General features: G+C 44.9%; 1 protein-coding gene across 1 annotated transcript; it reads left to right on the top strand.

Annotated features, from left to right (window-relative positions):
- Positions 1 to 120,997: 120,997 nt before the first annotated feature.
- Positions 120,998 to 243,421, top strand: VWC2 (von Willebrand factor C domain containing 2). The gene is made up of 3 exons (XM_042913712.1): positions 120,998 to 121,720; positions 144,135 to 144,264; positions 242,909 to 243,421. Exons 1-3 carry the CDS (start codon positions 120,998 to 121,000, stop codon positions 243,058 to 243,060), a joined length of 1,005 nt encoding a protein of 334 aa, XP_042769646.1. The 3' UTR covers positions 243,061 to 243,421.
- Positions 243,422 to 243,793: the final 372 nt, after the last annotated feature.

Genomic DNA, 243,793 nt, shown 5'->3' on the forward strand with positions numbered 1-243,793 from the left:
ACTCGAGGAAGTAAGACCCACTCATTTCCCAGAGAAATGGTTCCGGGGGTCAATGCACCGGCCACAGGTGAGAGCCTTTGCGGTTTCACACCCTCTCCCAGAATTGACATTTCTGGACTTTTCTCTGTGCCGAGAGAAGGAGCACAAAATACTACCTCACTACGTCTTCAATTGTCACTTCTGTCTTCCCCATTCCCCGGTGCTGTTGCACATCTGCACGTGGGTTTAACTCACATGCGCTTCCATTTGTTAAGATGACTGTTCAGGTCTGTGTCATCTATCAATCATCTGCGCTAAGGATGAGCCTGTCACCAGAAAAATTGCTTCCGCATCTCACCCTGAAAGAACACGGCCACGTCCAGACCCTAATCCCCTATGGTGCCTCTCACTGGTCTTCTCTGCGAGGAGTTTTACTGTTTTCAGACTTTGGAGCAAGTCAGACTCGCACTAAAGGAAATTTCGGGCAGTTGGAGAGGGGGCGGCAGTTAGTCTGGCCCAAGACGTGTCCCCTGGAACAAAGATATATTTTAGAGCAGGTTCCGACGAGCGCTTTAGAAATTCCCAGGGGGTCAACGAGTAGAAGGAACCTCCAAGTTGGACAAGTCTGGATGGCATTCGGGTGCCAAGAGGCTCCATGCATCAGAAAACAGCAAAAGGTCTCGTGGACATACATTCATCACTTAGAAGCTTTGTCCACGGAACTAGGATAAGGTGAGGACAACTCCCTGGGCGGCACACTGGTGGAAGCAAGTTGATACAACACGTTCTGCCCCGAGTAGGAGCCCGCAGGCCTGGTGAATGTGGGGATTAACACAAAAATCTACAGTGAGAAACGCTGACTTAATACAGAGAGAGTGGGTGGGGACGGGTTTAAGTCAAGCTAGGATTTAGGGACGCACCGGGCAGCCACCCCTAAAGCAAAAGAAACATTTTCTCAAAGAAAAGGACTGGGTCTGATGAGCAGCAAAGGAGATTCTGGAATCCATTTTGGGTTCCAGGTGGCGCTGGTGGCTTCAGCGAAAGGTCCAAGGGTTGAAAGACAGAGCTGTTGACATAGTTTCTGGTTCATCCCAGACTGACTCAAGAACCACTAAACCCTTATGCAGGAGGCCTCTTTTTGAAGAACTACAGAGGAGAAAAAGATTGTACCTTAATGAATTGTTTACACTACGGCATCCACCTGGGAGTTGATTCATAATGGGAATAATCACATAGATTTTGTTTTCAACCAGTTTTTAACCAGTGCGACTTCCCTGTACTGCACGCTTTACAGGGATTATCACATTTAATCTTCTTCTTTAAGTTTATTTATTTATTTTGAAAGAGAGAGAAGGAGAGGGGCAGAGAGACAGAGAAACAGAATCCCAAGCAGGTCCTGCCCCCTCAGCACAGAGCCAGATGCAGAACACGAACACATGAACCGTGAGATCGTGACCTGAGCCAAAATCAAGAGGCAAACACTTAATTGCGGAGCCCACGTGCTTGACTGACCACCTGGTCTGTGTTTCCCAAACGTTCTCTGACAGGCAAAGTGAGGCTCTCCCACAGCCTCCTCCTCAAAGCGTGACTCATTTTGTAATAATATTCATCATTTAAAGACGTAACGCCAAGTATAAATTCCTTTAGGTCCCATGAAAATATCACATGGAACACATCTACAAGTAATACACAAACCACATCACCAAGGTAATATAATAGGTAAATGAGGCAGGGCTGTGGTTTGGGAATAGTAAATTGCAACTGTATATCTGTGAGCCAAGCACCTGCCATGACTCAGGCCTCCTACCATTTTCCTGTATCCCAGCGACCGTGAAATGCATTACTGTGGCGTGTCATGGTGCCATCGGGCCACCACCGGGGGAAAGCACATCACTCACGAGTTAATCCACCTCGTGCTTCTCCCATCAGCTGGGGACAGTGAAAGAATTCAATGGCACCCATTCAAACATAAACACAAATCCACATGCGGCCACTAAAATCTCCTGGCTGTGATCAGGTGGAAGTTAGCAATGTCCAGACACTGGGACACCGGTTCGAGAAATACTTTACTATGTTCTTCTATGTCCCTCCTAACCAAAAAGGCCCGATCTCCCTGTGTGACATGTGCCAAGGCAGAGAAAAATGCCGGGACCTGTGACCCTGCAGAGGGCACCGCCCCATCTGCCCCAAGAGCATAGGAAAGTTTCCCTGACTCATGGGTGCATTCTTGAAGAGGCTGGTCTGTACACGAAGAGAAGGGTCTTCCGGGAGGAGGAAACAGTATAAGAAAAAGCAAGCAGACAAGAGATAGCATGGCGTTTGCACAAAACAGAAAAAAAAATGTAAGTCAAGAGCAGGGAGAGGAGGAGGGAGACGCATCGCCAGGACAGATCATGGGATATCTAGACCCTCGTGCACTCCACATCTAGACCCGCATGTACTCTCCACATCTCTATCTAGATCCACATGTTCATCTGTGTCTATGTCGATATCCGCATCTGTACCTACATCCACATCCACATCTGTATCGAGAGCCACAGGTACATCTGTATCACATCTATATAGCATACATTCCTATCTATATTCCCAACGTGCCCATGCGTCTGTAAGGAAAGCAAGGCGAAGTCTCTAAAGAGTTGCCACGTCCATTCCCTCCGCACCAGCCGCAGAGAGGACACCCCGTCTGTGTTTGAGATGGGAAGATCATGACTGTGGATGAGGTGATCCCTCCACGATTACCCTGGACACCCACCCGCATTGTCAGCTTCCTGCACCCTGACATGCCAGGACTGGGGGAGGCAGGGGCTCTCCAGGTGACAAGAACAACACTTGGAACTCTTTTATTTCCCATCCCCGGCGTTGGCTCGTGTAATGCAGCCACGGTTTGCTGGGTCCTTTAAATTATATTCCCACTTTCCCATGCTCTGATCACTGCGGCTCTCGTGGCTACATTCCTTAAAGCAATAACTTTCATTTACAGTAATGTTTCTTTAATAGGGGCATGTTGGCCAATATTCATGTGCACTTACTTGCATCGCATTTTTTCATCCAAGAGCCTGTGCCAACACTAAGTAGGTGAATTTAGGAAAAACAGAAAAGCATAAAAAAGAAAATAAACATGACCTCAAACCCCCTTCCCAGAGTTACTGCCTCCATTTGATGTGCTTTTCTCAGAGTACTCCCTTTGCAAATTGGGAACATACTGAGTTCTGGGTCTCACTGTTAACATTATAATATCGCCCTGTCTACATAACTTTGATTTTACTGGAAAAAAAATTAAAGACTGTGTACTGTGTCTTTACACCCCTTCATATCATTGTTGGCCATTGCTACCACACTTCGAGCCTTCTTTCATTTATGTATTCATTTATCAAATATCTGCTGAGCGCTTAGCGCCAAACAGGATGGGGCACTGAGATGAGTAAGACGAGACAAGCCCCTGTCCTCAAAGAGCTTACAATCAAAGGCGAAGAAGAAGATAACAAGTGAAGAAAAGCATTGAGACCCCAAATTTACAGGTAGTATACTCAAACTGTGTACAGTGAAAATGTTTGTTTTTACATTTCATTTATGACCCACTGTCCACATAATTTCCCATCTACTGAAGTGTGCGTAAAACATAAAGTTCAACATGTTTTGGTACCCGTCACGAAGCTGAGGCCGGTTTACAAAATGGAAACACCTTTCTTAGCTAAATCTCAGATTCTTTGCTTAAAATGCCCTCTCACTTGGTTTCCTGCTCCTTGAGCAGTGTCCATTCTTGGGATGACTGCCTGCAGGATCCACCCTCAAACCCTGTGCCTGCGGAGTCCCCTTAATCCTAAGCCCAAGGCTGGCTGGGCCACGGCATTCTCAGCACGTCTGATGGAGCACATGAGGACTTCCAGGTCCTTTGGCTGACACGGGAAGCCGAGGGATCTGAAGGGACACCACCTGCTGCCAGAGGTGCCAACGGTTCCCTGCAGTGTTCGCTCACGGCATCGGCTCCCAGAAGTGGTTGCCAGAACACCAGCCCCAGCAGCATCTGAGAAGCTGTCAGAAGAGCGAATTCTTCCACCCCACCCAGATTCAGAAACTGCGTGGGGCGCAACCATCTGCGTGTTAAAAGGTTTGGAGCACGCTCAGGGAGATGCGGATGTTCCCTCAAGTTTGAGAAGTGTTGCCCTGAACTGACCACATTGGGCACTCGCACCAAGGTCCCTTTGATCCGAATGGCTGTATCATCTGTGCCATCAATCTCTCTGTCTCTAAAACCCATCCACCTTCTGAGGCACAATCCCAAGTAGTGGATGAAAAACGAGGCTTTCAGAAGGGACTTGTCCTTTTCCTCCCTGCCACCTTGCACAGCTTCAGGGGTGGGCCCGGAGGCCCAGAGCCTGCACTGCACCCCCTCCACCTCCCGCTGGGAAGCAGTAAGGCTCACTCTCTTGCAGCTCGGGTGCAACACTCCGTACTTCCGCAAGGGGCGCTGTGCTATGCAGCCTCCAGCTCCCATTCTTGGATGCTCGGCGGCCTCAAGAACTCCTCTCTCTCCCTCCTTGTACCACAGCTCTTGTGTGTCCCCCCCGAAGCCCGATTTACAATCGGACTATCCTGATATAGGTTCACACAAACAAAAAATCTACTTGACAGTCAAACTGGAGAAACTAGTTTATTGATTTAACAGGTATGTCTTCTCTCTAATGAGCGTGAAGTCTCCTGGGCCCAAAACACAAAAACAAAACAAAAAAAGTCAGAACGTGAAAATAGACTGAAAAATATCCAAAAGTAATATCCCTGTTGAGCCAGCAGAAAAATCAATATGAATTCTTTTATTCGGCAAGTATTTACTGACGACCTTCTCTGTACAGAAGCTCTTAGTCTGGGTATTGGGGAGTCAGCAGAGACACTAGCTGTTTTGTAAAACATGCTACATCATTCAGTCCTCAAAACAATCGTGTATAGATAAATCATTAGTCTATTTTCCCAGAGACGAGAAACTGGAGGAGCAGAGAGTCTAAGTTGATTGCCCAAGAGTGCTCACACGAGAAGTTCTGGCTTCCCAAGCCATGCCCTGGGCATCACCATGAGGTGGAAGGTTCTGCCTCCATCCTGGGAACAGGTTTCTCCTCTGTCCTCGACATGGCTATCATCTCTTCCAGTAGACTGACTGTCTCTGGGTCTCAATTTTATTCTCCATCACATCTTCTCTGCTACTGGTGACTGTCACATTCCTCAGTGTAAAATTATGGGTGTACATAGATGCATATGTGCACAGCAATGCATATATTTTGCTTCTTTTGTTTATCTGTTTATCTGACTTTCCTTGGTACTGTATGTGGGAGGCAGAATAATGCCCACCCTCCCCTCTGCCATCACCAAAGATAACCCCTTCCTAACCCGTGGAGCCTGTGAATGTATCATGTAGCCTGGCAAGGGTGAAGCTTGATAGCAGATGGAATTAAGGTTGACTATCAGTTGACCATGGGATAAGATGATCCAGCTTTATCCTGTTGGGGCCAGTGTAATTCAAGGATCCTTTAAGTGGGAAGGGGAGAGACTGAAGAGTCAGCCTCAGAGTGACCCAGCGTGAGAAGCACTCAAGCAGCCATTGCTGACTTTGAAGGTGGAGTCAGCTTCTGGAAGCTGGGGAAAGGAAGGAAACCAGGCTCCCCTAGGAACCTCCGGAAGGAATGTGGCCCTGCCAACACCTTGATGTGAGTCAGGTAAGACCCATTTCAGGCTTCTAACCTCAGAACTGTGAGATGATAACTTTGTGCTATTCTAAGCATGCAGAGGCCCCCAGCCTGCCGAAGCCTGGCTAAGCTACAGTTGAAATCTGTGACTTGAATGGACAAGTAAGAGCTTGTCCAAACCGCTTCTGCAAAAGGACCTCTGGTTCCTGCATCCACCCCCACTAATACCTTCTTCGTGCCTCACCTGCAACATGGCCAAAGCCTCGAAAATGTACTCTCTGCTTCCAGGTGGGACTTTCTAAAGGTTGGGGTCTAAGAGATGACTCCCCTGCTCAAAGACCACCAGCGGGCATTCACACCCCTTTGCACAACTTTCACAGAGGCCGAAGTGTGGCCCCGACCTACACGTCCTTCTCCCTAACTGCCAGTTACCTGCACCCAAACCCAGCCACTAGCTCTTGGCTGTGGATGCCCTCAAATTCCCACCAGAGCCCTTTTCCTGCCTCTTTTCCATGTGGCCCAACCCATGTTGTCATTCCCAGCGGGCCACAGAGCCACGTGGGAGCCCTGCTTCCTTGGCCCACGACACCACCTCCGCCGTGGTGTCAGGGGGGCCGAGGTGGGGGGCAGACATGTTTAACATCAAAGAGTTCCACCCGTGCTGGCCAAGTTGAGAACCCATGGTCCAATTATTAGCTCTCCAGAGACCCCACGGACTATTCTGTGAAGACTTCACCAGCTGGAACACAAAAGAAAAAAAAAAATCTCTCCCTCTGAAATCCCATGGCATTTTAGCTGTACTTTTAGCGACTGGTGGTTCACACGTGTTAGCTTTCATTGCATATTTTTCTTACCCTGCCTCCTGAGCTGCCGGCCCCCGAGAGCAGGAAACTGGTGTGCTTTGCAGTAGGAGCCTCTTTGCAGGTGCAAAGTACGTTTCTAAGCCCCTAAGTCAGCCAAAGAGTTTCTTGAAGGAGCCACGGCACACAAACACCACCAAGCTGGTGCTCCTTGGCCTGCACACATCATGCTGTTTAATTATCCCCCGCACAGCCAGAAATGCATGATTCTCAGCCTCATTTTATAGCTGAGGAACTGAGGCTTAATGACAGTCGGTGGTTTGCCAAAGGGTTTGAGACGGAACTGAAGCTGGCATCCTCTGACTGCCTGGCTGGGAGGAACGACTATTCGGACTCCTGTCTTCAGCTCAGGGAGTCTCTCCAGGTCCCGCTTCCCGCCTTCCGTGCCCCACCTCCCCACTTGCACATTATTTCCCTAATCCCTCCCCCATCTCCCCATTCTAGATTCATCCTCCGCCAGGCACCTCAGACACATGACTTCATCGCGTGCTTTCCTGAGCTGATGTTTGCCTCCCACACCACCTCCATGACCCTGCCCCTAGGGCTCCGTGCTCCCCCACAGCTCATCTGGGTGGCTCAGATCCCCATCCGGCCTGGGCCAGGAGCGCTTAACTGTTTGATGATCCCAGGGGAGGGGGACACAGTCAAAGACAGCTTCTTGCACAGAACAGGCACCAGGAGACAATCCGGCAAACCGTTCATCTGGCAAATGGTGGAAATGACATACCGTTGTGCAGATGGGTCCAGGCATGGCGAGGCATTATCCTCAAACCCCTCCCATAACACACTGTGTTGTCGGATCCATAGCCCGAACCAAGAGGCTGGAAAAATCGACGATGAAATAGAGATGTTTATGGTTACAAGGCCCACGGCTGAATTGCAAACTATCTGTTGAAAGGATATGGCCACAAATCTGGGAGTGACATAAACGAAATCGATAGCAGGCAAGGAGTGAGTTACAGAGTCAACTAGGAGCTGGAAGCAGGCTTAGCCTGTGTCCTCAGAGCATCTTGCTCCGTCCTCTGGCTTCCCACTTAAAATGCAATAGATTCAAAAGTGGGCAGCTTACTCAGCATCATGCTCCCCGTTCCCTGGGAATCGTACACCGCCATCTAGTCATTAGCGTCGAAATGCATGCCTCTGGGTCCCAGCGCCAGCCCCAGCTGCGCTGGGGGCTGCAGGGAAAGCCTCCCCCATAGTCAGCAGCTTGCATCGTTTGTGTGTTTGTTTTTCCTCGCTGATGTTCAGCCTTTTGCAATTAATCCATTCACTCTTTCTTTCTGCAAACATTCACTGAGCATTTCCTCTGCCTTAGTGCCACTCTACTCGCAGAGATTAGAAATGAGGGAGACAGAGCCCATGCCATGGAAAAACACACAACATAACTGAGGGTGATCGGGGCACCTGAGCGGCTCAGTCAATGAAGCGTCTGGCTCTTGATTTTGGCTCGGGTCATGATCTCACGGTTCATTTGTTTAAGCACCACGTCAGGCTCTGCGCTGACAGCACGGAGCCTGTTTGGGATTCTCTCTCTCCCTCTCTCTCTGCTCGTCTCCTCCTCATGCTCTCTCTCTCTCTCTCTCTCTCTCTCTCTCTGTGTCTCTCTCAAAGTAAATACGTTAACTTAAAAAAATAATAATTGAGGGTGACCACACATCTGGGTTTGCCCCAGAACCACAATGTTTCTTCGGTCCTATCAGTCTCGAAACCAGGGAAGCCCCGGGCAGATCAGGACATCTGATCACCCCTGACAGAGTTAAAAGGTGGGTAGATCATCATGACGGTGTCACTGGCTGAACAGGGGTATTCCCAGGGTGTTTAGGACGTCCTCACATGGTCCAGAATCTGCAGGCTGACTATGGCCAGAATTCGGGGTCAGTCGAGGAGAGTCAGGAAGGAGGCTGGAGGGCTGGGAGTACCAATATGGGTCTGGACACCCCACCACCTGGGCGTCCGTGTGGAAAACATACCAGGAAGTCTATATGCAGCTGAAGGCGATGCTATTCTCTAAGGAAACGGAGAGGAAAGAAAATGCCCTCCATCTGCTATAGACTGAATATTTGTGCCCCCTCAAAACTCACATGCTGAAACCCAGTCCCCAGGGTGCTGGCATTTGGAGGTGATTAAGTCACGAGGGTGGAGTCCCAGAGACCCCCCAGAGAGCTCTTTACCTCTTTACCACTATGGCAGGACACAGCAAATAGCCGGCCATCTATGAACCAGAAGGTTCTCACCAGACACCAAATCTGTTGGCGCCTTGCTTGGACTTCCAGCCTCCAAAACAGCTGTTTCAACTGCCTGGTTGATGGTATTCGGTTATAGCAGCCCCAGTGGACACCATCTATGGGACGTTCACAGTAGAGATGGGAAGGACAGGTGCATAGCTGTAGAGCAACAGGTAAGTGCTCTACCTGATACGTCCCCAGTGCTGGGGACGCCAGGAGAAGGAGGGACTGGCCACGGCAGCTGGGACAGGGGAACCCTTCAGGGGCCTGCCCAAGACTGAAGAGTCACAAAGACAAGTCTCCATGAGGAAGGAGGACTTTGCAGGCTGGTAAGCAGGATGCAGAAGAGCATATTTCAGTTCTACAAAAGAACATAAATGAAGGACAAAACGAAAGAAAGAACAAGGGCCTCTCAGAAAGCTGGTGGGCTGGTGGGCTCGTGCAACATGTCAAGGCCCGATCAGTGGAAAGAGGAGGGGAGGCTTAGTGCGCGAGGGCATTCGTTTGCTGCAGTGAGAGCAGCCCCCAGGCGCCATGTCGCCATTGGTAAATTTCCATGACTGTGCTCAGTTCCTTCTTGGGCAACCATGCAGGTGGTTCACCTGCCGGGCTGAGTTCCACCCGAGTTCTCAACACCGGCTCCCAGTTACCAGTGTACCAGGTATCCCACAAACTCGGGCGCTGGGAGCCATAGGATTGCTGGATGAATTTTTAGCAACAAATCCACAGGTTCAACTTACACGAATGAAGGGTAATTTTGTCTGTTGTGTAGAAGGATGAACTTCCATTGCGATGATGAGAATACTGGGAAACGTTCACAGGGAGAATCACCAGGAAGCTAAGGTATCCGGGCAGCGGGCTGAGACATCCTCTTTCGCTCCCACCTCTGGCTTCCCCCGCCTCTCAGCAGCGCTCGCTGTGCACACATCTTGGCCACAAAACCCAACAGGACTCAGTCCCACCTCCCTGTTGCAAGCCCCTCCCTTCATCAGTCGGTCCCCAGATGTGAACTGGGCACCTGAAAGCCCGTTCTCTACATCTAGAATCATGTCGGGATGGCCTCCGGCAATGTTTGTACCTCACAACCCATGCTGATATCACCACAGCTGAGTGGACACAGGACAACATCTGACTCATAAAGAACAATCGCAAAGCTAATTAAGCCAGTCAGACTCCTTAGAGGTCATCTCTGAACATGTTCAAAGAGAGGAAATGGGTGAGGGGAATTACTGAGGAACGGACCCGAAAGAGATTATGTGGCCCCTAAAAATTATTACAAAAGAGGGTTTCAGATCCCAATTTTCTTGTGGCATGGCTGGACTGAACTTCTTAAATGAGCCAATACATACAAAAGCTTGGGAAGACCACATAGCAAGCATCAGTGCGCAGTAAATGTCGGCCACCGTTATTTTGGGTTTCTATGAGATTGTCTGTTGTAATGATGGAAAATAAATGTATTAGAGCAACCTAAGTGGATTCCATCTGGTCCACTACCAAAGACTGCAAACTTACAAGGCACAGTATGTCTCTTCACTGCCTGGAATCTGGAGAATTGTGAATGGTACTTATTGTTCAAATGAATCAAATACTCCCAAAGGTTGTTTTCAGGATCCACTGATCTCCAGCCACGTATTAGTTTCATTGTTTCGTTTTCTTTTTTTGTTAAGTTTATTTATTTTGAGAGCGAGAAAGCAAGCAGGGGAGGGTAGAGAGAAAGGGAGAGAAACCATACCAAGCAGGCTCCGTGCAGACGGCACGGAGCCCGACATGGGGCTCGACCCCACGACCATGAATGAGATTATGACCTGAGCCGAAATCAAGAGTCTGACACTTAACCGACTGAGCCACCCAGCTGTCCCTAGTGTTTCTTTTCTTTTCTTTTCTTTTCTTTTCTTTTTTTTTTGATTGTCCATAATATAACCCTGCTTAATTGGGTTTGGGGCCAGATCAGAGGAAATTTTATATTTTACAAGGATGGCTTATTTTTAACATCTGCTGAGCTCTTGTTAACATACATTCATCCAATGCAACTTCTGGTCATGAGTCATAAATTAAACCTGAGCAGCATAACACAGAGTTTTATTTTAATACCTATACCAATAAACCTGGCAAAATCCATGACTCAGATGACTATGTTGGGCACATAGCTAAGTTTGACTCGATACAAATTACTTCCTGGAAGCCATATACCAGCAGGCTTTCGGACTTACATCTTGCCATTTTTAAGGGAAGCATTTCTTTGAGTTGTTAGTGGGTGCATAGAAGTTCCAAGATGAAATGTTGGGTGCACGTTAGGTTTAAATACTCAAAAAAGACTGGGTCAACCTAATCCAGGCATGAAGACTAACACAGAAGCTGGATGGGCCAAAGTCAGAAGAAATTAACAGGAGAAAGTCACCCGTCTATCAGACCCAGGCCTGGGAGTGACAGTCAGGGACAAGCAAGATGATGGAGATGGGGGCGCTGATGACAGGAAGGTCCAGTCCTGGTCTGTTAGAGTCAGGAGCAAGGGTGCCACATGCACCTGTTGTGGTTTTGACCTGTACACAGAGGGTCACCCAGTGGGGCTGAGCGGGAGCTGAATTCCAATCCCTTAGTGAGGTCTGGCACCAAACATGTATGCATGGTAAGAAGGGGTGCATGTTAATTCACCCCAAGATGTACTAGTGGCCCTTGACGCCCTGGCAGGAAGTCACCGTACATGTGCAAAGTCAATCAAGCAGTCAATCAACAATTAAATAAGTACTTATCAGATATAGAATCGGCTTCCAGAAGAATCTGGAAAAAAATATGTTCAAAATTAAGACCCTTGAATGGAAAGAAAGAGGACGGGGAAGAGAGAAGCAAGGGACCCTCGCACGTATTATAAACTGCTAAATACCACTTATTTTATAAGTCTGTGGATAGGTTACTCTATTTGAAAGTTCCGAACGACAAAAAGGGGTTTCTCATAAAACAGTTGAAACACAAAAGGGCCACAGGCTCAAGCGCTACCAAATCTGAAGGTCACAAATCCATTCAGTGTGAAGGCGCCTCCCCCCGGAAGTCGTAACCTCTGTGGTGACCGAGGGAGCACCACCAACAGGGAGGACCTGACACACAGGTGGAATTCTCAGGCAAGAAGAACGGATTTCTACCCCCCAGTTGCCAAATGCCAGCTGCACCAGTGCGACTGTGGTCCTCTGTCCAGTGGGAACACAGGATGTTTCATCATCAAATTACTTCGTTTTCTATTAGAATGGATGTTCTTTATTCAAATCGTAAGGTAGATAGACTCAGGAGGATGAATACAAGGATTCATCCAGCAGATCTGATTACCAGGAACATAGGAATGGATTCCTGTCCCCATCAAACAGCAGTGGCAGGGATTTCTTTTAATTCAACTTAATTAGCTATTCTAAAGATTTTCTTGCCCTCATTTTGACCACTGGAGCCCTTAAGAGCCACGATGGAAATGTATTTTGCATTTTTTGGTGAAAGGAGTAAGACCGGGACCTGTTCATACAAACTGGGAAATAAGCAGGAATAGAGGGAAAATCTATGGGGTGCGGGGTCATTTAAAATTGTCAAAAAATAGATAAATAAATAAAATAGTCCAACAGTTTAACTTTAAAGAAGAGAAAATTGGAGTTAAAGAATAGGTTTTCAGTTGGCTGGCCATTTATTTTTAAAATATAAACATTTTTTAAGGGGTGTTCTGTTGGCTCAGTTGGTTAAGCGTCTGACTCTTGATTTCGGCTCAGGTCATGATCTCATGGTCCATAGGTTCGAGCCCCACTTTGTGCTGACAGTTCAGATGCTCTCTCTCTCCCTCTGTCTCTGCCCCTCCTCTGCTCTCTCTCTCTCTCTTTCTATCTCAAAATAAATAAACATTTAAAAAAAATAAATGAACTAAAATGAAATATAAACATTTTTTTAACTAAAAAAGACAAAAACAATGAGTAAAAAAGCAAATAAATACTTGTCTGATATACAATCAGCGCCCGGGAGAATTTGACACAAAGGGTTCAAAGTGATAGCTCTTAGGTGCCAAGAAAGTATGAGAGGAGGAGGAAAAATCCTTCCTAGTTGGGAATGCTAAAATGACTTCTGTCCCCCTGAAATAAAAGTGATTGTGTATTTTATTACATTGAATTATATTTAAAGGTTATCAACCCCACGAAGTTGTCCCCATTTTATGCTTTAATTACATTACTCCTTGTATTCCAAGTCTTGAACCCCCTTCTATAGACTGATGGCCTAATCAATTCAACCCCAAAAGTGGTTGGAAAAAATGAAATAGAATATGAATTAGATAATGCTCCTTTGTTAAAATAGCTTAGGAGGAAAGAACCTAGCCTAAAAGGACCTAATAAACTGGCTCCCTGTCCTGAACCTCAACTGGTACCTACTCTCACACGGGTAAAACTCTTGTAAGCATTCAGTGATACAGCCATCCCTCCAGTCAATGAATGTTATGAGATTTTCCAGTGCTCCAGCCAGGGTCCTGGGAACTCGATTGACAGGAAAACACAATCAAGGAAAACAAAATGCTTCCAGAAAAAAAAAACGATCCTCTGTGCTGACAGCTCAGAGCCTGGAGCCTGCTTCCAATTCTGTGTCTCCAGAGTCTCTCTCTGCCCCTCCCCAGCTCACACTCTGTCTCTCTCGCTCTCTAAAAACAAATAAACATTAAAAAACAAAAATTTGAAATATCTCCAGAGAAATACATATTTCAACTGGTAGACCAGTAGATTCTAATTATTTGCACTCCAAAGAAGCAGACAGGCCCCACTACTTGGAGCAAATCCCCAAACTGGCCAAAGCAAATTCTTGAAGGTGCTTTGACCAGTAAACTTTGCTTATCCGCAGGCATTGGCATGACCTTGTATCCCTGGGCTTCTCACCTCCCGAGGGCAGTTGAGGGAAATCAGAATACAAGAGACAGTCCCTCTAGTCCATGTTAAGGTCAGAGTGTCAAGGAATCATGTCATTGTTCAAATGTATGAATCCATAAGAACTTAACGATGAATAAAGAGTTGACAACTGTTGTGGATACAAGTGATAAAATATTTTCTAGAAAGCAATTTCAAAATACATTTACAGAACCTTAAAGTTAGGACATCCTTTGGGTCCATAGTTTTGTTTCCAGCAAAAATGTTAAGACAACTATCAAAAACACAGGCAGAGATTTATATATTCACCACACTTGTGCAAATAAGAGCGAAAAGTGGAATCTCCAACACAGAATCATGGTCAAAGAAACTAGAGTGGACCCACAAAGTGCAATCACCAAATGTAACTTAAAAAAAAAAAGTGGGGGCGCCTGGGTGGCTCAGTCCGTTGAGCGTCCGACTTCAGCTCAGGTCATGATCTCGCGGTCCGTGAGTTCGAGCCCCGCGTCGGGCTCTGGGCTGATGGCTCAGAGCCTGGAGCCTGCTTCCGATTCTGTGTCTCCCTCTCTCTCTGCCCCTCCCCCATTCATGCTCTGTCTCTCTCTGTCTCAAAAATAAATAAAACGTTAAAAAAAAATTTAAAAAAAAAAGTAATGATGGAGGGAAATTCAAATGATTAAAGTTTTTTTAATGTTTATTTTTATTTTTGAAAGAGAGAGAGAGACAGAGCGTGAGCAGGGAAGGGGCAGAGAGAGAGGGAGACACAGAATCCAAAGCAGGCTCCAGGCTTTGAGCCATAAGCACAGAGCCCGACACGGGGCTCGAACCCACGAGCTGCGAGATCATGACCTGAGTTGAAGTCGGACGCTCAACCGACTGAGCCACCCAGGTGCCCTGGGAAATTTGTATGACTGAATGTTACATAAAGAAAAGCAGAATGGAGAATTACTCTGCAAAAAGCTTTCAATTTGGTAAAAATAAATCGTAACTCTTTCTCTGAGAAATGGGAATTTGATTTGATTTTTTTTCTTTGTTACTCCTACAGTCTTAAAAAGGTATAAAAGGAGCACATAACTCATCCACTGCTAGGGGAATTCGCCCTTTTTGAGATCTTGCTTCTCCATGCCACACGCTTATATATCCAATTTTGTTAGAAAAGAAATTTTCCTTTTGCTCCTCTAAGGTCAAAGCCTGGTCACAGTTTCCAAGAGACAAGTGACACCAAGTTTCCCCATGATGCTCGTTATCCAAAGTGTCAGTCTGATGCAAACCTCTGACCTGCGTGCTCTCCAAACCTATGCACTTGCTTTAAAATCCATGTTCGTGTAAAATTGCTTCCTATTTTCTTTGGCAAAAATGGCTTCCAAGCACAGCACAAGCACCACTAATTTGCAGTCTCCAAACAACTGTGAAATTGGCAAGTCCAGCGTTTACAGCTGCCGCAGTTCCCATTTGCTTCAGGAACGTGTACATTTTAGTTTGGAAGAGACCACCAGCCACAGTGTTAACTCTGGTTTATATTTACAAATGTGTGCTATTCACAGTATCTGCTTGATGCAAACAAGCATTTCCTTGTTATTGATAGGTTATAGTCATATCATCATTTGCTCTGGAGCTTTGTAAGACTACCCGCTACGTATCGAAAGTTTTGAAGCAGTTAAGTCAAATAGTGAAGGATCAGGTTAACACCCGTCTAATTAGGAAAGAAAACAGTGCCATACTGTTATATTTTTTTAATGTTTATTTATTTTTCAGAGAGGGAAAGACAGAGCCGCCCAGGGGAGGGGCAGAGAGAGAGAGAGAGAGACACACAGAATCCGAAGCAGGCTCCGGACTCCGAGCTGTCAGCACAGAGCCCGACGTGGGGACTCGAGCTCACGAATCGTGAGATCATGACCCGATCCGAAGTCAGACGCTCACCAACTGAGCCACCCAGGCGCCCCTGTTATTTAAATCAAATTATATAGTTGCAGTTATGTTGGCCCAGGAGTTGGACGTCATTGCTTTTAATCTGTCAACGACTACCTGGCATGCCAACAAGGAAGCTGATCTCCAAAGAAACTACATGATATTCCCAAGATTACACAATGCTAGTAGGATGGAGAGAAGTCTAGTAGTTCAATCCTCCTGACGTGAGTCCAGTACTTTCCGCAGGCTACCCCTATTTTTGAGAAGTTTATAAGGAGAAAAACAAAAGTCAAGTGAGTAATGATGTTTTGATGACAGTCAAGAACATTAGCACAGACCACCTATTGAGGCATGAGTATAGGACATGATAAAAAGTATTCACATACAAAAATGGAAAAATAAAGAAATCCTCTGGTCCTAAGGATAATGTCTTCACGTGAATAAAATTACAAAATACTTATTTCTTTATGTCTGGCTCTGTTCCCTCAATTACACCTGGGGTATGGGGCATTCATTATTTATCACTTTATGATTTTCCATTGTTTGGACATATCACAATCCCTTCTGCATTTTATTGTTGAAGACAGCATGTTTCTTCATTACATAAAAATTTTGCATTCATTGAAGAAATGGATGAGTTTTCTTTCTTTTTTTTTTTTTTTTTGATTTATTTATTTATGTTGGTGGGGGAGAGAGAGGGAGAGAGACAGAGAGAGAGAGCAAGATAATGTGCATGTGTGCATGAACATGGAAATGGCAGAGAGAGTAGAAGAGGGGGAGGGAGAGAGAGAATCCCAAGCAGGCTTATGCTCTCAGAGCAGAGCCCCAACCCAGGGTTTGAACTCACGAATGTGAGATCATGACCTGAGCCAAAATCAAGAGTTGGATGCTTAACTGACTGAGCCACCCAGGCCCACCAAGGATACATCCTCTTATTAGGAAATGCTGGAGGCTTTCTTATTTGCTTTCTCCTGGTTTACCTTTCATAATATACAGTATTACCATTTGCTTCATTCATTGTCATTTCCTACATTAAGTTACATTATTCTATTTTCTATTTCATTTTATTTTCTAAAATTGTTTTGATCCACTGTTTCTCAATTTTATCTTAAGTATTACTGATTAACCTTTCTGCAAGCTTAATTCTACTCTTTAATTGCTTCCAAATCCAATTTAGTTAGTTAGTTGAGGTCTCCCTTTCAAGACCTTCTTTTTCTGTCTATTTATCTGGTACATAAAGTACTCTCTAATCAAATTGAAAATCAATAACTGCCACTTTATAGCCTTGTTTTCCTTTATGAAATACTTTCAAGTAGGGAATTTTCCTCACATGCCTAAATACCAATCACTGGATTATTTCAGATGATTGTCTATACATAGATTATTAAATTTGACACTTTATGGTTAGAGTGACCAATTCATTTCTAAGAGTTGACTTTATTTATTTATTTTTTTTTTAATTTATTTTTTTTGGGACAGAGAGAGACAGAGCATGAACGGGGGAGGGGCAGAGAGAGAGGGAGACACAGAATCGGAAACAGGCTCCAGGCTCCGAGCCATCAGCCCAGAGCCTGATGCGGGGCTCGAACTCACAGACCGCGAGATCGTGACCTGGCTGAAGTCGGACGCTTAACCGACTGCGCCACCCAGGCGCCCCTCTAAGAGTTGACTTTAAAATCTAACTAGAGGGGCAGTTGGGTGGCTTAGTTGGTTGAGTGTCTGACTCTCGATTTTGGCTCAGGTCATGATCCCAAGGTCATGGGCTGAAGCCCCCCATCTGGCTCTGCACTGAGCATGGAGCCTGCTCAGGTCATGATCCCAAGGTCATGGGCTCAAGTCCCCCATCTGGCTCTGCACTGAGCATGGAGCCTGCTTAAGATTCTCTGTCTCCCTCTGCCCCTCTGTCCTGCTATGCGATTTCCCTCTCTCTCTCTCTCTCTCTCTCTTTCAAAAAAAGTAAAATCTAACCAGAGATGTCTGTTGTAATAGAGATACTGATTCAGCTCAAAGGGCACCCATAGAAGTAAATCGTCCCCTGACTCTTAATGCTAAGGGATAGTCCTCATTGGATTTAAGGTGATATTATTGGATATGATCAACCCCCCCATGCATAAGGATTGAGCAAACATACAGAAATCACATAGGCTCAAAATTATGAGATGACCAAACGGGGAAACAGAAAGCAGCTTATATTTCTGAAGTTACTGAATGTAGATAGCCTTAGTGTCTTTTCTAGAAAAGGTCATTATTTTTGATGATGTTATAGCTGCAAATGTTCTTTCCTTTGGATGATTTTTATGGAATCATGAGCATTCCTCTGACACCATCACAATCTAATAAAGATATTTTCACTAGGCTTTCAGCTGCTGTGTCCTACTCTGGGTGGCACTGGGCTAGTAATCAAACACTTCCCCACAACATGTTTCACTGAACTGCTATCAAATCAGCCACCCTATGGCTCACAGAAACTATGAAATAAGCAGATCATAAGCTTCAAAAAATGGAACACCAGGACACGGGGATGGCTCAGTGGGTTAAGCATCCGACTCTTGATGACGGCTCAGGTCATGATCTCATGGTTCATGGGTTCAAGCCCCGCATCTGTCAGTGTAGAGCCTGCTTGGGATTCTCTCTCTCTTTCTCTCTGCCCCTCCCTGCTCTTTCTCAAATTAAATAAACTTTTTTTTTAATAAAGGGGAATACTATTATATTAGCTAAGTAAGACTAGTGTTACCATAACAACAATAGATAAATCTGTTATTTAACACAACAGAATACCATTTCACTCAAGAAAGGCACAATATCGGGGCACCTGGGTGGCTCAGCCGGTTAAGTGTCCAACTCTTGATTTCAGCTCCAGTCATGATCTCATGGTTTGTGAATTTGAGCCCCATGTCATGCAGAGCCTGCTTGGGATTCTCTCTCTCTCTCTCTCTCTCTCTCTCTCTCTCTCTCTCTCTCTCCCTCTCTTTCCCCCTCCCCCACTCACACTGTCTCTGTCTCTCTCAAAGTCAAAAATGAATTTTAAAACAAAAAAATAAATTAAAAAAGAATGGACCAATATTAATGTTTCTGACCTCATGGCAACCCTTTCACACAGTCAGTTCCTACATAACCCCATGTAACTACAAGAAATATTCCAAAATGGAGCCCAACTCTGTACTCGGGGGAAAGGAAATGGGGTGTGAGGAATCCAGAACAGTCTCTGCCACAGCCAACTCTTCTTGTGCCTGGACATCCATTCCATTCTCTTTCTCCCATGAAGAAGCGTTCACTCTTATCCCACAGAAGATACTGAGTTCAGTTCCCATCTCAGTACCACAACCAGCTCAAACATCACAACGCCTGGGTGATACAACATCCACCTTCAGGTACAGACGGCTCCCAAAGGGTTTGATAACTTGAAGACCAAGTCTGTTATGTGATCGTCACACACGTGCAATATACGGGGGAGACCAGGCACCAGGCACCCAGTGTGCTCTCTGTCAGCATGTGGGGAACCAGTGCTCACAAGCCCATGAGGTATCTACCTCCCCAGGATTGGGAGAGTTTCCTTAATCAGCTCCTGATTTTGTTTTGGGGGAAGAATGTCTACAGTCCATTATTCTTCATGCCTCATAGCCCCACAAATTTAGAGTCTCCTCCTTTCTTACACTGTGTGGCTGGTGAAAATGTACGCCCCTCGGGCCTTTTACATTTCTAACCGTTAAAGGAAGATTTGTAGAAACAAGTGAACCAATTCTCTCCAAATGATCAATACTTCATGCACCAAAAATCATGCATGGAAGAAAAATTTATCCAAAGTACAAGATAGACAAAAGGATTTTAATGCATCCCTGTATGTGGAGTTGATTGCAACTAACTTTTACCCTTTAAGAAATTACTTCTTGGGGCACCTGGGTGGCTCAGTTGGTTAAGCATCTTTGGCTCAGGTCATAATCTCACTGTTCACGAGTTCAAGCCCCATGTCCAGCTCTGTGCTGACAGCTCAGAGCCTGGAGCCTGCTTAGGATTCTGTGTCTCCCTCTCTCTGCCCCTCCCATGCTCACACTCTGTCTCTCTGTCTCTGTCTCTGTCTCTCTCTCTAAAAAATAAATAAACATTTAAAAAAAGAAGAAATTACTTCTTGTCCAGATTTACTATAGAATCAAATAAGAATATCTATAATTTTAGCAACAGTTAATGTCTATGAGAAGCTGATCAAAATGCTACTCCATTTGGCGACTATGTATCTGTGTGAAGTCATATTTCTTTTCCATATACTTCAGCCAAAACAACAGATTGCAACAGATTGAATATAGACACAGGTGTGTGAACTCAGCTACACCATGTTAAGTTAGACATTACAGAGGTTCCCAAACATTTAATGCCACTTTTCTCATCTTTTCTTTGGGGGGGGGGTATATAGTTATTTTTCAAGAGAAATATGTTATTTATGTTTACTTATGTTAACATGGTATCTTTGTCATTTTAAAATAAACTATTTTAAATGTCTCTAATTTTCTCATGCAGCAAATACCAACGCACAGAAGGCATGCACACAAAAGCATTCGTAAGGTCACCAACAATTTGTCGAAGCGTCAAGGGACCCTGAGATGCAAAATTAGCAGACCACCAGTCTGGAAGCAAGCCAGAGAAGAAAGGAAAACGGGTTTTGGTGACTGCATTATGTCTCTGCTGCAAACATTCCAGAATTCATCTCTCCACATAGAATTCTCCGTTGTGAAAATCACAGCTATCTGAGGAAAGACAACAGCAAGCATCTGTGATAGAGTATAAATCAACCAAAAGTAACTGTTCTGGGTTATTTCCTACAGAAAAGCCTCGTGGACCAGGAATGAGCAATAGAACCCGTGAAGCTGATGCACAACTCATTATTTTACCTAACAGGGGAGTGGACAGTCCGGAAACACCCATCCTACACTGAGAGAAACAACATACATTCATATTTTCAGATGCTTTTCCATGTCGGCGGCCTAATGTCTACGTTATGCCGTATTTCCAAAGTCCTGATACTTTCAGTTTGGTCTTTTAAAGGGTTCCTGGTGGGATAAGGCTCAGTGATACACAACGACTTATTTTTCAAATATCGTAGAAATGCTAGATTCTTCTATGCCATCATTTCTTGAGGCAGACACATAGAAATGATAAATCACAAGTGGACAAGAAGGGAGAAGGCTGAACCACACCGTAAACCAAGGAGACCTGGCGGATGTCTACAGAACACCCCACCCAGCAACAGCCGGGGGGACGTGCCTCTCAAACACACCTGGAACATTCTCCAGCATGGGCCCTCTGCGAGACCTGAACACAAGGATCCGTAAATGTGAAAGAACAGAGATCACACAAAGCGTGCTCTCCAACCACAGTGGCATCGAGGGAGAAATCAAGGTCAGAAGGGAATGTGGGGCCTCCGAAACCACAGGCAAATGAAAGAACACATCCTTACACGAACCGTGGATCAAAGAGCAAAAGCGAGGAAAATTGGAAAACGTTGCCTGGACTTAGGTGGTGAGTCCACACAGATCATTGAACCGGTGATGGGTGCACCACACCTGTGTCCCCACAGGACACCTGGGTTATCCAGCTGCGCACACGTCTTTTCTCACTGTGTCTGGTGTTGCCACAAACCTCAGCTCAGCCATGGGAGCCTGGGGGTGCGCTTGTGATGGGCACTGGGGGGCTGTATGTGTTGAGTCACGACATTGTACCCCTGAAGCTAAGATGACACTGTATGTTAACTAACTGGAATTTAAGTAAAAACTTTAAAAAATACAAAATAAAAAATACAAACTAAAAATTTTTAATTGCAAACATTTTAATGTTTATTTTTGAGATAGAAAGACACAGTGTGAGCAGGGGAGGGGCAGAGAGAGAGGGAGACACAGAATCGAAAATAGGCTCCAGGCTCTGAGCTGTCAGCACAGAGCCCAAGGTGGGGCTCGAACTCATGAACCGAGAGATCATGACCTGAGCTGAAATCAGAAGCTTAACCGACTGAGCCACCCAGGCGCCCTGTAATGTAATGCAATGTAATGTAATGTAATGTAATGTAATGTAATGTAATGTAATGTAATGTAATGTAAAAAGAATCTCTATTTGTAGGTCAGGGTCACTCTAATTAACGTCAACCAGAAATATAATCAAACAATAAATTTTCCTATCTCAAATTTAATAAGACTATAAACAACCTATAACCACATTGATTCCATAATCTATCCCATATAATATCAATGCTATAAACGATGTGCACTTATAACACAGTTCTTGCCATATTTCCTAAAGAGCAATTTTCGTTGCTATTTAAACTACAGTCGACTCTTAAACAAAACTGCACGGATCCACTTATACAAGGATTATTTTTTTCAATAAATCCAGCACAACACTGTAAATGTATTTTCTCTTCCTTATGATTTTCTTGGTAACATCTTCTTTGCTTGAGCTTCCTTTATTATGAGAATACAGTACGTGATACATATACAAAATATGTGTTACTAGACTGTGTATGTTATGAGTAAGGCTTACAGTCAACATTAGGCTATAAGTACTTAAGAGTACTTTGGAGATTCAAAACTTATATGTGGATTTTCAGCTGCATGGGTGGAGGGAGTAGTCAGCACCTCCAACCCCCCACGTTGTTCAAGGCCAACTGTTTTAAAATCATTGATATCGAGCTCTCAAGCGTAATTAGTTATTAAGAAATTAACATACAAGGAAAAACTCGTGTCTGAGGCATAACTGACACTTTAGGTGAAAATTGTCAAAATGCTTGTGGGGAAAAAAGTAATCATTTCCATTACATGAGAAAGTACAAGGAGGCACCTGGCAATTTCCATAGCAAAAAACAGACAGTCGAAAGGTCTAGACTAGGTTTCAGAGACATCACCGAATCTCACTGGGATCCATCCAGAACTGGCTGCATCACCGAATCTCACTAGGATCCATCCAGAACAGAAATGGCTGCATTTCCCCTGCAGCCAAATACAAAGACATACGGTAACTTTTATATTCACAGTAGTCACTCAATTCTTGGAAAGAATATATTCAAGTGGTTCAAAACCAAATAGTCCAAGAGAGGAGTGAGAAATGTCGCCAGTGCTTCTGCTCGGTATTGATAAAATTATCATCCATTTCACCTCCAACGAGGTGACCAACCACTAACCACCATTACTCTTTCTTGTATATCCTTGTAGACATATGTCATGAATGTACAAACAAAAATTACGATGTTGCCTCAGTTTCCAGCTTTTTTGACACAAAGGGTAGCATGTGATCCCCAGATTACTGCATCTTGGTTTATTAACTTAAATGCACACGCTGGAGAAATTTCCACTTACTACATGGAGAGTTCCTTTCTTTTTCTTTCTTTCTTTTTTTTTTTTTTTAACGTTTCAGTTTATAGGGGAAAAAAGGATCCGAATTAATTTTTCCATTCTGTTGTGATGAAAATGCAGGATTTTTTGTTTTGCTATTAAAAGCAATGTTGCAGGGGCACCTGGGTGGCTCAGTCGCTTGAGCGTCCGACTTCGGCTCAGGTCAAGACCCCACGGTTGACAAGTTCAAGCCCCGCTTCAGGCTCTGTGCTGACAGCTCAGAGCCTGGAGACTGCTTGGGTTTCTGTGTCTCCCTCTCGATCTGCCCCTCCCCCACTTATTCTCTGTCTCTGTCTCAAAAATAAATATAAACATTAAAAAAAATTTAAAAGGAATGTTGCAATGAATAATACAATCATACACTGGTTTTTTAATGTGTAAATATATTCAGAGGATAAATTCCTATATGTAGCATCAGTGGGCCAAAAGGTATAAGCATTGGTAATTTGGATTGATATTGGTAGAATATTCTCCTATAGAAATTTTTCAGATCATAGCTCTACTAGCAATATGTGTGATTCTCAGTTGTCTACAGGCTACTAATAGAGAATATTAACAAATTTTCCATTTGTTTTTTGTTTTTGCCAATCCGACAAGAGTTTGAGGGAGCTTAACCACGTTATCTGATGTATCTCTTTATATACCAAGTAAATCAGCTATTTGTGATACGGATAGGAACATTTCTCCCCAATCCTTTGCATTTTGACTATGCCTAGTTTATTTGTTTTTGCCAACTACATGTCTTATGGTTGATTCCTGCCTTTAATGTACTAGAGTTTTCAAGACTGTCTTTTCGTGGTTTGGGGATTTTAAATTATGCTTAAAAGAACTTCTCCACTGAAAGTTTATAAATAAATTCTAATTTCAATTAATTATATTTAAGTCTTTGACCCACATAGAATCTTTCCAGCTGTTCAGTGTGAGATGGCAATCCAAATTAATTTCTTTCCAGATGGCTAGCCTCATTTTATCAATAATATTTATTGAATAGTCCTTATTTGTCCCTACTGATTCGAGACACCAACTTTAATTTATGTTAAATATATATATGTATAATGCATTTTGATCTTTTCTTTAGTCCACATATTAGTAGACCAGTGCTATGCTAGTTTAATTGCTATGTTTCTACAGAAGTATTTAATAATCTGTTACGACTCATCTACCTGCATCGATTTTCCATCCCTGTCTAGTTTGTTTAAATTTCTTTTTCAATATAATTTTAAACATCTTATATAATTCACATCAAAAAAGAACTTACTGACATTTTATTTACAATTCATAACCATATGACATAGAATTTGTAATTGATGTTATTTATAATTCATTAAATTTATAACTTGACTTAGATATAACTGATACATTTATTTTTTTTAATTTTTAATGTTTATTTATGTTTGAATAGATACCTTTATCAAGTTGAACTTCCCATCCACAAAATAGTAGATATTTCTATTTTTCAAGAATCCTTTTCAAAGTATTTCGATTGTTATAGTTATTTTATTTTTTATCTTTTTAAATTTTTTATTGTTCTCTTCTCATTGGTCTTGCACATTTTGTGTAGAGTCAATTCCTAAGTATTTACTCTATCCATTATTGTGGTAAATGGCATGGTTTTTCTATTAATATGCATTAATTGGGTGTGGGGTCTACTTATGAAAGCTATTGATTTATTTATAATAAGCCTGAATTCTTGGATTATCTGTTTTTCTTTTCCAGTTGGTTCTCCTGGGTTTCATTCAAATAAGTTTCACATGGCACCTATCTTAATTTCTGTTTAATTTTTCTACATCCATTTTTCTCTTTGTTAAATATTTTTGCTAGTATCTCCAATACAGCATAAAATAATAGAAGCTGACAGTTACCATCACTACATGGTTCGTGGCTCTTACCGAAATGATGCCAGAATCCAGGATCTGGGCGGAAGCAGATACATTCTAATCCTGCCACCCAGGGATCTACCTATTTTAACTTACTAAATTGATTGCTTCAAGACTTTTCAAAATTGTTTCCCAATGGCTTTTCAGAACATGTAGAGATGTTCACGCGATTATGTTCATTTCCGCCCCCCCAGGGCTACAAATAAATGGGATTGAGCAAAGTAAATGCATCATTCCATAGACTTACTCTTTGTGGTGATGTTGTCTTCATTTCTAATTCTGAGCATTTTCCTGACCACATCGGTAAATTGCTCATCTTCTTGTCCTTATCACAAATCAACTCTACATGTATTTAATTCAGCATTTTCCATCCTATACCTCATTGTTTTCTGCTTTTATTTCTAGTAACTCCTTCCTTTTCTTTCCTTTTTTTCATTCTGTCCTGAATCTTCTGGGTCAGGCATTTCATCTTTGTTTTTTTGTCCTGTGTTTTGTTGGTGGAAGTATTTAAGGCTAAGATTTTCTGTCAGTAGTCTTCAGCTCTAGACCCACGGTTTGAGTTTTGTTCTCATTATTAGTTTTTCCTCCCCGGCATATAATTTCTACTTGTGCTTGTTTTCTCTTTGACCAAGGAGATAAGTGAGTTTACTTCAAGTTCCAGGAGGAAAAAATTTGGTTGGCTTCTGATTTTTACAATGAATTCCTAGTCATATTCTGCATTTAATGTATGGTCGAATTTTGTGAATGTTACAGAGGCACTTATGAAAAGGAGATATATTGTTTTCAGTGCACATATTTTAATAAATACCAATCAGATAAGCCTTGTTAATTATAGTGTTTTGGAATCCCACAGTTTCACTTATTTGGGGTGATTCCAATCCTTTTCTACTGACAAAAGTGAATTAATTTCTCCTACTCCTAGTGAATTTCTGTTTCTCATCTAATCTCTCAGAACATCTGCTTTTTAAAAGGCTGTAATCTACCTTTTGCCTTACAGACACTTAGATGATATATTCATTGGCAATTGTGTCCTTTAATATGATTAAGTGTCCTTCTTTGTCTCGTGTAAAAATTTCTCAGTGGAGCCCATTTCATCAGATGTAACGTCATGAATTGTCCTTTCTCTACCTTTGCTTCATGTTCCTTGTCTTTGAATAGCATGTCATTGCTAAGCTTTGGAATCCTTTTGGGTCTATGACTCTTACATTCAGCACAGAGTTGTGTGTTGTTTTGTGAGCCAACATGAAAAAGTTTTATTCCTTTTCCTCTTGTGAGCTAAGCCTGTTTACATTTTTACACATGGCACATATGTAGGTTCTAAAGTTCTCATGTCTTTTAATGTTATTCTCTGGGGTTTTTACCTTAAGTCTTTTATTATGTGCCTCAGGGGTGTGTGTGTATGTGTGTGTGTGTGTGTGTCGTGAGGTCCTATAATTTTTGCCTAGTGTTTACCTGTGTAACTATAAGTGATATGCTCTCCTTACCTCTGATTATTTGGTGTTTCTATTCTTTTTGTAACTATCTTTTTTTTAATGTTTTATTTATTTATTCTGAGAAAGGAGACAGTGCGAGCATAGAAAGTGCAGAGACAGAGGGAGAGAGAGAATCCTAAGCAGGCTTCGTGCTGCCAGCACACAGCTCGACACGGGGCTCAAACTCACAAACCATGAGATCGTGACCTGAGCTGAAATCAAGAGTTGGATGCTTAACCGCCTGAGCCACCCAGGTGCCCCTGTTTGCATTACTTCTAACCATGAGCCATGATAAAGCTGGATTACCCCCTTTCGCCTTCTCCCGTCATGGTCTTCTGTCCCATCCAATTTAACCGTATTCTCTTTCTTAGCGTTCCCCTATGTACTGTCCCCTACACTAAACTTTTAGTGGAGGATTTGTAAACTCATAGTTTTCCTTCCACTCTCGCTTTGTAAGGTGAGGTGATCAGAGAGCATCCTGCCCACCTTGTACCTCCCATCTTGTTTCAACTTCCCTGTAGTGTATACAACATCTCCATTCTCTCTGGTCACTATCGACAACTTTCGTCCTCATCAGCTAGTAACTGGGTTCAGTACCCACTGCCAGGTTTTTACCATAGTTTTTCCAAGAATGTTTCAGGTGGCTCAACAGTGTCTTCCTGAAAGTTTCTCAAGAAAAAATAGTCTCTGAGTCCTTGAATGTTGAAAAGTCCTGTTTTGTAGCCTTTACTCTAGAGGAACAACTACTGAATTTAAAATACGTGCCTCACTGTTTCTTTCCTTGCACATATTTTGGTGTAACTTTACCATCTTGCACTGAATGTGCAAGTTATTATAGTTATTTAATATATTAAATATTAAATATTAATATTTAACACTTGCAACACATGCAAGCAACACTTGCATGTTGCTGTGGAGAGTCTGGGACCGATTTTGTTTTCCATTATAAATGACTTGCTCTTTTTTGTGTGAATACCCAAGTATTTATTTATTTTATTATTTTTTTAACGTTTATTTATTTTTGAAAGACAGAGAGAGTCAGAGCGTGAGCAGTGGAGGGGCAGAGGGAGAGGGAGACACAGAATCTGAAGCAGGCTCCAGGCTCTGAGGTGTCAGAGGTGTCTGAGGTGTCAGAGCCCAACATGGGGCTCGAACTCACACACTGTGAGATCATGACCTGAGCCAAAGTCGGACGCTTAACCAATTGAACCACCCAGGCGCCTGCCAAGTATTTATTTATACATGAGTTCCACTAACATCACTATTCTACGCCTTAATCTTTAACATTTTAGGTAAAGTTTTGCTTGGCATCTGGTATAATCTTCAGGGTATAAGCTGTAATCTTAATATTTCGTCAATTGTCTTTAAATATTTTTCCATTTTATTGGTTTGGTTTTGTTCTTTGGCAATTCCATTGTATATGTGTTGGATCACCTTTCCCTCTATACTATGTTTTTCATTTTCTCTCTATTCTTTCTGTATATAAATTTTTTTTAAGAAGGCTTCTTGCCCAGGGGTGCCTGGGTGGTTCTGTCAGTTAAGCATCCGACTTCAGCTCAGGTCATGATCTCGCTGTTCGTGGGTTTCAGCCCCACATCGGGCTCTGTGCTGACAGCTCGGAGCCTGGAGCCTGCTTTGGATTCTGTGTCTCCCTCTCTCTCTGCCCCTTCCCCACTCATGCTCTGTCTCTCTCACTCTCAAAAACAAATACACCTTAAAAAATTAAAAAACAAAAAGAAGGCTTCATGCCCAGCATGGAACCCAACATGGGGCTTGACCTCATGATCCTGAGATCAAGACCTGAGCTGAGATCAAGAGTCAGGTGCTTAACAGACTGAGCTTCCCAGGTGCCCCTCAACATATTTTTATTTCCAATTTCTTTTGTTTATTTTTCTCACTTTTTCCTCTATGTCTCCCAGTAGATCTTCCATGGTGTCCATCCTGTCCTTTATTTATTTATTTATTTATTTATTTATTTATTTAAATCTTTGGTTTTTTGTTTTTTGTTTTTTTTTTAGAGAGAGAAAGACAGACAGAGCGTGAGTGGGGGAAATTTTCTACTAAAATTTCACACTTCAAGTCTTCTCTCCTTACCTTTCTTCTGCAACTCTTACATTACAAGTGAATGTTGTTAACTCAACACTAGGCCCTTGGAAAACATTTATCTGACTCGTGTGTCCTCTGGGCACAGTCCGTCATCCACAGATCAGTTCGCATCCACATCCCTTAGAGACTGGCTCCCGTGGCTGCATATGGACACCGTCCCTCAGACCTGTCGGCCAGGCTGTCCTTGACCTGCCACAGGAACACACTGTGAGCGCAGGCTGCAGAAGTCCCTTTCTTCCTTCAGTCGTTGAAAATTGGGACACAAACTCTACAATGAGCCCATTAATCGTTTCAACTGAGAGGCTGCTTAAGTCTGAGTCTGGGGCAGCCCAGTGTACGAAAACAAGAAAACATTGGGAGCAAGACAAAGTGAGTGGGAGGCAGGGAAGGAAGGAGGGAAGGAGGAATCTTGAAGCCCAGGGAGGGAGTTCAGGCTTCTGGGGGACACCCAGAGAAAGCAGCCTTCTGCCTTGTCAGACCTCTTAAGGCCAAGTCTACTTTATTTTTTTTAATTTTTTTTTAACATTTTTATTTTTATTTTTGAGACAGAGAGAGAGCGTGAACAGGGGAGGGGCAGAGAGAGAGGGAGACACAGAATCTGAAACAGGCTCCAGGCTCTGAGCAGTCAGATCAGAGCCTGACGCAGGGCTCGAACTCACGGACCGTGAGATCATGACCTGAGCCGAAGTCGGATGCTTAACCGACCAAGCCACCCAGGCGCCCCCCAAGTCTACTTTTTGATGCAGATATCTGTGAGTTTGCTAATTACCTTTTCAGGTTTCTTTTTTTTTTTTCCTCTTTTCTTTTTTTGCTAAAACTCGAATCATCAAAGCTGTTCTTTATAAAGCATAACTCATATATACATATACATAACTAAATATACATTTTTTTAAAAAAATAAGGTAACACGAAGACAACTGTTGAAAAAGAGGTGATAAGAGTTACAAAAAATACTTGAATTAATACAACACAACAGAGATTCAAGTTAAAGGTTAGAAAAACAAGACAGATAATTCTTATCCTTTGCGGTGTTAACCTATGTGAAATAACTTATTTGTGCTGGTTCATTAGGCTTCGAAGAATCCTCAGCGGAGCATATTATGCAGCATAAAATTAGAATCAAATATCGCAACCTCCAACATTTTCAACCCAGCTATGAAAACCATATAGCTGTGCCTCTAAACCTGCTTACACACCCAAAATTTTAATCAGATCCTCGAGACCCCTCCAGATGGATTGATTCATCCAGATTCCCAGGCATGGGACCAACATGATTCTTTTTTCAGCCAAGTGGGGCCCCCTCTGGGGTGTAGAGCCGTTATTGTTCAGGGAACATTTTTTTGGTTTTTCTGTTTGTTTGTTTGTTTGTTTTGTTTTGTTTTGTTTGTTTTTTTGGAGGTTTTTTGTTTTTGTTTTTTTGTTTATTTTATTTTATTTTTTTATTTTAAAAAACAAACCAACAGGAGCCAGCACAGATGATGAGCTTCACTTCTGGTCTCTAAAAGCCACTGTAAGGCTTCAGAGAGGCTTAAATGAGATACTAAGTTCCAGCCAAGGAAGGAAAGAACTGGATACAGCCATGCCTGTTCTCCCAGGGCTCAGCGTCCCGCTTTCATGCTGAATATCTCCTGTTGCCCAGCTAGGGTACGCGGGTGTGTGACCGTGCATGTGACCGTGCCCGCCTGAGCCCAGCACTCGTGTGTGCACCCTTTCTCAGATGTGCCCCTGTCCCCATTTCCCCTCGTCCTGATTCAAATGCTCGGAGCTGCTAACCCCTCCGCATTCGCCCAGAAGTTTGCAGCCCCTGTTTCCTTGCTGGAGTGTGAACTACCTACCAATTTAGAAAAGCTGATGTAGTGCAAGAAGAAAGCCCAGTCGCCTTCATCTGTCTCTTATTGTTTACATAAACAAATTCATTTCAATTGTATGTCCTTTTTTGGGGGCTGGGAGCTTGATGCGCACATTCCCATTGTGTTATCCGTAAATATTAACTAAGAGGGTTGCGTTCATGCCTTTTTTTTTTCCCTGTATTATTTTGGGGTCCAAATCGTTAGTTTACAAAACAGTATTTGAAAATGGATTTCATATGCGTCGTAAAAATAAGTTGACTCTCTAACAACATGAAGATTAGGAGCGCCACCCACCCCCAGTCAAAAACCCCAAGTGGAAGTGGACCCAGAGAGTTGAAACCCGTGTTGTTATGTACAGCAGGCCACATACTTGGCCAGAAGTAACTGTGTCAAAAGTCCGTCTTTGTAACTTGCTTTGCCCTTGGAGCCCAGCAGACAGGATGGAGTGACCCCAGCCCCGCTTGTCTATCTAGCGAGAGCACAGGGACCGTGTGATTTAATAAAGGATGACAAATAAAGGACTGGTCTAGGGCCATTGGGCCCACTCTTTGGAATGATCATGGTATGTATTTAACATTAAGGCCATGGCTTCTCAGCTGCCTTTTTTTTTTTTTTTTTTTTTTCCCAGCACTTCAGCATTTTTTTCCCTAAAAAAAAAAAAAAAAAAAAAAAATCTGATTCAAAACCCCAGTCTATAGAACAGTACAAAGTACAAAGCCGGGCTGCTCTAGTGAAAGAAGGCAGGGACCCAGCTGTTTGCTCCCGACTACCTGCCAGGAAACGCCAGAGTTCCTCAGGACACCGCCCTGAAAGAGGGGAAGAGGATCACAGGCCCTTTCTTCCTGGATGGATTCTGAAGGAAAACGCCAATTTCTGTCTGTCAGAAATTATTATTGTTTTTAACCATTATCTTAGAGACAGAGAGCTTGCGAAGGGGTAGAGGGGCAGAGAGAGGGGGAAAGAGAACCCCAAGCAGGCTCCGTGCTCAGTGCAGAGCAGATGGGGGGCTCGATCCCACGACCTTGCCATCATGACCTGAGCCGAAATCAAGAGTCACATGCTTAACCAACTGAGCCCCCCAGGTGCCCCATCTACAACTACTTCTAACCCCCAGACCCGATTGCTCTTCCTTTCCTCACAGTTTATAACGTGAGTCTCTGATGTTCTTTCCTAAGCACCATGGCCTCAGCAGAGGGACTGGCGTGTTCTATTCTCACCGCGACCCCGTGTGCGTCTGGCTGCTGTTGGCCCTAAGAAAGGCCCTTCTCCCACGCAGAAGGACAGGCCCCCTGACCTGCTCGGTGTGAGACCTTGAACATCAGCTCTGGCTGCCACCCGGGACATTTCCTTTTGGTTCATCTATTCGATGCCTCGTGCCTTTGTGGCACCCAGACGTGATCTCTAATTAAGTAGACATGAAGAATATCCAGGAACCGTGGCATCATGTTGAGGGTCCTGTTGGCTCTCTCCACCTCGGCTAGGCATTAGCATCACCTGGGGAGAATCTCAAAGATGCTACAGTGCCATTGACCTCCAGACAAATTCAATCAGTGTGTCTGTTGGCTAGGCCCAGATGTCAGCTGTTTCAAACTCTGCTCAGGCCATTGCCACAGGCAGCCAGGTGCCACCCGAGCAAGGCCTGGCACTTTCCACGAGGACAAGCCTGTTTCTCGGAGGGCTCCCCTCCTGTGTCCAGGCTTCACTGGATTGCATTTCTCTCTAGCAACGCTGTATAAATTCACATCTCCCTGCCCTCTGTCCATCGTCCTTCGTCGGTTCTCCTGCGACAGCTCTGCTGGGCACCAGGCCTGCGCCTGGTTCTGCTTCTAGTCTCTTCCCTGTCTCTGCAGTGAGCGAGGAAGCGGCCAGGGCAGGTCCTGAAAGGAAGGTGCGTGGCAGGGCTTATGGCTGGCACTTCAGGAGACCCCGAAGATAACCCGTTTATACCTCCAAAGCTCGCCGTCTGCAGCTGCCCAGCTGGCTAGTCCTTCAGATATTTGCATTCCCACCTGGCCCCAGACTCCATTGGTGCAGAATGGATGAGACAGGGAGGTTGGTGGATATAAACCCACAGGACCGTGGGCTCCTGGGGGCATGGAGCATCAGGATGATGCCTCGGCCCACGGCTCAGGTGGCAGAGGCTGCACAGATGATTCCCCCCCAGGTCCAGCCATGCACGCTCCTCGGGCCCAGGCGGGCCCTGTGCCCAACACAGAGAGGAGAAGGAAGGCTGTTCCTGTCTGCCTGGAGTGGAGTCTGGCCCCACAACAGCAAAGAGGGGAGGGATCAAACACCCCCCCACTGGCAGGCCCCTGACGGTCACTGCCCTGGAATCACATGGAAGCCGCCTCAGCCCCCCGCAGTCCGTGGTCAACACGGACAGCAGCTTGGGTCTGCCCCCAACTCTTCGGCTAGCTGCTGATCAGTGTGGGATCCAAGAGGAAATAGGTTGAGGTTCAGATTATTACTAGAATCCCTTTTATTTTTTACTTATAAAGGTTCCGATTGCTGGTGACTTTTTAAAAAAAAATTTTTTTTAGTGTTTATTTTTTTAAGAGACAGAGTGTGAGCAGGGGAGGGCAGAGAGAGAGGGAGACACAGGATCTGAAGCAGGCTCCAGGCTCCAAGCCCGACGCAGGTCTCGAACTCACGAAACGATTGATCGTGACCTGAGCCGAATCGGACGCTCAACCGACTGAGCCAGCCTGGCACCCTGCTGGTGACTTTTAGAGTTTTTCTTAGCTGAATTTTTTAAACTTTAGTCCAAACATATCCTGCTTATTGAAAAACCATAATTAAGATGGATTACTAAAATAAAATGATGGTTGTATAGGTGGCTTTTGAGATTCGCTTCAGTTTATTTTGAGTTTATTTTGTAGGACCTAGCCCCAACGGCTTGTTTTATTTAACATCTTGCAATAGAGCCACATCACCACTCAGATGTTAAGATGCTCAACATGCGGGGGGCGCCTGGGTGGCTCAGTTGGTTAAGCATCTGACTTCGGCTCAGGTCATGATCTCACGGTTCATGAGTTCAAGCCCCACTAACAGCACAGAGCCTGCTTTGAACCCTCTGTTCCCCTCTCTCTGTATCCCTCTCCCACTCATTCTCTCTCTCTCTCTCTCTATTTCTCTAAAATAAATCAACATTTTAAAAAACTGCTCGGTATTCTGAAAACTATGGATCGGGAATGTACGAGGCCTTTGTTAAATCACCTAAAAAGTAGGTGCATTATTCCTACGTCACAAAGGAAAAATTAGAACACTCAAATATTTGTATTCCCTTGCTCCTTCCCACCTTCACTCTGAAGGTTTTGTGGTTGATTTGTAATTATGTTTTGGACACAATAATACGGCCTTTTTTTTATCAATGCTAAAATTAGGAATTGATTTTCTAAGTGTTATGAGTTGAATATGACAAATATTTTAATAATGTGAGCTCCACTTTGCCGAAATATATTGTTGGTACATCATTTTCTTCTATTGTGTACTCTTTAAATTCTATTTGTTAACTAAAGACTCCATATTTTGAAATCTCAAGAACTAGATTTATGCCCAAGGTTTTCCTGACGTAAGAGGCATGGGCAGTGGCTTTAGATCCAGATATGGGAGTTTAAATCCAATGTGGTCGTTCCTTAGCTGTATTGTTTGTCTTATCAGAAGCTTATTTTCCTCATCTGGAAAATGGTGATTACATCGCTTTCTTTATGAGATTATTGTGAGGACACAGTGAGGTAATGCTTATAAATCCTTTTGCACTGTGACTGGCACATCATAAATGCTAAATTGTTCTTGGTTCCTTTTCTGCCCTCTTAATCATACATACAAATATTTCAAGTTTACTTAGCTAACCCCTCACGTTACTCAGGGAGTCTAGTTCTCCTGACCCCTTGCCTCATGGGTGACTCATCCATCGAGTAGGGGTTGAAACTGACAACAGGGAAAATTTCTCAACTCTCTTTAAACATTTTTTAAGTTTATTTATTTATTTGAAGAGAGAAGGAAAGCACAAGTCAGGAAGGGTCCAAGAGAGAGAGGGACAGAAGATCTGAAGTAGGCTCCACACTGTCAACACAGAGCCCGACGTGGGGCTCGAGCCCACGAACCACGAGATCATGACATGAGCTGAAGTCAGATGCTTAGCCAACTGATCCACCCGGGGGCCCCAATCTCAACTCTCTTTAATGAATCAATCCAAGTCGATAATTGTATGTCAACAATAGTGATACAATTGAAATGTGCAATGAAGATTTTTTTTCTCCCAAAAAATCCCACTGACATCCCACTGATGTCAATGCCACGGAGCCCACCCCAGAGTTTCCACGGGGTCCCATGAAAGAATATAAAATGCCATTTTTTTCCCCCATAAAGTATTTAGCAAGCTTGCATTGTATTAGATCGAACACTTGTCCATCGTGTTCTTCCTTATGAGGCTGTTTATAATTTGGAACTCAAAAGGCAAGACAAGATCCGTGCAAATGAATGTGACTCAGCCATGTTTATATGTGTGTACCAAGTCCCCAATACCTAGCCGAATCAGGTCCCTGAACAGATGAAGTCCAACTTTCATTTGTTTCTGGCTACAAACTTTCCAATGTTGGCAGTGAAAGAGAAAGTCCTTACAGGATATTCAGGGTGTGAACCCACCCATCACAGAGGAATCTTATATCATACCTCAGAGCTGGCCCTATTTGGGTTTTCTGTGAAGGGAGATAAGACAAAAATAAAGTAGTTGGGGGGGGGAGTGCTGGATCAGCCAGATCTCAGCTCAGTTCTGACTTCCCTACCTAATGCTCCAAACTGGACTGATTCACAAATTAACTCATCTGAGCTTTCGTCTCTTAAAAGAGATCGATCGCAAGACCAGACCCACAGAATGCTTTCACTCCTCTGTTTCTCTGTCCTGCGTAGCTCCTGCCTGCTCTCCTATAACTCCGGCTCCTGATCTTTTTCCATACTGATGGCTCCCTCCCCTTCTCATTCCAGCGTAACCCAGGATCCTAAGTCATTGCGATCTGTCCATATGGAAGAAAGACAAAGCACCTCAACTATCCTACATCATAGGGGAGTTTTATCCAGCCGGTAACTGAGAAGTTTGAGGGTCCGTAGGCTTCATGCATAGTCTTCTTGACACCCTTGGCTGCTTCTCTGGGATTCCATGGGCCCCAGACCCTTGCAGGTGCTGCCCTAGCTTCCAGAAAGATGGCTGTCAGTATGCTGGGGCTTCTTATGTTCCATCTAGGGAAACCACGAGTGTCTCCTCATAGCCCTCCGAACAATGTCTTCCGCTTCACTCTGTTGGGACCATCTCAAGCCATGAGTCCACTCCCCAACCAACCACTAAGGCTGGGGCACTGGATGGCCCTGATTGGCCCAGACTAAACACCCACCCAGCACCCAAGCCTGCCACACGCCAAGACAGGGCTGGCATGGCTCTGGAGAAAGAGAATAAAACTCATTCTCCTCACCGTCACCATTGCCTTCTACCTAATTCCCTGTCGCCGTTTCCTTGGCTCTCATGCCGTACCATTCCAATCTAACCCAATCCCAGTGGTCCACTCCTAGGGACCTGATTCCAGACAACAGTGTGTTGGATGTGTTTCCAGAAGGCCACCTTCTTGGCTGCCCAGTAATTGGTAGAGGCTTTGCTAAAACCATAAAAATGTTTTATAAAACACACCTGACTGAGAAAGTTTTCTGGCCTCTCCATGTAAAACTCATCTACAGAAACAGACATGCATACAGGTGAGGAGACACTGCTCTATGAGAGAGGAAATTAGGAAGAAAGTCCAATAGCGGAAGAATCATTCATTAAACTTTGGTTTATGACTCACTCAGTTTACTGCAATGACTACAAAGATGTCCAAAATGCACAGTGTCATGGAATTTACTAATTATTTATATTAAACTGATACTCTTTCAAGTGTATTTATTTTGAGAGAGAGAGAGAGAACACATGTATGGGGGCGGGGAAGAGGCAGAGAGAGAGAGGGAGAGAGAGAATCCCAAGCAAGCTCCTTGCCCATCATGGAGCCTATGCAGGGCTCAATCCTACAAACCATTTGATAATGACCTGAGCTGAAATCAAGAGTCAGATGCTTAACCAACTGAGCCACCCAGGTGCCCTAAATTGATATGTTTTAATGTAAAGTCTGTTTACAGTGTGATGATATTTATGTGAAATAAACAAAAACAATATATGTGGGGAGGTGAAGACAAAGGAAAGCATGAAAAAATTAGGCATGTCCATCATTGGGACAGGGGATACATTTTTAATAGTGGAAAAGGAGAATACAGGTAAGTTTTTATTTTAATGTTTATTTATTTCTGAGAGCAGGGGAGCAGGGGAGGGGCAAGAGAGAGGGAGACACAGAATCTGAAGCTGGCTCCAGACTCCGAGCTGTCAGCACAGAGCCCGACGCAGGACTAGAACCCATGAGTGGTGAGATCATGACCTGAGTTGAAGTCAGATGCTTAACCAACTGCGTGCCAACCAGGCGCCCCCAGGTAAGTTTTTAAATCAGAGCATACAGTGACTGCTTCATGAATAATATCTGTTATGTTTAGTTTTTTAAAACGCCTATACTGAATATCTAATACATCCAAGATGGTACCCGTCATCCAAGATGGTCCTACTCAAAACTAGTTCATACTGAGTTATTTGTCATCTCTCACACTTTCAGAATGTTCTATTAAGCCCCCAGCATGCACACCATCCCTCAGAAAAACTAGCAAACATGCTCGCTCTCTCTCTGTCTCTCTCTCTAAATATATATATATATATATATATATATATATATATATATATATCTTAATAAATTTCAAAACTTTGCAAATAAATACAAATAGTACAAACGTCCATATCTTTATGAAATCTCATTGTCATACACCAATAGAGTACCACCTAACAAAAACACCTATCCCAGGACACCCTAAAATTCTATTTTTTTCCTCATGAAAAACTGGAGCCACAAGCATCTCCTTGGCTGAATTCCCAGATGCCTGCTGCTTTAGTTTTATTACAAAGCTTGCCCATTTTAATCTGATTCTTTCTTCATGATACATGAGGCCCTCCTTGCAGGGTAAGTTCATTTGGGTGCAATTCTCTCATTTCAGATTAATCGGCTGCTTTCAACATTATCCAGATTGGAGTGTTGATTGTGTACTATTTATCTTCTTAATAAAAAAAAATTAATCTGCCAAAGATACATCAAAGAAGATGGTCTGTTCTCCACTGCGAGAGATGAAGCGGTCTGATGTTCTCACCGAGAGTAACATTTGCTTCCTCGTATTTATTTCTGGGTAGCCGTGATTTTATTTAAATGTAATTGCTTTCTGGACTTTATGTTTTTAACATTATTCCCAGAACACGCATCAGATTCACTCCAGACCTCATTGAGACAGGAACAGCACGCTGGCAGGAATGCTGAAAAGCACCTCCTGATTTCCACTTTTAAGCCAACACCCCACCCCACCCCCCAGCATCCCTATTTAGGACCACAGATGTAACACCCACACCAGAAGCAAATATTGCAAAGAGACATTCTGGTCCTCGGAACCTTCTTCTCTCCCACCTGCTCGGTGCGGCCCCTTCCTGATAAGTCCCTCATCTATGGCTCACCCCAGCCACCTTCCTCCTTCCCAGTCTACAGTGTGGATGTGGGAAGACGTGCTCATTCATAAATGCCAGGGAGAAGCAGGGAGCATATCCACGTAAGCCTAAAATAGGAGACCCGATTCTAATTAGTTCGGGATTATGCTTACTGAGAAGTCAGGCCCACGTGTCGCAGGAGAGCGGATACATACGGTGACTTCAAGCTTAAGAGAAGTCGCGGAAAAGATCTGGGTCTTTCTTTACATCTATGCTCCAAGGAATAAATAGAGGAGATGAGGGGGTCATGGCAGCAACATTAACAGAGCCCTGAGATTAAGCCTTGCTCTCTGCATCTTTCCTTTTTTTTTTTATTAAAAAAATTTTTTTAATGTTTATTTATTTTTGAGGGGAGCAGGAGGTAGGGACAGAGAGAGAGAGGGAGACAGAGAATCTGCAGCAGGCTCCACACTGTCAGCACAGAGCCCGGTGCGGGGCTCGAACCTGTGAGATCGTGACCTGAGCCAAAGTCAGACACTCAACCGACTGAGCCACCCAGGCGCCCCTGTATCTTTTCTTCAACGAACCCTTCAGCCTCCACCAGCACGTGCCAGGAACCAACCACAGGTCATGCCCTGGAACGCAGCTGTGAACCACACAGTCCTGCCCTCCCGGCAGACGCCATCCACGAGTCCATTAACAGCGCACACTCTCACAGAGCCTCGTGAGGTGCCAGCCATCGTTCTGGAAGTTTCCCAGATATTCCTTCTTTCAACTCACAACGACACTGTATGGAGGTTACTATCGCTGCCCCAATTTTTGCAGAGCTGGGATCCGGGCGCAGGCAGGAGCAACCCCGGCAGCTGTATCGATGGCCCTGCTAACCTCAACACTCACCCACTCACCACGAGACAAAATTACAGGATCTTCAAGGCCGGAAGTCAAGGTCATCTTGTGGAAACTTCTAGAGCTTTGGAGTCAGGACACCAAAGCCCAGGGAGGGCTGCTGAGAGAGCACGCAGTCAGACTGTGTCCCCGTGTGTCATGCGACCTTCCCTCATGCAAGACTGCCTAAAGGCATGGAGGTGGTCCACTCTAACTGCATCCCTGCCCCACCCCCCGCCTCCGCCTTCCCTGGCATGCACTGAGCAGAATGAATGCATTTGAGCAGTGCTGTTTATATTTTAATTTCAGCCTCTCCCTCTTGGCTCATCTCCCTGCCTCTCTATGTCTCCCAATATACCCTGTGTGTGTACCTTCCACGTCTCACGTCTCGACAATAGGTACCACGGGCCATCAAGGCTCCTCACACAGCGTCCAGATCCCCCACGTGCAGCATGATGGCTCACCCCAGATGTGCCCATCACCCGTAAGCAAGGAGCCGGCCTCCTGGAGCCCCCGAGAAGATCAAAATGAACCCAAAATATGAGTTACACTCTGAACACAGCTGGGAGTCTCTAAAATGACAGACTAGTAGAGGAAAAGGAAAGCAAAGTGTGTAGCACAAGACGTGAGCACTGGCCGAGCAGAGAGGAGCCCACGGTCCTCTGTGCTCCACCCAGTATGAGCTATGCTGTTCTCTTGGTCTGCATGCCCTCATTGTAAGATGGTGATCCACAGGCTACAGTCTCTAGGGGCGCCCGGGTGGCTCAGTCGGTTAAGCATCCAACTTCGGCTCGGGTCATGATCTCCTGGTTCTTGAGTTCGAGCCCCGCATCAGGTTATCTGTTGTTAGTGCGGAGCCTGCTTGGGATCCTCTGTCTCCCTCTCTCTCTGCTTCTCTTGCACACACACACCCTCTCTCTCTCTCTCTCAAAGATAAACATTAAAAAAAAAAAAAGAAAGGAAGAGGATACAGTCTCTAGAGCAGCAACTACCTCACAGCAAGTGCTCAAAACGGTCCTTCTGATTATTAATGGGTGAGGTTTAATCCAATGTCGGTTGCTTAGGTGATTTCACTTTGCGAAAGTTTATCACTTTTGATTTGGGCACTTTGCTCTGTCCCCGAATAAACGCGCTACGATACATGAGATCTGAAGTCACACAGACTGAGTGTAAATCTGCAGGCACTCACTCCCACCTTCTTCAATGCTGGGCAAGTCTCCTCACCTTTCCCGGCTTCCATTTATAAACAAAACCAATCAACCCCCCCCCCACCACCACCACCACACACACACACAGAGTGTTCCTGGGAGAATATAAGAGTTCCACACACATAGAAACATCCAGAACACAGATGCTCCCCTGGATAATTCTCACAAGGGAAGAGACGGTGTCTTTTTCACCACCTTGTCTCCCAAACGCCCATCGCGGAACATCTTGACGAATGTCTTCCTTGAATTAATGATGATGTGATTAACTTACCTTTTTCTCAAGGAGACAGCACATGCCCTATCCACATGGCAGGAGAGGTTCATTGCAGACCGTACTGAACTGGAGAATTTAGACGTTTCCTTACACAACCCAAATGGCAGACAAGATTCACTGGATAATAGTTTCTTCTCCCACCGAGGTTGAGCTCAAAGTCCTGCTGAGTTTGTGAATACGGTCCTTCAAGACCTGGCTTTAACCGGGCTGTCCCCGGCCAAGAGACGTGGCGTGAGGCGAGGAGTATTTATGTATGTAATTACCTGATTTGCATAGCTAATTGCCCTCCATTGCTCGTGCCCACGGACATTGCCAGCAGTCTAGATGCAGGGCTGGGAGCCAATCACTGGCTAGTGCAAACTCTCTCTGCAATTCATTTGCTGAATGGCTTAGACAAATCACTTCGAACCTCCATATCTCCATTCCCCACTCTCTGTCACGGTGGCGGTGGTTTATACTTGTTTACCAATTAGCTGCCTTAGTTAATAAATTTAAATTGCTTTGGAGATAGGTGATATTGAGTGCGAGGAAGTATTAATTATTGTGATTTGTGAACCCTTCTTAAGTAGGGAGCCTTGTATGCAAATGAGGCAATAACGAGCCTAATTCGCTAAAAAGAGAAATAAATGCTAAGTAGAAGTTGTGTCAGCAAGTGCAAATGTTTACAGGAAAGCAGAAAAGAAGAATTAGAAGACTCTTTGGTGGAAAATTATCCTTGGACTGCCAAATTACTCTGTTGTTTGCGGCGTCTAAAATAGACCAAGGGACCGAGCGGGCTGGCGAGAGTCCCTCCCTGGACAGCAGCATTCTGAGCGGTTGGCCTGACAGCTACTCACGCTGTCCTTGGTGGGAGTAAATTACTGGATTCAATACATCCGAACCAAATGTGTGTTAGGAGCCACACACTCCGTTGGGGTGTGCCCACCAGAGACACGGGGAGTAACGGGTGATTTTCAGCCTCTGGGGAACTGATAATTTAAGGGAGAAGAATCTACACACACAAGTGATTGAAAAGCTATAATGGACACATGGATAAGAGACATCAAGAGAGGCTTCATTTGATCGGAGCAGGTGGGTCCTGGAGAAAGAAGTAGGAATTAACCAGGAAGAGATGGGAAAAGGGGTCCTGGGGAAGGGTGTGTAGCTGTGTCTTGTGAGCAGGCCATTCTGACCATTGTGTTGAGTGTGGACAGGATAGGGCCAGGGACAGACAAGCCAGGTAGGTGCTGATTACAAGAGCAGATGACGGGAGAGGCAGACGCGTGGCCATGGGGAGCACGCGAGGCCATCTCACAATATCACCTAGAAACCCGAATCCTGTGCCAAAGACAGAATTTAAAGTCCACAGAAGGATCTCTTCCCTCAGTCACTGAAAGTTCCCTTTTCAGTGAGCCCCGAGAAACTAAAGCCATGACAATGTAGGAAGAGACAAAAATGTCAGCTTCATGCCATTGAACGTACAACTCTAAGGAAGCCAAATGGCTTAATTGCCTTTATGTAATGAATATTTATTTCTGTAATGATTTTTATGAGAGTATAACCATTTCACTCATTTCTTCACCCACCCACTGGACACACCTGACCTCCCCCTGAAACCTAGGCTTATATGGTGCATATTTGTCAATGTGTGTTTCCTGGGAACTGAAACTCTTCTATTTTGTTTATATTCACAGCCCTTGAACCAAGTAAGAAAGGAAAAAAAGCAGCCATCTATTTATATCCACTGTGTCTTTGTCTTGTGCTTTTAATTTTCTTAATGTTTATTTATTCTGAGAGAGAGAGAGAGAGAGTGCACACGCAAGGGGGGAGGAGCAGAGAGAGAGAGAGAGAGAGAGAGAGAATCCCCAGCAGGCTCCACACTGTCCTTGCAGAGCCCAAGGCAGGGCTTGATCCCACAAACCAGGAGACCATGATCTGAGCTGACATCAAGAATCGGATGCTTAGCCGACTGACCCCCCCAGGCGCCCCTGTCTTGTGCTTTTATACACACCTTTTTATATATACCATCTCCTCTAAGCTTAGTATCCATGTAAGGATAGCGTTATTTTCCCGGTTTCCAGAAACAGGAACCAAGGCCCAGGAAAGACAGGTGATTTGCAAATTACACAGAAACAATCCATGTTTGCCTGACTCCCAAGCCACACACCCTTCCTTCCGGTAGTTTCTCCAAACTACAGTTACACCAGAGACAGTGAGTTTGATTATCTGTGATAAATGTCAGCTAACAGCTTGTGCAGAAAGAGAGGTAGCATGGCAGAGCAAATTAAGAAAATGGAAGCTTCTTTTAGGGTTTTACTGTATTAGTAGCAAGTGACTCCTAATATCCTACAGCGATAGAACCTGTGTTACTTTTATCTGTCCAGTGTTGAAAGAAAGAAGAAAGAAAGAAAGAAAGAAAGAAAGATGAAAGAAAGAAGAAAGAATGAAAGAAGAAAGAAGGAAAGAAAGAAAGGAAGGAAGGAAGGGAGGAAGGAAGGAAGAAAGGAAATGGGATAAAATATTCACAAATGATATCTGATAAAGAATGTATATCCAGAATACTTAGAGCTCTTACAACTCAATAATAAAGACAACCCAATTTTAAAATAGATTACAGAGATGAGTTCTCAGTAAATATTCCATTATTTGTTCTAGGTAGGTGAACTTTGTGGTGTATAATTTTTATCTCAATAAAGCTGTCCACGAGAAAAGGAATGCTGTGAAGCCAATTGATAATTATGCCCTCTGATATGCTCTCCTACTCTATAACTCTAAAATTTTGTGTAATAATAACTCCCGTCCACAGTTGACCAGCCTGAGACTGCAGAGAGCAGGTGACTTTCAGAGCCACACAGTGAACTAGTAGATGGTGTCTACACCAGATCCAGGTCAACAGCAGCAACCTCAACTGGGTCTGTACCCCCCGTGATGAGGAAAAGAGCTCCATCATGTTTTTAAACAAAGAAATATTATTCCACTGTCAGGACCCAATATGTTTGGGAGACAGCATTTAATCTCACCACTTCTTTTTGCTGTCTCTGTTATGATTTCTGTTTTACAGTTGAGGAAACAGAGACACAGAGAAGACATTTCTAAATTTCACACGCGTCGTAAGTTTCCCAAACGCACATTTCCTTGACTTCCAAATGGGAACTCTTTCCTTCTTTGTACATTATGCTTCTTTAGAAGTACAAATCCCTAATAGTTAATTACTTGCTTCAAAGTTATCAAAAAGTTACGGAAAACAAAGTTATTTCCTTAACTTGCACAAAGAAATAGGCACCAAAGGACGACAAAAATTGTCAGAAGTAAATGCAGTGTGTGTGAATGATGACCTTCATTCCAATTTTAATCTGGTGCTCCTGAAAATGTGTAGACAGCACAGCACTACATGCAACCTACATTTCACTTGTTTTTCTTTAATTCTTGTGAAACGTGTTTAGCCTGATTTTTTTTTCCTCTTTAAAAAAGCAACGTAATTAATGCACTCGTGGTTAGAGCACAACAACAAAAAAAGATCTTTCCATCCTACAACAGGTGTTCAATTAGCCACAAGAGGACTCTCTCGTTATATCCCAAATGTAACACAATAGAATTACAAGGAATGCATCATTAAAAAGGGAAATGCTTTTCAAACTCCTATTTGCCAGTCTAAATTAATAGCTTCTAGGGTTACTGGTCCCCAGAAGGAAACAAGCTGACTTTGTTTACTCCTCCATATGAAAAATCATGTCCATCATGTTCTGTTGAAAGAAACATGCAAGAATATTGAGTGTTCCTGGTTATAAGAAGTAAACAGAATGCACCATCGGAGGGACGCGGGTGGGGTGTTGAAACGGGACACGGATAGTGGAGGGTGATTCAGAAAGTTTGGGTCAGCAGATGAAGGCAGCAAGCGGTGGTAATCCAGGAGGGGAGCTCAAGTCAGTAGAAGAGAGATGTGATCCCTGTTATGCACCAACCGGCATTGAACGAGAAATATTTTCCCCCTCAGAGAGTGTAAGGTCTTCCTAATCTCGGTTCAGTAAAGTGAGCTTCCTTTTTGGGCAACAGGGAGACAGAAGCCTGGGAGATGGGAATAAGTAATTCCTAAGATAAGGTAACTTAAACAATTTTTTTTTATGTTTGTTTATTTTTGAGAGAGACAGAGTATGAGCGGGGGAGGGGCAGAAAGAGACGGAGTAAGTGAAATCAACATTTTTTAAAAGATTTTTTTTTTTAAGTTTATTTTTGAGAGAGACAGAGACAGAGCATGAGCAGGGGAGGGGCAGAGAGAGAGGGAGACACAGAATCTGAAACGGACTCCAGGCTCTGAGCCATCAGCACAGAGACCGATGCAGGGCTCAAACCCACAAACTGTGACATCATAACCTGAGCTGAAGTCGGACGCTCAACCGACAAAGCCACCCGGCGCCCTCGGTAAAGTATTCTTATATGGACCTCACATAAAAAGGAAAAATGCTTCACATTAGCTCATCTTACTGAGGTTGACCTAGTGTAACAAGCGATCTATACAAGCGTAATATTCGTAAGAACCCTGCAAGATACCATTGTCCAGATTTTCCAGATGAGAAAACTGAGGTTAGAGTGGTTATATGCACTCAGGCTTACCTGGTCTGTACCCACCATGCAGAGCCCTCCAGCTCCCAAAGCCAGCCTCCCTATCCTTGTGGGCATTACCTTCTCTTGGAGTTGTAGGCAGACCAAAGGCTGAGACCAATCATCACAGGCACTCGGGCCAACAGAAAAACAACAGGAGCTGACATGTCGCACTCAAGCAGATGCCAGCCTATGGAAGTCATTGGGGAAGTCACTGGGGGACAAGTGGTGGGGGGTGAAACAAAAGAATCAGGAGGGTCTGGATCCCAGGAAGTGCTAGGAGGGATCTGTAACAGTCACCTCTGGTTGCGTAACAGACAACCTCAGAATCTCAGTGGCCTGTAAGTCGAAGCGTCTATCTCTTGTTTGCATGTTAGGGTATCGCAGGGGCAACTCCCTTCCACATGTCCTTCCTCCTCCACACAGCACCAACAGGCTACAGGACTCTGTTACTTCCAGATCAATGACAGAAGCTCAAGGGAATTCACCCAATGGAAGCCCTAGGTACCATCAGCTCCTACCCCAGTGGCCAAAACAAGGCAACAAGACACAGCCCATGGCTGACGGATGAGGAAGTCCATTTTGCCTTTGTGGTAGGATTACCAAAGCAACAAAGGCAAAACATGTGGATACAGCGAGGCGTGAAGAATAGGGGCCAATAAATCAACCAGCCCCAGCATTGAAAGGAATTTGACTTCAACAAGAAGCTTCTGGGGAAGCACAGCCAGCTTTTACTTGCGACTGTGAAATAGATTTGTTTTAGGGAGAAAAAAATCTCTGGCAGAAGAAATCTTGGGACGCCTGGTGAGGGAATAACTCTTCCTCTTTCCTGAAGAATGTACAAAACAGGACAGGTTCCACCTTGGCTGAGAAGGGTGGGTGGGATCTATCTACATGCCTGAATCAAGCAGAAGACTTCTGGAATCTGAACACTTGTCAGATCTGCCTCCTGCATATACATGAATGTGTGCATTTTCCTACAGGTTTCATATACACTTGTTCAAAGAAAAAAGGTACCAGAAGGGAGCAGGGATCAGATTTCAAGCCTGCTCAGAATTAAGCAACATACTTACATCTTTATAAGTGTAGTTTTTTTTTTTAGTTCATTTATTTATTTTGAGAGAGAGAGAGAGAGAGAGGGAGCATGCACAGGCAAGGGAGGGGCAGAGAGAGAGGGAGAGACAGAATCCCAAGCAGCCTCCACACTAAGCACAGAGCCCGACATGGGGCTCGATCCCACGACCCTGGCATCATGACCTGAGCTGAAATCAAGAGTCGGGCACTTAACCAACTGAGCCACGCAGGCACCCATATAAGTTCAGTTTTTATACTCTTATTCACTAGACAGCAGTTTAAGTTACCACCTGACTAATTCGTATTGAGTATATATACCTTTCTATTCAGTAAGTATGCAATCCTGGTGTCGTGTTTTTAAATTGATGTGAGCATTTTTATAGGCTGTGCCAAACCTCACCTACCATTTGAGCTTGCTCTGCTCACCAAAATATGTGTGAGCCTCCCTGTTTGAAAACCGATGTTCTTCTCTTCTCTTTTTCTTTTTCTTGTTTTTTTTGGGGGGAGGAGGAGGGGGGCGGGACTGGGAAGTCACGTTTCTGAGCACTTAACTTTTCTGAGCCTCAGTTTCCTCATGTTTCAAAGAAAAATACTACTACCTGCACTATAAAGACATGGTGGGTGATAATGAAAATGTGTAGCCAGCAGGGTGCCTGGTGAAATGCCTCCTTTAAAAGGGAACCACAATTACCACCACTCGGTTCAAAGCGGACACACGGTCACAACACATCAAAGACCACGGCCAATCCTTTTGAAAACACAACAGTCGAGGGGAAAAGTGTTTCTTAAAAATCCATGACTCAAGGAATAGGTTTCAAACAAACAGAAAAAGCTATAGCATTTTCTCCTTCGTGGTCAGTTTGAATGTAGCCCTGGACTAAGACTGAGAGTTATTACCGCCTGGTGGGCTGCCGTGGAGAAGGTGGGAGTCTCCATCGGGGGCTGCGGGCACACGTTTCTGGCACAGTAAAATGCGTGCCTTTAATTGCCAGCACTCCACAAAGATCCTGAGACAGACGAAGAACCCGAGGCACAGTGATGTGTGGTCATGGCATCTTCTGCTGGGGCTTCGAGACACAGCAGGAGGCAGCAAGGAGACGCCGGACTTTTCTGCCTCACTCCCTTGTTTTCGGAGAGCAAACTGGGCATCTCCCTCCGGAACATCAACATTTGAGGTGAATTCTGGGCTTTAGAATCATACAATGCTAAAGGAGAGCCCATGGTAATTAAGCATGTTAATTAAGAGTGTTAATATACACTTGCATGTTGTGTATGCTATAACGTAAAAGGAACCATGAAGGAAATGAATCAGTGTAGTTGGGTTCAACCTCATAAGCACAAGAGTCTTAAATTTCTCTTAAGATCTCTTCTGAAATGTTACAACAAATACTCTCCTTGTATTTACTTTACCTTCTGTGAAGAAAATATGTGGGTTGTTTTTTCTCCAACTACATCAGAGAGTTAAGACTCTACCTTTTGTCCAGATTTGTCCTACAAACGTATCATTGATATGGATGACTATTTCGGCAACGCATTCATCATTTTTTGAAGTGGACAAAAGCCAGGATAATTAGCAAATTTACTGGATGCCGGCATCCAAATGACCTTAATAGGCAGTGGCAAAGCCAACATGATGATTAATGAGGATAAAGTTCCCTCTACTGGTTTAGGAAAGGGGGGAAGAACCAGAGTTTTTTCTTGTACCTTGTTATTCAAAAACAAAAAAAGAAAGAAACAACTACGATATTTCTATTCTTGCAGTACAGGAACGCAGGTGGGCAATGCCAGGTCAGGTCCACTGAGGCAGCCCATGCAACAGATCACTAAGAGGGCAGTAGATGGTCAAGCCAAGGAATTCTGAATTCCAGACAGTCTGTCCAAGAAGTGCTCAATGAAAAGTCAGAAAGCGGGTCAGGAGTCTTCAGGTAAAGCTGTAAGTCAGCTTTGAAAGCATCAGTTAACTGGGGTCCAAAGCTGGAGACAAGGAATGAGCAGGCGAAGGAATGAAGCCAGAGCTAAGGGCGAGGAGGCACACCTTGGTTCGGGCCAAGCCTGTGCGCATGGTCTCCGTCTCGCAGTATCCCACGTGTGAAAGGCTCACACCAAACTGAGGTCAGGCTCCAAAGGGGCTCTGTTCTGCTGAGTGGTTGTGAACAAACAATTAGTTTGAATGCCGCTATGTGAGGGTACCATAGAGTCTTCTAGAAAGACACACGATCTCACCGCACGTAATCATGAAAGGACGTCACCGTTGCCGTATTGGAGAAAAGCAAGTCGCGGACCCTGCCCACCTTCGAGGTGGGAAGACAACAGGAGTGAGACCCAGAGGTGGGGATCTTTAGGAGCTATGACATAGCCTGTCAGCCATGTTGGCCTTTCTGACCAGGGGGGCATGGGGCAAGGAAACGATGCAATAGACAAAGAAAACCCAAAACCTCAGGCCGCCTCTATTCTATGTCACTCTCTCTTCCACCCTTTCTAAGGACTTAGAACAGGATCCGTGGAGGGCAGTGACTCAGACGAGGGCTTAGACCAGGCTCCAAGGAAGGGGGTGGGTGACCACTGGGGGTTCCAAGCAGTGGTAGAACAGCTGGTTGGTTAGGATCCCGGGAAAGGATGACATATGGGTTCCACTATACAAACACTTGATATCCAGTTTCCAATGGAGAAAATTGGAAAAGAGTTGAACACCTACTATTTGTCAGACACTATTATAGATGCTTTACGTAGGACTTTTGGTTTTTTTCATTAAATGATAGCACAACTCCCTATCACCTCCATTTCATAGAAAAAGGAAATATGACTCAGAGAACAAAAGGAACTTTTCCAAGATTCTGTATCTAGAGAATGTCAGAGCTGGGACCTAACCAGAGCTTGTTGGGCTTTTCATTTTATTTCATAGGAGAGGTTTCGTGTTGCTTCACCTCACAACACTACCATATTGACCTGTACGCGCAACATTTGTGCTTGATCACAATGTGAATTTGATGGAGTCTCGTCTTTTTCTTTTGTGACTAATCACATTACCCTATGAGTCAGAAAGGAAAGCAAAAGACAGTTGCTTCTATAGAACCGTCTCTTCACCATGGCTTGGCTGGAGGAGAATGAGAAAAGCAGAAGCTGTAAAAACAGCTTTGAAGATAGAAATAAAATATTGCACTACCTAAATAAAACTGGTACCTTTTCCTGGCTCCCAGCTCTTCCTAAGTCAAAAAAAAAAAAAAAAAAAAAAAAAAAAAAAAAAAAAGATGCTAACTTGGCAGGAGTTGGGAGGAGAAATGTGCAAAATAAAAAGTTTTATCCTGAAGCAGGGGCAGGAACACAGAAGAATTACCAAATATCTATGTTCTTCCAGCATCAACAAAGACTCTCTCTGCCGAACTCTACAAATCCAAGGGCTTCCTTGAAGGCAGAAATTAAAATTTCCTTGAGAAGTATGATATGGGCTGTGCTGGCTGGAGAGGCTTTGGACGTTCCCTAAATCCCCCCGATGGACTTCTTGATTTCTGGAGGAGTTGTCAAGACTAGCAAAAAAGAAGAAGAAGAAAGGTCTACGGGAAGACAAGAATTTCCCTTTAGCCATGTTCATAAAAACTGCAAATTGCCAAGCACTTGGCAAAGGGAGGATAACAAGAGAGTATCAGCAGTTACCATGACAGCAGAGAGGCCACAGAAGGTGAGGTGGGCAGAAGTTAAGCATCAGAAGAACAGCGAGATGGAGTGGCCAAGTTTGCACCTCCCCCCTGCCCAATCTCCCAAATCCGATTCTAGAATTATCCATACTCCTTCATCCACCCCTTCATCCACACCTAGCCCCTGATGTGTGTTAGGCACTTTAAGTGTGAGGCATAACTCTAAATGCTGACATCAGAAATACAGCATTACTTTTTTTTTTTTTTCAAGAGACACAGGACTGATAGAGGGGGCAGGCCAGCAAGTCAGTGACCAGACCCAATGTTCTAAACACTGGAATGGTGGGTCATTTCCCAGGGCAACATGATTGCAGAGAAGAGGGTGCCGTCCCGTGGTTACATGGAAGGACTGGTTCCAGCCAAGCAATGACAGCATGAATAGCCTTCTTAAGCATCGTCAATATAATTAGGTGCGTTAATGGAGCCAGAATTTAGTTTCCCGTTGCACAAGGAGGCCAAGTCCCTGCAGGCAGACTGGCTACACATGAACCCCAACTTTAACAGTCCTTACCTATGCGACTTTGAACCAGTATTTAAATATTCCAAGCCCCAGTTTTCTCAGCAGTGAAATGAGTACACCAATAATCGTTATCTCATGGTGTTTTTCATGGACATCGCCAGAGATACACGTGCTTAACACGCTACCCAAAACATAGCGTGCCTTATATAAACGTTGGCAGTGATTGTCCTTATAAACAAGATGCAAAGGCTTGCATCCGTTCCCTCCATTAGGGGTTTATAAACCTCGTAATCTTCTGGATAGGAACCTCCTTCAAAGACTCAATGGCGCAAGATGGCTTTTGGCTCAGAATGCAGTCTCTTGGGGACGGCAGCCATGCTGTACTTCTACTTGCAAAAGACTGAATTTGTTAACAACATTTTCTTGGCATGGGTACCTTCTTTCAGGATATCTAGGACACGGGGGCTACAAAATGAAGAAACTGTCTGGGTCTCCAAGATGACCCAATAACAGCATTAATGTATTATGAAGGGAAACCGGGTCTTGAGAAAGGAAAACCGTCTGGGCACAAAATGTGTGAACCTGGATGGTCCATTTGGGGCTTTCAGGCCCCCCTGACACTGAGACCCCAACCCTGCTCATGGTGTCACAGCAGACCACTGAGTCCTCGACAATGGACAGCCAGTCCATTGGGAAGGGAAGGGAAGGGAAGACAGAAGCCTCTCCTGGCTTCTGACTTTGTCATTCACGATCTTGTTTATAATCTTACCTCACTGCCTCCATCATTATGCTTTATGGCACTTTCTCCCAACAGCATTGCTTCTCTCCTTGATGGAGCTAGAGGTTGCCCTTCAGTCTACGTGTCTGAGTGAACATCCCACCCCATGTCTAGAGCCCTAGACAGGCAGTCCTGTCAAGGACAAGACCCCGCTCTGGGCTTGGACCGCCAGTAGTTCTGAGTTGCTGTGTGTGTTAGTCAGCAAGCCTGGCCACGTTATCTGTGTGGCCCAGGACAAAGCGAAATGTCTCAATCTGGTGATAGCACCAAAACGAGCAGAGGGCCCTTCAAAGAGCGGGACCCTGTGCACCTGCATGGGGTGCACACCCATGAAGGAGGTCCAACCGGGAACCCAGAGCCCTCTGTGGTATCTGAAAGGGAGACAACTGAATTCAGAGAGTGGGTTCCTCAAACATGGGAGACCTGAGAAGACAAAGGCAGACAATGAAGCCAGAGATTGGCCGTATCAGGAAGCCATCATCAATGAGCCCTAGACAGAGGGGAAAAAGGAAGAGGGTTTCCAGAGCCCAGCAGCTAGAGGCATCCCAGTGGGTCTGTCTGCTCTCCCTTCTTTTCCCCTTTGCTCCCTTCAGTGCCTCCTACTGACCCAACCCTGCTGGGAGGCAGCTGACACAAGAGCCCGATTGTTCAGCCTGCATAGAGGAGCACCCCCTGTGAGACAGAGCAAAGAAGAAGAAAGATGAGATGACAATCTCAAAGAGGCATCAACCTTAAAAATAAAATAGCCATTTATTTATTTTTAACCCAAGGGCATCTTTGATTCATGACATTTTTTTTTTTAAAAGTAAGCTCCATGCCCAGTGAGGGGCTCAAACTCATGACCTCGAGATCAGGAGTCACAGGCTTCACCGACCGAACCAGCCAGGTGCCCCAGTAGCCAGTTATTTTACTAGAAAAAGTAGTTTGAGAAGAGCAGAGGAATTGCAATTCGCGACAGGCAAACTTTGGCAAGACACAGGCAAGTCCAAAGAGTCAAAGGGAAGGTCAGCTTTTATTAGGTTTCAGGAGGAAACTGGGGAGGGCTGTTTTGAACAAAAGTGCACCGGGGAAGAACAAGAGTTTGAGGTTGTGACAGTTTCTTGTTGGCTGGAAGGGGCTGTTAGTGTGGTGTTGCTGGAGCAGGGAGAGGTTCTTTCTTCTCTTTCTTGAATGCAGGAGATAAAATTCCTATGTGAACAGTCCTCCCTTGTCAAGCTGGGAATGACTTTCCTTCCTCCTGCTGGCAATGCAGGTGGCAAGGGGTGGAACCTGTGTGAGAGCGCCCCCTCCAGGGCTTCTTGACTCCATTTTTAATGAAGTTTCCTTCACTCTGTCGCAGAGCCAAGCTCAGGACCAGCACAGCCCTTTGACTCTGCTACTCAGCATCTGTTCTCACCCACTTACCAATGAGGAACTACAGCATGCTTCCATGCGTCTAGAACCAACAACCGTCCAAGGACAAGGGTCTCACCCTCTCCCCTTGCTTATCACATCCATTCCAAATCCAGAAGCCCATGGATCTGCAGTTCTCCTGCTGACGTGTGGCTGTGACTCTACTGGGTCTGATAGCCTCTGAACCACCACCAATACGGCTCGTGTGGAACAGGGGTCAGGCTGTTGTGCACACAGCAAGAATCTACAACTGGTTCACTCCCCTTTTCTCTAACTGGTCAAGAGGCAGTCATTAATCTTTATCACTTCTCTCACTCACACCCATTACTGGGCCCTCTTGCCCTCAATTAGCACTTTGACTGATTCGCATTCTTCCCCTGGCAGAGTGCTTAATGGTCCTCACTTTACAGAGTCATTACCTTGGCATATGACTCCTACCATTGAACCTGGAATTACTAAAAGGCACTCTAAGTAAGAGAATCCCCTAGTTTCTAGCTGGATAATCCCTACTCTCATTGTGAGTAGCAACCCAGTATCCCCTTGATAATCAGGATCAATCATCCCAAAGAGTTCAGAAATCCCATGTGCCAATTGGTTCAAAATCCCAAGGAACCACAACTAGCCAAGTGGCCCTCTCGGTTTCCAACTGAAAGGAACTGATGTGGCGTCCCCAGATGCAAGCATTCCTTCCTTGGAAACCGAGATCTCTAGATCAACAGATGTCAGGATTGGAGGGAGAGGAGGCAAAGACCCTGTCAAAGTTATCCGCATGCTGGCCCTGACCCATCATATACCCCATCCTATAGAATAGCAATCCAATCTGATGGGTGGCTATCTCCAACAGTACCTAAACCATCAATGGACATGTAACATGAATTTATCAGGCTAGTTGTTCCTAGATGATAGAGCAAGTATCAAGACCAGTGCAGCTGATAGAAGCATTCTGAGCACACAAAACGAATCTACACCAGGGAAGTGAGATCGCTGTGTCTCCCAATCCATTCTAGGAAGCTTACGATGTGAGCATAATCTCTGTTCCGAGGGAACTGGCATCCTTCTGGAAGAATCCAAAGGAGCCCAATGTTGGCCCAGCATGGCATTCGTGAGATCAGCCTCGGTCCGTACGTTGACCCCAAGCAGAGCCCCCACTTCCGGCATGATGGCTACTACACATGGGCCAGTGAGCAAGTGCCATGTGGCTGCAGACAGCAGCTGGCTCATATCCACAGGATGGATTTTCTTGATCACTTCCATTGCCAAGAACTTTTCCTGCAGCATATGACCTTCTTGAACATTTGTATGAGACACAAACATCCTCACCTCTCCCTCCATTGCAACAGTCCCAAACTCCTGTCTCCCTAAAATTCCTTCTCGCTAATTGCGGTGTAATAATGTATTTGTTCTTGTCCTTGCTTCCTGGCACAGAGCTCCTAAAACTCCAGGAGTTTTCTGAGCAGAGGAGTGTCCGATTTATCCTGAGGCCTTGGAGATCATACCACTTTATGCCAATGAATTGCTTTAGGGCAGAGTCTCTGGACAGCCTCTGGATGGGGCTGGTCACCAGAGGGCAAAGTGATCAGAAGGCTGGAACTCTCAGCCCCACCTCTTACCTCAGGAAAGGAGGTGGGGGAGTTAAGATTGGACTCTATAAACAGTCTCGAACAATGAGATTTGGAGAGCCTCTGGGTTGGCGAACATATGGACAGGCTGGGAGGGTGTCTAGGAGGGTGGCTCGAACAGGAACAGCGAGGGCAGGGAAGCTCCACACCTCCCCCATACCCTATGCGTCTCTTCCATCTGGTCGCTCCTGAACATATCCTTTATAATAACCAGTAAATGTAAGTAAAGTGTTTCTCCGAGTTCTATGAACCGTTCTAAAATTCTCATTCCTGAGGAGAGGCTCGTGGCAACCCTCAATTTCTAGCCAGTCAGTTTATAAGTATGTGGGCCCAGGACTCGCAGCTGGTGTCTGAAGGGAAGACAGTCTTATGGGACCAGTCTCTTAAATCCGTGAAACCTGACGCTAACTCCAGGTATCGTCAGAGTTGAACTGAACTGTTGGACACCCAATTGGTATCTGGAGAATTTGTTGTTGGTGCTGGAAATCACCACCCCAATGAATTCCAAATCCTTGATTAACTGTCCAAACCAGAGGTCACTTTCCATGATTAAGTTATATCTACATCTCTGGCCATTTCTTCTTCCTTTCCAAATGAAGAGCCTGACATTACTTCTGGAAGTCCTATACTTTGGAAGGATTGCCCATCACCACTAATTTTCAGGGACATTCCTGAGTGGGGTTTTACTGGGGACAGCAATTCACTTCAGGCTGATGCCAGTATATTTCCACAGCATCTTTTGAAAACCAGGACTGAGATGTTGTTCCTCCTTGGTAACTGGCCAAAGAGAATTTCCCTTGAGGCCATAGATTTGGGCTGAGAGAAGGTTAAGAAAGAATAAAAAGTCTTAGTCGCCTTCTCATTCAGACTGTCAATGCCTTCTAGGTCTGCCTGATTGTATGTATATACCACTCCATTTTAAAATATATTGCTGCTGTACTCTTCAGCCTACAGTTTTGTGATTGGATATTGACCCATTCATCATGGAAACCTCAAGTCTTATAGTCTACCTCATAGCAAGTGGTAATCTCTCCCAGGACTCACTAGCAAGCAAGAAGCGAACTGTTAAAAGGGGTACAACTGTCCACAGAGGAAAGCATGGCTCTGCTCTACCCCTCAGGATCTTCCCTGTGATTCTCCTTTTAGGGATGGCCAGGGGCCCTGAAGGCAGTCTTAATTACTATAGATTTTTCTAGTTGAGCCCCATTAAATCCACTGGACTATAGGGCAGGAATATTCATAGCATAGCCTGGACCTGCCCCCAAAGCTGTCTGTCCTTCTGGGCCCACCCAAAACTAGCAGTCTGTGGATTGTTCCATTACTGGGTTGGAGAAGAACATTCCCAAAGAGCCCAGGGCTAATACCTGATGGGAGTGTGTAAGTCTCATGAAATATCTCTCTAGACTTTGGCAGGGTTTCCAGTATCTGCAAAGTTCCTTTATTTTAGCCACCACTCACTGCAGATACACCTGTATTAACACGAAAGAGAAAAAGAAGAAGCCTAAAGACATTTAGGATTTGGGAGGGCAGACCCTCCCAAAAGGTTTGCATTAAATATGCCGATGCTACTAATGCCTGTGATAAAGGGATCCACGATGGCTTCTTTTCTACCTTCCCTACAAGATGACAGGTTGGCCAGGTCCCTGCTCACATTCCAAGTCACCTCAGTGTGGACGGTACAAATCATTTTCTAAAAAGGCTGAAGATCCAAGGCGGTTTAGCTGAAACTTTCGCGAAACGACTCTTAGTTGTTTAAAAAAAAAATCTTTTCATTTTAGAACAGTTTTAGATTTACAGAAAAACTAAAAATTGTATAATTTACAGTATAATATTATAATAACAGTAGAGTATATATATTCTATTTCTTTATAATAATAGAGGATATTATTAATAGTATAATAGTCAATAGTATAATACTATTATTAATAATAACTAATAGTCTAATATTTTGTGCATAACTCTGGTACACTTCTTGCAATGAGCTGATTTCTTTGATTTTTATTTAATGCCTTTTTTTTATGTTCTAGTGCCCTAATCACGGTACCATGGTTGGTTGTCCTGTCTCCTTGGGCTCCTCAGCTGTGTGATCATGATTATACTGGAGATGTGGGCTTTGGGGAGGAAGACCACAGAGGTAAGTTGCTATCTCCATCCCATGATATCAAGGGTGCACATTAGCAACACGAGTTACCACTGGAGCTCTAGATAACTGTTTCTCAGGTTTCTCCACTTAGGATTTACAATTTTCACCCCTTTTCCCAGTGTGCTCTTTGGAAGGAGGAAGTCACTATGTACAACTTACATTTAAGAAGTGAGGAGTTACATTGCACCTGTTTGAGAGCAGAGAACCAACATAAAGTTGTAGAAATCCTTCTATACAGAAGATTTGACTGCTCACCCTCACTTATTTCTTTATTCAATCATTTATGTAAGTGTGGGTTGCTGGATGTTTATTTCACGCTTTTGATTATAATCCAATACTATTTTATGTCTTTGTTTGCTCAAATTTTCCAGCTTTCACTATTGGAGATTTTCGGTTGTCTCTTGTGTCCCTTTGAAATGTTTTCATTGTGTTGGGGTTTAATTGGTTTGCTTTTGCTTTGTGTGTGTTGTTGTTGCTTTATTTTGTTCTGAGCACTTCCCAACTTTTTGAGCCAACAAGACAATTCTGACTCATTTTATGTATTTCCTTCTCCAATCCCGGAATTAGCCGTTTCTCCCAGGATCCTTGCTTCCTTTTATTGGAGAATGGTATTTAGAAGCCAAGATTCAGGTGTTAGGTGTGTTCACTTCAACTGGGCTGTTGCTGCTTCTAGCCCCACTCAGCTGACAGAGCTGTGTCTGTACAAACCCACATATACACATAGATCTACACACAGATATCTATAACTATCTCTCCATAGAACTATTGTATCTATAATCTAAACTTTGAGCTCCTACTGATGTCTTCACCTCTGATACATTACAACATCTAATCCATGGATCATTCTGGCCCCTTCTCCTTGCTTCCCTGTAGCACCAACTCCAACAGAGAGACAGCTGGCTCCAACCATCTACCGTCCCATTACTTACTTATTTAATTCCAGCATACATATGTAACAGGATCAGGATTATTAAAGCATACCCCTGTGAGCAACAACCTTAGCCACTAGAGTATGATGCTTATATAAAATTACTCTTGCCTTTAGTCTTACGGACTCCATTCATTTCCAAAATGACAGGTCAGCCCCTTGTTCTCCTTCCTCCTTCAGTCAGATGGTTTCATACATTTGTAATACAATTAGATTGCTTTGTGGGATTCTGCATCAGTCCTGTGTTCCCTGACCTTCTAAGTGATTGTTTGATTTTTTTCATATATTACGGGTCACTCATCGTGCTGTACATACCTGTAAGTTGCACAAGGCATAACGTCATGTACCCACCATTACAGTACCAGACAGAATAGTGCCACCATCCCCAGTGTTCCATCTAGTCAACATTTTCCTTCTCACTTCCCCCCACTTTCCCCCACTTTCACTTGCTCGAATATCTCAAACAACCACTGATCTGTTTACTGCCTCTATACTTTTGATTCCTTAATGTTGTATATTTCAGTCATGTAGCATGAAGCTTTCCAGATTGGCTTTTCTTTTTACTGAGCAATGTGCATTTAGGATTCATCCATGTCTTTTAATTGCCTGACAGCTAATTCTCTTTTTTTCTGCATTTATTCTACTGTATGGAGGGACAACTGATTTTTACCCATTCTCCTACTGGAAGACATCTTGATTGTCTCCAGTTTTAGGTGATTATAAATAAAGTTGCTATAAACATTCTCATTTAAGTTTTTGCATGAACATAAGTGTTCAGGTCACTTGGATAAACATCTGGGTGTGACTGCTGGCTTGTACGGGAAAGCTATGTTTAGCTGGGTAAGAAACTGCAAAACTGTCTTGCCAAGTAGCCACACCATGTGCTTTTCCGCCAGAAATGAATGAGAGTTCCTGTTGCTCCACATCCTAAATAACATTTGGTGTTGTCAGTTTTTTGGGTTTTAGCTATTCTACTGAGTGGGGGTGGTATCACAGTGGCATTTTAACTTGCAATTCTCCAAGGACAATTGATTTTGAGCATCTCTTCTTACAGTTACTTGTCATCTATATGTTGTCTTTGGTTAGATGTCTGCTCAAGTTTTTTGTCCATTATTTAAATAGGTTGTTTGATTTCCTGTTGCTGAGTTTTTAAGAACTTTTTATATATTTTGGCTGTAAGACATTACCATATATGTGTTTTGCAAATATTTTCACCCCAACAGTGGCTTGCCTTTTCATTCTTTTAGAAAGTGTTTTTTCATAGAACTGAAGTTCTCAATGATAATAGCATCCAACCAACCATACTGTCTTTGTGGATTGTGCTTTTCATCTTATTTATGAAAAAAATACCACACACACAGGGGCACCTGGGTGGCTCAGTCAGTTAAGTGTCTGACTCTTGGTCTCAGCTCAGGTCACGATCTCACAATCTCATGGGATCAAGTCCCACATGGGGCTCCACACTGGAGCCTGCTTGGGATTCTCTCTCTCCCTCTCTCTATGCCACTCCCCTGCTCACACTCTTTCTCTTTCAAAATAAATAAACTCTAACACACACACACACACACACACACACACACACACACAAAACAAATGCTCATCACCAACCCCAAGACCACATAGATTTTCTCCTGTGTGTTCTTGATATATTACGGTTTTGCATTTTCCATATAGATATATGATCCCATTCTCAGCTAGCTTTTGTGAGAAGTGTAAGGTCTATGTGCAGATTCATGGAGGTCCCGTTGTTCCAGCACCATTTGTTGAAAACACTGCCTTTACTCCATTGTATTGCTTTTCCTCCCTTGTAAAAGATATGTTGACTGTATTTATTTATGTTTGTTTTGAGGCCCTCTATTCTGCTCATTGATCTGTCTACTCCGTATTAATTATTGTAGCTTTATAGTAAGTGTTTAAGTCGAGTAGTGTCAATCCCCTGACTCTGTTCTTATCCGGTCATGCGTTGACTATTACAGGCTTTTTGTATCTTCTAATAAACCTTCATTTTTGTTTGTCAATATCTGCAAAATAGTTTCATGGAATTTTAATTATGATAGCATTGACTCTATAGATCAAGTCTGGAACAACTGGCATGTTAATCCTGAGTCTTCCAATCTGTGAACATTAGATATTTATCCACTTACTTAGATTTTATTTGATTTCTTTCATCAGAGTTTTGAAGATTTCTGCATATATATCCTGTACATATTTTGTAAGACCTAATCCCAAATATTTCCATTGTGGGTACCATTGTATTTTGTATTTCAAATCCCAATTGTTCATTGCCAGTATATAGAAAATTAATTTATTTGGATGCATTATCCTCGTATCCTCCCACCTTGCTATAAACACTTACAGTTCTAAGAACTTTTTGATCAATTCTATGTAGACAATCCGATAAGCTAAGAATAAAGACACTTTTGTTTCTTCCTTTCCAATTGCAAGCCTTTTATTTCCTATTCTTGTCTTACTGTACTAGGTGGGACCCCCCTATGATGTTGAACATGAACAGTTTTTTTTAGTTTTTACAAGATCCATTGCATCACCTCATGTTAGTACACAGCGAGAAGTGTATTAATAACAATTTACCAAGTAATCAAAAAAATCACGCTTTCTAAATCTACCTCATCAGCCCTTCCACTGGCCCACTGTCTGTATCTTTCCCGTTAAATCTTAGGTTGAATATAGCTGATCAACTTGAACTTACCCTATGCTTACCCTATGTCATCACTATCAAACTGACCTTTTTTTCTAATATTCTATTAAGGGAAGGAACAACTCCAAGGGCCAAGCTCTGAGCTCAGTGAGTACTCGAGTCACAGCTCACATTGCCATCATATGCCCATCTCAGCCAGCCTTCCTTGTCAAGTCCAGCCACACCACCTTCCTAAAAATTCCTAAAGAAAGAGGAAGAAATAATTTTAGAAGCTAAGCATCTGAGGGACAGCTGGAATAATCAGGATATAAGAGAAAAGATTTGAGTGGGAGGAACTTAGGAACTAAGAAACAAGAGGCAGTATAGAAAGAAAAATTAAATAACAGAGAAGATAATATGCACACATTTTAAACTTTGCTTGGGTTGGAGGAGTGAAGAACCCAGGTGTGCATTTTTCCCTCTCTGCTGTGGAAGAAGCTTCTAATTTGAGGCAGCCATAAACCTTTCCCCTGCCTATCCCCCCACTTGGTGATCTTTAACATGTCCTAAGACTATCATTTGAGAATTACTGTAAGTGAAATTATGGGAGATCAGGGCAACAACACAGTCATATAATGAAACTGAGTCCAAAGAAAACAACAATACCTGACTGAGATGTTACTGAATTTAGTTAGGAATAGGGATCCATTAAAAGGCAGGTGGGTGAGGGACGCCTGGGTGGCTCAGTTGGTTAAGCGTCCTACTCTTGATACTGGCTCAGGGCATGACATTGCAGTTGTGAGATCAAGCCCCGCATTGGGCTCTGTGCTTAGCATGAGCTCTCTCCCTCTTCCTCTGCCCTTCCCCTCTCATGTTTTCTCTTGCTCTCAAAATAAATATTTTTTTTAAGCCAGGTGGGTTAGCAACAAAAGCATGGGAAATGCAGGGCCAGGAAAGCAGACTTTGTAGATATCACGCCTCTCTCCTTCTATGGGAGGAGGTGCTTGGCTGTGTAGCTGAGGGTGCCCTGGGGCTGGACAAAAACATACGGTGAATGTGGAAGCATCAAGTGAGCTCAGCCAATAAAACCAGCTCAGTTCTGAACTCCAGAAGCAGCTTTCTGGTTTCACAAGCTTCTCCAAGTGGCCCACTGTCTTCAAAGAGTGAAGGCACCAACATTGCATTTCATAAGAAAATGGGATCCCTTGACCAGTTTATTCCTCATTGCACACAAACTGGTGTCCGCCATATAAAATTCTTCTTGTCAAGAGTTGAGTTAACTCAACCTCCCTTAAGCTCAGTCAGTTTTAGGGTTCTGACAATACTGAGTGACTCATGGGCGATGTTCAAGGGCCAGGCCCTGCGCTCAGTGAGTACTCGAGTCACAGCTCATATTGCCATCAAAGGCCCATCTCAGCCAGCCTTCTGTGTCGAGTCCAGCCACACCACCTTCCTAAAAATGTCAATAACCCCACCGACAATATTTTTATTCCACAAAGTTTAAAATGGTTAAGTCAGGGATAATAAAATGACATCCTAGACGGGTTCCTTCCAGGGAAGGAGCCTTCCCCTCAAGGAATAACTAGTTTTTGTTTTCCCCCAGGGGCCATGCCCCTCCATCTGTTCCATCTGAGGCTGAACAGACCACCCAGCCCTCTCCTGACGCGAACCTCAGAAAGGAACCCTTGGTTAGTTACATATTGCAATGGAAGTGCACACAGAGAAGGCCCTTGCATGGTGCAGTCCACAGACCCCGATGTGCCTTCTTAAAGAGGGCCATGCCTATGGTGGGGGCAGGTAGGCAGAAAATAGCCTAAAAGAGTGAGTGACTAATGTGACAAAAACATGACTTCAGCTCAGTGCTCGAGAAGGAGGTATATGCGATCTCGCCCACTGCAGGCACGGCAAACAGCAGGCGATCTGGTGTTCCCCTGACTCCGGATAAATGATGCCTCCACTCTGCATGGTAGTCGGGACGTTTGTCTCTGAACATGATGTCCATGTTCAGATTTATGAAGGCTGACTTTAAAAGATGGATGCAGCCATATCCCTTCTTGCAGGAAAAAAAAAAAAAAAGAAGAAGACGAAGAAAAAAATTCACATAAATGTGATTAATGGCTTAGGAGTGTAGGTGAGTGAATTGCATTCAATCTGGAAATAAAATACATATTCAGTGGTGTTTCTATTCTCTTCCCAAGGGAGATCTGTGATAGTGTTGGCTGTGGTTAGGGTGCTTAAAAAGTCTGCTGTCCTTGGGGAAGGAAACTTTCTTGGTATCTGAAGGGCTGTGTGAAAGGAACAGCCACCATAAGAGGACCCGAGACTCAGCAGCTACAACTTGTCACACGTCTTCCTCGGGCATTGGCGTTAGCTCAGGCTGCCTGGTGGGGTGTTACTGAGCTCTTCTGAGCCTTTCCCACTTTCTTCTGATATATTCCTCTGAATCTTCTTTGGATAACATTGACAAAGCTCAAAATATATTTGGGGCCCCTGGGTGGCTCAGTCGGTTGAATGTCCAGCTTCGACTCAGGTCATGATCTCATGGTTCATGAGTTCGAGCCCCGGGTCGGGCTCTGTGCTGACAGCTGGGAGCCTGGAGCTTGCTCTGGATTCTGTGTCTCCCTCTTTTTCTCTGTCTCTCTGTCTCTCTCTTAACAATAAATAAACACTTTAAAAAATATATGTGCTCAGCTCCATTTTACCTGATGAATAATAATTATAATGCAACATCTTGGAGGATCTTGAGTGTGTAAGCAAAATTCTAATGGAACTATGTACTGGTGGGAGGGGCTCTGATAAGACAAGAACCCTTCAGAACTGATGCCTGCAAGAGCAGACAAAGGCCCCAGCAACACCTCCCTTCCCAGGCTGTATGGATGGGCTTGAGTCAGAAAGACACAACATTCAAAATTCAGTCTGAAATAGAGTGACAGCCTCATCACATCCTAATCAATGAGTCAATATCCAAAGTATTCAACCGGATGGCAGTTATCAAAATCTGATGTAAGAACAACTGAACAGTAGGGACCCGTGGCCATGAGAGACCCAAGAAGGTCCACGCGGAATGAAATGGGAACTTCTGGACACACATTAAACACAAGCTTGCATAAGTCAAATGGGAAAGGTCAGGGTTCCTGGTTGTTAAGGACTGAGCTAGAGTCACACAGAACACAGAAATCTTTGCTCCAGAAAGACGAGCTTGTGAAGCAGGAAGGCGGGCTGGGAAAGGCCCCTCTCAGGCTGCAGCCCTGAGCTCATTCATGTGAGACGTGAATCTCTGTGTCAGCAGACAAGGTAAGCTCTTGACTTAACGACGTTAACATTCAGAGATTTGATTTATCACCAGCAAGTCAGGAAATCCGTAATATAGCCTCAAACTTACCAGATTCTTCAGAACAGTTAAAACAAATAATGTATAGAAAGTTCTTGAAACATGCTTGAACTATGTAGGTGGGTGATGGCACGAACTTTACTTTTTGGTTTGTGGCTTTGTTGTTTTAATTTTTAAAAAAATTTTTTTAAACTAAAGGACAGGGACTATCTGCGTGCATTCCTTGTGAATGGGAAAATCAATTTTCTTTCCCACTGCCCATGAGTAGGGAGTACAGTCAAGGACACACAAGTGGGGTTGTCTCAAGATAGACTGGGCCCCCAAAAGTGTGCATAAGGGCTTCAAGAGAACTGAAGAAGCTCATACAACTCATCAGGATGTGGGGAAGTCAACGTAGTGGCTGCCATGGGGAAATGATAGCCTGGGGGTGGGGGGGAGGTAAATGGGTCCACATCAGCTTCGGTACCAGCAGAAGCATTGACGGCAATTCCAGACACAATGTCAACCACACAGTGGCAAATGTAAGACCACAAGAAACAGTCATGGCTACCAGCCGTGCGCTCCTGGTGTCCAAGCTTTCAGAAAACCCTGAGAGGTGACAGAGCAGCAGTGTGATCTGGGCTCCTGACAAGTTGACAGTGAGACATGCATGGAGAAGAGCCCCTGCTTTGAATAAGTAAGAGTTTGGGCAGTGGTTCTGGCTGACGGTTTCTCAGACGTGGCCATGAGAGTGGCTGGGAGAGATTAATAGCAAGATGACAACATAGAACTGGGAACAACACACTTCCCCGGCAAAGGTCCAGGTGGTAAATACTTTGGGCTTTGCGGACCACGTGGTCTCAGCTGCACCCACTCAGCCCTGCAGTTGTGCGCGAAGCATTATCGGAAGATATATCAGCTAGTGAGTGTGGCTGTGTCCCAACCACAGTTTTATAAATTCGGCTTGCCAGCTAGATTTGGGGGTAGTTGTTTGATGCCTGTCTTAAAGGACAGTCTTTGCATGTTTAATAAAACATTAATCTTTTGTCCTCATGATTAAAAAAAAAAGCCATCATTGTTTACAATTTAGGAAAAATCAAAAAGTGTAAAAAAATATCTTAAATCACCTACATATCGCCAGGGAACCACTGAAATATCTTTATATGCATTCCACCCAATATTTTTGCCAAACTTTTATACGAAATTGAAATCCTAACATATGAATAATCCCAACTGCCACTATTTCACTGAAAATCATACCATGTATATAATCTCATAAAAATTCCCCATAAATATTTGGATCACCATATAATATTCTACCATATGGATACATCAAGTTTTATTCAGTCTATATAAACCAGATAAAGAGGTTGCTTCTGATATTTTGCTATTATGAACAGTTTTGTGTATGACAAAACTGTTTTCCCACAAATCTGACCCATAAACCTCTCTCCACGTGTCCTATAATTTCCTCAAAATCTATTACTTGAAGTAGAATCTAAGTACGCAACCCAGGCTGTGACCTTTGGAGGACAAGAAGAAACCAAAGCAGGAGCCCCACCGCAATATTATCTACTGGCTGCTTTTACGACAGAGCAGAGAATAATTACAGAATTTTTCTGCAGTTAAAAACAACTATTATTGCTTTAAGTGGCGATTCTATTACCATGAAAATGTGAACCAAAAAACTGTGGTGTGGTCAGTGACCAGAAACCGTAACACAGTTCAATTACTCAATTTCAACCGTTGGGTTTTAAATGTGGATGCTACAAAGAAGAGTCTGGAGACAGAGTTCGGGAACAAAAACGGTTTTGAAAGTAATAATTACAATAATAATTTACATTTGCATAATGAGCGACTAGTTTTTAAAATCACTTTCACATATGTTATTTTATTTGCCTGTAGCATTAGTGCTTTCTCCAGAGGCGGGGTTTAAGACAATCAATACATGATCCCAATTAAGCAAATCTGCTCCTGAGCTGGGCACAGCAGCGACAAAGCTGAGCCACACAGATAACTGCACCATCACCAAGTCTGTCTTTGCAGGAAGGAGCTCAGGGGTGGGAATCATCTATTATTTTTTGTTTCCTGCACCTGCTATGCTCACACAGTGCCTGATTGCTTATATTTTCTTTTTGATGGCAGGCATTTGGTTCTCCTAAAGCAATTAACAGCAGGCTTGGTAAAAAGGCCAAATGAGTATCTGAATTAAATCGAATCGAGCATTTATGGAACACACTGCAATTTATAATAAAGATCCAAACAAATGTTCGGACGTGAACTATTTAACACTAAATTATGTTTTCATTCTTGAAAGTAATTATTTCCTTTAGTTTGTTCTTTACCCCAGGAATTACTGTCCATGATATGCTCATGTTCAGAAAATTATTTTGAAATATGATTATGCTGAGTTGTATAAAGGGGCCGCCCTTTTTCAAATCCACAGATGACAGAAAGACGGCTCAATGACAAACTCAATCTCAACCCATCCAACAATCCCTGCTGGGCTTTTCATCTGATGATCATTGTCATGAAATGTGGTACCCATGAGATCAAGGAAAACAAGGAGTTAAAGAAAAACAATGTCTTCTAAAGTGTCACAGTTGGTTTCAATAAAGAAGTAGTATAGAAGAAAACATAACACTTGCAGGAGATATTCCATGGGGACATAAATCCAAAGAAAAGAGAGAAAGTTAAACTTGACATTGAAGAAATGATTTTTTTTTAATTTTTGTCAAAAGTCTGATGGGGTCCTTACTTCATGAAAAAGTATTTTTTTAAGTTTATTTATTTTGACAGAGAGAGAGAGAGAGAGAGCGCGAGGTGGGGAGGGGCAGAGAGAGAGCAGGGGAGAGAGAGAATCCCAAGCAGGCTTCGTGCTGTCAGGGCAGAGCCCGACGTGGGGCTCAAACTCACGAACCACGAGATCATGACCTTAGCCGAAATGAAGAGTTGGATGCTTAACCAACTGAGGCACCCAGGCGCCCCAAAAGAGAAGTTTTATTGTACATAATTCATAGCCTATAACAATCAAAACTCTTCACAACATTTTTGACAATTTCTCAGAGATCACACTTTTTTTTTTTTTTAATTCCAGTGTAGATAACCCCCAGTGTTGTATTAGTTTCACGTATACGGTATAGTGATTCAACAATTCCTTACAACACCCGGTGCTCATCATGGCAAGTGCACTCCTCAATCTCTATCACCTGTTTTACCCATCCCCCTACCCACCTCTTTTCTAACGACCATCTATGTGTTCTCTATAGTTGAGTCTATTTCTTGGTTTCTCTCTCTCTCTCTCTCTCTTTCCTTGCTCATTTGCTTTGTTTTTTTTTTTTTTTTTAATTCCACGTATGAGTGAAATCATACAGCATTTGTCTTTCTCTGACTGGCTTATTGTGCTTAGCATTATACTCTCCAGATACACCCATGCTGTCGCAAAAGGCGAGATTTCATTCTTTCCTAAGACTGACTAATATTCCATTACATATATATATAGATATATATCGATATATATATCGATATCGATATATAGATATATATCGATATCGATATATATATACACCACATCTGTGTATCCGTTCATCTATCAATGGACACTTGGGCTGCCTCCATGATTTGACTATTGCAGCTAATGTTGCCATAAAAATTGGGGTGCATATATCCCTTTAAATCAGTGTTTTCCTATTCTTTGGGCAATACGCAGTGGGGCAGTTACTGGATCCTAGGATAGTTAAACTGTTCCAGGACCCTCCATACTCTTTTCCAGAGTGGCTGCACCAGTTTGCACTCCCACCACCAGTGCTCGAGGGTTCCTTTTTCTCCACATCCTCGCCAACCCCTGTCGTTTCTTGTGTAGTTGGTTTTAGCCATTCTGACAGGTGTGAGGTGGTACCGCATTGTGGTTTTCATTTGCATTTTGATGATGAGTGATGTTGAGCATCTTTTCACGTGTTCTTACATTGTTGAGGTTATCTCTCGGTCTAAACTACTATTTCCACTGAAACGATGAATGTAATGTATCAATTGTCTACAAATTCTACAAATGTCCTCTCTTGTCTGCTACTCTGATAGAAAGAATCTCAGGTTACGCATAGGCACAAAACAAAGGAATTAAAATAGCTAGAAAACCGACTGTCCTAAAGATGTTTTAAGAAGGGCGGAGGAGTTTATGTCTTAGCAACATGAAGAATTTTCATTTAAACAGGCTTGTTCTGAAAAGTATCTCTGTAAGGACCAGGTGTTCAAAGTGAGGACAGGCTCACAGCTGGGAGTCTAAACATGACCCCTGTTTGGAGGTTCATACCTCAGGTTGAGTATCACACCCTCAGATTGAGGGTCGATGGGGGAAAAAATGCTGAAAAATCAACAAAACACTAGGAAACATGTTTGTTTGTAGCTAAAATCTGGGTGAAGATTTTTTTTTTTTAAATCTCCCTCATCAAACCTAACTAGAGTTTGTAGACTAAATCTGTGCTACCACCGTTGCCTGAGAAACCTCAAAGGAAAAATTTAACTTAATATAGTCTTTGGTCGATGGTATCATATATCAACAACAAAAGGAAATCTCTGAAGGAAAATCATTTCAGCCCCCACCAGCGATAAATTTCCACAAATGGTTTCTCTCAAAGATAATCATTCAGAGAAACAATAAATACATAATGAAAATAATAAAAAATTAAATAACAAAATAAAAATAAATAATAATATAAATGATAAAAAAAACATTTAAAGAAACAAGCAGTATGAACAAGACCAACCAAGAAGAGTCTCACAATGAAGTTATCAGAATGAATAGAGACAGAACATAGGTTATGCTTAGCAAGTGTCGCAAAAGAGAAGGAGTATTCTGAAATATAAGCAAGGAGCAAGGGAACAGATAGATTCAGAGGAAAATAAAGAAATAATAGAACTTTTCAAAATTGAGGAAATAAAATTTTTGATTGTTTTAATGTTTATTTTTGAGAGAGAGACGGGGGAGGGGAGGGCAGAGTGTGAGCAGGGGAGGGGCAGAGAGAGTGTGAGACACAGAATCCGAAGCAGGCTCCAGGCTCTGAGCTGTCAGCTTGGAGCCCAACACGGGGCTCAAACCCATGAATTGTGGGATCGTGACCTGAGCCAAAGTCAGACGCTTAACCGACTGGGCCACCCAGGCGCCCCTAGGAAATAACTATTAAAACTGGAGACTCAGTGACATAGTTAGATCTGATTAGATACAGCTAAAGATGAAATTAGTAAATAAGAATATAAAGTATGAAAAATTATTTAGAATGCAGCATAGAGAGAAGAGTATAAAATATTTAGAAACATAGGCAACATAAAAAACATAAAGAAGAGCTTGATACATACAGAAGGTTATTAATAAGAATCCAAGAAAGAGACTATAAAAGGGTTGGGCAAGAGGTAATATTGGTTATGGTAATGGTTGAGAATTTTTAAGAATGGCTGAAAAACACCAATCCTCAGAATCAGAAACACAATGAATCTTTTTCTTAATGTTTTTTTATTATTTATTTTTGAGACAGGAGACAGAGCACAAGTGGGGAAGGGGCAGAGAGAGAGGGAGACACAGAATCAGAACCAGGCTCCAGGCTCCAAGCCTTCAGCACAGAGCCCAACGTGGGGCTCGAACCCACGAACTGTGAGATCATGACCTGAGCCAAAGTGGAACACTTAACTGACTGAGTCACCCAGGCGCCCCAGAAGCACAATGATTCTTAAAATCAGCTACAGGAATAAAAAAAAAAAAAAAAGAGTTTCCTACCAAGAAATACTTAAGTAACTTCTAACAACATTCCCAATAGGGACCAATAACCCGAACCGAAAAGTCAGATAAATAAGAAAACAGCATGAGTAACTATTTTAATAACACATTAGTACCATAATCTACTAACTAGACCAGTAATACTTCTGTTCAATTCGTGGAGTCAAACAAAACAAGGTAAAACCAAAATACTGAACAAAAATAGCACAGAAATTAGAAAGAAAATGACCCAAGTTAAGTCATCCATGTGAAAATCATATTTTGTTCATGAAAACCATAAAAATGCTGATTAATATTAAATATTAGTCCATAAAAAAGACTAATATCCAGTCTAAAGGACAAAGAGTTAAGCACAAAATCATAGAAAGAAATTCAAATATATCAGAATTAAAATTAGTGTAAAAGAATTAATGATTCTTATTAAGTGACAGATTTTCATGCAAGATTTAAAAATCCAGAGAGATCAAAATGCAATGGTAGAAAAAGATTGCTAGCTATATTGACCAAAACTACGATTATCATTATTACATGGAAAAATCATTATTACATAGGGAAAGAGATGTGGCAGAGAACATTTCAAGAGACAAATAAGGTTACTATATACTTATTAAAAAATACACTTCACCAAAAATAATCAAATAGTTGATTGTGAATTCACCAAATATTATAGCCTCAAGTTATATAAATCAAAAGTAAGCCTGACCAATAAGAGAGAAAAATCGACAAAACAGACTTCATGAAAATTTTTTAAATGCTCATCAAAAGATATAATTTAAGAAAAAGAATAGGTTCAGCCAGATCCTGGGAGGATATTTTAGCAAAAAATATATCTGACAGAGGATTATATGCACCCTTTATAAAGCTAACAACACAATAATGAAAGAAGATAGCCAATAAAAAAATGAACGAAAGCTTTGAGTCGCCATTTCAAAGAGGAAAATATATGCCCATATGTCCCATATGCATATAAAACATTGTTCTCCATCATTAATCATCCAGGAAACAATGATAAAAACTAATATTATTCATCACAACATACCCACCACAATACTAAGATTTAAAAAGACAAGAAAATATCTAATGTTGGCAAGGGCATGGAATGCTAGGATTGTCATCCGTTGCTGACTAAAATACAAAATGGTGCAACTACTCTTAAAAAAAAAAAAAACAAACGACTGGCTGCTGTGTGTGTGTGTGTGTGTGTGTGTGTGTGTGTGTGTATTCCAATAATTCTGCTCCCAGGTATGTCCGCCAAAAAAAAAAAAAAAAAAAAAAAAAAAAAAAGATTGTACTAGAATGTTCTTAGTAGCTTTATTCACACAATAATCCAAGATGTGTAAACAGCCCATGATTCCATCCACAGGGAAATAAATAAAATAACTATGGTGCATCCATATGTACAAGGGAAACCTATTTCATTTGTACATAAAAGCAATAAAAAGAAAGAAACACACAACAACATGGATAAATATCGAAATCACTACACTGTATGAAGGAAGCCTTAAAATAAAGGATGCTGTATGATTACATCTAAAAGAGTTAAAAGTAGGAAAAACTAATCTATGCTAGAAAAAAAAAATTAGAGAGATAGCTGTCTTGGGGTAGGCAGGGATCTACCAGGGAGAGACATTAAGTAGGGGTGATGGCCTGTATGTTTGTAGGGATTTTGGTTGCATAGGTATGTGCATTCTGTGAAACACACCAGAAGATATATTTAAAATGTATGCAGTTTAGGGGCACCTGGCTCAGTCGATTAAGCATTCGACTTCGGCTCCAGTCATGATCTCACTGTTCGTGAGTTCGAGCCCCATGTCAGGCTCTGTGCTGACAGCTCAGAGCTTGGAGCCTGCTTCAGATTCTGTCTCCCTCTCTCTGTGCCCCTCCCCTGCTCGCACTCTGTTCTCTCTCTCTCTCTCTCAAAACTAAATAAACATTAAAAAAATTGTTTTTAAATGTGTGTTTATTGTAAGTAACTTTTACCGCCAAAAAAACGTTAAAGCATAAGCAATTTTTGTTAAAGTTATGCATGATGAAATATTAAAGGGAAAGGGAAGGATACCACCGTTTACTTTGAAATATGTCAAAAGAATAAGCTGGATTAACATATGGAGAAAGGGAGAGCAAACTGTCACCTGAATGTTTAGGTGGTGGTTTTACAGGGATCCCCCATAAAATGCTTTCAACTTTTAAAAATATTTATAAATATTTACACGAAAACAGTGAGGTGAGAGGTAGGCTGAACCTTAATGCAAAAAAAGGGACGATCTTTTCTTTGATCGTTTTTTTAAGTTTATTTATTTATTTTGAGTAGGGGAAGGGCAGAGAGAGGATGAGAGAGAATCCCAAGCAGGCTCCACACTGTCAGCGCAGAGCCTGATGCGGGGCTCAAACTCATGAACCGTGAGATCATGACCTGAGCCCAAACAAAGAGTGAGAGGCTTAACTGACTGAGCCCCCCAGGTGCCCCAACCAGGGCTGCTGTAATTGGAGGTTTTGGCATACCTTATCTAGTCATAACAGACCAAGCACAAAAAAGGAAACATTTAAGGCCACAGAAGATCTAAAGGAGAACCAACTTGACCCAATGAACACATCGAACCATGGAAGAACCCTCATTCCTTATCTGCCACTTTGACACATTTCTTTTTAATTTTTAAGAAATGTTTATTTATTTTTGAGAGGGAGAGAGAAACAGAGTGTGAACAGGGGAGGGGCAGAGAGAGAGAGGGAGACACAGAACCCGAAGCAGGCTCCAGGCTCTGAGCTGTCAGCACAGAGCCCGACGTGGGGCTTGAACTCACAGACTGCGAGATCATGACCTGAGCCGAAGTCAGACATGTAACCAACTGAGCCATCCAGGCATACCGCCCCTACAACACATTTCAAAGCTTTGAATCATAGGTACAAATTTATCATAGATACAAAATACAAATCATAGATACATAAGAAGCTACAATTAGGGAGTAGGGCGCCAAGATGGCGGAACAGCATGGAAGTTTTGTGTGTGTCTCGCATCCATGAAATACAGCCAGACCAACACTAAACCATCCTGCACACCTAGAAAACTGATCTGAGGATTAACACAACAATTTGCACAACCTGAACCACAGAATTCAGCAAGGACATGGTGCGGAGAGGTGAACTTGGGGAGAGAGAAGCCACGGAGGGCAGGGAGCCGCTTTTGTGGGTGCAGAGAGGATGGAGCCAGGGGTAGGGGGGAGGAGGGGAAAAGCACCCCTCCCCAAAAGCAGCTGGAGAGAAAGTGGAAAATTGGAAATGGCCGCAGGGACTGAACTACAAAGGGAGAGAGAGAAAGGAGAAAGGAGAAAGGAGAGGGTTTAAATTCCATTAAGACTGTAATAAACAAGGGGAGCGCAAAGGCTGCAACCCCGCAGCTCCATACCTGGCGGTGCTCTGGTGGGAAGGGCGAATCCCCAGGAACAGAGTGGGGTCCGGGAGGTTCTCGGGCCACATGGGGAAAAGCGGTTCCACTGCTGGAAGGCCATTTGGTGGAGACTGTTGCGGCCACCCGGTCCCAGCAGACCCCAGAGGGCGGCCACACTCGCTGGTGATGCAACAAGCTCATTAAAGGTGAAGCCTGGTGCCAGATGTGTGTTGTGATTTTCCAAAATCCCTGAAATGCTGCTGCTACACAATCCCGTGAACTTTTTCTGGGGCGGGCTGGCACCTGGCCGTAGTCTCTGGTCAGCAGCAGCAGCAGCAGCAGCAGCGTGGACCCGCAAATGTTCCTGGGTACAGCCGCACCCGGCCATTGCTCAGCGAGACCCTCCCGCAGAGGGGAGGATTGGGTCAAAGACGCAGTCCTTTGGAATTAGGGGGTCAGGGAAAACAGCCGCATCTGAGACAGAACTCGGGGCAGAGGTACTGCCTGAGGCTTGGTCACGGACAGTGAAGAAGCAAGGAGTGGATGAAAGCTGAAGACAGAGGACGGGTGCACGATTGCCGATCCCGGAAAACAGACTGGGTAGCTGGGTGGCGCCATTTTCGCCGCTACCGCGCATGCGCATATGCAACTAGGAGCACCGCAGCAATCCACCCCAGAAGGCTGGGAGCGCCATCTAGTGGAGAGCGGAGCTGTTACACCGAGACCCACCCACTGGGCCAACCTCACTCTTCAAGAGCTTGTCTCACCGCCTACTTAGTTTATGGACTATAAAGCATTACATAGTCTGACTTTCAGGGGAAAAAAAAGTAATTTCAGTAGTATTTCAGTCTGTTAGCAGGTCCACCTATTCAATTTTCTTTCTTTTTTTCCCTCTTTCTCACCTCTTTTTTCTTGACTACAGGAAGAGAAAAAATTCATTTTTATTTTTAATTTTTATTAAAAATATTTTTCATTAAAATTTTTTACTATATTCTTTACTTTTGTGTAAATTTTTTCAAATTCTATTTTACTTCCATCATTTTATTTTATTCTACTACAGTATATTCACTTCTACAAATTTTCAAATGATTTCCTTTTTTTCTTTCTTCTTTTTCCTTTTTCTTTTTTCTCTTTTTTGTTTTTCTTTTTCTTGAATACAGAAAGAGAAAAAATTCATTTTTATTTTCAATTTTTGTTAAAAATATTTTTCTTTAATTTTTTTACTATATTTTTTTATTTTTGTGTAATTTTTTTCAAATTCTATTTCACTTCCATCATTTTATTTTAGTCTACTACAGTGTATTCATGTTTTCAAATTTTCAAACCATTTTTTTTCTTTTTTGTTTCTTTTGTTTTTCTTGAATACAGAAAGAGAAAAAAATAATTTTTATTTTTAACTTTTATTAAAAATATTTTTCTTTAATTTTTTCTATATTCTATATTCTTTACTTTTGTGTAAATTTTTAAAATTCTATTTTAAAAAAATAAATAAAAAAATATTCTATTTTACTTCCATCATTTCATTTTAGTCTACTTCAGTGTAATCATTTTTTCAAATTTTCAAATGATTTCCTTTTTGCCTCCCCTTTTTTCTCTAATCTATCAAGCCACTTTCAACAGCCAGACCAGAACACACCTAGGATCTGCATCATTTATTCGATTTTGCGTGTGTGTGTGTGTGTGTGTGTATGTGTGTGCTTGTGCTTTTAATTTTTTAGTTTTAATATTTTTTTTTAATTTTAATATTTTAATTATAATTTTTTTTCCTCATTAATTCCTTTTCTCTTTTCAAAATGACAAAACAGGGACTCCTGGGTGGCTCAGTCGATTGGGCGTCCGACTTCGGCTCAGGCCATGATCTCGCAGTCCATGAGTCCAAGCCCCGCATCAGGCTCTGTGCTGACAGCTCAGAGCCTGGAGCCTATTTCAGATTCTGTGTCTCCCTCTCTCTCTGACCCTCCCCCGTTCATGCTCTGTCTCTCTCTGTCTCAAAAATAAATAAAAACGTTTAAAAAAATGACAAAACAAAGGAATTCATCCAGAAGAAAGAGCAGGAAGAACAACATCCAGGGATTTAACTAACACAGATACAAGCAAGATGTCTGAACCAAAATTTAGAATCACGATAATAAGAATACTAGCTTGAGTGAAAATAGATTAGAATCCCTTTCTGTGGAGATAAAAGAAGTAAAAACTAGTCAGGATGAAATAAAAATTGCTATAACCGAGCTGCAATCACAGATGGATGCTGCAGCGACAAGGATGCATGAGACAGAACAGAGAATCAGTGATATACAGGACAAACTTATGGAGAATAATGAAGCAGAAAAAAAGAGGGAGATTAAGGCAAAAGAGGACGATTTAAGAATTAGAGAAATCAGTGACTCATTAAAAGGGAACAACATCAGAATCATAGGGGTCCCAGGAGAGGAAGAGAGACAAATAGAGGCAGAAAGGTTATGTGACCAAATCATAGCAGAAAACTTTCTTAACCTCGGGAAAGACACAGACATCAAAATCCAGGAAACACAGAGGACCCCCATTAGATTCAACAAAAACCGACTATCCACAAGGCATACCATAGTCAAATTCACAAAACACTCAAGGAGAGAATCATGAAAGCAGCAAGGGAAAAAAAGTCCCTAACCTACAAGGGAAGACAGATCAGGTTTGCAGCAGACCTATCCACAGAAACTTAGTAGGCCAGAAAGGAGTGGCAGGATATATTCAGTGTGCTGAATCAGAAAAATATGCAGCCAAGAATTCTTTATCCAGCAAGGCTGTCATTCAAAATAGAAGAGATAAAATGTTTCCCAGACAAACAAAAATTAAAGGAGTTTGTGACCACTAAACCAGCCCTGCAAGAAATTTTAAGTGGGGCTCTCTGAGGGGAGAAAAGATGAAAATATAAATAAATAAATAAATAAATAAATAAATAAATAAATACCAAAAGCAACAAAGATTAGAAAGGACCAGAGAACACCACCAGAAACTCCCAACTCTACAAGCAACATAATGGCAATAAATTCATATCTTTCAGTACTCACTCTAAACATCAGTGGACTCAATGCTCCAATCAAAAGACATAGGGTAACAGAGTGGATAAGAAAACAAGATCCATCTATATGCTATTTACAAGAGACCCGCTGTAGACCTAAAGACACCTTCAAACTGAAAGTAAGGGGATGGAGAACCATCTATCATGCTAATGGTCAACCAAAGAAAGCCGGAGCAGCCACACTTATATCAGACAATCTAGACTTTAAAATAAAGACTGTATCAAGAGACGAAAAAGGGCATTATATGATAATTAAGGGGTCCATTCACCAAGAAGACCTAACAATTGTAAACATTTATGCACCAAATGTGAGAGCACCCAAATAGATAAATCAATTAATCACAAACATAAACTCATCAATAGTAATACCATAATAATAGGAGACTTCAACACCCCACTCACAATGGACAGATTACGTAAACAAAAAATCAACAAGGAAACAATGGCTTTGAATGACACACTGGACCAGATGAGCTTAACAGATATATTCAGAACATTTCATTCAAAGCAGCAAAATATACATTCTTCTCCAGTGCACATGGAACGTTCTCCAGAATAGACCATATACTGAGACATAAATCAGTCCTAAGTAAGTACAAAAAGATTGAGATCATACTGCGCATATTTTCAGACCACAACTCTATGAAACTCGAAATCAACCACAAGAAAAAAATTTGGAAAGGTAACAAGTACTTGGAGACTGAAGAACATCTTACTAAAGGATGAATGGGCTAACCAAGAAGTTAAAAAGGAAATTAAAACGTATATGGAAGTCAATGAAAATGATAACACCACAACCCAAAACCTCTGGGACACAGCAAAGGCAGTCATAAGAAGAAAGTAGATAGCAATGAAGGCCTTCCTAAAGAAGGAAAAAAGATCTCAGATACACAACCTAACCTTACACCTTAAGGAGCTGGAAAAAGAACAGCAAATAAAACCCAAAACCAGCAGAAGACAGGAAATAATAAAGATTAGAGCAGAAATTAATGCTATCGAAAACAAAAAACAAAAAAAACAAAAAAAAAAAAAAAACAAACAGTAGAACAGATCAATGAAACCAGAAGCTGGTTCCTTGGAAGAATTAACAAAGTTGATAAACCACTAGCAAGTTTGATCAAAAAGAAAAAGGAAAGGACCCAAATAAATGAAATCAAGAATGAAAGAGGAGACATAACAACCAACACCGCAGAAATAAAAACAATAGTAAGAGAATATTATGAGCAATTATATGCCAATAAAATGGGCATTCTAGAAGAAATGGACAAATTCCTAGAAATATATATACTACCAAAACTGAAACAGGAAGAAATAGAAAATTTGAACAGACCCATAACCAGTAAGGAAATTGAGTTAGTAATTAAAAATCTCCCAAAAAAACAAGAGTCCAGGGCCCGATGGCTTTCCAGGGGAATTCTGCCAAACATTTAAGGAAAAGTTAACACCTATTCTCTTGAAGCTCTTCCAAAATAGAACTGGAAGAAAAACTTCCAAATTCCTTCCATGAAGCCAGCATTACCTTGATTCCAAAACCAGACAGAGACCCCACTAACAAGGAGAACTATACACAAATTTCCCTGATGAACATAGATGCAAAAAACTTCCACAACATATTAGCCAACCAGACCCAACAATACATGAAAAATATATTCACCACGACCAAGTGGGATTTAGACCTGGGAGGCAGGGCTGGTTCAAGATCTGCAAAACAATTAACATAATTCATCACATCAATAAAAGAAAGGACAAGAACCATATGATCCTCTCACTAGATGCAGAAAAAGCATCTGACAAAATACAGCATCCTTTCTTGATAGAAACCTTCAAGAAAGTAGGGACAGAAGGATCATACCTCGAGATCATAAAAGCCATATATGAATGACCCAACGCTAATATCATCCTCAATGGGGAAAAACAGAGAGCTTTCCCCTAAGGTCAGGAACAAGACAGGGATGTCCACTCTCGCCACTGTTATTCAACATAGTATTGGAAGTCTTAGCCTCTGCAATCAGACAACACAAAGAAATAAAAGGCATCCAAATCAGTCAGGAGGTCAAACTTTCACTCTTCACAGATGACATGATACTCAATATGGAAAACCCAAAAGATCCCACCAGAAAACTGCTAGATTTGGTTCATGAATTCAGCAAAGTTTCAGGATATAAAATCAATGCACAGAAATCGGTTGCATTCCTATACACCAACGATGAAGTCACAGAAAGAGAAATCAAGGAATCGATCCCATTTACAGTTGCACCAAAAACCATAAAGTACTTAGGAATAAATCTAACCAAAGAGGTGAAAAATCTATACACTGAAAACTATAGAAAACTTATGAAAGAAATTGAAGAAGACACAAAAAAATGGAAAAAGATTCCATGCTCCTGGATGGGAAGAACAAATATTGTTAAAATGTCAATACTACCCAAAGCAATCCACATATTCATTACAATCCCTATGAAAATAACGCCAGCATTTTTCACAGAGCTAGAACAAAGAATCCTAAAATTTGTATGGAACCAGAAAAGACCCCAAATAGCCAAAGCAATCTTGAACAAGAAAACCAAAGCAGGAGGAGGCATCACAATCCCAGACTTCAAGCTGTACTACAAAGCTGTAATCATCAAGACAGTATGGTACTGGCACAAGAACAGACACTCGGATCAATGGAACAGAATAGAGAACCCAGAAATGGACCCACAAATGTATGGCCAACTAATCTTTGACAAAGCAGGAAAGAATATCCAATGGAAGAAAGACCGTCTCCTCAGCAAGTGGTGCTGGGAAAACTGGACAGCGACAATGCAGACGAATGAACCTGGACCATTTTCTTACACCATACACAAAAATAAACTCAAAATGGATGAAAGACCTAAACGTAAGACAGAAAGCCATCAAAATCTTTGAGGAGAAAGCAGGCAAAAACCTCTTTGACCTTGGCCATAGCAACTTCTTACTCAACACATCTCCAGAGGAAAGGGAAACAAAAGCAAAAATGAACTACCAGGACCTCATCAAAATAAAAATCTGCTGCACAGCGAAGGAAACAATCAGCAAAACTAAAAGGCAACCGATAGAATGGGAGAAGATATTTGCAAATGACATACCAGATAAAGGGTCAGTATCCAAAATCTATAAAAAAAACTTATCAAACTCAATGCCCAAAAAACAAATAATCCAGCGAAGAAATGGGCAAAAGACTTGAATAGACACTTCTCCAAAGAAGACATCCAGATGGCCAACCTACACATGAAAAAATGCTCCACATTACTCATCATCAGGGAAATACAAATCAAAACCACAATGAGATATCACCTTACACCTGTCAGAATGGCTAACATTAACAACTCAGGCAACAACAGATGTTGGCGAGGATGCGGAGAAAGAGGATCTCTTTTGCATTGTTGGTGGGAAGGCAAGCTGGTGCAGCCACTCTGGAAAACAGAATGGAGGTTCCTCAAAAAACTAAAAATAGAACTACCCTACAACCCAGCAATTGCACTACTAGGCATTTACCCACGGGATACAGGGGTGCTGTTTTGAAGGGGCACATGCACCCCCATGTTTATAGCAGCACTATCAACAATAGCCAAAGTCTGGAAAAAGCCCAAATGTCCATCAATGGATGAATGGATAAAGAAGATGTGGCATATATACACAGTGGAGTATTACTTTGTGATCAAAAAGAATGAAATCTTGCCATTTGCAACTACGTGGATGGAACTGGAGGGTATTATGCTAAGTGAAATTAGTCAGTCAGAGAAAGACAAATATTGTATGACTTCACTCATATGATGACTTTAAAAGACAAAACAGATGAACATAAGGGATGGGAAACAAAAATAATATAAAACAGGGAGGGGGACAAAACATAAGAGACTCATAAATATGGAGAACAAACAGAGGGTTACTGGGATGGGGGAGGGAGGGGGTGCTAAATGGGTAAGGGGCATTAATGAATCTACTCCTGAAATCATTGTTGCACTATATGCTAACTAATTTGGATGTAAATTAAAAAACAATAAAATTAAAAAGAAAAGAAACTACTATTAAGTTAGAAATCAATAACAAACAGATAAAAACTACGTACACATTGGAACATTTTGAATACTGTATTCACCGATTCAAAAGTCAAAGAAGAAATCAAAAAGCAATTTGAAAATGTTTATATTTGAAAAATAACGAACATTAATCCCTACCCAATGAACTGTGAAGGAACACTCAGAGTCATTAATGCTTGCATTACACGTAAAAGAAAGCCTGCCAAAAAAGGTGAAGCATCTAACTTAGGAACACGAAAAAGAACAGGAGAACAGCCTAAGGAAAGTAAAAGGAAATGAACAGAAGTAGGTCAGAGCAGAAATTAGAGAAATAGAAACAAACAGACTCACTGACACAAAAAGCTATTTGTTTAAATATATTAATAATATAGTCACAGTTACAGTAAACGCCCATGCTTAATACCAGAGAACTGCACCCTTAAAAATGGTTTAAGATTAAGAGCGCTTGGGTGGCTCAGTCAGTTAAGCGTCTGACTTGGGCTCAGGTCATGATCTCGGGGTTTGTGGGTTTGAGCCCTGTGTCAGTCTCCATGCTGACAGCTCAGAACCTGGAGCTTGTTTCAGATCCTGTGTCTCCCTCTCTCTCTCTGCCCTTCTCCCACTCGTGCTCTGTCTCTATCTCTCAAAAATAAATAAACATTTTTAGAAAAAAAAAATTTTTAAGAAAAGAATTAGTAGTTGTCAAGGTGAGGGTTAGTTGCAGGAAGCGGGGGTGTTTCTCTGACTGTAAAGGAACAGCAGGAGCGTCTGTCTTCACTGTGGTTGTTACATAAATCTACAATGTGATAAAATGGCAGAGAACCACACACTACGTCAATGTTAGCTCCCAGGGTTTGATATTTTTCTAGTTACATAAAATGTAACCATTGAAACAACTGTGGGAAAGGTACATGGGGACCTAACTGTACTGTATCTGTAACTTCCAATGAATCCATAATTGCTTCAAAAGGTTAGAAAAAGAGTTTGATGCATGGACTACATTAAAATTAAGATCTTTTACTAAAAAGTTTAAAAAAAAAACCCCCAAAGAGTGACAAGTTGAACCCAGAATTTGGTAAAGATATTGCCACATCTGTAATCAACAAAGGACCATAGGAAACACATATTAGAAAAGCTTGAAACTCAGTAATAATCAGAACAACAACCTAAAAGAAACTGAGCAAACTACTTAGATAGGTATTTATTTCAGTGGGGAGAAAACATAAATGACAAAAAGATATACATGTGAAGATAAACTCAACTTTATTAGAATTCGGTACGAATTAATTAAGCCATGATGAAGCCATTTATAACCCCTAGTGATGGAGGGAGACACAGAACAAAGCAAGTTGACAGCCACGGTCGGTCATACAGAAATGGGACCGTTTCTTGCCTATCCCATGATCTAGCGTTTTCCTTCCCAATTGTACACCTTAGAGAACCTCTTGCGTGTGTGCAACAGGGGATAGCACATTACCATTCATAGTTGATGGTCATAGGAAAGAAAAACAAAAAAGTGGAAATAAACAAAATGTCCCACCACAGGAGAATCTGGAGGAACGATGTTTGGTATTTTCATACAACAAAATTGTGGGGAAGGACTAAAACTGAATGATTACATTTTATGACAGCGGATGCTTCCTGGGAGGAAAAAAAAAATAGCGAAAGAAAAAAACAAAAACACACAGACTGGGGTGCCTGGGTGGCTCATTCGGTTAAGTGACCGACTCTCGGTTTCAGCTCAGGCCATGATATCAGCGTTTGTGAGTTTGAGCCCGCCGTCAGGCTCTGTGCTGACAGCGTGGAGCCTGCTTGGGATTCTCTCTCTCTACCCCTCACCCCCTCCTAAGTAAATAAATAAATAAATAAATAAACAAACAAACAATCTTTGAAAAATATCCACAGAGTAACACTGTCCTATAAAATTTCAAAACATGCTAACCTAAGTAAATGTAGAGGGACTGACATAAAACCATACAGAAAGACTAAGATACACGGTGTCCGGGATAGAGGACTCATTCCTGGGGTTGCAGACCAAGAAGGAGATGGGAGTTCAAGAGGAAACAGACTTCGCAGGGACCTGGTTCTGCTCCTGCTCTTAAGGCAGGTGATGAAAATAGGGGTGTTTGGATTATTGCACCCTTTTCATCATTTAGATCTCCTATGAACACACTGGATAGTGTTTAAAAAATAATAATCTCAGTGCAACAAGTTAACCTCTCCAGTCATTTGGTCATCTCCCCACTCAAGGGGATGGGCACCGGGTCCCCTAAATGTCCTCATTCAGGCCACATCTCTGGCTCCCACTGCTTGCTCTTTACATTTAATAGCTTTTCCTCCCTTTACTTTATCATGCAAAGTCGTTAAGAGCTTTCCAGAATTCCCAAGGGCAAACTCATTTCCAAGCCCTCTCCTAGGTATTCAAATGCATCACAAAGGCAACATTCACAGGCTTCAACCCTGCTGTGGAGCAGACAGTGACCATTTAGAATGGACACCGAGATCAGTCAGACCAGACGCTGTCCACAACACAAACAACTGTCCTAGCCAAGCCCACTGAACGAACTGCATCTCAGCCCTGGTGCGAAGCAGGTGTAGTCGAGAAGGCAAAATACTGTTGGGATGAGCACTGGGTGTCGTATGGAAACCAATAGGACAATAAATTATATAAAAAAAAAAAAAGAGAGAGAGAGAGAGACAGACAGAAGGCAAAATACTGACATGGTAATAGGCTTGCATCTAAGTTTGTTCTTTGTAGGTGTCATCAAAACTGTGTGTCCTGCAAACATCTGTGGATTTTGCTGAGGCCCGATCATGAACGCTTTGCTCAGCTGCGCTAAGTGCCAGCAAATCGCTTGCTCGGAAATGCACCCAACCCAACCCTCAGATATGTGAGCCACTGTGCTGTTTCCACTTGTCGCCACGGCCTTGGAGGATCTCCCATGTTCAAAGGCATCTACAGATCTGGGAATTCCCAAGCCTTGACCCCAACAGTCCCCACCTTAGGCCCCTCTATCCGTATGAGACCAGACCTCTGACAACAAATCCAAACCTTATCACCGCACCCACTGGGTGAAAATCTATTTCTTTATCTAGTAGTCCCACACTCCTGCTGATATACACCATCTGAGGACAGTGGCTGACTCTCGTTTTCCTCCTTGTTCCTGTACCAACCATAATTCCCAGGATAAATGTGAACTGATGAGGGAGCATAGGGCCAACTGAGGGACAAGGGAGCACCTGCTCCCTCCCAGGTGGGAAATGTGTGATATTACTCAGACACTCCCCGCTGCGCAAGAACAAAGGAGAGGAAAGAAAACAAAAGATTAACTGATAGAGATCAAGGTCCTATGGGACGTGGGTCTCCATCAGTTTACAAATATCTTAGGAAATTACAAAAAATGGCAATCTTACCCATAGCCTCATCTCCAGAAACCTATAGACTCAGTTTCCTGGAGCCCCAGCATCACCCTCCCCACCGTAGTGATGTGGGGAACACAGGCCAGAAGGAAATGGCAGGTGACATTATATTTCCTGAAAACCTGCAGCCCATTGACAAATATTCGAGGCAAGTACAGAGCAGAACATTTCTCCAGGAACCTCCTACTGTTATGCCCAGAATTCGTGATCCCCAAAGACCACCAGGGAGCCGAGTCCGATGCAAAAGCAAAGAGCCTTTATTTGAGCTAGCTCGAGCTCAATCGCCTACTTGCACCGACGCAGCGGAGAGGGAGAGGGAGAGGGAGAGGGAGAGGGAGAGGGAGAGGGAGAGGGAGAGGGAGAGGGAGAGGGAGAGGGAGAGGGAGAGGGAGAGGGAGAGGGAGAGGGAGAGGGAGAGGGAGAGGGAGAGGGAGAGGGAGAGGGAGAGGGAGAGGGAGAGGGAGAGGGAGAGGGAGAGGGAGAGGGAGAGGGAGAGGGAGAGGGAGAGGGAGAGGGAGAGGGAGAGGGAGAGGGAGAGGGAGAGGGAGAGGGAGAGGGAGAGGGAGAGGGAGAGGGAGAGGGAGAGGGAGAGGGAGAGGGAGAGGGAGAGGGAGAGGGAGAGGGAGAGGGAGAGGGAGAGGGAGAGGGAGAGGGAGAGGGAGAGGGAGAGGGAGAGGGAGAGGGAGAGGGAGAGGGAGAGGGAGAGGGAGAGGGAGAGGGAGAGGGAGAGGGAGAGGGAGAGGGAGAGGGAGAGGGAGAGGGAGAGGGAGAGGGAGAGGGAGAGGGAGAGGGAGAGGGAGAGGGAGAGGGAGAGGGAGAGGGAGAGGAGAGAGGGAGAGGGAGAGGGAGAGGGAGAGGGAGAGGGAGAGGGAGAGGGAGAGGGGAGAGGGAGAGGGAGAGGGATTCAAAAAGCACAAAAGTTTTATAGGGATCATGGCCTTAGCCGATTGGCTGGGGAAGGGTCGTGGCCTCAGCCGATTGGCTGCCAAATTGTGGTCCCAGATCAGCAATTATCAGCGTCACCTGGAACTTGTTAAAAATGCAAATGTTGGGCCTGGTGGTCATAGACCCACTGAATCAGAAACTCTGGGGGTGGGGCTCAGCAATCTGTGTTTGAACAAGTCTTCCAGGAGATTCTGATGCACCTGAAGTTTAAGAACCACTGTGTCTGAGGCTCTCTAACATATTTGGCCTCAGTGTATACAGAACGTTTCTCACTGGTCACCTATTAACCATTGGCTGTTAGCCTTGCTGTGCTATATAAATACCTAGCACCAAACACCATCCCCAGAGACTCTGATTAATTGGTTTGGGGAGGGGTAAAATGCTCCCAGGTCATTCTAAGCCTGGACAGGGTTGAGGGCTCCTGCCTCTGGCCCCTACCTGAGAGAAGCCCTCCCTCCTCTACTCACACTTTCCATGCCTCTCACACTCCCCCTCCTCCCCCCTTAGACTTCGGAAGAATGCATCAATGGGTAGCCCGCTTTCTTAGAAAACATAAGTTACTCAAGGGGAGGAGGCGTGGTCTGAGGTTTGAGCGGGAACTTCTTTCTGAGGCCATGTCGGGGACGTAGGTACTAGTCGGCCGGCCTAGGTCTGCTCTTTCACTACCACCCTGAAGTTAATGCCTTCCTGGAGGGAAAACAGCCTTAGCCTGACAACAGGAAGGCCTCAGGGATGTTATGAGTCCTGTTAGCACATGCAAGTCCTTCTGGAGGCCTCTATAGAACCAGCCACTCCTCACAAGCGCAGCGCAGCTCTTTCTGCCCCCGGTCCTGTCCCCGTGCTTTCATAAAATCACCTTTTTTGTACCAAAGACGTCTCCAGAATTCTTCCTGGCCGCCAGCCCTGAACCCCCACCGTTCCAAAAGCCCATCCGAACTGCTAATAAGCTCTGGAGTTTACTAGTTAAAAAACGAGAGTAAGGTTGTTAGCTCCCACAAGCACCTAAGGTATTTAAGGATGATCTGTGCTTGATGTCTTTCTTTTATCTTTTCCTCGACAGGAAGACAATTAAGAGAGCAGGGACGTTTTATGGCACTGCCACAATGGCAGCTGTGCAGACACTTCCCATCTCCGCTTTGGAAGGGAAACGATTTACAGTTCATGCTAGCCCATCTATAAAACGGGGCTTTCCAGATAACATTCTGTGGAAACCAGAACACTCCTATAGGAAGAAAAAAAATCCTGGTATGGATTTCTCAGTGAAAAACAAGGTTTCAAACCACAGAACTGTAGCCAGGGCACAGGGGTGTGAGAGCAGTTGGCTCCAGGGTCCCAGACAGACCAGGTTCGGCCACTCGCCGCTCACAAAATCCAAAGGCAAAGAAATTAGGTGGTGGAAGAAAGGAAAGGAAGATATTTCAGGGAGGCAAACACGGGGAAGACAGTGGGTTCACGTCTCAAAGACTGTCTCCAAAGTGCTGAAAATAACTTCCAGGTTTAAATAAGGACAATGTGGAACAGAGGTCGGTGGGTACAGCATGCAGGTAGGCAGTGAAGGTCAAGTCCATCATTGTCTTGGGGTCAATTATGAGCGGGGTCTTGCAGTCCTGATGGCTTGAAGGGGTAGTTTTAATTTTTTTTAATGTTTATTTATTTTTGAGAGATAGAAAGAGACACAGCACGAGCAGGAGAGGGGCAGAGAGAGAGAAAGAGGGAGACAGAATCTGAAGCAGGTTCCAGGCTCTGAGCTGTCAGCACAGAACTTGACACGGAGCTCGAACCCACACACCAAAGATCATGACCTGAGCTCAAGTCAGAAGCTTAACCGACTGAGCCACCCAGGCGCCCCTTCACGTACCTTTTCTAATATGTAATTATTTTATATTTCAAATAGAATTCTTTTCATGTTCATGGATAGTCATGTTGACTTAGAAAGAAATCTATAATGTCCTCTCTTGTATGTCAGCCCTTTAGAGGGTTTTCCTCTGAACACACAATCCATGAAAGAAGCTGTCGTGAAGTTGAACCTCATTAAAATCTCTGCCCTGTGCAAGACAATGTCAAAAGAATGGGCAGACAAACCACAGACGGGGAGAAAATATTTCCACGAGACACATCTGAGAGGAGGCTGTTATTCGAAATATACAAAGAAACTTTTAGAACGCAATAATAAGAAAACAAACAATTCAATTGAAAAGTGGGTTGGAAAACCTTAACAGACACCTCACCAAAGACACGCGGTGGCAAATAGACATAGGGGAAGACGCTCCATCTGTCATCAGGGAAATGCAAATTAAAACCCCACTGCACAGCTATGGGAACGGCCAAAATCCGGAACACGGACACCAGCCAGTGCTGGCGAGAGTGCAGAGCAACGGGAACTCTTGTGTGTTGCCAGTGCAAATGCAAAATGGTGCAGCCACTTCGGAGGGGAGTTTGATGGTTCCTTTTTTTGTTGTTTTTTTAAGTTTATTTATTTTGAGAGAGAGAGAGAGAGCACAAGCATGTGCACAAGTTGGAGAGGGGTAGAGAGAGAGGGAGAATCCCAAGCGGGCTCTGCACTGTCAGCACAGAGCCAAACACTGGGCTTGATCTCACAACCCAGAGATCATGACCTGAGCAGAAATCAAGAGTTAGTGGCTTCACGGACTGAGGCACCCAGGCGCCCCAGATACACTTTAAAAATAAAGGTTAATTTGAAAAGAGACATAAACTCACAGGAACAGTGGGACAAGGGGAAGGGACAAGAACAGGAGGTCTGCTAAGCTAAGGGGGAGTTGGTGAGGTGGGAGCAGGCCCAGCAGACCTGAAGGAAGGGAGTCTCCAGCCGGGAGGCAAGTAGGAAGTGGGTTTGATTTATGTGCAAAGTCCTGAAAGTGATACCTTCCGCCGTCCCTAACTGGACCTACTATAGTGATGGGGCTAAACATAGAGGAGGGAGGCAGAGAGCCTCGAGCTCCTCCGCAGTGACCCATCTCCCCCGTGGGCGGACGTGGGGTAGGGTCAGTCACCCCCCCCCAGGGACCTCCAATCCCAATGGAGTAGCTCTGGATACCCAGCCAGAGGGGGGTCCCCGCTGATGTGCTGGATGGACAGACTCCAGTTGCTTCCTGCAGCCGAGGGCCGGAGGGGTCCTCCCCCACCCACGCTCAGGGATGACCACCAGACCACAGCATCTGAGACCTTCACCACAAGGACTGTTCACGACATGGGGTGCAGTACGACATTGACCAGAAGATGGTTCCATGCTGGCCAGCTGGCCTGGCAGGTTTGCAGAGTCCCTGTGCTGGTCCTCAAGGCCAGCTTAGGGGAGCTGTCCTCCATCCTTAGGGGAGCCGTCTGTCCTCCTTAGGGGAGCTGTCCTTCTCCATCCTCCTTAGGGGAGCCATCAGTCCTCCTTAGCGGAGCCATCCTCCTCCGTCCTCCTTAGAGGAGCCATGCTCCTTAGGGGAGCCGTCCTTCTCCATCCTCCTTAGGGGAGCCATCAGTCCTCCTTAGGGGAACCGTCTGTCCTCCTTAGGGGAGCCATCCTCCTCTGTCCTCCTGAGGGGAGCAGTCCTCTGTCTGGTGTCCCACTTGGCAAGTCAGTCCTGCAGCTGAACAGAGGACCTAGTACAGACCCAGCTCTGCATCCTGAACCAGGACCCGGGACACCCCAGACTCAGCAGGTGCAAGGAATCTGCAGAGGGCAAGTACCCGCCCCCGCCCCAGCCCCCACACCAGAGGCAGAGTTATGCTCCGAACACAACACCTACCCCTGTGGAGCCCTGCAGAGCCCTGAAAAACGGGTGCAGGAGTGCAGTTACGACAGGCACCCCCACGCAGCGCCATGAGATCGCCATCGATGGACAGCATTCAGAAAGACCCAGGAAGTTTGCTAGCGTGATGCCCAGTCATCTGAAGTCACCAACATGCTGCGGGGACAGCAAAGTGAACGAGGGGCACCTGGGTGGCTCGGTCGGTTAAACATCCAACCTCAGCTCAGTTCAGGATCTCAAGGTCCATGAGTTCCAGCCCCTGTGCTGACAGCTTTGTGCTGACAGCCTGGAGCCGGCTTTGGATTCTCTCTCTCTCTCTCTCTCTCTCTCTCTGCCCCTCCCCTGCTTGTGCTCTGTCTCTCTCAAAAAGTGAATAAACATTAAAAACAGTTTTGTTTTTAAAAAGGGAAGATGGGGGTACGGGACCCAGTGCCTGGGGTGGGGGTAGGGGGAGTGAGGGCTGGGGTTGCAGGTGCAGTGCCTTTCCATACAGCTATCACATGTTTGCACTCTTAAGGATTCACCAGATGCAATTCAGAGGTCATTTTAAGTAATTTGTGGGGTTTTTTGATATCACTCTCCTACTTTCTAAGTATGCATTTCAGTATTTCTCTGGAAAAAAACGAGGATGAGTCTGTTTCTTGGAATGCTCCAAGCATTTGCAAATCATGCGTCCACCTCATTAACTTATTTATAAAACATGAATCGAAAATCAAGTTAACCTGCGTTTGAAAAGTATTTGCCAGAAATCCATCAGATAAAAATTATCATATGTATGGAACTGGTGAGCTCATGTATTTTATGAGATTCTGGTCAAGATTGGTGCCAACAACACACAGTTAAGTAAGCTTACAGAGGATTTATAACTGCTACTAACACGGAAAATATATGAATATTTAATTTCAGATTTGAAAAGGTTTTTTGTTTGTTTGTTTTTGTCTTTTGTTTTTTGGCGTTTACAGAAGCACCGTGAGTCATTGGTTATTGGCCAGAGCCCTGCCACGGGGATTGTTTCTTTCAGTGTTTTAGGCCTCCCCCACCCTGCCCCCTGCAATGTCATATAGAACTTCAGTGATTTTCATCAATTCAATATGCCAAACAACATATCAGTTATAGACGTAAGGTGGGTGCAGTAAATAAGTCACAGAAATGCTCCCAAAATGCATAAATAAACTGGCCAATGGAAGAAAATATGAGAAGAGTAGCCTAGGGAAATAATTCTGGAAACCAAGGGACTTCAGTCAAAGAGTCACCGTCTGTGCGTCCCCGATCTCGCGCACACTGCCTTGTGGTGTTTGTATGTGTGTTTGCTGCAGATGGGAGTGAAAGTGTAACCCCCGTGTGTGTCCACGGCTTCCTGCGCATGCTCCTGAATCCGCCAGGCCTCCCTCCCTCTTGGTGATGACCCCAGGAAAACAGCTTCCTGTGGCAGAGTGTCTTTAAACTTACAAAGGCAGTGTTATTCAGAATAAAAAAAATAACGTTTTTAAATTAAAAGGAGGAGGAGGAAGAAGGGGGTATAGGAGGAGGAAGAGGAAGGTGGGAAGGGGAGGAAGGGAGGGGGAGGAAGGGAGAAGGAGGAGGGGGAGAGGAAGGCAGGAGGGGGAGGAAGGGAAGAGAGGAGGGGAGGAGGAAGGGAGGGAAGGGGAGGAAGAGGGGAGAGAGGGGGAACAGGAAGGGAATTCTACAACTGTGTGAAGGCAAGATGTGAAACAAAACCAGTGCAGCATGGACGTTCCCATTCTCTACATGGCTGGGCACCTGCCAGGAGCCTGGAAAGGCAGTGGGTAATTTCTAGCTCAACTGGAGGGCAGAGGCTGTGCTCACCACTAGGGGAGAGCCCAGTGACCCTACAGGCTGACTGTGGGATCAGAGAACCCACCCCCCACTTCGCACAAGGAGCTCCCAGAATAACTAATGGAAATAAGGCCTTGCCCCCTCGCAGGAGATGGAAATACTCTCCTCCGGGGTAATTCAACGAACCCAATAGGAAAGGCCTAAAGATAGTGTCAGTAATTACCCTCACAAACAGCTCTAACTAGTTGAGGTCAAAACTAATGAGCCCTACTCATTTCAGAGCTTCCAATTAGCTTTTCAATCCCCTACTCTTAATTATGAGAAGATAGCCATGTATTATCATATATCTGAAGAAAGCTCTGATCAGGGAAAAGAGAGGCTTCCTATTTGAAATAATAGAGAGAAAAAAAACAATTCGGAGGAAATAGAGACCATGCTGGCAGAAGAAAAGTAAAACAAAACAAAAATTGGGGCGCCTGGGTGATTCAGTAGGTTAAGTGTCCCACTCAACATCACAGAGCTTGCTTGGGATTCTCTCTCTCTCTGCCCCTTCCCTGCTCATGCTCTTTCTCTCTCTCTCTCTCTAAATAAATAAATAAACTTAAGAAAGTATTCTTCAGTATTCTTTAAATAATTTAAATAATTTATACAATTAAGAAGTTCATGTGATTATTATATATGAGATATTATCTCATATATACATTATATATTATATGTACTATATATTCCTACATATACTGATCTATTATTAATTGTATATAATTCTTAGTAAATAAGAATTCTTAATAAATAAGAATTATAGATACATACATAATTCTTAATACGTAAGAATTCTTTTTAAATTTTTTTAATGTTTATTTATTTTTGAGAGAGAGACAGAGCCTGATGTGGGGCTCGAACCCACGAACCGTGAGATCATGACTTAAGCCATAGTCGACACTTAACCAACAGAGCCACCCAGGAACCCAAGAATTCTTAATACAGAAGAATATAAATCGTATATATAATTCTTAATAAATATGAATTATATGTAAATACACATTTGACATATATATACCATATATTTATGTCATATATATTACATTCAGCAACAAGTAAAGAATTCATAAGCATTGAAGATATGATAGCATGAATATAAAGCTGAATAGCAGAATGTACAAAGGTCAAAGAAATCTATGAAAAATTATTTGAAAGCCTAAAAAATGGGAAATATAAAAGGTAAGAATTTTAGGTTCAAGACAGAAGCTCCCAGTAAAAGTAGTTCCAGAAAAAGATAACCAAGAAAACAAAGCCAAGACAACCACCAATGAAATAATTCAAGGAACCCTCCAAGAAGAAAAGGACATAAAGGGTTCAATTAAAAGGCCTTGTTTCTGGTTTCCAATTAAGATCTAGGAAGCTGGGAAGCATTACTCCAAACCTGCCTCCAAGGAAAACAACTTGGATAATCTACAAAATCAGACTTGTTCTTGAACCTATCAGAGAGCCGAGATTGCAAGATAAAATCTGGAAGACAGACTTCTCACCAGAAACCTTTCCAATGAAAAGGTAGTAAAGGACACACTTAAAGTACTAAATGCAAAAATGGTGAACACAGAATTCTATACCTACTGAAAAGAGCTTTTAATAAAAGGCAAAATAAAGACTTGTTCAGGTGAGCAAAAGCTTTGGGAAGCCAGTAACAGTGGACTTGCACTGTAAGAATTGGTAAAAGAAGCTGTTCAGACACGGGTACAGGATGTTAGGAAGAAATGTGGCACAAAGAAATGAGCGTGTTACCTTTGAAGGTACATAGTTATTTTTCCTTAGTTTTAATTGCTTTAAAATATGATTCATTGTGAAAAACCAACATAGGAACAACACATTCTATGTTTATAGCATATGTTAAAAGTAAAATGTATGACAAAACATCACAAATAACAGGAGGAAGAAATTGGATGAATTCAGTTGAGATATCTTTACGTTTCAGAAAAGGTGGTATAATATTAGAAGCTTGGATGTGATTAATTCAAGATGTATAATCTAAATCTCCCCTCAAAACACCCAAAACTACATATTAAAAAAGAGGACCAAATTATAATCCAAAAGTGGGTATAAAAGAGAACCCTAAAAAAATAATTAAGGGCACCTAGCTGGCTCGGTCAGTGCAGCATGCATCTCTTGATCTAGAGTTTATAAGTTTGAGCCCCACATTGGGTGTAGAGATTACTGACAAATAAAACCTTTGAAAAAAATACTAAGTTAATGCACAAAAAGGGAAAAAAGAGGAAAAAAGTATAAAGAGACAGAACAAAGAATGATTAGCAAGATAATAGATCCTAATGCAACCATATCAAAAACCACATTAAATATAAATGATCTAAACACAGCATTTATAAGAAGAGATCACCAGAATGGATAGAATAAGAAGACCCAAATATTTGATATCTATGAGAGATCCACTTTAAACATAAAGACACAGGGGCACCTGGCTGGCTCAGTCAGTACAGCATATGACTCTTTGATCTTGGGATCATGAGTCTAAGCCCCATGTCGGGAATAGAGATTACATACAAACATACCTATGTATATACATACATACATAAACAGACATAGATGGGTAAAAGTTAAAGGCCGTAAAAAGATACATTATTCAAATTTAAAAAGGGAGCTTCTATATGAATATTAACTTTAAAACAGGTAGTATGGCCAGGGATAAAGAGGGTCATTGCATAATTTCCCTCACAGCAACTATGCCTCAAAATATACAAAATGAAAGAAGAAATATAGAAATCCACAATTATAATTGGAGACTTCTACACTCCTTTCTCAATAATCAATATAATAGAAAGTGTGTAGATATAGAGGAACTGAAAAGCACTATCTACCAATTGGACCTAATTGATATTTATGGAACACTTCCAACCATGGATTTAAGTGCCTATAGTACAATCACCAAAATAGACTTTATTCCTGGCCAAAAAACACCCCAACTCTTAACAAATTGAGGATATTGAAATTATACTAAAAATGTTCTTGGATCAGAGTGGGAATAGAACGGAAACGAACAGACAAATGTATCTGGAAAACCCCCAAATATTTGGAAATTAAACAAAATACTTAACCCATAACAAGATAATTAATAGGAAATATTTTTAATGTAACAAAAATAAAACCACAACACATCAAAATTTGTGGAATGCAGCTAAATCAGCACTTATGGGAAAATTTATAACATCAAATGCTTATATTACAGGGGAAGGGTAGTCTCAACTCAGTTATCTATCTAAATGGTCATTTTGAGAAAACAGGAAATGAAGAACAAATTAAATCCAAAGGAAGGAGGAGGAAGAAAATAAGAACCAAAGTCAATTAAATTTAAATAGAAAAGCAATAGGGGAAAAAAATGGTGAAACAAAAAACTGGTTCTTTGAGAAAAATCAATAAAATTATAAAACATCTAATCAGATTGAGCAATAAAAACAATATGAAAGAAATATAGACATTAGGAGTAAGAGTGGTGACATCACTGTACAGACTCCATATACCTTAAAGGGATAATAAGGGAAAAGTACAAACAACTCTCTAGCCAGGAATCGAAATTCTTTAAAAGAGTTGTCTGAGGGGCACCTGGGTGGCTCAGTTGGTTAAGCGTCTGAGTCTTGATTTCAGCTCAGGTCATGATCTCACGGTTCGTGAGACTGAACCCTGCATTGGGCTCTCTGCTGTCAGTGCAGAGCCTGCTTGGGATTCTCTCTCACCCTCGCTCTCTTTCTCGCTCGCTCTTTCAACAATAAATAAACATTAAAAACAAATTTAAAGATAAATAAACTTTAAAAAAATAATAAAAGCATAAAAGAATAGTCCGAATTGTCTTATACTTATTAAAGAAATTAATTTGGGGCGCCTGGGTGTCTCAGTCGGTTGGGCGACGAACTTCGGCTCAGGTCATGATCTTGCAGTCTGTGAGTTCGAGCCCTGCATCGGGCTCTGTTCTGACAGCTCAGAGCCTGGAGCCTGTTTCAGATTCTGTGTCTCCCTCTCTCTCTGACCCTCCCCCGTTCATGCTCTGTCTCTCTCTGTCTCAAAAATAAATAAAAGTAAAAAAAAATTTTTTTTTAATTAATTTGACAGTACACGTGCCTCTATTGTCCAATTCGGACAAACACTTAAGGACGAAAAAATACCAAAAGGAATCAAATTCATCCAGAGCGCAAAAAGGGAGAACGTATTTTAAGATGCAAGCCTTACTCTGATACCAGAACGAAGACAGTATCAATAAAGAAAACCACATAATAATATCACTTGCGAACCTAGATGCATACGTCCTCAATAAATTCTCGCAAATAACATCCAGAAAATATGTACAAAGGATCTTATGTCACGACCAAGTTCGTTTTCCTCTTGAATGCAAACTGCCTCGACATTTGAGAGTCGATGTAATTCATCATGTATTGTAGATCTCATGTAAAGTATTTTCTCCGTAGTAAAATAAAACAATTTCTTAAAAGCATTTGACTGTTTGAGAGTAGCATGTCACTGGGAAATCTGAGGGAAGGCCTACTGTTTGTGTTGCTGGGGAATAGGAATGGACATCCCAGGGGAATGTTCCTGTGATGGTGGCCCTTTGTGGGACCAAGGAGAAACCGCACAATCTCCCGGGTGAATTTCCTCATCTGTGAAACAAGGTTTAGAGCAAAGAGTAGAGCTGCTGCATTTATGTCCTGCATCAATGGCCAAGTAAGAATAACTACAGGAATTAAAACGAGGAGAGGGGACAGGTGAGCATTTATGGGCACACCTTGTTTTACTGCGCTTTGCTTTATTGTGCTAAACTGACATTGTGGGCTTTTACACATTGCAGGTTTGTGGCAAGTCTATTGGTGCCATTTTCCCAACATTTGCTCACTCGTGTCTCTGTGTCACCTTTTGGTAATTCTCACATCACTGCAACCTTTTTCATTATCAGTCTATTTGTTATGGCGATCCGTGATCAGTGATTACAGATCGCTGAAAGCTCGCATGATGGTTAGCATTTTTCGGAAACAAAATATTTTGAACTAAGGCATGTACGTTTATTTTGTTTTTCTTTTAATTTTTTTAATGTTTGTTTATTTTTGAGAGAGAGAGACAGAGCATGAGTGGGGGAGGGGCAGAGAGAGAGGGAGACACAGAATCTGAAGCAGGCTCCAGGCTCTGAGCTGTCGGCACAGAGCCGGACGCGGGGTTCCAACTCACCAACTGTGAGATAATGGCCTGAGCAATGTTGGGCGCTTAACAGACTGAGCCACCCAGGTGCCCCAGGCGGGTACGTTTTTTAGATACAGTGCTAGTGCACACTTAATAGGTTATAGTAGAGTGTAAACACAGCTTCTATATGCACTGGGAAAACAAAAGATTCATTTGACTTGCTTTCTTGCAATACTTGCTTTATTGCAGTGGTTTGGAACCATACTGATAATATCTCCAAGGTATGCCTCTATCTTCTAAATTAAAATTTAGAAGGGATGGCAAATCGTGGGGCATTTTACCAATCTGAAGACTCTGGGTTGTTCCCACACACATTCTTTTCCTGGAAAATCAACGAACAGAAGCACAGACCTCCCCACATGGTCTAGTTAATGAGGATTCTAAGGCATCTACTTATATTTAGGGGAGCAGGGTCTCAAATAGTCCAGAATACAGTTTTTTATTTTTTAATTAAAAAAATTATTTATTTATTCTGAAAGAGAGAGAGAGAGAGAGAGCGTGTGAGTAGGGGAGGAGCAGGGAGAGAGGGAGACAGAGAATCCCAAGCAGGCTCCATAGTGTCCCGCAGAGCCTGACCCGCGCAGGGGCTCGAACTCACAAAACCGTGACATCATGACCTGAGCGGAAACCAAGAGTCGGACATTTAACCAACTGAGCCACCCAGTCGCGCCCATAATACAGTTTTTAATTAAAACCAAGTATTAAATACTTATTGCCCTTGGTTATGTAAATTATAGAGGATAAAAGTTGTGTGAAAGTGCGTCTGATCTCTGACCCGGAGCTCATGATTGTCGATAGCTGTTCTGCTCTGCACCAAGCCCCCTTGGAAGGGGACGTCACAGGGGCACAGTCAGAGGCGGCAACAAAATGATAGAGATTTCTGGAAAATGGCATTCTAATAAGCACCGTTCCAGTAGTTACCTGGATATTTTCTGCTTGGAAAATGCAACACTTTTGTTTGTCTAACGCCAACTGTGTTTTACACTGAAAAACACGTAGGGCTTATAAATTGTTGACTTCTTTAGATTTTCAAAGGTCAGAGTTTTCCTTGCTCACAATATTAAATTTGGTATGGATTGGTATTCGTAATTTTCCTTGTATGTTGGTACAGCATTTAAGTAGACAACAGCCCTCCTTTGCAGGGCTTTACTTCAACTGAGAAAAGTCTTGCAGGTTGGAGACTGTCCTTGAGAAGGTACAGCTTTAAAAACAGGAGTCCTGGGGCGCCTGGGTGGCCCAGTAGGTAAAGCATCCAACTTCAGCTCAGGTCGTGATCTCTTGGTTTGTGGGTTCGAGCCCTGTGTCAGGCTCTGTGCTGACAGCTCAGAGCCTGGAGCCTGCTTTGGGTTCTGTGTCTCCCTCTCTCTCTGTCCCTCCCCTGCTCATGCTCTCTCTCTCTCTCTCTCTCTCTCTCTCAATAATAAATAAACATTAAAAAAAAAATCTATCTAACTAACAAAAGTCCAGGGGTACCTGGGTGGCTCAGTAGGTTGAGTGTCTGACTTTGGCTCAGGTCATGATCTCACAGTTCATGAGTTCAAACCCCGTGTCGGGCTCTCTGCTGTCAGTGCAGAGCCTGCTTTAGATCCTCGGTCCTCCTCTCTCTGCTCCTACCCCGCTTACACTTTCTCTCTCTCAAAAATAAATAAACATTTCAAAATGTAAAAAAAAAAAAAAAAAAACAAAACTAAAAATAAGAGTCCAACCCTCTGTGAGCAAAGCCAGCTGTGGCTGTACCCAAGGCTTACCAGGCCCCTCAAAGCAACAGTGCCTCACACCTTGAAAAACGGATGGATGTCCCAAAATTACAGCATTTCCATTTTTTTTTTATTTTAGCTGTGACATTTCATTGGTTTCTTTTTTTCTTAATAAACTCTTGGGGCGCCTGGGTGGCTCAGTCGGTTAAGCAGCCGACTTCGGCTCAGGTCATGATCTCACGGTCAGTGAGTTCGAGCCCCGTGTCGGGCTCTGTGCTGACAGCTCAGAGCCTGGAGCCTGTTTCAGATTCTGTGTCTCCCTCTCTCTGACCCTCCCCTATTCATGCTCTGTCTCTCCCTGTCTCAAAAAATAAATAAAAAGGTTAAAAAAAAATTTTTTTTAAATAAATAAATAAATAAATAAACTCTAATATGGTCATCATAGGAGAATAGGAAACACGGATTTAAAAAACATGAAAAAAGTCACATAGAGTCCCATATTCTAGAAGGAACCACCATTAACCTATTGGCTTATGCTCTTCTGGGTTGACATGCATACACATGTGTAATAATGCCGTCTTCCCCAATCGACCTTTTCTCTTAGAATGCAAGGCTTTCCATGTAATCAGTAAAATGGCATTACCATTTTAAATATGCTTTGAGTATGCCATAATTTACTGAAAATTCTTTTGCTAGAGACCAGAGAAGAAGCTTTATCAATAAGGATGGACTTTTAAGGACATAAAATGGCAAAAGATCTTGGGAGACTGTGTGGGCAAGCACTTTATGTTTTAATAAATGAATCAATTTCCTAAAAACCATTTGCTGCGAATCTTCTGCACCACATGGCGGTTTTCCAGGGTCTGTGAAAGAAATAAAGATGAGGCAGATAAAGATTCTGATCTCACAGGGTTTACTCTGTAAGGGGGAAAGGACAAGCTCCTCGGGTAAACATTCACTCAACAAGCAACATCACATGCCAGGAGCACTTTATGGTGACAGAACTGGGCGCGGAAAAGTGTGACACAGGGAAACAGCTATCCACGGCTGGGCGGCTAGAGAAGGCTTCGTGAAAAAGATGGCACCTACTAGGTGCTTCAAACCTAAGAGCCTCGGGTCAACATCAACTTGAGGGTTTCCCTGATTCCACTGGGAAAGAACAGTCTATGCAGAATGCACTGGGGGACTTCCCGACAGGAGAGGGGACGGGGGCGCCCGGATCAGAGCTTGCAGTGAAATTAATCAGGAGTTCTGTGAACAAAAATCCCCAGTGCTTAAGACAGATTTCCAGGGTCAATTAAAGGGAGGATAGAAAGCATCCCCCTGTGGGGGCTTTCCTTGCAGGAGAAAACATACTCAGGAAGCCCTGAACCCAGACGCCCACCTGTCTGAAGTGGACATTACTGACTCTGTCTTGTAAATAGTGAGAAACTGAGGCTCAGAACATCCAACCTGGGGAAGTGAGGGAGGCCGGTGCAAACCGACGTTAATTAGCTTTCAAAACCATCCCCTTCGATCACCTCACTGCTGCCCTGAATGTGGTTAAATGCAAGCAGAAACCTGGAATGGACTTTGAAATAAAAGCAAGGCTCCCATCGGTGCAGGAGTCCAGGGTGGAGGTGAGGACCACTGGGGAAGGCAGAAGGGAAGCGCGAAGACGGCGTCTGGGCAGCAGCGTGGCCTGCTGACTGCTGCTTCTTCCCGACCCCGCTGTCTAGATGAGGCCTGTGAGGTGCCCGAGTTTCAGCAGGACCTCTGCTCTCCTACACTGGCCACACTCCAGGCAGCACAGAGCTACCACCAGGACGGGGGCCAGCCGGGATCTGCAGGGGTGAGAGGTGGAGCCTGCCCACATCCACAGCTTACAAAGCACGGACCCGTCTGGGTCGGGATATCCCCAGCCACCTGTCACATAAACGTATTAACTTTTTAAAGAATTTTTAAGTGTTTATTTAGGTATTTTGAGAGAGAGAGAGAGAGAGAGAGAGAGAGAGAGAGAACACAGGCAGGGAAGGGAGGGAAAGAATCCCAAGCAGGCTCTGTGGCTGCTAGTGCGGGGCCCAACGCGGGGCTGGAACCCACCAACCGTGAGATCATGACCTGAGCCAAAATCACGAGTCAGACGCTTCACCGACTGAGCCACCCAGTCGCCCCTTAACTTTACGCAACATAGTACAACAGAAATACTCCATGTACCAACCATCAGGAAGGCCACAAATACTAACTGCACAGATGACCACAGAGTCCCCAAGAGTTCTTATCTGTCACTGCAGTAAACTTGCTGCAGGTAAGATTCATCTTCCAATAAACAGGCATCAAAAGCTATTTCTAGGCCACGGAGATGGCCTAACCCTACCTCTAAGAATTCCAAGATATCTTCCACGTTTGGGTCAGTTTTATAGTTCCTTCAGCAATGAACGGCCACCACTCAAGATGGCCCTTGCCCGTTCTGGCGTGGGGTGGGAACAGCTTTTCCATCTGCCAGCAAGTGACAAGGGGAAGGAAAGCCAAATACTCCCTGGACTCAAAGCTACAAAAACAAAACAAAACAAAAAAGCAAGCAAGCAATTAGCTGCTGTTACGGGAACAGATGGGCATTCAGCAAAGGGAAACCGGGAGATTCTAACTGGGAGATCTATGATCGCACGCATCACTCAGAGAAGCCAGGAGTCTGGTTTACCAGGACAAAGAGAAGAATGGCATGTTAGGGCTTCAGAATGTAATGTATGTTTAAACATGTATGTAGTCAGCGTTTAAAGTGATCTTTTCAGGCTATTTCTGTAACTATGTGTAGGGGTATAGGCTGGCAGCTTAAGGTTGAGGTAGAGTGAATCTACAAATATTGCACACACACACACACACACACACACACACACACACACACACACTTCTTATATTTATATAAAGAGTAAAAAGAATCTATCAGAATGTAAAAAGAGCCTCTCTTGGGTGGTGAATTGTTTTAAATGTATTTTCTGAGGCAAGGTTATAATTTTCCAAATGTCCTCAAATGAACATATTTTTTTGGTATTAAATGCCCTTCGTATCATTGTTAATATCAGTAAAACGAGTGTGTCCCTTCCCTCAAGGAAATTACAGTGGAATGAAAGAGATGTTACTTCCCTAAAACATTTGCTACGATCCTTTCTACAAATCCCAGGATCGTAAGTGATTTCACTGGATGTCAAAAATCTCTATCAGCAAAACTTTATTCACACAGAAGAAAGAAGGTCAAAAAGTCATTTGGTTGTTTTTACCTTTTGATTTGGAAAAAAAAAAGGGGGAGAGTTTCATGATCACGTCTTCTTGTAGAAACTGCTAACATAAAGAGTCGGTATTATGCAATAGAAATAGAAATAGGGTTGTAGGTTTGGCAAATAAAAATGCAGGATTCTCAGTTAAATTTGAATTTCTGATTAAACAACACATAATATTTTTAGTAGAAGTATGTCTTCTGAGGTATTTATGCCTTTTTTCTGGCAATCCCAAGTGGAAAGGGTCCAAGATAAGAAGCTTTACTTTAAAAAAAATTGATTTATTTAAATTCAGGTTAGTTAACATCGAGTATAGTACTGGTCTCAGGAGTAGAACCTGGTGATTCATCACTTACATGCAACACCCGGTGGTCATCCCAACAAGCACCCTCCTAAATGCCCATCATCCATTTAGCCCATCACCCCCACCCCCGCCTCCAGAAGCCCTCAGTTTGTTCTCTGTGTTTCAGAGTCTCTTATGGTTTGCCTCCCTCTCTGTTTTTATCTTATTTTTCTTTCCCTTCCCCTATGTTCATCTGTTTTGTTTCTTAAATTCCACATATGAGTGAAATCATGTGGTTTTTGTCTTTCTCTGCCTGACTTATTTTGCTTAGCATAATACACTCTAGTTCCAACCACACTGTTGCAAAGGGCAAGATGTTCTTTTTGATCGCCAAGTAGTATTCTAGTGTGTGTGTGTGTGTGTGTGTGTGTGTGTGTGTGTGTGTGTTTATAATATATATATACACACATACATATATACGTATAACACATATATAGCACATATTCTTTATTCATTCATCCATTGATGGCCATTTGGGCTCCTTCCATACTTTGGCTATTGTTGATAGTGCTGCTATAAACATTGGGGTGCATGTGCTCCTTTGAATCTACTTTTTTATATCCTTTGGATAAATACCTAGAGTGCAACTGCTGGGTCATAGGGTAGTTCTATTTTCAATTTCTTGTGGACCCTCTACACTGTTTTCCAGAGTGGCTACACAAATTTGCATTCCTACCAATAGTGCACGAGGTTTCCCCTTTCTCTGCATCCTCGCCGGCATCTGTCGTTTCCTGTGTTGTTAATGTTAGCCACTCTGACAGGTGTGAGGTGGTATCTCATTGTGGTTTTGATTTGTATTTCCTTGATGATGAGTGATGTTGAGCATCTTTTCATGTGTCTGTTGGCCATCTGGATGTCTTCTTTGGGAAAGTGTCTATTCATGTCTTTTGCCCACTTCTTCACTGGATGTTTTGTTTTTTGGGTGTGAGTTTGATAAAAAGCTTCTTCACAGTGAAGGAAACAAACAAAACTAAAAGACAACCTACGGAATGGGAAAAGATATTTGCAAATAACATATGGGATAAAGGGTTAGTATCCAAGAAGCCTTACTTTTTAATGTTAGACTCTTATCCTGTTCCTAGGGCCTGGAATTCAGTTTTCTGTATTAAATAGGACCGCTGGCTACTGACTGTCTTGATGTTCTATGTAGAGGCTTACAGGGTGAGGTCATGTCCCTTAGGAAGCTCACGTCCCAAAGGCTGTCATTGACTAAAATATTTTTTTGCCAAATTTGGGCCAGAGTGTTTTGGGACATAAGCTTTGACATATTTGTACCTGTTTCATAGATTTAAAATTGTGGTTTCACTGTTCTAATATTTTTTTAAAAATCATATAAGCAGGTTCCATTTCCAGTTAGTATTCAGAAGGATGTTAAAAAGAAAATCACGCCCATTGCACCAACAAAAAGGCAAAGGCAACTTCCTAGAGGCACTGTGGATGCAAAGAAACCTGACAGAATGAAAGTCGAGAAGGACAAGCCTGTCTTGGTGATCCAGGACTGTAGCACCCTTTCCTATCACTACTGAGCTTGGTGGCAGGAACGGTGGGGGTATAACTCAAGTGGAGAAAGCATGCTAGGGTAAGAAGAAACCATGAAATGTGCCGATACACCGCTGGGCTGGCATACCACCCCGGAATCTTGGGAAGACACAAGGGCAAAGGCAGTCCTTTCCACCCTAATTCTGTGACCCATGAATTTTGCTGAGGGTGGTAGAGGGTCAGGGTGAGGTTAGAGAGCAGAAAGAGACCATGAGATCTCCATCTGTGAGTCTCACTCCTGCAGTATCTGGACCTCAGCTTCCTGGCCTCAGTTTCTATGGCTGGAAGTCTCGGGGTGTTCCAGATGTGAGACACTGCGGTCTGGCAGTCTCACATCTTTGAGGTGTGGTCGCCTTCTTGTGTGACTCCAGAGCCCTGGAGCACGGCAAGAGGAAGAAGCCTGGACTCCCCTCCAAAATCTGAAGTGGCAGATGAGCTGAATCTAAACAAAGATGCAAACATCAACCCAAGTCCACTTGTGTTCAAATCGAAGGTAGACATCCCTTGGTGTTTCAGGAACTTGGAGGCCAAGCTGATCAACGAAGTAGCTCTTGGTGCTTGATTTGCTGTTACAGGTAGAAACTCCATCTGACCAGTTCAACTCATGATTAGATCACACTGATCAGTCCAAATACTCTAGTTGCCAAACTAGTTGCCTAACATAAAGAGAATATATCTATATCTGTATGTGTATCAATATTTGCCTATATCTAAACTGCATCTGTCTACGCATAGACTTATACTTTTTTCCAGCATATATTATTCTCTTAGAAAATGTTCAGCACATCAGCATGCCATAATAAATAAATATGCAATGAAATAAATGACCGCGAACCACACTCTGGAGAAATATCAATCAACAGAAACAAAGTCAGCAGATGGCTCAGATTTTAGAATCAGCAGGTAAGTACTTTATGTTTTTTTAATTTATTTTTTGAAAGAGAGAGAGAGAAAGACAGACCATAAGCAGGGGAAGGGCAGACAGAGACAGAGACAGAACCTGAAGCAGGCTCCAGATTCTGAGCTGTCAGCACAGAGCCCAATGTGAGGCTCAGACTCATCAGCCAAGAGATCATGACCTGAGCCGAAGTCAGACGCTTAACCAACTAAGCCACATAGGTGCCCCAGCAGGTAAGTACTTTAAAATAACTATTAAATGAATATATTTTTTAAGTATAAGAAAAGGGTAGAGATGAAGACTCATAGGAGGAATTTAAAAAAACTACATAAATGACATCATAGAACCAAATCATGCACTATCAGAAATAAACTCTTAACTGTATAGTATTAACAGCAGATTAGACACAGAGAAAAAATGAAAAATGAATTGGAAGAAAAGTTAATATAAATCATCCAAATTGAATTATAGGCTGGGGAAATATTTTTTAATTGAATAGAGAAAATAAATGAAGTAGAGACTAAAAAGACACTACAAAAGATCAATGAAACTAAGAGCTGGTTTTTTGAAAAGATAGACAAAACAGAAAAAACTTTAGCTAGACACATCAAGGAAAAGAGAGATGACTCAAATAAAATCAGAAATGAAAGAGGAGACATCACAATAGATACAACAGAAATACAAGTAACACTATGAACAATTAGACAACCAATCAATTGGACAACCTACAAGAAATGGATAAATCCTAGAAACATCTAACTTACCAATACTGAATCATGAAAAAATAGAAAATTTGAACAGATCAATGATGAGTAAGGATATTGAATTAGTAATCAAAAAAAAAAAAAAATGTCCAGGACCAGATGGCTTCACTGGTGAATTCTACCAAACATTTAAAGAAGAATTTTGCAAACTCTTCTAAAAGATATATAAGGAGGGAACACCAACAAATTTATTTTACATTACAGGCCGACATCCCTGATAAGCATAGGTACAAAAACCCTCAACAAAATATTAGCAAACCAAATATAACAATACATTAAAAGGATCACACACAATGATCAAGTGGGGTTTATTCCAGGGATGCAAAGATGGTTCAAGATCAAACAATGTAATACATCACATTACCAAAATTAAACATAAAAATAGTATGATCATAGGGGTGCATGGTCTGCTCAGTTGGTAGACTATGCAACTCTTGATCTCAAGGTCATGAGTTCGAGCCATGTGTTGGTTGTAGCGATTACTTAAGGAAATAAAAATAAAATAAAATAAAATAAGGGGTGCCTCGGTGGTTCAGTTAAGCGTCCAACTGTTGATTTTGGCTCAGGTCATGATCTCATGGTTTGTGACTTCAAGCCCTGCTTGGGGCTCTGTGCTGACAGTACAGAGACTGCTTGGGATTCTCTCTCTCCCTCTCTCTGCCCCTCCTCTCTTCTTGCTCTCTCTTTTTTCACTCTTTTTTTACTCTCTCTCTCTCAAAATAAATAAACTTTAAAAAAATGGGGAGCACCTGGGTGGCTCAGTTGGTTGAGTGGCCAACTCTTGATTTCAGCTCAGGTCATGATTCCTGGGTCCTGGGATTGAGCCCTGAGTCAGGCGTCATGCTGACAGTGTGGAGCCTGCTTAAGATTCTCTCCCTTTCTCCCTCTGCCCCTCTCCCTTGCTCACACACTCTCTCTTTCTCTCTAAAACAAAAAAATAGAGGCTCCTGGCTGACTCAGTCAGTTAAGCATCCAACTCTTGACTTCAGCTCAGGCCATGTTTTGCACTTCATGAGGTCAAGCTGCATATTCGGCTCAGTCTCACAGTTCATGAGATTGACCCTCGTGTTGGGCTTCTCATTGACAACATGGAGCCTGCTTGGGATTCTCTGTCTCCTCCTCTCTCTGCCCCTTCCCCATTCACTCTCTATCTCTCTATCTTAAAAATAAATATTTAAAAGAAAATAATAAATCAACAATAGAAAGAAAGAAAGAAAGAAAGAAAGAAAGAAAGAAAGAAAGAAAGAAAATTTTTAAAAATGGGCAGGGAAACTGAATAGAAATTTTTTCAATGAAGACACACAGATGGTCAACAAGAAATAAAACGGTGTCAACATTACCAATCATCAGGGCAATTCAAGTAAAAACCCCAACAAGATATCACTTCACACCCATTAGAATGGCTATTATCAAAGAGCTCAGAGATGAGAAATGCTGGCGAAGATGTGGACAGAAAGGAACCATGTGCACTGCTGGTGGAAACGTAAATTGGTACCATCACTACAGAAAACAGTGTGGAGCTTCCTCTGCTGTTCTACTTCTACACACACGGTGGAAGGACACAGTCACTATGTTGAAGTGATACATGCACCCTGATGTTCATTGCAGCATCATTTACAATGGCCAAGACAAAGAGACAACCTAAGTTATCTACTAGCAGGTGAATAAAGAATATGTGGTTTACAAGGGTAGATGGGGGGTGGGGGAGAGGGGAAAGTGGGTGATGGGCAGGGAGGAGGGCACTTATTGGGGTGAGCACTGGGTGTTGTATGGAAACCAACTTGATCATAAATTATATTAAAAGAAAAGAATATGTGGTTTATACACACAAATGGATTATTATTCAGCCATGGAAAGAGAAGGAAACTCTGCCGTTTGTGACTAAAGAGTTGCACATTGAGGGTATTCTGCTGAGTGAAATAAGTCATACAGAGAAACACAAACACTGTGTTTCACTCGTATGTAGAATCTAAAAACGCCAAGTGTATAGGCACAGAGAAGAGATTCGTGTCACAAGAGGCAGAGCGTTGCAGGCAAGTGACATGGGTGAAGGTGTGTGATCAAAACGTACAGACTTCCCGGGACAGACCTATAAGGTAAGTAAGTTCTGGGCATGTCATGTACAGCGTGGTGGCCACAGTCAACGACACTATATGGTATATTTTAAAGTTGCTAAGTGAGTAGCTCTTAAAAATTCACACCACAAGAAAAATATCTGCAACTATACAAAGTGATGAATGTTAACTAAATTCATTGTGGTAATCATTTTCCAATACATACATATATCAAAGCATCATGCCGTACACCCAAAACGAATACGATGTTGTATGTCAGTTAAATCTCAGTAAACCTGGGGAAAAAAATAATTTAAAGAAAAATGAAGAGTGCCCCAGTGACGTGGGTTGTCAAGCATTTGAAGTGCATGCGATTTGGAGCCCCAGTAGAAGAACAGGAGGGAGAGACAGGCCAAGAAGGAAGAATAATTTTTTTTAAATGTTGGCCAAAATGTTGTCAAACTTTATCAAAAACAGCAACCCAGATATACAGAAAGCCCCGTGAATTTAATCAGGATCAATACAAATGAAAGGATAACTAGTAACAGCCTACTTAAATGGCTTAAAACCAATGATACATAGAAAATCTTAAATGAAGCCAAAGAAAAATCCAGAATAGATCCAGGGAAACAATGTTGTTTTTTTTTTAAATGTTGGACTTCTTGGGACACCCAGGGGGCTCTGTCATTTGAGCTTCCAACTTTGGCTCGGGTCATGATCTCACAGTTTGTGAGTTCGAGCCCCACATCAGGCTCTGTGCTGCCTCCCTCTCTCTCTGCCTCTCCCCTCCTTGTGCTCTCTCTCTCTCTCTCAGAAATACATAAACACTTAAAAATTATCTCAAAAAACACTGGACTTCTCACTCAAAACAACAGAATGTCAAAAGTATTGAAACTTTAAAGTCCTGTGGAAAATGAAAAGCTATCACCCTACACTTCAACATCCAGCAATAAGAATCTTTGATAATAAAGTCAACGGCTCCAATAAATGAAGGCTGATTTTGTTGCTTTGCTGGAAGACCAGCTACTTGACATGTTTCAGGTTGGAAACAAACAGGATGCCAAGTGGAAAGTGGTATCTATAGAAAGAAATTAAGAGCACTGGAAAGAGTAAGGATGTAAGTAAATAGAAATATTACTTTGGGTTTTTTCTTTTGTCATTTAAAAACATTTTATGACTGGTCAAAGTAAAAAAATAATAACTATACTTTTTTGGAGTTTATAACACAGGTAGAAGTAAGCTATATAAGCACAGTAGCATGAAGAATGGGGTGGGGTGTACATGGAATTATAATGCTATAAAGTTCTTGCACTACATATGAAATGCTATAACATTAATCGAGACAGACTGTGATGAAGTTAAGGGCACCTATTATAATCCCTGGGGCAACTGTGACCAAGTAATAATGACATTTAGCTAAAACCAGCCCATAAAAGACATGTAATGACATAATAATAAAAAAAAAAAAAATCAATCCAGAAAAACACAGGGAGGAACAAAGGAATGAAAAACATAAGAAACAAACACAAAACAAATACCAAGATGGTAGCTGTAAACCTGATCATATCAACAATTACAGTAAATGAAAATGCACTAAACCCTTTCAATAAAAGGCAGAGATTTTCATTTAAAAGGCATTCAAGAAGGACCAGATGCTCACGTCTGGGGATGGCCAGGTTGGCCCTGCCCACTGTTACGCTGTTTCCAAAGAGATGAACGTTAAATACAAAGGTGTGGAGAAAGATTGAAAGAAGAGAAAAAGACTGGACCAGCAGTAAGCATAAGCAGATTGATGTGACTGTATCAGACAAAATAGAATTTCAGACCAGGAGTACTGTCCACACGAAAGAAGATTCCAAAGGGAAGCAAGCTTTGCTAAGAGTCAGGCAAATTTGTGTTCAGAGGGTATGGAGGAAGCCTGGTCCCGGGCAGGTCTCCTGTTTCAATTACCCAAACACCATGAACTTTCGACTTGTGTTAATTGCAACTTGTCAGTTGCACCTGGCCCACCTCCGGGAACACATCCTTCCACCCTGGACTGAAACAGAGATAATGCAGCATCTGTTAGCTAAATAGCCCATCATGTATTAGATTGTCAGTTTAATTCTGCCAGCACCAATCATAATTCTTTCAAAACAAGTTATGTAACCTTGTGTTTTGGTTTGGTTTTTTTTTTTTTTTTTTTTTTTTTTTTTTTTGTCTTTGTAAGCCTGCATTCCCCACTTGGAATTCGGAGCACAGTCTCAATTTGGGTCAACTCTGTGTCTCCCTGATTGCAATCCCTAAGACCCCAAATAAACCCGTTTGGGTTGCTTCACAGCCTCTTTTGGGTTGACCCACCCGATAGGAGGAGAATCTCTGCGTGATGACAGAAAGGGCGAACAATCAAGAAGTTATAAATGTGTATGAAAATATATAACAACTCGGAAATAGATGAAGCAAAAATGGACACAACTGCAAGTGTTAACAGCAAACACAGTCCTCGTTGGAGACTTTAGTGCCCCGTAAATGACAGAGTATTTTTGCAAACAAAAACTCACTAAGAATATAGAAGATAGGAATAATATTATCAACATAATTGGCATTTGTAAAACACTACGCCTGATATCTGCAGGACACAAAATGTTTTCCAGGCCTCGATATTGAGCAAGAGAGATCATGCTGGGCCATGAAACAAGGCTTTGGTACATTTCAAAGGACTCAAATAGTAAATACTACATTCTCTGACATTGCAATCCAATTAAAATTCTGTATTAGTAATTATAAAATACGTTTTAAAAATCCAAATATTTGGAAAATTTGCAGCAGACTTTAAGTAAGAAATGGGTCCTCAAAATCCCCAGAAAAATTAGGAAACACTTTGAACTGAATGATGACAAGACATTTATAGGATGTAGGTATAGTGTTTTTTAAAGTAAAATTAAGAGCTTTAAATAGTTACAAATATTTTTTAATGTTTATTTATATTTGAGAGACAGAGAGCAAGCGAGGGAGGGGCAGAGAGAAGAGACACAGAATCTGAAGCAAGCTCCAGGCTCTGAGCTGTTGGCACAGAGCCCAACACGGGGCTCAAACCCATGAACTGGGAGATCATGACCTGAGCCAAAGTCAGAGGCTTAACTGACTGAGCCACCCAAGAGCCCCTTTAAATAGTTATACTTTAATAGAAAATCAATTATCTAAGCTTCCAGTATAAAAACACTAGGAAGAAAAGAGAGCAACATATATGCAGGGAAATAGAAAACAAATTATAGAGCCTATCAATGGAGCCCAACTTTCGTGTTTTCAAAAGATTGATAAAATTTCAAGAGAACAGAAAGAAAACACACGTGAGAAGGATGAAATTGTTGTGACAACTACGGATTGGATTTTTCAGGTATTAGAAGGATGACAAAGGCACATCGTGAGCAACACCATGCCAAAATAATTTGCCAGCTTAAATAGAATGGCCAAATTCCTTGAAAATATCTTAACCAGAGTGGCACAAACTAGAAGATCTGAATTGTTATATATTTGTTTTTAAAAGGTAATTTATAATTAAAAACCTACTCACAAGTGTTGGTTCACAGCCTCGGGAGCTTCCTGGGTGACATCTGAAACCGGCCCCGTCCCCGGAGGGCAGAGAGAGACGAAGACGGGTGGCCGCCCGGGATGGGGAAGCAGCAGGTGTCATAAGCCAGGGAACTTATGCAGAAGGCTAGCATGGGGTTCCGCGAGATGGGGACCTTTCCGCCACACCCCCACATCTGAAAGCTTCTACAGAGGCGTTAACTGGGCTCAGTCACTGGACCCACATCACTGTTAAGGCTATGTCCTTGGGGCAGATTCTGGGAGCAGGGAAGGCAAGTGGGGCTCACATTCCCAGAACAGGGCGGGTGAGGAGCTGCTGATTGCCCAGTTCTGGCTCTCGGGTCAGCCTGCAGTCACGTCCTCCTGACGACCTCCTCCCAAAACTTCCAGGCGTGGATGGCTTCCTTGGTGAGTTACATCAAACACTTAATGAAGACATCACGTTAAGCTCTTTCAGAACAGAGAGGATGAGAAACTGCGTCGCAGTTTCTTCTGTGAAGCCAGCCTAATAGCAAAACCTAATAGAGATCTTACAAGAAAAAAAAATTACCGACTAATATTTCTCGTGCCCGCAAACATAAAAGTCCTCATTAAATATTAGCAGATTGGATCCGGCATCATGACCTAATGGGGTTCATCCCAGGAATGCAACATTTGTTCAACATCCAAAACTCCATCCATGTAATTCACACATTAAGAGAAAATCTTATGATCAGGTTAACAGATGCAGAACAGATGGACAAAATTCAACACTTGTTCATCATAAAAACAATCAGCAAAGAAAAAATAGAAAGGAATTTCTTCAAGCCAATAAAGGACATCAGATATAAAACCTATAGCCAGGACTGCATTTAATCATGTTATTTTGAATGCTTCCCATGTATGATTGGAGACAAAGCTCTGAGTCTTTTCTTCCACATTTTTTGGTGATCCCCAAAGAATGTAGTGAGTCATTAAAAGATAAAAACTAATAAGGACTGAAGAATAATTAAAGCTGGCTTTATTTGAAGCCCATATAAGTTTTGCTTAGAAAATCTCGAAGAATATAACACATAATCATCAGAATAAGTGAACTTAACCCGATTAACAGTAATCAAATAAAAACAGGTTCATCAATTCTCTTTCTCAGAAAAATGGAAACAAATATTCAAAGAAGACTTGTACAAGAATGATCATATGAGTTATTATCCTAAGTGCCAGAAACAACCCAAACATCCCTTAGTAGATGAATGGGGAAGGGAAGGAAAAATAAGATAAAAACAGACAGGGAGGCAAACCATGAGAGACTCTTAAATACAGAGAACAAGCTGAAGGGTGTTGGAGTGGAGGCTCGGGGGTGGGTTAAATGGGTGATGGGCATTAAGGAGGGCACTTTTCGGGATAAGCACCGGGTGCCATATGTAAGAGATGAATCACTGAGTTCTACTCCTGAAGCCAAGACTACACTGTATGTTAACTAACACGAATATAAATTTAAAAAAAGAAAAAGAAAAGCAAACTATGGTAGAGCCAGACAGCAGACAGCAGAAAACTACTCACCAAGAAGAATGAACGGTTTCCCAGTGCACATAACACACGTTAACATCTCAAAAACATCAGAGTGAGTGAAAGATCCAGATCCAGAAGGCTCTATGGTACCACAGGATGCCATGTATGGGAAGTCCTAACCTAGCAGAAGGAAAGCAGTTTTCCCGGGCCTGCCGATGTTAAGGAAGGGGTTAGCGGTCAGAGAAGGGACCCCTGAGCAGGAACTGAGCGTAACGATGTATATCTTTTTTTATGTTTATTTTTGAGAGAGAGAGAACGCCACAGAGAGAGAACATAAGACAGAAAATTCCAAGTGGGCTCTACGCTGCTATCGCTGAGAGCAGAGAGCCCCAAAGCAGGGCTTGAACTCACAAACCATGAGATCATGACCTGAACCAAAGCTGACGTGGGATGCTTAAAAGACAGAGCCACCCAGGAGCCATGGTAACAATATATATCTTGATTGGTATGGTGGTCACCCATGTATATACGCTTGTCAACATTCATCAGAGTAAATAAAATCCCTGCGACGCATTGTGTATAAACAGTTCCTCAATAAAGTTGGTTAGAAACCACAGTGTACGTTCGAGACCCTCAGATGACCACCTTATGGAGGAGCGTAATGTGATTTCATGTCCCGCGCGTGGTTCACTTATGTTGATGATTAGGCTGATACCATGCTTGGCGCAACTCTGATACTCGCAGACTTAATAAAGAACAACAACGAGCCTTTGTACGTCAATGTGTTAGCTGTGTTGAGTGGAGGCCAGTGACTTTGCAAGAAGTCATGCTAATGAAGCTTTGAAGCAATCTGAATAGAGAAAAATGTTGGAGAATCCAGACCCCACCATGCCCGAGTCTTGTCCTGATGCTGAGCTCAGAAGAACAGGACTAACCGGGGACACGAGCCTCCCACACTGTGATCAGCTATGGGACTTCAGGAGGGCCCTCTCGTCTGTCTGTCCCCCTCACCAAAGGTGGTTAATTTCCATTTCATTGGTTTTGTAGTTTCTTTTATATCTGATCTGTAAATTCATTTTTATACTTGCTTAAAAGCTGTAAGCCTAAGAGTCTGTAGTGTTTTACGTTTGCATATATTTAAGTAGAATTACAATAAAGAGAATGTAAGTAAACATCGGGGGTCTGTGAGAATATTTTCTCCTTTTAAAGGGATCAATACATTATTCAAGGCTGGGAAATGCTGAGTATTTCTAAATGGTGTTATAATTGGAAGAGATCCAGAAATCTTGATTGGATGCTGGGGCTGCCAGAAAAAAAATCTAGTGGAGCTGGCAAGGGGGACTCTTTGCACAATTCAGGAACAATTCTGCCTCTGAGCACACAGAGACCGATTTGCTGGAACAGCATGAAAGGCATTCTTGTGCTAAAGGAAGCGGGGGCTTAATTTCCAAGTGAGGGGGCACTTTTGAGGATGCTGAGGGCAGGACTGAAGCCATGTACAGTCTAACCATTGTGGTGGGATTTGGGGGTCTGCAGATATGTTTGGGGCCGCTGTCTGAATTGGGATATCAGTGAATCCAGTCCGTGAACCATTTGATTTATCAGGGCTTTTGAATTTGCCAGTGATAGAAAACTCCAACTCAAATCCCCCTGGGGGCAAAAGAGGGAGACGTTGGCCTTGGCAACTAGAGACATCAAGTGGAGCTTTCTCCAGGTTCTGAGGACCTCGCGTGACATTTTCAGGACTTCATTTGTCTTCTTTTCTTGCTTTGATTTTCTTCGGTGCTGTCTCAGTGTCAGGTTGAATCTATGGCTTGTGAAGCACCTGGCAGATCCGGCCTTGATGGTTATAAGACTCAAGTCCGGTGGGAAAGAGAAAAGCTTTTGTTTTCAGATGGTTCAAGCATGACTGTCATGGTCCTCACTAGGACCGCACGAGCACTCCTGGCCTCCCACTGTGGACCAGGGACTGTGCTCCCCAGCTCTGCTTGAGAAGCAGGTGGCTGAGAAGGGAGTAGGGCTTGGTTCTCTGCAGGAAAATCAGGTTAGTGTTAGTTGCCAGTAAAAAAAAAAAAAAGAAAAAAGAGGGGGCAGGGAGACACTGGATGGGTGGCAAATAGTTATAAATCTATAGCATGGAAGTATCTGTACCTGCCTACAATCTCCAATAATCAGCACGAATAAGTAAACTTCAAATGGATGAACAGTGACAATACCTCTGGGGCCCGAGGAAGAAATGCATATTTCTGATTTGCGTGGAAATATAGATTGAAGGAAAGGAAGGAAAAATTCTTCCTCTACCTTTCAAGGTCATCCAGATGGACTAAGAATGAAATTTACATGAGACACATTAGCAGGAGAGGAAATCAGAATTTTTATCACGTGTCTAAGTCACGACCTAAAGAAACGACTGAGGCAGGCACTTTTGATACCTTTTAGACAAGGAGACCATATGTCTGCGAGGACTTCACTGAACACAGACAACTTACCTTTGAGAGCTTCAGTGAATGAGGAATTCTAACCAGAAATTGGGCTGGGGTAATCCATTCATAAAAAGTAGCAAGGGTTAGTTTTACAGCCTTCTTGGCTCTAAACTTCCTGTCTGTGGTGATGAGGATGTCCCCGTACCTCCTGGTACAGGGGGCAGTGCCTTTCACGTGAGAGATTTATTTCTTGCTTCCCAGGGGAGACGGGGGTCTCAGGATCCTTCCATAGACGGGCTCTTACGTAACTTCTGTCCAAGTGGCACGTTTGGGGGCAGGCTGCCCTTGGCCCCTACAGTGGCTTTGCAATTGTTAGAAAGCTTTATCCAAGAATACCGATTAGTGGATGGGTTTCAACCTGAAGCAAACAAGCAACGGTGTGCCAAAAGTCCCAAGCTTGACGACAGAACCTCCAAGCGGTGCTCATCCAATCTCTAGATGAAACACACGTTAGCTGGGGAGTTCATTTCCAGGGAGACCGAAGGAGCACCAGCAGACTCAGGGGACAAACTGAACAACTGGATGTAAAGAATAAGATAAAGAAGGCTCATGGCTTGATTCTGAAGACCAATGCCTCAAGCGTGTGCCAGGGACCCTGTGTCTAATGCCCAGTCCCAGGGGACACCTCAGTCACTCTCCACTGACCCACAGTAGGGACCAGGTGTTGAATCCCTCAACCCTCCATCCAACCCTCAACAGATTTCTTTCCTGAATATTGTAAGAGAGTTAAGGTATGACCAGGATGCAGAAGGCATAGGCAGAGCAATGGAAAAAAAATTCCTCCTGGCCCAGGGCTGTGGGGACATCCCAGGCCTCCTGGAGCTTGGCGCTAAAAGGCAGGAGCGTCTTTTCACAGCTGGAGATAAAACCTAACTTGCATGCTCTTGGGTGAGAGGAAGAAGAGTGGGTGCCTGGGAGAGCCCAGCGAAGGGCACAGAAAAGTCAGGAGGCCTCTAAGGGAGCACGCAGGCGCCTGGCTGTTCTCAGGATCCAGCCCGGTGTGGGGGAGGGGCAGTAGTAGGGGATGGAGGCAAAGATCACAAAGAGCACTTGGTGTCCTGTCCTTTGCACTTTTTTGTTAATTCACTCGATAAACAGTCGCCACGGCTCGGCCACGAGCCACCAATGCCCCTGGAGCTCGGCGCTAGAAATACACAAGCGACTCGTGGTAATGACGCTGGAGCATGGGAGGGGAGAGACACGATTGAACAGGTATGTGTAGCATCATCTTACGAATGCTGAGGGGGGTAGATTTGGGAGGGAAGAAAAGACTGTTGGAGGAGGCTCCTTGGGCAGTTTGCTGGTGTCTGCCCCAGTCTGGCAGGTGGATCCCGTACAGGTGGGTTCCACCGAAGTTTCCGTGTGGGGAGGAAACCTGTTCAGGTGTGCCTGGGAGTGTGCCAGGGCAGTGTCGGGCACCTATCACGCGCTTTCCACATTTCCCTTGGTCCTCGGTTTCTCCTGGTTTAAGTGCCAACCGATGGCCATTTCCTGAATAGCCTGTCCCTTCCACTTTGATCTGAGATTTATGATTCACTCATGCTGTGTCCATCTAAGGCCCAGACGCCCGGGCGGGCCCATGTTCAGTGTCTGCGCAGAAGCCGTCTGGGGACCAGGAGGCTCATGCGAATGGGGTCAGGATTGTCACCAATCACTTGCTCATGTCTGAGCCCAAGGAGTGTCCTGACCGACCATCTTCAGCACTAACTCCTGTAGGGTTGCCGTCACCTCAGGGAGAATGCTGAGATGCTCCAGAGGATTTCAAAGTCCCCTTGGTATACCATGGAAGGTTCCAGAAACCAAGCAGCTTGGGGCCTGGGAGAGAAGTCATCCCAGGAAGATGCATTGTCTGACTCTCCACCAAAGACACAAGTACCGCCCATTTGTGTTTAGTCCGTATGGAAACACCCTTCCCCTCATACGGCTATCAGCCCAGCCAGGCATGTCTGCGTAGCCCGCTTTGGGGGTCCTGGGAACAGAGTATAAGTAGTGCCAGGCCTCTGGACGTGCCATGTCCGGGCCTGGTGCTTGACTCTGCGGAGGACCATGGGCCAGAGAAGCAGTCATGAGAAAACATATCCTGGGGGCACCTGGGTGGCTCAGTCAGTTAAGCCTCCAACTCTTGATTTTGGCTCAGGTCATGATCTCACAGTTCGTGAGATCGAGCCCCATGTCGGGCTCTGTGCTGTCAGCTTGGGATTCTGTCTCCTCCTCTCTCTGCCCTTCCCCTGCTCTTTCTCTCTCTCTCTCAAAATAAATAAACATGAAAAAAAAAAAAAAAAAGAAAGAAAGAAAACATACCCTGTATCAGAAGTGCTCCAGACTGGATTCCAGATTCTTGGGATGAACCCCAAGGAAATCCTTCCCAGAGTCCGCATAAGGCACCCAGCACCTGCCATCAACTTCCTCCTTAGACCAATACCCGCTGATGGGCCCCTGTTTCATAACGATTGTTTCTGAAACCTTCTCAGTGGTCAAGGTGTCTACGGTGTGCAATGTTAATGCAGTGCACGACTTTAGCGTGTATTAATACTGGATCCCTGGAAGCCTCCTTTCAGGTTTTGCCCCTGATTTTAGAAGAAAATCTGTGAGTCATTCACTCCATTCTCTGAACAGGTGCTGCTGACTTTTGGCACGACAGCAGAAGGGTGAGTCTCCGAAGTGCAGCGTGATCGAGCGGTCTGTGTCGTGGGCTGGCCCCAGGAGCAGTAACTCTCAACCCTAGGCATGCATCAAAGGGTAAGCAGGAGTTGACCGGTAGCCCAATCCAGAGCAGAACTTTAATTAGTGGCTCCCTTCACCACCAGGCTTGCTCTGTGCACACCCTTAAAAAGCCAGCAGAGGACCAAAGGTGGCTTCCCCCACTCATTAAGCTGAGTTACTAGTGGTCACCCTTCTGTCTGGACTGAAAAGGCCCCGCTCACCCTCGACGGCCTGGGGAAGTAGCTTTTACTACTTCGAACCCTTGAAAGGTGACGGTTTTATCGCTCCTCCTCTTTGCTGGCCAGAGTCCAGAATTCAAGTCAAAGGCAGCTGTGCCCAGGATTTGTGCGAAATGAAAGGAAACGCTTGAGTATGGGGCCCCCGGCAATCAGTGGGAGACAGTGAGGGCTCCGCATTTTTGGTAAACAGTGTTGCAGTCACAGCCCGCCCTGTGGCCTGGGCCAGACTTGAGCTTGACGAAGGCTATCAGTCCCAGGACCCTGCTCCGCAGCTCCTCCCCTGGCAAGGGCTGGGTGCACCGCCCACATCTGGAGCCGGCTCCAGGGCCTGCATCCCCAGCAGAGAAAATGCACAGGGCGCTTGCCCCCTCTGTGCTGGTGATCTCCAGTCCCCACAGGCCCTGGCCTCGTGTGAAGTCATCCTAAACCTCTTCCCATATCGTATTTCACGAAGTCTCTTATCCACTCTCAAGACACAGACACCTGGCCACCCCCATTCCAGAGGGTGGCTTTGTCCCTCTTTTCGAGGACCATCTCCTCGACTTGACATCCGACTGGAACCTCGGATGTGCCTCCCATCCCCACGCACCTGTTTCTTGTCCTGTCTGTCCCCTCAAGACGAGCCTGATCCTCACCACTCTTGTTCCAGGTTGGAGACATTTCATCAAGTTACCCCCTTTCAGTTAGGCACTCACCAATCTGTGCCCTGATTCCTTGGCAGATGTCATCTGAGTTCCCGGCATAATTCTAAAGCACGAGACACTCGGGAGGGCCAGGAACTGGCCTCAAGGGCGCACAGTCTGGTCTGGTCCCTTCCATGTCCTCGGGGTTGTAGGGCCCAGTGATTACATCTCAGGAGTGGCTGAGTAGGGGGCTGGGGAGAAGCGGTGTGCTAAGTACTTAGCACTAAGTGACCCACAGAGGCCTCCTTGGAGGCCACCAGTGGTGCTTCGCCAGGACAAGAGAACCCATTAGAGACTGAGGTTCCCACGTTAACTTGGCTTGAGCCGAGTTGGCTGCGACCTTAGTGAACTCAGGACCTTAGTGAACTCAGGACCTCTGTGACTTCCCATTGGCAAAATGGAAAACAATAATGGTTTCCCCGGGACTGGGGGTACTAACACTATGGGTGTTAATGATGCAGTATGACCATGCCCAGCATTGTATGAGGGAGGAGTCTTTTCTTTCTTTCTTTCTTTCTTTCTTTCTTTCTTTCTTTCTTTCTTTCCTCTTCTCTTTCTCCCTCCCTCCTTTCTTTCTTCCTCTCTCTCTCTCTCCCTCCCTTCCTCCTGTCCTTCCTTCCTTCCTTCCTTCCTTCCTTCCTTCCTTCCTTCCTCCACGTAGGCCACATAGATCCCAGACTAAGCACAGAAATATGACCCAAATATGGCTCAAATGAGCCCCTCATTTAGGAAGAGGCTACAGCCACCCAAGAGTTGTGAGAAAGTCAGCTGCCACAAGGCCTGTCACAGAGACACAAACTGAGTCTTGCCTGGAGAGGAAGGTAATTTTCATTATAGACATATAAAACCGTATCATGTTCTTATTTAGCACAGAAGAGACGGGGCGCCTGGGTGGCTCCGTTGGTTAGGTGTCCCACACTTGATTTCAGCTGAGGTCATGAACTTGTGGTTCCTGAGTTCAAGCCCTGTGTCAGACTCTGCGCTGGCAGGAAACTGCCTGGGATTCTCTCTCTCTCAAAATAAATAAATAAACTTAAAAAAATTAAAATAGAAAAGACAACTGAAGAGTCAACCTTGACCTTAGCCTGGAACCAGTCTCCTCTGTCTGTTGCTCAGGATGGATGGGCACTTATTCTCAGACTCACTGCTAAGTAAGCAAGGCTGTGCTTCTGCCGATGGGTTTAACTCCAGCACCCAGAAGGAAAGACAGAAGGAACATACTGGGGGCAGAAATATGCCACAGTCCCAGAGCACGCCAGGCTTCCTATCCATTTGCAGATTTTCTTTTCTTCCTTTTGAAGATGGGAAAAGCAAGCTCCTGAGACACCAAGTGATCTGTCTGCTGCTGCCTCTTAATCTGTAGCCTGAGGAGACAGTAGACAAATAGACAAATACAGAAGGAGAGAAAGAATAGAAAAGGAGAAAGGAAGGAGGGAAGGAAGGAAGGGAGGGAGGGAAGGAGGGAGGAAGGAAAGAAGGAAGGAAGGGAGGGGGGGGGGAGGAAGAAAGGAAGGAACTGAACAATTTATTGCCAATGCAATAAATTCTCCTGAAGCCTGCAAAGTCCCAGTACTTCCTTGAATTTCTCAGCTAATCAAGGCTGCACGGGTATTGTTTTTCTTCACTAAGGGCAGAAATCCTTCTAAAATTGCTTCCCCACCACCCCCCTTCATTCTATCCCACCACCTCTGAGAGCATCTGACAGAAAGTGGTTTGGATGCTGGGTCGCACAATTAGCTCCTAATTTTGTCAGGCTTCTTCCTGCAAGCCTCACTGTCTCATAATTGTGGCTCTCCACTGTGCCCAGGAGGCTGGGACAAAGGCTTTCTGATTCCAGGAGAACACTGATTGAGGCGGGATCGATATAGAGACATCATGATTCCCTCAATCGGACCCCCAACCAATTTTTCAGCTAGAAGTAGAAGCTTGGGCACATACTTGTAGGGTTTTGTTATTAGTCACCTGTACCTGGGACCACCCCCAGTGCAACCACATGACAGCAGTTGGCAAAACAAATGTGATAGTTAAAAGACTGCAGAAGAATTAGCCTGGGACAATGTGACCTGCCTCTCCAGGTGAGGTGACAGGAAGAAGGGACGTTAGGGACTCTAAGGCAGAAAGGCTCAAATCATTTTGGAAGTGGTTTTTAATTTTTATTTATTTTTTGTTTTGTTTTTTGTGTTTTTTTGGTTTGGGTTGTTGGGTTTTCTTTTCTTTTTTCTTTTTTTTTTTTTTTTTTTTGGTTGTTAGTTTAGTTTAGTTTTGTTTTTGTTTTTGTGGTTAAGGGGAAGCAGCGTGCCCCCAGGCTTCCTGTGGCCCCCTGTCTTTTGTGGCACTCCATGTTCATCTGGTGTGGGAGAACAGGAATTTGTCTCAGTGTCCTCCTCCCCTCTCCCACCCCTCAGAGCCTGACCTTGGCAGGGAAGAGGGGTGTTCTGCATAGGAGTGTTCTCAGGGATTCTCTGGTGATGTAGCCCGGGGAATGCACAGCCTTACAAAAATTCCATTTTTGGAGTTAATTTGAACAGGTACCTTTTTTCCCCCTTTATCCAGGAAAAGTAACATTACTATCCGGTGCCCAGGATCAAAGAGCAAGTCCAAGTCTGCACCGCACGGGGCTCTCTGCTTAGCAGTTGAGCATCCTTACAAAATTAACCCGAGACGTTTCTACTTGTGGCGGACAGAGAGCGAGCAGGGAAAGGGACACTGAGGGGCGGGAGAGAGGTTGGCAGAGATTCAGAAGGGACGCTGTCCGGATTTTTATGCGTTTCTTACTCTCACCCGTCTATACACCTCTGTGTCTCCGCATGCAAAGAGGAAAATAACTCGCGACAGTCGGCTAAGCTAACGCGGCCTTCGAATTCCAAATCGAAGAGTTTGGGGGGTTTTCAACAGGGGCCAAACCAAGCTGTCCACAGGCAGGAAGGCCGGGGCGGGGGGGGGGGGGTAATTAGGAAGGAAGAAATTGAAGAAAAGAATCAAGGAAAGAAAAAGGCGCGGATGAAAGGCGCAGTGGAGAGTGAGTGACGAGGCAGGAGAATGGCAGCCGGGGTGGGCAGGCGGCCGCGCGAGGGACTGACAGGTGGGTCGCGCTGCCGGGCGCGGGAGCGAGGGGGCGGGAGGTCCCTGACTCCCCGCGGCGCCAGGCCGCAGCAGCGACGCCTGGCGAGAAAGCGGGGACCGCCGCGGAGGGAGCGGGGAGCGCGCGGGGCGGGAGGCGGCGGGAGGCGGGCGCGCGGGCTCCCTGGCCGGCCCGGTGCCACTCGCCCGGGCGCCCGCCCGCCGCGCTCCGGGCTTCTCCTGGCTCCCTCCGACGCGCCGCGGCGGCCCGGCCTCCGGTCACCTGGCGCGGCGACCTCCCCGCGCCCCGCGGCTGGAGAAGGCGAGGCCGAGCCCGGCGGCCCCAGGGCGCGCTCGGCGGCGGAGCCGCGGGGACGAGACCCGGGGCGGAGCGGCGGAGGGCGGCGCGGGCGCGGACGTGAGTTGGGCAGCGCGCCGGGCAAGCCCGCGGAGCCGCCCTAGCCGGGTGCACGCGCCGGGCGGAGCGCGCAGGTGGGGCTGCCCTCACCGCGCTGCGCCCCGCGCGGCTCCCCCGCCGGCAGGAGGATGGGCGCCGGCGCCCGGGGACCGCGCCCGCCGCTGCCGCCCCGGAGCCCGCCGCGAGCCCGGCGTCCGGCCCGCGCCCTGCGCTCATGTATGTAGGCTGCGCGCCCGCCCCCGGGGCCCGAGGGTGCATGTGGGGTGTCGGCGCCCAGAGCGCCGGGACGCGCCCGGAGCACCGCTCCACCCTCTGGCTGCTCGGGAGGACCCCATCCTCCCGAACCCCCGACCCCAAGTTTGTAATCTGGTGGCTCGCCCTGGGCTGCGGTCCATCGAGCCGGGGCTGGGAGTGAGCACAGGGCACGGTCGTTCTAGGTCTCCTGGAGGGGGGTTTGGGCGGTGGGAGGGGGCGGGGTAAAGACCCCCTGGAGCGCGCCGGGTGGAGGGGTGGAGGATGGACGGCGAGGTGGGGAGAGGCTGGGTTGCCCGCACCCTGCGGCGCGTCTAGGGTTCTCCTGGCCCCTTTGGGCGGCAGAAACTTTGGGATCCAGAGAGGCTTTGGGAGATGGGGAGAGTGAAAGGGACTCGCTCCCGCCCTGCACCCCCAGCTCCCCCAACGCACTGCTTGGTGCTGCCTGGGCACTTCGGGCTCCACCGCTACGACCTCCCCCCCCCCCCCCCCCGCCCTGGGTGAAAGCGATCACGAACCCAGCGCTGCGGCCCGCTCGGGGATCTCGGGATCTCTCGCCAACGCTCCGAGTTGCTGAGCGGCTGGCAGGGCGCGGGGGGACCCGTGGGGGAGCCGAAGCCTCCGGGACCCCCGACCCCGCCGCCGGGGGCGGTCAGGGACATCCTCCCGAGCTTCTGGGCCAGGGGAGGAGGGCGGGGATGTGGCTTCTGCTCCCTGTCCAGCAGGCATTTAAAAAGTTGTTGGTAAATGAATCACGGGGTCCTGGGAGCTCTGTTAACCCCCTCCCTCCCCGTTCCCCAAAGGCCCTAAGGAGAGCCAGGGGGGTCCCCCCACATCCTCCCGCACGGTCTCCCGTGCCCAACTCCACTGCGGAATTCTCCATTGAGTAACCTTTGAGACCGCGTGGCTGGCACCCCAGGGGGCACACCCCGGGCTCCCGGATTATGTGGCTCCATCCGAGTTTCGCAGGGGGGCGCGGGACCGGCTCGCTGCATTCCGGCAGCCGCGGCTCCGCCACCCGCCCAGGGCCGTCCCCACCGCTAGCCGCGGCCGCGGGAGAAACGCCGCCGGCCGGCGTCTCTCGGGGACCCCGCCGCCACGTCCGCGTGCCCCATCTGTGAGGTCTGGGGGGCCGGCGGGGCTCCGACGCTGGGCATGCTGCCCCCGCCCGCGCCGCACGGCTCGTTCCTCTAGAGCGCTGCCGGGGCCGGGCGGCGCGGGGCCGGGTGGGGGCCGGGCGCGCGCGGGCCGCGGGGCTCAGCTGTGCTGCTGTTCTCTCCGCAGGGACGGCGGCTCCCGGCTGGCGGCGGCGCGCCCCCGGGCTGTGAATGCGACTCGCCCCTCGGCCGCGCTCCCCGCCCGCCCGCCCGCCGGGACGTGGTAGGGGATGCCCAGCTCCACTGCGATGGCAGTTGGCGCGCTGTCCAGTTCCCTCCTGGTCACCTGCTGCCTGATGGTGGCTCTGTGCAGTCCGAGCATCCCGCTGGAGAAGCTGGCCCAGGCGCCGGAGCAGCCGGGCCAGGAGAAGCGCGAGCACGCGTCTCGGGACGGCCCGGGGCGGGTGAGCGAGCTCGGGCGCCCCGCGAGGGACGAGGGCGGCGGCGGCCGGGACTGGAAGAGCAAGGGCGGCCGCGGGCTCGCCGGCCGGGAGGCGTGGAGCAAGCAGAAGCAGGCCTGGGCCGCCCAGGGCGGGGGCGCCAAGGCCGGGGACCTACAGGGCCGGGCCCGCGGGGACACCCCGCAGGGGGAGCCCCCGGCCGCCGCCGCTGCCGCCGCCGCTGCCGCCGCCGCCGCCCAGGACGCGGCCGGCCCGGACCTGGCGCCCACGCCGGAACCGCCGGAGGAGTACGCGTACCCGGACTACCGCGGAAAGGGCTGCGTGGACGAGAGCGGCTTCGTGTACGCCATCGGGGAGAAGTTCGCGCCGGGCCCCTCGGCCTGCCCGTGCCTGTGCACCGAGGAGGGGCCGCTGTGCGCGCAGCCCGAGTGCCCGCGGCTGCACCCGCGCTGCATCCACGTCGACACGAGCCAGTGCTGTCCGCAGTGCAAGGAGAGGAAGAACTACTGCGAGTTCCGGGGCAAGACCTACCAGACTCTGGAGGAGTTCGTGGTAAGAGGCGAGCGCCCGCCGGGGCCACTTTGCACCTCCCGCCGCGGGGTGAAACCTCCCCGCGCGCTAGGCGCCCCCACTTTGAAGAAGAGGCGCGTTCTGGTTCCCAGAGGCGGACAGCGCTGTGCTCGCGTCCCCTCAACACGATCTGTCTTTTCAGAGCGGAGGTAATCTTTAAGGCAAAGTGGCCGATCCACATTAATTCCTCGGGTCTTCGCCGTGAAAGGGTTTGGAAAGGGTGAGACCCACGGCATTGAGGGGACGGCCGCCCCCCCACCCCCAGCACTTACTGGCTGTGCTGTCCCTGGTAATCCACTGCTTCTAATTTAAAAAGCGTGGCCGCTGAAATGCTCAACCTGTTTCCAAACACGGGGTAATTCGGCGTGCCATTTGGGGTATAGTCTTCTGCTAATAGCTAATTAAGGGAGACCATTCCTATAAATAAGCCATCTCCCCAGATTATGGGTTGGAGTATCACGCAAATGTCCTCAAAAGGAAAAGAAAATTCTTGATCATTGGATGCCAAAACAGTGGATGGCAAAAACCAGAAAGTGTGGTTTAGGGTTATTATTATTATTATTATTATTATTATCATCATTATTATTATTATTTTAGGGGCATACTAGTAACAGTGTTTACAGCGCTGGCCATCTCCTGAGCACCTACTGTGCGTCAGGCTGCAGGCCGCGCTTTTCCCGTGTGTTAACTTGGTTAAACCTCATAACATACTGTGAAACAGATGCTTACCTGTGATCTCCGGTTGATGGGGAAGAGGAAACTGAGGCACAGAATATTTAAATAACAGGGTGAAGACGAGGTTGCCGTTAAGAAGCAGACTCATGAGTCAGGCCGAGCTGTGCTAATGCACATTGTCTGCTTTTCCCCTTACATGCTGCTATGTGAAACAGAAGCCCAGCCCCGCTGGGGCACAGGTTTGGATGGAGATGCTGGCCCCTTGCACGTGCTGGTCCCTCGGGGAACTCTAACAGCCCTGCCTCTCCCCCGCTCCGTGGCCTGGGCAGAACTGCACAGATCTTCATCCAGACCCCCCAAGGGAGGCCTGTCTGGACACGTGGCCTGTTGACTGGGCAGAGAGAGGGTTTCCTGGGTGACAGGGGGCGTCCTGGGGCCTGCAGCCCCCAGCACTGAGCAGGGAGGGAAGGCAGGGGGAAAGGAATCCTGCTGGAGGCCCCCGGAGCCCAGCCTTGGAGATCCACACATTCAGGATATGCCCAGGATGTGATGGCCCCTAAGGAATTTGAAGAATCAATCCCTGGTGTGGTAGAAATAGAAAGCCAGGAAGGACTGATCTGTAGATAAGGTAGCAAGTGTGGAAGGAGTGCTGGGATTTAGAGTCGGGAAACACAGGTGTCCATCCTGGCCTTGCCACTAACCAGCACGACAAGGACAAATCGCATCTTTCCTCTGGGGTTGTTTTCCTCATCTGTTAGCTAAGGCTGGTTGGAGCTCTAACGGCCGGCCTCATGCCCAGGATGCATCCCCAGGCCAGCCTGTTTAGCACAGTTGTTCACTCCAGCCCTTCGAAGAAACAAAGACAACTTTGTCGAGAAACTCCTATGAACCAGACCCTGACCATACACCAGGAGTTAGGTAGGCGCCCTGCCCTCACAAGGCTCCCTTGCTAGTGGGAAGCCGGGCACACGTCTCCCCAGGTGCGTTGGTGCTGAAGCAAAGGTCCTGGCAAAACCCAGGTACCTTCCCAGGTGCCTACCCAGAGGTACCTTCCTTACCCAGAGGTAGGTATCTACCCTGGGAAGAGGTATCTTCCCTACCCAGGGGTACCTTCCATGTTGGCCTGGGCCGGGGCTGTAGGCATGAGCCCAACAAAATAATTCTCTTGAGTTTTAGGCTCATGAGAAAAATCTCTCAGGGTTATAAGAACAAAGGCAAGTCGTTAGTTCTTATCGTTTGCATTTGTTGGTTGCATTGTATCTTGTTTTATAGTCATTTCCTAAAAGAGTCTCACGAAGTCAGCTGCATTTCGATCTAAAAATCCCAGACACGCCACAGGGTGGCCAGTCATCTGCCTGAGATGACAGACAGAAGAATTCAAACTTGTGTTGTAGTAATTCATCGCTAAGTGCTGGGTGCCACGGAGCTGCCTTTGCGAGCCAGGGAAGGGGTGGGGGTGGGGGGGGGACTCTTATGTGATTCAAAAATCGTTGGTCAGGAAGCAGAACGTGTTGCAGGCTCTGGAGATGGGGGATGTTGGCAACAAACGGGAGATTGGAGAGATGATACTCTTGGGAAGAATTAAGGTACCCATGAACCTCTCTTTTGAGTGTTAAGTACATCTCTCGTCTCCAAGTGGTACTTCATTCTCAACTTTCATCCAGTCATCAGCGGCTGCCAGGATGGACACGTGCATGAATGTCGCAAAGCTTCTACGCGTTCGGTGTCGCGCTTGCTCCCCTAACACGCACAACCCCCTAATGATTTCATTCTGCACGATGTGTATGTCATGCTCGTTTCTGTGACTAGGGGGGTTGCAGTTACGCCCAGCTGCGGTGCCGAGTGCCCGGGCACGACCACTGTCCACCTCTCTGCTCTGGAGGTTCTGGGCTTTCAGCGAGAGCTCCGCTAGTGTGGTCTGTAGTTTGCACAGCACCGTGTGCGGGCAGTGGAAAAGGAGAGCACGTTCTGTCTGAAGTGCTTTGCTCTTCTCCGAAGAAAAGGTTAAGGAAACAGGGGTTGTGGTCCGTGTGTGTCTTGCTTGGAATGCTGGTCACCGCAGCAAGGAAGGAGGGGAAAGGGAGGCCAGTGCTGGGCCTCCTTCCCCGGGAGGCACACAGGTGTCTGAGGCGTCTGTTCTGTGCTTCCCCAGAGAGAGGGAGGTAGTGATGGAGGCTGGGGGCTCACTCTGGGCGTCTGTCTGGGAAACAGATCCTGCCTGGTGCCTGTGATGCTGTGCATCTGGCCCCTGCGAGGCGGCTTCCCTCCGTCTTCCTGGGCTGCTCTTTCTTGGGCATGTGGCTCTTTGCCCAATTTTCACAGTTTCGTCTTTTCCCTCCTCTCCCTGCTCCCTACAGACGCCATCACAATCCCTCTTCTTCGCAGCTTGGCTGATAATCTCGGCCAGATGTCAGTGGAAGACCTCACTCGCCACGCCCACGAAATCCCCTTACGCTGATAATGACTAGAGTAACATCCTCATGTCTCTAGGGATGTTTGCAACTTAATTTGTGTAGCCACGTAAAAACGTAGTTGCTGGTGGAGTTTTCTCCACTGCCTCTCAAATTCCACCAAGTGGTCTGTTCTTCAACTTACACGAGCAGGTATCCAACTTTGGAGAAGGAAGCCTGGTCTGCTGGTTTGTATTTTTTTTTTTTTTAAACGAATGGCATTTTCACGTGTTCTCTGCTTCTTGGGGACATGCTCATTTGCTGGCGTTACCGTCATAAAGGACCACAGACCAGGCAGCTTAAACCATAGAGATTTATTGTTTCACGGTTCTGGAGGCTGGGCGTCCGAGATCAAGGTGGGGGCAGGGTTGGTTTCTTCGGAGGCCTCTCTCCTTGGTGTTGTAGATGGCCGTCTTCTCCCTGTGTCCTCACCAAGTTCACGCTCTGTGTGCGTCTGCGTCCAGTCTCCTCACACAGGTCATATTAGATTGGGGCCCACCTGGATGACCTCATTTTAATGTAATTGCCTCTGTAAAGATCTTGTCTTGAAATACGGTCACAGTTGGAGGTACCGGGGGTTGGCACCTGAACCTGAGAATTTGGGAGGGAGGGCACAGTCCAGGCTGTAACATAGCCATAACAGGTGTCGGAGGCCAGAGTTGACCTCACATGGACGAGCCCAAGGAGATACAAGGACTGTGGCCAGGGGAAGCCTCCCTGGCAAGTATGATTGAAGAAAGAATTTACAAAGAAGGTGCAGGGGTGATTGGTGATAAACTCACTGCCCGAGAAGCATAGCCAGGCAGGCAGCCCACCTAAACCACTGTCGTTCTGTGCCTATTCCATTCCGAGCGCTGTTAGGACCTACTGTACTGTTTATGGCGGTAGATTTGTGAGCCAGACACAACTAATGAGCGGCTCTCCGGTGGGGGCTCCCTGGAGCAGTTTCAGATCTGCCCCGATGACTACCAGGCAGGAAGGCAGGCAGCAGGTCAGATTTGGAGTTTACCAACAGAAAACAATTGCAGTTTGAGCCACAAAATTAAGTTGTTCCCCTCACGGGGTCTCCTGATGCCCTGGGGGACCGTGAGGTTAGAAGCGGGGGTCCGCAAGCTTGTCCCAGTGCTTTGTAGCATCTAAGCAATTTATACAACCCCCGCCTGTGGATAAGGCCCTCCAGGAACACGAACACTGCTCGCGTCTTGGCTTCTGGGTCGTGTGATGCCAGTTCCGTCTGTCCGCGGTGGCTCTCGTAGTGATCAGGAACTCTGATTAGCAATTGTGGAAGTCTTTGAAGAAAAAGAGACGCTGCATTATTAATAAGTACTGCTTGCTCGCCTGTTTTTCAGAGCGAGAGGCCTGTTGAACCGGAGGCAGCTGGACAGAGATCCGCAGGCACGGGGATGTGGGGCCGCCGGGGAGCCCAGGCTCTCCCAGGGCGTCAGCGTCTGACCCATGATTAACCCTGCTGCAGAATCTCCTTTCCAGAAGTTTAGTAATGAAAAAACTTCCTCCATGAAATCTGGAATCAAAAGCTCCAAGTAGATCTCTATTGCAATTATGAAAAGGTGCCAGGAGAGAGACACATTCATCATATTTTTCAGTTGCATGGTATTTATTTCCGTTCTTCAGGTTGATGTTACTTAACATAAAACAATACTATTATTATTTACCTTTGCAAAGTGCAATGAATCAAGCTGCGTAAAGCTAATGTTCTCTAGTCGGCCGGATGCTTGTGTTGTTGCTAAGCCTGAGTTTGCTTGGGTTCTGAGTAAGATTTTCTCAATTCTGGACCTGTCAGTTTCTGCCTTTCTTGCCCAAAGCCATTTAAACAGTAGCAGTTTGTTTTAAAATTTTTTTAATGCTTATTTATTTTTGAGAGAGAGGGAGACAGAGCACTAGCAGGGGAGGGGCAGAGAGAGAGAGAGGGAGACACAGAATCCAAAGCAGGCTCCAGGCACTGAGCTGTCAGCACAGAGCCTGAGGTGGGGCTTAAACTCATGAACTGCGAGATCATGACCCGAGCCAAAGTCAGACGCTCAGCTGACTGAGCCACTCAGGATCACTAAGAGTAACAATTGTTTTAAAGGGGGAAGTCCATATGCTTTCTCTGAAACTTTCCAGTGTGGCCAGGTGTTGACCTTCAAGATTCAACATGGTTAAGTGATTTGATCCAAGTTATGGAGCTAGTAAATGATGGAACCAGGATCTGAGTCCTAGACTGTTGCCCTTCCAACTATGCCATCTTATGCCCGTGACCATATGGTCATGAAGTGGCATCTTGTGTGTGACCACGAGAATCCCAGGTACGTGGAGAAGGGAAAGCTCGAACAGGTTTGGGACACCTGCCCCACATTTGTGTCCAGTGCTGGACCAACTTGGCCAAGGGGTTATTTTTGTGGGTTTGACTCAGGCCATCTAGAACAAAATAAGTATCTGTGTCCTTCCGAGTAGGACATCTTGAGTGTCCGCCTCCTTCAGTGCGAGTGGAGGGTCTCAGCGTCCTCTAGGACAGAGCACTTAACCCTCTAAAGATGTCTGTGTGAGCCCTTGTTCTGTTTCATTCTCGTACCCCTGAACAATTCTCAGAGCCTCCTATTTTCCAGTGGTCCAAAGTAAAGAGTATCCTGCTTATCTCTCAGTTTATGAGAAGTAAATGAGATATACGTGAAGGCAATTTGAACCTACAAAGCTCTGAACAAACTGAAAAAAAGAGAGAGAGAGAGAGAGAGAGAGAATAAGCCTGCAGCCAGGTGAATGTGGTTTCTGGGGGCTTCCCTGATGAGCGTGCCTCTTGTGGGAGGTGACTACCCCCCTGGAGGGTTTTTAGTCCCTGGGAAGACTGACTGTGGAGGTTCAGCATTAGGGAGGGCCTCTCTGGGGTTTTCCCATAAATATTTCCTTTGGTGGAAGGTATCTCCAAATCTGATCAATCCCAACAAGAATTTCTTCTTGCATTTTTTAATTCAAAAATATTTTTTTGCGGGTGCCTGGGTGGTCAGTCGGTCAAGCGTCCCACTTCGGCTCAGGCCACGATCTCACACTTCGTGAGTTCGAGCCCCATGTCAGACTCTGTGCCGACAGCTCAGAGCCTGGAGGCTGTTTAGGATTCTGTGTCTCCCTCTCTCTCTCTGCCCCTCCCCCACTCACAGTCTGTCTCTCTTTCAAAAACAAACCTCAAAAGAAAACATTTTTAAATATATTTTGGGGGGTAAATACTTGCCAGGCTTTGGACACGATCCTGGAGACATAACGCCAAACCTTGGAGTGCCCCCAGTAAACGGGCAGTGACCCCCACGTCGCAGGCAGTGACCACAAGGTGTGTGATGTGCTGTGAGAAGCATCGTGGGGCTCTGCAAGGCACCCAGCTGGAAGCTGCCCATCTAGACTCTTGTCGAAGGTTTGTTTTTAAATGACAGGGCATGCCTGGGACAGGTTTCTAGGGGGAAGAGGAGAAGAGTTTGTCTCAAAGAGCACAATTGTGAGTTTGGGTGGAAGACGATGCTTTTCCACCTAGCCTGTGTACCCTATAGCCATCCTTTGTGGTATGCTTCTGACCACATAGCTGGAAATCCTTTTTTTGCTGTTTCTGTTCCAAGCCTGAGATCCTGCCAGCTGGATTTCACTTCTCATTCTATTTCTGTCGGGCACTGGGGTGCGGCCAGGACACGGAGTGCCTTTCGAATCTGCAGAAAAGGATGATGTCAGGCATCTGCCCATGGCCCTGTGAGTTCTCTCAGAAGCCCGAGGCCCATGGAGAAGCATAGGGATGGAAAATTAAGAAGCCGTGTGGCTCTGTGCCATAATCTCTGGTTATGGCGGAAAGGATTTTGCTTTAAACGTGGTGAGACCACCCTTCGCCCGGGAATAGAGAAAACTAATAGCCCAAAAACCCAGCACTTAACAAAACTCGTGAAATCCCAGATATCATAGAAAACACATCTTGGGGTGCCTGCGTGGCTCAGTTGGTTGAGCGCCCAACTTTGCTCAGATCATGATCTCACAGTTTGTGGGTTCGAGCCCCACGTCTGGCTCTGTGCTGATGGCTGGGAGCCTGGCACCTGCTTCGGATTCTGTGTCTCCCTCTCTCTCTGCCCCTCCCCCACTCATGCTCTCTGTCTCTCTCTCTCTCTCTCTCTGTCAAAAATAAATAAACATTAAAAAAAAAACCCACTCATCTTCTTAAAAGCACAGCTGAAATGGGAAAAAAAAATTGAGAAAAATTAATCCCTAGAGGTAAAATCCAGACAGGAAAATCAACCTTGCAGTGGTGACCATCTGAGAGCATCGTCTGATGCCTGGGATTGAGGTTGGGGTACCTGACAAACCCATGGCCCCAGGGAGAGAGAACATCACACCGGGGTGTATCTCATAAGGCCATGCTCCCCCAAAAAGCATGTCCTGCAAAGGAGGACTGCAGACAGACCCCCCTGGATGGGCCTCACAGCTGAGTTGAGCTGACAGGTTTTCTCTGAACATTTTCTGTATCTAGTGCATGTGCTGTCTTACGAGCATGAAGCTGCTTCCCTGGATGGTCCAGAAAATCCAGGTGGGGTATTTGTGCTGAAAGGCAGGGTTGGGGGGTGGGGCGTCCCTGGCTGGCAATGACGACAGGTGTCTGATAGAAACAAATGTCCCCAGGAGGAATGCACCCTCCCCCGGGGCCGCAAAGAATCCCCACAAGTAGCATTCCAAAGAATGTGATAGCAAAATTAAAATTACACACAAGAAGGGGCATCGTAAGCAAGAGTTTGCTGAGACTAAAGTAATCCAGTGAGACCCAGATGTTGGAATAAAAATGAGACTATTTAATATGTAAAAACTCTATGTTGAAATAAAATGCCTAGATAGACAAAACAAGTATATTCCAATACTGATCAGTTTTGAAGAAGAATCAGGTAGAACTTGTATACAGCAGTATATAATAGTTTGAATTGATAATCAATGGGAGGGTTCAGCTTTACATCAGGTACAGGTTATAAGCTAATTCAACGAACTAGCAGATAGATTTGGAGAAGTCACCCAGAGTGAAATATGGACACACGGATGGAACGTAGGAAGGAGATGCTTTGTTACATGGAGGACAGAGAAGAGTTAATGTGGATCAGATCAGAATTCTGGAAGAGGCAGTAGAAAATACAGGAAAAATGAAGGGATGGAATGCCAGACATTCTAGTTGAAAGACCTTGATTTTCCAATTAATGAATCCCTAGGAATTTAAAGAAAGGTAAACAGGAACACCTGGGTGGCTCAGTTGGTTAAGCGTCTGACTTCGGATCAGGTCATGTTCTCGAGGTTCCTGGGTTCCAGCCCAGCATCGGGCTCTGTGCTGACAGCTCAGAGCCTGGAGCCTGCTTTGGATTCTGTGTCTCCCTCTGTCTCTCCCCCTCTCCTGCTCGATTCTGTCTCTCTCTCAAAAATAAATAAACATTAAAAAATATTAAAAAAAAGAAAGATAAACAAAAATACATTCACCCGTAGCCATATCATAGTGAGACTGCAGAGCACTGAAGGCAAAAGATTTTAAGAGCATCCAGAGAAAACAGACTTTACCTTCAAAATAACAGTAACTAGGCCGACAGCTGACTTCTTATCACTGGTAGAAAGACCCCAAACAGTAGAAGAATGTGTTTAAAGAACAAAGAGAAAAGAAGAGTTAATCCAATTTACGTATCCAGCAAAACTATCCTTCAGGAAGGAGGCTGAATGAAGATATTTTTAAACAAAAATAGAGCACGCCACCAAACGAACCATAAGTAAAGGAACTTCAAAATGCAGTGTAAAGGATGAAACTCAGGAAGGAGAACATGACCTGGGAAGCCAAGTCACAGAGTCAAGAAGGAATGGAAGAAAAGTTACTGTTCACTGAAGCATAGACCAGTGGTTCTCAGCTGAGGGTCATGTTGCCCCTGTGGGGACTTGTTCAATGGGTGCAGACGTTTTTGGTGGTCAAAACTGGGGTGGGATGGGATGCTACTGACATCCAATGAGTGGAGGCCAGACATGCTGCCAAAATCCTACAGGGTGGAGAATGGCCCCTGATAACCAACGTCCAGAGGGCTAGAATTGAACACCTGGACTACAGATATGGATTTTGAGTTCCAACTTTATCCTTAAACAAACAGGAAATGCCATCAGATACAACTGGTAAATGTTCTTGGAAAAAAGTTATTACCAGGGCAAGGGGTGGGGGGCAGCTAGCTCAGCTTTAGGCCAAATCATGCCATAGGTAAGCAGTTGCAAAGGCCCTCCTGCTTTCCAGGACTGCTGATCACAGATGCCACCAAGCTCCCTTTGCCTGTGGGTGATCATTCCTGCCCCTCCTGTAATAAAATTCAGATGTTTCGGGGCACCTGGGTGGCTCAGTCGGTTAAGCGTCTGACTTCAGCTCAGGTCATGATCTTACGGGTTCGTGAGTTTGAGCCCGGCGTCAGGCTTTGTGCTGACAGCTTGGAGCCTGGAGCCTGCTTCAGATTCTGTGTCTCCTCTCTCTCTCTGCCTCCCCCACTCTTTCTCTGCCTCTCTGTCTCTAAAAATAAATAAAAACGTTGGGAAAAATATTTTTTTAAACTTCAGATCACTTCAAGATGATACGCCCCTCCTTCTTGGCTCTTGGTACCTGTTGTCCGTGAGGCAGCTCAGAAATAAATAGTAATGTCTCTACCAAAGTGTACCAGAACGATTGGTCCTCCCGTTTTGCCTTTTTGCTTTCCTCAAAGGTTGACATGCTACACAAATGTATCTCCCTTGTTCAGCTTTAAAAACAACCTCTCATATTTTACTTTTGAATGTCGTGTGACTTTTGAAAGCGGTCCCTCAGTAGGAGGCTTAGGGCAGAGAAAACACAAACTTAGTTTCAAACAAGCCACGACTCTTACTTATTAATTCCCGTGAAGGTATCAGAAGCTATAGCTGGGCTCCTGGTCCCACTCTTGAATCATTGATGGTTATATTCTGAGCGACACTCGGCCCTGGGCCAGTGGACAGGTTGTCACGGGGGCATCTCTGTCCCCACAGCCACGGGGCAGGGAGTCCTCAGTGGCCAGGATGCCCTGTGCACGTGTTCTTTGACCCGCTGGTGGCTTAGCCATGTCACGCATGCAGACATTTCAGGGGTGGGTAGACTGGAAGAGAAAGAAATCAGACAAGGCCACTGGCTTCCCCTGGGCCTGTGAAGAGCCGGGGACGCAGGCAGCCTGAGGGATCACCTCGGCTCACGTCACCTCTGGCTGAGGACGGAGATCCCCTCTGGTCCCCATGCCCTCCAGGAAGCCAAGGAAGAAAGCTCATCTTGCACCTGGTGACCGCCAGGGTCGGCTCTCAGGGACCTAAGAGCCAAGAGGATGTCTTTGTGAGTGAGCCCTGTCGTGTCTTCTCCACCGCGGACGGGGACTTCCCTATCTGGAGAAGAACAGGCTGGCAGTGTCCTGTTGTAATTCCAGGACGCTCTGGAAGAGGCTCAGCTTTGGAAAGGAGCGCGGGGCCAATGGCATGAGCCCTGGGCTTGGGCCGCGGTCCAGCACCTTCCCGGGAATCAGCAACTGCTGTGCACGGAACGGAGCTTCAGGACAGTCAGACCCTGACCTCACATGTCGTCCAGACGGGTGTCTGCATGGCCACCTGATAGCTGGGAAGCGTGGGCCCTGTTCCTGGAGCCTGGCCAGCTCTGGGCAGAGGAGACAGACGTGCTTCTTGGGTCGTCTTTGTTCCTCCCTGCCGAGGACAAGCCTTATTCTTGCCGTCTCGAAGGAAGAATGCCAACACGGAGCAGCATGGTTCTGTTTTCTTCTGGGGTGTGTGTGTGTGTGTGTGTGTGTGTGTGTGTGTGTGTTGTTAGGATGAGATGTGCCTATGGGTTTCAGCGTGTTAAGTTTCCTAGCGTGCCCCAGTCCCCACCACTCGCTATCATGCACCTGGTTCACCACCTTGTTTTCTTACGCGATGGGCCCCTGAAAAAATTTTGAATTTGTGATCCTTCAGAGAGAACCAATCCCACATCCCGCCCTCAAACCCACCTTTTAAAAGCCTACTCCTTGGAAGGCTTTTTTTTTTTTTTTCAATGTTGATTTATTTAGAGAGAGAAAGCACAAGCTGGAGAGGGGAAGAGAGAGAGAGAGAGAGAGAGAGAGAGAATCCCAAGCAGGCTCCATGCTGTCAGCATGGAGCCCCACGCAGGGCTTGAACTCACAAACTGTGAGATCATGACCTGAGCTGAAATCAAGAGTCAGACGTTCAACCGGCTGAGTCCCCCACAGGCGCCCCATCTTTGAGAGATTTTTCATTTTAGTCATTTAGGTATAAAATGAGGAACAAGCCCTGTTTCTTTCTCTCCAGGGATAACTTATGTTTCACTCTTTATTCTAACACAAGAGGCTGTAGATTTTCCCATTTTTAAAACAGTGAAGTTTGGCTTTAACAACATCTTTCCCCGGGGCCCTTACCGCCCCAGTCTGGCCCCAGGCTGGCCCCAGGCTGGCAGTGCCCAGTTGGCAATGTGTCCTTTCCATTCAGGGCTTAGTTTAGGAATCTGAATGAGCAGAGCATCTATTAATGTAAACCAACCCCCCCAAGTCTCAATGGCATCCTGCTCCCAGGGTCAGAGGAGAGGGGCTCTGTGCAGACCCAGTATCCCAGCATGGGGGTCCCGGTCTGGCTGCCTGTGATCACGGGCTCTCCTCTCTCCCTGCCCTGCTCTGTGTGCAGCGGGCCAGGGTCTGGGGGCCAGGGGCTGGCCCACTGTGGGCACATGTCTGCCCCCACTGCAGAAGTTTACAGACATTTACTTCTCACAGTTCTGGAGGCTGGGAGTCTGACATCATGGTGCCAGCAAGGTCTGGTTCTGTTGAGGCTCAAGATGGCCACCTTCTCCCCGGGTCCTCATACGATGGGGAGAAAGCTGACCACAATCACCAGGCTCTTCCTTGTATTTGAAGGACAGGAATCAAACCTTGGGGCCCCACCCTCCTGACCTCAGCTCCCATCCCACTGGGGGGTTAAGGCTCCAACGTTAATTTTGGGGGGACCCAAACACGCACTCCATGACAGGAAGCCCACATGGTCTTTTTCGCATCTCATCTGACCGTGTGATCTGTCAGGTCAGAACATTCCAGAATGTTCACCAATGTTCTTCTAGCCAAGCTACTCAGCTGTTTGCCACCAAGAAGAATGCACCACGTAAACATGGCCAGCATTTTTCTCCCTTCTCTTAAGTGAGTTCCCTCATGATCTGTGTTAATCTGAGGGAATCCATCACGAGGGGATTTGAAGGACGTGATTAGACAGTCTTGCCACAAGCTAAACCACGAAGAAGGAAAAGCCACTCTCTGATGTGGCGTTGGGGTGTCAGACTGTTGTACTGTTAGTCTGTTGTGTGGTGGGCGGGGTGGTTTTCTTCCCCTCACTGAAAAGCTGACAGCTTCTGGGGACAGTTCTTAATTAAGTCCCTTTGTGTGCAAATCCGTTCTCTGACAGAGTGGAAAGACAAAGAGAACAACAACAACAAAAATAATCTCTCCTGCAGGGCCTGGGGAGCCGCAGTGTTCTGTCGCTGGGTGGCCAGTGGCTTGTGCTGGAGGCTGCAAGGTGGCCAAGGATCAAGCCCATCTCACTTTGGGGAACAGAAGGCAGGGCAGAGGGGCACGCAGGTCCGAGCACTCCGTGCTGGTCCTGACCGATGGAAGGCCTGGAGGATGCAGGCTGGCAGGCAGGTGCATCGGTGTCCCTGAAGGACCCTGCTGTTTTCCCATGTGGAAATGGAGCTTCGCAGGTGCCTTGCCTAGTTTAATAAGACGGTTTCAGGTAAGCGACCTGACGTAGCCTTGGGGAGAGATCTGCTTCTAGGGGACTGTGGAAAGAAAGCCGTGCCCTGCATAGCACCTCCCGGCTTCTTGCAGGGAGACCTGGGGAGGCCTTGGACGCATGCATGATGCTTGTACAGGAGAGGCGCGGTGGTCCAACCAGACCCCCAGTTCAGGCTGCTTCCCCGGAGGTTCTTGGCAAATCACCAGACTCGGGGGTGTGTTTCACTCCGGGGAGGTGGGGGGGGAAGCAGAGTTGAAAGGCAGCGCTCCAGCATTTTTCTCCAGCGCCCAAATAACACAGCTCCCGGCAATGGGAAGCTAATAAGACCCGGTGGTTTAAATAGAAGGGGACTTTGTGATTTCCCTCTGAGTGCATCACACGTTAACAAGTGTGGCTGCCTGGCACTTTGAAAGCAAGCTCGGCAGCTGGAAAGGACGCTTTCGCCATCTGGTGACAAAAATGTGACAGTGACTTTGGGGAAGCTGCCGGTCATCCCCAGCAAAGTTTTTAGTTGGTGCCTCTGGCAACTTGTTGCTGAATTCAACAGGGTCGTCAGATAAATTCCGTGACAGGGTCAGGATGTGCAAACAGAACTCAGGTGCGCAAACGCTGAAGAAGTAACGCTCCTGAGTTTTAGGATGATTTCCTTCCGCTCCGGGGCTCCCCACACCTGCCGATGGTGGAAAACGTGGTTCTGTATCAGTTCAGTTGCGAAGTGTCTTAGGGGTATCTCTGTCCTTTGAGGTCTTAGGAATCTCATCTCTTCTGGGTAATTACTCAGCATCTGAGGATTTCTACCTCTTGAAAGACATTCTCCTCTACTTTCATTCTTCCTAAGACGCGCTGGAAAGCTCCCGTTGGCCTTAGGACGTTGGGAAGGGCACCTTGTCCCCATGGCATCCTCTGCATATTGGAGTTTTCTCTCTTCGCTCTCGTTCCAGCCAAAACCCACAACTTTGCCTGGAAAATTCTTTTTTTTTTTTTTAAGTTCATTTATTTTGAGAGAGAGACAGCGCAAGTGAGCGAGGGGCAGAGAGAAAGAGAGAGAGAGGGAGGGAGAGAACCCAAGCAGACCCTGCATTTTCAGCCCAGAGCCCGACACAGGGCTCGAACTCGTGAACTGTGAGATCATGACCTGAGCCAAAGTCAAGAGTCAGACGCTTAAACCGACTGAGCCCCCTGGCGCCCCTGCCTTAAAAATTCTTAATATGCACCCAGCTCACTTAGCATCTGGCACTGTCTGCCATTCTGTTAGCTTCTCTCCCGTGTCTTTATGCCCTAGCTCCCTAGCCAGACTGAACACTGGGGTGAGTGGTGGGATTTTCTTCATACCTCCCTTTGAGAGTGCAGGAGTCCAGAGGGCAGGGAGCCTGGGGGGCTGGCGATGGGACCTGGTGTCGCAGCCCTAGGACCCATGTGTACATCACCCCAAATCTGCAGGTTGGACACGTCCAGATCTTACATCTTCCATAGTTGGATTTGAAAAGAAGTTTGTCCCTTGGGTGAGTAAGGGGGCCTGGATCCCCAGCTACTTGGCACAAATCGTAGCTATTTAAAGGCAAAGAGAAGAGAACGGTAAAAAAATATGCAAAAGGAAGAGTGTGGTGTGACATCTGTGCCCTAAGTCTGGGACTCGATCGCTCCAGAATCTGGAGGCTGTGTTTTCTCAGCTCCAGCCGTGCACTTTGCCTTTTGGTTTCCAAACATGCGTTTACAAGCCCTGGGATCCCTTCTGTAAAGTCACTGCCTTAGTGTTCAACTCATTCTAGTGACTGTGTCTTCTCTCCCATTAGTGGATTAAATGTGGAATCCAAATCTTGATCCCTCTCTGTAGAGAGATTCACCTTTATTTCCTTGTCCTTGGGTGTGGGTGTCTGATCCCTGAGCGCCTGTTCATAAGGCGCTGACCGACTCTTCCTGAGGCAACGCTGTAGATTTTTTTTTTTTTTATGTTTTTCATGATGTGCTGTCCAAGTTCATTTCAGCTCTTTCTTGAAATTTTGAAAGCTTATTTATTTTGAGAAAGAAAGAGCAAGCAGAGGAGGGGCAGAGAGAAGGAGAGAGAGAATCCCTGGTACTTGAACACAGAGCCTGACCTAGGGCTCGAACTCATGATCTGTGAGATCATGACCGGAGTTGAAATCAAGAGTCGGACGCTTAACTGACTGAGCCACTCAGGCACCCCTAACCGTCACTTTCTTGACTCAGTCAGTATCTAGTGAGCTTGGATATTTGCACCGGCTCCGTTGCCGTAACAATCCCAGATGTGATGGGGACACTGCCCTGCTCTTGAGTCACCCTGGGATGAGTTGGTTACTCACCAGCAGCCTGGGATTGGGGTTCTTGGAACCAGAGACTCTGCTCCAAGCCAGCGCTCCTGGAAGAATTCAAGGGGTGTTGAAGGGCAGGAAAGACCGGGAGAGAGGAGAGTAGAGGGAAATCCAGATTTCAGCATCCCTCTTTGTTTTCACGTTAATCTCACTTTGCGTCATTGCAGAACCCAGAAGTTTGGGGGTTATTACTGGAGGACCTCTGCTGATGAGGAAACAGAGAAGTGGGGAGAAGAGGTTATTTGATGTTGAATGGCTTTCAATGAGAAGGATCTATACTCAGCTCAGCTTCTCTGTCTTCTCTGTGTTGAAATTAATTCCATGTAGGAAAACATGGGAAATCGTTCGGGGAGGCTGCTGCCTCCCATTTGTCTGCTCCTAAGGAACCATCTGCGTTTAGCCCAGAGTTGCTCCCTAACCACCAGGAGCCAGTGCATTTATTTGGTGGCAGTGAGGTTTCATGGCACCTTCTCAAGCAGTCGTGGTAGAAAGTTCCAGATTGGAATATAGCAGTGGTTGCCATCGAGGCAACGGGATTCAGGTGACACACAGCACTGTCTGCCTCTCACACGGCCAATGGCTCTCTTTGGCAGCACGGAACAGGAGGATGCGTTTAGGCCGGATTGGAGGAAAACAGGTGCCTGCCGGTGGATGGTGAACGAATCTGCCGTGCCGGCAGGAGAGAGTAGGAGGAGGGGTCTGAAGTGAGTTTCTGCCTCCCAGAGTGGGAAGAGATTTGGGACACGGGCAGGACCAAGATTCATAATCAACGTGCTTTCTGCAGTATTTCGGATCCCGGTCCTTCTCACGGTTACAGTGGTTATAATCGCAGTTACAGATCACACAAGGCAGCGCTTCGTACAGATCAGCGCCTAATTGGCACCGAGTTCATTAACGTAAGATACATGCGCTAAAGTACACGGCTGCTTATGCACAACTCGTACAGAAGTTCTCCGCTCCACTTCTGTACCTGTCTGGTCGAGATCTTTGTGTACAGGGCACTTGATTGAAGCACTATCCACTTGTGTTGGCATCATTTTGCCTGTAAGAATTGTCCCACCTATAAATCATGGTTCCTGTTCCTACTTGCTTGTTTAGAAATAGGTTCAGTCTTTAGTTCACCGTCCTTCGTGCCTGTGTACGTGTGATGCAGACACGTGTGTCATTACTGAGCATTACGAGGGTCTAACTAATTATCAGTTAGTCTCAAGTTAATCTCTCTCTGGAGCCTCTGCTGTGCACGTTGTATTTATGGTCGCTTTGTTGAGAACGTGCTCAGACAGGTCTGTCCCTCCTTGCTCTGCTTCAGGTGTCAAGGTAAGTTTCTTAGATCCACTTTGAGACCTGTCATTTGCGTGAGCAGTGTTGGCCGAGGAAGCCAGGATGGCATTCCCAGACTGGAGACCCTGGATCTGAGGCTGGCCCCAGGGTGCGTAGCTGGCTAACAGTCTTCTAAACTACTCCCAGCTCTCACGTGTGCTCTTACCTTCCAGGAAAATGGTGGAAATGGTATTGGTCCATCTGGGTTCAGGGCTCGGACAAATGAAGGAATGCCACAGAGCTTATCTTTAGTCTCACGCCCAGTTCCTGTTGTCCTTATCCAACCCATGTTCTGTCCACTCCTGGCACATACTGGCTGCTTGAGGATGGAGACTTTTCCTCAAACGCCCACATGTTCTTCTGGGCGATGCGTCTAAATTGCATGTGTTCATGGGGCTCCTGGGTGGCTCAGTCGTTTAAGCATCCAGCTCTTGATTTCAGCTCAGGTCATGATCACAGGGTTATGGGATTGACCCCTGCATCAGGCTCTGAGCCGAACATGGAGCCTGCTTGGGAGTCTCTCTTGTAACCGTTATGTTGCAAAGAAGGGTATTTCTGTCACAAGGCATGCGATACCGTATGTAGGTTGTGATTTGCTAAGTAGAGGTACTGTTGTTTTAAAGTTAGGTTGGGCCTGGCGGGGCAAGGACAACTTTGGAAGGGGAGAAAGGGTTGCCACCTTTGACTCCTAAGCGTGCCTTGGCAGTCTGTGTTGCGGGTCGCAGATGCATTCATGCACTGGGTGGGCTGACTTCTGGTTTCTGCAGTGGGACAGAGAACAGGGGATGGCAGGTGGGGACACTGCAGCTTTGGGGGTGCTCAGACCTGGCGGCTAGAGTCAGAACAGCTGCTTGGAATGTAGTGACGCCACGGGGCAGGCGAACCTCCCCCAGATGCTGGGATCAGCCGCCCGCGCCTGCTAGTGGCGGGGTGGGGGAGGGGCCAACCGTGCGTGTGGCACGGTGAGATGAGCCAGAAAGAGGGTCACTGTCACCCAGAATGCCCGATGGGCCCCGATGACTGCTGAGCCAAGCCCAGTGTCGAGGTTCTTGGGATCATGGGCTGTAGCTTCCCGTCTTCTTGGCGGCCTGTCCCCTTCTCTGTCGGTGGAGGGTCCCCGTGTTTCCAGCACAGAGGATCCTGAGCAAAGGTTGCTCTCATTAGGATACCACGGACCCTCTGGTGGTGCCTGCATGTGGGTGGGGGGTGCAGAGGCGGGGCGGTGCCTGGTTTGGGTGGGGGGGTGCAGAGGCGGGGCGGTGCCTGTGTGTGGGTGGGGGGGTGCAGAGGCAGGGCGGTGCCCGCCTTTGCGGGGGGTGCAGAGGTGGGGCCGTGTCTTTGTGGGGGTGCAGGGTGCTGGTGGGACTGACTGCAGGGAGAACAGCTGGTCTGAGTCCAGCTGGGTCCCGTCACACCCTTCCTCCATGACCCGGTGACCCTGAACTTGTGTGGCTGCATCTTCCACTCCTGGCTGCTGAGTTCACGCAGGCAGGTGGGTTTTTGTGGTTTGCAACTTAGCAACCTTTCCTGGGCCACCTGAGCACTGTGACAGGTGTAATGAGAAGAGAGGCCTGGTCCTCCTGTGCTGTCCTTCCTAGAGGAGGACGTGCGAGCTGGGGCTAGAACAGGTGGAGTTCGTACAACAGGGAGCCTTTCTTGGGTGGCAGGACTGTGCTAGTGAGGCATCGACATGCAAAGCAATGGACTGGGTCAGTTGAGGCCCGGGAGCTGTCAGTAAGTCAGCGTGCAGGGTCGAGGCGGGCCAGGCCGTCGGTGCCATGAAGTCTGAGCGTCAGTGATCAGGGCCACACACCCAGAGAAGGGTGGAGGGGCCCAGCAGGACATCTGTGGGACGCCGGAGAGTTCTGTGAGGTGACCCCAGTCCCGGGCAGGGTCCCAGGGACTGGGGTTGGATGGGGAGCTCTGACTCAAACGGCGTGCAGGGGCTCTTGGCCCAGGTGGGACAGCAGTGGACACAGGGTCCCCTGGGGGTGCCGGTGGGGCTTGGCCATCTGCTCTGGCCAGCCTGGCTCTGTGTGGGGCTCGGGGGGGCTGTGCCCCCTGTGCAAACCTCGGCCTGGGGCTTGGGAAGGGCAAGCAGTGTAGGAGGTGAGGCCTGAGTGTGACCCACTCGCTTCCAGTGATCCTGCCTCTGAGCCTCAACTCATATGTTTGAGACACGAGCGAATCTCCCAGGAGTCGAGCCAGGATTTCTAAGTATTCTGTGATAGCAAAACTCACAGTTAAATTTTTGATAAAGTTGCAATCGGGCACCTGGGGGGCTCAGTCGGTTGGGGGTCTGACTTCAGCTCAGGTCATGATCTCACGGTTCGTGAGGTCAAGCCCCGCGTCGGGCTCTGTGCGCTCTGTGCTGACCATGCAGAGCCTGCTTGGGATTGTCTCTCTCTCCCTCTGTTTCCACCCTTCCCCCTGCTCGTGCTTTCTCTCTCTCTCACAATAAATAAATACACTTAAAAATCAATCAATCAGTCAATCAATCAAAAGGAAAGTAGCCGCCCAGGCTGTGGGCGTCCATGGGCTCTGGCATGGGGACACTGGGGACCCGGTGAGGTTGTGGAATGAGGAGCAGGAAGAAATACTTCACTTCCAGGCCTGCCTCGCCCGGGGTGTGCTCCCTTGTGCGGGAAGGCCGGCTCCGGTCCTGCAGCCTCTGTGATCCTCATTTGCACCTCGGTGGTCTTTCACGGAGCTCTCCTTGGGGACAGATGGGAGGCTTGATCTCCCCTTCTTTCAAATTCCTGAACCAAATGAGCTGTGTCCTGCATCCCCGCAGTGCAGCCTGGGTGGCCGTGGGGTTCAGGTCGGGCCCGTCTCTTGAGGACAGGCTCCCGTGATTCCTGATCCTCTTGTTCCTCTCGGACTATCCTGCCCTTAAGATGGGACCGTCCTGGCTGCTTCTGGGGGCAGGGAGCCTGGCTCCCCACCGTCTACTCCACCCTGTTTGCTTTCTTATGGCTTTCGTCCCAGCCCTCCCGCTGACGGCTCCGACACGCGATGAACCATGACCTGTCTCTTGCAACTCAAGGTCTCTACTTTTAAAACGCCAGACCCTTCCCTCATCCCGCTGGCTGAGTAAATCCACCCTTGACGGGAGGATGCTACTGGCTGAAAGGGGAATTAGTGGGAGACAGAAAGTCACGAGGACAGCAGCCGTAGCAAAGAGCAAAGTCCGTCCTGGTACAAGAGGGCCTTGTGGTGCCAACAGCCTCCTGGAAAAGGTGCACTTATGTTGTTGCCAGACTGGTTGTGGCTTCCAGGGCTGTCGTGCAGCCCAGGTCAGATTGTGTCCTGGCGGCTCTGAGGTTTCATCCCACACACACTCACTCGTACACACACACACCCCACACTCACTCGGACACACACACACTCACTCGTGCACACACACATTCGTACACACATCATACATTCACACATACTCATACACACTCACCCACCCCCATACTCACTTACTCATATACACACACACTCTCACACCCACACTCACTCATACACTCACACACACCTCCACACCCCCCACACTCACTCATACACCCCCCACATACACACTCACTTGTACACACTCACTCATGCACACACTCATACATTCACACATACACACACTCTCACCTACACCCACCCCCACTCACTCATACACACACACTCACTCGTACACACACACACCCCACACTCACTCGTACACACACACACTCACTCGTGCACACACACTCATTCGTGCACACACTCACTCATACACACACATACCCCACATACACACACTCGTACATACACTCATACACACACTCGTACATACACTCATTTGTACACACACTCATACATTCATACATACTCATATACACCCTCACCCACCCCCACACTAACTCACTCATATACACACACACTCTCACCCACCCCCACCTCCACACTCACTCGTATACACACTCACACTCACACACCCACACTCACTCATACACTCACATACACCTCCACACCCCCCACACTCACTCGTACACACACTCATACACTCACACACATACACGCATACCCACACCACACTCACTCATACACTCACACACACTCACACATATGCATATTCACACTCCTGCTCACACAGATGTCCCGTGACTTCCAGCCAGGTTGGCTGTGGTCTGTCTAGTGCATGAGAAAAGCCTTTAAATTGAAATACAGGGACACCTGGGTGGCTCAGTCAGTTGAGCGTCCTACTCCTGACTTCGGCTCAGGTCACGACCTCACAGTTCATGAGATCGAGCCCTGCGCTGACAGCACAGAGGCTGCTTGGGATCCTCTCTCTCTCCCTCTCTCCCTGCCCCGCCCCCGTTCATGCACGCTTGTGCTTTCTTTAAAAGATAAATAAACATTAAAAAAACCTTAAATATGAACTGAGCGTTTGCTTTGTGCACCAACCAGGCCATTGGGTGGAGATTTGAGCTTTTATTTCTGGCATTGGGTAGACAGAGGCGAATCCGTGAGCGTCGTTGGCATTGTCCACATCACGTGCGCCGGCTGGGTGGTGGGTGCAGCACGGTCAGTCACCTGGGGCCCCCGCCCCGGGATGCTCCACGTGTCACCTTCCCGCTCCACGATCCTTTAAGGCACGTTTCCACATCGCGTCTGTTTCTGCATCCCACTGCTGAGTCTGCATCTGCTGTTTCTGCTTTGTCCTGGGTCAACCCAGGTGACAGATCCCCGTGTCGGGGATTTCCAGGAAAAAAATCCATCATGGTGTGGGCTGTGGCTATGGCGGGATGGGGAGCTGGGGGCCTGCAACCTTTCCAGGAATGCTATTGTGCTTGATTGGAATGATCCAGAAGGGGGAATTTGGGCCAGTGGCCACAAGTACAGCAAAGCAAGCACCAGCCCAGCACAGAGAGGGCCGCAGCTGCCCTGGGTGATGGATGGAGAGCCCCGGGGCAGGGGAGGGGAGGGGGGAGCACCTGGGCTCTCACACAAGGTCTGTCCTTGGCCAACTGCCTGTCACCTGAGCCTCAGCCTCCTGATCAGCACGCAGGGCCTTGGTGCAGGAGCCGACACCTAGTGCTGCTGTGGGGGTTAAGTGAGGTCATATCCACACAGCTCCAGGCCGGGCCAGGTCCCTCCTCTCCTTGCCCCTTCCCCTTCCTGTCTACTCCGTGCAAACATGGGAGTGTCCCAGGCTAGCCGGGTGGCACCTGGCAGGGGTGGGGGACCGCAGCTCACCTGCATGACAATGAGGCAAGAATTCGATATGGTGAATCGTCCGTTCAACGTGGAAAGAAAGACCTGTCTTCAGAAGAAGGCTGGTAAAAAGGCACAAGGTGTGGGTCCCTAAGTCACGGCCTCTCCGCACAGGGTTGAGAGGGACAGGCCAGGTGCCCCCGAAGGAGCCGGTCTCTGCTCTGGCACTCTGGTTTTGTTCCCACTTTGCAAACCACTGGGCTGCATATTTCTTTTTTTAACTTAAAAAAAAAATTTATTTGTTTTGAGAGAGACAAAGCATCCAAGTGGGAGAGGAGCAGAGAGCCAGCAACAAAGAGAGAGAGAGAGGGTGGGGAGGGAGAGAGAATCCCAAGCAGGCTCCACACTGTCATCACAGAGCCCAACACGGGGCTTGAACTCACCAACCTCGAGATCCCGACCTGAGCCGAAACCAAGAGTTGGACGCTTAACCGACTGAGTCTCGTAGGCGCCTCTGGATAATTTTTTACATTCTTAAACCATGTCGGGGGGGCAGGGTCTTCCAAGGAAGTCTGAGGGGAAGGAGGACATGAGTCTGTATGGTAAGGAGGACAGGAGGTCTGACCCGACCGTGGGCTTGTGTTCCAGGTCTCTCCGTGTGAGCGGTGCCGCTGCGAAGCCAACGGAGAGGTGCTGTGCACAGTGTCCGCGTGTCCACAGACGGAGTGTGTGGACCCCGTGTACGAGCCTGACCAGTGCTGCCCCATCTGCAAAAATGGTAAGCAAGATGCCCGTCGACGGGGCCGCGTCCTACACGTGTTTACCGCCTGCTTCGTGGTCCGTGAAACACAAAGCCGCGTGAATGAGTGAGTTGGGATGTGTGTCCACGCACCCTCGCGGGCCCAGCACGTGACCGCTGGCCCCAGGGGACAATCAGGAGGCGTGCTGTCTCTAGTTGGGGTCGGCCCCGTGTTCTAGGGCATCGAGAAGTGCTTTGTGGAGAATTTCGATTTCCAGAGTGAGGAGAGTCGTTCATTTTAATTTAACTTTGTTTGTTCTTGCAAAGCAGTTTCTCTCCTTCCAAGACAAATCAAACAGGCCGGCCGGGCTCATTTGCTTTTCATTACTAAGTGAATTAAACCGGGAGCATAATTGAATATTTTTCATAAGTAAATCAGGCAGGAAGAGAAACCCCCTCTCCGGTGAGAGCCCGTGGTAGATCAAAAGCCTCATCTGGTTTACGGAGAAGAAACGGCAGGATGTCCTTGATCATAATTTATGAAGGGACAGCATTTCCTCATCCTGAATAACGAGAAGTACTTTGTACCCGAAGTACTGAGTGCCGTTCTGGGTGCCGCACTGGAAGAGGGGATGTGACAGGAGGGTGTTCCCAGGGAGAGTGGGCCGAAGAGAGATGGCTCAAGAGGACAGCGTGGTAAAGCCTTTGAGCTGGAAGTGAGCGGACTCTGGCTTCATGACCACATCTTCGGGAGTTCGAGTCCCGCCCCTTCAAGAGGACTCCGGTGATGTCTGCAGGGCCCCAGGGCGTGGCCTGAGGGCTCCTGGCCACAGCCACAGATTGGCTCAGAGAGGTGAAAGCAGTTCCCCCGGCCTGAGCGTTTCAGGGGAGGGGCGTCGCTCTGGGGTTGTAGGACCGAGCTGGAAGCTGTGCGATGCGGGCTTTGCAGGTGGCCGGTGGTTATACGGGGCTGTTGCCGGTGTTTGAGACGATGCTCAGGTTCTGCAGTCGTGCCAGTCAAAGCCGCGTGGGTGGTGGGGCGCCACGATACCCTTCGCGAGGTAGACGCAGGTACCGGACTACACCACCATGATACACGTGCAGGAGGGGGAGTCGAGTTTCTGGGGAAGAAGGATAGTCCAGGAAGACCAAGCTCGCTGCGTTGGAGGTGGAAAGGGCCACCCTGTGGAGGCGTGGTTTGCACGGCCTTTTGAACGTAAGCGGACAGCGTTAGAGCTCTTGTAGAGCGCGCTTTCCGTGGGGTCGCTGTTCTGCGTGTGTTAATCCTGAAGAACGAAAACCACGGGGCATGATGCCACGAGATTCCATGCGATCGAGCAGGGTGGGGGGCGTTTGAGCACAGACTAAGCTCTTTGCAAAATCAGGTCACACGGACAGCTGCGGGGTGGGAAGGGCATCAGTGTGGCTTTCTCTGCTAGGGTTTGTTAGAACTGGCAGGAATGGAGTCGGGGTGGGGAAGGAGAGGCTGCTAGAGAGGCTGGCGGCCCTCGCTGGGGTGTGGAGTGAAGGAAACCTGCAGAGGCGTGGGTCGGTGCCTGGGGTCCCTCGGAGATGAGGGCGGCTCATCTCTAGGCTGCAGCACCAGCTCAGGGGCTGGGTGCAGGGCTGTGTACTGCACAAGTAACCTCTTATTGAGTCAGTGCTGTTTAGTGATTGATTTAAATATGGGTTGCCCACAGATCTGGTATCTTAAGTATCTAAGATACTGTTATTTCTCTTGCCACGCACAATCAGAAACAAAGTTTTGGAGTTTGATAGGGAATCTTTGGATGTTTCTGAAAGATGAGAAGATGGGATTTCAATCTCTGAGGAATTTTCAATCCCTGAAACTTTAAAAAAAAAAAAAAGTTTATTTAAAGGCGCCTGGGTGGGTCAGTCAGTTAGGCATCTGCTTCAGCTCAGGTCATGATCTCTCAGTTCATGAATTTGAGCCCTGTGTCGGGCTCACTGCCATCAGCCCAGAGCCTGCTTTGGATCCTCTGTCTCCCTCTCTCTTCACTCCTCCCCTGCTCACATGCTCTCTCTCTCTGTCTCTCAAAAATAAACACATTAAAAAATGTTTATTTTGACAGGGAAAGAGAGTACACATGGGCACATAAGCGAGTAAGGGGCAGAGAGAGAAAGAGAGAGAGAGAGAGAGAGAGAGAGAGAGAGAGAGAGAGAGAGAGAGAATCCCAAGCAGGCTCCGTGCTGTTAGCACAGAGCCCGACTTGGGGCTTGATCCCACGAACTGTGAGATCATGACCTGAGCTGAAATCAAGAGTCGGATGCTGAATTCACCCACTGAGCCACCCAGACACTCCATCCAATCCATGAAACTGTATAAAGGTTTAAAACCATTTATAATGGCACAACGAACAGGTGTATACCTTTCACGATATTTACCTATGGCTAACGTTTTGCCGTTTTGCTGTATCTCTTTTGACCTCTGTCTTTATCCCTGCTTTTCCCCATGTCTGTCTGTAACCCCGTGCCATCCATACATCTCCTACTTTGTTCTTTCCCATAATGTACACTGGAGACCTTCTATTTATACCATCACCAGCATGAAGCCTACTGAGTAAAGTTCAAGATCTTTCTTTGCAGTTCTTTTTACTCTTAGGATTTATCCCGGTTAGGTATAGAGTCAGAGAACTATCTTTAGAAATTATCTTTTTTCAGGGGGCGCCTGGGTGGCTCAGTCAGTTAAGCGTCCAACTTCGCCTCAGGTCATGATCTTGGATTCCATGGGTTCGAGCCCCAGCATTGGGCCCTGTGCTGACAACTCAGAGCCTGGAGCCTGTTTCGGATTCTGTGTGTCCCTCTCTCTCTGCTCTTCCCCTGCTTGCATCTCTCTCTCTCAAAATAATAAATACACATTAAACAAAAGAAATTATCTTTTTTTTCATCTCCATGACATGGATTTTAATTTTTTTTAATGTTTGTTTTGTCTTTGAGACCGAGAGAGACAGAGCATGAGCAGGGGAGGGGCAGAAGAGAGGGAGACCCAGAATCTGAAGCAGGCTCCAGTCTCCCAGCTGTCAGCGCAGACCCCGATGCAGGGCTCGAACCCACAAACCGTGAGATCATGACCTGAGCCAAAGTCGGATGCTTAACCAACTGAGCCCCCCAGGCGCCCCTTTGACATGGATTTATAACTGAAAGTTTGTACCTCTGGAACCCCTTCACCTATCCCTCCCAACTCCCCACCCCGCCCCTGTGGCAGTCACAGTGTGTTTTTGAACCAATTCTTTATTGGTGTGCGTATGTTAAAATTTGAAGGATTCTTCCTTTGAGAGACAGCATGGAATGGAATAAAGCAGGATTTGGGGATGGTGTATTCGAGAGTCTTAGAAGGAGCAGAAATATGCTTTTTAAAACCAGATTCAAGAAGGATTACAGGTTCTAGAAGGATTTGTATTAAAACGTTTTGATCCAATTATGTCAGAACATCAACAACTTTTTTATTTTCAGGCGTACAAGTAGGAAGAAATTTAAATGTGCCTAATCGTATAAATGCTAGTAAGTTTTGCTATACCATATTCTCCAGATAGAATGTGGTTTTTCAGCCGCCAATGGCCATAGGGTATTCTGACCTTCACAGATTAAATGACGTTTGACATTCCTAGCAAAAAATTGACTTGAGAAATGAAGAGTTTCTAGTGAGCATGAGTTCTCTGTAATCATTGACCGAGATTAGTGAATAATTTAGAGTTCATCCCTGCCACGCACACACATAAAACAATGTTTTTGTAAGAAAAAATTACACGTGGAATCCCAGATTCTAGGACATCAAAAACAATGCATGGGGCTCCCGGGTGGCTCAGTCGGTTGAGCATCTGACTTCGACTCAGGTCATGATCTGATGGTTTGTGAGTACGAGCCCCACATCAGGCTCTGCGCTGACAGCTCAGAGCCTACTTAGGATCCTCTCTTCCCTTGCTTTTCTGCCCCTCCCCTGCTTGCCCCTCCCCCACAAAAATAAACATTAAAAAATATATTAAAAAACCAGCGCCTTATACAAAATTCAATGCTTGGATAGACATAGCTTGGATGGAATAAGAAAGGTTTTAAGTCTTAATCTCAGTAAACAGGCCTTTACTCTGCATACTCTAATGTTTTGACCTATCGCCTTAAATACCTCCTTCTCCCGACAGAAGGAAAATTACAGTTGAGTTGCAAGCTGTCAAAGTCACTTGCGTCAAGGGAGCAAAAGTTTGAAACCTGGAATGCATGGGGTATAAATAAATGATCACAAATCAAGTGCACTTAATATATTCACTTTGGTGACTTGTGTAGATCAATCTCCCAAGGATTTTCTTTTGATAAAATGGTTTGGGTGGCGCTGCGTTTTTTTCTCCCCACTGTTCGCAGTGATACAAACAGTGAATATTATTTATACGGACTTTCAAGATGTCAGGTGTGCTCTGGTAACAGGCGCACTTCACAGATGAGGTTCACAGCACTCGTTCCAGTAAAGCCCCTTTGTCTCAGACACTTGCCACATTGGAGATCGGGAGACTCTGTTCTGCACCTGGGTGCTCCCCTACAGGCATGCAAGCGGGGCATGACCTTGACTCTGGGCCTTGTTAGGATCAGCTCTGATTGTCTGAAGGGGAAGAACATATCCAAGGTAGTACAACGTACTTCCAGGAGCATAAAGCCCTGAGTACAAAGGTGGTATATCTCGCTGGAGTATCCGTGCTTCTGAAAATACAGTTGACCCTTGACTGACACAGGTTTAAACTGTGGGTCCACTTGCATACAGATGTTTTCCCAGTAAACATAGGACAGTTCTATAAATGTGTTTTTGCTTCCTCGTGATTTTCTTAACATTTTCTCTTCTCCAGCTAACTTCAGGAGTATGACATTTAATACATACAGCATACAAAATATGTGTTAATCAACTCCTTGTGTGATCTATCAGTAAGACTTCTGGTCAACCCGTAGGCTGTGAGTGGTGAAGTTTTGGGGGGGGAGTCAAAAGTCATACAGAGATTTGTGACTGCACAGGGGTCAGTGCCCTAAACCCCTGCACTGTTCCAGGGTCGACTAGTTTTTTGCAACCGTATTTCCACGAGAAAATAAATACGGCTTTTGGGAGGGAAGGAAATGAAAACTTTTATAAAATTTTTAAGAAAAATACTGAGACTTTAAATGATTGGAGGCACTTTTGTGAAAATGTTGTGAGAAGCACTAAGAATTAGTTTTTTTTTTTCTCCCATGTATTTCAGAGAGTAGGAAAAGATCTTGATTAAACCACATGTAGTGAGTTGGACAGAACTGAATGGTGTGTGTATGTGTGTGTGTGTGTGTGTGTGTGTGTGTGTGTGTGAGAGAGAGAGAGAGAGAGAGAGAGAGATACTCATACCAAGATCCTTCTTACAAGGAAAAACCTCTATCATTTGGCCTCACCATTGAATCTTTCCAAAATCTTTACCAAAAAAATAACACCAATCTTACGGAAATACTTTTAAAGTGTTTCACTATTTAAAGGTAAATGATTTTGTCCATTAAAAATATAAAGGAAACTACAAATATCGGAATTAATACTTGATACAGAGTTGTTGTACAAAATAAATATGTAAAAATCAGTGGTATTTCTATATACCAGCAGCAAATAGAAATGAATTAAAAGGTAGTCTTTCAAGTAACATCATGAATATTAAATACCTAGAGGTAAATCTAACACAATATGGCAAGATTGCCATGGTTAAAAATGTTTTTTTAGGGGCGCCTGGGTGGCTCAGTTGGTTAAGCATCTGACTTGGGCTCTGCGGTTCATGAGTTCAAGCCCCGCGTCAGGCTCTGTGCTGAAAGGTCAGAGCCGGGAGCCTGCTTCAGATTTTGTGTCTCCTTCTCTCTCTGCCCCTCTCCGACTTGTGTTCTGTCTCTCTCTGGGTCTCTCAAAAATAAACGTTAAAAATTTTTTTGAAATATTTTTTAAAATTTTATTTATTTTGAGAGAGATAGAGACAGAGAGAGCAAGGGAGAGGCGGAGAGAATCAAAGAGAGAGAATCCCCAGCTGACTCTGTGCTGACAGCACAGAGCCTGACATGGGGCTTGATCTCACGAACCATGAAACCGTGACCTGAGCTGAAATCAAGAGTCAGACGCTTAACGACTGAGCCCCCCAGGCGCCCCGCCACAGTTAAAAACCTTAAAGCTTTATTGAGAGAAATGAAAAAAGGCCTAAGTAAGTGGAAGGATGTACCATGTTCATAACTGGAAGAGTCAGTAATGTAAAAACGTCAGCCTGCCTCAAATTTAGCTATCGGTTCAACACAATTCTGGTAAAAAAGCCCAGTGGTGTCTGTGCGCGTGTGTGGATATTACCAAACCGATTCTCAAATCCACATGGGAATGTAAATGTTAAAGAGTAGCCAGGGAAATACTGAAGGAGAACCACAAAAGCTGGAACAGGTACACTGTGAACGTAATGGACATCCCAAAGATAAAAAGACTGACAAATGAGAGCAGGATAGAATCAGAAAAGACCCAGAAATAAAGACCAGGAGATTATGCTGATACCGCAGTACTGTGGGGAATCGTTCCAACAAACAGTGCTAGGTTGATTGTGTAGAAGGTAGGAGGGTACCTTGCCTTTTGTGTCACACTGTTGAAAAAAAAAAATTCCAAATAGCATTTAGATAGGAAAGTTAAAATAATAATACTCTTAGAGGAAAACATAGGAGACCGTCTTTATGATTTTGAGTAGGGAAAGATTAACTTAAGAGAACACTCAAAATATTCACCACGATGAAAGGATTGGTAAATTGGACTTTGTTAAAATTAAGAAACGCTGTTCATCAAACAACACTTCTTAAGCCAGGGCAAAGCAGCCCATATATGTGGGGGGAAATGGAATATATCTTTCTGATAAATGACTAAACAATTCCAACACATAGAAAGCAAGTGGAGAGATAAAAAAGAGAGGAAAAAGGTGATGGGGATTCGCAACTCTTTGGACCTCAGTGTCCTTCTCCTCCTTCCACTGATCAGAGAGACAAGTCTTGTCCCCGAGGCTTGCATACTGAGCTGCTGTCCCCCTCATCTACTTCCATAACATTGCAGCTGTGTGACAGGGCCTACTTCTAGAGCAGACATGAGAGGGGGAAAAAACTTGGATCTGTTTTAGTGAAATTAAATTAGTGTGAATCCACAGTAGACTGTGATAAATTCGGGTGCGTATTTGAATTCTTCGAACACTGATTAAAATCAACAAAGGAACTCAGCATGGCCCACTAAAAATATTTATCTAACGTGAAAAAGGCAGTCAGGGAGAAACAGAGGAATACAAAGCCAGGAAACTGGCGGGTGGCTTCGGATGCACTTACCCTGTCCGTAGTCGAGCTCCCCACACACAACCGCCATTTGATTTTTTCCTCGCTTGTGCTATAGATACCTCTCTGCCTCCTTCAAGTGTTGCTTCTCCTTGTCATTCTAGACTCTTCCTTTTGATGATTCAGCTTCCCGGGACCTGGGGCTGCGCATGCAGGGAGAACAGAGGTCACTGGGTGCCTGCGGGTCTCCTGCACCTACAGTGCTCTGCAGGGATCTCAGGCTCCAGGACACACCTTTCACCCAGCTAAACCATGGTGGGCATCAGAATTGCCTCCAGGACTTGCTAAAACATGGACCAGTTGGGCTCCACCCCCAGAGTTCCTGATCCGGAAGGTTTGGCCTGGGGTCTAAGAATTTGCATTTGTTTTTAAAACTTTTTAAGTTTTTATTTATTTTGAGAGAGAGAGAGAGAGCACATGAGCAAGGGAGGGGCAGAGAGAGAGAGAATCCTAAGCAGCCTCTGCACTGTCAGCACAGAGTCCGACTCAGGGCTCAAACTCACGAACCGTGGCATCACCACCTGGGCGGAGATCAAGAGTCTGATGCTTAACCGACTGAGCCACCCAGGCACTGTGAGAATTTGCATGTTTTTAAAGCTTTACACTCATTCTGGGGCTTGAACTCCCGACCCAGAGATCAAGAGCTGCCACACTCCTGGGTGTTTCTGTTGCTGCCGGTGTGGGGACCTCCCTTCGAGAACCACCTGTTTCAGACACAATGGTTTTTTCTCTCCTTTGATATGTCCTCCTGGTCAAGGGTAAGGAGAAAGAAGCACACAGAGGACCTGTGAGGTTTTAGACACGAATGAGATCATTCGGAGAATTGGATGCATTTCCGGATGCATTCTTTTACACTTGGTGTTTCTCTGGACATTTTAGAGTTTCTGGAAATATATAACACGTAGTAATATTTTACACATTGAAACATCGGGGCAGAGAGAAACGACTGCATGGCAAGTCAAAAGGCTGCCCCCATCTGTGGTCTCCACCTGCCGACGCATGTGCCCCTGCAGGTGGACAGCAGGTTCGACTCTGAGCTTCCCAGCAGCCAAAGCAAGAGCGAGAAGGGTAATAAATCTGACCTGCCAAGAGGGATACGCCACAATGCTGATTTTCAGAGGAAGTGACTTCCTAGTGAACAATTTGCTGGAGAATGATCCATAAATGAATTTTTTTACAAATGTCCAAGTTCTATTCAAAGAATGATCCATAAATGAATTTTTTTTACAAATGTCCAAGTTCTATTCAAAGAATGATCCATAAATGAATTTTTTTTTACAAATGTCCAAGTTCCATGCAAAGAATGATCCATAAATGAATTTTTTTTACAAATGTCCAAGTTCCATTCAAAGAATGATCCATAAGTGAATTTTGTTTTTTACAAATGCCCAAGTTGCATTCAACTTCCGTCAGCATTTCCCAGCATAGATCAAAATGACCAGAGTGCCAACATGCCTTCTGTTTTGCCTACATTCTGGTGCTGTGGGAATAACGAGTCGGATGGCATGCCATTAATCCTCATAAAGCCCAGTGAGCATCAATTATTTATTCTGGAGGGAAGCTTTTGGACGTCCCCTGACGTTTCTCCTCACTCCCCTACCTAACACTCTGGGCTTGAGGTTGTACCTTCCAGGCTCAGATTCTCTGGGTCATCAGAGAAACCCCAATCCCTCCTGGGTCTTCTCCTTTCTGACAAGTTAGGGAAAGAGGAGGGACGGAGAGGGGGTGTGTGCTTGACTTCAGGAGCTTACTTCGCTTCCACTCCTCCTGAGACCTTTGCATTAGCAGCTCTTCTTTGTAAATTTGCGAGCAGCTTAAAAGGACACTTTGGTTTGTAAACATTGGGACAGAATCTGATCTGTAAGGTGAATAAACCAAGCCAGACGCAGACCGGCCCACAGTGGTTGCTACCTGATTATTATGAAGAACTGTTTTTCTGAGTTAAGTATGCGGTACTTGTAAACTTCTAGACAGAAAGTGTATGATAGCAGATTTTTTTTAAAAAATTGTTTAATTTTTGGTATGTTTCCTAAAGTCGGACTGAACTGCATTTGGTCATCAATTTCAGACAAAGCAGGGACTCAGGTCACAAACTAGTGTCCACCAGGTTTGGCCATTTCTCCTTTACATGGTACCTTTGATCTTGCTGAGGACCAGACCTGGTGTCCCTTTTTTGTATCCCTTCTTGGTGCAGACATGTGTTCAACTGTCCTCACCTGGAAAACCTTCTCTGGCCTGCTTTTTTATTTTTGTTTTTGTTTTTGTTTTTTTTTTTAATGTTTATTTATTTTTGAGAGAGAGACAGAGTGTGAGCAGGGGAGGGACGGAGAGAGGGAGACACAGAATCTGAAACAGGCTTCAGGTTCCGAGCTGTCCACACAGAGCTCTTCGCGGGACATGAACCCAAGAACCTTGAGACCATGAGCCGGGCCAGAGTTGGATGCTTAACCGACTGAGCCCCCCAGGCGCCCCTCTCTGGCCTGCTTCTTACAGAAAGTTAATTTCACTGTTGCTTCTCCAAAGCCACAGCTCCTAATCACCTTGAAGTCTGATGTAAGAATTGGGGAGACACCATAATTAAATATGTTCTTTTGTTGAATAATTGGCTCTTCTTTCAGATTATTGGAGAGAAGCGTGTGTGTGTGTGTGTGTGTGTGTGTGTGTGTGTCCCTGCATGTGTTGCTTTTATAAAACCTTGAGTCAATTCCTATTTATTTTACTGCAGACCCAAAGATGAGGCAAGTTATGGTGCCTGCCTGTAATGAGCTCATAGTGTAGAGGGGACGTTGTCCTGTAAATAACTTGCTCTGCTACTTTGCTCGGATTTATGATGACCATGGCGAGGGAGAGGGGAAAACCTGAGTGAGACTGCAGTAAACATGACCGTGTGCATGGCCCTTATTTGTTTTTGAATCATTTCATTTGGATAAATTCCCAGCAGTGAGATGATCAGGTCAAAGGTTTGGAACATTTTTATGATTGTGATGTGTATCATCACGTTGTTTTACAGAAGGTCATGCACATGAGCAAAAGCTTCTGCTTTTGTGATAACCTTGCTAAACCTTTTGTTAATTTAATTTATAGAAATTGTTGCTTATTGTTTTTAATAGCGGGCACCTAAACCCTGAAATGTCTCGTGGCATTTTTTTCCGCAACGTGTTATGCTTTGCTGCCTTCTTAACAAGATCGCTTTGAACAGGATTTAAATGGTTCTGAAAGTCATCGATGTGAGAAGGAGTTCTTGCCCTGCCTGGTAATCCAGTGAGGTGTCCAGAGTAGAAGCTTGATCAAGCAGCTTGATTTCTCTGCACCCTTTTTGTTCTTGTGTAATGGACACATGGCTACATATGTGGATATCTTGTAACAGTTACATTACATGATGGGTTTAGAAGTGGTCATAATACTGACTGATCCTCACTGTGTACTATAGGAGATACATTGGCAGAAGGGAAGAGTTCTGGAAACACAGATCCTGTGAGGGAACCAGGACCCCCCCCACCCCGCCCCTGCTGCTCCTGAGCTGAGAAGCACATGGGAGAGGAGGGAGGAGCACTCTGGGGGCTCTAGAAGCAGGAGGAACCAAGAGTTGGGGTCCTGGGCAGGAGCCAAGGCACCCGGTTAGGGGCTGGGATAGTCCCACAAGCCTTGGAGGTAGGAGAGAGCTGGGGCACAGACGAGCTCACCAAGAACCTTGCTGCCACATGCGAGGTCAGATTAAGTCCCAAGGCAGTGAGGCGCCCGAGAAGAGTCTTTAGGACAGAAGTGGCACAAATTTATTTATTTGTTTATTTGGCACAAATATATTTAAACTGCAGCATTCATTCTGGGTGTGGGGCTGGGAACCCTTGGAAAAGGACATAGTAGGCTCCATTGGAAGACAAAGGCTTTGCTCGGCATTTCAAGTGGTCAAGTGAGACTAAATGTTTTGAAGCCGCAGGGTGGAAATCCTGACTTTGGAGCTAAGCAGATGTGACTTCCCAGGTGAATCCCTGTCCCCTTGTTTAATTTTCTTAGCGACTTCCGTTTCTTCCCCTGCAGATGGGGGGACAACCCGTAGGTGCCCTGCAGGGTTGGCGTGAGGGTTGAACACAACACGTTCCGCGGACCGAAGGCTCAGGACTGTTTGCGGCCTCCTAGGGCCCCACATCCGGTTGTAACTCTAAAAAGTAAAGCCATCGCCAGATTGTTTTGCACGGATCCCCGGAAGCTGTACCACAAGCACGGCTGTAGTTTCCCGGCCTTAGAAGAGGTTAGGTTTCCAGTGGTGCCTCTCAGGCAGGGCCCTCTGCCCTCTAGAAGATGATCCATTCATAGTCCTTGGCCATTATTCATCTGCTAAAAGCTGCTTGGTCATTAATACGGTGGCCTAAAATATTCCCAGCCCGTGTCCTCAGCAAAAGGGAAATCAATTGTCACAATATACAATAAAGCCATTCATTCCAAAGCAGGCAGATATCTTCACCACATCCATGGCGTGATCAATGGCTCCATTACCAGAGGTGGCTTGAACCGCATCCAGAACGCTTACATGGGATGCATTCTGGTAGAAATAGGCTGACATTGTGAGGATAAGGAGCCCCGTGGATGGCTTCCCTAATCCGTCTCCGTCTCCAGGAGAATGAGCCAATGAATATTCTCTGCGAGGACTTCCAGCGGGTGCACGAGGGGATATAAAATACTCTCTTTGTTGATCAGTAGACACATTCTGCTCTTTCACTAACAGAAAACCCACACGTTTTATTTGTCTTTCAGGAAGATAAACTTCAGGTATAAAAGAGCCCATTACCCCAGGAGGGAGCCATAAACCACCAGTTCTGAAAATTGTATCTCATCTTTTCCAAAACAAATGCCTTCACTTAAGAGGGGTTGCAATTTGGTAACCCTGACAGCTGTGTACGGAATTTATCTTTAATCACATTTGCGAAGAGTCTACTAAAAGCACATCAGCCATCATGGAGTAAAGCATTATCAGATGGGAGAAAAATATCACCAATTCTTTAATGAGAAGCAATCAGATGTCGTAGATCATAAGAAATGTAGGCCCATGAGGACATGGTCTGTATTTTAACCTGTGTTGTGACTCGAATGCTCCGAACATCGGCTGGCGGAGGGGGGTGGGGGGGGGGACAGTAGCCATTGTTTGAACAACTCTGTGGTCACGTGAGGAGCGGACCACGGTAGGTATATTTTAGATTCCACCCTCGAGAACCCCCAAATGCTGGTGCGTTTGCATGCAGGTCACCTCTGCGAGAAAAGGCTACGGTGTGTGGGTGGCCACGGAAAGGCTGACAGAGATGCTTCTGACTGTTGGAACAGTTCCTCAAAAGCATTCAGAGTCCGTGGTGTTGAATTCAGGTATGGACCGGACCAGGTGACTTAGAGGGCCCTAGAGGGCTAACATTCGATTATTCTTTGGGACTAATGCATAAATGTCTCCGAGGTCATTATTCAGCAGTCTGTTTTGGGTGCACAGAAAGAACAGTGTTCTTTGCTCTGTCAAGTCACAGGTTTTCTTGTCTTTCCCATTTTCTAGCATTAAGTCATTTTGTAAATTAACAAGATAATCGCTTAAAACGAAAGTACGCAGTTATTCTTTGCAGATCCACAGACAGAAGGCCCCCTGTCACCTCCCACTCATGCGGACCGAGAGACACATAAAAGCCGGGCAGGGGGATCTGAGAATCCCCAAGACAGCCTGGAGCCCTCGGCAGGCTTGCTGGCTTCGGTTCCAGCCACCGCGGCTGCTGATGGTTCCACCGAACATATCTGGGCCTCACTTTGCTCATCTCTAAAAGGAACCAGATCAGGGGCGCCTGGGTGGCTGAATCGGTTAAGCGTCCGACCCTTGGTTTCCTCTCAGATCACGATCTCACGGCTTCTTCGTGGGCTCGAGCCCCGAATCAGGCTCTGTGCTGGCAGTGCGGAACCTGCTTGAGATTCTCTCTCTGCCCCTCTCTCTCCCACTTGCACTGTCTCTGTCTCTCTCCAAATAAATAAACTTAAAAAAGGAAACAGATCAAATGGTATGTATACACACACATGTACCTTTAGAAAATTTTAAAACTTCTATTATTTAAATCAGAGGAAATGCCTTGGCACATAAAATAAATGTGATTGATACAGTTGACCCTTGAACAACACGGGTTTGAACTGCACACTTCAGAGATTTTCTTTCAATAAACATGGTATAGGACTCTAATGCCTTTTCTCTTCCTTTTAATTTTCTTTTTTTTTTTAATTTTTAATGTTTATTTTTGAGAGAGAGAGAGAAACAGAGAGAGAGCAAGGGAAGGGCAGGGAGAGAGGGAGACACAGAATCCGAAGCAGGTTCCAGGCTCTGAGCTGTCAGTACAGAGCCCAACACGGGGCTTGAACACAAAAACCGCGAGATAGTGACCTGAGCGGAAGTTGGACGCTCAACCGACCCAGCCACCCAGGTGCCCCATCTTCCTTATAATTTTCTGAAAAACATTTTCTTTTCCCTGGCTTACTTTATTATAAGAATACAGTACATACTACATATAACATACACAATATGCATTCATCAACTGTTCATGTCATTGGTCAGGCTTTGGGTCAACAGTAGGCTCTTTGTAGTCAAGTTTCAGGAAAGTCAAAAGTTATATGCAGGTTTTTGACTGTGTGGATTGTCCGTGCCCATGACCTCCATGTTGTTTAAGGGTCAACTGTATTTAGAAAAAGTGTGGCACATTTCCCCCTGAAAACCGCAAATTCATTTATCTCCTAGCAGTTAGATTTTTGGAGCCCTCTCAGTGGCCCCTTGGAAGGAAAGGCTCAGTGCCCACACAGCTTCCCAGCTTGTCCACAGAGCACCCCCGCCTGGTCTCCCTCTACCTGCCTTCCCCGTGGTGAATGTACACAGACCTGTGGGCACATTCCTACCCCTGCTTTTCCCTGGTTGCTCAGTTCACCTGAAATGCCTTGCAGCCCTTCTGGAAGAAGCAAAACCCATCTGTCTTCAAGGACCAGTGCCAAAGCTCCTTACCGGCCTGTTCTCAGGCACCCCTCCCCGGCATCCACCACCCTGAGGAGCCATCCTTTGTTGGCCTGGTCTTTCCCAAATGGCAGTGGACAGCCCCAGGGCTAGGGGACAGAACTTGCTCATTTCATACTCCATTGTCCCCTGCCATGCCCACAGGTGGGGATGGCTGGGCAGACGAAAATGTAAAATATAACGTTTCTTGATTATGTATCCCCAAGGTCTTGACCTCATCTAACTAAAGTAAACTGAGGGAGACCAGCTGCCCATCCTTGCCTTGAGAGAATTACTGACCATACCATGCTTCTAGAAACCCTGGGAGGAAATTTTGTCTCTTTAGCTCTTGTGAATACTTTACTGACCCTCGACCCCATGTCTTCTCTGGGCTCTGAACCATCTTGAATGCCAGAAACATCTCTCATGAAACGGCTTCAATCCCCAGGCTCCATGAAATGATTATCACCCAGGCAGCCTGACGTTCATTATCTCAGATAAGAGCCGCAGAATAATGAAGATATTGAGTTATTCCCTCCAGGCCCCATGAGTAATGAAAAGCCTGAAGGAAGGGCTCATTCATTAAGATTTTATAAGCAGGGGAGAATAAAAAGATACTTGTTTTCAAGAAATCCATTTTTGTCCAGTCTAGTCTTAACATTAGAATAACTTTGTAGAGAAAGTAAATGTATTTAAAAAATAATAATAATTAAAAGGAAATCCAGTGCCTGTTAGAAAGGGGTCTTTTACCTACTGGTGAAATGTTGACAAATTCTAACCAGCCTGATGAGAAGTTGGTTTTTGTTTTGTGTTCTGAAGGAATGTAAGTATGTTTAATGCATATGTTGAGATGCAAGTAAAGTTCACCTCATTGGAATTAGCTCTTCTCCATGACTTAAGCTGACAGTGCCTTTACGGTTTCTAAGTCAACTGGAAGACATCAACCATTTGAAATTACCAAAAAGATGAAAATTGACAACCCTACCCCGAAGAAGCAACACAAGCCTAGTCTCATAAGTACATGTAGAAGTCTGGCACTATGGGGGATCCTGAGAACGTGCTTGGTGTGCACAGAAATGAGCCATGCCAGAGCTTGGAGCTGAGCGTGGACCTCTCCTGTTTTGCAACTAATCATTTTATTAGCAATGAGCTAAAAGAGAGAGGGAGAGAGAGAGGAAGGAAAAGAATGAAATTATAAAGAAAGGGAGAATTTAGCAAATAGTATTGACTTTCTGTTTCTCGAGACTACTGATAATGGACTTGTAATTTTCACAAACTTTGTCTAGTTGCTGATGGGGCCACAGTGAATTCACTGAACAGATACAGAAAAACTGGGACACATAAATCTACTTAAGAAACCATCGCTTCCAGTTCAGAAGTTAGTAGTAATTTTAAGAAGACTGTCTAAAGACAGTGATTTCACATGTGTGATGATAGAAGGTATGCTTACCTGTGCATCTCTGAACCATGAATTCTCATGGAGAGCTCACTTACTCTGGGTGAACACCACCCATTTTCCATTGCAGGGTTTTTATAGTCGTACAAAAGGTAAACCAACAGCTGGCAATGTGTTGTCTCCAATAGCAGAAGAAAAACACACCAAAAAAATTAAATAATGTCCCTTTTCTGTCAGTTTCTCCTATGCTTCAGATAGAAAATCAATTCAGAACAAAAACAAAGTGAGGGTTTTGTTTGTTTGTTTGTTTTGTTTCATTTTGTTTTGTTTGAAATTCCGTTCCTGGGATCAAAGCAAAACTTTTGGAAATTAATTCCATCAAAGGTAAAACATCTAAAGCAATTGCTCATTCTGTTCTAAACGTATTTTTAAAAGTTCAAGGTCGGAAGTAGAATAATTGTTTGCTATTATGAATACATTCTTGGCAGAGCAGAGCATTATTAAAAAAAACATAATATTGTTAACTTAATAAACCAGTAGAGTCGAAATGCATTTGAAGTTTGTTGTGGCACACATATTTGTAATTGCGTCCAAGCAAACTGTGATATCCTAGAAATAAATACGGAAGCTGTAATTGCCAATATTTTAAAAATAATCTAAGCACATCATTTTGTGAATTAAAAAAACCTGGCAGATTCGTTGGTGCCTCTTTCACCAGTTGGATTTTCTTCAGAAACAGTTTAATCTCAGAAGATCTGTAGAGTCAACCTAAGTGCCTAATGGTGTTTTTTGATGTATATTTTAAATATTTATTTATTTTTGAAAGAGAGACAGAGACAGAGAACAAGCAGGGGAGGGGCAGAGAGAGGGAGACACAGAATCTGAAGCAGGCTCCGGGCTCTGAGCTGTCAGCACAGAGCCCGACATGGGGCTCGAACCCACGAACCACGAGATCATGACCTGAGCGGAAGTCAGACGCTTAACTGACTGAACCACCCAGGCGCCCCAACGTATTTTTTTTTTAAATAACGGCATTGTCTATATTTTGGCTGTATATTTCTTTCAGAATCATTCAAAATCTTTAATCACGGTGTTCAAAAAATAGAAAAAAAACTTTAGCTTTTGGCGCTTTAGAAAGTTACCGTTGTGAAAACCAAACCTGTGATCCAGACGGTACTTAGATGGCTCTGGAGAGACAGCGAATTGCACAGCGGGGCCACCACTGTGTTTGATTTAATTTTCAGACTTAATCATTGTGTGTTGGGATATATCAGTGTGTGGGAAGACTATTTTGATTGAGCTCATATGCTAAATTGGATCTCTTGATACCCTGTACAGAAATGACACAAAGTTAAGAAGCCCTGTGATTTTTCTAACATTTGAATTCAGTGAGCACTCAAAAAAATTGTCAAGAGAAACAAAAATTTGGTGAATTTTGTCTTAAAACATAGGTATTGAGGAAGGTTGCTCTATGTTACTATAAAGATAGTACCTATGAAAATATTTGGCATACCCATGCAAACCATGATTAGAAATGAGCATGTCTTTCCATTTAACGTATTTTCTCTGCGTTTGTTGTGTCGTATCTCAGCATCTGTGGAGAGAATTTTCTCAACTAAAAAGATACGCTTCAGAGGAGCCAATTCAATATGCTAATAATTCCAAATTTATAAGCCATAAAATGTAACTTGACAAAAATTCCAGGTAATTTTATGGAAACATTTAAAATAGTAAGACTATTAAAAAATTCTCTCACAAACGAGATTGTATCATTAACAGAATGAAGTTTGTGAACTATACCAAAAATAATTATTCCTAGTGTAGGGGAGGAAACCGTTTTCCTTGCCCCTTTTAGGATCCCTGGCTGGGTCTGAAATGAAAACTAACAGAGATCGATCAACAAGAGAAAAGCACACAAATTTTATTAAATTTGTACACATTTATGGGAGTCTTACAAGAGAACGAAGATCTGAGGAAGTGACCAGTGCAGGCAGCTTTTGACCTTTTAAACAAACAACAGGGGCTCCTGGATGGCTCAGGTCATGATCTCGCGGTTTGTGAGTTCGAGCCCTGCATCAGGCTCTGTGCTCACAGCTCAGAGCCTGGAGCCTGCTTCGGATTCTGTGTCTCCCCCTCTCTCTGTGCCCCTCCCTCACTCATGCTCGGTTTCTCTCTGTCTCTCAGTAATAAACAAACGTTAAAAAAAATGAAACAATAAATTTGTGAAGAATTGACAAGCGGATTTGGGCTTGGGGTAGTCAGTGTTGAAGAAGTCCTAGAAGTACTACCAGTCTCAATCAGTTGAAAGAGCATGATCTCGGGGTTGTGAGTTCAAGCCCCATGTTGGATGTAGAGATTGAAAAAAAAAAGTACTAGGAAGAAAAGGGTGGCTTAGAAATACTGGCTTGTATGGATTTTCCTTCCTGGTTAAATTAGTTTTGTTTTATCATATTGATTGTATAGCGTTTTCAGTTCAGTTTTAGTGTTTACATTGTTTTAGTGGTTTTAGTTTACATGTAATTAAAAGCCCCTTTTTTTAACTGAATAGTTTACTTCTCAGTCCCCATCATACACCTCGTTCCCAGGCAACTGTTGATCTGGTTTCTGTCACAATAGTTTTCTTTTTTTTTAATATTTTTTTAAAATCTTTATTTATTTTTGAGGGAAGGACAGCATGTGAGCAGGGGAGGGGCAGAGAGAGAGGGAGACACAGAATCCCAAGCAGACTCCAGGCTCCGAGCTGTCCGCACAGACCCGACGCGGGGCTCGAACTCACAAACCGCGAGATCATGACCTGAGCCGAAGTCAGACGTTCAACCGACTGAGCCACCCAGGCGCTCCTTTTACTTGCTTTTTATAGAATTTCATGTGAATGGAATCATAGAGTATGAGTCATAGTGTCTGGTTCCTTTCACCTGCCAGGTTTTTGAGATTTCATCACACTGTTGTTGCAGGCATCAAATCTGTCCTTCTTCTTGCTGAGTAGCATCCACTGTGTGGATATACCACATTTTATTACATTCCACTGTATGGATACATCAGATTTTATTGAACTCCGGTTACAAATCTACTGCAGTCTATCCGTTGACTGCTTGATGGGTATTTGAGTTGTTTCCAGTTTCTTACTAGTGTGAATAGTGCTGCTATAAACATTCATATATAAGCCTCTCTCAGATTCCCAGGAACAGAACTGCCAAGAGTGAGGGTTTAACTTCTGTCACACACAACACAAAGGAATTTAGATCGTTGAAAGGCAGAACTCTTACAACTCCAAAGGGGAAGGCTGCCGGGTGGGGCCACACAGCAGTCTGCATCCAGGGACAGGGTGACAGCAAACTGGAACCACAGGAGGTGCCTTGTGGACAGTAGGTGGCATGCCCTTAGCTAGGTGGAGCTACCTGGGCTTCCTGGGGGGTTGGTATTTTGAATAATTCCATGGTCCCAAATAAGGAGTGGCCATTCCTGGGTGTGAGTTACTGGGGCCTTTGGCAGCTGGAAATGTACGTATTCCAACTCCAGAATGTGAGTGCCTGATAAGGGAAGGAGCTGGAATGGGAGCTTAGCCAACTGCCTTCGAAGGGGGATTGTGTGTTCTCAGCCGTGACTTCAAAACTGGGCCAACAGCGCACTTGTGAAATATATTATACATTTACTTCACATCCTTGCCAACACTTGGCATGGGCAGTGTTTAATTTTAGAAATTCTGGTGGCTCTAGTGGACCTCATTGTGACTGTCCCTTATGGCTGACTGATGCTGAGTATCTTTCCACGTGGTTTATGCCCATTTGTATTGCTTATTTCATGAAATGCCTGCTCAAATCTCCAGCTCGTTTTTCTATGGAGCTGTTTGATTTTTATAATTGGCTTAGAGAGGTTGATACACATCCATTGGTATACATAGTGAAAATTTTCTCTCAGTCCATGCCTTTCCTTTTCCTTTTCTTAATGGCATCTTTCAAAGAGCAGAAGTTTTAAGTTTTGGTGCAGTCTGATTATTGATTTTTCTGGTATGGTTTACACTGTGTCCGATCTATGACATATTTGCCTAATTAAAGGTTATGAAACTTCCTCTTGTGTTGTCTTCCAGATGGCTTATGATTTTAGGTCTCAGATTCATTGACCGTGGTCCATACTTCTAGTAAATAGCGGAAGGGAAAGGGTGATGCTTACTTTAATCCCATATTGATATGCCAGCACCATCTGTTGAAAAGAACATCTTCTCCCTGTTGAATTACCTTGACATTTTTGGGTCAAAAACCGATTCGTAGAAATTTGGCCTAATTCTGGATCATCTATTTTGTTCCACTGATCCACGTGTTTATCTTTATGTCAGTGTCAGACGCTGGACAACTGTAGAATTAACGTTCAGTCTGATACAATCGGGAGTTGGGAACAAGATTTTCAACTTTGCTTTTAAATTGCTTTGGTTTTGCATTGTCATAAGCATTTTAATCAAGTTTCAGCTCGTCCAAAGAGCCTATTTGTATTTTGATTGAGAGGTGTTTAGTTTAAAGGTGAATATGAGGGAGAATAGAGAACTTAGCTAGGTGGAGTCTTCTAGCCCTTGAACATGGTCTGTCCCTCCATTTGGGTCTTCTTTAATTTCCCTCAGTGATGTTTTAGAGTCTTTATTGTATAGGTCTTGCACAACTCAGTCCCTAGTATTATTTTTTCCCAATATTAAATGAAAATGTGTTATTACATCTCATTTTCCAGTTGTTTGTTGCTTTGGTATAGAAGTAAATTTGGTTTTTGTCTCTTCACTTGCGTCTTCCCACCTCACGAAATACACTACAAATTTGTGAGTTTTTTAGCCATTATTTCTGAAGTTACTTTCCTGCTATTTTTAAAGTGTTTTTTAACATTTATTCATTTTTGAGAGAGAGAGAGAGAGAGACAGAGCATGAGCGGGGAGGGCCAGAGAGAGGGAGACACAGAATCTGAAGCAGGCTCCAGGCTCTGAGCCATCAGCACAGAGCCCGATGTGGGGCTCGAACTCACAGACCGCAAGATCATGACCTGAGCTGAAGTCGGTTGCTCAACCGACTGAGACACCCAGGCACCCCTTTTTCTCTCTGTCTTTTGTCCTTGGATTCCAGCTTCAATATGAAAATTTCTTATATTGTCCCATGAGTCTTTGAGAGCATAATCGTTTTTCATTTTCTTTCGTTTAATTAAATAATTTCTATTGATATGCCTTAAGTTCACCAGTTCTTTCCTCTGCTGTCTCCAATCTGCTGCAGACGTTTACGTAGTGCATTTTTTTCATATTAGTTATTGTGCTTTTCATCTCCAGGAATTCCACTAAATTATTTTCAGTTTTCATCTCTCTGTTTTGTTTCTCTATGTGTCCAGTCATTAAGACTCATTAAGACCATATTTAGAAAACATGCACATCTCTTAATAGCTGCTTTGATGACTTTGTCTGTGGCACCCAACACCTATATCCTCTCAGACTTGGTTTCTAGAGCCTTTTTCCTTCTGCTTGGGGCAGACCTATTTTTTGTTACTGTTTCTTTTTGTGGCTACTAATTCTTGTCTAAAAGCTGTGCATCATAAGGGCACCTGGCTGGCTCAGTTGGTTAAGCGTCTGACTCTTGGTTTCAGCTCAGGTCATGATCTCATGGTTCGTGAGTTTGAGCCCCACATTGGGCTCTGTGCTGACAGTGCTGAGCCTGCTTGGGATTCTCTCTCTCTCTCTTTCTTTCTCTCTCTGCCCCTCCCCCTCTTGCTCTGTCTGTCTCTCAGGATAAATAAAAAAACTTAAAACAAAAACAAAAACAAAAACAAAACCCCTATACATTGTAGGTATGCTGCCACAACAACTCTGGGTTCTTTTGTTTCTCCTGAGGGTCGATGCTCTTCTGCTCCAGTGGGCACTAGACTTACCTGGACTCACACCGTAACTGTGGACGTCCCCAGGAGTGCGGCAGCCGCACCCTGTCCTTAGTGCTTAACGACTGTTCTTTTCCAGCCTGGCCCTCTTGGGTCCCACTGTGCCTGGAAAGTTTAGCGGCCAACCACGTACTCACTTCATACTACTATTAAGTCCAACCTATCTATCAGCGTTCTTGCTTCCAAGTTTCTCTCCAGATTTCCAGCTGCTCTGCCCATCCCACCTGTGTCTTCTGATCCCTCCAGCCGGTAAGGCTACAGCTTTGTCTTGCATGAACTACACACGTGCTGAGAAATGCACGTTGTCCAAAAGCAGCATATTTGCAGATGGTAGTCGATATACTCTGTCTTTCAAGGATAGACTTCTCCCTCACCTGCACCTTCCTTTTAGCTAGCTCCTCAGACTCTGTGCTGCCCATGTGCTCGCTAGGAACACAGGTAGATTTGTACTTGGATTTTGCATACCTTTTGTGGCTCTCTTACTTCAAGTCCGTCAATTACCAGCTCTGACTCTGTCCCTGGAGCAGTGACTGATCTTTCTGTGACTAGAGAAGAAAGGGGGTGTTTGGAGCACCTTCAAGCAAAAAGCTACAAGTCCTCATTCTTTGGCTGTGTTGGCCATGTCTGTTGAGAGTAAACACTCGGGGTTTTTCCTGCATTGGGTGGCTTTCCAGTACCTCCTAATAGTTACTTCTCATGTCATTTTCCTCATTGTCAAATGTATGAGGGTTTTTCAACTACACTACCATTACAGTGAGTCTAAGTTTAGTTATTTTTATTAAGTTTGTTTATTTTGAGAGAGAGAGAGCTCACATGAGCTGGAGAGGGGCAGAGAGAGAGAGAGAGAGAATCCAGAACAGGCTCTGCACTGCCAGCATGGACCTCAATCCAGGGCTTGAACCCGCAAACTGTGCAGTCATGAGCTGAGCCGAAATCAAGAGTCAGACACTTAACCAACTGAGCCAGTCAAGCACCCCATACTTTTAGCTTTTAAAATGAAGATGTGAGAATTTTTTAACAAATTCAATACACACATAAAATCTTACAGCAAAAAAAAAAATAAAATAAATAGCTAAACATCATAAGACATTTTAAAAAATTAATCATATACTAGGCCATTACTAAATTATTTATGGATTCAAAAAGGTAAAGCCCATAATGAGGGAATCTATGATTGTCAGTTGTGTACCCACAATACACCAGATGTGGTTCTAAACATAGGGTAGGCAGATAAGGTGTGTGTCTGGAGGTGCAGACACATATGGCCTAACAATTCCAATTAAAAAAGAAAAATCCTCTCCATTATTTTTAGCTTAAAGAAATAATCATACTGAAATTAAACACTTCTCAGAAATGAATGGAAATAGGGGCACCTGGGTGGCTCAGTTGGTTGAGTGTCTGACTCTTGATTTCGGCTCAGGTCATGATCCCAGGGTCATGAGATTGAGCCCCACATTGGGTTCCCCACTGGGTATGGAACCTGCTTAAGATTTGTCTCTCTCTCTCTCTCTCTCTCTCTCTCTCTCTCTGTCTCTCACCATCTGTCCCTCTTCCCCACTCACACACTCTGTCTAAAATAAAATGAAAATGAAAAAAATGAGTGGAAATAAATATTACCTGTCCAAAAAATGATAATTTTTATTATTAATACTTTTGTACACTACCATCAGAAGTTTTCAGCAGGTACGTGTTAAGTTTTAGGAAAGCTCTTATACATCTGGATAGATTTAAATGCATCTTTGAAACTTTGGAAAACATTGTCACAAAAACTGACCTAAGATATTTAATATAGTCTGGCACATAGTAGGTGTACTGTATAGATTTCCATATGTATTTTTTTAGCAAGTACAAAATATTATTTGCCTTATGGTAAATTTAATATTATATGAATCATGTGTATTTTCTTAGGCAAAGCTTTTCATCTTTAGCAAGTCAGGGAAAAATAATTTATTCGCAATTAATTATTCCTTGTCTTATGAACACTTACACCTAAGTGTATACATGTTATCCCTATAACCTTCCCTTATTTAAATATAATATTATATATTTTCGACTATTTTTATAATTTCTTGCTTAGCATGGTGTTTCATATTCTGATAATGGAATTAGACATCTCAGATTGCACTTGTGTTTTTGAGTAGGGCTTATAGTTTTGTATGTTTAGATTTGTATGTGTTTTTCAACATTCTTGGGTTTTAATAGTCAGTTCTCATACATTTATACTCGTGCAGGTTTGTTGAAGCTTTGCGCATTCTAGAATTGTAATGTATGTATTTTGATTTTCAGTGTCTTTTAATAGTTTGAGAAGTTGAACTGCTTTGAATTTTATTATTCATCCTAAAGGCAGCAGGGTCTAATTTTTTACACAAGAGTCCAGCCCATTTTAGTATTTTATTAATACTGAATCCCATTTTCCCATACGTTCAACACTGTTGCTAGTCTTTCATTGACTCTTTTTTTTATTGAGGTATAATTGACACGCTAGTTTCAGATGTACAACATAATAATTCAGCATTTGTATACACTGCGAGACATCACTTGTAGTAAGTCTAAGTAACATCCATCACCACACAAAGTTACAAACTTTTTTCTTGTGGTCAGAACTGTTAAGATTTACTCTGTTGGCGACTTTCAAATATGCACAATGTTATTGATTATAGTCCCAATTCCATATATTGCGTCCCCATGACTTATTTTATGACTGAAACTTTGTATCTCTTGACCCCCCCCCCATCCATTTTACCCACCTCCCAACCATTGCCCCCTCTGGCAATCATCATTCTCTTCTCTGTCTCTATGAGTTCTGTTGTGTTTGCTCACTTGTTCTGTTTTTTAGACCACATATAAGTGAAATCATACTTTTTTTTTGTCTTTCTCTGTCCAACATATTTCCTAGCATAATAACTTCAGATCCATCCATTTTGTTGTAAATGGCAAGATTTCCTTCTTTTTATGGCTCAGTAGTGTTCAGTTGTATATATACATCACATCTTCTTTATTAGGTCATCCATCAGTAGACACTTAGGTTGTTTCTCTATCTTGGCTTTTGTAAAAATTACTGAGAAAACATAGGAGTGTATATCTCTGTTCAAATTATTGTTTTGGTCTCCTTTCGATAAATACCCAGAAGTAGAATTTCTGGCTTATATGGTAGTTTTATTTTTAATTATTTGAGGAAACTCCACACTCTTTTCCATAGTGGCTGTACCAGTTTACATCCCCACCAACACTGCACAAAGGTTCCCTTTCCTCCATGTTCTTTCTTGCCAATAATTGTTATTTCCTGTCTTTTTTGATAACAGCCATTCAAATAGGTGTGAAGTGATATCTCTTAGTGGTTTTGATTTGTGTTTTCCTGCTGATGAGTGATGTTGACCATCTTTTCATGGGCCTGTTGGCCATCTGGATGAATTCTTTGGAAAAATATCTATTCAGATCCTCTGCCCATTTTTAATCAGATCATTTTTTCTCTTCAGTTGTGTAAGTTCTTTATTTATTTTGGATATTAACCCCTTATTAGATACATGATTTGCAAATATTTCTCCCATTAAGTAGATTGCCTTTTCACTTTGTTGATGGTTTCCTTTGCAGTGCAGACACTTTTTAGTTTGATGTCGTCCCACTTGGCTTATTTCTGCTTTTGCTGCCTTTACTTTTGGACTCCAATCCAAAAAATCATCACCAAGACCAATGTCAAGGAACTTGCTGCCTGTGTTTTCATCTACAAGTTCTGTGGTCTCAGGTCTTACATTCAAGTCTTTAATCCATTTTGAGTTGCTTTTTGTGAGCGGCATAAGATAGTAATCTAGTTTCGTGTTTTTGTATGTTGCCATCCAGTTTTCCAACGCCATTTATTGAAGAGACTCTCCTTTTGCCATTTTGAATTCTTCATTCTTTTTTCATAAGTTAATTGACCATATGTCTATGAATTCATTTCTGGGTTTTCTATTCTGTTCCATTGATCTGTGAGGCTATTTTTATCTCAATACCATATTGTTTTGATTACTGTAGCTTTGTGGTATAATTGGAAATAAGTGAGCAGGATACCTCCATCTTTGTTCCTTTTTTTCAAGATTGCTTTAGCCTTTGGGGTCTTTTGTGGTTCCATACACATTTTAGGATTGTTTTTTCTATTTCTGTGAAAAATACCATTGGAATTTGCTTGACAGAGAGAGGGGGGTGGGAGAATAAGCAGGGGAGAAGAACAGAGGGAGAGAGAGAGAATCTTGGGCAGGCTCCAAGCACAGTACAGAGCTCCACGTGGGGCCTGATCCCATGAGCTTGGGATCAGGACCTGAACTGACATCAAGAGTTGCTCAACTAATTGAGCCACCCAGGCACCCCTCGGTTTTTCACGTTTCTTGAGGTAGGTTTGTATCACTGTGAACTTTTCCCATAGCACTGTTTTTGCTGCACCCCATAGATTTTGATATGTTGCATTTCCTTTTTCGTTTGCCTCTGTGTATTTTTTGATTTCTCCTTTGACTTCTCTGTTGACCTATAGAAGTTCATTAGCATGTTGTGTAATCTCCACGTATTTGTGACTTTTCCAGTTTTTTTCTTCTAATTGATTTCTACTTTCAAGGTAGTTGGAAAAGATGCTCAGTGTGCTTTTAATCTGAAATTTATTGAGACTTGTTTTGTGGCCTAACATATGACCTATCCTGGAGATTGAGCCCTGTGCCCTAGAGAAGAAGGTATGTTCTGTATATATCTATTAAGTCCCTCTGGTCTAACGTGTTGTTCAAGGACACACTGTTTCCTTATTGATTTTTCTGTCTGAATGATCTATCCACTGATGTGAGGTGTTAAAAACTCAATATTACTGTATTGCTGTCAACCTCTCTCTTTAGGTCTGTTAATATTTGCTTTAAATATTTAGCTGCACCTATGTAGGGTCCATAAATATTTACAAATATTATATCCCCTTGTTGGATCGACCACTTAATCATTCTGTAAAGTCCTTCTTTGTTTCTTATTACGATCTTTGTTTTGAAGTCTGTTTTATCCAAAGGCACCTGGGTGGCTCAGTTGGTTAAGCGTCTGACTCTTAGTTTCAGCTCAGGTCACAGTCTCATAGTTTTGTGGGTTCAAGCCCCACATCGGGCTCTGCACTGGCAGCGTGGAGCCTGCTTGGGATTCTCTGTCTCCCTGTCTCACTACCCCTCCCCCACTCGCACTGTCCCTGCCTCTCAAAATAAACTTAAAAACTTAACAAAATAAAATAAAATAAAGTCTGTTTTGTCTCATACGAGTATAGCTACCCAAGCTTTCTTTCATTTCCATTTGCATGAAGCATTCTTTTTTTATTCCTTTACTTAACAGTCTGTGTATGTCCTCGCATCTGAAGTGAGTCTCTTGTAGGAAACTTATAGACGGATCTTGTGTTTTAGAAATCTGTTCAGCCACCCTATGTCTTTTGATTGAAGAACTTAGTCCATTTAAATGTAAAGTAATTATTGGGAGGTATGTACTTAATGGCTGCCAGTCTTGAAGGATTGGCCTTGGGGAGAAGATGAATCTTATCATTCCACCTTCCCCTAGCGTTTGGTTGTCTTTCTAACCTTGGTGATTTTTGAAGGGACCTGATTTATTCTTGATAGTTCCAAGGTGTTGAGGGTGTCTGTGTTTCACAAGGAAGGATCTCGGCACCCCCTTTCAGGCTGGCTGGAAGTACGAGGACCAACAGGCAGCAGATTATAAAGTAGGCGAACATATTCAATCCTATGAGACCACAATCGTAATGCCCGCTGGCCTCTCGTCTAGGTGATCTGGAGGTATCTTCTGAGTGATAGTTGTAAAAATCAGAGCCCTAGGCATCCACCTACCCATCACCCCGGAAAATCCCTTCGTGTACATGCCATTGAATTCCCACTCCATTCACAGAGGAACCTACTTTCTCGTTTCTATCTCTGTAGGTAATTTTTGCCTGTTTATAGACTCCGTATAAGGGGAGTCAGACGTGAGATGTTTTGTGTCTGGCTTCTTTCACTCAACCAGTATTTCTGACATTCTTCCATGGTTCTGTGCCTATTTGTATATCAGCTCCTTTTTCTTGCTAAGTAGTGCTCTGTTGTACAGATATACTATAGTCTGTAGATACATTTCTCTGCTGATGGACATGCGGGTCTCTTCCAGTTCCAGCTGTAATGAATTCAGTCCCATGAACGGTTTTGTACCAGTCTTTGCACGGACATTCAACTTCTGTGGCTATTAGGTGAGCAGTGAGGAGTGGGCCACGCGTTAGGTCTGTGTTCAAGGTCACAAGAAATTGGGGCACCTGGGTGGCTCAGTCGGTGAAGCATCTGAGTTCAGCTCAGGTCATGATCTCACAGTTCGAGGAGCCCTGCGTCAGGCTGTGTGCTGACAGCTCGGAGCCTGGAGCCAGCTTCGATTCTGTCTCCCTCTCTCTCTGCCCCTCTCCCCGGCTCACACTCTGCCTCTGTCTCTCTCTCTCTCTCTCTCTCTCTCTCTCTCAAAAATAAACATTAAAAAGAATTTTAAAGTCACAAGAAACGGGAGGTATTCAAGCATTTCGTACCCCTTCACACTCCTGCCAACAACGTATGAGACTCTCCGTTGCTAAACTTCTTCACCAGGGCTTGGTGTTGTCACTTAGAACCTTCAGCCTCCTTGGTGTCTGTGCGGTGGTATCTCCCGATGTCTGCACCGTGGTGCCTCCTCGGTGGAGTCAATTCCCCACCAGCATCACGTCCTCAGGGCTTGGCCATGGTGATCCTTTTAGCCCAGTTTGACCTGAGATTTTTTTTTTTTTTTTAAGTGTTATATTCCCGTGGCCAGCTTTCTGAACCATCAGGGTCTCTTTCCATTTACAACCTGGCTGCTGGCTTTTGGGTCCCTGAGGGGCTCCCCTCCCTCTGCAGCTGTGCTCCTGGCTTCCTTGGCTTTGGCGGTTCCTGTCTGCTCTGTGCCCAGGAGGGCATACACAGCACTCGGTTAGGGCCCAGACAGCCTCATAGGGTCTCTTAGCTCTGCAGCCCTGCCCCAAACTTCCCCTGTGCCACTGACGAACCTGTGGAAAGGGGCAGGTGTTGGGTGCAGACCTGCTTCCGAGCTGGTGTAAAGGATCAGGCCGTCCCTGGTGGCCATTAAAGTTGGTGACTGCACAAGCCACCCCCTCCTGGCCAGTCACTCTGCTGCCACGAAGACATCTTTTCTCCCATCGAGGCTCATGTCTTTCGTCACCTGGGGCCCTTGCCTCTGAAATGAGTAACACATTAAACAAGAAACCCCCTATGGTTATGTAGCGGATCCAGCTCCTTATTTTGGTGGGAAGGGTGGTGTCCCGAGATTTTGTGTGCTAACTGGAAGCCGAGCTTTCTAGGCTCATTTGCAGATCGGCAGCTGTCTTTTGCATTATTGTTATTCCCTCCGGTTAATCTGCTCTCAGATCTCTGTTGCTGCTTGTGATGATTTTTACAACCAGGGGGGTGTGTTTTACGGATTGTCCTCCAGCTACCGAGACGTTTTTCTTCCACCTTCGAGAGAGCAGTCAACACAACGGGGTGTGGGGTTTGCAGTGGGGACTCCTCTGTCTCGTGACTGTGTTCAGCTCTTCCCTCCAGGGCCCCCCTTCTTCAAAGTCCCCGGGAGCGAATCGGAGGCATTCTCTTCTTCTCTGTTCTTGCAAGTTGTAGATCTTTCTTCTTTTTTTTTTTTTCTTTAAAGTGTAAGAAAATGTCTTTAGCTAAGTAGAAGTCCCAGAGTAGAAGTGAAGCCATTTCCATCAGAACCGCTTCCCCCATGGGGTGCTAGGTGCCCTGTGTGGTTAGGGTTCTCTGACCTCTGACATCATGATTTCATCATAGGTGGAGTTCACTGGATGCGATTGCAGAATTTGTGAATTCGCTTTGTGTTACTCTTGCCTTCCTGCCCATTCGCCTGGTGATAGTTTTCCTGGACTAGCGTATATCTAACATTAATCTTTCATGGTTCCTCTCTAGTCGGTGGTTTTAACCTGGAAAGTTCATTAATCTCCATGTCTCCTGAATCCATGTTTGTTTGTTTGTTTAATATTTATTTATTTTTTAGAGTGGGTTGGGGAGGGGCAGAGAAAGAGGGAGACAGAGGATCCGAAGTGGGCTCTGTGCTAATAGCAGTGAGCCCAACCTGGGGCTCAAACTCACCAACTGTGAGATTATGACCTGAGCCAAAGTCAGACGCTCAACTGACTGAGCCACCCCCCAGGTGCCCCAGAATTCATGTATTAACATGAGTGATGCAATAACATGTGTTGTCACCTCCTGTAGGGAGTGACTCTTCTTTTGTTTTGGGAGTCTGCCCATGGGTCCCAAGTGGAGGGTAGCTGTCCCCAGCCACCCACTCTTCTCCTGTTACTTTTTAAAAATTTTTTGTAATGTTTATTCATTTTTGAAAGATGGAAAGAGACAGAGCATGAGTGGGGAGGAACAGAGAGAGAGGGAGACACAGAATCCGAAGTGGGCTCCAGGCTCTGAGCTGTCAGCACAGAGGCGCACACAGGGCTTGAACCCATGAACCATGAAGTCATGGCCTGAGCTGAAGTTACACGCTTAACCAACCAAGCCACCCAGGTGTCCCTTCTCCTGCTATTCTTAACAAACTTGTTCATCGTAGTGGTTCTTTGGAGTTGTTCTAATTAATTCTGAGTGAAATATTATTCTCTGTTGTGAAATATTACTCTGTGCTTTTGATTGTTGATACTTTAACATTTGAAATGTTGTCACCCACAGTCATAGAAAGGACCATTCGCTACTGCGTGGACACCAGGATTCAGGGACGAGAGGATGAGTGTTGTATTCCTTTAATGTAATTATGTAATCTGGAGAGGAGAAGGTTTTGAGGTTTCGAGGAAGAAATGTAATAACCAAGTACTCCCGGGGAAGGAACTGGTTTTATTCCGGGTAGCTTAGAGGATCCTTGTGGGTAGAATGAATTCACAGTTGGCAGATTTGGGCTCAGTGTAAAGCGAGACTTCTCATAATGAGAACTGCTCCCCATTGAAATGGACACTGAGGGGGCGGTGATCTCCAACTATTTGTACGTAGGTGGTCAAAGACTGGGTGCCCGTATCTTTCTGACACTGAGAAGAAATTCTGACTACAGCAACAACCTGTTTGGGGGGGTGGGGGGAGCATGGGTTAAACAGGTGAAGGCGACTAAGGCGACTAAGAGTGCACTTGTCATGATGGGCACTGAGTGCAGAATTGTTGAATCACTATATTGTACACCTGAAACTAATACAACGCTACGTTAACTGTAATGGAATTAAAATAAAAAAATTTAAAAATTCCAACTTAGGAAGAATAGACTTTCATTCGAAAGGATTACTGCCAGGTGGGGGGCGGGACCATTGCAATAGGCCAAAATGCTGTGGCCATAAGAGCGGCACATGTCCCCAGTTAGGCCACATAGGTTTTGTTTGATGGTGGAGAGGAAGCAAGGCAGAGAGAACTGGGTGTGGGACCATGGGGTGAAGGGGAGGAATGATTGGATAGTCCATCCAAGAACATGGCCAGCGTGGTGCGGGTGGAGGCATTGCTGTCTGCTGCTGCTTGGGCTGACTGTGGCCCCAAATTCAGGACCCTGGAGAGAGGTTGATATGCATTTCCTTCTGATTGGTCACTGGGGATGAAGCAGTTCGGCTAATCCTTCATGAGGCAAGAATGAGGATTTGGAGGCTCTGTGTCTGGTTTCATCATGGGTAAACCGGGAGTATCTGTGAAATTCACTGAAGTCATGTGGGGGAGAGGTAATCCTTTGCTGTCAGCCATTTTCCAGAACGCAGAAGGGTGTGGGGATTCCTTGACCTTCAGATAAAATTGAACGTTGTCAAGATTTCTCAAGTGTTCTTAGCTTCTTGGCAATGAGCTGTGCCCAGGAGTTATTTTCCTTTCCTAAGCCATTTACCAAATGCCCATCAGGTGTTCCACTAGCCCTGGGGTTAAAGGTGTGGCTCATAAATTGACCCTGCCCCAAGGAGATCACGCTAAAAGTGCTCCAGGGAAAAAGCCATTTCCAGAATTGCACCTATAGACTATGTATGTCTTGAGTTGGAAATGCACAAAATCCAGGAAATCAGGATGAACAGAGCCAGGACTAAAAGCATGCCAGGAAGGTGGGGCCAGCACGATTTGCTGATGGATTGGATTGGGGCATGAAAGAAAGGCGTCCAGGTGAACTGCAACAAGTTCAGCCTGAGCAGCTGGAAGAACGGGATTGATATTTGTTGATGCTGAGAAGAATGTGAATGCATCAAGATGGTGGGGGATGGGTTAGGAGTCCAGTTGTAAATGAGTTAAGCTTGGCAAGCCAGTTAGAGATCCAAGTGGTTTTATCCCGTAGGGAATGGGGAGTCTGGAACCCACAGGAGGCATCCAGGCCAGAGAGGAGGATGTGGAAGTGGCCTTTGCATGATCATATACAGGGGCTGGAAAGTTGGCCTTGCACCTTGGGGACAGTATATTGACTGGGCAAGACTAGCAGAGGTCCTCAGGAGTCCTGGATTTGGGGGTGAGGTAGGGTTCCTATTTTGCCAAACAATCCCCTCTGATCCTTGAGCAGGGCTGTTGTGATTAGCTGAATGACATTTTTTGGGTTATGTGGGCCTTGGAGCAAACTTCAAGGTTGACTTGATGCAGTTCATTTGTATGTTGCTCTGTCCTCCGTTCCTCATCCCCAGTGGCTAATTCATTTCCAGGAGGGACTCCATGGGAATCAAAGAGTTCAATTATATGGAGACTGAAGCTAAGCAGAGAACTTTCATCACGCATTAGGAAGCTCATGCTGGAAGCTCATACAAAGCTTTAAGAGTAGGATTCCAGTTAGAAAATGTATATTCATGCAACAAGTTAATGAGCAAGTTGGTTATTCAGCAGATTCATTAGTCCTACTAAATGTCAACGTATGTGAAGTATTAGTAGAAAATACAAGGGTTTCTGGCAACATGGCAGACAGAGCTGAGACTCATGAAACCCCCACAATTGCACATAAGAAATGCTGGATAGGGGTGGCCGGGTGGCTCGGTTAAGTGCTAGCTTTGGCTCAGGTCGTGATCTTGCAACTCGTGAGTTCAAGCCTCGCGTCGGGCTCTGTACTGACAGTTCAGAGCCTGGAGCCTGCTTCGGATCCTGTGTCTCCCTCTTTCTCTGCCCCTCCCGTGCTCGTGCTCCATCTCTCCATCTCTCTGTCTCAAAAATAAACATTTAAAAAATGCTGGGTAAATATGTGTTTTTTGTTTTTAAAATATGTAGCTTAGGTGAAAGAGAAAAGGTAACTAACATCCCCAGATTAATATCAGATAGTCAGTACCACAGTGACCTGGCAGTTTGGGACTGCCTAGAGGCCCCAACAATTGGCCTCCTTGGGACAGGGCACTTGGCTATAGGTGACACCTGTAGGGGAGAAAACATCATTCTCCCTCTAATTTTATGAGTTCTTGCCCGAGGCCCCTGTAACAACAAAAGATTGAAAAGGAGAGAAGACTATACTTCTCCTATCTACCTGGAGAGACCCAGAAAAACTGAGTAACTCCCCAGGATGGCCCAAGCCACCACCTTAAATAGCATCCTCAGCTACAGACAGAGATGCTGGTGCAGGGGACCCAGTTATGGGAGGTGACTAGGAAAACCCAGTAAACAAGCATAAGGTTGATCTGAGATTTAAGGCACTGCCTTCCCCAATGATAAGAGTTTCTTGTGATTTAGCCTTCCATCTCTTGTAGATGCAAATGGTGGTTTATAAATATAAATTTTCTTCTTGAAAGGGCACCTTCTGTTTGCAGAGACTCTCTTGTGCCTCTGTCCTTTCAAAAATGATCAGCTCCAAATAATCCTTGAGCCAAAAAGGCATTATTTTGGGGGTGGCGTATTCTGCTCCCCTTCACACACATGGGCTTGGGGTACAGATCTTTCTGTGTACGTGGTGGGGACAGGAAGAAATCGGGTTAGAATCGTCAGGGGGCAGCAGCAGTGGGCACTTGTGAAAGGGGCAAGACCGACTGTCTTCGGCCCCATGCATCTCGGGGAGAGAGACCAGTGTAGACTGAACTCAACTCCGGGCCAAGACAGGTAAGAGGGTTTCTAGTGGAGAACAGAAGGAACAAAAGGGGCTGTAGGGAGGTGAAAAAGGAGGAACAAAGAGGAGGTGAGGAGGCCTGGGGGAAATGGGAAGTGACAGAAGGGTGGTAGAGAGTTGGCCAGCGTGGCTTGGCTGTGGGTTGGATGGCGTAGCGTTGAGCAGTTTCGAGTTTCCTTGAGCAGAGACTCCACAAAGACTGGGGGAGCTGGGGTGGCCTCAGTGGGCCACACAGGTGGAAGCTGGCCACAGACAGGTGGGTCTCTGCACGGTCTCAGAGGTCCTGTTCCACTTGGGAGTTCAAGACTCACAAATTAACGTTTAGACACATGGAACCCTGGTGGAAGGAAGCTCACACCGCTCCAGGGACCTTGTCCCAAGTCAGGAACAAAGGAACCCCTGAAAATGTAAGACTGGACTGAAAATAAGATCACAGTGAAAAGTAGTAATGGACTCACAAGATGGAGCCTAAAATGGACAAAAGACATGAGACCTAGCACCAACTATAATCGAGGTTGTGAACACGGTGAATAATTGTAGGCAAAAATAACTGAAAAAGTAAGTGAAGTCAGCATATTTTTAAAGATTGTTTTTAAGTTTATTTTTGAGAGACAGAGAGAGTGTGCGCAGACAGGCAGGAGAGGAGCAGAGAGAGTGAGACAAATCCGAAGCAGGTTCCAGGCTCCGAGCTGTCAGCACAGAGCCCGACGCGGGGCTCAAACTCACGAACCGTGAGATCGTGACGTGAGACAAAGTCGGACGCTTAACCCACTGAGCCCCCCAGGCACCCAAAATCAACATTTTTTGAGAAAGATAAATTTCTAAAATTGATCCAAGAAAAGAATAAAAATCTAAACAGCCATGTAGACATTAAAGAAAATGGAATCTGTGATTTTGTTTTTAAAAGTTGGCTCACAAATAATAGGTCCAGGTTGTTTTACAGACTCTCAAGAAGCAGGTATCTATTGTGCTCCTATAAAGTGCGTGGTTGAATAAAGGATACGAAAGTGACTCAGCTCTTCATGAGGCAAAAAATCCTTGAAAAAAGTAGTGTCTGAAACTCAGTCCCACAAACACAGACAAAAACAATTGCTACAGAAAATATCATCAAACCAAATCCATCAAAATGAAACAAAAACCCCTTGATGATCAGGTACCATTTCCTCATGAATTCAGAGATTGGCCAAGATAAGAAAATTCGTTGAGATAATCAGTCACATTAAGGGATTAAAATGAAGGAATGTGGGATTGCTTCAGCATGCTTAAAAGAAGTTTCTGACAAAACAGTTCATATTCGTGACTAAAAAATAAAATCCAGAGGCACCTGGGTGGCTCAGTCGGTTGAGCGTCAGACTCTTGTTTTCCACTCAGGTCATGATCCCAGGGTCGTGGGATCGAGTCCCCCCTAGGGCTTCTCACTGAGCTGGAGCCTGCTTAGAATTCTCTGTCTCTCCCTCTGTTCCTCTCCCCTGCTCAGGCATGTACGCTCTCTCTCTTTCCCTCAAATAAATAAAAATAAAAATCCACCCTAAATAAGGAATAAAAACAAAGTTTAAAATCTGATACATTATGAAGACAAAATAGAAACCTAAAGCAAATATGCTTAAAGGTGAAAGATGTTAAGACTCCTCTTCAGGGAAAAGGAAGGAATTCCTATCTTCATTTTTTCATCCAGAGTTTTAGTGGAAATCCTGACAAATACAATGAGACAGGTAGACATGAAGGGACAAGAATTGTAATAGGAAGGAAGGAAGGTGTTGGAACTGGACCAGCGTGAGTCCACTCTGTGGTGAGTTGCAACTCGTAACCACATCAGGGGGAGTCGTCACACAAAGGAAACTTTATTTGCGGCAAATGAAGAGATCACGGGGAGTAACTTCCAAAGCCGTGTCTCCGTGAGTGGGAGTGAGTGGGTTCCTTCTATTTAGAGGGTTCGGATGAATGCATACTCAGAAAGCAGAGTTTTGTCATATGTGAAGCAGGGCGTAAGGTTGCATGGGCTTACTTGGAAAACATGCCTGTACACGCATCGTATGCTGGGTTGTTTTTTTTTTTAAGTTTATTTATTTATTTTGAGAGAGAGAGAGAGTGCGCATGTGGGGGAGGGACAGAGAGAGAGACAGGAAGAGAGAGAATCCCAAGCAGGCTCTGTGCTTTCAGTGTAGAGCCCGATACGGGACTTGATCCCCCGAACCATGAGATCATGACCTGAGCTGAAATCAAGAGTGGGTCGCTTAACCAACCGAACCACCCAGGAGCCCCTGCATCGTATGTTTAATGAAACTTGTGCTTCTCCTAAGGTAGACTTTATAAGGAAGCCAAGGCAACTGTTGATACTTCTTGGCTCGTTCGTGCTGATGTTGACTCGGTGGCTGAGCTCAAGCTGGTTTAGGCTGCCTTTGGCTGGCTAGTTCTTGGTTTGCCCATAGATACTGTGGGGATCTTCTGGGGTCTAAGGCCATTTGGCTTAGGGATGCAAGGCCTTGCTTGTGCATGAGCTGGAACCATATCAGTTGACCTTGAGTCCAGGCTTCTCCAGAGACAGCCTAGTGAGTTTGTTAGTGGGGTCTGGAAAGAACCAATAGGGAGAAACAATTCTCTAGAAAAACAAACTGTCAATTTTCTGTTAATTTAAACTCGTTCAGCCTATGGGGCATGGTTTCAGTTCTATTTGCAGAAGACAGAATGTAGAAAATCCAAAGATTCTAGAGATAAACCATCAGAACTAGTAAGAGGGTTCACTAAATTGTCAGTACAAAAAAAAAAAAAAATCAGTGGTTTTCCTATGCACCAAAAAAAACCAACTGATTGAAAGTGAAATAAATGGGTTATGGATTTATTGTCCCTGGAAGGACATACACAAACTATTGTCATTGGCTATCTGGCTTAGACAATTATTAACTTTTTGTTTCCTTCTTTACAATTTTTTTCCTATTTGCTATAATGACCATAATTTTTTAAGTCAGAAGAAAGAAGACGCTGAAGACTTTACCATTTTATGAGCAAGTTCCTTATACAAAACAGTTGAAGATGAATTAAGTTGCTTTAGACGAAAATACATTTTCCTTGGCTTTCCATTCCTGGACGTTACGTGATAATTTATAGATAATAATGAATAGAAACTGCAGGAGGAGGCTTCGTTAAGTGGCTTGTTTTCATTCAGGGTTTAACAAAAGCCTGTGATGCTATTTCCAGATTAATCTAATACAGGCATCACGCCGTCACTTTAATTTGGACACATTATTTTAGCCAGATCACCCAAGAGGTGTACTGGTGTGAAACATACCAGCGAAACTTTTTGAAGTAAAATGAAGAGATAAATGAAGAGGTTGATGGCTTTCATTAATATTTTTACACGTAATGTTTTTGCCTATGGCTCTATTCCAACCTCCAAAACCTACACTTCAGCGTGCACAAAACTTACAAATATCTTTCTTGGGGTCTGGCAAAATATTTCAGAATTTTGATATGCAAAAGGGTATCTGTTCTTTCAAAGAGAAGTCAAATGTTTATTTAAAAAAGTGTTTTTTTTAATGTTTATTTATTTTTGAGAGAGACAGAGACAGAGCGTGAGCAGGGGAGGGAGGGGCAGAGAGAGGGAGACACAGAATCCGAAACAGGCTCCAGGCTCTGAGCTGTCAGCCCAGAGCCCAACGCGCGGCTCGAACTCACAAGCCATGAGATCATTACCTGAGCCAAAGTCGGACGCCTAACTGAGCCACCCAGACACCCCTCAAATGCCTATTTAGTTGTGGGTACATCTATATCATACATTCTGCTCAGGGAGAAGTCAGGTCAGGGGTTCATACTACATTTGTCCCTGCCCTTGAACAAAATTCAAAGGACATGCGAATGTGTGCACAATTAATTGCTAAAGAATATAGTCAGTAATTACTTGAAGTTTGAGTTTTTGAAGTCTAAGTTATTTGGTTTGTGTGACATGAAAAATTGGCTTTCGAGATGATATTATGTGGCAGCCATTGAAGTGAGTTGGGAAACGTAACGAAAATGACCCAGTTCTTTTCAAACATTTTTATTAAACATATTCCATAGAGATGTGAAGATTTTAAATTAAGAATTGCAACTGTGATATTCAGTGAGAGAATATTTAAATAACCGGCGCTCTGAGAAACTCAATGGACCATGCAAACGTTTTTCACAGCGCCTTGTGTAATCACACTTAATTAAATTCAGACATTTTTTCGAATAATGGCTGAAAATTGTGTCTGTCTTTTGCAAAAAACTGGTATTCAACGTGGGGAAATCAATAACAAATGACCGGATCATGTGCTTTACTGTGTGAGGCGAGAGCACCTGTGAAGGACTTTTGGGTCCCCCCTTCTTGGTTAAAAATGAAGATCCTTCACTCAAAGCATTGCCTTGGGCGTCCCGAAGGCTCGGTGGGGGCGTGGAAAAGTCCTGAACGTGTCTCCAGCCCACCTGCTCAGAACAGGAACCTCGCCAGACATCGAAACTCAGGGCAATCACTGGCATCGTGGGGAATGCATGGAAACTCAAGTTGGGAAAGGTACATTGAAAAAGGAGCTTTGTTTTCTGCACCCCACCTCACTTCAGAAAAGACTTGCAATTGTATCTCAATAAAACCGAGACAAACTAGAAGACCGGACAACATGCACCCAAGATGCAAAGTGGGAAAGATTTAAAATGTAAAAAATGATGTGATGTGGGAGAAAGGAGAAAAATAGATAAATCTAATAGCAAGGCTGTGACCCTGAATGCTTTCCAGAGGTCACACACACTTATTAGACACGAGATACACATTTTGTTTTGCATTTTCTAGTACCCAAGGGGGAGAGATCTAGTCCATTACGTGATGCATGGCGCTCGTAAGACAAAATGTATTGCTTAGGAGGATCCTATGTCTTCATTTTTTTGAGACCTCGGAGAAAGTTTCCTGTTGGTCTTTATGGTAGAACATAATGAAAAGCATCCTTATGGAAAAGGCAAGCACAAAGTTCAAGAATCTGTTTACCGCCTTCTTCCGCGTCTGTGATGGGTCAGGACCAAGCATGGCTCAGTGGAAGCAAATCGAAGACAAGCCCGAGCTGTCCAGCCCAGACGTGGAGTCTCAGTCCATGGGTCTGGTTAATCCAAGTATTAAATGTACACGTGCTGTGGGATCGCGGGGCTCTCCTGAAGGTTCTGTTCCGTATCCCCGTCCTGTGCATGAGCCCATGATAAGAACTGGGAAACAGAGCCTGGGGTTAGCATCTTTGGTGAGTAAGTGCTGGAGGTCCGCAACCAGGAAAGTTGGGGTGCTGCGTGTGACGCATTTCTCACTGGAGGCTCCTGAGGTTGACAGTGTGATTTACCTGTAATCTCTTATTCAGATCCTGTCTTGTTCTGCAGGTTGGCCCTCTGTTTCACCTCCTAGGGTGATGGGTTGGACATTTGAGGGGGTCTGGCTGTTGGCAGAGGCGATCGAGCCGAGTGAGGGCAGAATGGAAGCAGACTCTTGTCTCTTGGCATCTCATCCGCGGGGAAGTGCAGCCCAGGGACAGGTGCTGAGGGTGTGATGCTCACGATCCCTCCAGTGGCTGGGGGCGAGGGGGTCTGCGTCAGCGGGGCCCCCGGGTGCTCCGGCCTGGAAACTGTGCGGTTGGTTGTATGCTGCTCCTCGAGTAGACCGTACTGTGTGCAAGCAGTGGTCTGAGGGAGGGATGAACTAACATCTTCCTAAAGTCATGATGGTCATAATAATAACTGAAGTTTTTTTAAAGACCCCAAATTTTCCAGGATTTTCTGGGAGATTTTTATTTTATTTTATTTTATTTTATTTTATTTTATTTTATTTTATTTCGTTTCATTTCATTTCATTTCATTTCATCTCATTTCATTTTTTTATCTTACTTTACTTACTGTATTTTATTTTGTTTTGTTTTGTTTTGTCTTCCTTTATTTTATTTTACTGTATTTTAGTTTATTTTGTTTTGTCTTTACTTATTTTATTTTACTTTATTTCCTTCTATTTCGTTTTGTCTTACTTATTTTACTTTATTTTATTTTGTTTTGCCTTGTTTTATTTTACTTTATTTTATTTTGTTTTGCCTTGTTTTATTTTACTTTATTTTATTTTATAGGTTAAGTTATTTGAGAGAGAGAGAGAATGAGAGAGAGTGTGCGAGCAGGGAAGAGGGGCAGAGGGAGAAAGAGAGAGAATGAGAGAGAATCTCAAGCATTTTCCACGTTAAGCACAGAGCCCGACACAGGACTTGATCCCACGACCGTGAGATCCTGACCTGAGCGGAAATCAGGAGTTGGTTCACCAACGAAGCCTACCAGGTGCCCCAGGATCGTATCATTTAAGCCTGATGGTGACTCTACAAGAGAAATGTAATGTGCATTTTGTAAGTTAAAAAACAAAGCTTAGAAGTAGTGTAGAAGGTGCCCATTGTCACACAACTATTACGGGGTGCTACAGACTGTATTATGTCCTTTCAAAATTCACATGTTGAAGTCTTGACCCCCAATATGACTGTATTTGGAGACAGGGCCTGTGAGGATTGTTAAAACTTAAATAGGTCATAAAGGTGGGACACTAATCTGATAGGACTGGTGTCCTTATGAGAAGAGAAAGAGACACCAGAGCTCTCTCTGCAGATGCAAACACAGCAAGAAGGTGGCTGTCCACAAGCCGGGAAGAGGGTTCTTCCCAGAAACTGAGTCACCGACACCTTGATCTGGGACTTGCTGTCCTTCTGAACTGTGAGAAATACATTTCTGTTGTTTAAACCACCCAGTCAGTGACGTTTTGTTAGGGCGGCCCGACCCGAAGGCAGGATGGGAATTCGGACTCTGCGTCCCCTGACGTCTTGAGCTGATGCCCTGAGCTCTCGCAGACAAAGGTGATAACTCACAAGAAGCAACATCATCCGGCACATATGGTCTAAGGTCCCCAGCACTGAAGGGGAATCAAGGCTTTGCTTGTTAGGAAATGTCTGGAATCCCATCAGAATTCTTGTTTGAACTAAATCATGTGTCACATTTTGGGACTGATGTGCGGAGAAACCAGCATGATAATTGTTGAGACACCTGGCAGCTTGCACCTGGACGTGATCTGGGGAGGAGACCACTTCAATAAGGCAGGGCTGTAACATGGAAACCAGGTGCACTTTCCTTTTCTGGTGCCAAAGGTTCCTTGTGTCATGCCCGTGGTTGGGAGGTCCGGGATGATACGTGCCAGATCCGTGCAGGTGGGGGCTTGGGGATCGCTGGAAACGTCCTGAGAAAAAAGAGCTGCCTAAAGACAGAGTCACTTGACAAAGGGGGGTCCTCTGACCGGAACTGAAGTTTAACATTCATGGACCCCACGTTTCTCATTGTGAATTCATGTGTTTCTAGAACCTCAAGTTATAAACATTCAAAGCAGGTGTAGTGTTTTCTGAGCTAAGTATCCACCATTGGTTTCCCAGATGAATGATCCTCAGGGTCAAATCGTGTCTTCCTAAAGTCAAGGCCATGGTGAGACCCCAGGGAGTAGGGAGTAGTGTCTCCTTCCCGGAAGTGGATGCTGGGACACTTCTCTCTCACTGTATGGACCACTCAGGCCCACATGGCTGACTGAGTTTCCTGCACAGACACCTACTGCCTCCCTCCTATGACAGTGACTCCAGGTAAGGAAGGCTACCCTGAGAAAGCTATCGTTCTTTGATTAGTGGTCGAGTAAGTCTCGGAAGTTCTTTCCTAACGTGGCTCATAGATGAGTCCATGTTTCTTTGGATACTAAATGCAAACTACTAGAATCGCCACCATGTTCTGGAGCTGCCGAGAACCTGAGCTGGGGGAGGTCTCTCCAAATGCAGTGCAAAATAGTCCTGTAGAATATATACGGCAGCATTGAAGTTATGGTCATCATGAAGCAGCTGCTTAATGGGGGCATCAGACCTTATCAGTGCCTAGTTCTCTACCCATCCACCTGCTTGGCAGAAGTGCTACTGCTGCTTGTTAGCCCCCAGCTTCGTGGGGGGCCACTTAGTAAAACTCCAGTGCTGTGTGATAATGTTCAGCAGCGGGAGGGGGTGCTGTGGGTCACTAAGCACGATCAGAGTTAGGTGCCCAAATTAAGTACATGTTTGGGAATACCTTTGCTTTTATTTATTTTGAGAAGAGAAGGGGTATTGGAAGATTTTTTTTTTCTTCCCAAAGAGCTAAGACATGCACTTCAATGTAGCTCCAAGGAAAGCTTTATGCATCATAAGCTATGTATTCACTGTTTTGCTGATTTTTGTGGATCAGCTGTTCTGGAAAACTCTCATGAGTTTTCAACTCCAGCTTCAATAGACCTCAGGTTCACAAGGAGCCAAGCCCCTCGTATACTTACTTTGTTTCTCTCCACCTTCTCTCCGGCCGCTGAGGCAACGTGTAGCCTCTGCACGCAGGCAGGTCAGCTCCTGGTACCAATCATCAGTGGGCCAGGAATGCACTAGAGGGGCTGGGGGAGGACAGACCGGAAAGGCATCAGGAGAACTAGAAGGAACATTTTCTTCTTGAGTGGATCCACCCCCCGCCCCCCCGAAAGGAGAGGAATTAGAAATACTTGGTCTTATTTTGAGTGAACGGAGGAGTGTGGTTTGGGATTTTTTCTGATGAGACATAATACGTGTGGGAGTGAAGCTGTCTGTTCAGGCCTGGGAAGAGTTCCAGAGAAAGTGGTCTTTATGTGCAACTCCCCAAAGGACCCTGACAGTTCCCTGTTGACACGGACAACCACAGAGGAGGCTCATGGCCATTTAGGAAAGCTAGGTGGCCTAAGACATTACACATTGCATTTTTTTTTAAGTAAGAGAATCAGGCAAAAATCAATAAGCAGAATTATGAGCTCAAGGTACTGTGGGCAAGTGGAAATAAAAGATTTGAGGGGAGAAAGGCAATGAAACGTGTTGGTGTAATTTAAGTGAGGGATTCACCACTTAAATGTGGATGTAAAAGTTCTGCCTAAACGCAAATGAACAAGTGTCTTTTCTCTGGGACTTTCACGTCTCAGAGCACCAATATGGCAGTGCATATTAGAAATCTCCCAGAACCGGTAGAGCAATTTCCTGAAATGATTTGGACATGGAGCCTTTTCCCTCGGACCTTCTAGTAGGTGAGATGTTCTGTGTGGCACACAGGGGAAGATTTTCAGTACCGATTTACTTAGCGTGGCTCACTTTTCTGCCCCTCTTTCTTCCTAGTCAGTGTCCTTGTCCACAGGTCTCATAACGTGTCATAATTCATGGGGACGTTTTGCACAGAGCCCGCTTCTGTGGGAATCAGTGCTCACCTCTCCACGTTTCTGAGTGCCAGAACCTGTCTGTGGGGCGTTAGTGATCGCCAGGACAAGTGTCACATTCTGCTGGATTAGAAAATGAGCCACTGTTATGAGGAGACCCTTTTAGAGTCCACTCTTTTAGGGGACGTCGTTAGCATTCTGTAAACAGTAAATAGACACGAAATGTTAGTTCATATGCATGCATGAATAAATAGCTATCATGACACCATAACTTACATGAGAATACTATCATTCAGGAAATGAAAAAAATATTTAAAAATCTATTATTCGTCCACTTTCACTCAGAAAAAAAAAAACATGCCATGACTTACTTGTATTTTGTTTTGTTTTCCTTTACTGTGTTTTATTTTATTTTATTCTGTTTTAATTTTAAGCGGACGCCTGTTAGAGATGCTGGTTCAGACCAAACAATACGGGAGAACATAAAAACTCAGATAACATAAGAACAAAGTACTAATGTTGGGAAGGTCCACACGGGGGTACTTGAGGACATGAAATGAACGCAGACCCTCATCTATCAGATTCTTCCAGAAAAAGCTCACCCTGGACCTGTGTCAGTGAGCTTAATCGAGACGTTCTCGTCAGAATAGCCTGTACACTTTCATACTGATGAACTGTCACTAACGTTCTTGGGAAGAAATACGGGAGGTGATGGAAGAATGCACCCTGCCAATCCAAAGAGGAAAGTCTCAGTGAATTTGGCTATGTTGCCACCAGAGTGTGGAGGCCGGTGTGACCCTACAGGAAAGTCGTGTTTCTCCAGCTTAACAATAGATACCCCGTGAGATTATCCATGGGCTTTGGCTTTAAAATTTCTTGACGACTATAACCGATAAGAGATAGCCAGCATGGAACTTCCAGTCTTGGGCCCTATCCATGAAAGTTCAGATTCAAGTTGTGCTTTAAGCTTCATTTTCTTAATGGATGAGCCACTTTTCTTAATACCTGCTAACTCCAGGTCTGTGAAGGTCTTAGGTTGCAGATCAGGAACCATCAGAGCCCTGACTTGACCCAGAGTCCTGGGTCAAGAAGAGGCGTGACTCAGGGAGGCCCAGCGACTGATGAGGCGCACATTTCTGGAGGTTCTGCGCATGTGCCTTTGTTATCATTCAGGAAATAAGGGACCTGCTGCTAATTAATTCAGTCAACCATGATGCAGAGCAGACCACTGGCCCCAGAGCACTCTCCTACTTTCCGTCAGACTCTTGATTTCGGCTCAGGTCATGATCCCGGGGTCGTGGGATGGAGCCCCACATCAGGCTCTGTGCTGAGTGCGGAGGCTGCTTGAGATTCTCCCTCTCTCTCTCTCTCTCTCTCTTTCCCTCTGCCCCTCCCCTGCTCTCTCTCTCTCTGTCAAAAAAAAAAAGCAAAAAAAAAAAAACACCCAAAAACCAAAAAACTGAAAAACAAAAAACTCTCTAAGAATCACCCTTTAGTGAATGATTTCAGTAGGTACAGAAGAGGTTTCCCATCCCAAGTGGCTGCATTTTACCTGCATTTGTTGTTGTTGTTGTCCGATTCCCAGAGAGGCGGCAGCCGTGAGCCGAGGAGACCAGTCGTGGGCAGTGGTGGTTTCTGCACCAGCATCGAGGGGAGGTCCCGGAACCAGGCCCGTGTTCTGGGGGACAGTGCACCTGCAGGCTCGTTCGGCGTGCCTAGATCTGGGGACCAGGACGCCTCTGAGACGGTGCGATGTTGTCAAGCAAAGCAATGCTTGTTTTGGGAAGCCACCCCAGATATGTTTTGGAAATGAGGATGCCAGATCAACTCCTCAGAGTAGAGCCGTGATTTATAATGAGTGTCACAAGGAAGCACTCAGATCAAAATATCCGCAGGGACAGGTTTTCCAGACACAAGGGTAAAAAGTTTTCATTGGTCAATACACTAGAAGAGAAATGTGTGTGAGCGTGCACACACATGCACACACACACACACACACACACACACACACACACACACACAATCCTTCCCTCCTAGATGCTTCTGTCCACCACTCCAGCATGACAGACTTCTGGAACTGTGGTCCCGCATAGAGGAGGAGTGTTTTGTACTGGGAAAGTATCCTTGAGTTTCATCTTGTTAACATGTCAACACCTTCTATTAGGAATTATAATTGGTCTCTAAAGTACCACGGAGGGTTGTTATCTTGAAGTTAGGGACTTCTATTTGTGAAGACTGACCCCTGTCCTTGGCCCCGAAGGTTCTGTCTTGTGTTAGCATCTGACAGGTTTCATTCAGATGCGTGGCCTGCCTCTTTCTCTGTGTTCTCTCTCTCTCTCATGCATTGGCTTACTTTTGCTTCAGTCTTTTTTTATTGTTATTATTTTTTTTTTTTTTAGAGAGGGAGAGAGAGAGAGAGAGATCACAAGCAGGGGAGAGGGGCAGAGGAAGACAGAGAGAGCATCGTAACCAGGCTCGCAACGACACGACCCTGGCTCTGGTCCTGATCCCCGGTTCCCCGTGTCCACGCATCGCCATCCAGAGGGCTCCGCGGCCCAACCCAGAAACCCTTGCCGTCAAATCAGCCCTCGGCGTCTCTGTCCTATCTCCTCCCATCCCTGATGTCCTTCCTTTCTTCTCCATCCATCGGGACCTTGCCACACTGGCCTCCCACCTCTGCCTTCCACTGCAGGATTGACAGATGAAATAGTATCTAAGGTGAAAATGTTCGTACCTCACTGCCCGGTGCTCGTCCTTCCCTGACGTCCCGGGGGATCAGCCGTAATGTGCACATGGCACCAGCTTCTCACTCAAGCACTTGTACTGGGTGGCCTCAGCCTCTGCTGCTGCCCCCAGGCCATGCTGCACCCCGGGCCTGCGGGCCATCTGCAGAATGGCCTCACCTACTCCCTCACCTCTGTTTCTGCACCTGCTGCTCCCTGTGCTCGCGGTGCCCTTCCCCACCTTCCCGATTTGGCGGTGGCCCTTCAGGACTCCGCTCATGCAGCCTCTCCTTAGAACGCTTGGCGTCTAAGACAACTCTCCGCTTCTATCCTCGTGACGTTGTTGTTACCGCCTTGCTTGTTTCCTGCACGCAGCTGTAGCACCACACAGACTTTACCATCTCCGCACGCACAGGGCCTAAAAGGTTCCGACACGTTCGTCCCTCGCTGCCTGTCTGGCGACTTAATTCACGATTTCACAGCAGAGCAATGCATACGCCTTCCCTCCTTGTGTATTGATACGTATGCAGATTTCCCGAGCGGTGTCTGACAGACAGACAAGTACATTTCCTAATCACCCTGACACCTTGGCAGTTTCTCCTGGCTGAGGTAAAATATTATGATACAAATATCTGATTGTTTGTCTTTGGAAGAATAATTAGCAGTTTGACAGATTGCATCTGTGAATTATTCAGTGTGAGGCTGTGAATTTCCTGCACGCAGGATTCAGCTCTGGCTTGCACGGAGCAGAAGGCCTGTGTTACAAATTGTGGCTGCCTTTGAAAACGTTGGCTTCTTATTTGCAAAGTGTTTTAAAAGGACAGAGAGCTGTGGGGATGGTCTTGCTGTAAGAATAGACGGATTTTAAAGGGGTCACTCCTGCGCCTGGGTGGTTCAGTGGGTTAAGCATCTGACTTCAGCTCAGGTCACGATCTCACGGTTTGTGGGTTCGAGACCCCCATCAGGCTTTGCGCTGACAGCTCGGAGCCTGGAGCCTGCTTCGGATTCCGTGTCTCCCCCTCTCTCTGCCCCTCCCCCACTCACATTTCCTCTCTCTCTCTCTCTCAAAAATAAATGAACGTAAAAAATTTTTTAAACAAAGAAGTGGTAAGTGACAGCATTTTATAACATCATGACTGAGTCAGGCAATAAATTCCTTATCTGATTGGGATCAGATATGTGACCTCTGACAAATTATATATTGTCTGTTAACCTGGTGGACTAATGTGATCTGTGTCACGGTAGGGTGACCTGAAGCCCCGTGGAGGAGGGGTTGAGGGTGGCTCCGGACTGGCTGCTGTGCTTCTGGAAAGCACTCCATGGGACTTGTTTGCTGCCTCTATGTAGGCAGCTGTGTAGTCTTGGGAGAGTGGTCTCTCCAGGTCACGGGGACAAAGCCCCAGAACACGGGATATAGATCCCCCCGGGATATAGGACACAGGATACAGACGCCCCAGAACATGGGATATAGACCCCCCCCAACACAGGATATAGATCCCCCAGAACATGGAGTATAGGACACAGGAGATAGATCCTCCCTGGGAACACAGGGTACAAGACACAAGATATAGATTATCCCCCCCGAAACACGGGATATAGATTCACCCCCAACCCCACCAACACGGGGTGCAGGACTCAGGATATAGATCGCCACCCCACCCCACTCCTGGGAACATGGGATATAGATTCCCCCCCCCAATACAGGGTATAGGACACGGGATATAGATCCCCTCAAACACGGGGTACAGGATATGGGATATAGATCCTCCCAAAAAACACGGGATGTAGTTACCCCCCAACACGGGGTACAGGACACGAGATATAGGCCCCCTCACCCCATAACACAGGATATAGATTCCCTCCCAGGAACACAGGATATAGCTCCCCCCCAACATGGGGTACAGGACACAGGATATAGCTCCCCCTGCAACACGGGGTACAGGACACGGGATATAGACTCCCCCCTCAGAACACGGGATATAGATTCCCTAGAACGTGGGATATAGGACACCTGATATAGATTACCCCAGAAGGTATAGGACACGGGATATAGATCCTTCCTGGGAACACGGGGTACAAGACACAAGATATAGATTATCCCCCCTGAAACACGGGATATAGATTTACCCCCCAGCCAACACGGAGTACAGGACTCGGGATATAGATCCCCACCCCACCCCACTCCCGGGAACAAGGGATATGGATCCCTCCCCCCACCAATACAGGGTACAGGACACGGGATATAGCTCCCCCCCACCCAGGAACACAGGATATAGCTCCCTCCCTCCCAACACAAGGTACAGGACACAGGATATAAACCCCCCCACCCCCACCCCCTAACACAGGATATAGATCCTCTGTGCATCCAGGCTGGTGCTGCTTGACGCGCCCAGCGGGGTGCCTGTGCCTGTCGTGTGAGTGTTAGGTCGGGGGTACAGGTTGAGGTGCGGCCCGCCCCGCCCATTGGTCCTGCTCCCCGCAGTATGGGGCTCACAGCCTCCCCGCGACCACGTGCACCCCTTCCCTGCCCCCGCGGAGCACAGGAAGCCGGAGCCGTGCTCCTCCCACGGGATCCAGGGCACGGGCTCGGACGTGCCGTCTCTGGCTCCGTTTCCAGACCACCTGCCGGCGGGGCCGTGCTCAGGGGCGGGCAGTCTCTAGCAGCCCAGCTCACGCCGTCACAGTTCTGGGGACCAGAGTCCAGCCAGGCTGCAGGCAGGGCTGGTGCCTTCGCAGGGTTTGGAGGGAGAACTAGCCAGATCCGATCCTGCCATCCTGCGGTCACCGTAATGCTTCGGTCCTGCTGTTTACACCCTCCCCCAGCCCCTCCCTCCTCCTTCATGTGACCCTACCCCCTGTGCGTCTTCTTCTCTCATGAGGACGCTTGTCGCTGGATTCGAAGCCCCTCAAAAATCTCAAGATTTTTAACTTAGTCACATCTACAAAGCCCACATTGACAGGTCCTAGGTGGGTACATCTTACGGGCCACCGTGGAACTGGTGCCACAGGGCCTGGCTCGTAGCAGACCAGCATTTATGGAGGCCTGACTACGGGAACAGAGCAGTGACAGCTGACACTGCTGTTATGACACTGCTGTTAATAGTGCCCAGTGGCTGTTTATCCAGAGGACACAGGAGTGCTGATTCCAAGGGGCATGCCACACAGCAGCATTATTGACAATAGCCAAAGTATGGAAACAGCCCACATGTCCATTGACGGGTGACTGGATAAAGAAGATGTGGGATATATATACAATGGAGTGTCACTCGGCAATTAAAAAGAATGAAATCTTGCCATTTGCAACGACCTGGATGGAACTGGCGGGTATTTGCTAAGTGAAATTAGTCAGAGAAAGACAAATACCATATGACTTCACTCATCCGAGGACTTGAAGACACAGAACAGATGAACACAAGGGAAGGGAAGCAAAAATAATATAAAAATGGGAGAGGGGGGACAAAACATAAGAGACCCTAAATACAGAGAACAAACTGAGGGTTGCTGGAGGGGCTGCAGGTGGGGGGATGGGCTAAATGGGCAGGGGGCATTATGGAGGACACTTGTTGGGATGACCACTGGGTGTTCTGTGTAGGGAATGAGTCACTGGGTTCTACTCCTGAAATCATTATTGCACTATATGCTAACTAACCTGGATGTAAATTTAAAAAAATAAATTTAAAAAATAGGGGCCCCTGGGTGGCTCAGTCAGTTAAGCGTCTGACTTTGGCTCAGGTCATGATCTCACGGTTCGTGGGTTCGAGCTGAGTTCTGTGCTGTGTTGAGTTCTGTGCTGACAGTTCAGAGCCTAGGGCCTGCTTCGGGTTCTGTGTCTCCCTCTCTCTCTGTTCCTCCCCCTCTTGCACTCTGTCTCTCAAAAGTAAAATAAAAGTAAAATAAAAAAAACATTAAAATTTTTTTTAATTTTCAAAATTAAAAGTAAAATAAAAAAACATTAAAAAAATTTTTAATGTAATTAGCATGTATGAAACAAAAAAAAAAAAAAAAAAGGAAAGGAGAAGAAACCAAGTTGAGACCAAAAGATTGTGAGTTCAATGCCACATCACTGTAAAAGTCATTATGTTATTACCTAAAAGGTGATGACAATTTATATTATTATTCACTACCTCTGGCGTTTAATAGAGAAATGTATTTCATTGTAACAGGAAATAGAATATAGGATCAGAGACTACCAACTTGCTGGCAGATAGGTGAGATCTCCTGCATGGAAATTTGGACATTAAAGAACTATGTCAACTCTTAAAAAAAAAAGTGCCTGGTGGCTTTGGGGAGCCTGGATGCCTCGGTGGGTTAAGCATCTGACTCTTGATTTCGGCTCAGACCATGATCTCACGATTCATGAGTTCGAGCTTCGCATCGGGCTCTGTGCTGACAGTGTGGAGTCTGCTTGGGGTTCCCTCTCTCTCTCTCTCTCTCTCTCTCTCTCTCAAAATAAAGAAATAAACCTTAAAAAAATCTTTTTTTTAAAGTGACTAGTGGCTTCGACAGTGTGTAGCCATGCGTGAAGGAAGAGAGTCCGGAACCTGGGACTTAAGCCTGGGGTAAAAAGCCCATCAGTGACACCACCGGTCCCTGTACAGCTTCCCAGCCACAATGCAGGGACTGAGGTCAGGCTGGCTCCCCCTCCCCCCACTGCCATTCGCAGGACGCTCAGTGGGGAAGACGTGTTCATCCCCATAGGTTGTCACCTGCGTCCCATCTTTGGCCCAGCTTTGAGTGTTGTGTGAGCTTTGGAGCAGTGAAACACAAGTACCCTGGGGAGTCAGGGCCTCGGGAAGCCAACCAGAGGCCGGCCGCACAGCCGTGTCCCCGAGGAGGGAGCCGGTCATGCAGCCCGTGGGAATTCTCCACGCCTTTGCCCCGGCCTGGTCCCCGACCCTCCCCAGAGGAGTCTGGGGCCCCCATGGCAACCTCAGAGCCTCTGCCTTTTTCCAGGTGAGCGACCCAGCTTCCAGGATGTCACTTGCCCAGTTGGTCTTGGGGCAGCACGGCAGCCTGCTGCTGTGATCCTGGAGGATCAAGGATGACCTTTGCAGATCACTTTCCGCCCGGCCAAGCAGCTGTCAGTGGCGTTTGCTGATTGACTGGAACAATGGCCCCTGTCTCTGCTTCACTCTGACACACAGCCCAGCCCTTTTTTCTTTTTGAAGTTTTTATTTATTGATTTTGAGAGAGAGACAGAGAGAGAAAGGGATTGGGGGAGACGCAGAGAGAGGGAGAAGGAAAGAGGGAGAATCCCAAGCGGGCTCCGTGCTGTCAGCACAGAGCCCGATGTGGGGCTCGAACCCACAAACCTGTGAGATCATGACCTGAGCCGAAACCACGAGTGGGCTCTTAACCCACTGAGTCACCCAGGCGCCCCCAGCCCAGCCCTTTAAAGGGAGATGATTTCACTCCATCCTTAAACCTTCATCATTCTCTTAAACTCTGGGGTCAGAGGCCTGAAGACACCCGAGATCACAATATTTAGCAGTTGTTCCTGTTTGTATGGTTGTCGCTTTCGTTTCGGAGGAAATGATGGTTTGAGGGCAACACGGCTCATCTGTCCTCCGTCGGAGCCTGGTCACCCTGCAGTGAGCGGACGGGGCTGGGTCTCGCTCCTCCAGACCTATGTCTGGGGGGTGTAAGTGTCTCTGGCTTAATTCACTTCCTCCAGAGCCTGATCCGGCACAGGCATTTGGGACCTGGGCTTTCCAGGGCTTCCCCGAACTTGACTGCCCTCAGTTCTGAAACAAATGTGCCCTGGATGGCGGCGCCATCTGGTGGCGGTATCCTTGAACTGCAGGCTCAGGCCGCCACCTGCAAATCACCGCGGGCTGAGGACAGGGGTGACCAGAATAAGAGGAGGGTCACCAGCTTTCATAAAAATACAGCCCTTCGTGACCACACATCTGCTCTGACCCAGCTCTCTTCCCTCTTCCTCCTCGCCACACTCACTAAAAACAACAGGGATACAGGACGGAAGCAAAAGCCCCAGGCACTCAACCTGGCCCAGACCTTGCCCCAGCCTCGATGGGATCACAGGGGTGATGGGGAGACCTTGGAATGGGGACAGCCACTGGCGATGGCCACGGTGTCTGCTCTGACCCCTGTTGGAAGTGGGGAGCACTGCCCAGGGAGGAGGGGCACCTCGCGCTCTGCAGACCAGGCCTCCCATGGGTGACTGACTGCGGGCTGCGCTGGGTGGCCACGTGGCCAGTCTGTGGCAGGTGCTCCTTGGGGCACTGGGAGGACATCGAGGCACCAGAAACCCAGGCATGTGCCGTCAGGTGTCAGGCAGTTTGAGGATGCAGCGGGAGAAGACGTGCCAACGTTTCCTGATCCTGGTAGAACATGGTAGAAAGTACAGTACTTTCAGGTGCATCTATGTTCTTACCTTTTGTTATCAGAGCCATACGGCGAGGCAGCTGTGTGCTCCAGGTGCATGGTCCCATTTGCCACCACGCCTGGCGAGGTCCCTGTTGCTGTCCACATGTCTTCAGAGGGAAAAGCTTCAGGAATTTGGCCAGTGCCACGTGCTGAAAGTGCCGGTTCCAGGGCGAGTGAGGGGACATACTTGTCTCCGTCATAAGAAAACTAGAAAGTCTGTAAAGATGTGAGGCTGAACACTGCCCTGTCTGTTGGGGAGGGATCAGGACTTCTCAGATTCCATATTTTAACTGTTTTGATATTTATGTATTTTTGAGAGAGAGAGAGAGACAGAGTGCAAGTGGGGGGTGGGGCAGTGAGAGAGGGAGACACAGAATCTGAAGCCAGCTCCAGGCTCCGAGCTCTCAGCAGAGAGCCTGATGCAGGGTTCAAACCCGCGAACCGCGAGTTAATGACCTGAGCCAAAGTTGGATGCTTAACTGACTGAGCCACCCAGGCGCCCCTGCCCATTTTTTTAATTTATTTAAAAAAATTTTTTTTAACATTTATTCATTTTTGAAAGACAGAGACAGAGTGTGAGTGGGGGGGGGGGGCAGAGAGAGAGGGAGACACGGAGCAGGCTCCAGGCTCCGAGCTGTCAGCACAGAGCCCGACGTGGGGCTCGAACTCATGAACAGTGAGGTCATGACCTGAGCAGAAGTCACACGTTAATTGCCTGAGCCACCTAGGCGTCCCCTCAGACTCTATATTTTAAAACAGAAAAATGAGTACGTTTCTCAGTAGAGTGTGAAGTCGGGACTGGACGGGACGGCAAGAAGCACATGCACGTCAAGTTCTCGACAGTGAGTGCAACAAGCATGTTTCATGACCCCTAAAAGGCCCTTCTTCCTTTTTTGCATGCCGTTACCTTTGACACTGGGATGCTTTGCAACGAGTGGCTGAAGAAGACATTGGATCGCGGTTAACTGACAGTAGATTTTCTTTCTTAGTGAAACCTCGTGCTCCTTCTTACTGTCCCTGACAGCCCAGGTTCAGCAGATGCCCCATCGTCCGTGCGTGGGTTCGTTGACTTGATGGGGACCCGGCTGCTCCTTATGGACGAGACTGCTTCACTTACGTGTGTGACCTGACTGCACAGTGCTGACCTCTGATTGGCTTGGACGTAGAGGGCCGGCAGTCTTCTGTCCCCACAAACACCGCCCCGCTGAGAGACGAGCCACACTCACGCAGGTGGACCCCCAGCTTCCATGACTTCATGTCATGTCAGCCTGGGGTCTGCCCCAGGGTCTGTGGAGGCCGTGCTGTGGGCATCTGAGCTCTGGTTTCCACGGGCCTGTGGTGATCGTGCTCCAGGCAGAGGGAAGACCACGCAGGCCTTCCAGAACCTTCTGATTCCTCCTCCCGATGCAGCAGGGCACCGCTTCCATCTCATGTCAGTCCACACCTGAAATAGCCAGTATCCGTGGTCTCGATTCATATGATGAGAGAGAAATCACCCATGAATGTGCGGACATTTTAATGGGCACAGCAGCAAACAGTGGCGGTCTCTGGCCAAGTCACTGTCCCTGGGGAGAGCCCCGTGTTGATTCTCGTTGATTCGCAGTGAGTCGGTGAGGGCGCGGCTTTCTACGTATGGGAGGGTCAACACTGGGCTTTGATTCTGTCGCACTGACATGTGCGTCTGTTGCCGTGTCAGTGCTCTTTCTGAATGACTGTAAATTTACACTAGTCTTGACAATTGGTGAGGCTAGTCGTTCCCCCTCAAGATGATCTTGACTGTTCTCTCCCTTTGTTCCTCCGTACAGGTGTCCTTGTGATGTCTCAACACACACACACACACTCTGTTGAGATTTTCACTATAGTTGCATTGAATGTGTGGGTTAGTTTGGGGAAAGTTAGGAACTTCACCTTTTTGAGGCTTCCTATCTATGGATCACATTTATACGTACATATGGGTAATAAATCGTCAATGGCTTTCTTCAAGTTTCATGATTTGATACATAGAAGAGTTTTATGCCACTTTGCTATATTTTTAAAAGAGTTTTTATGGTAAAATACATGATGTAAAAATTGCCATTTTAACCATTTTTAAACTTATTTTTATTGTGATATAATTGTGTAAGTTTAAGGTGTACAATGTATTGACTGGATACATTTATGTAATTTTTTTTAATGTTTATTCTTGAGAGAGAGAGATAGAGACAGAGTGTGAGCAAGGGAGGGTCAGAGAGAGAGGGAGACACAGAATCCGAAGCAGGCTCCAGGCTCTGAGCTGTCAGCACGGAGCTCAATGCAGGACTCAAACTCACGAACCGTGAGATAATGACCTCAGCCGAAGTTGGATGCTTAACCCACTAAGCCACCCAGGCGCCCCCGTCTTGATACATTTATGTATTGCAATATGATTGCTACTGTAGCATTTACTAACACCTCTATCACATCACATAATTATCACTTCTTTTTTAGTGGCGGTGGGGACAATTATGATCTAGTCTCTTAGCAACTTTGAGGTTTATGATACAGTATTTTTGTCTACGATCATTACGCTGTTCATGTCCAGGACTATTTTTTAAATGCTAATTTATTTATTTTGAGAGAGAGGCGGGGGGCACGTGTGAGTGGTGGAGGGGCAACGAGGGTTGGGAGGAGGGGAGAGAGAATCCCAAACAGGCTCCACCCTGTCAGTGCAGAGCCTGACACGGGGCTCGATCTCACAAGCCGTGAGATCGTGACCTGAGCCAAAATCAAGAGTCCGATGCTTACCTGACTATGTACCCCCTGGACGGTTTTTTTAAGCATACAGTTTAGTGGCATTTTACATTCACAGTGTTGTGCAACTATCACCACTATCTATTTCCAAAACCTTTTCATCACCCCGAACAGAAACAACGTACTCCTTAAGTAATAAGTCTGATTTTCCTCTTCTCCAAGACCCTGGTAAATTCTCATCTAATTTCTGACTCTGAGAATTTGCATATTCTATTTATTTCCTATGACCGGAGTCATACGATATTTGTCCTTCTGTGTCTCATTTAATTTAGCATTCTGTTCCCAAGGCTCGCCCATCTTATAGTATGAACCAGTACTTTATTATTCCTTTTGGTGGCTGAGTAATATTCCATCGGGTGCTGATGCTACGTTCTGTGTATCCGTTCATCTGTTCATGGACAGTTGGGTGACTTATGCCTTCTGGCCGCTGTGACAAATGCTGCAGTGAACGCTGGCATAAACTAATATCTTTCCGAATCCCTGGTTTCACTTCTGGGCGTGTGCGCACAGGTGGAACTGTTGGGTCATACGGTAACCATTGCAGACTGAACTGTCTACCCGCCAAGTTCACATGCGAGGACCTAGCGAGAAGGCAGACATCTGCAAACCCAGGAGAGGGGGCTGGGGAGAAACCAAACCTGTTGACTCTATTTGAGCTTGGACTTCCTGCCTCAAAAGCTGTGAGGAAACGAATGTCGGTTGTTCAGAGCACCCAGTCTCTGGTGTTGGGGACACCCATCTTAGCAAAGCAACACAATAACTTTATGTTGAACTTTTTGAGGAACCACCAAACTTTTCCACACCAGCTACACAATCTGTATTCCCACCAGCAGTGGACAGAGGTTCCCAATTTGCAAGGGTTTTGGTTTCTCTGTATTCTCTCCAATAACACCTGTTATTCTTCATATTAAAAAAAAAAAAATTCACAGCCAAATTAGCACATGTGAAGTATCTCATTGTGGTTTGATTTGCATTTACCTAATGACTAATGATGTTGAACATCTTTTTTTTTTAATGTTTATTTTTGAGAGAGAGAACTAGTGGGGGAGGGGCAGAGGATCCAAAGCGGGCTCCACACTGACAGCAGAGAGCCTGGTGCGGGGCTTGAACCCACGAACTACGAGATCAAGACCTGAGCCGAAGTCGGATGCCTAACCGACTGAGCCCCCCAGGCGCCCCTGCAGCATCTTTTCGTGTGCTTCTTGGCCACTCTCTTTGGAGACAGGATTATTCGGATATTTTGCCCATTTTTGAAAGTTGGTTGTTTGTCTTTTTATGGTTGACTTGTAGGAGTAATTTTTCCTCCGGATAGCAAGCCCTTATCAGGTAAATGATTCGCCAAGATTCTCTCCCATTTGTGGGTTGTTTTTTCATGGTCTTCATACAATGGCCTTTGATGTCATGAAAGTTTTTAATTTTCATGAAATCCTGTTTTTCTTTTCTTCTGTTGCTCATGTTTTGGCATCACAGCCAAGAAACTCTTGCCAAATGTTGGGTCATGAAGATGTATGCCTTTCTTTTCTTGTACAAATTTTACGGCTTCAGCTCTTATATTTAGGCCAAAGATCCACTTTGAATTAATTTTTGTATAGTGTGTGAAGTAGGAGTCTGGCTTCATTCTTTTTCATATGGTTGTCCACCTGTCCCAACGCCATCTGCCGAAGACACAGTCCTTCGCTATTGAATGGGTTTGGTACCTCGTCAAAAATCAGTTAGCTATAGATTTGTTTCTTTGAATGTATTCTTTTTATTTTAACATCTTTATGTTGAGATGGGGTTGACACACAATGCTACATTAGTTTCAGGTATACATCCTAGTGATTCGACAAGTCTGTATGTCACAACGGTGTTCACCACAAGTGTCGCAACCATCTGTCACCATACGATGGTGACATACCATGACTTATCGCCTATGCGGTAGCTTTTGCAGCTACAGATTTTACCCTGTGACTTATTCGTTCCACAGTCGCATGTCAGTCCTTCACACTCCCCTTCACCCATTTTTTCTATCCCCCAGCAACCCTCTCTCCCCTCTGGCAATCATTAAGTTTGTCCTTGGTATTTATGGGTCTGTTTCTGCTTTTCGTTTGTGCATTTGTTTTATTTTTTAGATTCCACATATAAGTGAAATAAGACGGTATTTGTCTTTCTCTGCTGACTTATTTCACTTAGTACAATACCTTCTAGCTCCACCCATGTCATTGCAAGTGGCACAGTCTCATTCTTGTTCATGGTTCGGTACTATTCCATTGTGTATGTAAATCACATCTGCTTTATCCATCCATCTATTATTGCATACTTGTGTTGTTTCCATTTCCCTTGGCTGTTGTAAATGATACTGCAATAAACATAGGGGTGCATATGTTTTTCAAATGAACGTTTTCATTTTCTTTGGGTAAATGCCGATTAGTGGAATTATTGGATCATACGGTATTTCTATTTCTCATTCTTAAAAAATTATTTAATTATTTATTTATTTATTTATTTATTTATTTATTTATTTATTTTATTTTGAGAGGGTGAGAGCCAGAGAAGGGCAGAGAGAGAGAGAGAGAAAGAGAGAGAGAATCCCACGCAGGCCCCTCACTGCCAGCACAGAGTCCGACATGGGGGCTCGAACTCACGAACCGTGAAATCATGACCTAAGCCGAAATCAAGAGTTAGACGCTTAACCTACTGAGCCACCCTGGTGCCCCTCTGTTTCTGATTTTTTGAAGAACCTGTATACTGTTTTCCACAGTGGCTGCACCAGTTCACAATCCCACCAACAGTGCGTGAGGGTTTCTTTTTTCTCCACATCCTCGCCAACACTTACTTCTTGCGTTTTTGATTCTAACTAGCCTGACAGTTGTAAGGTTATCTCATTGTGATTTTGACTCACTATTTGGGTTTATTCTTGAACTCCGTTCCGTTTCATTTTTCTTGTACCCCACAGCCTTTTGACTGTTAACACTTTAGAGTGTACGTTCTGAAATTGCCAAGTGTGCGTCTCCAATGATTTCCTTTTTCAAGGTTATTTTGGCTCTCTGGAGCCTCTTGCAAATTCCCGAGGAATTTAAAAGTTAATCAGCTTTTCTGTTTCTATAAGAAAGGGTGTTAGAGTTTTGATGGGGATTGTGTTGAGTCTGTAGGTTTCCTTGGGCATATTGCCTTATTAACAATACTGTCTTCCAAGCCATGGATGTGGATTTTTTTCCTATTTATTTGTATACTCTTTCATTTCTTTCAGCAGTGTTTTGCAGTCCCCTGTGTACAAGATTTTCATCACCTTCATTAAATTTAATCTCAGATAGTTTATGCTTTCCGATGCTCTTGCGAAGGGAATCGCTCTCTTAGATGTCTTTTCGGACTGTTCACTGCTGGTGTGTAGAAACACAACTGATTTTTGCATGCTGATCTGTGACTTTTGCTGAGTTCAGTGTTTAGCTGTAGTAGCTTTCTTAGGATTTCTTCAGAATTTCCCATACACAAGATCGTGTTATCTGAGAACGGATAGTTTCACTTCTTCCTTTTCAGCTTGGATGTCTTCTATTTCTTTTTCTTGCCTGACTGCCTTGGCTAGGACTTCCAGTGCAATGTTGAATAGCATGGTAAAAGCAGACATCGTTGTCTTGTCCCTGATTTGGGGAAAAAGCTGCCGGTCTTTCGTGATTGAGCACAACGTTAGCACTGAGTTTTTCAATTAAACCATTTATCACGTCGAGGAAGTTGCCTTCTTTTCCTAGCTAATTAATGGTTTTTTATGGCGAATCGATGGATTTTATCAAATGCGTTTCTACGTCGAGATGATCGCATATGTTCCCACGCCCATTGGTTAATGTGATCCATACCGCACAGATTGATTTTTGTATGTGTAACCATCCTTGTGTTCTAGGGATAAATCTGACTTGGCCACGATGTATAATACTTTCAGTACACCCCTGGAGTTGGTTTGATGATATTTCATTGAGAATTTCTGCGTATATAGTCATTGGGAATATTTGTCTGTATTGTTTTTAGTCCCTCTGTCCAGCTTCGGTTATCAGGACAAGGATGGCCTCTTCCAAGAGTTGGAAATCGTTCTTTCTCTTGTACTATACAGAAAGATTTGATAAGGATTTGGGCAAATTGTGCTTTCAATATGAAGCCATCGGGTTCTGAACTTTTCTTTCTTGGGAGGGTCTTGATTACTGAGTCAGGATCTTCACTTGTTCTGGGTCTTTTGAGATTTTCTACTTCTATGGAGTCAGCTTCAGTAGTTAGTTTGTAGGAATTTGTGCATTTCATCTAATTTGGGGGGCCGAGTATTCATGGTAGCATCTTTCAGTCCTTATTTCTGTAGGTTCTCAGTTTCATTTCTGACTTTAGTTTCTGTGTCTTTTGTCTTTTTTTTTTTTTCCTTCGTCTCTCTAGCTAAAATTTGTCAGTAGTGTTGATCTTTACAAAGAACCAACTCTTGGGGGTGCCTGGGTGGCTCAGTCAGTTAAGCATTGGACTCTTGGTTTTGGCTCAGATCATGATTTTACGGTTTCTAGAGTTTGAGCCCCCGCTTTGAGCTCTATCCTGGCAACACAGAGCCTCCTTGGGATTCTGTCTCTCCCTCTCTGCTCCTCCCCTGCCCATGCTGTCTCTCTCAAAAATAAATAAATAAAAACTTAAAACCAACAAAGAACCAACTCTTGGTTTTGTTTATTCTCGATTGTCTCTCTGTTCTCTGTTTTATCTCAGCTCTAATCTTCATCATTTCCTTCCTCCTGTTGGCACTGAGTTTAGGGTACTCGTTTTTTCTAGTTCTTTCAGGTGTAAGTTAGGTGACGGACACAAGATTTTTTTCTCTTATAATGTATACATTTATAGCTATAAATTTCCTTCTTCCACTGCTTTCCCTGCATCCCATACATTTTGGCAACATGTTTTCATACTTTCTCATTAATTTATTCTGAAGGACTGGACGTATGGTGACCATCATGTGATAAAATCAGAGATCAGATCCCCCGGCTTCCCCCGGCATGTTGATTGGGATGCCGTGTTTGAAGGCTGTCGCGTCGGTTTGTTTGGGGGCTTTTCTCCGCTGCTTTTGCAGAGAACGCGTCGCTTGTCGTCGTGTCACTGACGTCTCTGTACGCTAGCTGTTATTTGGAGAGACGTGGGAAAGGAGACGGCTCCCAGTGTCCGCAGACTGGCCCCGTCTGTGCCGAGCCTCTGCTGAGCCTGGGATCTGTCAGCCTGGGATGAAAGCTTAGGGTCTTTCCAGAATTTTTCTGATCGTGCCTCTTGCATTGGGTGCCTTCACGGATCTCTAGCTCCCACCCCACGCCTCATGTACCTGGGCACTTTTGAATGCCCCCACATCCCTAGTACACTTGTCCCCAGACTCCCCCCTCCGTCTCTGGGGACCCTGAGCGAGCGGGTTCTGAGCTAGGAGAAGCAGAGACTGGTGAGGATCCTTCTGGTAGCCTCAAGCAGCTTTGAACAGACATACACACTAATTTGCAGATACACAGGGTTCTGCCTCCCCCACAACCAGGGCCAGGTGCCCACTGGGGAGCGCATAAGGGAAGGGGGGAGGAGCGGTACTTTCATTTTTCCATCGCCTTTTTCTTGGCACGGAATCCACTTGGTTGCTGTAAACCTTTGACAGTCTTCCAGTTCTATCCAGCTCCTGCTTGTTTCTCAGCATTTCTGCAGGAGGATGGGAGTGTGGGGCCACCTGCCAGGCCATTTTGCTGGTACCTCTCTATTTATTCTTAAAGGTCCTGTTTTCTGTTGTAAATGGTACATGGTGAGTGTCATGTTTTCCGACTGAAACTTGTGTGGACATGTAATTTTGCATATTGACTTTATAAGAACATGGAATTCAGGGTGCTTGTGTGGCTCAGTCGGTTGAGTGTCCGACTTCGGCTCAGGTCATGATCTTGTGGTTCGTGAGTTCGAGCCCCACGTCGGACTCTGTGCTGACAGCTCAGAGCCTGGAGCCTGCTTCGGATTCTGTGTCTCCCCCTCTCTCTGCCCTCCCCCGCCCCTCAAAAATAAATAAACATTAAAAAAAAGAACACAGAGGTCAGGAAGAGGGGCCACGGGCAAGGCAGGGAGGTTGGAAGCATCTTGACAGGTTGTGATCAGAGTTGTGCTTGAAATCAGATTCCCTTGGATCAAATCATGAATCCTCTCCCATCCCTTTGGTAATCTTTGATAAATTGCTTAAACTCGCAGCCTTTCAGCCCTCATTTTCCTCACCTGCTGGCTCCCAGCACCCCCACCCCATTCTTATCCAGTCGCCCACTGGTCTCCATGTTCTGGTGGCACCAGCCAGCATCTCACGGTGCCTTTGTGAAGGCAATGACTTCATGATGCTTGGCAGCCATTTTGACTAGTTGAGAGACTCCCATTAGGAGTCGCCTGAAATCTTTCTAGCCTTAGTTTTCCTTGCTGTATGTTTTTCCTGAGGCTGTTTCTTCCTCTGAGAGTCTTTCTCCAGTTGGCAACATCATTTTTCAACCCACAAATGCCTGGCTCCCTGTGTTTCCTGTAAATTCTGCTTATAAAGCTAAATAGTTCCTCCTCGGGCTCATGCCTCACCCTCATGTGAGTCCCTTGCTGTACGCAGCTGGGAGAGCAGCCGACTCTCAGGCACATCCCAGAGCAAAGGAGGTGCCTTTTTTCCCTTTCGAGCTGTCCCAGATGTGACATGTGCCAGTAGTGTCACCGTCACCTGACGCTGGCTGTCCTTTCACCTGCTTTGACCGGCAGTTTCTGCACTCTAACCCTAATGCCCCACAACAGCTGGGAGCTGTTCCGTGGTGGCCTTGGGGCTGCAGGAGGAGGTGACGGGGCCAGCCCAGTGTGTGAGCCCTTGGCAAGTCCGCTCATGTTACATTTGCTCATGCCCTGCTGGCCGTGGCAGGTCACACGGCCACAGCCTGGCTCAAAAGGTGGAGAGACACACTCCAGTTCTTCCTGGCAGGGGGCCCAGAGTCTCATCACAAAGGGGTGGTCAGGTGCCTCCCGTGGAGGATGCTGGCGAGCCGTTGTTTCCCCATTTGTGGGAAGGAAGGGGTGATGTGAGCTGCTGCCTCATGGGATGGTCATGAACACTGGCTCGTAGCTGGACTTCTGGGCAAAGCAGCTCTGCGTCAGGGTCTACGGGCCTCTGTGTTGTTGCACTGGATCCACGTGTCCTTCCTTCCCACTCAGAGATGGGGACATGCCTCGAGTGGTTCCAGTGAGGAACAGCAACCAAGCGAAGCCCCGTTTCTCTGAGAAGGATCCAGAAGCCCTTCTGTGTCCTCTTCTTGCTAAGAGACTCATGAGTGAGACTTCAAACAGGAGCAGGGCTCAGCCAGAACTGATGACCCTCATTATCCTGTAACTCACTGTCGAGAGACAGATGGCTCATGAAATTTAAATAGCAGCACCCAGTGGTCCTGCAAATATGTCAGGACGGCCTCTCCGGAGTCCAATGGATAGAGTCGAGCGTGAGGAAGAGCTTTCCATTTCAGCCAACGTGCTGTGAAGGGATTCGGGCTTCATTTGTCCACATCACTTACCGATTCCACAGGAGCTTCTGTTGACCAAAATCTGCCCGAAAGATCTAGTTGGAGATTTTTCACTCCTGAAGATTGCAGGAAAGGACGAGCAATGAAAAAACGAGGGGGGCTGCGTTCTCATGAATTCATTTAGCGTCAGAATGTGTTACTTGCACCCGGACAGGAGCAGACAGGAGTGTGATGGGAAGGCAGCAGGGCAACCACATCCCCGCCTAAGAAGCGGTGGCCCACGCTAAATACAGTAGGCCCCGCGCACTGACACTCATTTGTTAAAAATGAAGGGATGAGTGGCTTCCCTAGACGCTCTGCGGAGGGGAAGGTTCTGTGTGGTGCCTGAGAAGCTCGCCCTTCCCAGCTCTGGCTCCGGGAAGGACTCTGGGCTGAAGATCCAAAGACCACCTGTCCGTCTGCCACGCACTGGCAGTGGGAATGTCCTCCCCCAACCCCAGACACCTGTAGGGACAGTGGACTCTTTCCAGGTACCTGTGGTCCATGTTCATTAATCAGTTTTCTGACAGTTTCTTGTATTAGGAATCATTAGCAGCATGGTTTTTTGTTTCTGTTTTTTTTTTCCGGGAAAATTACATCCTAGGTGAGAAAGAGTCAGCTGATAGTCTATTTTCCCTACAATAACAGAGTTCTTGTCTTTGGAAGTAACACTAGTGACACTGCCTCCCTAGAGGTCATGGAAACATTAGGTTTAATTAGCAGGAGGCATACACTGCTTTCTTTATTTACTTTAAAAAATTTTTTTACTGTTTTTATCTGAATTTTTTTAATGTCTTTATTCATTTTTGAGAGACAGAGAGACAGGGCTTGAACAGGGGAGGGGCAGAGAGTGAGGGAGACACAGAATCCGAAGCCAGCTCCAGGCTCCGAGCTGTCAACACAGAGCCTGACACGGGGCTTGAACCCACAGACTGTGAGATCATGACCTGAGCCAAAGTCGGACATTTACCTGACTGAGCCAACCAGATGCCCCTAAAAGTTTTTTATTGTTTCTAGGCAGATACCAGATTTGGTCTTCTTTGGCCAAGTGAATTTCTTTTTTGTTGTTATTGTTAATAGCCTTCGTTTTTTTTAATTATTTTTAATATTTATTTATTTTTGAGAGACAGGGCATGAGCAGGGGAGGGGTAGAGAAAGACAGAGATACAGAATCCAAAGCAGGCTCCAGGCTCTGAGCTGTCAGCACAGAGTCGGACACAGGGCTTGAACCCACGAACCATGAGATCCTGGCCTGAGCCGAATTCAGACACTTACCTGACTGAGCCACCCAGGCGCCCCTAGTTTTATTTATTTTTTATATTTTAGTTAATCAATATACAATGCAATATTGGTTTCAGAAGTAGAATTCAGCGATTCATCACTTACATACAACACCCAGTGCTCATCCCTGGAGCAGGCTCCAGGCTCTAAATATTTAGAAACTCCAGCTATGCGGTTAACCCCTGAAGGAGGCTATGGTGTTATATTTGAGTAATGCATGGCATCCTGCAGTTTGGAAGAAGAGGTGGACACTGATTGATCATTCTGTTCTGTGCGATAATTGTTGTGGGTTAAGCATGTGCGAAGTACACAGTGAATGGAGAAACTCTTTCACCCAGGCTCCAGGGAGGGATTGTAGGAATTAATATGGAGCAGGTCTGAAAGTGTGTGGCTCATCAGTCCAGGTGTCAGTCCAGGTAGAAGAGCGGGAGTCCAGGAGATGAAAGATTTTAAAAATCAGGTGCATGTAAAAAATATATATATTTATAAATATTAACATATAATATATAAATATATATTGATATTTAGAATATTTATATATTTATAAATATTAATATATAATAAAAATATATATTAATATTTATAATATTTATACATATATTAATATATTTATAAATATATATTTATAAATACATATTATAAACATATATAATATAAATATATATAAATATATACACACATATGTGTGTGTGTGTATATATATACGTATGTATATAATGTATATATGTATATATAATGTATATATTTGCGTGTGTGTGTGTGTGTATGTGTATATGTATATATATAATGTATATGTATATAATGTATATGTATATATACACACACATATATATGTATATGTGTATATATATTATAAATAGGCGCCTTGGTGGCTCCATCAGTTGAGGATCTGACTCTTGATTTTGGCTCAGGTCATGATCCCAGGATCGTGGGATCAAGCCCTGTGTCAGGCTCCACCCTGAGCATAGAGCATGCTTGAGATTCTCTCTCTCTCTCCCTCTGCCTCTCTCCCCCACTCACACACACATGCGCACTCTCTCTCGAATGAATAAGTAAGTAAATAAATAGCATAGCTTTCTATATTGATCCTTTTGCAAAACTTTAGATACTTATTTTGATATACTTTGGTCAAAGTAATTAAAATAAGAGCCCTAAAAATGGCGATGTTCCTCACCAGAATGGCCAAAATGAAAGAGCCTGGCAATAGTAGATGATGGTGAGGAACTGACTTGCAAACTTACACCTGTGCCTCCCATGGCCAAGCACATCTGCTCTTGGTTACTCACCCAAGGGGGCCGATTGCACCTGTCCACCAAAAGACATTTACCAAAACGTACATATCTGTTTTAGTCATAGGAGCTCAAAACTAGAAATAGCCTCGGTGCCCATCAGGAGGAGGATGGATTAACAAACTATGACAGGTTCATACCGCACAGAACCACTCAGATGTCAAAAGGAATGAACTACTTCTTATGGGCAAGACATGGTGGAATCTCAAAAATAAGATTCTGAGGAAAACAAGCCCTGAATAAGAGAATACATACTGTACGATGTTATGTATTTGAAGTTCAAGCTAGTGGGGGGCATGGGGAAGTTCTCTGGGGAAATAAATTTTCTGTTGGAGACTGGGGTTGTAGCTGCACAAGTATGTACATATGGAAAATCTTCATCCAACCTGTAAGATTTCTATTGTTTTACTGTTGATTCAACTAAAAATGTTCAAAGATGCGTAAATGATAGTAGTGATAGCTACCTGGGTAATAATGGACAGGGAGTGTCTTGAGGGGTGAGATTTTCTTATCTGCCCGAGTGAGCTGAGGTTGCGGGTGCCTTGTGCACGAGGGACGCCAAACTAGGCTCCCCCTTTGGAAGAAAGGGCTGGGAAGCCATGATATTATCATGAGTAGATAACAGAAAATTTCCCCCATTAACCTGGGCTGGGATAATACACCATGATTCCAATCGAGTCCTTCACAGGAGAGGAATGTAGCTCTTCCCTCTCATTTTATACTGATCTTTGTGGGGGGCATCCTAATTCAAGAAACTATCAAAAAACTGATTAATGAGGGTGCCTGAGTGGCTCAGTCAGCTGACTGTCTGACTGGCTCAGGTCATGATCTTGTGCTCCACGGAGTTCGAGCCTCGGGCTCCATGCTGACAGCTCGGAGCCTGGAGCCTGCTTCAGAATCTGTGTCTCTGTCTCTCTCTGCCCCTGCCCCTGCCTCTCTCTCTCTCTCTCTCTCTCTCAAAAATAGATAAACATTTAAAAAAATTTTTTTTAAAAACTGACTAATGAATGGGTGAATTCCACAGAGCCTAGGCAAAACACCTGTGTACTCGCTCCAGGATATGTGTCAGACTTTCTTAGAAGAAAATCCTTTGGAGGATGAGTTGATAGTCAAAATTGATGACACATACTAAAAAAAAAATACAAAGCCATGGAAAACATGCCATGGAACCCAATGCATTGGAGAGTTTACCCCTAAGGATATAGAGCTAATAGAGCATTCCAACATGGACCTCGGACAAGTGTATTAGAAATACATAAAGGGATAAAAGATTATAGTATCCATTTATAGGAAAACTTTACTAGTAAAAGTAAGATGAGTGGTAACATCTCTTGTTGGTATCTTTTTAATTTTTTTTTTACCTTATTTATTTTGAGAGAGAGAGAGAGAGAGCACATAGGTGTGTGTGTGAACAAGGGAGGGGCAGAGAGAAAGGGAGAGAGAGAACCCCACACAGGCTCTGTGTTGTCAGCACAGAGCCCAATGTGGGGCTAAATCTCACAACCGTAAGATCTTGACCCGAACTGAAATCAAGAGTCAGATGCTTAACTGACTGAGCCCCTCAGGTGCCCCCATACTGTACCTATTTTAAAGTGCAGAGTGGGGTGCCTGAGTGGCTCAGCCAGTTAAGCTCCTCCAGCTGTTGATATCAGCTCAGGTCTCGGTCTCAGGGTCGTGAGTTCAAGCCCCCGCCCTGGGCTCTGCATTGGAGGTATAGTGTACTTAAAAAAAGTTCCGAGAGCAGACAGTTCTGAACCAGAATTTGAAGGTCATCACACTCTCATTCCAGAATAAGGCCAGAGACATTTTCACATTTAAGGCCAGAGACATTTTCACATTCACAAGAACGAAGAGAGCTTACTCCTCCCCACCCCATTATTGCTGAAAGACACAGGGAAGTTGCATGCCAGCAAGAGCAGCATTGCTCATGCAGGAAGGGAACGTACCCGAGAATGTCCCTAGAGGAAAAGATTTACAAGGTGATCTTTTCAAAAGCTTGGCGGTAGGTATGCTCAGTAGCTGGAGCTTTGGGGGTTAGCCCGTCCCTACCCAGAGAGAGGGCAGGGTCCCCGTCAGAACCCTGGAGGAGAAAGGCCCATTAGGCCAGCTTCCCAGACAGCCTCGCACCTTGTGCAAACGTAAGTCCCAGGTGGTTTAGAAGTCTACGTGTGAAAAGTAAGTCATTGAATCTGTAAGAATTTATATCAAGGGGAATGAAAATTTTCTCCATCAAGATACAAAAAACTAAAATACAAAAAAAAAATACCATATGAGATTTTTCTACAATAAAATACAATAAAGAACGCAAAGGCAAGGATTTGGCATCCAAATAGACTTAAAACTATAAATTAATAAAAAAATATTTGAGGGATGCCTGGGCGGCTCAGTCAGTTGCCTGACTCTTGATTTTGGTGCCAATCATGATCTCACAGTTTGCGAGTTCGAGCCCCGCGTTGGGCTCTGCGCTGACAGTGTGGACCCTGCTTGGGATTCTCTCTCTCTCTGCCCCTACCCCACTCATGTGTTCTCTCCCTCTCTCTCTCTCTCTTAAAATAAATAAACTAAAAAAAAAAAAATTTTTTTTAATATTTGAGGAAGGAGCAGATACAGTACAGGGAATATTGATGAAAACAACACTGTGAAAAAAATGTTGAAACTTGGTGGTTTTCAGGGAACCGTGAAGCAATATGGGGGAAAGCGGACTCTCAGCCGGTACCGTGAGGAAGAAGGGTGACAGTGAGTGGCGAGGATGTGGACAGACCATGTTGTGCACAGCTGGTGTGAGTCTGAATCCAAAGGGCTGCTCTGGAAACAAGTCTGGCGGCATGTTTTAAAATTCTAAGCGTGCACAGCAAGGCAACGTGCTGAGATCGTGCATTTCTGATTCTGGGTAGGTAGAGAATCCCTAGTGGACTTCATACAGGGACACTAGAACATATGTATTTGTTAAATCACTGTTGTTAATAATGGGGAAAAAATGGAAACCGTCTAAACAGTGGTCATCGGCCGGACGGAGAAGTGAATTATGCCACACTCCTGTAATGTACTGATATGCAGCATTTGTGTTTTCTTAAATGTTTATTTATTTTTGAGGGTGGGTAGGGGCAGAGAGAGAGGGGACAGTGGATGTGAGTGGACAGTGCTGTGCTGACAGCAGAGCACGCGATGCGGGGCTCAAACTCACAGACTGTGAGATCATGACCTGAGCCAAAGTTGGACGCTTAGTGGACTGAGCCACCCCGGTGCCCCCAGCGTTTGTATTTCTGTCAACAGGGAGAGAAGGTCGTAAGACGTGGTAGCTAAGTAACGATATAATAAGCAAGAGGCGTTCGTATTTCAATTTAAGTTCATGTAGGGGCACCTGAGTGGCTCAGTCGGTTAAGCGTCCAACTTCGGCTCAGGTCATGATCTCAGGGTTCGTGAGTTCGAGCCCCGTGTCAGGCTCTGTGTTGACAGCTCGGAGCCTGGAGCCTGCTTCGGATTCTGTGTCTCCCTCTCTCTGTGCCCCTCCCCTGCTTTTGCTCTCTCTCCCTCTCTCAAAACTAAATAAGCATTGAATTTTTTTAAATTTAAATTCATTTAAATGTAAAAATCAACCAAATTAAAATCTGCATTATTTCGATTGGGGTGTGTGTGTGTGTGTGTGTGTGTGTGTGTGTGCGCGTGCTTTAATGCAGCCACAGCACACACAGCAGAGATTGATGGAGGTTTTCTCTGGGGCAGGGGACAGAATGAGACCGATGGAGGGCCTGGTGAGCCCTTGCCCTGCGTGTCAGGGCCAAGGTTTGGAAACAGCAAACCACACACCTGCCCACATCCACACACATTCAGATAAAACAGTTAGAAGGTAATGTAGCCGCTAGGTCTGGCAGCAGGCCTGGGGGCGTTTATGCTCTTCCTTTTTCTTTTCTGGAACTTACACCTTTGCTGTAAAAATGGGAAAAGGCTATCAGCAGCCCCAGGCCAGGCCGCCTTCCTTCTAAGCCCCGTGGGGCCAGGAGTCAGTCGGCCGTGGATCTTCACCTCCTTTGTGCATCCATCTCCAACCACCACTGAAGATTCCTGCCTTCCACCCGTCCCTCCCTGTAGGAGGGAATTTCCTGGACTTCCAGTTTCCCCTGGAGCTTAGTTTTAACTGATGCAAAGGTGTAGTTGAAGTACTTTTATCCTTATAACGTCGTCGATCCAAATGGGTAAAGTAAGTCTCGGAGACAGGACTAGAGACTGTTGATGATATTGTTTCTACAAAAGAGTTTGTAATAGACAAATAACAGGGGAAGAAATACAAGTATTTGGATCCCCTCCTTTCACAAGGTGGGGGCCCCCTGTGCTGAGGGCGAGATGCACCAGAGAGGGAGTGTCCTTGATGCTGCACACTCTGGTTGGACATCACGTGAGTGGTTAGTCTGTTGGTGGGAGGAGTCACGGTCTGCGGGGGCCACACGCCCCTTTCCTTCCTAGCTCCGCGGCCCGGGGTCAGCCGCTTCACCCCACTTTGCTCTTGCAAGGAGGCAGTGATAGTATGTGAGGGACTGTTTGAGAGTCGTGTTATTTCATATATATTTAGTGCAGAAGACAACTCCCAGCCTTAGTAAGTACACACAGAGGGTGGCTACTTGTTACTGTTGGTGTTGGGTAGTGTCTGTGTCTCCCACTAGGCTCTATCCCTCCAGGAGAGGAATCATGCCTGGTCTTTTCGCCACTGTATCCTTGGCGTCTGTACGGTAGGCGACACGTAGCGGGCACGTGGTCAGCAGGGGCCGAAGAATGAACAGAAGGCGTCAGTGCTTCACTAACGCACTCATTCTGTACAGCGAATGCAAGTCCTGTAATATTTCCGGAAAACCACTTGACAACAGGTATCGAGTGTTAAAAATGTTCAGAATTTGTGACCTGGGGGTTGTACTTCTAGAAGCTTATCCGGAAGAAATAATCCACTTTGTAGGCCATGACCTACAGAAGTCTGGCTCAGATACATAAGTAATTGGTGAGGACCTCTGCTCCACGGCTGAGTCATTCACAACTGTGTGGTAGGACGCTAAAATGTATCGTGCAAGGAGATTGGAAAATACAGAGAATTTTTCCACGTGAGGAACAGTTATGGCTGGTTCAGTAGAGACTACATATGCCCTCCATTTATTTTTTATTTTTTTTAATATGAAATTTATTGTCAAATTGGTTTCCATACAACACCCAGTGCTCACCCCAACAGGTGCCCTCCTCAATACCCGTCACCATTTTAAAAGACCGGATTTTGGGGGCACCTGGGTGGCTCAGTCGGTTAAGCGTCTGACTTTGGCTCAGGTCATGATCTCACAATTTGTGCGTAAGGTTCTGTGCTGATAGCTCAGAGTCTGGAGACTGCTTTGGATTCTGTGTCTCCCTCTCTCTCTCTGCCCCTTCCCTGCTCATGCTCTGTCTCTCTCTCAAAAACATAAATAATCATTATAAGACCGGATTTTGATTTTCTGTCTGCCACCTCGTGGCTGATGAGTTTGGGCAAGTCACGGATTACCTGTGCACCTCAGTTTTCACATCTATAAAGTGGGAAAATAGCATCTTGTCTCACAGAGTTCTAAAAATAACTAAATGTATGCAAAAGTTCGTTTAAGACCACAGACTCTCATCTAAGTATCGTATAAGTCTTCAGGTGCATCCAGGGATACGCTCTTTACATAATTCATACTTAATGTAGTCCTTGGGCCAAATACCGACTTGACGAAACTATATGAGTGTAACTGAGAGCCGCCCCAGCACAGGGGTCAAGGGACGAAGTTTCCTTTTCATGAGCCTTGACGTTTCATCCTATTTTAAGATCCCCTTCCTCCTGCCTTTTTTCTGACAGTTGGTATCTGTGTTCAATCGTCACCTGTCACGGCGGTTTTATTTGGCATGCAGAAACACAGCATAATTAGCTTGAAAACGATTCTCTTAATTACTGTTGTAGAGTTGCTTTATTTGCTAAGCCTTCACGTCTGAGGAATTTGACACAACCTGCCAAGTCAACTTAAAACACAAAGTCTAAATTTATCAGCGCGGTGCTCTCGATGGGCTCATTTCCTGGTGCCTTTGCTGAATTCCTTTTGACAGGTTTGGAAGGTGTGCTTTTAACCACATTGATTCCTTAGCATGCACTGGCGTTGCAGGACTCTCTCCTTGAAGGCCAGTTCCCTTCCAGAATTAGAGACGATGCCAGAAGAAACTTGGGGGGAAGGCTGCTGCTGCTGCCTGATCCATCAGTGGTGGTGTGAAAGTCAAATGAGAAAAATACGTGGGCACACACAGACGCTTTCCTGGCGCGGAACTGGTGCTCAGATGTGTCCCCTGAGTCACGTGTTCGTTAACTCATCTTGTCCAGCTTTGCCCAGACTCGCGGGTGGACAGGTCCTGGTTTGCGACGGCTGTGGTTTATCTGTTAGTATGGGGGAGGGGAGGAGGTGGACACAGAGAGCCAGGAACTGGGGGGTTACCATCCTCCTATCTATGAGTCATGACTTTTATACCCTGGAGAGTCACTATCAGCTAGCTGCTTTCATTTAAGCCTTTATTATTTTTTTCATGTTTTAAGTTTATTATTTATTTTTTTGAGAGAGGGAGCGAATGAGCAGGGGAGGGGCAGGGAGGGAGGGAGGGAGAGGGAGAGAATCCCAAGCAGGCTCCACGCTGTCAGCACAGAGCCCAACGTGGGGCTTGATCCTACGAACCGTGAGATCATGACCTGAGCCAAAATTGGACGCTCAACCGACTGAGCCACCAGGGTGCCCCCGTATCACATTTTCTGTGCCCGTTAACCCGTCAAGAGACATTTAGGTTGTTTCCGTATCTCGGCTATTGTGGATAATGTTGCAGTGCACATGAAGGTGCAGATCTCTCTTTGAGACCGTGATTTTGTTTCCTTTGTGTGACTGGGTTATATGGTAGTTGTACTTTACATTGTTTCAGCAACTTCCGTACCGTTTTCCGTAGCCGCTGCTCCAACTTACGTTCCCACCCACCGTGGGGAAGAGCTCGCTTTCCTCCACGTCTCTGCCGACACTTTTCTTTTTTGTTTTGTTCTAACCGTGGCCATCGTAACAGGTGTGTGGTGGTACCTCACTGTGGTTTTGATTTGCATTTCCTGCATGATGATGAGTGATGCTGAACATCTTTTCATGTACCTGTTGGCCTTCTCTGTTTTCTTTAGGAAAAAGTCTGTTCATGTCTCCTGCCAGATTTTTATTCAGGCGATTTGTTTGTGCGTTTTTGCTGTTGAGCTGCTTATATATTTTGTTGAGTTTCTTTTTTTTTTTTTTTTTTACTATGTTTGTTTATTTTTGAGAGAGACAGAGCGTGAGTGGGGGAGGTGTAGAGAGAGAGGGAGACTCAGAATCCGAAGCAGGCGCCAGGCTCTGAGCTGCCAGCACAGAGCCTGACGCAGGGCTTGAACCCACTGTGAGATCATGACCTGAGCCACAGTCAGACACTTAACTGACGGAGCCACCCAGGTGCCCTGATTTGCTTTTTAATATAGTTGTTGAGTTGCTTATATATTTTGGATATTAACCCCTAATTGGATTACACGGCTTGTGAATATTTCTTCCATCCTGTAGGTTGTGTTTCATTCTGTTGATTATTTCCTTTACTCTGTAGAAACTTTTAAATTTGATATGGTCCTACTTGTTTATGTTTGCTTTTTCTTTTCTTTTCCTTCTCTTTTGGTGTCACATCCAAGAAATCATCCCCAAGACCACTGTCAAGGAGCTTTTCCTCTAACTTTCCTTCTAGGAGTTTTATGATTTCAGGTCTTATGTTTAAGTCTTTCATCCATTTTGAGTTGAGTTTTGTGTGTGGTGTGAGATAGAGGTCCAATTTCATCTGTTTGCATGTGGCGATCCAGCTTCCCCAACACCATATGCCGACGCGATTATCCTTGCCCACTGTGTATCCTTGGCACCTGTGTGGAAGATGAGTTGACCATTCATGTGTTGGTTCCTTTGAGTCCATTGGTCTAGATGTGAATCTTTCTGCCAGCACCATACTGTTTTGACTACTATGGGTTTGAAATATAATTTGAAGTCAGGCAGCTTGATGCCTCCAGCTTTGTTCTATGTATAGCGATGCATTAATATTGTCCTTTTCCTTGGACAGCACTCATGTATATTAACTCACGTGTTTGTGATGATAACAGTCTTTCTGAAGACTACCCTTTAGTAAGGGTCTGGTGGCAATGAATGTCCTCAGCACTGTGCATTTGAAACTGTTTACAAATACAGCCTGAGAGGGGCGCCTGGGTGGCTCAGTCGTCTGGGCGTCCGACTTCGGCTCAGGTCATGATCTCCCAGTTGGTGAGTTCGAGCCCCGCGTCGGGCTCTGGGCTGACAGCTTGGAGCCTGGAGCCTGCTTCAAATTCTATGTCTCCCTCTCTCTCTGCTCCTCCCCTGCTCATGCTCGGTCTCTCTATCCTTCAAAAATAAATTAAAAAAAAAAAAACACAAATACAGCCTGAGTTCACTTATATATAGAATCTCAAAAAGTCTTCCTCAGTTTATAGAAAGAATCCTTAAAGAACATTTGCTCAATGTGTACTTCTAGTTTTACTGTCATTTCCTTTGAAAATGGAAGATATTTTTCATTTTCTTTTACTCTCCGTGTTCAGCTTTATTCACGGGCTGCTTTTTGCTCTGTTTTTCTCTGTTCAATGTTAAGATTTTGTCTTTGTGTTTTTTGGTTTTTCTTGGGCTGTTTGTTTTTGTTTTTGTTTTCTTTCTCCTGCAGTTTCATAATGATATTCCAAGATTATAGTTTGTTTTTTATTTATTCTCTTTTACTTTGATGGAGATATTTTTAATCTCTGGCATAAAGCCTTTCATAAGTTTTGAAAATTCTCTTCCCGATCTCTTAAAAAATTGCTCAGGCATTATTTTCTAATCAACTATTGGTGCTTTAATTTCACATAGGTTAGACCAGGACCTGGCAAGCTGGCCGACTGGCTGAGTCCAACCCACTGCGTCTTTCTATAAATGACGTTGCCCAGCTACACAGCTACACTTACTCATCTACATGTTGTGTATGGCTGCTTTCTTGCTGCCATGATAAAACTGAGTTGGCTAGGACTGTTTAGTCCACAGAGCCTAGAATGTCTGCTCTTTGGCCCTTTACAGAAAAAGTCTGCTAACTCCCAGAGTCTCAGCTTCTTGCTATTTCCTTTATGTCAATTACATACTCTCTGTGTATTTTTTTTTATGTTTATTTATTTACTTTGAGAAAGTGGGAACATGCATGCAAGTAGGGGAGGGGCAGAGGGAAAGAAAGAATCCCAAGCAGGCTCTGTGCTGTCAGCACAGGGCCCAGCTTGGGGCTCGATCTCACAAGTGGGGAACCTGAGCTGAAGTCAAGAGTCGGATGCTTAACCGACTGCGTTCCACCTCATTCGTTCTGTTTTCAGATGTATCTACTCTGTGTCATTCTTACCCATTGCCTTCTTAATGTTGACTATTATATTTCCAGTTTTAGAACTTCCGCTTGATTCTTTCTTAATAGTTTCTAGTGTGCTTCCAAAATTCTCAATTTTCGTCTTTCACCTTCATTAATATAGTCAGCAAACTTCATTTACATTCTGTGTCAGATAATTCCAATCTCTGAAGCAATTATGTTTCTATTCTGTACCTTTCATTCTTGTTGTCTGGTCTCGGTATTTATTCATTTTTTACTGTTTGCTGGATAGTCTCTTTGCAGAAGTTTGTAGGAATAACTTGGGACTAACGATGATGTTAACATACCCAGAGAGGGTTGATATTTTCATAGACAGATTGCACATACGGCAGGCCGATCAGGCAGAGGCTTAGTCCTGTGGACGTCATCTCCTTCTGCTTTACTCCTACTTGCAGGTACGGTAGGTAATTCGGGGCCTGACCCAAAGGGAGTGGCGTTCATCAACAGCTCTGTCCCAGTCCCAGTTGGGAAGTCCCTGGGCTGCAATCTTTGTGATCTGAAATGTCCCCTTCCTGGTACACAGTAGGTCTTTCTCTTTGGTTCTTTTTTTTTTTTTTTTTAATGTTTATTTACTTTTGAGGGAGAGAAAGAAAGACAGCATGAGCAGGAGAGGGGCAGAAAGAGAAGGAGACACAGAATCCGAAGCAGGCTTCAAGCTCTGAGCTGTCAGCACAGAGCCCGACATGGGGCTTGAACTCACAGACCGTGTGATCATGACCTGAGTTGAAGTCAGATGCTTAACCAACTGAGCCACCCAGACACCTCTCTTTGGTTCTTGATTCATTTCTTTGACTATTTTTTTGTTTTTTTTTTTTAAGGAAGCTTTTTACCATCTTTGCTAATTTTTAGGTGTGCCTGCTATTGTCAGTGGAATATTTCTCTCCCTCTCTTTTCTGTGTACTTATTTTAAAGCCTCAGAAAGTTACTTGGTTTTCTGAGTATCATTCTTGCTGCCAGCATCCCCATGGACTCCTAGTGGCTTCTGGTGTCTGGTACAGCTGTTTTATTCCTTTGTTTCATTGTCTCTGAGTTTAAATCAAACAGTGGTGACAGGGGGGCATCCTTTTCTAGTCCTTGGTTTTAATTGAAATAATTTTATGCCTCATCATTCAGGAGAATAACTCCCATTAGATTTCAGTAAACCATTCTCTTATTTAAAGGTTTTCTGCTTTTGCAATGTTTTACTAAGAGTATCTGCTAAATAATTTCATATGAAAATGGTTTTTCTGTTCTAAGTATTGATATAAAACATGATGATACATTTTCTGTTGAACCACACTTTTATTTCTCAGTCCATCATCCTATACTGGTTACTATATAATGCTGAATTCTATATATTTATATTTGCTTTTAAAATTTTGTATTTCCGGGTCACCTGGGTGGCTCAGTTGATTAAGTGTCCAACTCTTGAATTCAGTTTCAGGTCATGATCTCACAGTCGCGAGATCGAGTCCCGTGTCAGGCTCTGTGCCAGGTGTGGAGCCTACTTAAGATTCTCTGTCTCTCTCTCCCTCTGCCCCTCCCCAGATCATGCTCTCTCTCTCTCGGTAAAATAAAGTAAAATAAAATAAACTTTTATATTTCTATTTATGGATGAATCTGGATTTCCTTCAGGTTACCATCTTTATCGGGCTTTGATACTCAGTCCTCCTGGCTTCATGCTATTCCTGGGAGGCTCTTCATTTATTCCCAAGACAGAGGAGTTTTTTTCTTTTTTCTTTTTTTATTTTATTTTATTTTATTTTATTTTATTTTATTTTTTAACGTTTATTTATTTTTGGGACAGAGAGAGACAGAGCATGAACGGGGGAGGGGCAGAGAGAGAGGAGAGGGAGACACAGAATTGGAAGCAGGCTCCAGGCTCTGAGCCATCAGCCCAGAGCCTGACGCGGGGCTCGAACTCACGGACCGCGAGATCGTGACCTGAGCTGAAGTCGGACGCTTAACCGACTGAGCCACCCAGGCGCCCCATGAGACAGAGGAGTTTAAAGAACAGCGGGATTGGAGGTTACATTGAAATCAAATGTCAGTTTACCTGGCCTTGGTGTCTTTATCGAAGAGTCGAATGTCAATCATTTCTATGGTAACTCGCCTATTCAGGTGTTTCGCCCTTTCTGGGGTTCTCTGTTCCATCCTCGGGAGCCAAGATCTTGTCCAGAGACCCATCCCGGCACAGTTCTTTTTCCTGAAGGAGCCAGTTCCATGTCTCACTTGTGTTCAGTTGTCCTCAGGAGTTACTGGCCCAGGATGTGACGAGGTGACAATAAATATGCTTGAGCAGAAGGAGGAGAGCCTGGCTGCGTTGCCTGGGCCCTGACTCTCCCAGTTGGCTTCCCCTTTTGTTTCCCAGCTCAGGTCTTGAGCGTGCCGCCTGCCTACGAGATACTCCACCCCATCTGGTATGATAGCTTCTCCTATGGAGACTTTCAGAAGACCAGGCCTGAAATTACGTTGGGGGTAACAGCAAGTCTGGATGACAGTGAACTCATAAAATGCTTAAAAAATTAAAAGAGCTCACCCTTACACCTCTAACCGTGGGCAAAACATCTCTTTGTCTTCATTTGCTGTGGATTTAGTTGTTTCTGTCCTCTTGGGAAATAATCAGAAGGAGACTCAAGATATGTGTTATTAGACCCACAAAATGTGTGCCATAGTTTCTTTGAGAACTTCTTTTTTTAAAGCATTTTATTTTTTATTTTTTTCATCACAACAAGTGCAGTCCTTAATCCCCATCATCTATTTTCCCGATCCCCCACCCACCTCCCCTCTGGTAACCATCTGTTTGTTCTCTATAGTTAAGAGTCTGTTTCTTGGTTTATCTCTCTTTTTTTTCCCCTTGGCTCATTTGTTTCTTAAACTCCACATGTGAGTGAAACACATGGCATTGTCTTTCTCTGACTGGCTTATTTCACTTAGCATTATTGTCTAGCTCCATACACATTATTGCCAGTGGCAAGACATCGTTCTTTTTTATGGCTGAATAATATTGCATTGTATGTAGACGACATCTTTATCCATTCATCAGTCACTTGGAGTGTTTCCATATCTTGGCTATTGGGGTGCATGTGTCCCTTTGAATTAGTGGTTTTGTAGTTTGGGGGGTAAATACCCGGTGGTGTGGTTTCTGCATTGTAGGGTAGTTCTGCTTTTAACTTTCAGAGGAAACTGCATACCATTTGCCGTGGTGGCTGCACCAGTCTGTGTTCCCACCAACAGTGCAACGAGGGCTCCCCTTTCTCCGCATCCTCGCTAACATCTGTTGTTTCCTGAGTCATTCATTTTAGCCATTCTCCCAGCTGTGAGGTGGTATCTCATCGTGGTTTTGATTTGTATTTCCCTGATGAGGAGTGATGTTGAGCATTTTTTCATGTCTGTTGACATCTGGATGTCTTCTTTGATGCCTTGATGTATCAGTGGAACACATCACAATATTATTCTAGGATATATTAATTTTCCCTATATGCCTTTGATTTGGTTAAATTCCTTTTAGCATAACTACAGATAGGCTTTTGAAAGGAAGTTTTTCTTTTTGTGGAGCACCTGACTGGCTCAGTCCGTTAAGCATCCAGCTCTTGGTTTCACCTCACAGTTTCATGAGTTCGAGCCCTGCATTGGGCTCCATGCTGACAGTGCGGAGCCTGCTTGGGATTCTGTCTGCCTCTCTCTCTGCCCCTCCCCCACTCGTACTGTCTCTGTCTCTCTCAAAATAAATAAATAAACTTAAAAAAAAGTCAGAACATCCCTCTTCTTAAAATAGTGATTGAAACTACTTTTTATCTAATAAGAACAATTTTTAGTAATTTAGTTTAGCACTATTACAGCCCTATAGTTGAATTTACGGATATATTTATAAGCAATGAACACCCATTAAAATAAAAATGTTTATTATTCACTATAGTTGATCTCTGAGCAAAGTTTTGCTATTCTTTGTTTAAAGTAGTCCTGAAAATAAATTATGTTTTTACATCATTTTATATGCCTAAGAGCAAATGAACACAGCTTCTCGATAAGCATCCAAGCACCACCTGCTTGCTTAACTGTTGCACACAGATTGTTTTTCCCATTTTAAAAATTATTCAAAACAGAAGATGATTGTGCCTAAATATTTAAGAATGTATTTACACATGCCGTAAAACTTAACAAACTGGAGGTATCATTAATATTCGTTCTGTTCTTTTATCAAATTCACAGAAAACACAACTAACGGAGCGGTAACCCCTTCCTGATGGGGAATTTGTCGAACGCTTTCAAAAGGGAGTAGGATCATCGGTTCCTGAATATTTCTCTCTGTTCCGCAAAGCCTGCCCCCTGGCTCCCCACCTCATCTTGTAACATTGCGGCAATAAGGAGCAGATTAGAAAAAGAGAGAGGAAAACATTATTTTTCCATATCAATGAACTGCCACTGTGTTCATCACCCTGTTCTCTTTTATTCTTTAACCGTGTACATTGTGTAGTTCAGATTTCCACTCTAATGGTTGTATACAACCGTGTAAGGTGGGTAGGAAAAGAAGGTGGGGGAGGTGGGGGGAGGAGGGAGAGCAACAGACAGACAGACAAGCCCAAGCGTTGTGCTGCCACACTGACGTTTGGCTTCCCAACCCCCAGATTTCAGATGGAGAGATTAATGTGGAACGCTTGGAAATGTCACGTTCAAGCAGCATGGGAAAAGAACTAATCGTAATGGAATCGGATTCTCTGCTCTAATTCCTAAAAAGGGAATTAAGGCAATTTTTAAGAAGCAATTGTGTATTTTTCTTGTCTGAATTCTGTTGCACCTCGTCCCTGCTTACTGAAGCAGCAGCCAGCCCAAGGCTCAGTCCGCCCTTCGACAGGACTGGCAGGGATCTACATGTCCTCTGGCCTGTCCCCCCGCTGCTCTGTCGCCCAGGGTTTCTCTGCCCCAGTGTGCCAGGCTGTCCCTCTGAGACAGAGAAACTAAGACAAGATCAGAGATTGGCACTCAGAGGCGTCTGGGTGGCTCAGTCGGTTAAGCTACTGACTTCGGCTCAGGTCATGATCTCGCAGTTTGTGGATTCAGGCCCTACATCGGGCTCTGCGCTGACAGCTTAGAACCTGGAGCCTGCTTCGGATTCTGTGTCTCTTTCTCTCTATATCCCTCCGCTGCTTGTACTCTGTCATTCTCTCTTGAAAATAAATAAAAACATTGAAAGAAAAAAAAAGAAAGAAATTGATACTCAGAAAACAAACTCTTTGACCAAACCAAAGATAAAGGTCTAACTTCTAACAAGTCAGATAAAAAGAAGAAAAACATTAATTTATAAAATTGGGGAAAAATACAAGCTATGAGTTGTGGGGCTGAATTTGTATTACTGAGGAATCCATTGTACAATTGTAAGTTTTAATACATAGTTGATTATTTAATAAAATATTAAAATCTCAAAGAAGTTAAATAAATAAATAAATATATAAATAAAATCTCAAAAAAGTGGGATACTTCTGGGCTTACTAAAATGTCCCAAAAGCAGAAGTAGAAAACTAGAATGGTCTTAAAAGCTTGTAAGAAATTGAAGTAATTGTTAATTTAGTTTCAGAAAAGTTCTCATGGTGACTTTTTGCAAGCTTTCAAGAAGCAAATAATAGGTATCTAGTTAAAATTAACACATAAAAGGAGAGAAAGTGTCTCGATAAATTTAATAAAATTAGGATCATTACACCACAACCAAATTAAAAAGAAAATTGCTCTGACAAACTGCAGAAAAATCCCATGTTTCGATAGAGATATGACAGTGAACTAAATATAAGCAAAATATATTCTGAAATGTAATAGCTCCCGAAATAATTAGGATTTTTTCTAAAAACTTTTTTTTTTAACTACAAGAAATGTCTGTTTCAACTCAGGCTAACGCTAAGAGTGAAATGCCAAGATACGCTTTTTAAGAAAATAATACCTGTTCTCCTTTTATCTGTTACAATACTGGGGGCAAAAAGGATGCTTGTAGAGTAACCTAAATTATTCAATTACACAGCCCCCCAAATAAATTAATGGGAAGCTAACATAATACATAACAGAATTTGGTTGTTCTTTGGATCCAAGATACACTATACAAAGTGGAATTTTAGGGAACAGTGATAAGCAGGGAAGGGAAGGAAAGATAAGCATCCAGCGAAGAAAGAAATGCTGTTCAGCTGCTGTGGCCAGGCATGCGTCTGGATGGGGGTGTGGCGTGAACGCGGTACACAGGAACTGCGGAGGTGCCTTTCTCCTGGGGACAGATGGGAAGGGGGGGCGGGAGGACCCTCTCCTGGGGACAGATGGGAAGGGGGGCAGGAGGCAGGCAGCACAGAGGAGGGATGGGCTGGCTGGCTGCTGGCTGCATCCCTCTGCCCTTCTCACCTGCAAGGACAGGGGCGGGGCCAGCGGGAAGCCCAGGGTGGCCCAGGGGGAGCACAGAGGCCCTGAGGCTTAGAGTACTGGGGCCCCGGGAGGCCTTGGAGGCTGTGGGGAGTCAGTGGTCACCCCATGCTTTGCAGGGTAAAGCAGGTGAGGGTGCTGGTGCTTGGGGGCGGCATCTGAGAAAGAGACAGGAGTCCAAGATGCCTCTGGGTTCAGCTCTGTGCAACCAGAGGTTCCCGCCAAGGGGAGAGCTGCAGAATAAGGAAGTTTGGGGAAGATCAGAGTTAAATTTCTGATGCAAATTCGAAAAGGCCCTGGGGGTGTCCGAGGGGACCGGCTGGAGCCCGGAGGCTGGGGAGCCGCAGGGGAGGGAGGGCGGGGAGCTGGGTGGTGTCTGAAGCTACCAGGCTGGGTGAATGCCAAGTGCATCCCGGGCACCACCGTGTGGTGATGGAAGAAGAAACCCCGGTAAACTGGGCTTGAGTCTGCACGGCTCTGAGTCACTTTTCGTAAAAGCCCTGGAGAATTCAGACATAAAGAATGTTCGTGCTTGAAGGTGCGGGTTCGCTGTTTTAGCCTGACCTCTGCAACAATAATGGCGTTTCCTGTAGCCATAAACCCTTGAGTTAAAATGCCTTGTGTTATAGAGGCAATTTAAACTGATGTGACTGTACTTTCTGATTTTGATTCCAAATGGGTATTTCTTCAAGTATTTCACGGGCATGCTCTTTGGCATGCGTAAAGGCTAAAATGTTCTTTCTTCATTTCATTTCTATTACAAGATTTCCCTCTTCATTTCTCTGTATAATATGATGAATTGCTTTCTGTAGGAATGAGGTATTGCTTAAAATTAATCCTTCTATTTAGATTTTCTGATGGTCGATTTGTATTTATGTTCCCTGCCAGCCACCCTTTGGTTCTCTTCTTTTGGTTTTTCTTCCTTGCTTTTAACTAAAAAGATTCAGCTTTTAGTAGACACAGAGATCTCCATCTTAACGACTGTGGGACCCCATGAGACTTTGCTGCTTTATGTTTTATGGGTCCTTTTTTAGGTTAGTTTTTGTGGGTTTTGTTCAGTTTTATGTTTTGTTTGCTTTTATCCTTTCAGTGATTTAAAAAGTATCTGATTTTGGTTCCCGTTGGAGTTTCACCTCAATTTCAGGACTATTCTGTGTCCATGGCAGAGTCTGTCTGCAGGTGCGTTGTTTTTTTTTAAAAAAATTAATGTTTATTTTTGAGAGAGAGAGACACGGAGAGTGAGCAGGGGAGAAACAGAGGGAGGGAGACACAGAATCCAAAGCAGGCTCCAGGCTCTGAGCCGTCATCACAGAGCCTGACCCCAGGGCTCGAACTCACCAACTGTGAAGTCAGATGCTCAACCACCTGAGCTACCCAGGCACCCCTCCAAAATTGAGATCCTGTTCAGATAACAATTTAGGTGTGGTATCAGGCTATAAAGTTACGGTTCTGGTATGTGCTATTCTGTTAGGACTATAGTGTTTGTTTTTTTTTTCCTATTTCACAAAATTATGATTGATCCCAGGCTTTGGTGAAGTCCCTCAGCCTTTGTGCAGGCTCGGTGGGGGGCACCCGCAGGGGGGAGGGAGGGACGCACCGCTGGGACTTTGAAGGCCAGGTTGAAGCTGGGAGCCCTGTCTCAGTGCAGCCCCGGTCCCAGGGGGTGGGCAGAATTCTGAACACACAAGGACATCCCTGCAGACCTGGAACTCCTCCTCGGGGCTCCCACACGTGGCTTTTGCCGTTGACCGCTGAACCTTTACTGGAAGGAAAAGTGCAAATTGGAAAGGAATGACAGACTGAATCAACATGGCTTGTAAATAGCCCACTGAATTCCCGAAGCCTCTGAGGGTCTTCAGCAACAGCCCACACATGTCCCTGTGTGTCACCATCACTCATTCCTACTTGAGATTTTGAAACAGAGAGGCTATCTGGCACGGTAGGTAGATGGCCTCCAGAAAACTCCAGAGACAAGTATACATTTTGCAAAAGAAAGTCTAATATCTAACCTCGGCTCTACTCTCTTGATATTTCTGGGTTTCCTTTCTCTGGCCTATACGATGGTAACATCTTACCGGCCTCTGCAGGTGAACGTGCCCCCTTCCCGGGCTACCTATGATCTGTTCCTTTCTCCTTTGAGAATGGTGAGTCAGATACACGTGGGCAACAAAATTCTAAACCCGTGCTCTATTCTTAGCCATGATGAAACAGGTGTATGCAGAAAAGTCCCATTGAGGTCAGCTCTAAGGCTGGATTGAGTATACACACATTTAAAACAAAAACAAAACAGGGGTGCCTAGGTAGCTCAGTCGGATAAGCATCCGACTCCTAAGCGTTCCCAGACTCCTGAGCCGCACATGTGCAAGGCCAGGCCAGCAGAACCCAAGCAGAAAGCAGCAGCGGGTGCCTGGGACTTGGGCAGAGATCTTTCTGGGGATCGCAGGGCTGAGGACGGGGACGGCATCGAGGGCCCTCCAAGGTGGAGGAGCCCCCACAGACATCAGCGGCTTTCAACTGAGACATCCCAGGGAGTGATGGGGAGACCAGCAGACCAGCCCCAACAATGCCAACAGTCTGCTGTCAGCTGGATCAAGACACCACTCCCGTCCCCTGCCACCCGTGCCAAAGGCATCACCCACAGCCTTCACAATGTTGCCCTAACATCTAATAAAAAATGGCCAGGCAGGCCAAGAAAAAAAACCAAATGACCCAGATGAAGAGCACCACAGAATAGGAAATAAGAAACAGACTCACAAGTGTATCAAGAAATATTAAATATCACATGGGGTTTTTGAAGAACTCTGTTAATGCTCAAGGAGACAGAAGAAAAGCTGGAGAATGTCCCTGAGAACCGGATCGCATTGAAAAAGTTGTAAAATTGAAAAATGCAAAAAGAAACTCCGAATTCAGTAGAAGGTTTACTAAAAAGAGGAGGCAGAGCAGAGAGCAGGTACTCTAGAACGTGCACCCGTCGGGGCACCTGGGTGGCTCAGCTGGTTAAGTGTCTTGACTTTGGCTCCAATCAGGATCTCGTGGTTTGCGAGTTTGAGCCCTGAATCAGGCTCTGCGTGGACAGCACCATGGAATGTGCTTGGGATTCTCTGTCTCTCTCTGACCCCTCTCCCCGTAAAAATAAACACTGAAGAAAAGAGAGAAAGAAAGAAAGAAAGAAAGAGAAAAGAAAGAAAGAAAAAAGGAGAGAGAGAAAGAAAAGAAAGAAAGAAAGAAAGAAAGAAAGAAAGAAAAAGAAAAGAAAGCCCAACCATAGAAAATACCCAGATGAGGTAGACAGAGGAAAGAGAGTGGGGACAAAAGTAATGTAAAGTGTTCATAGAAAGACAGAAGGTCTGATGCATGACTGTTTTCATCGCAGAAGGAATAAAGGGACAGAATGAAATGGGAAAAAAAAAAAAAAAAAAGCAACCCTGAAAAAAAGCTGGTCAAGGAAGTCCAACAGAAGTCACAAGTCCAGAAACTTTACTCACCTGGAGTAGAATAAACCCGGAGAAATCCAGCAGCAACACAAAGAGTAAAAACCCATCGAAAACCAAAGAGGAGCCCAGAAGTCTTGGGAGCGAACCGAAGGAGGGACATTTTATCTTTGAGGGAACAAAGCCCTATCCAGCACCAACGGCTCAGCGAGGGTTCTAGAGGGCAGGAAAGTGTAGCAGGGGCTTGAAGTACGAAAAGAATTCACACCTAGAACTCCACAAGCCACAGAAGTATCCTCCGGAAATGAAGGCTCCACAAAAATACTTCTAGTCCTCCTGAAAACACAACAGAAGAGAAATCGTGGGGTGTGGCCAGTGGGCCCCAAACTACAGAGGCCACTCGAAGGAGCATTTCAAGCAGAAAAATATCCAAGCTAAGAGAGGAGATCAAAGGGAAGAGAAGTGCGGGATTAATCCCCAAGAAGACAACAGAGGAAGAAAAAGCAATCAAAACAGATGGGACAAATGAAAGTAAGTCCCAAGGCTATAGGTTTCAGCCCAAATGTATTCAGCATTGTGTCAAATAAAAATTCAGTATGATTAAAAGATAAAGATTTTCACAGAGGTGTTTTTTTTTCTTTTAACTCTATCTTCTGCTTTCTAAAGATGTTTTAACTATAAGACAAAAAAAAAATGTTGGGGCACCTGAGTGGCTCAGTCAGTTAAGTGTCCAACTCATGATTTTGGCTCAGGTCATGATCTCACATTTGTGAGTTCAAGCCCTTGGGCTCTTCACTGACAGTGTAGAGCTTGCTTAGGACTCTCTCTCTGTCTACCCCTCCCCTGTCCATGCTCTCTCTCTCTCTCTCTCTCTCTCAAAATAAATAAACTTAAAAAAAATTTTTTTGAATGTTGAATGTAGACGGACCCTGTAAGCTAACTAGTGGAAGCAGTTGGTGCTACGTTGATGTCTGATAATGTATCATTTTTTAAAAAGTTTATTTATTTTTGAGAAAGGGAGATAGCGTGCATGCATGAGCGAGGGAGGGGCAAAGAGATAGGGAGAGAGAGAGAATCCCAAGCAGGGACCACACTGTCAGCTTGGAGCCCAATGCAAGGCTCAATCCCACGAACTGTGAGATGATGACCGAGCCGAAATCAGGAGTGGGATGCTTAATCGACTGAGCCACGCAGGTGCCCCTGACTTAGATTTTAAGGCAAGATCCATCACGAGAGACCAGCGCTAAAAGGATCACTATAATAAGAACACGTCACGAATCTAAATGTATATGTACCTAATTGCATACCCTTAAAGTATGTGAAGCAAATTTGGAAGAGCCAAAAGGAAAGACAGCAATTTCATAATTATAACTGGAAATCTGACTCGCAGTCACATATCAGACAAAGGACCCACCCGTGGGATGTGAAGATCTCTTACAAATGAAGAAGAAAATCTTGACAACCCAGTGGACACTAATGACAAAAGATTTGGATGGTGCACTTCGAAAGGGAAGATTGAAGTCATCCGTGATCAGGGAAATGCAAATTAAAACCACAATCCAATATTATGACACATCCACCAGACCTGATCAGATAGAATAAAAACTAGCAGTAAAAGATGTTGCCAAGAATCCGGATGAACGGGACTTACCACGTGCTGATTCTGGAAGTCTGAATGGCACAAGTGCTTTGGGAAAATATATATATATGCGTTTCTGCTATGGCTGAAAGGTCACATACCTGAGCACCCCACTCCTGAGGTGGGAGCACTACCAACATCGTGTCTAAGAATGTTGATAGCAGGGGCGCCTGGGTGGCTCAGTCAGTTAAGTGTCCGACTTCAGCTCAGGCCATGATCACATGGTTTGTGGGGTCGAGCCCCGTGTCGGGCTCTGTGCTGACAGCACGGATCCTGCTTGAGATTCTCTCTCTCTCTCTCTCTCTCTCTCAAAATAAATAAACTTAAAATAGTTTAAAAAGAAAAAAGAATGTTTATACCAGCTTATAGTCCCATGACAGCTACCACTATGCTACTCTAGCCTCTACTATTGACGCAAATTTGGAAGGCAAACACCTATCAATAATAGAAAGGATAAATAAACTGGAGAATATTCACAAAATGGAACACGGTACAATGGACGGGGTGGCTCAGACAGTTGAGTCCCCGACCCTTGATTTCTGCTCAGTTCATGATCTCACCGTCACTGGATGGAGCCCCGAGTCGGGCTCCATGCTGAGCACAGAGCCTGCTTTAGATTCTCTCTCTCCCCTTCTCTGTCTGTCTGCCCCCCTCCTGCTCGTGCTCTCTCTCTCAAAAATAAAAAATAAAAAAACTAGAATGAACTAAATACAGCCGCATGCAGCAGCCTGGGTGAATCACATGAGCATTGCATTGGGGACAGCATGCTCTGGACGGGTGTGCACGTGATGATTCTGAGCCTACGACGTGCAGACACGGACACCCTTACAACTTCTGCTGAGCCTCGAGGCCCCGGGCACCAGGGGCTTCTCAGGTCCCAGCAGTGTCCTGTCCTGATCCTTGGTTGGCGTGGCAGGTTCAGGGGTGTGTTGACTTGTGTTCGCTACAACTAAGTGTGCATTTTTCTGGACAATGAAAAGTATGTAAAAAGGTCAACAAGACAGTACCTTGCGGAGCTTACCAGGTGAGGGTCCAGCAAGCTTCTCACACAACAGTGGGTCTGTATTGATGTTCAACAAGTAATGGTTACCTGCTGTCGTCTGTGTGTTGGGGACACGTTTTTCTTCACAGGCACATAGAGTGTTCTATTCACTGCAATCGACGTTTTATTAGGGCCACCTGGGTGGCTCAGTCGGTAAAGCGTCAGACTTCAGCTCAGGTCATGATTTCACAGTTTACGGGTTCGAGCCCCACGTTGGGCTCTGTGCTGACAGCTCAGAGCCTGGAGCCTGCTTTGGAGCCTGGAACCTGCTTTGGGTTCTGTGACTCCCTCTCTTGCTGCCCCTTCCCTGCTCACATTCTGTTTCTCAAAAATGGATAATAAAACATTAAAAAAAAATTAATCATCATTTTACTGCTTGCTGGATCGCTGGTGCACGGGCTCTGTCCCTCCCTCTCCTGCTTGTGCACCCGCCGTGTATGATTTCGCTGAGGCCTTTCCTCTGCTGGTCCTCCTCTAGCACACACCATAGACTGTCCCCCTCACACGCTCACCGGCGACAGGACATTCCCAATCTCTTGCTTTTTTTTTTTTTTTTTTAATATTTTTTTAATGTTTATTTATTTTTGACAGAGAGAGGTAGAGCATGAGTGGGGCAGGGGCAGAGAGAGAGGGAGTCACAGAATCTGAAGCAGGCTCCAGGCTCCGAGCTGTCAGCACAGAGCCCGACGCGGGGCTCAAACCCACAAAACTGCGAGATCATGACCTGAACCAAAGTGGGACGCTTAACCGACTGAGCCACCCAGGCGCCCCCCAATCTCTTGCTTTTAACACAGCCTTAAACACATGTCCAGTACTGAGGTCAACCGTTTTCTTCTCCTGGTTTTAATGGATTCTTACCAGTTGCTAATGCAACTGTAATTCTGTAACTAAGTTAATTCTGTAACTAAGTTCAGTAAAAATGTGTTAGAGACATTTGGGGGGGTGTGGGCTGGGAGATGGGCCTGCGGGGCATCCTTACGGGTGCATTGTCCTGTGCTGCCCCCCAGTGTCCACCTGGGGGCTCTGCATGCACCATGCGAAGGGGTCAGCCATCCTTTGCACACGTATTTTATTGCCTCCTGTTCCAGACACCGATCTGCGGACTAGAAATGGCCATCATGGTATTAATAACTGTGCATAAAGGCCTTCATGGTCAAGTGAGTTTAGAACAGGCACACTCGAGCCCTTCCTCCAAGCTTATCAGCACCTACTAGCAGAGTGAAGCCTCCGGAAAGATCTTCAGGAGAGGAACCCCATCTGAGTTGTTTAATGAAACCTGACCCCAATTTATTTAACAGTGGCGACTTTTTTTAAACAGCAAACCTTTCGCCATTTCTCAGAACTTTGGAAGATACTTCTCTCGTTCCTTCGAGCCTGCCGTATTATTTCCCCCAAAGCGTTTTCTGAGAACTTTTGCTTCACTTAAAAATGAAGGAATGGGGCACCTGGGTGGCTCAGTTGGTTGAGTGTCTGTCTGACTCATGATTTCAGCTCAGGTCACGATCCCAGGGTCGTGGGATCGAGCCCCACGTCCAGCTCTGTGCTGAGCGTGGAGCCTGCTTGGGATTCTCTCTCTCCCTCTGCCACTCCCCTGAAGTCCCCTCCCCCGATTGTGTGCTCGCTCGCTCTCTCTCTCAAAAAAAAAAAAATGAAGAACTATTTTGTTTCTTGAATTCCAATGCAGACTGGGTGGTATATGATAAGTTGGATCCACTTGGAAGAACAGGAGAAAGATGACCCAGCAGTTATCCCCTAAGGTCCGGGAATCAGAATAAGGGCGGGTTCCCAGGAAGCCGAAAGGAATCATAAACTGTGTGGAACATTGTGTGTCCTGTTTCTTTTGAAGAAGAAGGTTTTCTACAGAGACCAAGTCTGTTTAGTTTTCATGCATAATTTAGTGCCATTTAAGATTTTTCCTTGGTTTAATTGCTCTTTTTTTTCCCACTTTCTGGTTAAAAAATGATTTTGTACTAGACCCTTCCCAGAAGAGCATGCATGTGCCCGTGATCATGTATGCACACACAAACACGTGAACATATACTTGGTTATTTCATTTGACTTGGCGGGGAGATGAAAATGCATGTTAGGAAAACAGTATTTCCTGGCTTTTTGAGACCAACGCCCTACGAATCTAACATACACCAGGTATATGAGAGGGAAATTGAAATGCGTTAGATGTTGCTTCCTCTGTGCAAATAACAGCGGGAGATTTCATCTTCAGAAGTCAGATTTGTGGGGTAGGGAACACGATTTACAACAGGGTAGGGAAGACGTAGCTGTTTCAAGATGGGAAACTGATGTGGAGTTCGGTATACTTGGGAATTAATCTTATTTTAATGCATGGCTCCAAAGGAAAGAATGCCAATAGTCTAGTGCCTGAAATAAAATGAGCTGCCTTGAGCCAGTGCTGGCCCCGCTGGGCTCCTACACCGTATGGATTTCTGCTCCGTTGCCCTGTCATTCTCGTGCGCTGGGCTGTTCCTCAATGTTTGGTCTTTGATGGAAGAGAAGGAGATATGCCTCCAGGCACCTGTGGAGACCTTTCTTCATTAATTCCATGTCTAATTGCTGCTTTCCATTTCTTGCTGTCAAAATCTGAAGGATATTGGCAACTTACCCATCAGCAGGGCTGTATTAGTTTTATTTTAGTCATGTCCGTTCATTATTTAATTCTAAAACTGTAACCTGATTGTGTATTTCCTGAGCTCCAGCCCTGTGCTGCCTACAGTCCTAGACCCTGGGATGAAATGGCAGCGTAGTTGTGGCTCCTGTCCCCGGGGGCTCCCAGCCCATCGCTGGGCACTGAGGCTGTCACTGGGGAAGGTGGTCCTGCGGGAGACCCAGGAGCAGCCAGGAGGGATCCTTCGTATGACAAATGTCCCAGCAGGTTCAGGCTTGATTTAGAATTTGTGAGCTTCAGCCTAAAGTATTGTGAGTTCAGTACACCCTAAATGAACACCCATCATGGGCTAATTGTGCTCGTAACCAGGGCAAAACGGGGAACTCAACACAGACTGCACTTGAAGAGATGGAGTGTGGAGGCCCTGAAGGGAATGAGACACTCCTTCCCGTGGACGGCCCTCCATGAGCAGGCACCATGCCCGTTGGCTCTGAGCTATTCTGATTCTGTGCATCAGCCACAGAGAAGGGGGTGCACCTGTTCATGGGGTCCAGATGGTATAAACAACAGCTTTAACAATTGCAAATCCTTTGCCCTGACATCAAATTAACACAGAGAGGTTGAGTTTATCAATGTCTATCAGCTGTTAACTTAAATGGCTGTCCCAGAGGTAAGAAAAGCATTATGTACTGTGTTCATTATGAAATTAGCCGTCTTTAGCCAGCGTCCTCTAATAACAACCAGGCCAGGTGAACATAATGTAATGTATCAGTAATTAACATGAGCCATGTGACTTGACTCATACTTGGTCTAAATCTCGTTTTCCATGTTTGTGAAATTTTTCGGTGTGCTTCATGTTTCTGTTAAAGTAGCATATAAATATGAAAGTTAAATTTATAATTAGATTAATTGATAAAGATTAAAAACTGTTTCTCTGTATTCCCCTAGTTACTAAGGAGGTAAACTATATGGAGGTTTATTTGCCCATGAATGACAGTAGTGGCCAGAATCTATTTCTAGTCATCAGGATTCTCTGCAGTAATTTGTATTTTAGTGTACCAACTTATCATGAGCATTTTTCCCCCATCAAGATCCTTAATAGTTCTTGAGTTACAAGTCTGTAAAATTAAATGTCTCATGAAAATAAAAATACAACCCATCCACACCTGCGAGACACCAGCTGAAGCAATTCTGGAAGGAAAACTTACCAAACTAAATGCTGACTTTAAAAAAGAGGAAAATTCTCAAGTCAATTAAGTCACTTAAAGAAGCTAGAAAAAGAAAGGCAAAATAAACCGAAAGTAGTAGAAAGAAAAAATAATGAAGATGAGAACAAAAATCAATAAAATTGAAAACAAAGTCACTAGAGAAAAATCAGTGAAACAAAAACTGATTCCTTGAAAAGATTCACAAAATTGATAAACGCCTCCAGCAAAACAAAAGATTTTAGGGGTGGAGAAGAGACAAATTACTAATAAAAGAAAGAAAACAAGAGATTCCACTCTACACCCAACAGACATTAAAAGGAATACTGTCAGTAGCTCTACGTACATGAATTTCACAAATTAAAAGGTATGAACCAATTCCTTGAAAAATAAAAACTACCCCAAATCATCTGAATAGGAAATCGATAACTTATATGAAAACTATTCAGGAAATTGAATTCATCATTTTTAAAACTCCCCTCAAAACCACTTATGTGGTTTCATTGGAGAATAATACCAAATATTTAAAAAATTGATACCACCTCAACACAATGTCTTCCAACAATAGAGGAGGGAACACTTTCGAACCCATTCAATGAAGTCCGTGTTACATCCCGCATAAATGTAAACAAAATTTCTTACTACAATAGTAACAAACAAAATACTCTAATATATATAAAGAATTTTACACTGTGACCAAGTGATATTTATTCCAGGTATGTAAAACTGGTTCAGTCTTCAAAAATCAGTCATTGCTGTTTCCAGGTGCCTTTCTATCCTAAAAACGTAAAAAGTTCAACAAACTGAAAAGTCAGTAACTCTTCTTAGACCCACCAGAGATCTGAGGTCACAGCCTGTAACTGACAAATAGCTGGAGGTTCAGTGTGGATGAGTCTGACAGTCAAAAATGCCAGCAGGACCCGGTCCTGGGAGAGGGTTCCCATAATTTTATGCGCTCTGATGTCTTATGGAAGGTAGAGGGACCAAGTATCCATTTTGAAATCTTTCAGGTCATTCTATTCTTTTCAACAAGGTCTGCCGTCCAGGGAAAATATTTGACCAGAGCCAGCCTAACCCTCTGGAGTTTTATCAGGACATAACTGACCCGGAGTAGGGGAAGTACCCAACTCCTCACTTCAGCCTTCCACATGGGAGAAGGGAAGCACCCAAGTGCAGCCCACTCTAGCCATCCTGGACAACCAAAGTGGGGGTGGGGACTAAGAAGCACTTGCAAAATTCACAGTCCAGAGGCAAAGGCTCATGGAAAGACCGAGACTTGGTCATAGGATACAGAATGCTTCCCCTCCCTCCACCCCTTACCTTACCATCATCTTACTAAAGTTCTATTTACAGCACTTCCTTTTACCCAATATACTATGTATTTAACTGTCAAAAAAAAAAAAATTACAAGGCATACTCAAAGGTCAAAAACACAGATGAGCAACCCTCAGAATCCAAGTCAGGCATGGCATGTTAGAATTATCAAACCAGGATTTTTTTTTTAATTTTTTTTAACGTTTATTTATTTTTGAGACAGAGACAGAGCATGAATGGGGGAGGGGCAGAGAGAGAGGGAGGCACAGAATCAGAAGCAGGCTCCCAGGCTCTGAGCCGTCAGCCCAGAGCCCGACGTGGGGCTCGAACTTGCGGACCGTGAGATCGTGACCTGAGCTGAAGTCGGACGCTTAACCGACTGAGCCACCCAGGTGCCCCTCAAACCAGGATTTTAAAATAACTGTGATTAATATGCTAAGGGTTCTAATGGAAATAGCAGACAATGCGCAAGAATGGATGGGTAATGTAAGTTGAGTGATGGAAGCTCTAAAAATCAAAAAGAAATGCCAGGATGCTAGAAGAATGCTAGAGATCAAAAACAGTAACATAAATGAAGAATTCCTTTGATGGGCTCATAAGCAGAATATCCAAGATCCATAGACCATCTACATAAGGTGTAATACATGCATGATGGGGACATCAGAAGGGGAAGATGCCTAAAAAAGAACAGAAGCAAAATTTGAGACAATGACTAAGAATTTCTCCCAAATTAATGTTACACACCAAGCACAGATCCAGGAAGCCTAGAGAATACCATGCAGAATAAATACCAGAAAACCCCCTACACCTAGGCATACCATATTCAAACTTCAGAATATCAAAGATAAGCAAAGAATCTTGAAAGAATTCAGAGGTAAAAGCACCTTTCCTGCAGAGGAGCAAATACAGGGACTGCATTCGACTTCTCCTAGGAAACCATCCAAGCAAGTAGAGTAGAGAAAAATAGTTGGTGTTGAGAGAATTCTGCGCCCTGCAAAATTATCCTTGACAAGTGAAAGAGAAATAAAGACTTTCTCTGGCAAACAAAAATTAAGGGGCCTTTCTGCCAAGAGACCTCCCTGGCAAGAAATGTTAAAAGAAGCTCTTTAGAGAGAAGGGAAATGCAGAAACTTGGATCTACATAAAGGAAGAGCACCAGAGAATGAATAAGTAAAAGCAAAACAAAAACTTTTATTTTTCATATTCTTAAATGATCTACCAGATAATAGTCCATTCCAAATGATTCAGGAGGCAATGTGTTCGGTTATGTATGCTGATGTATGTAGTTGGATAGCTATCTTTATTTATGTTTATGGAGAAGTGAAATGAATAATAGTGATGCAGTGGCTGGGAGCGAGGAATTAGGATTATTTGTTATTATTTGTCATTATTCACACCACTCTGGAGACACAATAGTGTTATTTGAAAGCAGACTTGGATCATTTGTAAATGTATAGTGCAAACTCTAGCATTAACAGTTTAAAAAAATACAAAAGAAGTATAAAATGTGTTTTAAAAAGGGAGAAAATGTAAATGTAATCATAATAAATGCTCAGTTAAATCCAGAAAAGGCAAGAAGAGAAGGAAACAAGAGTAAGAACAAAGAATAAGGGGAACAGAAAACAACAAATCTGGTAGATAGAAATCTAATTATATCAATAAACACTTTCATTTTATTTTTCAGAGAGAGAGAGAGCATGCACAAGCAGAGGAGAGGAACAGAGAGAGAGAGAGAGAGAGAGAGAGAGAGAGAGAATCTCAAGCAGGCTGCACACACAGTACAGAGCCAGATGCAGGGCTCAATCCCATGACTGTGAGATTATGATCTGAACCAAAATCAAGAATAAGATGCTCAACCAACTGAGCCACCCAGGCACCCCTCAGTAACCACTTTAAATATTAATGGCCTAAAAGATAGAAGTAGAGTGAATCAGAACTTTAAGACCCAGCTATCTATTGTTCATGAGAAACCCAATTTAAATATAAAACACATATATATTTAAAGGAAGTGGATGGAGAAAAATATATTATTTTAACACTAATTAAAAGAAAGCAGGAGTAGCTATATTAATTTCAAAGTAGACTTCAGAGCAAAGAAAGATATCACAGATAAAGAAGGTCTGGGGTGCCTGGGTGGCTCAGTCGGTTGGTTGTCCAACTTCGGCTCAAGTCATGATCTTGCAGTTCATGAGTTCGAGCCCTGCATCAGGCTCTATGCTGACATCTCAGAACCTGGAGCCTGCTTCGGATTCTGTGTCTCCCTCTCTCTCTGCCCCTCCCCCGCTCATGCTCTGTCTCTGTCTCTCTCTCAAAAATAAATAACCATGATTTTTTTTCTTAAAAAAAAGAAGGTAATTAACATAAAGATAAATAGGTCAGTTCTTCAAGAAGACATAATAATCCTCCATGTGATACTCACCAGCAACAGAGTGTCAGAATACATGAGGGAAAATAACCAATAGAAATGCAAGAAGAAACACATGAATTCACTATTACGTTGGAGACTTCAACATCTGCTATCGGAAGTGGACAGATCCAGCAGACAGAAAATCAGTAAGGACATAGTTGAACTCAATACCTTCAATCAACTGGTTACAATTGACATCTATTGAGTATTTTATCCAACAGTGGCACAATACACATTCTTCTCAAGTTCACATGGATTATTTGCCAAGATAAACCACAGTCTAGTCCACAAAACACACTGTGATACATTTAAAAGAATAGAAATCCTATGGTGTCTGCCCTCAGACCACAGTGGAATTAAACCAGGAATCAGCAACAGAAAGATGCCTGGAAAATCCAGATACTTGGCAATGGACAACAGACTTCTAAATAACACCTGGATCAAAAAAGAAGTCCCAAGAGAAATTTGAAAACTTAATTTTGAACTTCATTAAAATGAAAACACAACTTAATCAGAATTTGTGGGGTGCAGCAAAAGCAGTGCTTAGAGGAGTACTTATGGCATTGAATGCATATATTAGAAAATAAGAAAGTACTAAAATCAGTCTAAACTTAATCTAAGGAAACTAGAAAGAGACGAGCTAATTAAATCCAAATAAGCAGAAGGAAAAAAGATTAATAAAAATTTGAGGAGAAATCAATTAAATTGAAAATGGGAAATTAATAGAGAAAGTCAAAGAAACCAGGATTTGGTTCTTTGAAAAAAGTCAATACAGTTGAGAAGCCTCTAGCCAGGCTAACTAAAGAGAAAAGAGAGAGGACACAAATTAGTAATATTGTGAAATAGGAGACATCACTCCAGACCCCACAGATATTAAAAAGATAATAAAGGGATACAATGAACAATTCTGTGCCTACAAATTTGACAATCTACATGAACTGACAGTGTGGTATGATGACTAGGTCAGTAAACAGAATTGGGAACCCAGAAATAAACCTGCACACATATAGTGACCCGATCTTTGACAAAGGAGTCAACACAGGACAATGAAGATTATCTTTTTAATAAATGGTGGTAGAACTATTAGGCATCCGCATGCAAAAATATATAACCATACAGTATTTGTCTTTCTCTGAATGACTTATTTCACTTAGAATTAATACTTTTTAGGTCCATCCAGGTGGCTGCGAATAGCAAGATCTCATTCTTTTTGATGGCTGAGTAGTATTCCATTGTGTATATATTCCACATCTTTTTTTATCCATTCACCTATCAATGGACTTTCAGAAAGCTTCCATATCTTGGTGATTATAAATAATGGTGCAACAACATAAGGGTTCACATATCTTTTTTTAAAATGTTCATTTAGTTTTTGAGAGAGAGAGACAGAGACAGAGACAGAGCGTGAGTTGGGAAGGGAAAGAGAGAGAGGCAGACACAGAATATGAACTGGGCTCCAGGCTCTGAGCTGTCAGCACAGAGCCCGATGTGGGGCTCAAAGTCATGGACCACAAGATCATGACCTGAGCCGAAGTTGGATGCTTAACCAACTGAGCCACCCAGGTGCCCCTGCAAATATCTTTTCAAATTAGTGTTTTTGTTTTTCTGGGTGAATACCCAGTAGCAGAATACCCAGTAGAGTAGTTCTATTTTTAATTTTCTGAGGAATCTCTATACTGTTTTCCACAGTGGTTGCACCAATTTGCATTCCCACCAATAGTGCACAAGGGTTCCCATTTCTCTACATCTTTGCCAACATTTGTTATTTCTTGTCTTTTTGATTTTGGCCATTCTGAGAGGTGTGAGGTGATATCTCATTGTGGTTTTGATATGCACTGATGATGGTTGATGTTGAGGATCTTTGTATGTGTCTGTTGTCTTCATTAGAAGTGTCTATTCAGGTCTTCTGCCCATCTGTAATTCAGGCTATTGAAGCTCAAAACAATTATATTGCTTATTCCAAGATCACATAACTATCAAGCAGTGGTATCAGACTTTGAATCCAGATTTTTCTGGAGTAGAGACCTGTAAATACCTATACCTATGAGTATGGGTTTTCTGGGCAATTATGGTGTGTCTTCTGTGTGCAAAGCACACTGACAGAGTTTAGGGCAAATTAGGAGATTGTGTCCTTAAATTAAACTCTGCAAAGGAGACAAATGGAAAGAAAGCATGCCAAAGAGAGTGAGAATATAAGATTCATGGGTGTTTCACTTGCGGAGTAGGGCAGGTATTGACAAAGTGAGTCCTTCCCAGAGCATGGCCATGGCACTGGCCGGCTCTGACCTCACAGAGCTGAGGAAGCCATCCCTCCCTGAGGAGCTTGGAAGGCAGTCCCGAGTGGGTTTAGTGGGAATGTGCAGAGACAAAGGACCTCATGTTGGCCTACTGGGTGGGCAAGGGTATGTATGTGTTTAAAATATTGCAGTTTGGGGCACCTGGGTGGCTCAGTTGGTTAAGCGTCCAACTCTTGATCTCAGCTCAGGTCACGAGCTCACAGTTTGTGAGATCATCATCGGGTTCTGCACTGACAGTGCAGAGCCTGCTTGGGATTCTCTCTGTCCCCCTCTCTCTGCCCTTCCCCTCTTCATCCTCTCTCTGTCTCAAAAATAAATAAACACTAAAAAAATTTTAAAAAATAAAAATAAAGTGAAATATGGCAGTTCACCAGACCTGACAGAGGGGAGGGACTTGACCACCCCTGGCAAGACTGAAGCACCAGCAGGCTGGAGACACAGGACTAGCGCTCAGCAGAGAGGGGGTTGGAGCTGCAACACGGCTTCCTCCCCAGATGGATGATTGCTAACATTTCAGGGTCTCCAAGGGAGAAAAAATGAAGTCAAGAGATGAATCCTAGGGCTGGGTGGGGAGGCTGAGGGCAAGAAGAGAGCAGAGTTCCTGGAGGGAGAAGGGGCTGTGTGCACTGGGACATAGGTTCCAGTGTGTGATAGTTAGGAGCTAGTACACTTTGCAGCTTGGCTAATGTGAAAAACAGTAGCCATAAAAACATGAGTTTTTCTGCCTAGAATTATTCTGTTGTGTTTTTTTTTTTACAACTTTCTTTTTCTTTTTTTTAAGTTTATTTATTTTAAGAGAGAGAGAAGGGAGAGAGTCCCAAGCAGGCTCTACACCATCAACAGGGAGCCTGACGTGGGGCTTGAACTCACGAACCATGAGGTCGTGACCTGAGCTGAAATCAACAGCCACTTAACTGACTGAGCCACCCAGGAACCCCTAGAATTATTCTGTTTTCATCGTGGAGCTTGTTTGGATTAGTTTATTTTGACAAATGGTGTCGGTGAATGAATGTCTTCCATCTCTTTTATGACTTCACACATCACAGTTCAGCCTACTTTGGTAGCGGGCATATTATCAAAGACCGTGGAAGCAAAGGAAGGGAGAATGAGAATGTGACTCGCTGCTGAAGTTCAGTGCTGGGAGCCCTTGTTGAGGCCACGGTAATTCCTGACATTTCCACTCTGGTGGGAGGTTTGGAGGCAGCTGTTCAGATCCAGATCAGCTGCGTGAAGCGTAACATAAAAACAGTTCGTGTCAACTCACGTTGGCAACCATTCCTTCATATCCCTGACCTTCCATAGAGCATGATGCAGGTGGCAGAGAAGATTACGGCTGACGCTGAGATTTGTAGGGATCTTTGGCCCACGTGGAAGCCTGGGGAAGACGCACAGGCTGGTAAACGCTAAGACGGTGCTTTTCAAAAGCGTGGGCCCCAGACCACCATTCGTGGCAGCAGCGCCTGAGAACTTGTCGTCAAAGCAGATCCTCTGGCCCCATCCCACACTTCATGAGTCAGACGCTCTGGGGGTGGGACCAGCAGCCAGTGTTTCAGGAGCCCCTCAGGTCATTGGTTCGTATGGTGACATCTAGAAACCTGCTGCTTGCTTATTTAAGCTCTCTCTTGTAAAGGTGCCTTGGAGAATCAGACTCAGCCTGGCTCTTTGAAAGTTACATTTCACTAACTTTTTCCTATGATTACTTAAAATTAAATCAAATGGTTGCCAGTGTGACTTACATATAAGGCCCCAAAACGGAACCGTTCGTGAAAATCACAGTATTGCCACTCGTAAAAACATGTAAATAATGCCAGTTTCATTTCACACACAAAAAAGGTGGGGGTACTTCGTATTATTTAAAGCATAGGTTTCCCACTGTCATCCGTGGGACACTGAATACAACATATCCTGTGAAGCTGACTGCCTAATTAAATACATTATAGATTAACGCTCGCTGCGAGTATAACACGTTTTTCTGCGTTCCAGGTCCAAACTGCTTTGCAGAAACTGCTGTCATCCCAGCTGGAAGAGAAGTGAAGACGGACGAGTGTACCATATGTCACTGTACTTACGAGGAAGGGACGTGGAGAATTGAAAGACAGGCCATGTGCACGAGGCACGAATGCCGGCAGGTGTAGACACGGGGCCGTTAAAAACAGACGTTTTTCTAGAATATTTTACAGACGTGAACACTCTAGATGACTCTGGGGAATGTCATCCAAAAGGAGAAGACTTTTGATGAGGAGTGTGCAAAGTTGTGCGTACCTTTTGCGCTTCTCGGTAACCGTTTCCTGCAGAAGAAGGAAATGGGTCTATTTCAAAACATCCACAAGAACTTTGGGCACAAAACCCCCTCTCTAAATAAATGTGCTATTTTCACAGTAAGTACACCGAAGTACACTATTATATATTAAATGTATTTCTATAATCCCTCTATTAGAGAGCTTATATAAATGTTTTCTATAGATACAGATTAAAAATGCTGTGTTGTCAACCGCCTTCACTGCGTACCTGCATATCTGATTCCTTTCTGATTCCATCACACGAGGTTGTTTGTGGTGGCTGATTCTGCCTCACTTCTGGGAACACTGCACCCGTCGATGGCCCATACGATGATGAAATCTGGAAATCCTGCCCCCATTCTGTTTCATCACAGAGATCGATCTAGTGTCCTTAGGACATCCAGTCTACTTCACATAAATACATTTCCTTCTTCTGATGACTTACCGGTTTTACCACCTCCGTTTTCAGTCACCAATGAATCATACCAAGACAACAGGCATGCACTTTTCCTATGTTTCGATGCTTCCGCGTTGGGGACCGTACTTGGACACACACATACGGTTCATCCTCTGTTCATTAGTTTCTCTT

The sequence above is a fragment of the Panthera leo genome, chromosome A2, assembly GCF_018350215.1.
Source record: "Panthera leo isolate Ple1 chromosome A2, P.leo_Ple1_pat1.1, whole genome shotgun sequence".
NCBI lineage: Eukaryota > Metazoa > Chordata > Mammalia > Carnivora > Felidae > Panthera > Panthera leo.

Bases quoted from the DNA above. Each gene is read 5' to 3' on its own strand.
- VWC2 (XM_042913712.1), top strand. From the start codon at position 120,998: ATGCCCAGCTCCACTGCGATGGCAGTTGGCGCGCTGTCCAGTTCCCTC. The intron at 121,721-144,134 runs GTAAGAGGCGAG...CTTGTGTTCCAG, and splicing joins AGACTCTGGAGGAGTTCGTG to GTCTCTCCGTGTGAGCGGTG. The intron at 144,265-242,908 runs GTAAGCAAGATG...TCTGCGTTCCAG, and splicing joins CTGCCCCATCTGCAAAAATG to GTCCAAACTGCTTTGCAGAA.